Source organism: Schistocerca gregaria, chromosome 7 (assembly GCF_023897955.1).
Source record: "Schistocerca gregaria isolate iqSchGreg1 chromosome 7, iqSchGreg1.2, whole genome shotgun sequence".
NCBI classification, from domain to species: Eukaryota; Metazoa; Arthropoda; class Insecta; order Orthoptera; family Acrididae; genus Schistocerca; species Schistocerca gregaria.
The window spans coordinates 45,197,545-45,485,902 of record NC_064926.1 but is presented as its reverse complement, the minus strand read 5'-3'; the positions used below and the strand labels follow the sequence as shown (position 1 = coordinate 45,485,902).

General features: G+C 40.7%; 1 protein-coding gene and 1 non-coding gene across 2 annotated transcripts; one reads left to right on the top strand and one right to left on the bottom strand.

The window, feature by feature from the left end:
- Positions 1-97,997: 97,997 nt before the first annotated feature.
- LOC126281797 (modular serine protease-like) lies at positions 97,998-281,771 on the bottom strand. The gene is made up of 10 exons (XM_049981011.1): positions 281,700-281,771; positions 267,214-267,265; positions 267,016-267,132; positions 227,259-227,638; positions 210,207-210,413; positions 206,916-207,077; positions 206,335-206,456; positions 134,341-134,508; positions 116,926-117,082; positions 97,998-98,497 (listed from the first exon to the last, which is right to left on the bottom strand). Exons 1-10 carry the CDS (start codon positions 281,749-281,751, stop codon positions 98,286-98,288), a joined length of 1,629 nt encoding a protein of 542 aa, XP_049836968.1. The 5' UTR covers positions 281,752-281,771; the 3' UTR covers positions 97,998-98,285.
- Positions 224,682-224,754, top strand: Trnaa-cgc (transfer RNA alanine (anticodon CGC)). The gene has a single exon. It is a non-coding gene; the product is annotated as a tRNA-Ala (tRNA).
- Positions 281,772-288,358: the final 6,587 nt, after the last annotated feature.

Here is a 288,358-nt window from a genome sequence, read left to right as displayed (position 1 = left end):
ATTAAAGAATTCCTTAGCCAATTGGCTATTTTCTTTTAAAAGCTTCTCTTCTAAATCAGACACTTTCTTTTCCATACTTTTCGCGTTTTCTGTAACTACATTATTCAAGAAACTAAATTGTTCAGAACATTGCTTATTCAAACAACTAAACTGTTTGTTCAAAGTAGCGAATTGTTCAGCATTCTGTGTTAACAGTAATTGCAACATAGCGGACATAGCTAATTCTTCAACCTTTCCTTCCGATTTTATACCTACCATTTCTGTACTAGCACTTGCTTGAACACTTTCGATAGACTTTTTATCCCCCTGCTGATTTTGTTCCAACTCATCTGTCACGGTCATTTTTAATCGAATTAAGAAACTCTTTCTCCGACAAGACGCCCAAAATGTCAACAATACAAATAACTTAATAGGTGTACTTATCTCGTTTTTCTGCGTGGTTCCATGTCTGTTATTATTTACTTTTCTTATTCTTGTTGGGTTGTTACTTCCATTTGTCAGTAGATTATATTTCCTTTCATTTAGATTGTTCTCCTCTTCTTTCTAATACATTATTAGTCCATACCTGTTAACATAAAACGAGTATTAGTCCAATAATGCAATGGATCCCGGACAAGAGCCCCCAATTGTAATGTACCCTCATTCGTCCGGGGTGAAAATCAAATATCAAGCGACAAACTTTCAATTCATTTAAATGCTATTTCAAACCCTGAGATTGTGATGATCAATTGACGACACCCCGCCAGCTTGGGTGGTCTGTATCTACAACAGACGATGTTAAGCTTAATATTTAGACAAACGAATGATACATCACAGAATACTAGAACTAATTAAAATACCTTACCTTTAGATGCTGAATTTGGTCTCGTTGTCTTGATTCTCGCCATGGTGCGTTCCATCCATCTAACATTGTTAATATTATGTCCGGGTCTTTGTGTGCTAATGAAAACTAGTACTCGCTTTTTGTTTTACTATTCATTCTTCATTTTTATTAATTTAACTTTTTCACAATAATTTCCATCTTCATATCACATACTATTTATAGTTACTCTCTATATAAGACGACAGACTTCCTTTCATACTCCCATCAACAGTCCACCTCACAAAACCACGCTCTCCCCACAACAGTCCAACTAACTCACTCCAACAGCCACCTTAACAATGTCTGACTCTCGACCTTTCACACACGAATGTCTTTGGCTCACACTGGTGCCAACATATTCTCCAGAAATAAACAAATAAAGTTCACATTATAGAATAATATAATAAAAAAGATTTGGGGCAAAATTAAATACTACATACAATAATATTAAATTAAAAAAATCATAGAAATCAAATTGGAGCACTGACCCTTCAAGGGCAGATGCGACTATAAGGGTGGTATCGCACTCTTCAGTAGTCAGTTACATTACACCACCACTGCCCCTGAGTTCTTGATGTAATACTGTTGGGTACAGAAGAGTCAGCAACCAGGGTTATGACTCTGTCCACAACGCAATTGGATGTCATGTGCCTTCTTCATCTGGACCATTAGAGTGTTTCTCATACAAAATTGCTGGCCTGCTACAATGTGTTTTGGCTAAGAATTGATAGTGAAATCACGTATGTTGTGACAGCCTGCCCGCAATGACACCATGGGTTTCTGTTTCCCTGGGACCCATCCCCAAGTGCCCCTGGGAGCATATTCATCCTGATTTCTGGGTCCGTTCTCCAACTCCTTTTGCCTTGTAATAATTTGTGCATTCTTAAAAATTTAATTCTTTGATTCGTTGCCTGTCCACAGCCACAGCAGCTACAGTCATGACCCTCTAAAAGTTGTTTTCCTTAGAGGGATTGCCATATAGGCTTGTGACAGGCAATAGTCCACAGTTTATGTCACAAGATTTCAAACATTTTTTTTTTACAGATACTGGCATCCAGCAATTACATCTGGGCCCACATATCTGTCTAACACCTTAAGTGGATACCGTGAATTGTCCATCACTACTGAGTACACTATGTGTGTGTCATGCTTGCCTCTGATGGCTTGGTGTCACAACACTATAACCAGCTCCTAACAAAACTTCGTCCACTTGTCCTTAAACCTTTTGTGTACACCCAGGTTCCAGTATTCATCTTTCTGGTACCGTGCACCGTGGAATTTGAATCCGCGCCAGACATCATGGACGTCGAAGACCCATAGAGGTCTCTTCACCATCACGCCGTATGCTGTGGCGGCATGTGCCTCCTGGCCTGCTTTTAGTGTGAGGGCGCCTCAGTGGAACACGTGATTCCAGTGGCCAATACCGGCAAAACTGATAGCGTACTTAAGCACCTGCTTCTTGCTCAACCAGCCAGTCTAATCTCGCGTATGTCTGTTGACACATCGCGTCATGTTAGACAGCTTACTAACTTGTTCTGCATACGAGTGGATGTGTTTGTTTGGTTTCCTAGTGACTCTGTTGTTCAATCTTGTTGTTGTTCATTTCTGTCCTTCATTGATCGTGTCCACCCTCTCCTGTTGTGTTGTTGTTCGTGGGCCTCCACGGGTCCTGCCGCACTTTCCGTCATTTCTACCCCTCGACCGTCCTAGTCGCAGTTACAACAATCTTCTAACTTAAAGTATTTAAATCTGGTCGAAGTGAAGAAGGCATAACTGAACAAATTTGAACTTAGCTTTTTGACATTGAAGTTTTGGGTGATGTCTCTCAGGTGGCTGATGCTGCTGCTGCTTGTGCAAGTTTATAAAACAAGTTCTGGTTAGAGGTTTCATGCTTATCTTTAAATAAAATGTATTGGCCATGATGTCATTTTCAACCAGAAGATTTACTTCCAAATTGTGATATACTTTTACTACTGGTTATAGTATCCACATATATTAGTGCTGACAACTAAAGAGTTTTACTGAATCTACCAATACAATCTCCATATTGTTACAGCTCCATCCATGCATGATCAACCATGCATGGTCAACCATGCATGATCAACCATGCATGATCAACCTTGCAGCAGACAGCCCTCCTACTCCACAGCCACCTCAACATCTGCACTGTCCTCCTGCAGTGTTGTCCATGGCTCCGGCGCAGTCTTCCCTCTTGGTGCCACTACTGCCAGGGATCAACATGGGGCCACGCTTGTCTCTGCACCCCTGTCACTGCCACCATCATCCTCTGTTGCCTCCATCGCTGAGTGCCTGCCCAGATGAGGACGTAGATACAGCATCTCAAACCCATGTTTCATACAGTAGCCTCTGGCAGGAGAGTTAGTGCCATGCCATTTCAGACAAAATTTTCCCGTGAGAGCATGACACCTGCTCCAACAGCTGCCACCTCCAATTAAATCATGCACATCTCCACTGTGAACACTTTTCCCCAAGGGGATATGTTGTAACCCGATAGTGTGAGCACAGGTAATCAAACAGTGCAAATAAAAATGTCTCCTTGGTCGGCCCAGAGAGATTGCTTCACTACATGGACTGACAGCATAGCAAGCATGTGCCTTGATCACAACAGCCTAATATAAGCCTGGGGCGCTGGGCCCTTAACCTCACTTACTTTTGTTTGTTTAATGTATGCTCACTACAAGACTGTATATTGATGTTCTATAGTTAAGAGTCTTATTACTGTTCTATATATTGTGAATCTCTTCATATGGAACAGAATATAACTTGTTGGTGTTTTTTTTCTGATATTGTGTGTCTGTACAATATTGTAACGACTTTATTCAGTGATATTTGGAATATATAAAGACAGAAAAACTTTTTTCGTCTGTATTATTTCTACCACATTTATGCATCTCTTCCTCGCTTTTCTATAAACATGAGCATCAGGATTTCCAGTTTCAAAACCTTGAAGTCTCATAAAATTACTTCCTTCTGTATGACTGTCACTTCTGTAATCAAAACTATTTTCAACAGTCACAGTGAAATGAAATGTGTGGCGGGGGCCTCCTGGTGTTTAGACCCAATCACCTGGTGTAAGTCTTTTGATGTGACGCCAGTTCAGCAACTTGAGTGTCGATGAGGATGAAATGAGGATGATGAAGATGACAGAAACACCCAATCCCTGAGCAGAGAAAGTCTCCAGCTCAGCCAGATTGATGCAAAATTGTTGCTAATAATTTAAATTAAACTGAGGTCATTTGTAAATACATTTTCTGCAACCTTCATCACATAGATGTGGTCTGTAATTTTCAGAAAAAGGGTTCCATCGCTATTGCACAGAGAAAAGCAAACTAAGTATAATCCTGTGACTGTATCTGCTCTGAATGATTATCAGTAATCATAAATTGGTAATTTTGATGATTTTACTATCAAACCATGTTTTATCCTTGATGCTTTCTAAGTAGTCAAATTTATTTTGTCATATTTTTTTTTTTAAAAATCTAGAAATGCAATATACAAATTTGCCTTCACTTTCCAAGTAAGATGGACAAGGTCTCTGAAATCTGCCAACATGTCAGTCTCCTTCAGTCTCTCTACATTCTAGGACTGTGGACCTTGGCACTTCTCGTCTTAGGTAGCTGTTAATGACCCTCATGAATATTCTGTAGTCAACATTGGTTAAGGCAATAGGACACACATTATTCGATAAAGTGATCTTGATTGGGATTAGCACCATTATAGCATCAGTGAATTCCACCAGAATTACTATACCTTGTACAACCTCACTCCAGTCCTTTTCTTAGTGTGTTCCCTAGTACACAAGTGCTATAACATTACACCAGCAAACTGTCAGGACCAGCTGATTTGCACCTTCTGCCTTTCAGAGTCAATCATAAACCTCACCCATAACAACTGGAGCTAGTAGGTTCCTGTTCCATTATTCCTTTGCTAATCTGAGACAGAAGTTCAATGTAATTTAACCATTCTGCACTAGCTGTTGATGCCATACTTTCTGTATAAGAAAAAAAAGAGGCAAAATGTGCTGTAATATCCTGTTTGATGCTCTGTGTGTGTCATTAGCAACTCCTTCATTCTTCTGAGAACTTTTTACATATGCCTATTTGCTGTTTTGATCTTTAGAGTCTGATGTGTGATTCTTAACAGTTGCTATCCCTGGCCAACATGCTATAACCTGTCATATGCTTATTTCTCTGTCAAGTTAATAATTTTGTTTTAACATGTTTTATCATGAGAATGTTGCCTTGTGTAAGCATACCAACATCAAGTAAGTCACCCTGCCAGAAAGTAATATTCTTCCATTAGGTTTTGCCAGGTAGCCTGTTTTCTCACAGTTGATTAATGCAGGCTTAGTTTCCAATATCCACCATGAATCTCTAAGGTGTGTTCTTCTGTGCCCAAGTGTCAATTTATTCCATGTCAGTGTTATTTTGTATTCCAATTCGAAAAAAAATGTTTGAAAATGTGTGTGAAATCTTATGGGACTGAACTGATAAGGTCATCAGTCCCTAGAAGTATTCCAATTCCCAATAATTAAGTGATATGTAATTGCCAAAATCCTCTACCCCAGTGATTTTTTTTGTTTTTGTGATGTATGAAATTGTGATATGTACAATTGATCTATCCAGTTGGTTAGATCATTTGTACATATTACATTTGTACTGCATTAGCTGCGATACATGAAAAATGAAAATGAGGATCCTCAGAGTGAGGTCAGAGGAGTAAAAAAGGATGACATACAAGGACAAAGCACCTCTACAGGAAAAGTGGCAACTTCTGTTACCTCCAAGCACAAACAAACAGGGCACAGTCAACATCTACCAACAGGAGAAGTAGTGATACCTATTACACAGAGACAAACTACCAACTGCTGGCATCAATTGACATCATTTACTCAAGTGCCTGACCTAATGCAGATGACACCTATGTGACACAAAAACTCCATCATTGAAAAAGACGACACAGAAAACATAAAAAGGGACAAGCAATTAAGAAATATTTTTATATCAGAGAAGTTAAATGTAACAAAAGACAAGAAAGTAAACCAGAGTCTAAACTGAAATAAGGCAGTAATAAAACTTGTAACAACTCAAAGCAACAACATGTAACACATACAAGGAAGGGAAACACCCCCCACCCCCCACCCCCCACCCCCACCCCCACCCACCCACTCTCTTCACCCCTCTCTCTCCCATCAAGTAAAATAGAAGGAATTGAAGATAGCATAGAATGTGAAGAATTACACACACAAAGAGCCAAAAAAGGCCTTTAAAATGACTGCACATGACTACAGTCTCAGGCTTCTGAGGCCTCAGACTGCAGTCATGAGTGTGAGAGTTGCATTTGTGTGTGTGTGTGTGTGTGTGTGTGTGTGTGTGTGTGTGTGTGTGTGTGTGTGTGTGTGTGTGTGTGTGTGTGTGTTGTTTGTTTGTTGTCAAATTTTGACAAAGGCCTTGCTGGCTGAAACCTATATCCATGACAGTCTTTTTGTTGTGCCTATCTGTGACTCAGCATCTCCGTTATATGGTGAGTAGCAACTTTCCTTTTCACAATATTGTTACAAAACACATGCTGGGCCTTCCACACAAACCACTGGGAGTAGCACCAAAGTAAAAATATCTCAGAGATCTCAGAGTCACTCTGCAATCTACACTGACATCATTCAACACGCATGTGAAAGAAAGAGCAATAGCAGCAATAAAAGCAATTTACAACATCTGACAGTCTCAAAAACTCTCAATTAAAACAGTGATAATGTTATTTAAATTGGCCATAGCACCAACAACAACTTACAGGATCCATATAATGTAGGACAAACTAAAAGTCAGTGACTTAGTAACTCTAGAGGAAGTCAGAGCCCAGTATATGAAATGAATCCTGGGTGTCAGGAAGAAAGCACCTTCAAAACTGGCTTAAGTCTTAATGAAAGAAACTTTCTTCATAGAAGACATCACAATGCAGATGCTCCTGCCAAACACCAAGACCTAAATAAGCACACACCCAATACTCATAGAAAACACAACTCTATCTGGAACAACATCTACTCAAATAACCCCATAATGACAGAAGAATGGAAACAAGCAAACTATGAGCTCTGGCACAATACCACAATATGAAACATCTGGATTCCACCACAAGTTCTGGCAAAACAAGAGATTCCACCGACCAAACAAAGACTGTGTGTGTAAACTGTGCAGTGAACAGTGGAAAGATAGCACGCAAAAAACTGCAGAAAAAGAACAGTGTCAATAATAAAACTAGAACTAGAGGAATGTACCTCAACTTTAGTACTGGTATTTGCATTTTCTTTTGTTTCTATTTGCACATTGCCCACATTCCCATTAATTAATAAATATATGAATAAGCCTCTCTGTTTGGGTACTTTAGCCATCAGTTGTCAGATAACTGAAAGCCACTGATTTAAGTTTGTAGCTCAATGCTAAAATTCATGTTAGGTATTTGATCTACACCACTAACACAATCAAAACTCCCATTGTGGATAGTTGGGGTGCAGATGCTAGTTTATTCCAGCAATTACTGTGGTAAAAAATGCTGGCTTCTCTACCAGGGTTCAATACTGTGTCATATCCAGACATCTCAATTACTTTAGTGGTAGTAATTTCTCATATTTGAATATGTTGGTGTCCACCAAATGAATATATCATTGGATCTTATTATCTTAGTCACTGGGTTGATGCTGTTTACATTGATTGTCTCAAGAGTATAACTTTGATACATGCCTCTAAACGCATTTTATTACATATCGTCCAACTAAATTGAACTGAAAGAGTGGTAACTTTCATGCTTACTGAAGTTTTGCTCCATTGCTGAAAGGCAATGATTCAATGTTTCTCTGTTTTGCATGACCAAATTTTTCTCGGTGATCTTGGTGTCCCTCTCCCCATACTACTTACTTGTGGCCCTGCTAGACCTGTGTGTACACTGTAATTTCCTTTATTGTTCCTTATCCTAAGGATCTGACATGATCTTATGCATTTTTTATCTAGTCATTCTTAATGGCTGCTCAGTACAGCCAGCATCACTCAGATCTTTGACAAACGTTACCTGAAATACTCTCTGTCCCTGTTCATATGGATCTTGTAATGGATTAGGCCACATATCAGATACTACATTATGGGTTTAGGTAATTTGCATTATACTACAATACTGTTTTGTCATGTATAGAATACCACAGTTCAGTTTTGCTCACTCGTCAAATGAAGCCCGCACATGAAGAAATAGACATCTCTCATTGTCTTGGGCAGAAAAAAAGTGTCTGTAGTACTGAACTCATGTTAGGTATTTTGACATATGCAAATTCCAGACAAGAATTTGAGGGGAGGTCACAAGTTGTGGTCATTCGCAAAACTGTTGTCTTTCACAACACTTGTTTTTCCCTCCTCTGTGTTATGTTCCTTGAGCAGGTGTAACCATGGCTCCATTCTTGCAATCCCCACTAGTGAAACATTTTCACTCCATAAACAGACATATTAACTAGTTTAGTGGTAGTAGTTTATTGCGTTCAAATAATGGTATCCATCACATGAACATATCTCTGGACCTTATTATCTTAGTCACTGACTTGATTCTTGCAAGCTTGTCTGCACATGGGATATTGGGTCTCAGATGCTGTTTCCGTGTCCTTGTTCACAAATCAATGTTGTGATGGTAATTACGGATCCCATGTGTATTTCCCCGGTCAATAATACGTGTGGGCTGTTCCTGTACATTATGATGTTTTTCCCACTACTTTAGCTGGATAGGTTGTCTGGAAGATGTGTGTTGCATTTGCTTTTCTGCATACTTAGCACTTGGGATGAAATCTTGGTGGATGTGCATCGTGCTCAGAGGCACGCCCCATGTCACCACAAACCATGCAAGTGCATGGGAGCCCACATGGAGGTTTGTGAACACCACTCCCATACCACTTTCTATATTAAAAAATCAATTCCCTTGCCTTTTCTCGTTATCAGTCTGTGGGACAGATTGACACGGTTCCAGTGACACTCTTAGCATGTCATTCATAAAATAAATGCAGATTATAATTTCATACTGTATGTAAGCTAAAACCAGTGTGGATAACTGTAAATTTATAACTTTCACCAGAACCACTCCTGAGTTCTACCAGTCTGTTGAACTCTGAGACCAAATGATCAAATATCTTCTCTGTTGTTAACCTGAAGCTTAAGTGCTGGGCTATCCATGTTGGGGGCTGTCATTAGCAGTTTCTCTTGAAAACAATACAAGGCTGAAAAGACCGAGTGGATGATAGGTAACTGTACACAAATCCAAAAGGACAAAACAAGAGGAATTCAAATGTGAGGTCAAGATTTGTCACGATTGTACAAACAAAACCTGAATAGAAAGATGAGATAAATAATCAAGAACCAGCATCTCACTGTGTGCAAATAGCAAGATCAGTGACCAGGAAGTTTCTGATACATCAGCATAACTAGCCTAGGGAAGCAGGCACATTTTCCTCATTAGTCACTATACTAAAAGAGTCTTGCTAACAGATGCATCGCCCATGCAGCCCATGGTGTGACTGTGAAACCATACTACTCTGGATGGCCTACACTAGTTAGTTCCTCTCAATACCTATGTCTGAATCTTGTGACAAATCAAAATATCTCCCAATTTTACCAGGCATGTAAGGTGAGAAATTGCCAGAGATGGGAGATACATGAGTGTGTGCAGCCTATGCCCATGCAATACCTCAGCTGGGCTTTGCTTGTTCATTGGGGTGCACTGGTAGGTGAACTGGTAGGAGGAATGCTATTAAGGCCTCATCAGCAAGCACTAATGCCAGTGCCTTCCTCCTTTATGACTTTAAGGTCTGCCCAACTGCCCCACTTCTCAGTTTGATGCCAGGAGGAAGGACATAGTAAAGTATGCTGTCTGCTGTATGCTGTCTGGTACTAACATATGGGAGGCTCCCTCTACGGAGAAAATAGTGGCTAGCACTCAGAACGTAGCATGCCTTTTGTGTCCTCCAACAGTGGGTGGAGTGAAAGCAATTATCTTTTCTACACACCACCTGGAGCCATATAATGCTCCATTCAGTGAGTGGGAATTCATCAGCATCCTTACCCACTGTCCTAATACAGCCCTCGGGCCAGACCACATCCGCAATCAAATGATGAATCACCTACCAGAGGACTGTCAGCACACATCCCTACCATCTTTAACTGCATGTGGAGCAAGGGCAATTTTCCATCACAAAGATGAGAAAGCATAATTGTCCCAGTACAGAAACCAAGTAAGCACGTTCTAGAGATGGACAGTTATCACCCAATATGTCTCACCAGTGTCCTATGTAAGTTGCTGGAATGCATGGTGAGCCAGCACCTGTGTTGTCTCCTTAAATCTCGTTATCTTCTGCATCCATTCCAGGACGTTTTTTGCCATGGTCATTCCACTACTGATAATCTGCTTTACCTGAAGCATACCAGCCAAACAGATTTTGCCCAATGACAACACCTCATGGCTGTCTTCTTCAACTTGAGAAAGGTTTGTGACACCACATGGTACACGGCATCCTTGCTACATTACATGAGTGGTGTCTCAAGGGTCCACTCCCAATTTTCATCCAGAATGTCCTGTTGCACCATACGTTCCAGGTTTGAGTTGGTGCTTTGCACAGTACCCCCATATCCAAGAGAATAGGGTACCATAGGGGCCTGTACTATCTTTCTAGTAGCAGCAGCTGTGGGTCTTCAGTAGTTCTCTCCTTGTATGTTGATGACTTTTGACTCTACTATTCCTCCTTTAGTATGGGTATCACTGAATGTCAACTCCAAGGCACCATACAAAAGTCCCAGGCATGACTGCTCACCCATGGCTCTCGATTTCTTGCTGCCAATACTCAAGTCATGCACTTCTGTCAACATCGTACCAGTCACTCTTAACCAGAACTTTATCTCAGCTACCAACTAATCAGTGTGGTGGAGACTTATCACTTTTTAGGACTGATCTTTGATTCTCAATTGATGTGGATTCCTCGTCTTTGCCAGCATAAGTGAAAGTTATGGCTGCACCCTAATACACTTCGCTGCCTGAGTAACATTTTGCACTACTCTTCCGCAGCTTTACAATGCTATGATTCAATTCTGCCTCAATTATGGGAGTCTGGCACATTGTTCGGCATCATCCTCAGCATTACAGATACTGGATCTTGTACACTAGTGTAGGTTCAAATTGTTACAGGCCCCCTTCAAACTACCCCTACCAACAGCTTACTTATGGAGACTTGGATCCCTCCATTGTGGATTGGATGCCAACAACAGTTTGTCAGTTATACTAGCCACATTTGCAGCTCTCCTAAGCATCTGAACAACCATCTCCCCTTTACAAACACAGTAATCCATCTCCTGCAATGGCAGCACCAATTAGGGATTATGATGACAATCCCCATCTGGTTTATTCTGTTTAAGCTTCAGTTGTTTCCTCTTCCAACTCTCTTCTGGAACCTTTTCCTTACACCTCTGTGGTGCATCCCTTGACCACAGATTTCCCTTCACCCATCACAAAGTCCAAGAGACTCATTTCATCCTGAGGCCCTGTGCTGCCAATTTTTCTCCATCCTTGATGCATCCCAGGGCTCATAAATCATCTGCATTGATGATTCAATGGTTGCTGACTACTTGGGCTTTGCTTATAGTCAAGCGGGACATACAGAACTCATTTCATTGCCAGATGGCTATAGTGTTTTCACTGCAGAGTTGATAACCATCTATCATCCTCTTGAGCATATCCATTCCTGCATTGGTGGTGGTGGTGGTGGGGTTCTCATCTGCAGTGACTCATTGAGCAGTTTGCATGGACTTGACCAGTGCTACCCTTGCCACCCCTTGGTCAGTGCTATCCAGTATTCCCTGTATGTCCTTGAATGGTATGGACACTCAGTGGCCTTTGTCAGGATCCTGGGCCACATCAGGATCACAGGGAATGAACTTGCTGATAGCCTGGCTAAACTGGCTACCAGTAAACCAAATCCTGAGATTGGTATTCCTGAAACTGACCTCCAATTGGTATTATGCCATCAAATTTTAAGTATCTAGAATATGAAATGGCTCACACTGACTTCACCAAACAGACTATGGGTGCTTTGGGTGATAAAGGAGACTACAAATCTGTGGAAGTCCTCCATGCAAGGCTCTCACAAGGACTCTACTGTCCTTTGCCAGCTCTACATTGACCATTCTTGGCTGTCACATGATGATCTCCTCCATCATGCATCATGAGGATCCACCCTATTGTCATTGTGGCTCCTGCTTGATAGTGGTCCACGTTTTGCAAGACTGTCCCAACCTATCTGTCCTGTGGTGGACTCATTCTCTCTGACTGGTGTTAGGAGACAATGTACCAACGCCTTAGATTTACATTTTGTCCATCAAGTGGGCTTTTACCACTCTTTTAGGGGAGGGCTGCTTAATGTCGACCTGTTGAGGGGTTGGCAAAACACTCTGTTGCCTCCTCTGCCCAGACTGGACTGCAGCTGTCTGGGATTTGTGCCCTTTTACTCTTTTCCCCCCTCCCCCTCTGTCTGCCCTTCTAGCATGGTCTGTGGTCTGTTAGACTTGTTCATCTATTGTCTGTCTATGCTTTCTATGCTCCTCTTTCCCTGCCTCTGTCACTAGTCTTTCCAAGGCAGTCTCTGAGTACAGCACCTCTGGCAAGAGGCAGGGGCTGTGGGATGTATGTCCACTTGTTGCACTCTGCTTGCAGGGGTTTCTGGCTGTTCCCTGTATGGGGTACCTTGCATGCATTTCTTCCTCTGTCTCCCTTTATTCGTTTTGTCCCTTACCTCATCTTCACTGACATTGACAGACTTTGAAGTTTCCTTTCCTGCGTTTTGTGCTGTAGATTATCTCTGATACAACCAGCCAACCAACCTCTCTGAGAATGTTCACATCAAAAGTGGTATCAGTGACCATTATACAGTGGTGGCAACAATAATTACAAAATTACAAAGGACAGCTAAAATAAGCAGAAAGATATACATACTCAGCAAAGTAATAAACATCAACAGTGTCATATCTCAATGAGAAACTGGAAATTTTCAGCACAGGGCAGGACCAGTAGAGGGACTATGGATGAAGCTTAAAAGAATAGTTGACCATGCACTGCATAGATATGTACCCAGCAGAACAGTTCATAATGGGAGGGAACATCCATGGTATACAGCCATTGCAAAGAGACTTCTAAAGAAACAAATTACTGCATAACAGTTATAACAAAGTGCAGGGCTACAACTAGAGAGATATTGAATGAAACACATTAGGCTGTCAAGAGTGCAATATGTGATGGCTTTAATGACTAATGCAGCAGAATATTATCAAATGAGCTTTCACAAAACCCAAGGAAATTCTGATCATAGGTAAAGGCTATTAGTGGCACCAAAGTTAGTGTCTAGTCCCTAGAGAATAAGACAGGAAATGAAATTGAAGGTAGCACAGCAAAAGCTGAAATTCTTAATCTGTTTTAAAATGTTCCTTTACAAAAGAAAACCCAGAAGAATTGCCCCAGTTTAATCCTCATACCACTGAAAAGATGGATGAAACATGCATTAGTGTCAGTGGTGATGAGAAACACCTGAAATTACTGAACTTGAACAAGTTCTAGGACCAACAGAATCCCAGTCAGATTCTATGCTGAATTTGTGGCTGAGTTAGCCCCTCTTCTAACTATAATCTATTGTAGATCCCTCAAACAAAAAGCAGTGTCCAATTCTTGGAAAAAAGCATAGGTCACACCCATCTACAAGAATATAGAAGAAGTGATCCAGTGATCCACAAAACTACCGTCCAATACCCATGACGTCTATTTGTTGTACAAGCATATTATGAGCTCAAACATAACAAGGTATATTGAACAAAATGACCTCCTCAATGCCAACCAGCATGGATTCTGAAAACATCGTTCATATGAAACCCAACTCATACTTTTCTCACATGACATACTGACAGCTCTGAATCAAGATAGTCAGGTAGCTGCAGTATTTCTTGATTTCCGAAAATCATTAGACTGCATAACTCACCTATGCTTATTGCAAAAAGTACAATAATATGGGGTATCAAGTAAAATTTGTGACTTATTGGTAGGGAGCATGCAGAATGTTACCTTGGATGGAGAGTCATCATCAGATGCAGAGGTAACTGCAGGTGCGCCACAGAAAAGTGTGTTGGGATGGTTCAAATGGCTCTGAGCACTATGGGACTTAACATCTCAGATCATCAGTCCCCTAGACTGAGAACTACTTAAACCTAACTAACCTAAGGACATCACACTCATCCATGTCGGAGGCAGGATTCGAACCTGCAACTATAGCAGCAGTGCAGTTCCGGACTGAAGCTCCTACAACCATTTGGCCACAACGGCTGACAAAGTGTGTTGGGACCATTGCTATTAATGTTTTAAACCAATGACCTCACATACAATGTTAAGAGTAACCTCAAATTTTTTGCAGATGATGTAATTACACTATGTGATCAAAAGTATCCAGACACCTGGCTGAAAATCACTTAAAAGTTTGTAGTGCCCTCCATCCATAATGCTGGAATTCAATATGGTGTTGGCCCTCCCTTAGCTTTGATGACAACTTCCACTCTTGCAGTTATATGTCCAATCAGGTGCTCGAAGGTTTCTTGGGGAATGGCGGCCCATTCTTCATGGAGTGCTACACTGTGGAGAGGTATCGATGTTGGTCGGAGAGATCTGGCACAAACTCGGCGTTCCAAAACATCCCAAACGTGTACTAAAGGATTCAGGTCAGGCCTCTGTGCAGCCCAGTCCATTATAGGGATGCTATTGTCATGTGACCACTCCATCACAGACTGTGCATTATGAACAGGTGCTCAATCATGATGAAAGATGCAATTGCCATCCCCAAATTGCTCTTCAACAGTGGGAAGCAAAAAGGTGCTTGAAACATCAATGTAGGTCCATGCCGTGATGATGTCATGAAAAACAACATGGGGTGCAAGCCCCCTCCATGAAACACATAACCACACCATAATGCCACCACCTTCAAATTTTACTGCTGCCACTACACACATTGGCAAATGACATTCACCGGGCATTCGCCATACCCACACCTTGCCATCGGATCACCACATTGTGTACTGTGACTTTTAACTCCACACAATGTTTTTTCACTGTTGAATCGTCTAATGTTTATGCTCCTTACACCAAGCAATGCGTCATTTGGCAGTTACCGGTGTGATGTGTGGCTTATGAGCAGCCGCTTGACCATGAAATCCAAGTTTTCTCACCTCCCAAATAACTGTCATAGTACTTGCAGTGGATCATGATGCAGTTTGGAATTACACATTATGACGCTCTTCAACTGTTGGCGGTCTCTGTCAGTCAACAGACGAGGTCGGCCTTTATGCTTTTGTACTGCATGTCTCCCATCACGTTTTCACTTCACTATCACATCAGAAATAGTGGACCTAGGGATGTTTAGGAGTGTGTAAATCTTGCATACAGATGTATGACACAAGTTACACCCAATCACCTGACCATGTTTGAATTCCATGATTTCTGTGGAGCACCCCATTCTGCTCTCTCATGATGTCCAATGACTACTGAGGTTGCTGATACAGAGTACCTGGCAATAGGTGGCAGCACAATGCTTGTAATGTGAAAAACTTATGTTTTTGTGTGTGTCTGGATACTTTTGATCACCGTGTATCTGTGACAAAGTACTGTGTGAAAGAAACTGCATAAATATTCAGTCAGATCCTGATAATATTTTACAGAGGTGCAAAGATTGCCAACTTGCTTTAAATGTTCAGAAATGTAAACTTGTGCACTTTGAAAAACAAAAAAAAGTAGTATCCTGTGATTATAATAGCAAACAGTCACTGATGAAATCAGCAACTCATACAAGTACCTGGTGTAACACTTCATAGGGGTATGAAATGGAAAGATCACATAGGCTCGTTTTGGGCAAAACAAGTGGTAGACTTTGGTTTATTGGGAGAATACAGGGGAAATGCAATCAGTCAACAAAGGAGATTGCTTACAAATCACTCTTGCAACTGGTTCGAAAATATTGCTTAAGTACGTGGTGACGCATTTCAGTGACAGTAGTCCAGAGACAATAGTTGAGAGATGGCTGAGAAATTCACCACCTTTGTTAATTCTTTGTAATTTAGTGGTTGTCATAGTTTACTGTTTATCAGAGTAATAATATAAATTTGGTTTCTGGGTTCAACACAAATCTATTAATCCAGTTATTTCAGAGAACAGTGAGTGACTACATTGGTGACCCTGAATGAAAAAGAATACAGTGCAAATTACAAATAAAAAGCAGTGTAGCACAAACGATGGCACAGCATTGGGAAGATATGAGGGCACAGTCATCATCAGCACAAATAAGTGATTCCACTATGGCAACCAGAAGTACGACTACAACATTATGTTTGCTGAAATTTTGGACCACATTACCAAAGAGAGTGGGTTGTAAGAGCGGAGAAATTTTCTAGCAATATAATGTGAACAGTGACAGTGACAAACTAGGCTATATTTTATCAGAAATGGAATAAGAGCTGGCTAGCAGAGGTAGCATAAGTCCCCATCATGAACCCAGCATCCATCTTTCAAAGAGACAGTCATAAAATGCTTAGTATTGCCCAAGAACAATGCATGCAGCATGTTTTGATCGAGGAAGCAATCAGAGATCGAACTCTGTCAGAATTACTGTGATGTTTACGTAACTTAGCATGACAGTCTATTTTTGGACTAAATATTACATACTATTTGACTCAACCATCTTCCAACAAAGTTAGTTAGTTAGTTGGTTGTGTGTTCCACTGATCAATTGCATGGTATGGTAGCCATTATGATATGGAACATGTCAAGTGCACAAGAAATGCACATATGAAACAAGATTTTTATATGTATATATATTACAATACAGGGTTAAGGATTAGTATTTCTATTATTTACCCCATTCCCTTAAAGGGCACAAAATGCATTTACTATATTTATAGATTTATTTATTCCGATTCAAGAATTCATCTGTGGTATAGAAGGACATGTCAAGGAGATATGATTTCAATTTATTTTTGAAACTATTACTGCTGTCTGTCAGACATTTTATTTCATCTGGTAATTTGTCTAAAATTTTTATAGCAGCATATTTTACCCCTTTTTGTGCCAAAGATAGGTTGAGTAAAGGATAGTGTAAGTCTTTCTTTTTCCAGGTATTATAATCATGGATGTCACTGTTGTTTTTAAACTGGCCCATGTTGTTGAGAACAAATTACATTAGTGAGTAAATGTACTGTGAGGCTGTTGTAAGAATTCCCAATCTTTTAAAAAGATGCCAACAAGATGTGCGACTATGAACCCCACACATTATTCTAGCCACTTTCTTCTGAGGAATGTGTACTTTTTGTCTAAATGTTGAGTTACCCCAAAATATTATTCCGTATGGCATCAGAGAGAGAAAGTATGCAAAGTATGTTAGCTTACTAATTTCTGTATCCTCAACATTAGCAATTATTCTGATTGCAAAAGTTACTGAACCTAGTGGCTTTAGAAGATCCAAAATATGAATTTTCCAATTAAGATTCTCATCTATGCGTACACCCAAAAACTTTGTATGCTCTACCCTGTCTACTGACTTCTGTTGATGTGCTATATTTATTGAAGGAACTGTGCTTTTTGCAGCAGAAAATTGGATGTAATGAGTTTTTTCAAAGTTTAGAGCAAGCCCATTTCCAGAAAACCAGTTAGTGACTTTTCCAAAGACCTTATTTGTATCATTTTCAATTGGAGTTTCTTTTACTGGTTTAATAATGATGCTTGTATCAGTGTCAGCAAACAGTATCAGTATCAGCAAAACAGTGTCAGTTCAGCTTCCTGTTTCAGACAGGAAGAGAGGTCGTTCACATACATCAAGAACAGAAGGAGACCCATGATTGAACCCTGTGGAACACCTAATGTAATTTCACTCCAGTTAGATGAAGTGGCAAATTTATTTAAATCACTTGATCCGTATAAGGAAATGTTTTGCTTCATGTTTTGTAGGTACAACTTAAACCACTCATATGGTATTCAATTTATACCATAGAACTGTAATTTCTGTAAGATAATGTCATGGTTCACACAACCAAATGCTTTGGACCAGTCACAGAAAATTCCTATTGGTGACACTTTACTACTTAGAGACTCCATTATGTGGACAGTGGAATTGTATATTGCTGTCTCAGTGGAACAGCATTTTTGAAATCCGAACTGTGATTTACTAAGTACCCCATTACTGTTGAGATGGCTAACCACTCTTGAGTATATTACTTTCTCAAAGATTTTTGAAAATGCTTTAAGCAAAGATACTGGCGGATAATTATTGACATCTGTGGTGTCCACTGTGGTGTCAGATTAGAATTGGCAAGCAATGATAACTTGTCACTATCAGAATCGACAGAAAAAAATGGATGCAGTCTCCCAATTCTCACTAGTAACTACAACATCATGGAAATGTGCCACATTTAAGGGGGGAATTAGAGGGTAGACCCCAAAAGGATGGCACAGAAGAGACAAATATCGTAGCTGCGCAAAAAGAGACTAAAAAAGGAGAAGACAACAAACTCTGTGGAGCCTTGAGTGATCTACAGCACTGCTTTACGATATTGCAAGAAGTCAGTGTCCAAGGGAGACATCATTTTCTGAACAGTATGACCACAGGGCACGTTCAAGAAGGGAAAATTTGTTAGTGTGCTGCAGGTATTACAGCAACTTCGGTTTACGGGCTAAGAAGTAAGAACAACCATGCGTGTACCCAAATGCCAAGAACGGCGAATAAGGTGTATTATCAACTGCCAGCAATGATTTTATTGCGCCACATACTTCAATGAGAGACAGGAGCAATACAACATGACTGTAGCATGAAGTGCTAATCAACAAATTAGCAATACCAAAGATTTTTGTCAAGGACAATTTGAATGGCGAGGAACACTTGTCAACGGTGGATCAGATATTAGCATTCTGCCACAACAGTGCATTGCAATGATGCAACCCAAGCAAATGTTTTCACTGAATGCAGCACATGACACAATGATACGGGCATTTGGAACAACTCAAACATCAGTGACACTAAGTCTAGGGAACACAGAATTTCATTGTGGTTGCAGCTACCCATCCCATCCCAGAATTCCTAAAATATTTCGAGTTACTAATTTATATACATAAACAACAACTAGTTATTAGTGATTTCTCACACTATATTCCTGCCATCAAACTGATGATACTTCAGACAACAACTAAGGGTGACTACCCATTTCATCAGATAATGCATTACTACCTGGAATTAGTTATTCTGATGACACGATGAAAGCAGAGTGAGCATCCAATGACATACAATATCAGAAATGTACCAGGTCTGCTGGTCTATGCCCTGGCCCACCACCTAGCACCAGAGAAGCACGCAGCAACTATACAGCACTTCAATAGATGGTTAGGCACAGGGATTGTATGTTGTTCAGAAAGCCCCTTGGCATCACCTCTACATCTAGTGAGTAAGAAAGATTGTACCTACAAATCTTGTGGTGATTTCAGGGCGCTTAATGCCAGGACAGTGCCAGACCATTATGTAATCTGAAAAATTCAGACTTTATGGATATATTACAGGGGGAAATAGTATTCAGTGCCATAGATTGTGATAAAGTGTACAGCCAGATCCTGATGGCTCCCAGTGATATTCCAAAAACAGCAGTTATAACACTTTTGGGCTATTTGAATTTCAATTTATGCCATTTGGGTTTCAGAACACTGTGCAAACATGACAGCATTTCATAGATGAGGTCTTACATAGATTAAATTTTTGTTTTGCATATAATGATGATATTTTGGTATTTTAATGAGTCTAGAAACATCGCAGGAGAGATTTACAACAATTGTTTGATTGTTTACAGTAGTTTGATGTCCTTTTAAATGCTGATAAATGTACATTATGAGAAAGGAAGATGAAATTCCTGGGGTACAAGGTAACAGCAGAAGATGTAAGACCCCTTCTAAAGGGTTTACAAGCAATAGTAAATATGTGCCAACCAGGAACATACCAAGATACATCATTTCCCGGGATTCATAAATTTTTACATATGTCACTTACCACATGTCGCTGAGATTCAAGAGCCCCTTATGCAGTGCTATCAAGGAAACATACCGATGGTAAACATCAAGTGCTGTGTTCCCAGCAGATGACAATACTCCAGGTCAAACTATGTGGTTGGCTGTCAATTGGGAGTTACTGGCAATGTACAAAGCAGTAAAATATTTCTGTACAGATTTAGAGGCAAAACTCTTCTCTGTTTATACAGACCACTGCCCATTAGTCAACACCTTTGAGAGGATCCAGCAAGAGAGTTCCCCTCATAATATCAGACATTTGGAATTCAAAGGACGATTTACAATGAACATACATCACATCAGTGGTTATCAACACTGTGGCTGACTGTCTATCAACAGTGTGTACAGTGATTAAAGGAATTTCATGGCCAGCTATTGCATCTGCACAACAAGTGAATGAAGAACTGCAGGGATTAAAGGAAGACAAAAATTCAAGTTATGAATTGAAAGAAATTTATGTATTGGCCATGAAAACAACATTGTGGTGATACACAGTTCATGGTCAGGTTCACCCCTACATTCCAGAAAAAGACTGTGAGACTACACTTGTTATGGTTGATGATCTTTCACATGCAGGAATTTGTGCATTGACTTGCACAGTTGCTCAATGTTTTACATGGCTGAACACAGACAAGGACTATTGACAACTGACAAGAGAATGTCTACAGTGTCAACAATGTAAGGTCAGATGGCATGTTTTTGCACCCATTGGCAATATCAGTACTTCAGTTACAAGATTTACTCATATACATGCAGGCATCATGGAAACATTAACCTTGTCGGAAGGATATAGGTATCTGCTAATGATGATTGACCTCTCTACATGTTGGCCAAAAGCTGTACCAATTACAGACATCCCAACAGAGACAGTGGCTAGGAAAATTTTCATTGTATGGATTGCCAGATCTGGAGTCCCAACCACGGTGACAACCAACCAGGGACATCAGTTTGAGTGTGTACTTCTTACAGAGCTTATGAGATTAAGTGGAATTTCCCATTTGTGGAGTACAAACTATCATTCTGTCAGCAATGGCGTGGTAGGAACATGTATTCATGTGTCCCCAGGAGACATGGTGTTACTGCTGCATCGGTTACAAACAGCTGTTAAAACATATCAACCTAGCACTAAGTCAATTGGTTCTTGGACAGCAGATTCATATTCCTACCAATTTAATACAGCAACAAAATACAATGATACCTTCAGCTAGCATGCTACAAGATGTCTCACAACAATTACAAAGTTCTATGCAAAAACTTCACCCAGAGGCTCCTCTGTGTCATAGTACAAAACCTGTATTTATCCATAAAGATCTTCAGCAATGTTCACATGTGTATTACATGTATATGCAGTCAAACCATCATTGTGCCTGCCATATGTGGGACCATACAGAGTCTTGAACTGCAAGACACATACTTTTGTCATCGAGCAAGAAGGCAAGGTCAAGATGGTATCCATAGACAGACTAAAACCAGCATATGTGGCACAGGATGAGGTCACAGTGCAGTCTACAATAGTAGGAACCAAAAATAATTGACAAAGTGGAGAGACATTAACACTTGACAATACAGTGGTTCTCACAAGTGGGGAGAAAAGTAATTCACAAATGTGTGAGCAGGAAGAGGGTGAGCATCCAGTTGAGTACTCAGTCCAGGCAGAATACAGACTGTGGGCAGGAAGAAAAGTTGTACCTCATGGTCTCTACACTCCAAATTTGTTGGCAGCCAATCCACCACACAGTCACGGGAACAGCAAAGAAAGCCATGGACACAGCTGTGGTACCTAGTTAGATAGCTCGACCAACAACAGGACAGTGCAGAGAAGTGTTCTTCCAAGATGGATGTTGCATTTGCGGCTAACTATTACTCTGTCATTGTTGAGTACTCCTGATATTGTACAGTTAAACTGTGATCAGTTAAGCTGTGTTTTGCATTATATCAATAAACTGGGATAAGCAGAAGAGCAATTTGCTGAATTTATATCCAATCCAGGACATAGTGGCCAGGGCCTGGCAATGCAGTACTCTACTTTCTTGAGAGACTTGGATTTGACGTAAAAAACTGTAGAGGACAGAGTTATGACAATTCACCAGATATATCAGGTATTTACTCCAGTTTGTAAGCTAGAATTAAAGCTCTCACTCTTTATGCTTATTATATTCTTTGTTCAGCACACACACTGTTAACTCCCTCTTCATAAGCAGATGTTTTGCTGGAGATGAAGTATGCATTATTTTCTACAAAGATGGTGAGGCAACCACCAGATCATTGTTGTCAATCACTGGGAATGAAAGTTAAAAGTCTTCTGTGTAATCTGAAGGCAGAGGATTAATTAAGAAACTGTGTTGTTTTGAGGCACCTCTTATGACTGTAATTTGGGATTTAGTTCTTGAAAGATTCTGTGTCACAGTAAGCAATAACAAGCAGTAGACTTGGAGATGGCCACTGTTCTGAAGTTGTACTGTTTCTTAGTTGGTTTCTTGGAAGTTTTCAATAATCTAAGTTAGGAAATGTTTGAATCTCTTTATAATGCAGCTAAAATTAAACAAAGTGAAGCTCAGGATAAGAAAAGCAATAAGAAAATAAAAAATTCTTTGATGAATCTGATTCACACATTAAGGAAACTAACGAATCAGATGTGATGCAGATACACTTCTTTTTGATTCTGGATAAATTTTCTGAAGAACTGAACAAGGAAGTTTGTTCTTATAAGGACTCCAGTGAACCATTTATGTTTTTGTCATACCTGAAGCAGCTAAGTTCACTCACAATCTAGGAAGTGTCATTCAGGTTAAGCAAGTCTACAGCTCAGATCTTCAAATCTGGGCATTTGTATTTGAACACTTATACTTCAAAACCATCATCCCTGATGTAAAGAATGAGAATGAGTGATATTCTCTTCCAGAACAATGGTTGGACCACCAGTACATCATTAACTGACATTTAATTATAACAAATTGTACCTGGAATGATTTATGTTTTATAACTCTTCAACATGTCATTGCTTTGAAATGACATACTTTCACAACACTGCAAATTATAATACAAGAAAAGGAAAATACAAAAATTCTTCATCTGTCAATCTGATGTTTACAGTCCTTTCTTTACAAGAAACTGGAAGGGGGGAAGAGAAGAAAAACCTTTTTTTTCACAAAATCTTCAGTCTGGTGGTGATCTGAAATGGAAGTTGGGAAGTAAGTAAGGAAGGAGGAGAAGATGTGAAAGTTGCTACAAATGACAAAAAATGCGCAATACATACAGGAAGTCATTCTCACATTGACCACACATTTTATATATCCCAATGTAGGATATGTAGTAACTTTTCAATCCCAACATTGCCTCTAAATTTCACCCTTTGTTCATATTTCTTGTTTTCTGTTTCTTCTGATGAAGAATTGATTTATGAACTGCAGTATCTACAAAATTAAGCATGTTATTTTCATTCTTATTTCATTTTGTGTTTCAGCCTTCAATTCTTGGTGGCATTTTTTCAGAAATTTGTGACTACACACAGTTCTTTTGCATCAAATGCTCAAATGTATGAGAATCATTTTAAAGAAATCAACTTTCAGTGTCAATGTTAAATTAGGAAATCCAAGTACTGAAACAGTGAGCTGCATACATAAATGAAGGCAAAACACCCAGAACAAACTGTTAAATTTCTAAGAAACAGAATGCAGCACTTTCATGGGTCAAATGAATTTGGGTGTATGCCTGAACACAATTTTACTTTTGTTGAGTAATTACACAGTTCTAAGTGTAGTAGCACAAAAGATACATTACTATGAAAACCAATAGAAAAGAAATGAAATATGTGAAAAATAAAGATTGAAAACACTTGGAACATATACTCATAGGGCTGAAAGTCACAGAGCCAAAAGTCCCAGAAGACAGCTGTTCTCTCTAATATTTACTTTCAAGATCTACACAAACTGGTCTCACAAAATCTGAGATTGTTATTTCAGTTTTCAAAACTATTATGGCAATATCATCTACATAGTTTCCTGAATCTGCTTCATATGTATCTTTAATCTCAATTGACTCTACCTGAAAACTGATCATACATTACATAACTGTGTTAAAGGAAAAGTCAGCAAGAAAACAAACCTTCAGTGATATGAGATGTATAGTCTGGCTGATAGATATACAAAATAGTAAAAGTGACTTACTACCTAGCTTTCAGAATTAATAGTTCCTTCATCAGGTAGGAGAGAGATATATAATGGTGAATATGAAACGGGAAGGGCAGGCCACTCAGACCCCAGAATGAGAGGGAGTCATCTGTAGTGAGGACAACAAAGGTGAAAAGGAGTTGTTGAAGAGAGTAAGTCAGAGGGGGTGGATAGGTGCTACCTGTGCTAGCTACAGTCCAGAGATAGGGAAAGAATGTGAAGTAAAAATAGATTAGGGGGAAGGGAGAGAATAATGTAATAAAAAATTACAACGGAAAAAAATCAGCTCTCTCTTCCTCCTAATCTATCTGTACATCTGATTCTTCCATTATCTGTGGACCGAAGTTAGCACATGAATTACCTACCCACCACCTCTGGCCTATTCACCCCAAATATTCCCCCTTCACCTTTGTCTACCCTTGTCCCTCTCATCCTGCGATCTGATAGATCTGTCCTTCCTGTTTTATATTCCCACACAAATCCCTCTTCCCTATCTAGTAAAGAAACTGCCAGCTAGGTAGTGTGTCATTTTTTCAATGCTATACACCTCAACTCCTTGAAGGTAAGTACTACCCAACAAATCTGTCTCATACTTTATCACATATTGCTTGCTTACAACAAAATTAAAAATAGATTACTGTAAGAATAACACATAAAATCAGCAGTTATGTGCACTCTCAACTGTAACTGATGTCACACATGGAAATATGTTCTACAATTAGAGATTTATGTGATGTTTACAAAACTTAATTTGGATGAAGGGTTATTCCAAGTTCATCTAACAATTTCAGAACAGTACAGTGATACAAAATTGATTAAGGAACACACATGTAAATCTAGCGAGAATCCAGCATGCATGCCATTCAAAAAAAAATTTAAAAAATAAAAAGTTGGTGTTTAAATTCTGTTTACTGGAGTGATTTTAGATGCAGAACATTTCTTTTTTTCTGTCTGATGTGCTCACAAAGAAATCAGAATGTTTTCAGACACGCAGTCAAGCCACATACAGTTTTCTCTAAGGGGATAATAGGATTTGCCAAAGACTTGTAGTCTTTGTCCTTGAGCTTTGTCAATGCCCATTGCAAACCTGAGTTGCACAGAGATAGCAAATGTTTAAATCTGAATGGCATAGCTATCAGAACTATTTGCATGTGTGGCAGCAGTAGATTTTCCTCTGTAAATTTTCTTTCAAAATTGTAGCTTCAGTAATGCTGTTCATCATATTTGCACTGAAAGCCTGGAACCATTGCAAAGTCATGATGGATATATGTTTCACAGAAGAATGATAGGTACATAATTTTCAACATTAAGATGTTTGGTTGGACACCTGGAAAATCAAGTGAATCCAAGAATTCAGTTACATAATTGTCAACTTCATCTTGATTCATTACAGTTTTGGCTTTTAATGTATCAATTGTTTTGCAAAATGTTCAGTGAATGCATTACATTGTTGCTGTTGTACATGCATATTGAATTGCAAAGTCAGTTTTCATACACATGGCCATAAAACTGATGATTTGATTCAAACACACATTAAGTTCATAAAATGTTGCTGAATGTGGGATAACTACCAGAATTTGTCAAAAATTCTGAAACAATTAAATGAATGTGTCATCGAGGAGCTGCTCATTACCTCTTAAATCTTAGTGTATGATGAAGTGCTTCCAAAGTTTTTTTTCCATGTTGGTGTCTCATTGATTTGCATATTAAACAGCAAAATCAGAGATGCAACTTCTGGTGCAATATCTCTTTTTCATGATCATGTGGTCATCAAAATAAGTGAAATGAGAAGTGTTCTGTCTGTGTCCCCAGACACAACTAGGAAATACAATCTGCCACATTCTCTTCTAATTGCATGCATAATTCTGTCATTAGACTTGTGTTGTTTTGGAGCCATTATTAAAATATTAATTTGGAGACATGGGCCCTATTCATTGACATCAAAGTGTATTTTTCATTGCAAATTATGATCAAAAAGGTCATTTGCAGATCGATTTGATATATTCATTTCCAGTTGTACCAGTACTCTGTTAATGATTGACCTCCATCAAAAGTAATGCCTCATTATATACGTTCAGTGTGAACTCACTGTTCAGATTTTAATTCATAGCATCCAAATGATATAGGGTGTCTTTGCTTATGTAGTTTTCTTATATTTTCCTAAGATCCTTTGCACTGATGTGAAGCATGTTGTCAATGTCGTCACAAATTATGATCATATATCTTTATATAGACTGGCAATTGGAATTTCATGGATGCTGTCAGTTTCTATGTCACAAAACTAAAATGTCACTGTTTGTATTTAGTCCAATTCAGTGATGTCATGTGTGTGCACTCCTATCCTGAAAGTAAACAAACCGCTGCTACAGTGTATAAAATACACATTTTTTTAAAATAACTATTGCACTACCTATTGTAAAATGGATGTGCTAAATCATAAACTTTCATAGGCATGTGGACAACAACTTTCCCAAGTTTTTTGGCAATCAGGTGAATGGTACAGGAATGGAATGGACATGAGAAAAACAAAGAAATATTCATATACATTAGCATTAACAAAGACAGTTTCTTTGGAGTACTTCAGCAGTTCTCTCTCTCTCTCTCTCTCTCTCTCTCTCTCTCTCTCTCTCTCTCTCTCACTAGCAATACTGTATGAAGGAAAATTTAGCATCCTATTACACTAACAATAGTTTTATATTTATGTACATTTATGCTCTTCATAATATCTATGAACAAAAAACATAAAAAAATGTTAACAATTATATTTTTTTATTTTGAAATGAATAAATAAGGTGCCTTGTAAACTAAAATCAGGTTTGAAATTATCTGAACCTTTAGTCTGGATAGCAGCCACAATTTGGTGAGGTAGAGAGCGCATAAGTTTCTTCATGTACATCATATCAAGCTAAAGCCATTCACTGATGATTAGATGTTGTAGAGCTAAAAAATCATAAGATGTCAATTTTTACGTTTCACTCACTGTTCCAAGTAGACCCAAAGATCTATGGAATTAAGATTAGCCAATTTAGTGTGCTAGCCAGCATGTAGTTCGTTGCCCCAGTATTCATCAGACCAGGAACCTATGTGAAAGTGTTGTTACCATGGCTATTGTCATCTTGGAAGAAGGAATTGACCACAGCACTCTCACCATGAAGGTGTAAAGCAAATGGCAAGACTTGATGATGGTGAATGTTAAAATAAACAGCTTGCTTAATGTTTGGCTGCTGATATTTGTTTTAGGGCATGAGACCATGGCCCAAGGCATAATTCTCTGCCTAACATTTTGTCTTCCAATCCAAGAAAGATCATAGAGGCTTTACTGAGTTAGAAAACAGTTACATATTTTAACAAGCACAGCAAGCCCAACTATTTATCTGCATCTACACAATAGTCAGTTTGTCATCAGACTTCTGCCTAAGACTGTAGAGTCATGCTGATGTATTATGTGGCATTTGTAATGGGGAAGTGTTTGCGAGTTTTCAATGAAAGCATCATTGGCTCTCTGCTTTGCTGTCTGTATTTCAGTTCTATAATTCTTCCTGGCTTCTTTATACCTCTGCTGCGATTCTAGGTTACCAGTTTTAGCCATTTTATGTAGGGCAATAAGTGTGTTTCTCAGGTCATGAAGTTCAGGAGTGAACCAGTTGTGCTTCTTTTTTCTATTTGGTGCACCATCTATTTTCATCTTTCTTATTGTTTGTGGGCAACAGCTTTGAACTAAGCTTGTTAGTATGTTCATGAATAAGTTAAAAGCATTATCGTTGTTATTACAATTATATACTCTGTACCACTCAACTTCTGATAATTTTTGCCTTAACTTTGTAATGTTGTCAGGATATAATAATCTGATCCTCTTAATGTGTTCAGGTTGCTGAGTAGGACAGTTTTCACAGTTGACCATTAGCTATAGGCTGTCATGGTCAGATAAAACTGGATTTATCACTCCTTACTGAAACTCGTCTTTTGTCAAATTGGAGATTAGGTTATCTAGGAATGCATCTAATCTGGTTGGCTTGTTATTCATACAGTACAAGTTGTTAGACCTTAAAATGTTTCGAAAGTGGGTCACAGGTGGTGTTTTTAGTCGTTTGTCTTTATTAATGTCACCAATGTAAGCTGTCTTGTGGTGTCTGTATTTTACCAGCAGGTACTTATTTAAAGTCTACATTTGGTCAATAAAGTGATGAATATCAGAGCTAGGAGTGCGATAATAGAGATTATCACTAATTTAAGTTTGGGAAGCAATAATGCAGCAATTTCAAAAAGTTGCTCTTTGCAAAAATGATTGACTTTTTGTGCTACATATTCAATGTTAGAGTTTCTCTCTATAAAAATAGTGACTCCTCCATGACTACTTTTGGTTCTACAATATGAGCTTACTAATTCAAATCCTTCTGGATTATACAGGGCAATTTCAGCTGGTGTGAGCCAGTGTTGATTTACACAGAAAACATGACATGGGTTTTAACTTAGGAACACAACAATTTCATGTATTTTGCTTTTGATTGATTGTACATTTAGGTGTATAATTAAAGTTCTGTTTTTGAGGAGGATAGGCAAAGAATTAGATGCCTCTATATTTACAGTTTTCGTGGCATTGGCTGGGGGACGATAGTCCATAAAGTTCTGTTTTTGAGGAGGATAGGCAAAGAATTAGATGCCTCTATATTTACAGTTTTCGTGGCATTGGCTGGGGGACGATAGTCCATAAAGTTCTGTTTTTGAGGAGGATAGGCAAAGAATTAGATGCCTCTATATTTACAGTTTTCGTGGCATTGGCTGGGGGACAATAGTCCATAAAAAATCTTCACTGCAGCTACTCACATTCTTACTGCTGGTAGATAAGCAAGTGGCAACTCTATCATTCCTCGTGGCTGTAGATGTGGCTGTATCCGCAGTTCTAGCTGGTGCACTGCTGTTTTCCTCTGTTGAAGGGGCTGCTGTTGTTGATCTCACACAAGGTTCATACCACCCTAGTTCTCTGACTGTCTTCTGGGACTTACTTTTAATTAGTTCACTTATCAGTTTTCCTAATTTGCACTTTCCTTTACGATTCAAGTGAAGTCCATGTCTGGTGAAGCATGTTCTGTCAAGTGAGCTGACATCTATTAGTTCCACATTACTGAACATCTTACAAGTGCTCTTGAGTTTATCTTTTATTCTACGAATTTCTTTGTTTATGGGTGATGGAAGAGCAGTTGTACAGAATTTACAATGGTTAGGAAGGAGGGAGATTAACATCAATAAAATCAAAACAAAGATATTAGAATGTAGTAGAATTAAATCAGTTCCTCCAGAGAGAATTAGATTAGGAAGTGAGACCCCAAAAGTAGTAGATGAGCTTTGCTATTTAGGTAGCAAAATAACTGATGATGGCCAAAGTAGAGAGGATGAAAATGGTAGGCTGGCAATGGCAAGAAAAGCAATTTACAAAAGGCCAGCACTGAAATTTACAGCAATTTACAAAAGGGTTGCACTTCCGTGACATTGAACAATTCTCATTAGTCATTGTTGGTCCTATTATAGCAGGATCTTTTTCCAACTGCAGAGATGTCAGAGATTTGACATTTTACTGGATAACTGATCTTCACAGTGCACTTGTGAAATGGTTGTAGAGGAAAATCCCCTCTTCATCACTACTGTGGAGATGCTGTATCCCATTGCTCGTGTGTCGACTAGAACACCACACACAGATTCACTTCAATCTTGATAACTTGCCATTGTAGGAACAGTAACTCACCTAACAAGTGCACAAGTCTCTTGTTGTCTTATATAGGCACTGCCAACCACACTGCCATATTCTGCCTCTTTACATACCTCTATATTTGAATATGCATGTCTATACCAGTTTCTTTTGCACTTCAGTGTACATTAACAATGTTTTTACCACAGTGCAGATTAATCTATCAAATGTAAAATACCAATCACAAGAAATTAAGTTTGCTGAGTGCATTCAGTGAATTGAATTCCTATACACGTCACATCTTCCTCTGTACACCTCTGAGTTGACATTTTAGTAGCAATATGTTCTAGAATCCTGATTTACATAAAGTAAGTTGCATATAGTAAAAATATGAATAATATTTACATGAGAAGATATGATAAATATCAGGTTTTCAAAGCAGTACAGATTAAAACCCTCAGTCATAGTGTAGACTGACAATCATACTTCTAATAATGTGTTGAACAGAAATCACAAACACCAGCATACCAAGGCAATATGGATTGCAACCATCATGTTCAGTTTATTTTGGCAATCATACTTCCCATATAAGCTTCACATACATGTGTACAAAATAATATTTTCCATTTACAAAGTGCAAAATAGTAATATAATAGCTCACCTGTGGATTCAACAAGTGAAATACCAACTTTAGGCAATAAACAAACATTCAATTTTATGTGTAAAAGGACAAATGTGAATCATGTTTCAAACTTACAAACAAATTAGACCACAAAATATCTGGTGTGACTAAGTTCCAATGACAATTCATTTAGTATATAGTGTCATAAGTGAAGAAACACATGATTGCACCAAGAGTAAAGAAAGTCCACAGAAACTTCAATACTAAAATGATCTCCTATTCTTTTCCTACTAGCAGTGACTCCAGTGATTGGTATTCATGTAATGATCTTGCCTATATGAAACATTTGCTAGTCTTTCATTTGTGATGTCAAGTTTTGCTTTGCAAGTGCTTTGCTTTCCTTTATTTGCACAATCAGTAGTTTTTAGTAAATGCAAAGTTAATCCCAATATGATAAGATCGTTGAAGTGGCAGTGAGAAAGCTATGCAATACTTTTGCATGCATACGTATGCATATGTAATGTATTTTCGACAAAAGACAAAAGATTTAAATGTGATATGTCATGGATAACTATTAATTCAATAAGGTACAAAATATTACAGCTAAATTGGATAACACATGGACATTCCAAGTACTTTGCGATTCTCACATGCAGAATTTCTCTCTGCAACATATCCAGAAAACTGGCAATCACCCTAAACATTTCTTTGTATACTGCTTCCTGTATTTTTTTTTCCACTATCTCAACTGACTAGCTACCTGTTCATTTACTCTAACTACTCAGTGATTGTCAATAACTTCAAAAGATACAAATTTTCATATAAAGGATTTCTCTGTGCAACTTTATGGGCTGAGAAAGTATTTTCTCATATTCTCTATCTCATTCTGGTATTGTGTCATCCATTTTGTACTCTTAGTTGTATGAGATCGACAGGAAGTGGAAAATGGCTAAGCAGGGATGGCTAGAGGACAAATGTAAGGATGTAGAGGCTGATCTCACTGGGGGTAAGATAGATACTGCCTACAGGAAAATTAAAGAGACCTTTGGAGAAAGGAGAACCACTTGCGTGAATATCAAGAGCTTTGATGGAAACCCAGTTCTAAGCAATGAAGGGAAAGTAGAAAGGTGGAAGGAGTATATAGAGGTTCTATATAAGGGTGATGTACTTGAGGACAATATTATGGAAATGGAAGGGGATGTAGATGAAGATTAAATGGGAGATATGATTCTGTGTGAAAAGTTTGACAGAGCACTGAAAGACCTGAGTTGAAACAAGGCCCCAGGAGTAGACAATATTCCCTTAGAACTACTGACAGCCTTGGGAGAGCCAGTCCTGACAAAACTGTACCATCTGGTGAGCAAGATGTATGAGACAGGTGAAATATCCTCGGACTTCAAGAAGAAAGCAGGTGTTGACAGATGTAAAAATTACCAAACTATCAGTTTAATAAGTCACTGCTGCAAAATACTAATGCGAATTATTTACAGACGAATGGAAAAACTGGTAGAAGCCAACCTCAGGGAAGATCAGTTTGGATTCCGTAGAAATGTTGGAACACGTGAGGCTATACTAACCCTATAACTTATCTTAGAAGGTAGATTAAGGAAAGGCAAACCTACACTTCTAGCATTTGTAGACTTAGAGAAAGCTTTTGACAATGTTGACTGAAGTATTTTGACAATGTTCTGAAGGTGGCAGGGGTAAAATACAGGGAGCAAAAGGCTATTTACAATTTGTACAGAAACTAGAAGGCAGTTATAAGAGTCGAGGGACATGAAAGGGAAGCAGTGGTTGGGAAGGGAGTGAGACAGGGTTGAAGCTTCTCCCTGATGTCATTCAATCTGTATATTGAGCAAGCAGTGAAGGAAACAAAAGAAAAATTTGGAGTAGGAATTAAAAACCATGGAGAAGAAATAAAAACTTTGAGGTTCACCAATGACTTTGTAATTCTGTCAGAGGCAGCAAAGGACTTGGAAGAGCAGTTGAATGGAATGGATAGTGTCTTGAAGGGAGGATATAAGATGAACATCAACAAAAGCAAAACAAGGATAATGGAATGTAGTCGAATTACATCACGTGATGCTGAGGGAATTAGATTAGGAAATGAGAGACTTCAAGTATTAAAGGACTTTTGCTATTTGGGGAGCAAAATAACTGATGATGGTTGAAGTAGAGAGGATATAAAATGTAGACTGGCAATGACAAGGAAAGCATTTCTGAAGAAGAGAAATTTGTTAACATCGAGTATAGATTTATGTGTCAGGAAGTCGTTTCTGCAAGTATTTGTATAGAGTGTAGCCATGTATGGAAGTGAAACATGCACGATAACTAGTTTGGACAAGAAGAGAATAGAAGCTTGGTGCTACAGAAGAATGCTGAAGATTCGATGGGTAGATCACATAACTAATGAGGAGGTATTGAATAGAATTGGAGAGAAGAGGAGTTTGTGACACAACGTGACTAGAAGAAGGGATCGGTTGGTAGGACATGTTCTGAGACATCGAGGGATCACTAATTTAGTATTGGAGGGCAGCTTGGAGGGTAAAAATCGTAGAGGGAGACCAGGAGATGAATACACTAAGCAGATTCAGAAGGATGTAGGCTGCAGTAGGTACTGGGAGATGAAGAAGCTTGCACAGGATAGAGTAGCATGGAGAGCTGCATCAAACCAGTCTCAGGACTGAAGACCACAACAACGACGACACCAACAGATGTTTGTGCACAACTGAACATATATGACAGATATAGTTATTAGTAGAATGAGCAACATAAGACATACAAAGCTCAGTAGGACAAAACCTTACACCAGACACATGAAAAAATGGAAGTAAAATGTTACATGGCTAGTGCCTTTGTATTTACACCATGCAGGTTCACAAGAATTTGTGCAGTCGTCTGAGGAATTTTACTAATGACAGTTGTACATGTATGAGGAATTTGAGTAACTTAATTTTTTTTACTAAAAATGGTGTTTCAATTAATGGTAGTAATTGCAAGTTGGTACAGTTTTAGCTGTGTAACATTTTGATTTTGGATATGCTAATACTTAAGCATTTGGATGAGGCTTTCCCAGTACCACAAATGGCCCAATGTAAATGTCAAAAGCTTTTTTAAATTCAACATTAATTGCTTCTGATTTCTCATAACTTTTGGCTAGAACTAGATCACAGATTTTAAACTTTGTCATCTTCACTATATTGTGTTGCCTCTCGTTTTTCTCCTATTATGACATTGTTCCATGGTTTTATTATCGATTTTTTCCCTCCCATTTTATACACTATGCATTCAATTAACTGTTCTCTTAACTAGTCTATTCAATTTATTGTTCTCTTCAATTTATTTGCGAATAATTTACAATCATGTGAAAATGAAATCAAAATACTTTATGAAGATGATATGACTGTCCTAATTGTTTCCAACAATTTGTAGGCAATTGAGAAAACTACATTCATATCTGTCAGTAGTGCAGCACAATGGCTCTCTGAAAGTGAGTTAATTGTTAATCTGAAAACAACTATGTACATGGCCTTCAAAAATAAACAAAAAGAAGAACATATTGATGTTTTCTTAGATGAAAAAGGATTGGAAGAATTAGCTTCAGTTAAGTTTTTGGCCATTAAAATACACAGTGAACTAAATTGGAAACAGCAGATAAATACTGTTTCCAGTAAACTAAGCTCAGTGATATTTATAATGAACCAGTGCTCAGTATACTCACTGAGATCTCTTGTGTGCTGTCTATCATGGACGTTTTGAACAATACATGTGATATGGAATCGCAGTATGGGGGAACTGAAATATCACAGGAATGAAGAGAATATTCACATTACTGAAGCAAGCCATTTGAATTATATTGAAAAAGAAGCAAAAAGAATTATGAAAAAGTTGTTTCAAAGGACTAAACATTCTATCATTTCCATTATTGTATATATTCAGGACCATTGTGAGTGCATTATGTGATCACACAAAACAGGTGAATAATGAGACTGTTCATACACCCAACACAGGCAATAGAAAACACCTGCGGTGAATTCCTCATAGACTTAAGATTTTTGTTAAAGGACCCAAATACTCTGGTATCAAGTTAGTACTAGCAATGCCAAGGGAATTACAAGACGTCAAAACTGAGAAAACGCCGTTAGGATTGTGTGGTGATATGATGCTCCAAAATCAGTTGAAATTAAATAGTTCTTCATGTAGAAAGTGTAAAAAACGTGTAGTCAAAGGAATTCGGTGCATTAAGTGCAGCTTTTGGTTACATGAGAAGTGCGCAAACGTGTGTCTGAAATTTATAAATGACGATATTCAGTGGACGTGCCTCGACTGTACTAGTGACGAACATGCGCGACTAACATCCGCACTAAGCTCTAAGGACGAAATTATCCGTCTTCTTCAAAGTGACATTGATGCTCTGAAAGCAGAACTGACGTTACTAAAGCAAGAAAATATAGCATTGAAACGTGAAAAGTGTTGTGCATGTGAAAAAACTCAAGTATTGGATGGACCTACTTCGGCAAATACGCGGAGTGATACAACTGACAAAGAACGAAAAAATTCAGCCGCCATTACGAAAGAAAAAGAAACTAAAGATACTGACGTACCAAATAAATATAAGTGGACCAGCGTAACGTACAAAAAAGACAGAAAGAAGCATTATAATAAGACAGAAAGTGAATTTTTTATTATAGGTGACTCATTATTGAAAAACATAATCGTACCAAACTCCGAAATTGACGTTCGGCCTGGAATCAGGACGCATCAATTGCATACACACCTAAACAACGTCTTAAACTCAAGAGAGAACGCAGGAAATAAGCATAGCAGAAATCCAAAAGGTGTTTTTATCCATGTGGGAACAAATTCGCTTCGAACCAACAGTGAGGAAGAAATTGTAAACCACACAAGGAACCTCATCCGAACGGCCAGAAGACTGTACCCGAATTCCAGAATAATAATAAGTGGCATTGTGTACAGGAGATCGGTGAGTGACAGCTATGTGCAGCGAATAAACGGCGATATTAAAGAACAGTGCAATAAGCTAGGAGTCGTTTTTATTGATCCCAACAAATTTCTAAGTGCAAAGTGTCTTGCCAAAGATGGCCTACATCTGAACAGGTTGGGCTCAAAAATATTCAGTAAGATGTTCTTAGATACTTGCCAGATCATAAAAAATAAGGGAAACTTATAAGTAGTGATGGGGGTGAAAAAACGTGTGTAGCATTAAGAAAGAAAAAACCAAACCATTATCTGGCAAGAAATATGCTAAAGCCTGTAAGAAATAGTCAAAGTAGGTATGTTATCCACTGGAATATAAATGGCTTAAACACTGATGCTTCTAATAATAAAAGCTCCAAAATAGATGAATTGGAAATCATTCTGTCAGAATATGCAAATATTAAAGTTGTTTGTTTAAATGAACACTGGTTGACTGAGGGGACAATTAAAATTCTGAACAAAATAGGGAACTTCAGATTAGCAAGTAGCTTTTGTAGAAGAAACAAGTTACGTGGAGGCTCATGTATACTTCTACACAATGACATAAATTATGAGACCAGAAACTGTTTTAATTATTTAAATGAAGAATGTGTGTTCGAGAGCTGTTGTGTAGAAATAGTGGACTCGCTAGCAAATGTTATAATAATCTCAATATACAGAATTCCAGGGACATCAACAACAGAACTATTCTTATCTAAGCTTCAAATTATGCTAGAAGACCTTTGTAGAGAAACAAAGAAAAAAGTTGTAATAGCTGCTGATTTTAATATTGATATCACATGTAATAGTAGCCAAGCTTCAAGGTTCACTGACTTAGTTAAGAAATATGGTTTCAAATTGAATTTCTTTGAATCTACCAGGGACAATGGGCAATCAGCAACATGCATTGACAATGTTCTAACTAATTATGTATATGAAGATGTGTATAAATTTTGTGTAGATCTAGGTATTTCAGATCATTATGTATTGTTTATTGAGCTGCCACAGACAGACACAAACATTTCACATACAAGAACCCATATGAGCAGGAACTTTAGCAAAGAAAACTTGCTAACATTTAGTGAGAAGCTAAGAGATAAAACATGGCCTTTTGATTATGGTAACTCAAGTGATAAAAACTTTGAGAAATTCCTAAATAGTTTTCTTGCAGACTTTAATGAAACATTTCCACCTAGACTCTGCAGCAATAAGATAACAAATACAGTAAAGTGGATTACCCAGGGCATAAAAATTTCCAGTGTAAGGAAAAGGCAACTGCACAGAGAACTAAAATATAATAAAGATATAAATTTCATTAAATATGTTAGACTCTATAAAACCATATTTAAAAGAGTTGTCAAGGCAGCAAAACAACTGGCAAACAACAGGTTAATTTTAAATCATAAAAATAAGACAAAGGCTGTGTGGTCAGTCATTAAATCTGAGTTAGGTGTTAAAGCCTGTAACCAAGAAATTCCAAAAATTGACATTGAAGGAAAAACTGTTGTAAATCCAACTCAAATACCAGAGTACTTTAATGAATTCTTTATAAATGTAGCAAAATCTGATGTAGATGTAGCAGATTATCACAACAAAGTAAATCCCTTTGGCCTAGGCAAAAACTCTGAAAACTTTACAAAATTCTCAAAAGTTTCTTTTGAGGATGTAGAAAATGCTATTTTAACATTAAGAAACAAAAAATCTGCAGGTTGGGATAGAATACCCACCAAAGTTATTAAAGTGGTACACAATAGAATTGCAAACCCACTAGCTCAGATAATAAATCAATGTTTTGAAGAGGGCTGTTTCCCAGAGGTACTGAAATATGCTGAAGTCAAACCACTCTTCAAGAAGGGATCAAGAGAGATCATGGGAAATTATCGTCCTATCTCAATTCTCCCAGTCCTATCTAAAATATTTGAAAAACTTGCTGTTGCTCAAATCCAAAACTTCATTGCAAAATATTCTGTTATTCTAAACAATCAATTTGGTTTTCAGCAAGGGAAAAACACCGTAGATGCAGTTAACAGTTTCATTGAGAAAATAAGTACGTCATTAGACAAGAGAAATAAGGTGGCAGGAATTTTCTGCGACCTCACAAAGGCATTCGATTCCGTAAACCACGCATTGCTTGTTTACAAACTTGAAAAGTATGGCATTGGCGGCAGTGCCCTACAATGGCTCAAATCCTACTTATCCAACAGAAAGCAAAGAGTTAGCATTTCTTCAAATGGCGCATATTATTTTTCTGACTGGAAAAAAATTACTCAGGGTGTTCCACAAGGCTCCATATTAGGCCCAGTCCTATTTCTCTTTTATGTTAATGACTTACCATTAAATATCAGCTCCCCATCAGTTCTGTACGCAGATGATACTTCTGTCTTAGTTGAAGATCAGGATTCAGAAAAAATTCTCAAATCTGTGATCAGTACCCTCAGTACCTTAGAAACTTGGTTTCAGCTAAATGGGCTGAATCTAAACATATCTAAGACTCACGTGATGCAGTTCAAAACCAAACAGTCAAAATGTGAGCAAATTAAGATTGTACACAACAACCAAGTTATAGAAGAAGTTGACTCAGTCAAATTCTTAGGTCTAAAAGTAGATGAAAATTTGAGGTGGCAGGCACACATTGAATACCTTGCAAACAAATTGAGCAGCTTTGCATTTGCAATGCAAATATTATCAACTGCAACGGACATTGACACGCGGAAAGTAGCATATACAAGCTACTTTGAATCCATTATTAGGTATGGTATTGTTTTTTGGGGTAACTCGACAAACATAGTGCGGATACTAAAAATACAGAAAAAAATCATACGAAATATGTGCACTGCCAATCACAAAGAACCATGTCGACCATTATTTAGGAAACTTAAAATATTAACTCTGCCATCCTTATACATATATGAGATTATTATATTTTTGTACTCCAGGCGCGACTTATTTGAGGGAAACCATTTTGTCCATTCACATGATACCAGAAACAAAGAAAATTTTATGCTCCCCACCCACCGCCTCAGACTGTTTGCCCAGGGACCTCAATACATGGGAATGAAAATTTTTAATAAATTAAAAGGGAACAAGTTGATGCAGATGAATTTAGGTTCACTTAAAAGAAAGCTATATGAGGTACTGACAATGAAGTGTTATTACTCAGTGGATGAATTCATGCAGGACAATCTGGAAATTTGAGCTGGGTACAATGTGTTACATGTTCCAAGAAATATCCTTATAGTGTTGTTATTTATTATAGTGCTATCATTAATTAATGTAAAAATCATTGTAATTGTTTTATAAATTTTTGACATGTCTCCTGTACGCAAACCAAATGGATTGCAAATGTACGTCATGAGATGAATAAAACACAATTCACAAAATCCTACAACTCTAAAAATCTTTCTGATACAATGAGAATTTTATAGTGTAGCTGACTGCATTAGCAAAACAGTGATCAAAAGTTCATCCTGTGAGTGATAAATCTCACACATCATAAAAATACCTAGCAACAGAAATCAGTGTTAAAGAAATTAACTACAATTATTAGCCACTGATGTATAATATAAGCTAATTATATCTCACAAAATTATTATTATTTTTTGCTATGTATCATAAGTCATTTTGTACCGTGTAATACTATGAATATACTGCATCAAGAAGTCATTGTGTACGATGTAATCAAGTATTTGTATGGAGTGTAACCATGTATGGAAGTGAAACATGTACAATAAATAGTTTAGACAAGAAGAGAATAGAAGCTTTCGAAATGTGATGCTACAGAAGAATGCTGAAGATTAGATGGGTAGATCACATAAATAATGAGGAGGTATTGAATAGAATTGGTGAGAAGAGGAGTTTGTGGCACAACGTGACTAGAAGAAGGGATCGGTTGGTAGGACATGTTCTGAGACATTGAGGGATCACTAATTTAGTATTGGAGGGCAGCGTGGAGGGTAAAAATAGTAGATGGAGACCAGGAGATGAATACACTATGGAGATTCAGAAGGATGTAGGCTGCAGTAGGTACTGGGAGATGAAGAAGCTTGCACAGGATAGAGTAGCATGGAGAGCTGCATCAAACCAGTCTCGGGACTGAAGACCACAACAACAACAACAACTATGTAATATTCTATAAATAGTGTGAAAGCTCCTATGTATATTTAATGTGTAAGCTATTTTATATACTTTTACATTTCATATTTTCAATATTGTAATCCTAATGACCTGTCGTATGATACAAGCCCTTGAAGGCCTAATATAACCTAGACACCATTGTGTTATCCTCATCCCATAATCATCACTGGATGCAGATATGGATGGGCACGTGATCAGTACACCTCTCTCCCAGCTACTGTCTGTTTGCATGACAGTAGCTCCTCAATTGGCTTCCAAAAGCTGAGTGCACCCCACATTGATTAGGTTAGCATGTTTTCTTATCATAAAGTATTTCAAAACTCATCTTCAAAGCAACTAATATATTATATCCAATTTGAATGATGTTTGCTTTAGTTGTGTACTACTGACCTCTCTCTCTCTCATATATCTTTCAGTTGTACTATGTGACTGCAAATAAACTGAAATTAGTACGTTTTATATATTTTTCATCAAAAAAATATTTCCATTTCTTGAAGTGAATTTACTCCTATTATGAGAAAGAATTGCATAGGAACACCTACATTTTGAAAGTAGCCTTGAGTAATCTTTAATATGATTTTCTTAGTTGCTGCTTTCTTCAAATGATACAGTTTTATAAACTTAGAAACTAAATCCACCATAACAAATATATAGCTATATTGCCCTTCTCGTCCTTTGTTTTGGATAGTTGCCTAAAAAGTCAATTTTGGAGTAGCACTTTGTAAGTATTCTTTACATGTTTGATTGCTGACTTTTACACATTGTCACTTATCACATGTAGCTACACATTTTCTAACTCTCCATCAATGATGTAGATATATACACTTTCCTGTATCTTTGGAATAAATTTTAATGAGCCACACAGTGGTCAAAACTTTAATGTGTGTATTTTATAGGAGTATCAGTATGTTGCTCTGACCAGCACACTTTCCAGTTGTCACTATCTGGACTATATCTCTAAAATAAAATTTCCTTATATGCATGCTAACATTGTTGAAATTCCTCATATCCCTTCTTTCCTAAATAGCTTTTCTCTGGTTTACAGTTTTCCTGGTGATTCCAGTTCCTCCTAAATTGGTTACAATTTTTCTAATATCTTCTTCAACTTATGCTCCTTTTTTGCACATAATTTTGAAACTTCTTTTTCCATCCCCAATGCATTATCATTTTCAGCCCATGCAGGTAAACCTACAGTAGATAAAGCATCTGCAATTACCTTCTTTTTCCCTTTTATTTATTTTACTGTATAGTCAAACTGTTGCAGATAAAGTGCCCAACTTATGACTCAGTCAACTGTACTATAATGTATGCTTCTGGATATAATATAGAGCTTTGTGATCAGAATAAACAATGATTATGTGCTCAGGTAAATAATTTCTGAATTTCATGAAACTGTATACAATGGCCAGAAGTTCCTTCCTAGTAACTATGCAATTCTTTTCGTGTTTCAAAAGTGTTCTACTTGCAAAAGCATCTGAATAATGTTCCATTTTCCCATTAAATATCTTTTCTTGAAATACATGAACTATTAATGCAGACTCACTACTGCCTGTTACTGAACAAAATGGTAATGAATGACAAGGTCTGTGCAATATTTAACCTTCATAAAGTTGTCCCTTTATCTCATCAAAAGCTACTTGGCATCCTCACTCCACTTCCGCATGGTATTTTTCCTTAAAGGTTGTCAAAACATGGTGCATTCATGACTTGCATTTTTACGTATTTGTATAAAAATTAGTGAACCCTAAAAGAATCTTAATTCTTTCTTTGATTTTTAGCTTTTTAAATATTGCTGTGGCTTAGATTTTATTAAGTCATGCAAAATTCCTTCTTCAGCTATGCTGTGGGCAAGAAAATTTAGTTGTCTCACAGCAGATTTACATTTCACTGGTTTTAATGTTATTCCCACTTTTCTTAACTTTTCTCCTATTTCTCAGAGCCCATCAAGATGTTCATCCCAAGCCTTCTCATTATAAAAACGTTATCCAGATAAATTGTCAATTTTGGCGGATGGTTACTTCCTAAAACAGTTGAATGCATGAATTCTGGCACAGAAACAATAGCCCAAATAGTGCTACACAGTACTGAAAAAATCTCTCATTATACAAGAATACTATGCTTGCCTGAGTCAGAATCCAAAGCAATTTGATGAAATCCAGAAATCAAACCAAGCTAGTCATATATTTAATATCTTCAAATTTATTTAATAATGCACACATACTTTCTGAGTGATCTGTTTCTCTCTCTAAATATTTATTTAAATGTCTGGAATCTAAAACCAGTCTTATTCCACCATCTCTTATCCTACTTGTAACATTCCCCTGTGGCTTGTTCACTGAAGGAGGACACCCTACTACTCCTGGTTGGCTAAAAACAAAATTATACTTAACACTGATGTCACAGCAGGAGAAGAAATGTATGACAATGCATATGTAACAACACACCTGGACCAACTTGGCTGACTGGTATAGTAAGCGATAGCATTATAGGGGTGAACAGTGTGTCATATCTATGACTTACCGCACATTGATAATGTAGTCAGCCTCCGTACTTTCTTGACCTGTAACCTACCTAAATTTACCTGCAGTGGAAGTGCTCATGCATTGTCCACCATCCTCTGAGTTCTGTATTTCTACCAAATCATAAGGCTACTATGATGAAGTGTAGATTTGACACTCCTTAATAAAATAATAAGGTTCTAGTAAAAATCGCTTATATTCTAGAGTCACATGGGCTTCTATAAAACCTTCGTACAAATGTTTACAAAAACCACCCCTTCTGTACTGTGCAACTCACAATCCACTATGATGACAGCAGCATGGTTATGCCCCTCAGTGTGATACTTACACTGCTAGTAGTGTTCCATCCCACTCAGAGATGTTGTTAATCTTGTCACAATTAGGCTAGTCCCAACTGTGCTCTCACAAGTGTAATGCTCTTTCTACTATGTGGGTTTTCCCTACACACAACTGAGCGAGGTGGCGCAGTGGTTAGCACACTGGACTCGCATTCGGGAGGACAACCGTTCAATCCCGTCTCCGGCCATCATGATTTAGGTTTTCCGTGATTTCCCTAAATCATTTCAGGCAAATGCTGGGATGGTTCCTTTGAAAGGGCACGGCCGATTTCCTTCCCAATCCTTCCCTAACCCGAGCTTGCACTCCGTCTCTAATGACCTTGTTGTCGACGGGACGTTAAACACTAACCACCACCACCACCTTACACACAAGTTACTGCACACACTCTAGCTCTGTTCTAGCAAAAAGCAAAGCTAATTTACAATGTTAGTGGGAGTGACACTGCTGGCCATCCACTCCAATTCACTGTCAGAACTCCAAGTCATCTAAGAATTGTGCTTCTGCCATCCTTCCCTCTCTCTGCTCTGCTATGATGGCAACCACCATCTTTTCCATAAAACTGGATATGCTCAAGTTTAACTCATCCTCATTGACTTTATTTCCCTGAAATTATGGAACTATGCTTTTATCTAATGTTTGCTGCTGCTGCCTCCTGGTGTACCTCAATTGTTTACTGAAAGAACTGTTTTATGTTTGCTGGAGAGATCTGGTAGATCAGTCAACATTTTCCAATGTTGAGGGATGTCATTCTAAAGATACAGCTTGTTTCCACTTTGTATTATATTGCTGTCAGATGGTTGTCTTATAAAGCTAAATCATAAACTGTACAACTTGAATTATAGATGATTTTTATATCTTCACTAAAAATTGCAGGTTGAAAATTATTTGTAATTACAGTACCTTGGAACTGTACAGCTAGTTCACCTTTACAATATGATTTTGATTATTTAGAACTATTTGTTCTAATATTTTTGGGTATTTCTGTTTTGTAAAATGTCAGTTTGTTATATGAAAAATCATGTATTTCTGCATTTATACCCTATCTGACTCATTTGTGTATCTTTGCATAAAGGTTGCTGTCACAGGTTAGGTACCAAATGACACATGACGTTTCACTTTATTTAGAGCACTTTTATTTTTATTACTTGATTTATTTATTTAGCTCCCTAAATCCAATATAGCAAGACATTCACATGGATTGAGGACTTATCATATTATTACAAAGCAACATATAAAAAATCCTCTTGCAAGAGGAGACATAGCTATAAGGAAAACGCACATTAATAGGTATAGACAAATATACAAAAGTTAAACTAAAAGTAGGTCTTAATAGCTACATAAAAGACATAGTAATGTTAACAATGATTCCAAGTATCATAATGCATAAGAGTACATCAGATTTCAGTAAAAGAAAAAGTCAATTAGAATTAACACAACTGAAATATTCTTCAACCAGATAAAAGGAATTATCTATTATATAGTGTTGGAGCTGTTTAACTCTGGGAAGGTCATGGATAAGGTGATATCAGTGATGGTGGGAGAGTGTCGAACACCTTTGGGCTCATGTAATGGACTGCTTTGTGTACAATACTAGTATTGTGGATATGTTATGAATCATCAGTTTTGTATAATTGTGCATGTTACCAATGAAAAATAAATAATAATAAAAAATAAATAATAATAAACTAAATAATAATTTTTATCAATGAAAAATAACAGGGAGTAGATACATTGATGTGCAGTTGTCATTATCCCTAATTTTCTAGAATGTCTAGGCTGGATTTCACTCATTATCCAAATAACTCTCTTTTCAGCAATTAATATTTTTTTTTGGAAATGAGCTGATTACCGCAGAAAACTATGCCATACAACAATAGTGCATGGAAGTAATTAAGATAATTAAGATAAGCAGTTTTTGCAGTATCTCAATCACAGACATTGGAAATAATACACTTAGCCAATGTTTATGGGCTGAGTTTGTTGATAAGTTGTAAAATATGTTCAGACCATTTTAGATTGCTGCTAATGTGTACACCCAGGAACTTTGATAACTCAAAGTAACTTACTACCATTACATTTAATACTTAACTGATTGCCCCCTCCCCCTTTAAAAAAAATAAAATAAAAATAAAAAAACCATTACAAATGAACAAACTGAGCTTGTTAACATTTAGTGATATATCACAATATTTAGCATTTGCTATGAGGATTTCATGGTTAACACTATCAAATGTCACAGAAGATACCAACACGACATAATTTATTATTAAAAGACTTGATGAGTGAAGGAGAAAATAGCTTGTTCTGTTGATATACCCTGTTGAAATACAAACTGGCAACTGCTTAATACTTTATAATGAATGACATGGTCAATATGTCTATTGTGAACCAATTTTTCAAGAATTTAAGACAAGGTTGTTATTAGGGAGATAGGCTGATAGTTGATAATGTCAGTTTTATCACTTTTTTTAAAGAGAGGTTTGATCATTGCTTTGGCCTCTCAGAATCAGTTGCATGCTGGATGAATTCATTGAATACATAGCACAGTATTTTGCTTATTGGCTTGTATCATTCTCTCAGTAATCTTGAGGAGATATCATCAATGCCAACAGATTTCATTTGTTTTAGTTTGTATGATGTTTTCTCCAGCAGGGATTTTACCTGTTTCCCTTTTTATTATGTCCCATATATAAAGAAGCTTGCACAGGATAGAGTAGCATGGAGAGCTGCATCAAACCAGTCTCAGGACTGAAGTCCAAAACAACAACAACAATGGTTTTAATTTTATTATTAGAGACATTAATTTCTGATTTTATAGAAATGCTCTTTGTCCATCTTAGAAGTTTTTTAAGGATAGAGCAGTATAGTTTGCAATGTTTTTTCTTTTCTAGACTACAACTGGAACTGAATGAGGCACACAGATTACTTTTCCTTCTGCAGGAGGTTCTGATGCCCTAAGTTAACCAGTTTTTACTAGAATAGGTTTCATTCTTGAATTTGGCAGAACATTTAATTCCTTTGAATAGGCAACTAAATTAATTTAGTAAACATTATACTTGTCATTAACGTTGTCAAAGAGCTCGAACTGGTCCTAGTCAACTTCTTGTAGGGAATTACAGAAGGTATTCGTAGATTATGTGTTAATGACTCTGAAAGTTTTAGTGTTGGAATTGTTCTTACTAAGAGGGCTAAACTTTCCCAGTTTAATATATGTTTTACAGTTGTGTTTAGATTTCTGCTTCTGTCTAAGAAGATGTTCCAATTTGACTCATGGTATTAGCTGTGTCTCTAGTGGGAAAATCCATCAGTACTGTTAAATTAAAAGAATTCATTAAATGTCATAAGTCATTTCTTCCAATGTAATCACTAAGAAAGTCTACATTAAAATCACCTAAAATTATAGTCCCTTTTGGTTTTGCAAAAAATGAATTAACAGAGATTCTAATTGTTTTAGGAAAATATAAATTTTGCCTTTAGAGACCCTGTAAAAAGAAAGGGACAGTAACTTCAGAAAAGTCAGTACAGATTACAACTCCACAGGCCTCACAATGTTGATCAATACTGTATTAACTCAAGTCTAAAGCTCTATAAGCTATTTTATTCTTAACATAAATTGCCACTCCACCTATGGCCCAGATGTTATCTCCATAAGATCTTATGTTGACTATGCTACAAATATACCACCATTCTTATCCATCATCTATCAGAGATCATTGGAATGGCATCAAGTTCCACAGGACTGGAAGAAGGCCCAGGTCATAGCAATCTATAAAAAGGGTAGAAAATCAGATGCACATGATTACCAGCCAATTTCATTGACATTGATTTTTTTGTAGAATCATGGAACATATTTTGTGTTCAAAGATAATGACCTTTCCAGAGTCTGAGAAGCTCATTTGCAGAAACCAGCATGGTTTTAGGAAACTGCAGTCATGCGAGACACAGCTGGCCCTCTTTGTGCATGATATACAACAGGCTCTAAATACTTGCTGCCAGGTTGATGTCATATTTCTCAACTTTCAAAAGGCATTCAACTCAGTTCCACACTGTCACTTGCTACAAAAAGGGCACACTTATGGTCTATCCAATGATGTATCTGTCCTTAGACCATTTGCCAATGGTGCTGTAGTCTACCGGAAAGTAGTATCACATGAAAGTTGTGAACAAATGAATGAGCATTTGCAGAAAATAAATACATGGTGTAATGACTGGCAGTTATCTCACAATATTAGTAAGTGTAACCTACTGCATATAACAAGGCAAAAATCCCCATTAATGTATGAGTCCAAAATAAATGATCAGTCTTTGGAAGCAGTAACATCAGTCAAGTATCTGGGTGTGACTATTTGAAATGATCTCAAATGGAATGATCAGATTACACAAGTAACGGGTAAGGTGAACTCTAGATTGCGGTTTATTGATAGAATCCTGAAGTGAAGCAGTCCTTCAATAAACGAAATAGCATACAATACGTTAGTTTGGCCATTCTTAGAGTATGGTTTGTCTGTATGGGACCTTACCAGTTGGGTCTGATTCAAGAGATTGAGAAGGTCCAAAGAAGAGCGCCAAGATTCGTGACTGGTACATTTAGCCATCGCGAGAGCGTTACGAAAAAGTTTGAAGTGGGACACATCTGCAGATAGATGACGTGCTAAACAGAAGGGGCTGCTCACAAAATTTCGAAATCCAATCTTCACCGAGGATGTAGAGCATATATTATTACTACCAACTTTTAAATCGCGTAATGATTGTCATTCAAAGATAAGGGAAATAGGAGTTCGTACTGAGGTGTTCAGACAGTCGTTTTTCCCTTCCGTGATCCACGACGAGTGGAACAGGGGGAGGGGGGGGGGGGATATGACTTTAGTGTGAATTGTGCCCTCAGTCACACAGCGCTTAGTGGCTAGCAGAGTATATATGTAGATGTAGATCTAGAGAACATCTACAATAAAGAGCTGCTGGTTTATAGTTATTCAGTTGCAGTGTGTCAGGACCAAGTTTCATAAAGTGTTCACCAAAACGGAATACATCTGCATTATTAATAAAGTCCTTGTCTAAAATGTTAATGGGTAGCTCATCCAGTTCATGTACTGTGCCTTGAATGCTCTAATGGAAAATAGTGAATTTCTTAGCACTGATTGGAGATTTGAGGGGGTTGATTGGGATAGTCTCTCTTAAAGTATTAACATTAGGCTAACTTGAAGATGTAATTATGACACAATTTTTCTTTCCTTGTGATGGTACTACAAAAACTTCTCACTACATACTGCAAATTTTTTGTCCCTCTGTTTCCTCCTTCCTGCAGGAGGTAATTCTCCTTGGGATGGCAAAGAATTCTTGTCTGTTAGCTGCTCTGATGGTTCTGCTACAGTTGCCACTAATATTATGGGTGCTTATGATGCTTCATCTTTTGGCTCTCTAACTATTCTTGATGCCAATATATCTTCCTGAAGTGATGTTGTGGATGCCCCTTCTGCTTGTGGGAGTGATGATATCCCATGAAATTCTTCTGAAATTATTGGTAGGTCTATTCTGGATAGTGCAATAATTTCTTGAATGACCATTGCAGCAGCATCACTTGTGATGCATGTACTACTGTTGCAGCAGATTCTGATGACAGTGATTTTCCTTCAGTTGATTCAGGTTATGCTGCCCTTGGTGAAGGCTCAGTTGTATCAGTAATTAATGCTGGTATGCCACAGGTGTCGGCTCTGTAGATCTGCTGATAGTGGTGAATTTGCTAACACTAGTAATAGTGGTTCCACTGTTGGGGATTGAGTTGTTGCAGTTATTTTGGAAAATTGACCTGCTGCATATGGTGGTGGTTGCTGAGATAATGAAGGCTGAACTCTTCTACGCAAGTTGATAACTCTTGCACCATGAATATGTCAGTGTCATCCTTGTTTACTGTCTATCAAAGATGTTTGCTAAAGATACTCCATCCTTTTGCTCTGATTGTAAAAGTGGCTACATTTTATGAATATATTATTTCTTACATCACTCCACAAATGTGGAACTTTGTCAGTGTTATACTCATCTTGTTCTTCTTTAGTACATTGTTTATTTGGCTTTAACCCTAGACTGATCGTGCGAAAAATAATCTCATGAACGGTCGGGCTGGGTCTGTGATACCCAATAAATAAACCACTTGTAACAAATTACAAACAGTATGTTTTGATCAAATGTCAAATTTTTATTTTTATTAGGTACTAATAAATACTATAGTGACATTAGTTCAGCTTTCTGCATCATACAACAATTACTGTAAAAAAACTGAAACATATACATCTTTGTAGTACTAAATGTCATAAAACTGAAAATACAAGTAAATTTGTCTGAAATAAGAATATAAATGAGAGTAAGTTGCAGAAATAAGAGGCAAAAATGATGAACTTTTATTATTTAAATAGAAATCATGAATTTCAAGAATAGTTCATAAAATATCCTCCTCTAAAGTTATCACTTTTCAAAACAGTCGCCGCAAACCATTTCTGCATGCACCAAGCATAACCACAATTTGCAAACTTTGCAAAAGTATTTAGTTTTTCTGTCCTTGCATTTGTAGCATCTTCCCCTTTTCCCTGGTAGTGGATCTTTGACTATTCTTTGTTCTTCGGTACTAGAGAGGTTACAGGGAAGACTGCAAATATTGCGTGGGAGGTCTGGTTGGGTTGCGCTCATTGTCAAATATGGCGTTAAGAGAGACTTTCCTAGTGTTCTGAGGTATTCTCATCTAACTAATACATTTTTGTTGGCTTTGAACACAATGTAGCCATTGAGAGAAGCAATGTTCAACAACTGAAAAAAGAGACACCGAGGCCACGTCTTGACCCTCTAGCAAGAATATATTCACCACACATAGCATCAACAACGTCTACGCCACCCTTGGTTTTATTGTAGAATGTTATTCTACTTCGTTTTTTTCTTTCCACCACTGTCACTCTCAATTTCATTATCATGGTGCATTGATGAAAAAAGGAGTGCTGATTTGTTTCGTTTTGGTACATATGAAAGTAATGTGACATCTTCCTGAAATCCAAACATACTTGAGTACACTTCTTTTGACTTTTTGGGTAAAAAGTCAAACGGAATTTCAGGCTTTTTTTTTTTAACGTACCAATAACAGTAATATTCTTTTCTTGTAATAGTTTTTTGACAATTGGGTAAGAAGTAAACCAATTGTCTATCAACAGATTTCTTCCAAACCCTTTTACTGGGTCTACAAGACGGAAAACAACATCATCTGCCTTACTACTGACTTTGTATGGTCCTTGGGGTTGTGCACCTGCATAAACCTTCATATGTTTTAGGTAGTACATTTTAGAACAAGCCAGGATGTAGGCCTTGATCCCATACTTGGCAGGTTTATTTGGGATATACATCCTGAACCTGCACCTGCCACTGTATGGAACGAGAATTTTGTCCAAAATAACATTTTATGATGGAGAAAAATATGCTTTGCAGTTGGAGACAAACCTATCAAGAATGGTTCTAATATCAGCAAGATTATCTTGCGCTTTTCTTTCTTCCCTTGTATGGATGTTGTCAAACCTGATACAATGAGCCAAAAATTTGAACCTCTTCCGTGACATACTTGTTTGAAAGATTTCTATTCCTGTCCCATCTGTTTTCCAAAAAGCTCCAATTTCATTTTACCACCATGCAATGTTCCAGCTAAGTGAAGTAGGCCAAAATATGCCTTCAGTTCATCAAAACAGGTAGACCTAGCCATGTTTAGGTTTGTTTCAAACTAAATCATTATAGATATATCTAAAAACAAAGATGATGTGACTTACCAAACAATAGCACTGGCAGGTCAATAGACACACAAACATACACACAAAATTCTAGCTTTCGCAACAAACGGTTGCTTCTTCAGAAAAGAGGGAAGGAGAGGGAATGCGAAGGATGTGGACAGGGAGAGAGTAAGGAGTCATTCCAATCCTGGGAGCGGAAACACTTACCTTAGGGGGAAAAAAGGACAGGTGTACACTTGCACACACACACATATCCATCTGCACATACACAGACACAAGCAGACATTTGTAAAGGCAAAGAGTTCAGGCAGAGATGTCAGTTGAGGCGGAAGTACAGCGGCAAAGAAGTTGTTGAAAGATAGGTGAGGTATGAGTGGCGGCAACTTGAAATTAGCGGAGGTTGAGGCCTGGCGGATATCAAGAAGAGAGGATATACTGAAGGGCAAGTTCCCGTCTCCGGAGTTCTGACATGTTGGTGTTAGTGGGAAGTATCCAGATAACTCGGACGGTGTAACACTGTGCCAAGATGTGCTGGCCGTGCACCAAGGCATGTTTAGCCACAGGGTGATCCTCATTACCAACAAACACTGCCTGCCTGTGTCCACTCATGCAAATGGACAGTTTGTTGCTGGTCATTCCCACATAGAAAGCTTCACAGTGTAGGCAGGTCAGTTGGTAAATCACGTGGGTGCTTTCACACATTGCTCTGCCTTTGATCGTGTACACCTTCCGGGTTACAGGACTGGAGTAGGTGGCGGTGGGAGGGTGCATGGGACAGGTTTTACACTGGGGGCAGTTATAAGGGTAAGAGCCAGAGGGTAGGGAAGGTGGTTTGGGGATTTGATAGGGATGAACGAAGAGGTTACGAAGGTTAGGTGGACAGCGGAAAGACACTCTTGGTGGAGTGGGGAGGATTTCATGAACGATGGATCTCATTCGGGGCAGGATTTGAGGAAGTCATATCCCTGCTGGAGAGCCACATTCAGAGTCTGATCCAGTCCCTGAAAGTATCCTGTCACAAGTGGAGCGCTTTTGTGGTTCTTCTGTGGGAGGTTCTGGGTTTGTATATAGATATTGGTAACTGCCATAATTCTAGCAGTGAATGTACAGGCATTGCAGCTTGAATACTTCCAGGCAAATGCATTGTAATTATGTTGTGATGTCTTGTTTGAACACTTTGTGGGAAACACGTTTTTTGCCATTTAGTTGCTTCATTCCTAGGTTTGTAATAGCGTATAGGTGATGCACCTAAGTCAGTAAGAGAATCTGTACCTGAATTGGCAATAGCAGTTGCATTGGTGTCAGCAGATGACTGAACATCTTCCTCTTCATCACTACTTTTTCACTATTGCTGTCATGATAACTGTTTACTTCGAAGTCTGGGTATGCATCAGAATCGTGTACTTCAGTCTTATCATCAAACAAAATTCTGTAAATTTCACTGTAAGAAAGTCTTTCTCTTGCCATGTTATACTGAACACTACTGCCAATGATAATTAGGTGTTAGGTCATCACATGTGGTTCACAAAATTACTAGTTACTGAATGATACACCAAAATAAAAATGGTGTTGCACCGGCAGAAATTAATTACGTAAACAGTCGGGCAGGGTCTGACAGACCTGTGCACTTTTTGAAAGACTGCCAAACGATGACTAAACAAAGAAAAACCTTATTCACAACAATAATGCTTTCTTTTGGATGTTTCAGGAAGGTAGTCAATTCAGCAAATATAAGAATATTAATTTAGTGAAACAAAAACCAGTGTGTCTCACAGACCCAGCCCAACTGTTCTAGGGTTAAGCAATGTGAGATATGTTCATTAGTACTTCAAGGGCAGTTGATAGTTGTTTTGATGATTTTCTTGTGACAATCTTGATGTTGTATCAGCTTAGAAGGAAAAGTGGTATGTTTTTAAATGATGTGTTTTACCTCATAAGTATCATATGCAATTTTGTGTATATATTTGAGTTGAGTCATTTTTGTATATATTCTATTTCTTCAAGTTCATTGTTGGCAGACATCCACTGATGATGGCCTGTGATTAAAAATGATAGATGATATATGAGTTCAATAAAAACAGCTGATGGTTAAAATGCATTTAAAGTTTATCAAAACTTCTTCACCTTCTTCTATTCCATTCTTCTAGTTCCTGTCTCCCTCTTTTTTCATTTCACTTAGTATAATTTCCCAGAATGTATTAAAAAATTAATTATATTAGCCTGGTATATTCTCCTACTATTCCCACAATGGAATCTCATTTGTGAATTATTTCTTTCCCTTCTTTGTTATCCATTAGCCTGATTTCTGTGTCTTTTTCTTGTCCTAAACTGGCAGGCTTCCAATTGGACGGCCCTCTGTTTTCCTGACCATTCCCTCTATTTTGTATCCTCCTGTTATCAAATTGCCTGTTGTTTCCTTCCCATGGCCTATGCCTCCATTCATGTTTCCTATTCTCATTTCTATAATTTCCTGGCTCTCTCTTCTTCTCTCTCTCTCTCTCTCTCTCTCTCTCTCTCTCTCTCTCTCTCTCTCTCTCTCTCTCTTCTCTCCTAATGGTAATTTTAAGTCCACCCACCATTCTTTTGATGACCGTGTCCTCTTTGTATACGCCCTTGTCTCTTATTTCTCATCCACGCTCTGTTTATCTTGACTACATACTTTAGAGCCTGTACAACAGACACAAGTCCATATACCAATCCCCATTGGAATTTGTTTTACATCAACCTGAATTAATTCATCAAGTGGTTTTCTGAATGTCCTAACATCTTTAACTCTTGCTCACAAAAGTCTTTCATTTGACTACAATCTTCCCAGAAATTAGGTTCATTTAGGAAACCACTTTTCATCCTTGCTTGTTTAGTGTCTGATCAAAAATTATTCAAAAAACTTTTCAGATGCAATGAAAGTCACATGTGCTAATATTTTGTTTAACCCAAGATGCTTCCTCACCCAAAAATGTTTTTCTAATGTATTTTAAGTGCTTCAGATATCCAAGATACAAAACAACACTGGTAAATGAAATCACCAGAGTGTACCATATTTTCTACTGGAAAATTTCTGATGCTTACAATATTCCAACAATTACTACCAAAACTTTTAACAACTAAGCTTTCTTGTCATTCAAATTGTGTATTACTAACATATGGTCTGCTGGCTTGACATGCAACAACATTACTGCTCACATTCGTGGCTTTGTGGTGAATTTTGTTAATTAGCCATCCTGTTTTGCTGAGCTACATTTGCCAACTTCGTATCAGCAGACTCTTTACCTTTAATTAATTCTTGCACATACATTTTCCATTCATTTTTAATTGGATTATGCATTATCTTAAAACCTTTGTCATTTCTTTCCATTTCACCAACCTACTTTACTTTGTTCTCTGCTGCACTAATATGTGTGTTGGTCAGCTGGTGCTTGGTATGGGTAGAAAATCTGAACTGCCTAGTTCCTCCTTCAAGTTGTCAACCTTTGTGATTCTTCTAAGCCTACATTCTCATCTACATCCTGTACCTGTTCAGCAACTTCACCCAGACCACTAAATTTCAATAATTTACTAACAAACATATCTAAACAAAATGTTCTTTGCATGAACTACACACACTAAACTGAACAAAGTAGATAACATTAATTTTTTTTTAAATATTTATCTTGGTTGTCTAAGTCCATGATGTTGATCATCACCCATCTGTTATTGGTTTGAAAATTCAGTGTTGGTCCTTTTAGTTTGGCTCCAGTAATTTGCTTCATGGAACTGGTTCATGTTTATGGATTCCATTGTTAATTTTTTATTTTCTTATTTTTGTATGACAAACAGCTCAAAACAGCATTAGCACTTTGTGCTGTATTACCTTGTATCCTAGATCATTCCACCATGTTGAGTAGTAATTCAGATAAATACTTTATTTCTTGACAGTGAGATGACAAATTTATTGCACTTACGACTCAATGAAATATAAACAGTTCAGTTGGATGATGTAACTTAACTTTGTCTTGTTTGATGTCCTGGAATTCTTCACAATAACTGAATTTGGACATACAATCCATTCAGTGCATGAAGTTAATTAAGTAAAATATTCATATTTATTATGATTCATGTCATTTTATCACTCAGAGTGACACAGGTGATCCATAGTATCAGATAAACCTCAAATTCAGTAACTCACACTGTTATACATATATATTTGTGGCACCAATGAGGTCAACACCAGCATCAATATACATTCATCTTTGGACTCTGAACATTGTCTTTGGGCTGTTCCGCCATGTCCAGTTCTTTGTGAGCCTTGCATGTGTTTAGGTGAATAAATGCACTATTGCTAAATGGGAGTTGTTTGGTGTAACCAACTCGAACTTCCCTCACTGGTGACCCCGAGTTGTAACATCTTCTGTTTTCGCTGTTTTACTGTGTCCACGACCTGTGCATCGGTTATTTTTGCGAGTGTTACATCAGCACAGCATTTGAACAATGACTTTGGCCCAGCGCCTAATGCCGGATTTTGTGATCGATATGCATCATGTTGCGGGCGATGTACACCTGCCAGGACTGCAAGACGATGCCTCTCACTCGATGATTCCGCTGATTTCACTGGATGTTTTCAAGCCTGCAACAATAAGTGAGGTTAGGAGTGCGCCTGTCTCTGGCTACCACTCGCCTTTGTTCCCACCACATGTGCCCTCCCTCATCAACTCTGCAGTTAGCTCTCACGTATCTCCGTGCAGTGCAAGACCAATGCCTATTTCTGCAAATGCTTTGTCAGACAACCTACTACCACCAGGACAATGATTTGCCATGCAGAAATCCGTGCAGTACCATGTGGATACCTGCCACATGGCCAGAACTGCTTTGTTCACAAGTCTACCTCCTCAGCATCCAACCACGCCTGCACCTGCCTCAGTTCAACATCAGCACATGCCTTCCTGCTTCGACACCTTGGCCTGCAACAGGAACAATAACTTGTTATCTGTGCGTGACCTCCACCTCTGTCCCACTGCTACACCTCAGTGTTTTGAGCCACTACATTCACCTTATCCGCGCACCATTTTGAGTGGAGTGACTATGAAGAGTGAACATTCACACATTCTGTCCCATGTTCAACATCATTTCCCACACTGTGCTTCTGGACAGCCTGCACCCCCACAGCCTCCCTGCAACACAGGTGGCCCTGCCTCTGATCATATGTCGAGCTTTCCAGGGACTAACACGCATTCTCAAACTTTTAACTTTTTCTCACCTGTCACCCTCGCACTGGCTCCAGTCGAGCCTCCGCTACCGTTCTCGGCACATCTCGGTGACTCATCCATGTTGGTCTTCCACGACGCATCAATCTGAACACACCTGCAACATGTTGAGCTTCCGTAACCACAATCAACACATTACGGTGTCTCACCTGAATCGGCCTTCCGCGTCGCAACGGATCACGCTCAACCACAACGTGTCACCTTCACGCTGCCACCCGAACAACCGTCATTGCCACATCGCCTGGAGACACACTCTCCTGGAATACTACAAAAACTACAGATCGATTCAGGCAGTGCCCCGACGAACTCAACTCAATCTGTTCTTCTGAACATTCTACAATGCTTACCGACACTGCCGCCGTTTAATCCCGAGAGACCAACAACCTGGTTCAAAATTGTGGACGAAGTGTTCAACCATTACAAACTCGACGAGTCAACCAGGTTTCTGTGCTTCATCACCCACCTGCACGACCAGGAGGACTTGATTGCTGACCTGGTGAATGCTCCGGACTCATCTACTCGGTACACTCTAGCCAAAACCTTAGTTTTACGTCAGCTTGCACGCTCAACTGAGGCAGCAATACGGCAAGTGCTCCACATTGAGCAACTAGGCAACAACAAACCTTCCCAGCTCTGGAGACAGCTACGTGCCCTGGTCAGTGCCGATCTATTCTCTGACATAGCTCTCCTCGCCATCTGGTCAGATAAGCTATCTCCTCACATCCACTTTGCTCTGGTTCAAAGGTTTCCTGAACCTGTCGAGCAAAGAATGACAATTGCTGACAAGCTACAAGATGCATCACTGCTCTATTTTGCCAGCCACTGCCTACCTGACAAGTGTCAGGTTCGGGCTCATCGCCCTGCAGCCGGACGCGGCTGGGACTGTACTGTGCCGACCGTTCCGCTTGCTCCGGTGAGCACTAAACAAGCAAATGGGATGTAACCGGTTCTGCCCACGGTCACACCCCCTCCTGCAAATGAATCTGTTGTGGCCATCAAACCTCGGCCACCACCACTGCCAATGAACTTTCCACAGGAAATACAATCGCAATACCTATACAGTTACTTCCACACACGGTTTGGTGAAGCAGCACGGAACTGCAGACCACCCTGCTACTTCCCAAACTCCAATCGCAGGTAGGTCTGGGTGCCACCTCCTGTGCACAACATGACAGGCACCCCCAGTGCTCCATTCTGTCTGGGAACGACTGGATAATTAAGGACGACTCTACAATATAGACATTTCGTCAGGATACCTTTTCCTAGTGGACACAGGCGCCGATGTTTCGCTGCTGCCTACGTCCTTAGTGTCGTCGAACATCCGCCCTCTTCACACTTCACTACAATGGTTGGGTTCAACTTCCCACGTCACCTCACTCTCTGCAAACTGCAAAACTCGAGTGGACTTTTTTAGTATGAAAAATTGGCGAACCTGTACTAGGCATTGACTTCTTGCGACACCACAAACTTTCACCGGACCTAGTGCAAAACTCCATGTTTCACCATCTGTCCAAGACTCACTTCCCCTGTACTCCGTCGAGCAAACCACCCTGTGACACATCCCTCCAGGTTCATCTCATCTGTACATACTCGTCTCTGTCAACGACATTACGAGGAACCACGTACAAGTGCCTTGTTGAGCTTGAACACGTCACTCACCTATGCAAGGAAAATTTTGATCTCTCCCTCTGGCTCCACAAAACACAGCTCCAGCTCTCTGATGCAGCAAAGAAATTACAGACACTACAGCAAGGAGACAGCAAGTTCAGTAAGAGCACCGAATCTGCTTGCAGTCCCAGCAATCGAGTCTCCGTGTGTTTACCTCCCACTACCCCTCACAACTGTGCTATCAAGACTGCCATAACATGTACTGACAATTCCGCAGGGCCACACCCTCCTAACATGGCAGCTTTTGACACTCGGCCGGATACAAGTGCGCATGCGCGACGAGCGTCACGAGTTCCGAAACTGACGGCTTGACGGCTCCTACCCCGCCCCTCACGGACCGCACCTCAAACTATGCAAATTTGGATTCTGTGCACCCCCCTGCAACCGCTACTGACAACATAAACAGTGCACTCACGCCAAGCATTTCACCCACGACCGTGCTGCCACAGGCCGCGCCCTCAGACAATGAACTCACTAACGCCTCACAAGCTCTACCGAGTTTACCTGGCCATGGTGTCGCTGCTTCGGGCCGGCAGCCATCTTGTTGCGTTGACTCCTGGGACACTTTGCCACCTCGGCTCCCGTCGGATCCGCCAAGTGGCTCTGAACACCACGACCACGCCTCGGCTGCCCCGCCTGCCACACATTGTAAACGAACCGCCTCCCGTGCCGCTGGCAACATTTTCATCGTCACCAACAGCACGGTACCCAATCTCCAGTAAGCCACGTCAACTTTGTCCCGAGCGTCTCTCCTACCTTAAAAATCAGATTTCTGAACTACTAAGCTCTGGCGCCATTCAACCCTCTGCCATAGCTGGTCTATGGCCATACATATGACACCCAAGAAAGACAGGTCCTGGCATATGTGCGGAGACTAATATCAACTAAACGCACGAACAATTATGGACACCTACCCCATACCCAACATTGCCGGATTTACCAGTTCCCTTGCAGGTGTGACCACGTTCTCTGTCATTGATTGCAAACAGGCCTAACACCAGATTCCCATGGCGCCTGAAGACATCGAGAAGACAGCAATCACCACCCCAATCAGGTTATTTCAGTCTCAATTCATGCCCTTCTTTCTGAGAAACGCAACCCAGACCTGGCAAAACTTCTTCAACGAAGTGCTATTCGACCTAAAATTCTGCTTTGCATATCTTAATGGCATTCCTGTGTTCAGCTCCTCCGTCGAGGACAACATTCGACGTGTGCAAACTGTTATGAACACTCTCACCCCAGCAGGCATCGAGACCAGCCAGGACAAATTGCAGCTACATCAACCCGCTGTCACTTTTCTCGGTTTTTGGGTCTCTGCCGACGGCATTTCACCGCCCCCTGAGAAAGTACAAACAATACTAAACCTACCCAGACCTTCATCATTCAAAGAGCTATGACACTTTATGGGGACAGTTAATTATTATCGCTGACATCTACCTCGGGCTGCGGAGATCCAGGCTCCACTGACAGACGCCTTGGCAGGCACCGACACTTCTGGATCTTGGTCCGTTCCATGGACCCCTGCTATGACTGACTCTTTCACTGCCCTCAAAAATCTTCTTGCCAAGGCCTGCACCATCACACATCCTCATCCCAATGTGCAGCTTTCCATCACCACAGATGTGAGCAATACTGCCATCAGCGCTGTCCTTAGCCAGACAATCGATGGCCAAACTTCGCCTCTGCAGCTCTTCTCGCGCAAGCTCACCAATGCACAACAGAAAATTTCTGTGTTTGACAGGGAGCTACTCGCAATCTACAAAGCATTTTAAGACTGACGTTGAGGTATGCCCTTTCTATGTTTCAATGGACCACAAACCCCTGGCTGCGACCATTAGAAACCTGCCAGCTGATCTGCCTACTCCCTGCTCCAGATACATGGATTTCATATCTCATTTCATCATTTCACCACCGATGTCAGACTTATAAAGGGTGCTGACAATATAGTTGCTGATTTCCTTTCATGAGTCGACACCATCCACTCACTGTTAGACCTCTCTGAACTGCCTAACCTCCAAGCTGCCGACAAGGAAACACAAAACCTGATTTCAGACTCTACTTCTTCACTACACTTCATCCGCACCACGTTCCCTGGCATTTCTGGTGAGATCTGGTGCAACAACAGTATGGGCATGTTATGCCCCCTCATCCCAACCACGCTCCGTCGAGCTGTCTTCAACGTGTTGCATAATTTAGCCCACCCCAGTGTTCGTGCGTCCACCCGCCTTGTAGCGGAGCACTTTATGTGGAGAAATGTGAACAAGGACTGCCAGCAATGGGCACGCTCCTGTGTCGCGTGCTAATGCTGCAAAGTACACAAGCACACTTCACCCCCCACCTCCCCCCACAGCACCTTTTCGATCCCTCCCGGGCATTTCCATCATATTCATGACATTTTTGGCCCTCTCTCCCCCTCTAACGGCTTTCACTATGGTGTCTCGTCTATCGATTGAACAACTTGCTGGGTCATGGCTGTCAGCCTACGCAATATTATGGCAGAAACTGTTGCTTGAGCTTTCGTCAAGTTATGGGTATCTCGTTTCAGATGTCCAGATACCATGTAGACTGACCAGGGGACCAGGGCAGACAATTTGAGTCAGCCATGTTCAACAAGATTTGTAACATTGCTGCATCTGATGCATCCATACCACAGCATATCACCTGCAAGGTAATGGGCTAGTCGAGCGCTGGCACTGCACTTTGAAGGCAGTTCTTCAATGTCACAAGTCTCTATGGATGGTGGCCCTTCCCATTGTGCTACTCGGCATTCGTGCGATCTACAAGGAAGACCTCAAAGGCACAATAGCCAAATTCGTATACGGCTCTTCCGCATCTCTCCGTCAGTCTGACTTACCTTCCTTCATGGACAGCGTCAGACGCCACTTCATCAACCTCCATATCACTCCACCCGCCAGCAATTCCCACCCTAAGGTTCACGTCCCTAAATCTCTGGACAATTCCAAGTACATCATGCTTCGAGATGACACTGTCTGTGCACCCCTCCAACCTCCATATACCAGCCCGTACCGAGTTCTCCGGTGCTCAGCCAAAGCCTATGACATCCAGATGAAAGATTCAACTGTTACTTCTCTCTCAACAGATACTTAAGACTGCTCATGTTGAGCCTTCCTCTACCCCCCTTCATGCGACGACCATGCCATTCACCATCGTGGATCACTATGCTCCGATCACTCCCTCCACATCAAACTTACACACTCGGTCGAGTGACTTCCGGCTTCAATCGTCAGCTCTCCTCTGACCTCGCCCTCTACCCCAGTCTCACGCACTCCATCGAGTGACCCTATGCTCCCCACATCGAGCCTACCCATGATCATGCCCTTGCCGCCGGGCCCTTCACTGGTCCCTTTCGACCCCTCAACCATCACCTGCCTCACCCTGTCGAGGTTTCTCAAGCCCCTCCATCCTGAACGTACCCTCGATTGAGGTGTTTGTGCCTGTCCCCCCGGACATAATCCACATCTGAATAATACTGAGCAATTATACACTGTTCGTCATGTGTTTCTCTCCATCCAGTGCTCGTCACACAACCACCACCATTCCCTGCCACCTGGTGAAATGTGTTCCCCTCCTGTCCGATGTTGACCTGGATATGCTTTGTGTGTTTGCCACTCCCACCAGAGACATTGTCATCATCACTCTGTTCCACCCACAAACTGCTGGCCTACTTGTCACCACACGACCAGAATTCCCAGTACAACACCTGGCTCACTTCAGCAACTTCCAGGTTCATTGGCCGAACCTTCCTTCACGTCATCTACTCACGCAGCTCCCCGATGACGTTCTCAAGTTGACCGTGAGCCGGCTCCTGTGGACCACCCCTGCCGAGACCTTAGTCACCCCCCCCCCTGCCTCTCAAGAGTACTCTTTACTGGTGTGAAGGGGGAGGGGGGGGGGGGGGGAGCATGCAGCATGCGGCGCCGATGAGGTCGACACCAGCATCGAAATGCATTCATCTTTGGACTCTGACATCATGTTTGGACTCTGAGCATTGTCTTTGGGCTGTTCCACCATGTCCAGTTCTTTGTGAGCCTTGCATGTGTTTAGGTGAATAAATGAACCACTGCTAAATGGGTGTTGTTTGGTGTAACCAACCCGAACGTCTCCCTCATATTCAAAAAATTAATTCATTGTCGATGCTGCAATTTTTAAATTTTATGATTAAAAAGTATTTCATCAAGCCATTTTGACATATTTATATAAATGTTACAATCACTGCTATTTGTTTCATAGATACAAATCAGCCAGAAAATGGTGTTATCACTTGAATTTATATCGGATATGTTGAATGAACAATGATCTTAACAGTTTCATTAACAATACAACAAGAAAATATATATATAGTGTTCTTACCATGCTTTTTAGTATACATCTGATTAGAGCTGTTGGCCATTTTTAAAGGCAATTCTTCCTTTTTATGAAGAAAGTACCTTTGATGATTTGTTTAATGTATTGTTTTATTAATCTGCAAAGTCTGTTTATTATTTTGAAAACCGGTAAAGTTTATTACATAGATTAGTTATGAAGATGGATAACAGCAGTTCTCATGTTATTCCAAACATTGCTACTAGTATTTTGGTCAACAAAATGAAAACGAGCAATATGGTAAAACACATCTTCATTATTTGTTAATTAAAACAGAACATAACAAGTTTGGATGTTCCTACCAAATGACCGAGTTTCATAGGTTTGAGATGTTGTTGTTTCATAATTTTTTATATGTGACAATATTCAAAAGGTAAATATTACTGGTTCTGACTTTTAATTATCTTTTTAATTGGAATCTTGATGATGACTTGCCCTTAATGAAATGCGAATTGTGGTAATGTTTCAGGCTTTCATCCACCTTCAGTTAGAGTAATACGTATTTGAGTCTTTAGTACTTAGTTACAACAACATCAATAGCAAATTGGATTCTGCAAATGCCTTTCTGTGCTGCTTGTTGTTAATACCCAAACTTATTTTTTGTGCTGAGGAATTCTTAAGTTGCTGCCAGCACTTGCATTTTTACTTTAGTCACAATATTTTTCCTCACTTGTGTCCTTTTGTCCAAATAGCTTAGTCAGTAGGTTTAACATATCATTGCTGCTTCATGACGGAAAATACACCCATTTCCGGTTGCTTGTTGCCAAGTGCCTTGGGATATTATCTAGGCAGCACAAGTATGTAACCAATCATTCTTTTGTTCTGTTAAAAGTGGGAAATGCTGGTATGTTTGATTTTTGATGCAATTATGTAGCACTGCATGTTATCAACACTTTCAATGAATTACAAGTTCTTTTGATGCTTATTGATATTATTCCATAAACTGCAACTGTGGGAGCCTCAGTACCTTTACAGGCTGCACAAGTTCTAAAATTGCTATTCCAGATCACCTTTACAGTTCTTCAAATCCTCGTCACCACATAGTACATTATTTGATTAGCAGCCACATAATTGTAGTTCTTGAAATAATTGGTTTTATAAAAACTCACGTTTATTAACACAAATCAGTGACTCTGTGTAATAATACTGTAACATACACAAGTACAGCAAAATAATAATTACTGAATACAACACTGAAAGTCATGTCTCTTCTGTATATGCCTAGAGAGTCTATTAAACTGTAGAAATGTTCAACTATACAATCACAATACATCATTATTTCTTACAAATTGTCCCTAATACATCATCAACTTATCATCATCATCATCATCATCACCATCACAATCATCAACTCATCAATGCTAACACCAACTCATCAGTATCACTGGTATCATTATTCACAAATCTCATCAATACTTCATTTCACAAAATCCTGATTACATCATAATAATTCACTATACTTCATCATAATTGTTTCTCATTTCATCACTATAACATGGAAGTAGTATAAACATTCTTTACATCATGACTACACTAAAGACGGTATTGTTTCCTTTTTTTTGTCACGTAATCAACTTTCATGATTTTATACTCATATACATTGTCCGTTCTTACTTCACTCAAAGCTTATTCCATTTCTTCAGACAGACTAATTCCTTAAGAATCAAAGTAGAATAATAAATACAAGGCATTTCTCCTATGTGTCAGACTGTTCAATACAACTAATGGGCTAAATTCATAGTTTAATTCCAGACAGTAGAAATATTTGATTCCAAATTCCCTTCCCCCTTCCAGTTTATAATACAATAATACAGTAGTAACTGTTATTGGTCAAAGGGCCATGTAATAGCACATTTTGACCACAGGTAATCACACATAGATAACTTTCTTGTTATTGTAATATTCCTGTCAACCACCTTTAGCATCATACATTTCTACAAACTTCTCAAAGGTTTGTTTGAATGTTAGTTTGTGTACTCAACAAGATGGCTAGCACACAGCAGTTTACATTTTTTTAATGCATTATGTATCATTAGTACTAGTGTTAAGAATCCATTTAGTGTAACAGTTTACCTGCTTCATAAGTGGGCACAGTTCATGAATAATAAAATATAAACTTGATGTGAAAAAAATGATATTGTACTGATTAATAAGCATTATTTTAGGTACTGTAGTTATGGAAGTCAGCATTTGTTTGAAAATCAACAATGTAGACCCTGACATATAAAACTCATTTAAATGTTTGTGCGTTATTATTCACATAGTCATCTTCTGTAACTGTATTCTTCTGTGAAATTTTCATTACAGGTCATTGCAATTTAAGTTTTCATCAACATTATGGTAGGTGTTATATTTATAACAGAGAAAACACCATTTACTTTCACTAGGTTATATTTTTATTGGCACAAGATAAATCAAAACACAAAGAAATAGTTTTCGACAATCACGGTGACAGTCATGACGAATGTCTCACACCAACTAGTTCAGTGAAAGCTGCATTGTTGTCCACGGAACTGCACTGTGCAACAACTGGCGGGGTTCCATTGACTGTGGTGTTATTGCATGAAGGAATCCTTGAGCATGCATGGGCGGCGTCACCTGTAACAGCTGTCACCTCTGTGTTTTGATGAAAGGCGGACGGTGAAGCGCAGGGTGGGGGGTTGCTGGGCGGGTTGCCGTCTTCGCTGACCAGGTCGTAGCAGGCGCTGCTGTGGCTGCGTATAAACAGCGGTGCGGTATGCAGGTCCCATGTAGTTTTGTGCGTGTTATTACTTTTAATCTCGATCTCCTCTCTAAACCCGCACAATTCATCAATCAGGACATCACAACATTGAAGTAGCTTTGCATTGTCTTCGGACAGTTGGTCTATTTCAAGGCGTTGTGTAACTAAGTTCACTACGGCAGCTTTGATCTCCTCAGATAGAGTGGGAACTGTCTCTTTGTCTTGTTGACAGGACGTATTCGAGCTGCATTCTGTCGGCGTGGATGGGGAAAATCTTGCAGAAAATTTTTGTTTAAAATCCACTGAGCAGAGGGCAGGTGTAATTAAGTCCAAAGAAAAGTTATGAGCAGTTAAGAAGTCCAGTCCTAATACTGGCTCGTCGATTTCTACTACCAAAAATGTCCATTCATAATTATGTGTATTTTCAAAGTAAATGCGAAGTTGCATTACACCATAAACCTTTAATGAGGAATTGTTGGCTGCTCTGATTTGGTGAGACGAATGCGTGATTGTAGAAGTGACCATTGAACATGGAATGGCGCTCACATCGGCACCAGTGTCCACTTAAAACTATTTCTGAGAAGCTATATCCTGGATATACAAACGTCCGAGAGAATAATTCGGAAGTACTAGCCTGTGATCTGTTAGGCGAGTTGACGTCACAGTGCGGACCGGTGCACCTGTAGCAGCCCGCCGTGTGTGTTTTGGTGCATTGCACAGGGTGAGCTTCTATTCCTGACTGTATTGCCGTAAACAGAGTGATACCAGCAGAGAGGATAAACTTGCTGATCCTGTGTTGTTAAGGGGTGAAGGACGTCACTTGAAGCTGTGGTATGGGATGGTGAAGGACGGTGTAGAAATCTGGTGCTCAGCCAGTGTACTCTGTCTGTTGTTTTGGAAAGATTGGCCTCTGCCACATGGGGGAGGCGTAATATCAAGGGGTGCACATGTAGATAACTTTCTTCTGTTGATTATCTTATATGCGGCATCGGCCAGCAATAATTTCACTTGTAGAGGTTCCTGATTGTGTGATAGGAGCTGCAGTTGGATAGCTTGTGGCAGCTTTGCAACCCAGAAAGAAAGTAAAGCTTCATCTGGCATAGTTTTGCTATCAAAGATTGCTCTGATACATCACCACAATTGTGAAGGAGCTGAGTCTTTGAGATGTACATCTTGCAGTAGGTATAAAACAGACCCTTGCACAGTCTTAGCTAGACATTCACAGATCTGTTGTTTTGCCAGTACGTAACAATTTGAGGGGGCCACTGACAGCACTAAGTCCTGTACCCACTCAGCGTGGTCCTCTAGGGCATTAATAAGCGCAATAAATTTATCACTGTCTGAATCAATGTTTAGGGTGGTGAATATAGTCTCTGCCAAAATAAACCACGTATGCAGATTGTCCATCGTGAACCTTGGTTATTTTGGAATTTTCTCACTCTTGTGTTGTGGATGTAACAGATTTGATACACAGCGGATGGGAGTGGCAGAGTGTTTATGAAGCTGTCACTCACGGCGGCTGGTTTAAACACGGCTGGCGCGGGATGCGGGGCAGACGCAGCCGGGACTGCGAAACAATCGGGGCGGGGCGACTGTCCAACCAGTAATTGTTATCAATGAAATTTGTACCCATCTGTTTTTGTAGTGAGTCTTGTAGTGGGCGGAGAGAGAATGTGTCCAAAACCGATTTATCAGCAATATATGGGGAGCTCCAAGTGATCTGTGGGCTCAAAAAGTCTGTGAGGTTCATAGTGTTGGGACACTGTTGCACACTACATGTCACAGGAGGTTGTATATACAACGCACTGTGAGCCACAAATTTATTCACAGCACTCATGATTGGTTTGTTACAGACAAATGTAGAAAAAGATTTCATAGCAGGTGATATCACAGACGATGTTGAAAGAGTCCACAACAGCATTGTTGATGACGGAGAAAACTTCTCGGCGTTGTACTCATCTTCCAATTTTATCCCCGTTGTTGGTGGCGTTGTGCATAGGAAACCATGGAAAGGCAATGTAGAGGAACCATTAGTATCATGTTGTAGTCCGAAAGGAGCGGAAGGTGAGCGATGTGGAGATGTCAAAGTAAATGGCCATATTGTCGAATCGAAAGTATGTTGCATGTCAGAGGTCACCAGTATGGCGGGTGTTATACTTATAACACAGAAAACACCATTTACTTTCACTAGGTTATATTTTTATTGGCACAAGATATATCAAAACACAAAGAAATAGTTTTCGACAACCACGGTAACAGTCATGACGAATGTCTCACACCAACTAGTCAACAGCCAAAGTAAGTAAAATGAAGTACAAAAAAGCAAAGATATTAATATTTTCTGGCAGTTCCACCACAACATTATTCCCCAGGAATTTTGTAGATGTCACTCTGTTATGGTTTTATCATCCAACACCAGAGCAATATTTACATTTTGGCTTACTTGTGTTATTTGCATTTAGTGTCAACCTGTTTCCAGTGAACAACAAATTGACATTCTTTAGGACTTGATCAGTAGTTATTTGAAGCAGATGATCTGATGCACTTATTATCATACTAGTGTTCTCTTATTTATTTATTTATATCCGATAAATCCAATACTGCGATACATTCGCATGGATGTAGGACATATCAGAATTATTACAAATAATACAATAGGGATACATAAAAGTAGCTCTTGCAAGAGAATATCTGGTATAAGACAAAATACACATTAATAGGTATAGAAAAAATTACCTTCAAAATGGTAGATCGTAATACCTAAATGAAAGACACAGTAATTTTAACAGTGATTGTGAGTATAGTAATGCAGAATAGCACATCAAGTTAGTAAATGAAAAAATCAATTACAGTTAACTCTACTGAAATATTCTTCTACTGAATAGAAGGAATTATCTAATAAATACTGTTTGAGCTGTTGTTTAAATTTGGGAAGCTCGTGGATAAGTAATTTCACTGATAGTGGGAGAGCACTGAACACCTTGCAGCTCATGTAATGGACTCCTTTTTGTACAATAGTAGGGTTTTTTGATTCATAATGGAGGTCCATTTTCCTCCTGGTATTGTGGGTATGGTATGAATCATTGGTTTTGTACGATTGTCCATTTTTACCAATGAAACATGACAGGGAGTAGATATATTGGCATGCAGTTGTCAGCATCCATAATTTTCTCAAAAGGTTCCTACAAGAATGTCTAGGCTGGATTCTACTCATTATCCTAATAACTCTCTTGGGCAATGAATATTTTTTTGGATAGTGGCTGATTACCCCAGAAAACTACGCCATACAGCAATAGTGCACGGACATAACTAAAATAAGCAGTTTTTGTGGTGTCTCGGTCACATACAGTGGAAATAATATGAACAGCAAATGTTCTGAGCTGAGTTTTTTGTGCAGGTGCAAAATATGTTCAGACCATTTAGACTGTTGTCAATGTGTTGGCTCAACTTGTAGTAGCTCAATGTAATATTTAATTGATCCTCACATTTTTCCCTTACTTGGAAATGTAAAAACTGAGTCTTACTAACATTTAGTGATAACCCATTATTTACAAACCAATTACATACTTCACTGAAGACAATATTTGCCGATTCCTCAAGATTGAGGTTGGGAGTTTTGTTGATGAGGATAGAGGTGTCATCAGCAAAAAGAGTAAAGTAAGTTTTAAAGCTAGTACACAAGGGAAGGTCATTGATAAAGATGAGGAAGAGAAAGGAGCCAAGTACAGAGCCCTGAGGAACACCACAGCCAATATAGCCCCAGCTGGATGACACAGAGTATCCCTCAAAGTCGTTCAACATGACCTTCTGCTTTCTTCCAGCTAGGTAGGATTTAATCTATGAGGCACCTGAGCCACTTATACCATAATATTCAGCCTTTTGCTAGGAGGATTTCATGATTAACACTATCAAAGGCCTTAGAAAGGTCACCGAAGATACCAACAGGAGACAATTTATTATTAAAAGACTCTAAGATTTGATGGGTGAAGGAAAAAATAGCTTGTTCTGTTGATACACCCTGTTGAAATCCTAACTGGCTACTTTATAATACCTTATAATGCTTGAGGTGTTCAATAAGTCTTTTCTGAACCAATTTCTCAAGAATTTTAGAAAAGGTTGTTAAAAGGGAGATAGGCTGATAGTTGGTCATGTCAGCTTTATTGCCTTTTTTAAAGAGAGGCTTGACAATAGCAAACTTTAGTCCCTCAGGAATAATTCCATACTGGATGGATTCATTGAATATGTGGCACAGTATTTTGCTTATCAACTTATAGCACTCCTTCAGTAATCTTGAAGAGATACCATATATGCCAACAAAATTCTTGCTCTTCATCTCTCTAATTATATTCTCAATTTCATGTACTGTAACAGGAGACAATTTAATCTGCTTGGTTTTTTTATTAATAACTTTTTGAAGGGATAACATGGCTTCGTTAACAGAACATGTTTTTCCAGGTTGTACTGCTGATGCCAGAAAGTGGTTGTTAAAAATTTCGGTGATTGTTTCAACATTGTCATGAATGGTATCATTTGTTTTAATTTCTGTTATGTTTTCTGCAGCAGGGATTTTACCTGTTTCCCTTTTTATTATTCCCCATATGGTTTTAATTTTGTTGTTAGAGACATCAATTTTTGCAAATAGCTGACATTTGCTGCACCATCTCATGCGTGGATGTCATCTATATAGACAAGAAACAACAATATGGGGTCTAAAATTCTGCTTTGTGGTACTCTTATTTCCCCATTTTTTACATTTGATAGTAAATCTATTTTTGGGATCGAAAGAAGCTGACACCAGTCCTACACTTTGTGTTCCATGGATATGATTCAGCCAGACTACTTTTTCCCAGTTCCTTGAATACCTAACCTATCCAGCATTTCTAAAAGAATGCCATGATTGACAGTATCAAATGTTTTGGAGACATCCTGATACACTATTTTCTTTTCAAAATTTTTGATTATTTGTTTGGCGTAGTACATTAATGCTGTGTCTGTATTTTGGAAAATGCCAGAAAGAGTGACACTGGCAAATAGGTTTCTACCTTATACTTGTCGCCATTTTTAAATAATGGCTTTACTTTTGAGTTTTTCAGCCTTTCCAGAAACTCCTTCACTAAATGATAAGTTGGCTATGTTTACCGACGACCTTGTGATCTGTGGAGCTGTCATTGTTATGATAGACACTGGCACCTCATCTACTCCTGCTGATATTTTAGGTTTCAAGATTTTTTTATCATTTTTAATAATTCATGTTCATTTGTGGGTTCTACCCTGATGCTACAAGTGTCTTTTGAAAGGGATTACAACTTGATAATAAATTCAGTTGGGAGTAGCACACCACAGAACTGCAGAAACGCCTTAACAAATCTGTATTTGCAATTCGAGTGTTAGCAGACATAGGTGACATAAAAGTGAAAAAGCTTCCACACTTTGCCTACTTTCATTCCATAATGTCATTTGGTATAATATTTTGGGGTAACTCTTCAAGTCAAACAAAAGTTTTCAGAGTCCAAAAGCGTGTAATATGTATTATTTGTGGAGTAAACTCATGGATGTCTTGTAGAAACCTCTTCAAAGAACTGGGTATACTAACTACTGCCTCACAGTATATTTACTCCTGACTGAAATTTTGTCCTAAATAATATATCTCTTTTTCCAACAAACAGCTCAGTTCATACATACAATACCAGGAACAAAAATGATATGCACAAGGACTTAAAAGCACTTACTTTAGTTCAAAACGGGGTCCACTACTCAGGAACACTCATCTTCAATAATTTGCCAGCAAACATAAAAAATTTAGTTACAAATAGAGATCAGTTTAAAAGGAGCCTGAAAGACTTACTAGTGGCCAACTCCTTCTACTCTATTGACGAATTTTTTAATAGAAACAAATGATGTGTTGTATATATTTATACTATTCGCATTGTTATTTCAGCTTAAAGAAAATAAAAAATAAAAAAAAGGTGACATGTACCACATCCACGAGGATCTCCTCAACATGGATCTATGGAACGAAAACTAATCTAATCTAATCTAATCTGAAACGTGTTATTTCTTGGTTTGTAAATTTGCAACTTAGTGGAGCTGTTGCATTTACAAAATAATTGCATATATAATTTGGCAAATCTTGCTTTTTAATATGGAGATTTTCTGCACTTTTGGGAATGAGGTCCTGATCTTCACATCTCTTCCCTGTTTCAGCCTTCACAATACCCTATTTATGTTTTAATTTGTTTTCAGACTGTCTTACTAAGCTGTCATTACTTGTAAATTTTGCTTTGACAATTAATTTTTGATTTACTACTTGTAATTGCTAACATATTCTGTGAACTGTGGACTGTAAATGTTTTCATTGCAGTATTGAGGCTCTTTTAGAGTTACACAAGCCAGCTGTGATACAAGAACTTTGCTCCGTATTGCTATGTAATCTTGTTCTTGACAACTGCTTCCAAAATATCCCATGAAAACTCAAGAAACTGAGTTATATACATTATTTGTGTCTGTTAAAGACAGTAATTCTGCCCAGGAATCATTTGTTAGGAGATTTATAAACTCTACATTGTTTTTTGAAAGTAAAATTCTTTCATAAATGAAGTATTTTTTTCTTTTAGTGGCATGAAAAGAATTTTGAGGACAAAAGAATTATGGTCTGATAATCCCAAATCAGTATTTGTTACCTCTACTTCTGTAGAATCTACATTTGAAAATGTATTATCTTTGAGGATGTTTTTATTATATGTTATTCTTGTGGATTTGTGTATATGCAGGATCTGATTGAAACTACATAATAAACTTAAGAACTGATCTTTTAGCCTACCTTCATTCATAACTTTTATAGTGAAGTCCCCACAAACAATTACAGTGGCTCTTTTAGTAAACAGAATGTTGAGCACTGTTTCTAACTGATTAATGAAAATGTCTGTATCCCCTATAGCTGGTCTGTATATTGCTATGATTATAACTGTCCCCTGTATTTCATACAATTGTACAACTTCTGCTTCAAAACAATTTTCCACACTCATTGATTCAGTTTCAAACTTTCTTTTATAACTGATACTTCATTTGAAAAGATACATACACCTCTATTTTGGCATTTCTTCCTACAATGTTGACTTGTCAATTTATGTGTTTAATGTTAATGTTACTTAGTTCGAACCTTCTGCACCAACACTCCACAAAATGTGTCATAATGCACATGCAGTCTATGTTTGCATCATTCATTGCTACCTTAAGTTCTAATGATTTATTTTTAAGATGTTGAATGTTTAAGATTAAAATCTGCAAGTGGCTAGGATGAGATGTTGTATTTAGGCTTTATTATATATTCCTTCCTGTGGCCTGGAAATGTACCAAAAATCCTCAAGAAGGGCAGGCATTCTGCAGCTCACAAGTCATTCGCTGGGCTGTGGTGAGTTGCTTGATGCCACTATTGGCGCTGCTGCTGCTGATGTTTTTAATGCTGCTGGTGATGCTGCTGCTGATGTTTTTAGCCACACTGGTGGTGCTGCTACGTTTTTAAAGCTGTCATTTTTGTCGATGGTGGTGCTGTTTCAATTACTGCAAGTGTTTGTTCTGCTACTACTGCTGTGCTCCCTTGTGAACCACTAGCTGGGGTGTTTCCTTGTCTTGACAGAACATTACAGAATTTGTCTTCTAGTCATAATAGTCCATTGTCAGATGACCTCATACCAGATTTTCCAGATAACGCATAGATCTTGTCCATGAGGGGAATGATCTTTGAAGTGTCAAAATTTACATTTGTTTTCATATTTACTATTTCTAAAGCTGTTGCTATTACAATTTTTTTCAGTAATCTATTTACATGGGAACCATGCTCAGTATGAAATCTCTTTACCAATGTTCTTGTATCTACAAAAGTCACATTTTCAAATCTTCTGCATATTCTTCTCATCTCACTGTTCACACTTTCCACTTCTTTGTTTACACAGGACCATTCTCACATGTTATAATGATGTGGAACTGGAAACATGAAAATTGTAATACTTCTTAGTTCACATAGTCTTCTTTTAAGCAAGAGTCCTAAAACTTGTTTTTCATTTGTCTCAACGTCTTTTGTTCCCATCAGAAAAATGGAAAAGTCTTTGTAACATAATCTGGAGGTTTTTTCGTGTCTTATTGACATTACAGTACAAAATTTTGCATCAGCTTTCTCTGTGGAAGATAGATTTGCATTGCTTTTATTATGAAATCTGGTAGCTATGTTTCGCCATTAGCAACCTACATATATTCCAGTTTTAATACCAGTACTTGCATTTAGGGTACCAAATATAGGCATTCCTTTGCTGTGCATAGTGTCTCATTTTGCACTATTTATTTCATGATTTTTTTATCCTGCAAGCTGATAATTCATCAGAACAATCTACAGTTGGCAAATTTGTATTGCAACAGTCACACTGAATTTTGTATTTTTCTTGATCCACAAATTTTGTTGTCCAGCCTTATTCATGTTTTGCAGTTGCTTTTCACATGGCTCATAAGACCTGCATAGTATTGCACTTCCATCATATGTAGTAGAAAATACTTGAAATGTTCTGAACAGTCGGAATTGAAGTTGTAAATTGTTGTAGTTGTGCTGGGAAAGCCCCTGAGCTACAAGCACTAATAGAAAGCACAGAAGCTGAAATTGTTATAGGTACAGAAAGCTGGCTACAGCCTGAAATAAGTTCTGCAGAAATTTTTACAAAGTCTCAGACGGTGTTCAGGAAAGATAGATTAGGCAGAATTGGTGGTGGAGTGTTCGTGTCTGTCAGTAGTGGTTTATCTTGTAGTGAAGTCAAAGTAGATACTCCGTGCGAATTGTATGGGTGGAGGCCATACTTAACAGCTGAACTAAGTTAATAATTGGCTCCTTCTACTGACCCCCAGATCCGATGATATAGTTGCTGAACAGTTCAGAGAAAATTTGAGTCTCATAACAAATAAATACCCCACTCATACGGTTATAGTTGGCGGGAACTTCAACCTTCCCTTGATATGTTGACAAATATACTTGTTCAAAACCGGTGGTAGGAAGAAAACATCTTCTGAGATTGTCCTAAATGCTTTCTCCAAAAATTATTTCAAGCAGTTAGTCCACGAACCCACGCGAATTGTAAATGGTAGCGAAAATGCACTTGACCTCTTAGCCACAAACAATCCAGAGCTAATAGAGAGCATCATGACTGATACAGGGATTAGTGATCACAGGGTCTTAGTAGCTAGACTCAATACTGTTTCTTCCAAGTCCACCAGAAACAAACGCAAAATAATTTTACTTAAAAAAGTGGATAAAGTGTCACTAGAAGCCTTCCTAAGAGACAATCTCCATTCCTTCCAATCTGACTATGCAAATGTAGATGAGACGTGGCTCAAATTCAAAGATATAGTAGCAACAGCAATTGAGATATTCATACCTCATAAACTGGTAAGAGATGGAACTGATCCCCCATGGTACACAAATCAGGTCCGAATGCTGTTGCAGGGGCAACAGAAAAAGCATGCGAAGTTCAGAAGAACATGAAATCCCGAAGATTGGCTAAAATTTACAGATGTGCAAAATTTGGCATGGACTTCAATGTGAGATGCCTTTAATAGGTTCCACAACGAAACATTGTGTCACAATTTGGTAGAAAATCTGAACAAATTCTGGTTGTATGTAAAGTACACAAGCGGCAAGATGCAGTCAATACCTTCGCTGCGCAGTGCTGATGGCACTGTTACCGACAACTGTGCCACTAAAGCGGAGTTATTGAATGCAGTTTTCCGAAATTTCTTCACCATGGAAGATGAATGGAATAATCTAGAATTTGAAACAGGAACAGCTGCTAGCATGAGTTACTTAGAAGTAGATACCTTAGGGGTTGCGAAGCAACTCAAATCGCTTGATACGGGCAAGTCTTAAGGTGCAGATTGTGTACCGATTAGGTTCCTTTCAGATTACGCTGATACTATAGCTCCCTACTTAGCAATGATATACAACCACTTGCTCATCAATAGATCTGTACCTACAGATTGGAAAATTGCACAGGCCGCATCAGTGTTTAAGAAGGGTAGTAGGAGTAATCCATCGAACTACAGACCTATATCTTTGATGTCGGTTTGCAGTAGGGTTTTGGAGCATATACTGTATTCAAACATTATGAATCACCTCGAAAGGAATGATCTATTGATACATAATGAGCATGGGTTCAGAAAACATAGTTCTTGTGCAATGCAGCTAACTCTTTATTCGCACAAAGTAATGGCTGCTATCAACAGGGGATCTCAGGTTGATTCCTTGTTTCCGGATTTCCGGAAGGCTTTCGACATTGTTCCTCACAAGTGACTTCTAATCAAGCTGTGGGCTTATGGGGTATCGTCTCAGTTGTGTTACTGGATTCGTGATTTCCTGTCAGGAAGGTCGCAGTTCGTAGTAATAGATGGCAAATCATCGAGTAAAACTGAAGTGATATCAGGTGTTCCCCAGGGAAGCATCCTGGGACCTCTGTTGTTCCTTATCTATATAAATGACCTGGGTGACAATATGAGCAGTCCTCTTAGGTTGTTCGCAGATGATGCTGTAAGTTACCATCTGGTAAGGTCAACCAAAGACCAGTATCAGTTGCAAAGCGATTTAGAAAAGATTGCTGTATGGTGTGTCAGGTGGCAGTTGACGCTAAATAACGAAAAGTGTGAGATAATCCACATGAGTTCCAAAAGAAATCCATTGGAATTCAATTACTTTATAAATAGTACAATTCTCAAGGCTGTCAGTTCAACTAAGTACCTGTGTGATAAAATTACGAACAAGTTCAATTGGAATAACCACATAGAAGATATTGTGGGAAAGGCGAGCCAAAGGTTGCTTTTCATTGACAGAACACTTAGAAGATGGAACAAGTCCACTAAAGAGACAGCTTATACTACACTAGTTCGTCCTCTGTTAGAATATTGCTGCGCGGTGTAGGATCCTTACCAGGTGGGATTGACGGAGGACATCAAAATGGTGCAAAAAAAGGGCAGCTTGTTTTGTACTATCACGTAATAGGGGAGAGAGTGTGGCAGATATGATACGCGAGTTGGGATGGAAGTCATTAAAGCAAAGACGTTTTTCATCATGGCGAAATCTATTTACGAAATTTCAGTCACCAACTTTCTCTTCAGAATGCGAAAATATTTTGTTGAGCTCAAGCTACATAGGTAGGAATGATCATCAAAATAAAATAAGAGAAATCAGAGCTTGAACAGAAAGGTTTAGGTGTACGTTTTTCCCTCGCAGTGTTCGGGAGTGGAATGGTAGAGAGATAGTATGATTGTGGTTCGATGAACCCTTTGCCAAGCACTTAAATGTGAATTGCAGAGTGGTCATGTAGATAGATGAGTTGTTATGCACAAAATTTATATATAGTTTGCAATTTCCTTGATCTTGTACTTATGGTTTGCAGTCACTGAACTTAAATTTTGCCCACTTTTCTGAAATGGTTGAATTATCCTGTGGAAAACTATGTTAACAATGTGGAAAATTTCCTAAACTCCACCGAGATTCCAACAGATACAGAAAGACCCCTCACTATTCTACAGTGATAAAATTAAAAGTGTTATTAAATTGTGTAAAAGTGTTTTTGGGTACTTGCATTGTTTAATTCATATATTTCGGGCGTATTATAGTATTTGAGGGTTGTAGCATCGCGCCTTAGTACCTGAATAGTGTAAATTCGCGTCTTCTGTTTTTGTTTTAAACAGCCAGTGTCGGTTGGTCACATCCATTGTGCTCCCTGCCGCCGTTGTATAAGCAGCTGCAGCAGCAAGTCGTATAACCCTAGCTTACTTATTTGTTAGATAGTTTAATTAATTTCTTTGCGTGTTTTTGGGTACTTGCATTGTTTAATTCATATATTTCGGGCGTATTATAGTATTTGAGGGTTGTAGCATCGCGCCTTAGTACCTGAATAGTGTAAATTCGCGTAGTCGTCTGTCTTCTGTTTTTGTTTTGAACAGCCAGTGTTGGTTGGTCACAGCCATTGTGTTCCCTGCCGCCGTTGGATAAGCAGCTGCAGCAGCAAGTCGTATAACCCTAGCTTACTTATTTGTTAGATAGTTTAATTAATTTCTTTGCGTGTTTTTGGGTACTTGCATTGTTTAATTCTTATATTTCGGGCATATTATAGTATTTGACAGTGGTAGCATCGCGCTTTAGTGTTTACTTGGTAGATTCTTATTTAAATTGCGTGTGAGTTTCGTATAGGAGGTGCAATTTCGAGTTTTAGTTACTGTAATCGTAAATTCAGCAGATTGTAGCGCAGTCGTTAGGCATTTGTACAGGTTAGTTGATACATTCTTCGCGTGTTTCGCTTGAGTTATCTAGGCATGGACTCGTGTTTCAGTAACTGTTGTTCGACATCGATAAGAATGGACAGGGACTGCAATTGCTGTGTTCGGATGAGGGCTGACTTGGCATCCCTTCGCTCACAGCTGCAATCGGCGTTGACTTCGGTCGCGCAGCTTGAGGCTGTTGCCAATGGGCACCACTGTGGGGAGCCGGACTTGGGTATCATGGGGATGTCAACCTCATCCCGTCTGTCCCCAGATCGGTCATCCGCTGTGGTTGCCCCGGTTGCTGCCCGCAGTGGGGCTGAGCCCTCGCCTGTGGTTGATTGGGAGGTCGTTCCAAGGCATGGCAGGCAGCGAAAGGCCCCCGTAGGCTGATCAGAAAGCCTCCCCGGTGCGTCTGACAAACCGGTTTCAGGCACTGTCCCTGGCTGAGCCAGATGCAGCTGCCTGCCCTGTTTCAGAGGATCATTCTCAGCCTTCAAGGTCCGGGCAATCGCAGAGGGTGGGCTTACTGGTAGTTGGGAGCTCCAATGTTAGGCGCGTAATGGGGCCCCTTAGGGATACGGCGGCTAAGGAGGGGAAGAAATCCAGTGTGCACTCCGTGTGCATTCCGGGAGGAGTCATTCCTGATGTGGAAAGGGTCCTTCCGGATGCCATGAAGAGCACAGGTTGCAGCCAGCTGCAGGTGGTGGCACATGTCGGCACTAATGACGTGTGTCGCTTTGGATCTGAGGAAATTCTCTCTGGATTCCAGCGGCTATCTGATTTGGTGAAGGCTGCCGGTCTTGCTTACGAGATGAAGGCAGAGCTCACCATCTGCAGCATCGTTGACAGAACCGACTGCGGACCTTTGGTGCAGAGCCGGGTGGAGAGTCTGAATCAGAGGCTCAGGCGGTTTTGTGACCGTGTTGGCTGCAGATTCCTTGACTTGCGCCATAGGGTGGTGGGGTTTCGGGTTCCACTGAATAGGTCAGGAGTTCACTACACTCAGCTGGCGGCTACACGGGTAGCGGCGGCTGTGTGGCGTGGACTGGGCGGTTTTTTAGGTTAGAAGTCCTCGGGAAAGTACAGGGTGGGCTGCAATGTCAAAGGGTGCATGGCAGTTACAGGACGTGCTTGGATCAAGGAACAGTCGGAATTATAGTTGTAAATTGTTGTAGTTGCGCTGGAAAAGTCCCTGAGATTCAAGCGCTAATAGAAAGCACAGAAGCTGATATCGTTATAGGTACAGAAAGCTGGCTAAAGCCTGAAATAAGTTCTGCAGAAATTTTTACGAAGTCTCAGACGGCGTTCAGGAAAGATATATTAGGCAGAATTGGTGGTGGAGTGTTTGTGTCTGTCAGTAGTGGTTTATCTTGTAGTGAAGTCGAAGTAGATACTCCATGCGAATTGGTATGGGTGGAGGTTATACTTAACAGCCGAATTAAGTTAATAATTGGCTCCTTCTACTGACCCCCAGACTCCGATGATACAGTTGTGGAACAGGTCAGAGAAAGTTTGAGTCTCGTAACAAATAAATACCCCACTCATACGGTTATAGTTGGTGGGGACTTCAACCTACCCTCAGTATGTTGGCAAAAATACTTGTTCAAAACTGGTGGTAGGCAGGAAACGTCTTCCGAGATTGTCCTAAATGCTTTCTCCGAAAATTATTTCGAGCAGTTAGTCCACGAACCCACGCGAATTGTAAATGGTTGCGAAAACACACTTGACCTCTTAGCCACAAACAATCCAGAGCTGATAGAGAGCATCATGACTGATACAGGGATTAGTGATCACAAGGTCGTTGTAGCTAGGCTCAATACCATTACTTCCAAATCCATCAGAAACAAACGCAAAAAATTTTTATTTAAAAAAGCGGATAAAGTGTCATTAGAAGCCATCCTAAAAGACAATTTCCATTCCTTCCGAACTGACTATGCAAATGTAGACGAGATGTGGCTCAAATTCAAAGATATAGTAGCAACAGCAATTGAGATATTCATACCTCATAAATTGGTAAGAGATGGAACAGATCCCCCGTGGTACACAAATCAGGTCCGAATGCTGTTGCAGGGGCAACAGAAAAAGCATGCGAAGTTCAGAAGAACACGAAATCCCGAAGATTCGCCTAAAATTTACAGATGTGCAAAATTTGGCATGGACTTCAATGTGAGATGCCTTTAATAGGTTCCACAACGAAACATTGTGTCACAGTTTGGTAGAAAATCTGAACAAATTCTGGTTGTATGTAAAGTACACAAGCGGCAAGATGCAGTCAGTACCTTCGCTGCGCAGTGCTGATGGCACTGTTACCGACAACTGTGCCACTAAAGCGGAGTTATTGAATGCGGTTTTCCGAAATTTCTTCACCATGGAAGATGAATGGAATAATCTAGAATTTGAAACAGGAACAGCTGCTAGCATGAGTTACTTAGAAGTAGATACCTTAGGGGTTGCGAAGCAACTCAAATCGCTTGATACGGGCAAGTCTTAAGGTGCAGATTGTGTACCGATTAGGTTCCTTTCAGATTACGCTGATACTATAGCTCCCTACTTAGCAATGATATACAACCACTTGCTCATCAATAGATCTGTACCTACAGATTGGAAAATTGCGCAGGTCGCACCAGTGTTCAAGAAGGGTAGTAGGAGTAATCCATTTAACTACAGACCTATATCATTGACGTCGGTCTGCAGTAGGGTTTTGGAGCATATACTGTATTCAAACATTATGAATCACCTCGAAGGGAATGATCTATTGACACGTAATCAGCATGGCTTCAGAAAACATCGCTCTTGTGCAACGCAACTAGCTCTTTATTCGCACAAAGTAATGGCCGCTATCAACAGGGGATCTCAAGTTGATTCTGTATTTCTAGATTTCCGGAAAGCTTTTGACACCGTTCCTCACAAGCAACTTCTAATCAACCTGCGGAGCTATGGGGTATCGTCTCAGTTGTGTGACTGGATTCGTGATTTCCTGTCAGGAAGGTCGCAGTTCATAGTAATAGACGGCAAATCATCGAGTAAAACTGAAGTGATATCAGGTGTTCCCCAGGGAAGCGTCCTGGGACCTCTGCTGTTCCTGATCTATATAAATGACCTGGGTGACAATCTGAGCAGTTCTCTTAGATTGTTCGCAGATGATGCTGTAATTTACCGTCTAGTAAGGTCGTCCGAAGACCAGTATCAGTTGCAAAGCGATTTAGAAAAGATTGCTGTATGGTGTGTCAGGTGGCAGTTGATGCTAAATAACGAAAAGTGTGAAATGATCCGTATGAGTTCCAAAAGAAATCCATTGGAATTCGATTACTCAATAAATAGTACAATTCTCAAGGCTGTCAATTCAACTAAGTAAGTGTTAAAATTACGAACAACTTCAGTTGGAAGGACCACATAGATAATATTGCCGGGAAGGTGAGCCAAAGGTTGCGTTTCATTGGCAGGACACTTAGAAGATGCAACAAGTCCACTAAAGAGACAGCTTACACTACACTCGTTCGTCCTCTGTTAGAATATTGTTGTGCAGTGTGGATCCTTACCAGGTGGGATTGACGGAGGACATCGAAAGGGTGCAAAAAAGGGCAGCTCGTTTTGTATTATCACGTTATAGGGGAGAGAGTGTGACAGATATGATACACGAGTTGGGATGGAAGTCATTACAGCATAGATGTTTTTCGTCGCGGCGAGACCTTTTTACAAAATTTCAGTCAGCAACTTTCTCTTCCGAATGCGAAAATATTTTGTTGAGCCCAACGTACATAGGTAGGAATGATCATCAAAATAAAATAAGAGAAATCAGAGCTCGAACAGAAAGGTTTAGGTGTTCGTTTTCCCCGCTCGCTGTTTGGGAGTGGAATAGTAGAGAGATAGTATGATTGTCGTTCGATGAACCCCCTGCCAAGCACTTAAATGTGAATTGCAGAGTAGTCATGTACATGTAGATATAATGTTAGACACCCATGCCTACAATCTCACTAACAGGAATCCTATAGCTTTCAGACTTTATGGCCTTCCTAAACTCCATGAAGATAATATCACACTCTGTCCTGTGGTTTCTTCATTCTTAGATCTATGTAACAAATTAGCCATAGAGTTAAATGAACTGATGTATATCATAACAAAGTTTAAACCTTATCATGGTATTCTGAATTCAGTCAGCTTGATGAACAAGTTAAGAGGCATTCTAGCTAGTTTCCCTTTTATTTTTTATTTTTAAATGAACACCCTGGCATTTAACCATATTGTTGTTTATTTAATAACAACAACATTTCCACTAATATACCTGTTCAAGAATGCCTAAACACTCTCACAGACTCACTAGGTAAATCAGGAGTCAACCTAGATGTCACAGATGACATAAGGTTAGCTACACAAACTTCCCTAACACAAAATTATTTCCATTTTAATGGCAAGATATACAAACAGTTGGATGGTCTCACCAAAGTGTCCCCACTCAGTCCAGTCCTTGCTGAAATTTTCATGAACAATTCAGAAAAATAAATTTGTAAAGTAATCCACTCTTTTCCAAGATTGGGTATTGGTTTATATATGTTGAAGATGGATTGTGCTTATGGACAGGTACTACCAGACAGCCTCCAAAATTCCTTAAGCAACTAAATTTTGAACATGACAGTATAAAATTCACAATTAAGTTTGGGGGAAGCTGTATAGTGAATAGTGTTTTATTCATCTCATAACATACAGTTTCTAATCATATGATTAGTGTACAGGAGACATGTCAAAAAATGGATATCACAACTTAGGTCTAATTGGTACAAAGAATTTTAACATTAATATAAACTTTTATTTTTCTTTCCTCTCTTTTGTGAAGGACAGCTACATTTACACACAAGACTATATGTAAATTTATCCTGCTCAAATGTTCAGTTCATCCTTCATGAACTCCTCAACACTGTAGTAGCAGCATTTGACAAGTATATCATACAGCTTTGTTTTCAGTGTCTCTAGGTTCATACTCAGAACATTGTTTCCTTTTAGCTTGTTATTAATTTTCATTGCCATATACTGAGGAGACTGTGCATATAGGTTTAAGCGATGAGTGGGAAGCATAAAATTGTCTTTGTTTCTCACGTTATATGTGTGATTGAAACAGTTTTTCTCAAATAACTATAAATTGCTGTGTAGAAAGATGATAATATCATAGATGTATAAAGAGGGAACTATTAATAACCGTTGTTTTTCAAATAGTGGGCGACATGATGTCCTAGGATGGGCAGTACACATGTTCCTTATTAGTCTTTTCTGTAACTTTAGTATGTGCAATATATTGCTTGAATTTCCCTAAAAAATAATACCATACCTTATAACTGTTTGAATTTGTTTAACAGATAGTCAACATGTTTATTCCAATTTAAATCTTTACCTAGGTTTAACCCTAAAAACTTCTCAGAATCCACTTCTTCTATATCCTGATTTTTATGAGTTACTTTAATTTCTTGGGGCTTTGATTGTTTTGTTCTGAATTGGACCATGTGGGTTTTGGGGATGTTCAATCTCAATCCATTCAGTTGGAATCTTGTTTTTAGTTTTGTTCATTGTGTTTATTATTAGAGAAGGGTGCTTTCTGACTCCTGGTTTTCAATTAATACAGATGTGTCATCTGCAAATAAAACTGATGGAGCATTTATATTTTTCAGTGAATCATTAACATAGAACAAAGACAAAATAGGTCCCTTGAGGGACACCTTGGGCAACTGTTTTCCATTTTGAATAGTAATTTGCTGCATTTGATAAGACAATCACTCTTTGTTTCCTATTTCATAAGTATGAAGTAAGCCAATTTAGAACATTACCCTTGATCCCATACTTGTCAAGCTTATAGATGAGCAGTGCATGATTTACAGAGTCAAAGGCTTTTGTGAGATCACAAAAGATTCCTGCAACTTTATTGTGGTTGTCTCATGATGTGCTGATCTTGTCGATAAACTTGTTACTTGCATCAATAGTACTTTTGCCACGCTGGAAACCAAATTGGTTTTCCGTAATAATATCATATTTCTCCATAAAATTTTGAATCTGCATAGCAGCAGCATTTTCAAAGATTTTTAATAGGACTGGAAGGAGGGAGATGGGACGATAATTCCCCATATCCTCTCTTGACCCTTTTTTGAGCAATGGTTTTACTTCTGCATACTTCAGCACCTCTGGGAAGCTTCCTTATTCAAAGGATTGGTTTATTATTTTAGATAGTGGGTATCTATTACTTTACACACAAATTTAAGGACTTTTGCTGGTGTTCCATCCCAAACTGCAGAAATTTTCTTTTTTCTTTCTTTTTTTCTTTTTTTTTAGTTTTAAGATAATTTTTTCTACATCTATTGTTGAAACTGTTTTGAATTTTGTGAGGCATTCAGAATTATGATTTAGTCCAAAGGGACATACATTGTTCTCATAATCTGCAACATTAACCTCTGGTTTCACTACATTAATGAAGAACTCATTGAATCATTCTGAAATTAGAGGCAGATTTACAATGATTTCATCTTCAAGCTTAATTGTAATGATTCCATGTCTAGAGTCTTTGACACGTAATTCATGTTTTACAACTGACCACACTGCCTTCAATTTATTCTCATGTTTTAAGATTAATTTATTATTTGTCATTTGCTTTGCTACAACTTTCTTAAATGTACTTTTATATCATTTAACATGTTCAATAAATTCAAATTTTTTATTATGTCTTAGTTCCTTATGTAGCTGCCTTTTCTTAGCACTGGCGATTTTTAAACCCTTAGTGATCCATTTTAATTTTTTCATTTTATTAAAATAAGTTTTTTGTGGAAACATTTCATTGAAAACACTCAGAAACTCCCTTATAAATGCTTCAAAATTTGCTGTGCATGAAATATTTTTGTCAAAGTGCCATTCTGTCTCCTTCAGCTTATCATGGAACAGAGTCAAAGTTTCTTGGTTGAAGATCCTTTTTACATAAGCGTTTTTACATGGGACTTCTCTACCCACTCTGGGAAGCTCAATGAATAATGCTGAATGATCAGAAATTCCTAGATCTGGACAAAATTTTTATCCATCTTCACATACATAATTCGTTAAAATATTGTCAATGCATGTAGCTGACTGAGCATTTTCACTTGTAGATTCAGAAAAATTTAATATGAAGCCATATTTTTTATTAAGTCTGTAAATTTTGATACCCCACATGTTTCATTCAACACCTTGATGTTGAAATCAGCAGCAACTACAATTTTTTTCCTCTTTTCTTTACTGAGATATTCTAACAAACTCTGAAATTTACATAGGAAATGCTCAGCTGTCACCTGCCCTGGGATTCTTTAAATTGATATTATAACAACATTTAAGTCCTCTAACTCAACACAGCAACCCTCAAAAGTACACTCTTCATTAAAACAATTGAAATCACATGGTAATCTAAATCATAATGAATGAGTGTGCATGAACCTCCTCGTGACTTACTTATCCTTCAAAAGCTGGTAGCTACCTTGAAGTTTTCAATTTTATTTAAGGTTTTTATGGTATCACTACTAACCCAGTGTTCATTTACACAAATTACTTTAACATTTAGAAATTCAGATAAAAAACTTGTAGCTCATCTAACTTAGAGCATCTGTCACATGAGTATTCAGCACTAAAACCATTTATATTACAATGTATCATATAGTTACTACTAAGATCATCAATTTTATTTTTTAAAGACCTAATATTTAATAATGAGCCATCCTCACAAAAGGGTAGGTCTGGATTCTTCTGTAGCAGTCCATCAGCTTGCTCACTTGGCTTGTACTTCTTTGCCACTTTGATATTGTGTACTTACATCCATAGTTACATTCTTGATGGCACTGGACCTGAATAGTGCTTTCCCTGGTGCCAGCCATAAAAAATCACTGTTCCTCTCTGGACCTTTCCTTGTTCTGGAAGACACATGTACAGCAGCTTGTTTGTCTTACAGTATTTTTGGAGCTTGCAAAATTTGTGCTTCATTTCTTTTTGGCTTGAACCATTTCGTAATTTGCGTTTGTTTCCCAGGTTGAGTGTTACTTTCTGGCCTATTGGTTTTAAACCATTTTGTGATTTGACACTAATTGATGGCTATATTGTTTGCTGCATGAAAAAAATGCTTGTTACTTGCGATCAATTTCCACTTGTCCAGGGTACTTCATTGCACCGCAAAATACGAGTAAATTTTTTTTCCGTAAATACCTCCTTTCCTAACACATTCAAATGAAGACCATGAACTGTACAGAGCCTTTGCTCCAAACTGTTTATGTCAATAATGTCTGCATTTACGAAGTGAGTACATATTTCACTGAAACTCTTGTTTGTGGCATGAATTTCACTGTTTACACAGGACCACCTCGTTAAATCATGACGATGCGGGATATTTACAATGACTACATTCGTGTGAGATAAATTATTGAGGCATTTTCTCAATTCTGTGCTACCCTTGAATGACTCATTTCTGTATACATCATTTGATCCTCCCAGCAATGCAACAAAGTCATCCTTACCCAAACTAGTTACTTCACGTAATTTTGTAAGGTTTTTCAGTTCACTTAATGGAGCCCCAGGCTTCACGAAACCGTTTGCCCTGTAATTGTTTTTTTATTTTATTTTTGTTCATTTGCACTGCGGCAATTCCACAGCCTTGGCTATCACCTAATACACATATTTTTCTGTATTTTACAATGTTAGCAGTTATAATTTCATGGGGCAACAGTTTGTTTACTTTTTGTGGCTCTTTTGTAACTTTTCAACTTTCGCTGGCATGTTCATTGAATCTTCAGGAGTGAATACTCCCACAAGGTCGTTATACATTCTAGTTTGACAGTTTTTATGGTTTAAAGTTTCATTGTTTATACATAATGAAGTTTCACTGCTATTTTGGGATTGTACTTTCTGAATGCAGTTTTCTCCCGTCATTGTTCGCCACTTGTTTGCAGATGTTGAGTATTCTTGCTGCTTCAGGGACTCACATTTTTTTTGCATGAAGTTTCTTTATGACCAGCTTTATAATTTGTAAACTGGATATTTGTTCATTTAGCTTCGAGATCTCATTCTTACAATTTACACACACATTCTTTTTACTACCAAAATTTACTTTTTATTGTGGGGATACACGAATTAATTTTACACTCGCTGCCATCTTGCCAAAGTTGACATGTATTACTTTTAATATAACCACTGTTTTCTATGGTTAGATCTTACTTTAAAGATTTATAGGAAGTCTACCACCAGATGTACTGTAACACCTGCAATTCGCAACATTCGGTGACTCATAAACATGCTGCTTTTCATTCAATGATACATAGCCTAATGGCCCTCCCCATGAGTTAAAACCGCTTCCAAATGGAATTAAATACAATCAAACAATCAGCTTCAAACGGTGGCAACCCTCCCAAATTGGTGGACTCCATAATTCACAAAAAGCAGAAACAACAAGTGTACTCTCTTCTTTATCAGGTTCTGAATCCACCACGACAGTAGCACAATAAATGGTGCAAAAAAGTCTCACTGGATGTAGCCAGAAAGCTTTAATCTATGAATGAAAAACTATAATTTTATGTACATAATACTGGTGGACACTTTTTACCCAATTATAAAGATATAGCTCCAGCTTTAAAAATGAGTGCAATATATATGATGTCTGTTCATAAAATTCCAGAACCTTGTGCACAAAATTTTTGTACACTTACCTTTTACTTATTGTGTATGGTCTCCTTTGAAATAATCTCCTCCACAATTGATACACCACTCCCAATGCCATTTCTACTTCTGGAAGAAGTCTCAGTACCCCTCTTGCTGGATCATGTGGAGTGCCGTCTGGGAATTTTCTTTCATCTCACATATCATTGAAAATCTTCGTCCTTTCAGCTGGGTTTTCAACTTTGGAACTAGAAACAAGTCCACAGGAGCCAGGTTTGGAGAGTACAGAGGATGAGACAAAGCAGTAATCTCATTTTTTGTGCAATAATCATGCACCAACAGGGATGAATCTGTTACTGTGATGCAAGAGAAATGAATTTTCTAGCCACATTTCAGGCCACTTCCTTCTCACATTTTCTCAGTGGGGTCACATGACATCTTGATAGTAACATTGATTAACTTTTTGTCACTGTGGTACCAATTCATGATGAACTAATCGTTCAAAGTCAAAGAAAACTACCAGTACGGCTTTGATATTTGACCTGACCTGACAAGCTTATTTTGGTCTTGGAGAAGCTTCCCGAACCCATTGTGAAGACTGAACCTTCGTCTCGACATCATACCCATAGATCCATGTCTCATCACCACTCACGATTCTCTTACGGAACATCTAGTTCTCACAGTTTTCACAGATTGTGAGGCGAAGGTCTTTCTGGTCTTGACTCATGACTCATGGGATGAACATGGGGCAACACAATGCATTCGAAGATGCTGTGTCATGGTTTCATGACAGAATCCGACTGAAATTTTACATTCTTCTGCTATGTCTCAGATAGTCAGTCTTCAATTGCATCGGACAGTCGGTCTTCGCTTGGCATGCACAATTTCGTTGACGTTACAAATGTAATGTATTGTGAATACATAGAAAGAAGGATCCTTTATTGTATGATTATATGATAGCGGAACAAACACTGGTAGCAGTTACTTCTGTAAAATATCTGGGAGTATGCATGCAGAGCGATTTGAAGTGGAATGATCATATAAAATTAATTGTTGGTAAGGCAGGTACCAGGTTGAAATTCATTGGGAGAGTCCTTAGAAAATGTAGTCCATCAACAAAGGAGGTGGCTTACAAAACACTCGTTTGACCTATACTTGAGTATTTCTCATCAGTGTGGGATCTGTATCAGATCGGATTGATGGAGGAGATAGAGAAGATCCAAAGAAGAGCACTACGTTTCATCACAGGGTTATTTGGTAACGGTGATAGCGTTACGGAGATGTTTAGCAAACTCAAGTGGCAGACTCTGTAAGAGAGGCGCTCTGCATCGCGGTGTAGCTTGCTCACCAGGTTTCGAGAGGGTGTGTTTCTGGATGAGGTATTGAATATATTGTTTCCCCCTACTTATACCTCCCGAGGAGATCACAAATGTAAAATTAGAGAGATTAGAGTGCGCACAGAAGCTTTCAGACAGTCGTTCTTCCTGCGAACCATACGCGACTGGAACAGGTAAGGGAGTTAATGACACTGGCACGTAAAGTGTCCTCCGCCACACACCGTTGGGTGGCTTGCAGAGTATAAATGTAGATGTAGATGTAGACATTTCTGACATGGGTTGTGATGAAGCAAGCTGGGATAATTTTACTTCCCTTCTTGTTTTGCCATCTGCCTCCTTAAAATTCATTTTTTTTTTTTTTTTTGAAGTTTTGAAGTAATTACTATTAACATATGTGAGTATAATCTTCATTTTCATACAAGAGAAAGGTTGGCCCTAAGTTTTAAAGAATATAACATCAGATCTAATTTTGTGCTTAGTTTTAGGTATGTTAATGATATTCTAGTATATTTTGATTATTCCTTGTTAGTATCTTTATTATAGGGTGAAATCAGTAATTGTTTTGTAACTTAAATTCCACTGTTGATGTATAAACAAATATCAATTCTGTAGTAATTATAAATGTTTGGAAGACGAAATGCTGGTAATCTTAAAGTATGTATTTAGCTCTATTCAGAAACGTGTTAGTAAAGCCGGCCCTTAATTAATTCCAAAGTAATTAACAGTTTTGTGAAAAGTATTGTTCATATAACTATATTTGTTAATTTCATGATTTAAACAAATAATTCTGCCTAACTCTTGAAGTAGAAGAAAGAGTTAAGTTTTAATCATAAATTCTGTAAATTTAACTTTGAACAATGTGTAAGTTCAGTACCTATTATTGTGAGGACATATAAGGGCCCAGTTTTTGGTCATGAGGCAGGCAGTCCATGGCCGAGTTTCAGATGAGGAACCCATGTTGGTTAGAACGACAACACTGCATCTACTTAACAGTGAAATACGTGCTACACCAATAGGCTGTCTGTTAAAGCAATAACAGTGTCTGTAACATATGGGCCTGATTATTCTGAAAGAACTGTGAGTTATGTGGTTATGTTTATACTGCTTGTAGATGTTCAACAGTAAACTATTGTAGCTGTATGTGTATGTTTGCCTGAAAACTATTAATGAGGCTTATCAAAAGTTAAACAATAGTGCACTGGACATATAACTGTTTATTATTGAGGGTTTGTGAACAGAAACTAAAGTACTGTGAAACTCAAATGCTCACCTATCTGCAACATACATCATTTAAAGTAGACAGTATTGTTCTTCTACCCCCTATTATTTCAGCCAGTACATAGACGACAATCAACAAAGAAGCAGGGAACATCATCACAGAGTTGGTACACATCGAAAGGTGTCCTGAGTGACAGTCATTTTTAACTTCTGTGTGGCCATTTTTAAACCATGTGAACCATTTATAACACCAAGTACAGCTTAAGAACTCATCACTGTAGGCTTTCTGCACAATCTGTTGTGTCTCAGTAAACGTTTTCTTGAATTTCACTCAAAATTTAATGCAGACGTGTTGCTCCTCTAACTCTGACATCTCAAAATTCACAAACTGTGCTAGACAATGTTCTACTTAATACAGCATGGAACAATACTTGAAAGACATACAATAACGAAAATTCCGCTAGTTACACATTAAACACAGGTATGTGCAAGGATTCCAACCACATTTTGTTCTCACAGACCACTGGTGCGAAATTATGAATGTTTTGGAATCTTTTGACCAGATCTCATAAAATTACATGTACCTTCGGCAAATTCCATGTAAGTCTGTCTGGCACAAGGCCATAGTTAAAGGAAAACCATGAAGTATTACATCACATCCAGGTGAACTTTCTTGAACTAATGGAAATTAATAAACATATGTCCATCAGCCTCAGTTTAGTACATAAGGGGCGTTGGAACGCCCTATCCTGACAATGTAAAATTTAGTGACTTGCCATCCCTGTATTTCAGGAACCACTGTGGCCATTGATATGAAACTTTTACAGCACATTAAACTGTGTGTTCTGAGTTTACTGAAATACAATAATTGCATTTCAGTCACTGCTTTCGGAAATATGATTTTTTTAACTACATGGTTAAAATTTTGTGTACTTTTTTGTACATTATCCTAAATAATTTTAATTATATATAACATTATCTTTTTCTTTTAGTTCATTAGACTCAGGATATCTATGTTATTACTCCCTGAAAATTTGAATATTCTACTCGAAGCGGTTTCTGAGATTTAGGGAAAATGTAACAGAATATGTAAATTTTGAGGAACACTTTGTAAAGTTTCAAAAGACAGTAACTCACTTAATATATGCTTTTTTTTATTTTTAGTCACTCAGATGCACCCTGTACCATACTAAATATCATCCTCTTGATCTTTGCCCAAGTTTTTTCTTCTTTTCTTCTTTCTCGACTCCTTAGTGACCAACTGTGCTGCATACTCTGCTTTATCAATGGTAACCTTGTCCATCTGTTCAAGTTCTCTGATACAGTTTGCTCCAGAATTAATTCCCATATGCTGTAGCACTTTTGCCCTACCAATTTTGCCATCATTAACAGCAATAACAGCATCACTGCCCCCCCCCCCCTCCGCCCACCACTTTGGTGTCTTCATTCCAACAAAATCATTTTTTGGTAAGCGAGTCCATATAAGATTTTTGATCAACTCAATGGGATTTTGAGTGTGACCATGCAGACACTTCTTCAGTAATTCAGGATTTGCCAGGTCTCTGTAACTAGGTTTTATGATATCCATGACTGCTCGGATGGAATGTTTATCGGTGTATGAACTGTCTGAGTAATTGCACTATAAATCTGGTCCAGGAGGGCAAAGGTGGTGTACCGGTTTTTCAGGTTTTTCATCAGTTGACAGTCTGAGGAAGAAGGTAGCCCATACTGCTTACTTCATTTTCAACAATCCTCAGTATTATTTCTAATTGACATCCCATAATACTGCTGTAGTTGATCAAAAGTTTCTTGTTTGTCAAACTTTGTTTCAGCGTACTCAACGTGTGCACATCCTTTTCTGGACATGACCAACACATCCCAGTTTTGTGATAATCTTCTCTCCAGTACGGCACTGTTATATGCTTCTGAATCTCCATCACCGAAGAACTTAGTGTAACACACTCCACTTCTGTTCACAGACTGACTATAAATTTCAATAGCTGCAGAGGCCTCCAGACCACCACTTGTTCCTTCATAATTTCTGTCTCAGATATGCCCTTCTTCATTCCCTGATTTAAACTTATAAAAATATTTGGTTAAAATCTGGAAATCTATTACCTTTCCATTATCCACACTGGTCACTGTAGCAACAGGATTCTTAGAACTCTAGTTGTGCTTCTGCCAAGTGCCATCAAAAGTATGTCAGTCTTACCATAATTTCTTTCAACATCTTCATTTCCAGCACCTTTCATTGACTCAAATGCTACATATTCCACAGCAGCTCCAATAAATCATGCATACTTGTCGATTTCACAAGGTGGATGTGGCATATTCATCATGGCACACATTGTTTCTGCTGTAGTGTGTCCTTTGTCAATAGCTCTCAATCCATAGCTCCACCAGCCACATACTGCATCAGCTTTCAGACAAGACTACATACAAAGTATGCCAAGGTAATCCCATTCCTGAAATCCAGGTGGAGCTTCAAGGAATATTCAGAACCTTAGGCCCCCTACAAAACGCTTCACCTTGCCAAGGTAATCCCAGTCCTGATGTTCAGGTGCAGCTTCAAGGAATCCTCAGAACCTTAGGCCCGCTGCAAAACCTTTCGGCTGACTCCGTCAACCTCCTGACCCCACAACACCCCACACCCCTACCTTCTACCTACTTCCTAAAATTCACAAACCCAAACATCCCAGCCACCCCATTGTAGCTGGTTACCAAGGCTCCACAGAACGTATCTCTGCCTACATAGATCAACACCTTCAACCCATTACATGCAGACTCCCATCCTTCATCAAAGACACCAACCACTTTCTCGAACACCTGGAATCCTTACCCAATCTGTTACCCCTGGAAACCATTCTGGTAACCATTCACGCCACTTCCCTACACACAAATATCCCACATGTCCAGGGCCTCCCAGGGATGGACCACTTCCTTTCACACCAATCAGCTGCCACCCTACCTAAACCTCTTTCCTCATTACCTTAGACAGCTTCATCCTAACTCACAACTTCTTAACTTTTGAAGGCCAGGCATACCAACAATTAAAGGGAACAGCCATGGGTACCAGGATGGCCCCCTCGTACGTCAACCTATTTATTGGGCGTAAATAAAATAGAAAGAAACTTCTACATGGGAAAAATATATTAAAAACAAAGATTCCAAGACTTACCAAGCGGGAAAGCGCCGGTAGATAGGCACAATAAATAAAACACACAAAAACACACACACAGAATTTTTAAAAGGCCTTTTTTCCCCCTAAGGGAAGTCGTTCTGCTCCCCGGAATGGAATGACTCCTTACCCTCTACCTTAAAACCCACATCCTTTCGTCTTTCCCTCTCCTGCCCTCTTTCCTGAAGAAGCAACCGTCGGTTTCGAAAGCTAGAAATTCTGTGTTTGTGTGTTTTATTTATTGTGCCTATCTACCAGCGCTTTCCTGCTTGGTAAGTCTTGGAATTTTTGTTTTTAATGTATTTATTGGGTCGCTTAGGGGAAGCCTTTTTGGCTACCCAGGCCTGCCAAACCTAAGTTTGGTACAGATTTATTGATGACATCTTCATGATCTGGACTCACAGTGAAGAACAACTCCATAATTTCCTCTCCAACCTCAACTCCTTTTGTTCCATCAGATACAGCTGGTCCTACTCCAAATCCCATGCCACTTTCCTTGACATTGACCTCCATCTGTCCAATGGGCAGCTTCACACATCCATCCACATCAAACCCACCAACAAGCAACAGTACCTCCATTATGACAGCTGCCACCCATTCCATATCAAACAGTCCCTTCCCTACAGTTTAGGTCTTCATGGCAAATGAATCTGCTCCAGTCCTGAATCCCTGAACCATTAGACCAACAAGCAGAAAACAGCTTTTGCATCCCACAACTACCCTTCCGACCTGGTGCAGAAGCAAATAATGAGAGCCACTTCCTCATCCCCTCAAACCCAGAACCTCCCACAGAAGGACTTTGATTACCCAACATCATGCCCTGAAATCAGGAACATTCTACCCAAGATCCTTCCCACCACTCCTCAAGTGGCGTCTCATCACCCACCCAACCTGCTCAACTTCCTAGTACATCCCTATGCCAAACCCAACCCCAAACCCTTCCAACAAGGATCACATCCCTGTGGAAGACCCAGGCACAGGACCTGTCCAATCCATCCGTCAAGCACTTTCTATTACAGTTATGTCACAAGGCCAGGCCAAATGTGAAAGCAGCCATGTCACTTACCACTCTGTTGCAAACATTTCACAGCTATTTATATTGGTATGATAAGCAACCAGCTGTAAACCAGCATGAATAGCAACTGCCAAACTTTGGCCAAGAGCATAGTAAACCACCCTGGGGCACAACATACAGCTGAACATAGCATGCATGGTTTAAAGAGCTGCTTCACTACCTGAGCCATCTGGATCCTCCCGTCCACCAATAGCTTTCTCTGAACTGCATACATGGAAATTATTCTTACAACACATTCCCTGCACCTGTAATTATCCCAGACTCAACCTATAGTACCATACTGTCCCCACACTCTCCACCCAAGTTTCCACCCCCTCTATCCTGTCATCTCCTCCCTATTCACATCACCCACACTCTTTGTTTGCCACCCTCTTCCAATGCACCCACCCATCTTTCTCCTCCCCTCTCCTTTTTTCCCCACCTCATGCCCCACAAATTCATGATGATGGATGATAGCATAGAGCCCTATTGGATGCTGTTTGCTTGGGCTCCTGGAGAGCTGAGTGAAGTAGCAAGTCTAACCCAGAACAAGCAGTCGGATAAAATTGACAAATAAAAACTGGTTGGGAGACTTAAAAGCCACAGTCATGGGGGTAAGTAACGTGATGCACCGGGTGGTGTTGTATGCCTTATGTACGTTAAAAAATTATGGCAGTGAGGTGTTGGTGTTTAGAAAAAGCATGTCAGATTTCGATTTACAACTTAACTTGATGGTTGGTTGCAGATTATCCATCCAGGAAAACACATTGAGAGTGAGAAAACAGGCCCTGAGATTCAAGCACTGTGGGCAACTGTCCTTTCTATTCTATTCTATTCTATTCTATTCTATTCTATTCTATTCTATTCTATTCTATTCAACAGGCTCTGCAAGCTGCTTGAAAGGATTGGAGCTAACTGGTCAGTAACTGTAGATGGATGTTTGTTGTTGCTCAGTTTAAGGACTGGAATGCTGATACTTTCTCACCATAACTATCAAGGCAAATTTGATTGATGACACTGAGGAGATGGTGCCAACAAGTAAATGTCAGATGTTGTAGCATCAGAATGTGAATGGAATCAGGGCCCAGATCCATACTGTGAGATGAGCAAAGAGCCTGAAACAATTCCCAGTGAGTGAAAGGTTCATTACATAATTTGGCATGTCAAAGGGCAAATGAGAGTATGTCTTTGTCACTTATGCATCTGAAAAACAGCCAAATAAGAAGAGGATGCTGACGCCACCACAAAGAGGGTTGCAAGGTGTTCAGCGAGAGCTGAAGTGTTACAACAGAGACCATCCTCAAAGAAGAGATGTGGATAAGTTGAAGATCTTGAGCCATGGGATGAAGAGGCATACTTTCCCAGGGAAGAGATGTGGTGCTCCCAGGATTCCTTCCAGCTATGTTTAATTAGATGGTAAGCCTTAGAATGAAATTGCTTATAAGTGATGAGGAAGGTCTGCAAAAGACATCACTTTAAATGCTGCAGCATTCTTTGATGATCCTGAATATCTATTGCAATGTTTGTGGTCCACCATCACACCAACCAATGATGGAGAGGATCTGTAAAACAGGGAATAGCAGTTTCCACAGTGTTGGAGATGTCTTGCTCAATATCATCAATGAAATCTGATGGGGAGGGAGTGAAGATAAGAGCAGAGGTACACAAGTGCCAGTTGGCTCTTTGAAGCATCCAACATGGAAATTGGCCCATCTGGTTTTGGGAAGAAAGAAATAGGATCACCAGAAAGTGGTCACTGTCACAAAGATCATCATGTAGTGACCAATGCAACGAATCCACGGGACAGGAGGAAGAGACTGATAGCTTAAAAGATGTCACAGGTGGCAATGAAGTGGGTAGGAATATCATCAGTGGGGAAACACAGATCATGGTAAGAAAGAAGTTGACCGAGAAGACTTTTACCAAATAAGTGTACTCCCCCCCCCCCCCCCCCCCCCCCCCACACACACACACATACACATGTGGGGCTATGTGAATTTAAGTTCCCAAGCAGGATAAAAAGAGGAGGGGGGGGGGGAGTTGTCTGATTAAAGTGGTCAACTCAGTGGAGGTAAGTGGCCTACCGGGAAGTAAATAAACATTGCAACTTACGTATGATCACTGAGGATGTCTGCACTCACATTGCTATTGCCTCCAATGTGGTATGAAGGGGAATACGCTCACTGATGACATCAGTGTGAACCAATGTGCAAACCTCGCAGGGGCCAGCAGTTCCAAGAGAATGCATGAGAACTGCATAACACTGGGGAATGGTCATCACATAAGGGTGATTCTTGTAGTTGCAGAAGATGAGGAAATTAGCTATTGTAATTACAGCAGTTGATGGTAACATCCATAGCATTTACACTGAATGATCACATTACGGGTGCCCAGATTAGGCCTGAAGTGGCCAGAAGGACCAGTCATGCCACAAGATCACTACCTGCCAGTGAGGGGGATGGAACATCAGGCAGCATTGGTTCAGAATTCAACTGCTTGGGGGATCTGGCACCTCTAGGGTCTGGAGAGTCTTTTCCCAATTCTTCTCCTTCTCAGCCTCTGGTGGCCATGATTATTGCAAAGGCCTATCTTTGATGAGTGCGGCAACGTACAGCGAATGGTCACACTAATACCCGCAGACTGCTGTTCCTTGAGCCATTGGCTGGTGTTGAAATGGGTCCCAAGAGGAAGTCTTGGCACTGATAGATGCTGGAGGAGGAAGCTGCTCTCTGGTTGGGTGCTCAAAGGCATTGTCAAAGATGGTGCTACAGGAACCTCAAGAGAGGAGGATGGTGGGAGAACTGATTTGGAAAAAATAGATGTAATAGTGGTGATGGCTGTGACTTTTCATAATTAGTCAGCATGTCAACTGTATGTGGGCATTCATATTTTTTCAGTCCTCATTATATGACAGGTGGTCAATATATTTATATTTCACTATTTTATTTTCTTTATTGAAGACTGAGCAAACTAGTGAATGTGAAGGGTGGTGTTCCATGCAGTTGACATAAAGGTAATTATTTACAAGGATTACCTTCATGGAGTGATCATTCACAGTTGCCACATTTTGTATCTACTGAGGAGCAGGATGACATATGAGCGAAGTGTAAACATGGAAGCACCTGATGGGTCATAGGAGATCAGGTTTCACAACACAGGTGTACACCATGACTAACTTTCTCTGGGAGGACATACTTTAAGAGGCATCTGTACATATTGGATTATCCTTGGGACCTTTCTGAACACATTAGAAAAATTGGACACTTTGCCACTTGAGATTAGCCCATAGCTCCTCATTCTTTTGGAGCATAAGGTCTCTGTTGAAGATGATTCCTTGGACTATATTCAAAGTTGTGTTTGGGGCAATGGAACCTGGTATGCCACCCAGATGTTCAAATGTCTGAAGAGCTGTAGACTGCACAACAGAGGGGGCTTTAATCAATAGCGATCCATTGTGCATTTTTCCCAATGACTCAACTTCGCCAAACCTATCTTCAATATGTTCCACAAAAAATAATGGCTGTGTTGCAGTAAAAGTATACCAATCAATTGAGATACTAAGTACTGGAAAAATTGTTTTGCTTCGAGAAGTTTGGCTTGTCCACTTTTCCATGGAGTAACCCACATAAAGAAAGTGTCTGCATTGAAACTTCTATACCTGTCTCATGAGATGACTGGATCAGAACAGTATCAAGGGCTCTCCCCATGAGTGCCTCCCAGCAGCATCAAAGGCTATTTGGCACAATGACTGTCACTGGGAGAGGTGACGCCCAAGAGGACAGCATCTACTACTTGGCAAGCATGAAGATCTAGTAGCTGAGGTGTCAGCAGAGGAGTCCCATATCGTTGGGCTTGGGGTAGGGGGGCGGGGGGCTCAGACAAAAGGGCATATAATGATGTCACCATGTTGGATAGGCTGCAGTGTTGGCTTTCAAGTGCACATAAGAGCCTAGGCAGGTGTTGTGCACAGATATTCTTTAACACTGAATGCAGTAGTCTTTATTTAAGGTGTTCTTCCCCATTTGGTCCATCTTACAGAGAAACATTTGGAATATAAAGAGCAAACCCAGAAAGGGACCAAAAATTACTTCAGCTGGGTAGTGAGTGGAAGGATATTCCAAGAAAGGAAGGATGAACGTAGGGAAACCGGAGTGAAAATGTTTCATGGCCATCTTAAGTGCACAACTGACTCTCTTTGTGGTGGCCAGGTATTATACCCTATGCAATCTCACATTTAATCTCATACACAACAGTGAAGTCCTACCTTTTAAGTACTCTTCCCCAAAAAATGTTGTTTGGCATCAGAGTAACAGGCACTGATTTCTATCATTAGTGCACTAGCTTTTCACACTATCCTGCTCTATGATGTGTGAAGTGCTGGTGTTGATATGTTAGTGGTTCATGATGCCATGATAAATTACATGTCACTTTCTGAATAACTTTGTACTATATATCTGCACAATAGTATACAAAAAATGCACTAAGCAAGTTGACAAGACAATTTAACACATAAAGTGACATTCACATAATAGTTAAATAGCTAGTCCTGACTTATGCCATACACTGTACGCTAGTGATTTGTCATCTACTGTACTGTTATTCTGATCTAAGCTATCTAGTGTTATTTGGACATAGTTTACACAGATTTTGCTATGTTTCTTACGTAGCCATCCATTAGATACTATGTCCCCTGCAGCAGATGTAGATGTTAAGTAAATGTTTGATTCTACACTTTTGTTGAGTTGTTAGAACTGTGGATGAAGATTCACTGCACTCATTGGAATGTTTTGCTTCTGATCAGCTGTTTACATTTTTATCTCTCATATTTAATGATTATTTTTGGAAACAGCAATTAGTATTTATTGACAAAGATTCCATTTAGTACAAAAAATTAACTATTATGGTGATATTAAACACTATCATGAGGTCTACTTAAGTACATTAACTGGGTTCAAGTCTCAGGCAACTGCACAGCAGCTGATACACTTAACATCCTTGACAGTTTATATGCTTGTTTCCACACAATTATTGGACACACATTAAAGAAAGTATGTAAAGTATTGTATTTTTTTCACCAGCTTCATGTTACAGCATAAGCTCAACAAATAAACAAATATGTTAAGTACCAGTTAGCTTGACCAAAAAAGAAACTATTCCTTCTTAAATTGAAAATTAAATCTATTTTTCTTTTAGACAACTTATCTGTAAAGATGCAGTTATTAAAAACAACATATCTGATTTGTTTCATTATGGAGCTTTAGTTTTTACAATTTCCTTTATAGCATAAAGAAACAATAGCCTTTACAAATAAAACTGAATACCTAATAGTTTATTACTCTCTGTATTTCTTAAGAAAACTTCTAAATTCTGATACTTTTGTAAATGCAACATAGTCTTCTAGGTTACAAGCACTGGGTTGACTGCGACCTCCACTTACACTAACAATTCCCTGCACAAAATAAAGCTTACTTGAAGGCAATAAGGGATTGATTTCATGTATGAAGGTGAGCCCTCCCCCACTGTCTCCACTACATGCAGTTGTCCCTGCAAAATAAGTAACAGTTTCATTAACTTGTAGACAACAAGATCATCAACATCAAAATTTCCCTAACAAAACGTCATCTTACTCTAGCTCTCTCTGAACTTCTGTAAAGGAGAGATTGTTAATTATGAAACAAAGGAAGCATTGAGTGCCAGACAGACATGTTGAAAAAGAACAGCTACATATTATTAGTTACTGGACTAAGTCTTTCGTCAGACATAGACAAAACACACACACATGCATAAAACACAAAGACAAACATGACAGTTGTCATTTACAGGTGCTATGTCCTGACTGCCACAGTGTCTGAGGTGAGCAGTGGGGGGCACAGAGGAGGTATGTGGTGAGTATGTGCGGGGAAAGCTGGGTAGCATGGGGCAAGATCTAGTGCTGTTTGTAGAAGTGTGCAGGGGCATGCTGGGAACACTATGGTGGTTGCAGCAAAGTTGATAGATCACGTGGCTGCTTTGTCAGGTGGCCTGCCTTTAATGGGTAGGAGATTCCCATAACAGGACAGGAGCTGGCAGTTATGAGATGGACCATGTCTTACATCTACATTTACTGCACAGATATGAGCAAGGAGTTGGAAGCAGGGGTGAAACAGGCTCACACAAGGATACTATGTAGGTTTGGTAGGTGGAGAACCACCACTGTGGGAGGGGTGAGGAGGATAGTGGAGAGGATATTTCTCATTCCTGGGAAAGACAAGAGGTCTTGTGCTGGAGTCCAATGAATGCATTACAGCCTGTCACATCTGGATTCTTCCTCCCACAACAGATTTTCTAAGTTGTGTGTGTGGAACCCTCCTTATGATATATCCTCCATTTGCATACGCCCCTGGCCTCCACATATGCTAGTCCCTGTGCTACACCTGTCAGTACGTTCAGACCTACATAGGCCTTCTATCTCTCCAGCAGACCTGCATAGGCCTTTCCCCTTCTGCACTTCCCTCCTCTCCCCTATTTTCCCTTAGCACAGTCACCCAATTATGCAACTAACACCCCACTATCTTATCCCCACACTCCATCATCCTATTCCCATCACACCACTGCACACCCCCACGGGCAGCACTAGCATCTACCTCAATCTCCACCTTGCTATCCTGCCCTCTCCACTCCATGCCTCTTCTGTAACCCTTCTACTCACCCTAGCAAAGACCGCTGTGCATCCCAGGTGCTGTTGCAGTCAAGTAATAGCATTCAGATCCTACAGAGCCCATGTGTGTGTTTCCAAATGTGAATGGGTGTGTGTTTTGTCTATGTCTGATGAATGACAATAGTGAATAACTATGAATCTTGTTCACTGGACCTGTCTGCCACTCAGTGCTTCCTATGTGGTGAGTAGTAATCCATCTTTTTAATACTGTTATTCTATCCTGGCTTTTCCATTGCTTTGTTTCTCTCACAATTTATTAATAAATAATTCTTAAATAATTGAATCAGTGCCCCTTACTGGTACAATGATTAATCTTTGAAATTAATACTAACTTAATGTACTTTAATATTGGACATAGAGTCTTACTTCCAAAAATTAACATCTTAGAGAACAGTGTTGTGTATATGTGAATAATGTCACCCAAAATTTTGCAAGTTATCCAAATGGAATACTAAGGGAGCTAAACAATGTATGGGAAATGTGCTAGACTGTCACTAAGCTCAAGGAAGCATGTATTAAGTAACTACAACAACAACAACAACAACAACAACAACAACAGGAACTCTCGTACACAGAACTATCTGTCAGAAAAGAAAAGTCTGGTCTAGTTAGCATCAATAGAGGCATTTTCCAGGCTGACTCATTGTCCCCATTGCTATTCATCATCACCTTTATTCCACTGTCAACCATATCCCACGAAACAAACCTGGGCTATCAAACAGTGAGAAATTCTCAGAAAATATCCCACCTCCTTTACCTGGATGATCTGAAGCTCTGTGAAAAATTAAAAATGAAATCCAGGCTGACCTCAGAATCTTTTTCAGTCACATCAGAATGGAATTCAGCTTCGACTAAAGTGTCACACTGGTACTGAAGAAGATGAAAATCTCAGAAAACAAAGATGTCGCAGTGCTAAAGGGGTAAACAAACAAGTGCATCAGATAGGGGGGAGCAAATAGCTAGGCATTTGCAGCTGGACAACATTAAGCATGAGCTATCAAAACATGTGGTCAGCAACTTGTACACCCAAATGGGGTCAGAAAAATTTTCAAAAGTATACCAGATGGCACCATACGGTCAAGGCACACAATGCCTGGGCCATACTCATCATCAGGCACACTGCCAATATTGTGAACTGGGCTCAAGTACAGGTGGTTAATGCGGTCAGGAAAATAAGAGATTTCATGACAATTGACTACACTCTCCATTTTTGCTGTGAAATTACAGTCTGTATTTGCCCAGAAAAGCTGATGGTGGAGGACTCTTGAAAGTGAGACAGACACAGAAAGAAGAGAAAGAGCAGTAGCACCCCATATCATGCCTTTGTTAAGTCAGATGGTAGGAAGCAGGTTGATACAATGAGTTACGGTTGTAGCATATTAGCTGTGTGCTCTCATCCAGCAGCAGTGCCTCACAAAAAGAGCACTTGCCTCCTGGGATTTGACTTCATGAAGCATGTCTATAATACTTACATGCTGCTTGAAACTACTGGCAGTGTGCCTCTGAATTGCTTGAATGTCTTCCTTTAATTGGACCATCAGAATGGTGGAGGTCAAAATCCAGAAAGGTGATATGTTGGTTGAGGAGGACCAGGTGAAGCACATGAGAGCCAGAGTTTTGGTTGTAGAGAAGTGAGGATAGCGTTGCTTGGTGCTGAGGCCAGATCATGAATATATCATCAATGACCCTGAACAATAGAAAGGGTTTGAATTTTGGAGGCTAGATGTGTTTCTGGTACATGACATGTACAAATATTGGTATAAGAGGCTTCCATCACTTACCATCCTTCCCCAGGTCCCTACCTAAAAACAGTTTCTGGTCTAATAACCCTTCCTGCAGACAAAATTTCCACCACTGTTGTTATGAATCACAGTGACTACCTGACAGAAAGCTTGTGCCATCTGACTCCTCCAACTACAAATTCTGCCATAGTGATCCCATCCCTGAAGTCCAACATAATGTCAAATCCCTAATGAAGTCATTAGGTTCATTTCAAAACCCCTCACCTTAATTATACCTCCCACACTAACCTTCTGCATACTCCCCAAAATCCACAAGCTCAACAGTCTTGGATGCTCCATTTTAGCTGGATATTGTGCTCCTACAGAAAGACTTTCCATGTTGACCAATACCTCAAACCTATTGTCCAAAACATAGCCCTTCACATGAAGGATACCAACCACTATCTTTGCAGTTCTCTTCCATCACCACACCTTTATCACCTTGGCCCCTACTCATCATTGTTGAGGCCAACTCCCTGTACACCAACATCTGAGATGACTATGGTCTTGCTGTTGTGGCAGACTATCACTTCCAATATCCTTCAGACTCCAAATTATATCCCTAAACAAATTGCTTCTCCTTTGACACAAAGTAAATAAACAAATTTTTGCCACAGGCATGAGCATCCACATGGCATCCTTTTTATGGGCTATCTAGAGGAAACGTTTCTAGCCTTCCAACACTCCAGACCCACTGTGTGGTTCAAGTTCATTGATGATATTTTAATGATGTGGATTCTGGGCAGAGATGCCCTGTCGTCATACCTACACAACCCATTGTCTCCCTTCCACTTCACCTGGTCCTTCACAACCCAACATGCCACTTCCCTGTACATTGAACTCCCTCTTATGTCTCCTTCTGTTCATATTAAACACACTAACCACACTAACCAACAGTAGCTGCATTTCAACAGCTGACATCCTTTCTACACCAAAAAACTTCTACCATACAGTGTAGCATCCTGAGATGCATATTTACACTGACAAGAATTCGCTTGCACAGTGTGCTGAAGGTCTCACAGGGGCCTTCAGAGACAGGCACTACCCCACAAACATAGTCCACAAAATTATTTCCCATACCATTCCTCAAACACCCCTAATCCTCTCACCTTTCACAAGAATTACCTACAATGGATACGCCCTATCACAACCCAGTATTACTCTGATTGAAACAACTGAACCATCCTATCCTTTTCCAGGGCTTTTTCTATCATCAAACCCATAAATGAGAGACATCCTACTCAATATCCTTTTCATCCCTCCTAAAGTGATCTTCCAGTGCCCACCCAACCTCCACAACATCCTAGTCCATCCTTACGTTACTCCCATTCCCAAATAATTGCCACAAAGGCCATACCTCTGTGGAAGACCCAGGTGCAGGACCTGCCCAGTCCATCCACCCAGCATTTCTTACTACAGTTCTGTCATAGGCTAATCCTATCATGAGAGAGGCAGTGCCACCTGTGGGAGCAGCCATGTCACATGCCAACATTTCTGCAGCCAGTCAATAGATTTTTATGTTATCACGACAACCAACCAGGGAATGATTGGTCACCCTCAAACTGTGACAAAGAACAAAGATGACAACCCAGTGGCATAATATAAAGCTGAGCATAACATCCTAAAATAAAGCTGAGCATAACATGCTAAAGTTCAGTGGCTTTTTCACAGCCTGGGCCATCTGGATCCTCACCTCCAGCACCACCTTTTCTGAACACAGCACATGCGAGTTTTCCTTGAAACACATACATTGCTCCTGCAGCCCTCCTGGTCTCAGCCTCCTCCAGAAAATTGTCACCACACACTTACCCAACAGTTTTGCCTTCTTCTGTCTGTGCCCCCCAATCCATGCTCCGCATCACATCATCATGTGCTGAACCTCAGAAGTTCCAGTCCAGTATCTCACATACCTAGCCCATGCATCTTCCAAAACTCTTTCTCCTGCATACTTAGCCAAACCTGCTGCCACTCTCTCAGCTGCAAGCTCATTATTTCTTCTTGCCTCCTGCTTCTCCCTCCGTCCATCCACCCCACCCAACATAACCCTCATCCCATCGTAGTCCACCTGCCAAAATGCAATCCCGGCACAGTGTAGGAGTGTGTGTACTCTAACTCAACTAAGGATTTTTTCCAAAGCCAATAGGCTCTCTCTTTCATTTGTGTGTGCCTGTCGATGATTCAACACCTCCGATATTCTGTGTTTTGCCACCATTACACCTATATTATTCAAATTCTGCAAGAACATTCCTAACATATTTGTATGTTCATAGTTTTTTCTTTAAGCAGATCATACTGCTAGCAGTTGCACGTCTTTTCAACTTCTGTGAATTGTGCTACTTTCATTTTTTTGTTGAAAGTAGGTTAGTATCCTGTTGGATATACTTCCTGCGATCATTTGCTGTATAGGGACTAAAAAGCAATCTTCTTTTTATGAATCATATCACTTATCTTCTCTGCATGCTCATATAATTCACAGTTGTGGTGCCTTTCATACTTGCTGCTTCTTTGAAGAGACCCAAAATTTTTCTCAAAAATTATATTTCTTTGGCCTCACATTTCTCCATTAGACCTTTCTTGTTCATTGTAAAAGTTTCTGCCACTTATAGAGCCTCTGGTCATATAACAATACAATAGTGTCTAATTTTACCATTTAAGGACATCAGTCTCTTTTTGCAAATGCCATTTTTTTTATGGGTGACACAAGTGCTTATTTCTTTGATAGGTTAGGCTCTACCCATTCACCTACTTATTTAAACTTAACCTGTCTGCTTATTCTTTGTAGTCCAATTTCCAGCTCTGTTGGTACTGGTTTTAAATTTGTTATAATGTGCATCTTCTCCAAATAGGTGTGAAGCATAGCCTTTGCTGCCTGTTCTTTAGCTGCTTGTGATGTGTAGTATGGATAGATCACTAAATTATCTGCAAAGGCTGGACACTCAAATGAAAGATTTGTGTACTTGTAGTCTAGCCATATCCCTATTCCTGAACAGTTCATTTCATTTCACCAGTCTTGTATGACCTTTCCTAAAACAGAGATGGTGAAAGAGATGATTGTTGATCTCCTTGTCCTACTCTCACCCTGATTTCAAAAGCAGAACATCACTTTGGAAGTGGTGTTGGCCAGGGTTCACTGCATAACTGCTTTGTGTTGTTATATAAGCCAAACTATTGAAGGATTTGAGATAGGCTGGTTTGATCAGTCAGCCTTGCCTTCCTGAAATCAACAAAGGTCACAACATATTAGTTGCTCATCAGTTTCATGTATGAAAAGATTGTCTTCAGATTTGTTATCTGCTGTATACAAGACTTTCCTTTCCTGAAATGTTCTTGGTATTCTGGCAATTATGAATTAGTTTGTTGTTCCACTCTATTCTATTGAGCTTTTGAGAAGATCTTGTAGGTTGCTAGCAGGAGGGATATGCTACAGTAGTTGTCCACGTCTCTTCTGTCCCCTTTTAGGTGCATTCACTTCGAAGTCCTTCACCCATTCTGGGTGGAGACAACTGAACCGTATCCTCCACCAGGGCTTTGATTATCTATCTTCATGCCCATAAATGAGGGACAACCTAAACAAGAACCTTCTCACCCCTTGTAAAGTTGTGTTGTGTTGCCCAACCAACCTCCACAGCATCCCAACCTCTTGTTATAGGAATCAATTCTCTGTGGCAGGCCCAGGTGCAAGACCTGCCTAATCCACGCACACAGACGTGTCACAAATGCATCCTATCCTGTCAGCCAGTGCCACTTGTAAAAGTAACTGTATCATATACCATCTCTGCTACAATCACTGCACAATACTCTATGGCGGTATGACAACCAATCCTGAGAATGAATGTTCACTGCCAGACTGTCACCAAGAACAAAATTGACTTCTAGCTACCATCCCCATCACTTTTTTCTGCTGCCTGCCTCTAGCCCCCCCCCCCCCCCCCATCTTCCCGCCCTATCCAACACAATCTCCATTCCACATTAGGTCACCTCCAAAAATACAATCCCAGTCCCACATTGTATCCAGCCAGCATGATAAGGGTCACAGAGGTGTGCGTGCATGTGTCCTTTGTGATTTTGTATTAGTACTCTATCTTGACAAAGGATTTATTCCAAAAGCTAGCAAGTTTTCTTCGTCTTTTATGTGTGCCTGTCAATAACTCAGTACCTCTGCTATTTGGTGAGTGAACTCCTTTACTTCTAAATTGTTTACATACATGCAAAAGTTTTCTGGAAAATCTGAAGCTGAAGACAAGGAATGTGTGGAGTCAAGACAAAAGAACTACATGAGCACTGGGCAGCAGTTAAAGCTTGGCAAAAATAAATGCTTACTTGATGTGGTTCCTCGTTGGCCAAAACGAATAAAGAAAGAGTAATAAAATAATAAAACATTATACAATCCTTAAAACTATACAGTTTCAAGCTATCATATAAATAAATCTTGTGAATTTATATTATCATTTGGCAAAAAATTTATAAGTACAGTCTGCACATGTAAGTATGAGAAAGTAATACAATAATGAAATTTCACCCCGAAGGACTATGCCTTGTGGCAGGGTGAGATGGAAAGGTAGGGAAGCTCAGCTTACTGCCTTGTAAGAGGAGAGGAGAAGCAAATAAGTCTGGAATGGAGGATGTTCAGTGGAAATAAAGATGGTGATGATGACCATGAAAACGGTGGAGTGCACAGAAGAGACACCCTGTGAAATCCACAATGAGTCTGGCATGAAGCAAACAAAATGGAAAGTGTCTAATCCCCAGTGGGGCAGCTGGACATCTTGTTCTTTAATTCCATAAAAAAAAGGGGGTTCAAATGGCTCTGAGCATTATGGGACTTAAAATTGGAGGTCTTCAGTTCCCTAGAACTTATATCTACTTAAACCTAACTAATTTAAGGACATACACACATCCATGACCGAGGCAGGATTCAAATCTGCGACTGTAGAGGTCGCATGGTTCCAGAATGAAGCACCTAGGACCACGCGGCCACTCCGGATGGCCCAGTTCTAAAAAACTAGATCTGTCCAAAACATGAGATAACTAAGTACCATGAAGTGCAGCAGGAAACAAATATTTAGCTCAGGTGGTAATCAATTCACTGCTGTCAAGTACAGTCTAACCAGACATCTGGACTGCAGAGAGAGGAAGTCTTTGAGTCCTGAGATCAACTTCATCCGTACACCAACATCTTTTTTCAGCACACTAAATATAAATGGTGTGTTATGAACAGGAAACTTGGATGAACTAGAGAAAACCATAAACAAACAAAATACACAAATAGTGGCACTCCAAATAACAAGACTGACTAACAAAAATTCAATGTATTTTGGGAACTACAGACTTCTTGGAAGTATAACAGAAATAATGAATATTGAAAAACACCCCACTTTTGGGGGTCACCTTTGCAGTTATGGAAGAAATACTCACTTCCATAATAAATGTATAGCCTGTAAACAACAGAATAAGTGCAAATAAAACACACACAACAATCAATGTATAGGTCCCAATCACTGCTGAAAATAAAACTACCCATGAAGAGATATAAGAATCATGTGAAACACTAGAAGAAATAGCACCTAAAACACCACAAAAAGCGATTCAATTACACAGCTAAGCAAAGAAAGGAAGTTCAGTTAACACCACAAAATACCCAGCATATCAATGGACTAACCAGAATGGATAAAGACTAGTTGAACTGTGCAGGGTATTCAATTTTAAAGTCATGTTTGCACTCTTGAAAAAGAAACCATCAAAACAGATGACATAGACAGCATTGAACACACTCATCTGTTATATCCAAACTGATCATGTACCAATTTTTTGTTCAAACCACAGAGAAATCTAACGCCCAAATTGTGCAAACAGACTCAGTCCATTACCTGACAAGAATTAAATCATATTTATAGCCACATACATTCACAGAAAGGAAGGCAAGTCTCCTGATTTGACACTAGCAGGATCTGAACCATCTCTTATGGAAGAACTAGAGAAAAAGTAGGCAATGAATTGGCAACAACTCAAAAACAAATTTATCAAAATAGCACAAACTAATTTCTTTGCAAAAATGGGAAAAGTACCATTGAGGGAATGAGGATCCATGTAACAATTGGAACAGCAATGACACAGAAGACAACTACAAAACATCCCTGGTAGTGAGGAAAGAGACAGCCAAATTACACAGAAAGACAAAAATGAAACATCAACAAGATCAACTACATGAACTCCAAGAAAGATTTAAAAATAAACAACACACAAAACTTCTATAAGAACTTCAGATCAAAGCTCACAGGATAGCAACCACGAAGTCTCTGCTTCAAGAAACAAAATGGGGTAACTGCCTCTAAACAATCAAGAAGATTGCTTTGAGATTGCCAGGTATTTCAAAAATGGCTCGGAGCACTATGCAACTTCACTTCTGAGGTCGTCTGTTGCCTAGAGCTTAGAACTAATTAAACCTAACTAACCTAAGTGTGGTGTCACAGCCAGACAGCAAACTTGCTAGGTGGTAGCCTTTAAATCGGCTGTGCTCCGGTAGTATACATCAGACCCGCGTGTCGCCACTATCAGTGATTGCAGACCGAGCGCTGCCACACGGCAGGTCTAGAGAGACTTCTTAGCACTCGCCCCAGTTGTACAGCCAACTTTGCTAGCAATTGTTCACTGACTTCTACGCTCTCATTTGCTGAGACGATAGTTAGCATATCCTTCAGCTACGTCATTTGCTACGAGCTAGCAAGGCGCCATTATCAGTTTCTATCGATACTGTAAATCATGTACCGTCAAGAGCGACGTTCATTATTAATGGATTAAAGTTAAGTATTCCACCAGCTACGTCCATTTTTCTCAAGTCTAATTCCCTTGCCATGTTCCAGACCTCACGCCAGCCTGCATGAGCTAAAACGCGTGCATTTCAACCTCCTTTAGTTATATGGGTTGGCTCTCCTGCGCAACCACAACATTGGCAATGAGAGTAAAAGTGTTCTTATCTAAATTGCCCTGATTTACGTGTGTAATGGCTTCGCCACAATCTCCAGATGTACTGTCCGAATTTTATCGCTTACAGAGTCAGCAGATGCAGGCCTTACTGGATGCCCTTGGACAGCTCGTCCAGGGTCAACGTGCGATGCAAAGTGATGCGGCAGCAGCCGCTTCACCGCTAATGCAGCCACAACACGCTGTTGCACCCACTTTTCGACCTTTTGATGCTGCACTGGAAAGCTGGACGTAGTCGTCACGCCAGTTTGGATTCCATCTCGCCGCCTACAGAGTTAGAGGTAACGAGCGGCAGCCTTTTCTCCTTTCCTCCGTCGGCGTGAATACGTAATGTGTGATAGTCAAATTATTTCCCGGACGCGACATAGCAACTCTGTCCTACGAAGAAATTTTGTCTGCATTAGATGCATATTTCAAAGACTCAGTCAATGTAAAAGGTATACCTTCTTTCTTACAAAACGTACGGCAGGTCAGACTAATCGGGAGTGGGTTGCAACTTTGCAAGGCCTTACTAGGAATTGTGCTTTTGAGTGTCAATGTGGACTCCCTCATTCAGATACTATGGTACGTGACGCAATTGCACAGAACATTTCGGATGTTCGTATAACGGAACAGATTTTGAAACTGACAAATCCCTCCCTTCAACAAGTGATGGACATATTGGATCGGCAGGACACACTTGACTTTGCTCAGGAATCATTTGAAACTTCTCCAGCAGTGTGTCAGGTTAATCGGCCCGCCGGGCGAGCGGGCGAGCTGCACGGAGCAGTAAACAGCCCTAATGCCCTGCTGCGCCGCTGCAGCCAGGCTCTCAGCCACGTGTGTAGCGCAGGCAAGCAAATGCAGTGATCAAATCATGCCTGCGGTGTGCTACTAAACATTCGCGTGAGAATTGCCCGTCACGCCAAGCTATTTCCTTTTATTGTAATAAAAAAGGACATGTTCAGAGTGTTTGCCAGAAAAAGATCAGATCGGAAGCTCAAAACCATCCCAGGCCCTTTGCTTCGCGCCGGAATCGGAATCGAACCAAGGATAATCAGGCTCGCGAAACTTCACCCATGGAAATTCATGTAGTTCATTCCACTCCACGCAGTGCCACTCTCTCTAACAGTGACTGTGTTCGTTCAAAAAATAGAGTGCGTCGACATAGCCGGAACTCCCATCAAGTCGCAAGTGATTATGTACCAGTGTCAGTTCACGTTGCATGAGACAGTCGCTCTTGTCGTCGGCAGAACAATAAACTTTTTGTAGTCTTGGACATTAACGGCAAAGTGATACCATTCCTGCTCGATACCGGAGCTGCAGTTTCACTGATCAATCAAGACACTTACAAACTGCTGGGCACACCTCCTTTGCATGCCGCAAATGTTAAATTATCTAGCTATTCAGGTCAAGGTATCCCTGTGTTAGGACAGTGCAGCCTTGTTGCAACATACAGAGGACAAACAAAACTTGTGTCATTTTACGTCCTTCGTTCTTCTTCTGCAGTGAACCTGTTTGCTTTCGATTTATTTCAGTTGTTTAACTTGTCTATAGTCAATAAGGTCCTATCAGTGAACCAGACGGTGCCTTCAGACAGTGTTTCTCATCTATGTGACGAATTTGCAAACATTTTTGCACCGGGCCTCGGTTGCGCTAAGAACTATAAAGCACATTTGGAACTGAAAGTAAACGTGCAACCGAAATTTTTCAGAGCGCGCAATGTTCCCCACACATTGCGTGATGAGGTCGCAAAAACATTACACGATTTGGAATCACAAGGTGTAATTGAACGTTTGCAGGCTTCTCTCTGCGCATCACCCTTAGTAATTTTGCCAAAACCTTCCGGAGAATTGAGACTTTGTGTGGACTTCAAGGTAACAGTGAATCCACAGCTAGTGATTGCAACTTTCCCTTTACCCCGCCCGGAAGATCTTTTTGACAAACTGTGCCCGGGTAAATATTTTTCGAAGTTGGACCTAGCAGATTTGTACTTGCAAATACAGGTAGATGAAGAATCCCAATGCGGTTTGGTGGTTAACACGCATCTTGGGTTGTATCAACTCAAATGACTGTCATTCGGGTTTGCATCCGCCCCTGCATTGTTTCAGCAATATCTACAAACTGTTTGTGTGTCGGTCCCTACTGCAGCAAATTATCTGGACGATATTGTGATCTCCGGAAAGACGGAAGAAGAACATTTGGCCAATCTCAGAACATTATTTCAGGTCTTGCGACAAAATGGTCTTCGCTTGCGGAAGGACAAATGTGTGTTTTTTGCTCAGGACTTGCCATACTTGGAACATGTTTCAATGCCCAAGGCATAAATCCCAGTCCCACGTACCTCCGTGCCATACAAGACTTGCCATCGCCGCAGAATTTGAAGCAGCTACAGAGTGTGCTGGGAAAAATTAATTATTACCATCGCTATGTGCCCCATGTCTCTTCCATTTCAGCTCTGCTTCATTGCTTACGCAATAAAGGTGTTCCGTTCGTCTGGACGACGGAATGCGAACGCGCCTTTCGCCAGTTGAAATCGGCGTTGCTTTCCAATACTTGCCTTACGCCATTCGATCCCCAGAAGCCCCTCTTGTTGATGGTGGATGCATTGGATTTCGGGATCGGTGCTGTGCTTGCGCACAAAGATGAATCGCATGAACATCCTATTGCCTTTGCGTCCAAATTGCTCTCGTCTACGCAAAGAAATTATTCACAGATCGAGAAAGAAGCATTGGCTCTCGTATTTGGTGTTACAGAGTTTCATGATTTCTTCTATGGTCGTCACTTTACCATAATCACAGACCACAAACCTTTGACATTGCTTTTTCATCCGACCAAGCCTGTACCTCCACGTACAGGGCAGAAATTCATTCGCTGGTCTATTTTCCTTTCACAGTATCGCTAAGATATCTTGTATCGGTCCATTGCTAATCACGGAAACGCCAATGCGTTGTCCCGCTTACCTGTCGCTGAGGATAGGGCATTCGACTCCTCCAAACTTGCTTGCATGTTCATAGATGCGGAAACCGATGACGTGGCCGAATCATTTCCGATTGATTTTCGTCGTGTAGCCACAGCTGCTGACCCTGTCCTTGCTCCCGTTCTGCGTTTTGTTGCTACGCAATGGCCCTTGTCAAAGTCACGGATCGAGGACCCATTGGTTCGCTCATTTTTTGCTCACAAGGAGACACTTTTTGTACGACATTGTGTTTTGCTGTTGCATTCTGATAATGATCAGTCCAGGGTCGTGGTCCCACGTTCGTTACAGTCCTCTGTCTTACAGCTTCTCCACCAAGGACATTTGGGTATAGTGAGAACGAAACAACTTGCTTGTCAGCACTGTACTTGGGTCGGAATCGAAGCCGCGATTACGAATATGTGCTCTTCTTGCATGGTGTGTGCTGAACAACAATCAGCACCACCACGGAAATTCTCTGCTTGGCCAAAAGCCACTTCCCCTTGGCAACGCTTACACATCGATTTCGCCAGTCCATTATGGAATGCTCGATGGTTGGTTGTGTTAGATTCATTCAGTAATTTTCCTTTTGTTGTCCGGATGTCTTCCATGACGTCATCTGCCATCATCCAAGCGTTATCCGCTATCTTTTGCATTGAAGGTCTTCCACAGACTATTGTTTCCGACAATGGCCCACAATTCATGTCCGCAAAATTTCAGTCATTCTGCAAGGCCAATGGTATTCAACATCTGACGTCCGCGCCATATCGCCACAGTCAAACGGTGCCGCTGAACGATTGGTCAGGACTTTCAAGTCACAGATGTTGAAGTTGAAAGAGTCGCATTCTCGGGAGGACGCGTTATTGCTCTTTTTGTCCTTGTATCGCTCTCAGCCGCCAGCTGAGTTGCTCCACAGTCGCCCTCTTCGAACTTTGATGTCTTTGCACCATCTGCCCCATCAGGTTCCTGTGCAGTGGCAGACACCTGCTTTTGCTCCAGGCGCCGTTGTCTACTATCGCCACTACCAAGGTTCACGGCGTTGGCTCGAAGGGTGCATTCTTCGCTGCCTCGGACGCGCTATGTATCTGGTTTTGGGGGCCTCTGGTGAGGTGCACCGGCATCTAAAACAGCTGCGCCTGTGTCGTCGCACGGAATCTGCTTTTCGCCGTCTGCTTTCAGCGACGGTGCCATCCGGTCAGCGCCCCGGAGACCCATCTACTGGCTCGCCTCAGCCCCAGGTGTTACCGACGCTGCCTTCCGTTTTGCCCCATGACAACGCACTGCCGCCGCCGCCACCACCACCACCGCCGCCGTCGCCTGTTCTCCTGCCAGCGACGCCAGCAGTGAAACTGGTGCTGCAACCCCCAGGCGCCTCCCTGGGTCACACGCCGCCGATCGCTTTCCGTGACCAGTTGTCCTCTGACATGGAACTCTTGCCCGTTCCGGACCATATGTCGTCTTCGCCCATCGGGTGCCCCGGCCTGATGGAGGTCAACCCTTCGGCCCCTCCTGTCTCTCTACGGGCGCATAAACCGCATGTTGGCGTGCACCCTGGAGCAGGTTTTCAGGCGTTTCCTGGCTCCCCACAGTCCGAATGGCAGGGTGCAGGTGGCACAGCCTCGCCTGTTCTTAGGCTCCCCACCTCGTCGCATACGTCAACATGCGGTCCTCCCCACGGCGGGCGGGAGCCTTATGCCACAACCATACGCCGATTTTCAGGGGAGGAATGTGGTGTCACAGCCAGACAGCAAACTTGCTAGGTGGTAGCCTTTAAATCGGCCATGCTCCGGTAGTATACATCGGACCCGCGAGTCGCCACTATCAGTGATTGCAGACCGAGCGCTGCCACACGGCAGGTCTAGAGAGACTTCCTAGCACTCGCCCCAGTTGTACAGCCGACTTTGCTAGTGATAGTTCACTGACATCTACGCTCTCATTTGCCGAGACGAAAGTTAGCATAACCTTCAGCTACGTCATTTGCTACAACCTAGCAAGGCCGCATGATCAGTTTCTATTGATATTGTAAATCATGTACCGTCAAGAGCGACATTCGTTATTAATGAATTAAAGTTAAGTATTCCACCAGCTACGTCCGTTTTTCTCAAGTCTAATTCCCTTGCCATGTTCCAGACCTCACACCAGCCTGCATGAGCTAAAACGCGTGCATTTCGGCCTCCTTTAGTTATATCGGTTAGCTCTCCTGTGCAACCACAATACTAAGAACATCACACACATCCATGCCCGAGGCAGGATTTGAACCTTCGACCATAGTGGTCACTCGGCTCCAGACTGTAGCGCCTAGAACTGCACGGTCACACCAGCTGGCCCAGGTATTTCAAAATGCTACTAAACTGCCAGAATGACTACAAAGATTCTCACCAGAAGAACCTTTGGGCACTAATCTACATTCATTACTACTAGATGAAGAAGGAATATCCAGGCAGGTCAGAGGACGAAAAATCAATAAAGCATCAGGGGGAAGATGGTACAATAACAGAAATTCTCAAATCAGGATGCTCAAACACCATAACAGAAATCATCAAAAATCACACAAGATATTTGGAAAACAAAAAAAATTCTGAAGGACTGGAATATTGCATTGATTCACACATTGCACAAGAACAGAGACAGAAGAGATGTAAATAACTACAAGAGAACCTCATCTACACTGATCAGCCAGAACATTATGATAACCTGCCCAATGACCAGTATGGTGCACCTGTAGCATGAATAACAACAGTGATACATCAGGGCATAAAAGCAATGAGTCCTGGAAGGAATTGGTACCACATCTGCACACACAAGTCATGTAAGACCTGTAAATTCCAGAGATGGGGGTGATGAGCTCTGAGCTACATTCAATCATATCCCAAATGTATTTGATAGAGTTCAAATCTGGCGAATTGGAGGGCCAGCACAGCAATCGGTACTCATCACTGTGTTCCTTAAACTGCTCCATCATGCTCCTGGCCTTGTGACATGGTGCATTACCTTGTTGAAAAATGCCATTACTGTTGGGAAACATGATCATCATGAAGGGGTGTATGTGGTCTGCAAGCAGTGTACGATACTCCATGACCATCACAGCACCTTACACCAGCTTCACTGGACCCATAGATGCCTGCCAGCTTGTCTCCATCCTACTCTACAGGTGTGAAGCAGCTGCTTCCCTGGAACACAACAAATTCAAGGCCACCTATCAGAATGATGAAGAAGGTATCGGGATGCATCAGGCTATGCAAAACTCTGCCACGGCATCAATGCTCAGAGCTGGTGGTCATGTACTCATTTTCATTGTAGTTGCCAGTGTCTTGGTGTTACCATAGGCACAAGCATGTGATGTCATCATTAGGAATGATCAGTGCACTGAGTGTTCATGTACACTCCTACTCTGCCCATCATTAAAAACTGATGTTAGTTCCGCCACAGTTCACCGCCTGTCATGTTTTACCAGTCTTCTCACGCTATGATGACCGGCATGTGTAATGAGAGGTTGGCCACCCAATCCCATAATGTCTGGATGAGGTTTCATCTCGTGTTGAAGACACTCACCACAGTAATCCTCGAACACCTGACAAGTTGTGCAGTTTCTGAAATGCTTGTGACTGGCCTTCAGGCCATCACAATCTGCCTTGGTCAGACTCAGACAGATCGTGCACCTTCCTCATTCTTCACACAAATAGTATACTCACTGATTCTACAGGCACCGTGGCATGTGTCTGACTAGCAATCATTCCTCACCAGGTGACGCTGCTATCCCCTGGATGGGTTTATATCAATAGTAGGTTGGTAGTGACAATGTTCTGGCTGATCGATGTATTTCAGTCACACACAAAATTCTACCTCAGTGTCTTTTTGAGAGAGCACAGGAACAATTTGTACAAAAAATGTGAGAATATCAGGCAAGATTTGGACTAGGCCATTCATGACCATCTTGAACCTACAACTAATCCTTAGACACTAGAGAATTTGTAGCAAAAATTCAGTCTCCACAGTTGTCAATTTCAAAAAGGCCTATGACTCAGTTAACTGTGAGTCACTCTTCCAGATGTTAAAAGAACAAGGTCTAGACTTGAAAACACTTGCAATCTGACGGATACAAAGTTCAAGGTTACATTTTCATGAGAATTCTCAGATGCTTTCAAAATCAAAATAGGTGTAAGACAAGGACTTAGCCTGTCTCCATTACTTTTCAACTATGTCTTTGAAAAGGCAATACAAGAATGGTGTAAATTAATCACCAGAGTTGACCAATCAACCACTAAGCAGAAGAAAGTTATCTATATGAAACTTCCTGGCAGATTAAAACTCAGGACCTTTGCTTTTTGAGGGTAAGTGCTCTACCATCTGAGCTACCGAAGCACGACTCATGCCCGGTCCTCACAGGTTTACTTCTGCCAGTATCTCGTCTCCTACTTTCCAAACTTTACAGAAGCTCTCCTGTGAACCTTGCAGAACTAGCACTCCTGAAAGAAAGGATACTGCGGGGACATGGCTTAGCCGCAGCCTGGGGGATGTTTCCAGAATGAGATTTTCACTCTGCAGTGGAGTGTGCAGAAGTAAAGCTGTGACGAACGGGTGTGAGTTGTGCTTCGGTAGCTCAGATGGTAGAGCACTTGCCCAAAAGGCAAAGATCCCGAGTTCGAGTCTCGGTCGGGAACACAGTTTTAATCTGCCAGGAAGTTTCATATCCGTGCACCTTCCGCCGCAGAGTGGAAATCTCATTCTGGAAGCTATCTATAAATTGCACAGTACTGGCAGATGATTCTGCAAAATTAACAGTTTGCATTTTTGCAATGCACAATACTGTACGGCAATGGAATTTGCTGCAGTGTTATACAGTTTATTAAACATTTTTCTTCTAAATTACCTCATTTTATTTATTCTCTGGTCCCATTTGAACATAATTTTTGTGTATTTGTAGGTGAAATTGGACTATGACTTACTCAGTTTGCCTTAGTCTTACATGGTTATAGTGTGTCACACCTTCTAAATTACCTCATTTTATTTATTCTCTGGTCCCATTTGAACATAATTTTTGTGTATTTGTAGGTGAAATTGGACTATGACTTACTCAGTTTGCCTTAGTCTTACATGGTTATAGTGTGTCACACCTATCATATAGGTCCAGGGGATTACTGTACTATATTATACATTTTGCATAAATTTCTAATTATTGCACATGAAAGAACAGAACTCAGAAATAAAATAAAACTTTGGTAGAAGTTTACCGAAGGGAGTTTTCATTTGGTATTAGAGAGGGGTGTGATGATGTAGGGGAAATCTCACCAATTCTGTGCAAAATGTATTTTTACAAAATCTGTCGTTATGATTAAAGCTAAATTCATTTGCATAATTACATTCATGGCTTTCCTGAATGTGATATGCAGCTGATATCTGCATTTATGCTCCCATACCATTTATACTTTTATATCTTCTAATATTGGCCACTGAGAAAATAAAATGGATCCATCTATGCACACTGCACTGCATGGCAAATTACTGGATGATGTAAATACAAATATAAAGAAAAAATCTTTATCTGACAAAATAATTTTAAGAAAATGAGCAGTAATACCATTCCTGCGTCCAGCACAGATCTTATCACGTCCAAAGTAGATATAGTACTGTGGTTTAATTGTCTTGAGACATTCATTATAATCAATTACAGGAAATTCTGCAGAAAGCAGTTCTTCACTTGGTTCTCCTGTTTCTGTCACACCCCAGCCTGCAACCTACAATATAGTTTTACAATTATTTCAGAGGCATAACAACAGGTGGTATACAGATCAAGAAATATTGCACTATAAAAATGTGAGTTACTTCAAACTGGAACACCTCAGAGATAAAGCTGCAGTTACAAGCCACTTTAAAACATGAAAAATTCCACAAGTTTATGTTGTTTTTGAATGACTTTACATAATAATATTCCTCAATCTCTGACAAAGTTAAAACTATTCCATGACATTGCATCTATTAACACAGCTCAAAAAATGTTTTGTACCAGTTGTATATCTGTAAATAGAGGTGAGTTTATGTTTAGTAAGAGCAGGGACTGAAAAAATAAGCCTAAAAACACCTCACAGTAAAAGAAATCAATACAATAACCAATATAAAGGCAGATTGTCACACATGTGAAATCAAAACCCACTACTCAATAATGCTGGATACAATACTGCTCCAGTCTGTAAACTGCAACAAGCTTCAATATTCCATAGTATGCCATCCACAAAGTGGCCAAGGAACCGCTGCTCACTCTTGCTTGTCCCACCCTATGACACTACCAATCCTGTAAGGTAAAAGCCCAGAGAGTGAAGCAATATTTCGGAATTGGTCAAATGAGAGCTTTATGAATGACATTCCTTGTGAGTGCACTACGCTTCTGATGAATCGTGTGATTAGCTTTATGTTGTATTCCCATGGTAAATAACTGTGTATGCTTGTTGTTGTTGTGGTCTTCAGTCCAGAGACTGGTTTAATGCAGGTCTCCATGCTACTCTATCCTGTGCAAGGTTCTTCATCTCCCAGTACCTACTGCAACCTACATCCTTCTGAATCTGTTTAGTGTATTCATCTCTTCATCCCCCTCTACAATTTTTACCCTCCACAATGCCATCCAATACTAAATCGGTGATTCTTGATGCCTCAGAGTATGCCGTACCAACCGAACCCTTATTCTAGTCAAGTTGTGCCACAAATTTCTCTTCTCTCCAATTCTATTCAATATCTCCTCATTAGTTATGTGATCTACCCATCTAATCTTCAGCATCCTTCTGTAGCACCACATTTCAAAAGCTTCTATTCTCTTCTTGTCTAAACTACTTATCGTCCATGTTTCACTTCCATACATGGCTACTCTCCATACAAATACTTTCAGAAGTGACTTCCTCACACTTAAATCTGTACTCAGTGTCAACAAATTTCTCTTCTTCAGAAATGCTTTCCTTGCCATTGTCAGTCTACATTTTATATCCTCTCCACTTTGATCATCATCAGTTATTTTGCTCCCCAAATAGCAAAACTCCTTTACTACTTTAAGTGTCTCATTTCCTAATCTAATACCTGCAGCATCACCCGATTTACTTTGACTACATGTCACTGTCCATTCTGTTCAGCTGCTCTTCCAGGTCATTTGCTTTCTCTGACAGAATTACAATGTCATCGGCGAACCTCAATGTTTTTATTTCTTCTGCATGGATTTTAATTCCAACTCTGAATTTTTCTTTTGTTTCCTTTATTGATTGCTCAATATACAGATTGAATAACATTGGGGATAGGCTACAACCCTGTCTTTCTCCCTTCCCAACCTCTGCTTCCCTTTCTTGCTTCTTGACTCTTATAACTGCCATCTGGTTTCTGTACAAATTGTAAATAGCCTTTCGCTCTCTGTATTTTACCACTGCCACCTTCAGAATTTGAAAGAGAGTATTCCAGTCAACATTGTCAAAAGCTTTCTCTAAGTCTACAAATGCTAGAAATGTAGGTTTGCCTTTCCTTAATCTATTTTCTAAAATAAGTCGTAGGGTCAGAATTGCCTCACGTGTTCCAACATTTCTACAGAATCCAAACTGATCTTCCCCAAGGTCGGCTTCTACTAGTTTTTCCATTCACATGTAAAGAATTTGTGTTAGTATTTTGCAGCCATGGCTTATTAAACTGATAGTTTGGTAATTTTCACATCTGTCAACACCTGCTATCTTTGGGATTGGAATTTTATATTCTTCTTGAAGTCTGAGGTTATTTCATCTGTCTCATACAGCTTGCTCATCAGATGGTAGAGTTTTGTTAGGCCTGGCTCTCCCAAGGCTGTCAGTAGTTCTAATGGAATGTTGTCTACTCCCGGGGCCTTGTTTCAAATTAGGTCTTTCAGTGCTCTGTCAAATTCTTCACGCAGTATCATATCTCCTATTTGATCTTCATCTATTCTCTTTCATTTCTATAATATTGTCCTCAAGAACTTCGCCCTTGTATAGAACCTCTATATACTCCTTCCACCTTTCTACTTTCCCTTCTTTGCTAAGAACTGGTTTCCATCTGAGCTCTTTATATTCATACATATCGTTCTCTTTTCTCCAAAGGTCTCTTAATTTTCCTGTAAGCAGTATCTATCTTACCCCTAGTGATATGTGCCACTACATCCTTACATTTGTCCTTTGGCCAACTCTGCTTAGCCATTTTGTATTCCTTTTTGCTTGATTCATTTCCTGCAATTTTATATTTTCTCCTTTCATCAATTAAATTCAATATCTCTTCTGTTACCCAAGGATTTCTATTAGCCCTCATCTTTTTACCTACTTGATCCTCTGCTACCTTCACTATTTTGTCTCTCAAAGCTACCCATTTTTCTTTTACTGTATTTCTTTCCCCATTCTTGTCTATCGTTCCCTAATGCTCTCCCTGAAGCTCTCTACAACCTCTGGTTCTTTCTGTTTAACCAGGTCCCATCTCCTCAAATTCCCACGTTTTTGCAGTTTCTTCTGTTTCTTCAGTTTTAATCTACAGTTCATAACCAATAGATCATGGTGAGAGTCCACATCTGCTCCTGCAAATGTCTTACAATTTAAAACCTGGTTCCTGAATCTCTGTCTTATCATTATATAATGTATCTGATACCTTCTAGTATCTCCAGGGTTCATCCATGTATACAACTTTCTTTCATGATTCTTGAACCAAGTGTTAGCTATGATTAAGTTAAGCTCTGTGAAAAATTCTACCAGGCGGCTTCCTCTTTCATTTCTTCTCCCCAATCCATATTCACCTACTACATTTCTTTCTCTCTCTTTTCCTACTATCAAATTCCAACCGCCCATGACAAATTTTCGTATCCCTTCACTATCTGAATAATTCCTTTTATCTCATCATACATTTCATAAATCTCTTCATCATCTGCGGAGCTAGTTTGCATATAAACTTGTACTACTGTGGTAGGCATGGGCTTCATATCTATCTTTGCCACAATAATGCTTTCACTATGCTGTTTGTAGTAGCTTACCCGCATACCTATTTTTCTATTCATTATTAAACCTACTCCTGCATTACCCCTATTTGATTTTGTATTTATAACCCTGTATTCACCTGACCAGAAGTCTTGTTCCTCCTGCCACCGAACTTCACTAATTCCCACTATTTCTAACTTTAACCTATCCATTTCCCTTTTTAAAGTTTCTAGCCTACCTGCCCAATTAAGAGATCTGACATTCCATGCTCCGATCTGTAGAATGCCAGTTTCTTCCTCCTGATAACAATGGCCTCCTGAGTAGTCCCTCCCCAGAGATCTGCATGGGGGACTATTTTTACCTCTGGAATATTTTACCCAAGAGGACGCCATCATCATTTAACCATATAGTAAAGCTGCATGCCCTTGGGAAAAATTACAGCTGTAGTTTCCCCTTGCTTTCAGCCATTCACAGTACCAGCACAGCAAGACCATTTTGGTTAGTGTTACAAGACCAGATCAGTCAATCATCCAGACTGTTGCACCTGCAACTATTGAAAAGGCTGCTGCCCCTCTTCAGGAACCACAAATTTGTCTGGCCTCTCAACAGACACCCCTCCATTGTGGTTGCACCTACGGTACAGATATCTGTATCGCTGAGGCATGCAAGCCTCCCCACCAACAGCAAGGTCCATGGTTCATGGGGGGGGAGGTGTGTATGGTTAATCCAAGATATCTTATGAATGTGACTGCTTCCAAAGATTGCTATAGTGTGATAATGCATTAAAGGGTCTACCTGTCTATTTATGTGCAGTATGTTACATTTGTTAGTGAGGATCTGACTACATTTACATCCACATTGAAGCTCTCTCCGGTTTTAAGCAGTTTCCTAATAGGACTTTAGAATAACAGCACATCATTTCCATCTATCACAACTTTTCTCAGCACATACAGGTCTGAGACATCTTGTATACAACCCTTAACTTTGACCATTTATATTCAGCATTTCAAGGCATGATGATGAATGCTTCATGTTGAGCATTCGGGTAATCTTAAATCTTTTCCTTCTCACACTTGCTAAGCAGAAATATCCTCCTAAATTCCTAACCTCAGCCATATAGTGACAGTATAGTGGTCTTATGATAAGTTAGTCCCTGTTCTACATAAACTGAATCATAAAGTTCAGGCCTCATTGTAATCAGTACATCTAACAGACTTCCAGCATAGGGAGTCACACTCGTTCTGTTAACATTACTTTCCAAGAGGGCTAAGGAATGCATAGAGGTTCTCAGAATCCAGGGGCCCTTTCGATGGAAAACTGCCCTTAAAAGGTTGAAGAATCAACAATAATCAACAGCATGAGGCTGCAGAAGCCAATGGAAACCCCTGGATCTAAGACACTTAACCTGTATTCACAGAACATGAGGCTAGTAACTGAGAAAGTGTCATCACGATCTCTAAGATTCCAGATTAGTCCACCATTCAGATTCCTGGAAGTGAACTGCCAAACAGAAGGCAATTCTGATTAAATTCTACAAACAGAAAATGAAATTTCCGAAGTTTGAAGGTGATGGGGGAGTTAAAAAATCTAAAATGATGGAAAACCTCAATCTAGATATAGTGAGGATCATTGAAGTTAAATGGGAAGAATATGGGGATTTCTGATCTGACAAATATAGCATAATAACAGAAGCATGGAGCTGTGTAACCAGAGTAGGGTTCGTCATGAATAGGGAGGCACATCAAACAGCAATTACTTTGACCAGCTCAGTGATACTATTAGTCTCATCAAAATCAGTGATAAACCAATGCCAACAAAAATAATTCAGGTATACATGCCAACACCACAAGCATGAAATGATGGGAGGCAGGGTATATAAGAACACTGAACAGCTAACTCAGTAATGTAAAGGGAGATGATAACAGAATAATCATGGGAGTGCTAGAGTAGGTTAAGGAATATAATAAAATTACAAGAGAATATGGACTTGGTACAACAAATGAGAAAGGAGAAAGACTCCTCAAGTTCTGTAGTAAACTTTAGCTGGTAACAGGAAATACACTGTTCAAAAGTCACAAGAGGAGAAGGCATACTTAGATAAGTTCTGAAAACATGCGAAGATTTCAGCTGCATTACATTATGGTCAAACTGATATTCTCAAATCAGATATTGGATTGTATGACATAACAAGATGAAGATTTAGACTCAGACCACAATTTGTTAATTATGAAGAGTAGGGTAAAGGTTAAGAGAGTCAACAGGAAAAATCAACATGTAAAGAACTATGATACTGCATTTGAAGACTGTAGATATTGTGATAATGAATACTGCATTATACATCTAAGTTGAGGAGCAATGGACACCTCTAAAAAAAGGCAACAACAGCAGTTTGACAGACAAAAATGAGTACAAGTAAGGTACCTTGTGCATAAAATGTGTATAAAATTAAAAGAACTCACCCAGAAGTTCACCACTGATCAATCAAATTAAGAAACCCTGACTTAGGAAATGCCTTTGATAGGAGTCGAGTGCATGGTAGTGGGAGGATGCATAAGACAGGTACTGTGTCTATGTCTTTTATACATCTTCCTCTACATCTACATGATTACTCTGCAATTCACATTTAAGTGCTTGGCAGAGGGTTCATCGATCCACAATCATACTATCTCCCTACCATTCCACTCCCTAGCAGCATACGGGAAAAATGAACACCTAAACCTTTCTGTTCGAGCTCTGATTTCTCTTATTTTATTTTGATGATCATTCCTACCTATGTAGCTTGGGCTCAACAAAATATTTTCGCATTCGGAATAGAAAGTTGGTGACTGAAATGTTGTAAATAGATCTCGCCGTGACGAAAAACGTCTTTGCTTTAATGACTTCCATCCCTACTCGGTTATCATATCTGTCACACTCTCTCCCCTATTACATGATAATACAAAAAGAGCTCCCCTTTTGTGCACAACTTTCGATGTCCTCCGTCAATCCCACCTGGTAAGGATCCCACACCGTGGAGTAATATTCTAACAGAGGACAAACAAGTGTAGTGTAAGCTGTCTCTTTAGTGGACATGTTGCATCTTCTAAGTGTCCTGCCAATGAAATGCAACCTTTGGCTCGCCTTCCCCACAATATTATCTATGTAGTCTTTCCATCTGAAGTTGTTTGTAATTTTACACCCAGGTACTTAATAGAATTGACAACCTTGAGAATTGTACTATTTATCGAGTAATCGAATTCCAATGGATTTCTTTTAGAACTCATGTGGATCACCTCACACTTTTCATTATTTAGCATCAACTGCCACCTGCCACACCATACAGCAATCTTTTCTAAATCGCTTTGCAACTTATACTGGTCTTCGGATGACCTTACTAGACAGTAAATTACAACATTATCTGGGAACAACCTATGAGAACTGCTCAGATTGTCACCCAGGTCATTTATATAGATCAGGAACAGCAGAGGTCCCAGGACGCTTCCCTGGGGAACACCTGATATCACTTCAGTTTTACTCGATGATTTGCCATCTATTACTACAAACTGCGACCATCCTGAAAGGAAATCACAAATCCCCTCCCAGAACTGAGACGATACCCCATAGGCCCGCAGCTTGATTAGAAGTCGCTTGTGAGGAACGGTGTCAAAAGCTTTTCGGAAATCTAGAAATACGGAATCAACTTTATATCCCCTGTCGATAGCGGCCATTACTTCGGGCATATAAAGAGTTGCGTTGCACAAGAACAATGTTTTCTGAAACCATGTTGATTATGTATCAATAGAGCATTCCCTTCGAGGTGATTCATAATGTCTGAATACGGTATATGCTCAAAAACCCTACTGCAAACTGACGACAATGATATAGGTCGGCAGTTCGATGGATTACTCCTACTACCCTTCTTAAACACTGGTGCGACCTGTACAATTTTCCAATCTGTAGGTACAGATCTATCAGTGAGCGAGAGGTTGTATATGATTGCTAAGTAGGAAGCTATTGTATCAGTGTATTCTGAAAGGAATCCGTATAGAATCTGGACCTGAAGGCTTTCCTGTATCAAGCGATTTGAGTTGCTACGCAACACCTATGATATCTACTTCTAAGAAACTCATGCTAGCAGCTGTTTGTGTTTCAAATTCTGGTATATTCATCTTCCCTGGTGAAGGAATTTCAGAAAACTGTGTTCAATAACTCCGCTTTAGCGGCACACTCGTCAGTAACAGTACCATTGGCACTGCGCAGCGAAGATATTGACTGTGTCTTGCTGCTTGTGTGCTTTACATATGACCAGAATTTCTTCGGATTTTCTACCAAATTTCAAGACAATGTTTCGTTGTGGAACCTATTAAAGGCCTCTCGCATTGAAGTTCGTGCCAAATTTTGCACGTCTGTAAATTTTAGCCAATCTTCAGGAGTGGCAATGAGGCAAGGGGTTGGGAACAGGGTTGCAGTAGAGATGGACAGGAATATCGGATAAGCTGGATAGGAATCTGTGAGAGAGTTAGAGAGTATAGTGAGGAGGATAGTTCTCATCTATCAGGGCTGGAGAAGAAGTAGTCAAAACCAGGGCAAAGAATGTGATTCAGCTGTTCCACTCCTCGGTGGTACTGAGTTACGAGAAGGGGCTTTTGTGGCCAGACAGCAGGTACATGGGGCAGGGTAAGTAACTGGGGAGACGAGGCACAGGATATCTGTTTTTGGAAAAGGTGGGAGGGGTAATTTTGCCATGGGAGACACTTGGAAGACTTTGAGATTGACTGCTTTTCACTGCATATTCAAGAACCATGAGTATGCACAGAACATCGTGGCATGGAACAGGTGACAGCTGTCAAAATGGAGACATTGTCAGTGGTTGCTGGTTCTGCTGTGGACAAAGGTACTGATGCACCCATCGGGAGTTGGAAGTTTACATCAAGGAAGCTACCTTAATGGATTGAGGAGAATCATAGGATGCACATGGAAGAGAAGCTGCTGAGGTTCTGGAGGAATGTGGACAGGATATTTTAACAGTAAATCTACATATACATCTATCAATACCTTTCCTTTCCTATTCCACTTGTAGATTAACCAAGGGAAAAAGGACTGCCTATCTGCCCCTGCATAAATCCTAATTTCTCTTATTTTGTCTTCATGGCCCTTATTATGCCAAATGTATAGTGGCAGCAGTAGAATCCTTTTGCAGTCAGATGCAAATGCAAGTTCTCTAAATTTCCTCAACAATGTCTCATGAACAGAACATAGCCTTCCCTCCAGGGATTCCCATTTGAATTCACAAAGAATCTTCATATCACTTGCACGGTGATTGAACCTGCTGGTAACAGAACTAGCAGCACACTTCTCAATTGCTTCAATATCTTTCTTTAATCCCAGCTGGTTTGTTTTAGGGCGCAAACACAACTATGGTCAGAACACAAAAATAAGAAAGGAGTTAAAAATGACTGCACATTAAGCCCATTCGATGGAAGGAAAGGCAGCTAAAAAGAGGGACTTGCAGAAAGGTATCCTTCTTATCCAGTCAACACCTAAAACGCTTGTGTGATACAGATTCATTGATATTTTCATAATGTGGATTCATGACAAAGATAATCTTGGCTCTTTTCTACATAACATGAACAGCGACCCAAAAATCCACTTGACTTGATCCTTCTAAACTAAACAAGCCACCTTCCTAGATGTTGATCTTTGTCTCTCAGATGGTACCATAAATATATGTGTTCACATCAAGTGCACCAGCCACCAACAGTATCTCCACTAGGACAGCTGTTACAAGTTCCAATTAAAAAAGTTTCTTCCTCACTGACTGTCACTCACGGAAGCCACGTACGCAGTGGAAAGTAGGAGTTGTCTAAATATACCAATTAAATTACCTAAGCCTTTATAATGACTGATCTCCAGGGTCTCTTCTCTTATGATATAACAGTCCTGTTAACCAACCCCAATCATCACTCCTCTGATTACCCAGAGGTGAAAAGCTCAACCATATCCTTCACCACAGCTTCAACTATCTCTTATCCCACTCTGAACTGAGGAATACCCTACTGATAATTCTGCCTACATCACTCAAAGTAGTGTGCCCCTACCAACCTAACATACTGAATATCTTCGTCTATCCCTACACCAATCCTGCACCCCATGGATCTTTCCCTTGGTGGCCAACATAGGTGCGAGACCTATCTGCCACACCTACCCACCCACCCACCACCACTTACTGCTGCTGCCGCTACTACCACTACTACTACTACTACTACTACCACTACATTCCAATCAAAAGCATTTCCTACACAATAAAAGGCAACACCATGTTATATAACTTATTCATGCAATTACTGTGCAGTACTCTGTGTGGGCATAAAAGGTAGCCAACTGTCTACTAGCATAAATGGCCACTGCCAAACTGTGTCAAACTGAAAACTTGACCGTCCAGTTGCAAAACATGCTGTGCACCACAACATTAAGGACATTACCAGCTGCTGCACTATGCGAGCAACTTGGATACTCCATTGCGGCACAAGTGTCTTTAAACTATGTAGGTGGGAATTGTCTCTCCAGTATATCGTGTGTTCCTGCTTGCCCCTGTTCTGAATCTGTACTAAGCTGTTTTCCATTACCTCACCTTACATTTCCCTTCTTTCTTCTATAAATACAACTCCTGTCCTATCCGGATTATGTATTACCTTCTCCAACCAGTCTTCCTACAGCCCCCCCCCCCCCCCCCCTCACCCTCTTGCAGCTCTCTCTCTCTCTTTCTCTCTCTCTCTCTCTCTCTCTCTCTCTCTCTCTCTCTCTCTCTCTCTCTCTCTCTATTCCTTGTATGCCCTCACCACCCTTTTCATCTTGTTGTGAAGCTGCCCAGTTATCTGTCTTTCCCACTCCTGCCTCACGCTATTCTGCTATGCCCACCTAGCTTCGTGCATCGTTCCCCCACCCTCCCCATATCCTTAACCCCACACAACTGATCGCTAATAATCAATGTTGCTGTGGCAGGGCTAGAGTGTGCTTGGGTGTCTATCTGGTTGTGTGTGTGAATGAATAGCTATCTTGGATTGTGAAGTTTTACATACCGTTAAAAAAAGCAGAAAGTAGACACCACTGGAAATACTTTAAATTAGTAAATACACAACAAAGAATGCCAGCTTTGTGTTAAATCCTTTTCCCCTGTTAAGTTTAGTTATACAAATATTAGATTACAATTATGCACTCATCTTTATTTTCATCTATTGTTAAATATAATGATGTCCACATAAAAAATTTATTTTTCAGTTTTAGTTAAATATAATTATTTCTTCATGACATCAACCTGTAATGCTTTCCTTTGTAAACTCCCACATGTAACTTTCTTTCTTACATTTCCACCTTCATTACGAGTAATATCTGTGTAAGTTGTTCATCATTTTATCTGTGTTGCTAGCGTTCGGTTGCCACCAAACCATGGCCTAAGAAGCTGACTGGTGGTTCATGGCTAAAAAATATAATTCTGCAGAATATTAGAAAAGTGTTTCCTATGCAATATGCGTCAGGATGTGGTTCATCACATTGATCAGAAATGAGGTAGTTGGTTTGGAATCAATCAGGTTCCCAATGGCAACAAGGCCATGGGCACTGGGGATAGCAATGAGCAGGGTGCCAGATGGTAAAGGGGCCCAAACTGTTGAGAGTGGGTAGAGGAAAATGTTAGTGTCTTTTACACTCCTGGAAATGGAAAAAAGAACACATTGACACCGGTGTGTCAGACCCACCATACTTGCTCCGGACACTGCGAGAGGGCTGTACAAGCAATGATCACACGCACGGCACAGCGGACACACCAGGAACCGCTGTGTTGGCCATTTAATGGCGCTAGCTGCGCAGCATTTGTGCACCGCCGCCGTCAGTGTCAGCCAGTTTGCCGTGGCATACGGAGCTCCATCGCAGTCTTTAACACTGGTAGCATGCCGCGACAGCGTGGACGTGAACCGTATGTGCAATTGACAGACTTTGAGCGAGGGCATATAGTGGGCATGCGGGAGGCCGGGTGGACGTACCGCCGAATTGCTCAACACGTGGGGCATGAGGTCTCCACAGTACATCGATGTTGTCGCCAGTGGTCGGCGGAAGGTGCACGTGCCCGTCGACCTGGGACCAGACCGCAGCGACGCACGGATGCACGCCAAGACCGTAGGATCCTACGCAGTGCCGTAGGGGACCGCACCGCCACTTCCCAGCAAATTAGGGACACTGTTGCTCCTGGGGTATCGGCAAGGACCATTCGCAACCGTCTCCATGAAGCTGGGCTACGGTCCCGCACACCGTTAGGCCGTCTTCCGCTCACGCCTCAACATCGTGCAGCCTGCCTCCAGTGGTGTCGCGACAGGCGTGAATGGAGGGACGAATGGAGATTTGTCGTCTTCAGTGATGAGAGTCGCTTCTGCCTTGGTGCCAATGATGGTTGTATGCATGTTTGGCGCCATGCAGGTGAGCGCCACAATCAGGACTGCATACGACCGAGCCACACAGAGCCAACACCCGGCATCATGGTGTGGGGAGCGATCTCCTACACTGACCGTACACCTCTGGTGATCGTCGAAGGGACACTGAATAGTGCACGGTACATCCAAACAGTCATCGAACCCATCGTTCTACCATTCCTAGACCGGCAAGGGAACTTGCTGTTCCAACAGGACAATGCACGTCCGCATGTATTCCATGCCACCCAACGTGCTCTAGAAGGTGTAAGTCAACTACCCTGGCCAGCAAGATCTCCGGATCTGTCCCCCATTGAGCATGTTTGGGACTGGATGAAACGTCGTCTCACGCGGTCTGCACGTCCAGCACGAACGCTAGTCCAACTGAGGCGGCAGGTGGAAATGGCATGGCAAGCCGTTCCACAGGACTACATCCAGCATCTCTACGATCGTCTCCATGGGAGAATAGCAGCCTGCATTGCTGCGAAAGGTGGATATACACTGTACTAGTGCCGACATTGTGCATGCTCTGTTGCCTGTGTCTATGTGCCTGTGGTTCTGTCAGTGTGATCATGTGATGTATCTGACCCCAGGAATGTGTCAATAAAGTTTCCCCTTCCTGGGACAATGAATTCACGGTGTTCTTATTCCAATTTCCAGGAGTGTATACAGGAGATCAAGTTTTGAGTAATAGGCGGAAGATGTTGGTCCAAAATAGTAGAGATCATCTCTGTGGGGCGGTAGTACCCAGGCACACTGGGGGCACCATGTGTAATCAGATCATATATTTTAGGAAGCATTTAGAAGGGAAGAATCCTGGAATTGGTGGGAGTGAGAAGGGGATCAGAAACTCAGGTAATGGGTTCTTGGATGGACCTAAGGATCTGAAGAGGGAATTAAGTTCATGTTGCTCTTCTGGCATCAGGTGACTGTGGAAGGGACTGGAGGTAGAGATGTGTAATAGCAGGTGGAAGCCATCTCCTGGTTCATAAACAACAGTGGTCGAGCCTTTGTCAATAGATAAGATTATGAAGTCAGGACCAATTTTTAGCTGGTGGACTGCAGTTCTTTCTACAGGTGTGAAGTTAGTTTAGATGATGAGGGGTTTGGGTCATTATGGTGTGGCAAGGTTTGAGGTTAGGAATTTATAGAAAATTGTCACAGGATGATTTAGGCGGGGGTGGGAGCAGGGGGGGGGGGGGGGGGGGGTTGTATCACAGATAGATGGAGGAGTATATTGAGTAAGGGTAGCATTCAGTATTGGTTATAGGTCAAGTATGATTGGTAGGGTTAGTGGAGGAAAAGTGTTTTCACTGTAAGGACTGGGAGATATAGAGAAGGTCTTTAAAAAGCTCAGCATGACTCAGTTTGGAAGTGGGGCAAAATACAAGGCATTCGGAAAGGACTGATACTCTTCAGGGCTGCGCGGCTTTTGAAGGACAGGTTCATAACTGCATTACAGGTCTATTTAGGCTCTGGCTTCTGTAGGGTTGGGGAGGAAATTTTAGATAATGTGGCAGATGTAATATGTCTGAAAGTAGAACAATGGTCTTGGTGCCCTTGAGTACTAAGTTTCTCAAATTCTGACTAACTCCAAGCTCACAATCTCCTTCCTGGTCCCGCTCACCATGATCAGCTATATACTCATCGACAATTGCTTCTCTTTTGGCAGTAGCATTTATACATAAATCCATCATACAGCCATTGGTGCCCACATGGCACTATTCCATGGCAACCTATTCATGGGCCATCTAGAGGAATCCTTACCAACCAGCACTGGGATTACTGCCATTTCAACAGCTGATACCCATTCCACACCAAGATGTACCTTCCATGCAGCCTAGTCATCCACAATTGTTGCATCTGCACTGACAAGCAGTAAATTTCAAAATATGCAGAGGACCTCACTGGAGCCTTCACAGACTGATGTTACCCTTCCCATCTTGTACAGAAAAAGATCTCCCAAGTTTGTATCATCCCTCACATACTAATTAATCAGCCACAAAGGAGTGCACCCTCATGACTCACTACCACCTAGGACTGGAGCAACTGCATCATATTCCACACCAGGATTTAAACTATCTACCACTGTGCCTTGAAATCAGAGAAAAATCTCCTCCACAGTTTCCACATTGGTATACCACTAGCATCCCAATGTTTGCAATAACCTTGTCTGTCCCTATTGCATTCCCACTGCCAGCCTCCTGTTCCAAAGCTCATATCCCTGAGAAAGACCTGGATGCATTCCACACATATCCCACTACTATCAGACCAGGGCACCACTAGACCAACAAATTGTCAATCAAGCTACATGGCATGGTGTGCTCAATATTAGTGACTGATCTACATGCTATGTCATCTGGATTTTCCACACTGACAATAGCCTTTTTGAACCACATGAGTGTGCACTTTCCTTGTGATATACCTCTCATTTCCATAAGCCGCCTGGCCATCAACCTTTGCTAGTCCCTCCATCTGCCTATCCTCTTCCCTGATGTCTTTCCAGTCCTACATCCTTTCCCCACAATATCCCTGCATCCCTGTATGCAACCACTGGCAGCACTACAGGATGTCCCCCACCTCTACACTGCTACCTCTGGCCATGCATGTTCTGTACCTCCATTACCCATTCCAACTGAGATCGCTACTTACCCTAGCGGGGCAGTGGCACCTCGAAATGACAGTGGTCATGTGTGTTTGTGTGAATGTGGATTATATCTGTGTGTGTGTGTGTGTGTGTGTGTGTGTGTGTGTGTGTGTGTGTGTGTGTGTGAGAGAGAGAGAGAGAGAGAGAGAGAGAGAGAGAGAGAGAGAGAGAGTGTCTGCCTGCCTCATGAAGGACTTTGTCCAATACCTAACTTCTAAATTCTACTATTGAATGAGCCTTTGTCCTGTTCAGAAGCTCCTGTACATGGAGAGTAGCAGCCTAACATAATATCGACACTATTATTTCATCCCAGATTTTGCATTGTTGGATTTTCCCCAGTTATCAATATAACTTCTTATTATGCTTCTTTTTTATGTTGCACAGTAGTTAATTTGAATTACTTTGATAGGTGTGATTTGTTTGCCAACTTTTCTGCATGTGTCACTAATACAGAAGTATTGCGAAGGCATGCTGCCAAGTTTCCATAAACAAGATACCGTTGTGACTCTTCAAGCTCTCCTGGCAGATGTATCATAAATAGTCTTCATGGGTTTGCCACCAATCATATTGTGCAAATTCCACAATATTTCCTCAGAGCAACTGTTCAACATCTTCAGGTGGTTCAACCTTGCTGGTAGCTAGGCACAACTGACGATATCCACACATTGATGCCACGTTTCTAGAACATGCATGTGAAGAATGCGCAGCCACGAAAATTACGTATGTGCAATGATTTGCCATACTCAAACTCCCTTTGTCAAAAATCACAGAGTAGCTCTCCTGCGTGTGCGCTGTATGCTGCATATGTCAACAGTGCGGCCAGACATTACTCACCAACAACCGTACTAGGCCAGTGTTAAGACGGGCCTGTTATCGAAGAATCTTGATTTTTGTGTCATGATTTAATAGCAGCCAATGCAGGGTTCCAGGCTGCACTCATTTGAAATCACGTATCCTTGTTGATGAGATTATCAGCTGTATGGGTATGTACTGCTTCCTTAATGACGCAATCCCAGAAAGGTGATGCCGGGGATAAAACTTCCATTTTTTCATAAATCATACAATGTCCTGTATTCAGGCAGTTATCTGCAATTGCTGACTTTTCCGGTTGATGACGGCATATATGATGCTCATGTTCATTGCAGTGTTCTTGTACTGTGCGGCATGTATGGCCTATAAACGCTGCTTCACACTGGCAAGGAATCTTGTACACAACACATTTCCTTAGGCCAATGTCATCCTTAACTGAACTAACAGGTTTCTCAGTTTTTCAGATTGTTGAAAAGCACACTTAATTCCATATCTTCCAAGAACGCTTCTGATTCTGGATGACATGACACCAAAATACAGCAAAAAGGCAAAAGTGGTGGGTGTCTTCGTATTTTCATTCTGCTCCATAGATTGAATTCGTCTGGGCCTGAATGTATTACCTATCTGTCTCTCAGAATAACTGTTTTGTTGGAAGACTGTCTTCAAATGTTGTATTTCAATTGACAGGCTCTCAGGGTCAGATACCACATGTGCTCTATGAACTAACGTACATAATGCACTGTGGTATTGTGCAGGATTATGGCAGCTTGTGGCCTGCAGATATAGATCTGAATGCATTGGCATGCAAAAGACGCTGTGACCCAAGGTTCCATCTGCTTTCCTTCATGCCAAGACATCAAGAAAGGGTAAAGTACCATCTTTTTTCACTTCCATTGTGAAGTTTGTATTTGTATAGAGTGAATTCAGATGCTGAAGAAACATAGGTAAAGCATCAAGTCCATGTGGCCACACCACAAATGTATCATCCACATGCCACAGAAAACAAAAGGGTTTGAGAGTGGCTGGCTGTAGTGCTTTTTCTTCAAAGTCCTCCATAAAATAATTGGCCACCACAGGAGACAGAGGGCTTCCCATGGCGACATTGTCCACTTGTTAAAAATATTGGTCATGAAATAAGAAGCATGTTGAAGTAACCACATGTTTAAATAATGTTACTATGTCCTCCTCAAACTTGCTGCTAATGAGCTCCAAAGAGTCCTTCAAGGGCACCTTTGTAAATAAAGACACAACATTGAAACTTACTAACAGGTCCGATGATCAGAATCTAAGAGTTTTCAGGCAACCTATGAAATCTTCAGAGTTTCAAATATGATGTCACACTTACCTTTTGAGAGGTCCCAATAGTGTGGTCAGGTATTTGGCAACAAAATAAGTAGGTGCTCCTATGTTACTTACAATGGGATGTAGAGGTATTATGGCTCTTGGTTAGGCCATGGAGTCTAGGTGGAACCACAGCCTGTTGACACAAACCCTTAGTGACTTTCGTGGAATTGAGCTCTTCCTGATGAGTTCCACAGTTTTTCTCTGGATCCTACCCATCGGATCACTTTTTTAATTTACTATATGCAGGATCATCTAGCAGTTTGTATATCTTGCTGTTATATCCTGTGTGTAAGAGAAGTACAGTAGCATTTCCTTTTTCAGCAGGTAAGATGACGATGTCTTGGCCTTCTCTCAATTCTCTAAGAGCATTTCTTTCAGCTGAGGTGATGTTAAAGTTGGAGCTCTTAGATGAAGCTTGAGTCAAGATGCAGCATGCGTCGCACCTAATCTCTATGGAAGCATCTTTAGGAAATTTCAAAACAGCCTGCTCTATTCCACTAATCACATTTCAGATGGAAATGGTCTCTGGTGTAGTTTCAAAATGCAGACCCTGCTCTAGCACCGAAATGGGCAGTTGCTCCAAGAAAATATTGTGGAATTTGCACAATGTTATCCGGCAGCAAACCCATGAAGACTATTTACAAGATACTGATATACATCTACTAATAATCTGTGCTGTTAGGCCAGCCAAATCAACTAATGATGCCATGACATAATGATAAATACATGGCAAATCCTTTATTTCTCTATCTGATGACTAAACAATATACAATTCATAGTAAGACATCACTGACGTTTTCTTACTGAATTCAACGTACATGTCCCTTATCACCTGGTACAACATAGTAAACATCATCCCAGTCCACACACACAGGACTAATCATCTCTGTTAGCTGAAATGGGAAGTCCACTGTCAGTATTGCTATGTCATCATGAAATGCCGTTGATGACCCGTGGAAAGTTTGAGGAATATCAATGTCCCTTACCTGCAAATTTCAGAAACAAATATTATTTCAGTTCATGTGAATATTAACTGAAATTTTCTCTTCTGTCTGCAAATAATATGTTCATTAACTTTTAACATTACCATGAATACCAAAACCCACAAGTATATGATTCTAAATATATATAAGTACAAATATGTTCATAAATGTTATCACATATGGCACATAGAAAATACTCATTTTATTTTATTCTTATTGATCTTTGCTGCATACACCATTATTCTATTAAGGATCTGATGATTAAAAACATGTTAGCAAGATAACAGACAGTACACAACAGATGAAAGGGACCATAACATATGCTAACTGGCAAAAATTTAATTTCACACCCCAACAAAAGTTTGTAATATCATAGAATTTAATACAATGACTTCTTATAGTACACCTGTTGAGGTTTGTACAATAACTTATTAACAAAATAAACATAATTCCTTCCAAAGACAAGAAAAATTTTTGTTAGTCACAAAAATCACTGCAAAACAAAGCAGGCTCTCTCCTAAGTGTACACTTAGGAAACAAAAGCAATGATGATTATTAACAGTCTTTCATAGAGTGTATGGCCTCCTGACATACAGACGAGTTCTTCCACTGTGTGAGGTATGCTCCGGATAAGAGCATCAAGTTTATCTTGGGGTATGAGGTCCCAGTGGCAGCTTCAGTGAGATCCTGAAGATTGTCAGCTGGATTCGGATGCTGTGCAATGGCCACCTCCAACCCCCATGCATGTTCAATTGCATTCACGTCTGGAGACTGTATTAGCCAATGAATTTGGTTGGCATTGCATCTTTGAAGTAAACAAGACACTTCTAGAGTATGGTGCAGTCTCACATTATCATCAACTAGGATGAATCTGTCACTGATTTCCCATCTGTAGGGTCTTACAATCATTTGTAGGACCTCTTGGAAGTATCAAGGACCAGTCAAATAGCTGTAGATAGGAATTAGAGGGGTCCACCATCCTATCATTATTACCAACCACAATTTCACATTTCCACCTGCAAACTTCCTGAATATTTCTGGTGTCGTATAGCACTTCTCCAAACAATAAAACTTCTAGTGTCCAATCGCAAACCAATCCTGTCTCATCACAAAACATAACATTACTCCATTCTGCAATGGTCCAAAGTTGATGTGCAAGACCCCAGGTCCTTTGATTGTATCAGTTCTGTTGGTTCAATGCAAACCTCCTCATTCACCTTCTGGAATGATCACGCTGATGCAACCTTCCATGCACTGTTTGGTCTGAGATATGAATTCCTGTTCCTTGGAAGAAGACATTTCCAACATTTCTGGCAGCTGATGTTGGGCACCAGCGAGCTGACTTGGAGGACACGATTCTGCATTTTTATTGTCATACAAGATGACAACTGCGAGGTCTATTTTTTACATTTCCTGTCTCTCTATATTTTCTACCCATCTTAGACACATCACTTTGAGTGACATGTAATGGATTGGCAACATATTGCTGTGTATGACATGCTGATAGTAAATCCTCTATACATACTCTATCAAAGTGTTGTATGCCTTTATGCGGCATGTTACTGCAGTGCTGAACACAAAACTGAATGAATCTGTTGCTGATACTGTACTGCTCATCATGTGCCATTGTGGCAGCAGTTTTTACATGACTGAAGAAGGCCCACCAGGCATCCTAATGATAAATGCCATTCAGTATATGAGCTCTAACTGCATAATGCATGAGCCACTTAGGGCAATGAGACCTCTAGTATCTTAGACTGCATTTTATGATAGTATTCCAAACTTTTATTTAGCAGTGTATTTTAACCTCTTGGTAGTGGAAAGTAAATAAAAAATTAATAACAACATATTTTTTTGGTTATAAGTTGACTTCCATAAGACAGAAGCAATATGTAGTCACAGCACTGTTGCTTAATAGTCCATAGGATAGTACAGAAGGTGTAGATGGGAACAGACAATTTACAACAATCATTCACCGCTAAATTAAATGGATAGTAATATAAACAACAATGTAAATACTGGTATAACATGTCCTTCTTCAGGCAGAAGGGTTGAAGTGGAAGGAAGAAGGGTGAAGGAAAAGGACTGGAGAGGTGTAGGAAATGGGTTAGATTTTAGAAACGTCACCCAGAACTGTGGGTCAGGGGAGACTTACCACAAGGAATGAGAAGGAAAGTCTTGTGAACATGTTTTACATTTCCTGTCATAATTTTATGAGAACAATTAGAAACAACAAAAAATTATATTATATCTTGATTACTGGTAATTACAAACACTATTGGTACAAATAAACTATAAAATTCCTCTGAAAAGCACTCCTTTATACTATAAAAAACATTTATTCACTTGAAACTCTTCAATGCCATTTCAAAGGAGAGTCCACTTGAGTTGTTTAAATCCTTTGGAAATTTGTTTAAAAATTTGATCTTCATGCAATAGGGTTGCTGTCTGCACCTTTTTGTCACACCTTTCTGGATGATAATCACAGACTATCTTTGTATTATAGATATGCACATCTGTGTTTAGGCTGTAGTACTACTTATATTTTAAAATTAGTTGAATAATTTTACAAATACATATTTATGGCAGTGTTCATAAATTCTTACATTTGAACATCCCACTGCAAGACTCAGTATCAATAAGCTTGCATAGAATCTTTACTGCCTTTGTAGGAAGAATACCCTATTTACATTTACATCTATATTCTGCAAACCACTGTGAAGTGCATGGCAAAAGTATGTCCCACTGTTTCAGATATTAGATTTTTTCCATTCCATTCATATACAGAGAGCAGGAAGAATTACTGTTTAAAGGCCTCTACACATACTATAATTAATCTAATCTTTTCATCATGAGCAACACATGAGGGGTTGTTGTATATACCTAGAGTCATCATTTAAGGGCATTCCTGAAACTTTGTGCACAGGCTTCCTTGGGATGGTTTACATCTATCTTCAAGAGTCTGACAGTTCAGTTTCTTCACAACCCTCTCCCATAGATCAAACAAACCTGTGACCATTTGTCCTATCCATCTCTGTATAAGTTCAATATTCTCTGTTAGTCCTGCATGGTATGGTTCCCACACACTTCCATAATATTCTCAGATAGGTCACAAGAGTAATTTGTAACAAATCTTTGCACACTGGTTGCATTTATCTGGTATTCTACCAGTAAACTGAAGTCTGCCTTATCCACAACTAAGTTTATCTGAACAATACATAGCTTATCCTTACAAAGAGTTAGATGATAATGATGTTTGTTTTGTGGGGTGCTCAACTGTGTGGCCATCAGCACCAGTGCAAAGTCCCAATTTTTACACAGTCCATTTTCTTTTCACACTCCAATCTAGTCACTCTCACAAATAAATGATGATGACGATGAAATGATGAGGACAACACAAACACCCAGTCCCTGGGCAGAGAAAATCCCCAACTTGGCCAAAAATGGAACCCCGGAACCCACGATCCAGAGGCAGCAATGCTAGCCCCTAGACCATGAGCTGCAGACACAAAGAGCTAGAACTAGGTATCTTATGAGTTCACTGATTCCAATTGTGACTCACTGGTATTATAGTCATACGGTACTACATTTTTTGTTTTGTGAAGTGCACAATCTTATGTTGCTGAACATTTAAAGCAAGTTGCCAATCTTTGCACCACTTTGAAATCTTATCAAGATCTGACTGAATATTTGTGTAAATTTAAATGGATAGATAAAAAATCTGCTCACTAAGTGGTGGTTGAAGAACACACACACAAAAAGATTTAACTTTTACAAGTTTGCACAGCCAGTGGCTCATTTTTCTGGCAGGAGAGTTGAAGGGGAAGGAAGAGGACTGGAGAGGTTTAGAGAAAGGGGTACAGTTCAGAAAAGTCACCCAGAACCCTGGGTCAGGAGAGACTTACCAGATGGGATGAGAACGATAGACTGATTGTTGCAGACTGCACCAGATGAGATTTGAAAACCTGAGAGCTTAAAGGTGGAAGATGGAATAATGTGTAAGACAGAGACTAATACTGAAACATCATGCACAAGTAAATAAGAGTGAAAAGCTAAGTGCATTGTATGTAACATAAGTAGGAGGGGGGGGGGGGGGGGGGAGGGGGAGGTGGGCAGCAAGAACTAGACAGGTCAGAAAATGAAATATGTAGAAAATTAAAATGGAGCGAAGAAATGAGTAGTTGTTGTTGTTGTTGTGGTCTTCAGTCCTGAGACTGGTTTAATGCAGCCACTCTATCCTGTGCAAGCTTCTTCATCTCCCAGTACCTACTGCAACCTACATCCTTCTGAATCTGTTTAGTATATTCATCTCTTCATCTCCCTCTACAATTTTTACCCTCCACAATGCCTTCCAATACTAAATTGGTGATCCCTTGATGCCTCAGAACATGTCCTACCAACCGATCCCTTCTTCTAGTCAAGTTGTGCCACAAACTTCTCTTCTCCCCAATCCTATTCAATCCTTCCTCATTTGTTATGTGATCTACCCATCTAATCTTCAGCATTCTTCTGTAGCACCACATTTCAAAAGCTTCTATTCTCTTCTTGTCCAAACTATTTATCGTACATGTTTCACTTCCATACATGGCTACACTCCATACAAATACTTTCAGAAAAGATTTCCTGACACTTAAATCTATACTCGATGTTAACAAATTTCTCTTCTTTAGAAACGCTTTCCTTGCCATTGTCAGTCTACATTTTATATCCTCTCTACTTTGACCATCATCAGTTATTTTACTCCCCAAATAGCAAAACTCCTATACTACTTTAAGTGTATCATTTCCTAATCTAATTCCCTCAGCATCACCCGACTTAATTCGACTACATTCCATTATCGTTGTTTCACTTTTGTTGGTGTTCATCTTATATACTCCTCTCAAGACACTGTCCATTCCAGTCAACTGCTCTTCCAAGTCCTTTGCTGTCTCTGACAGAATTAGAATGTCATCAGGGAACATCAAAGTTTTTATTTCTTCTCCATGGATTTTAATACCTACTCCGAATTTTTCTTTTGTTTCCTTCACTGCTTGCTCAATATACAGATTGAATAACATCAGGGAGAAGCTACAACCATGTCTCACTCCCTTCCCAACCACTGCTTCCCTTTCATGTCCCTCGACTCTTATAACTGCCATCTGGTTTCTGTACAAGTTGTAAATAGCCTTTTGCTCCCTGTATTTTTCCCCTTCCACCTTTAGAATTTGAAAGAGAGTATTCCAGTCAACATTGTCAAAAGCTTTCTCTAAGTCTACAAATGCTAGAAACGTAGGTTTGCCTTTCCTTCATCTTTCTTCTAAGATAAGTCATAAGCTCAGTATTGCCTCACGTGTTCCAATATTTCTACAGAATCCAAACTGATCTTCCCCGAGGTCGGCTTCTACTAGTTTTTCCACTCGTCTGTAAAGTGTTAGTATTTTGCTGCTATGGCTTATTAAACTGATTGTTCGGTAATTTTTGCATATGTCAACACGTGCTTTCTTTGGGATTGGAATTATTATATTATTCTTGAAGTCTGAGGGTATGTCGCCTGTTTCATACATCTTGCTCACCAGATGATAGAGTTTTGTCAGGACTGGCTCTCCCAAGGCTGTCAGTAGTTCCAATGGAATGTTGTCTACTCTGGGGGCTTTGTTTCGACTCAGGTCTTTCAGTGCTCTGTTAAACTCTTCACGCAGTATCATATCTCCCATTTCATCTTCATCTACATCCTTTTCCATTTCTATAATATTGTCCTCAAGTACATTGCCCTTGCATAGACCCTCTATATACTCCTTCCACCTTTCTGCTTTCCCTTCTTTGCTTAGAACTGGGTTTCCATCTGAGCTCTTGATGTTCATACAAGCAGTTCTCTTATCTCCAAAGGTCTCTTTAATTTTCCTGTAGTCAGTATCTATATTACCCCTCGTGACATAAGCCTCTTCTTCCTTACATTTGTCCTCTAGCCATCCCTGCTTAGCCATTTTGCACTTCCTGTCGATCTCATTTTTGAGATGTCTGTATTCCTTTTTGCCTGCTTCATTTACTGCATTTTTATATTTTCTCCTTTCATCAATTAAATTCAATATTTCTAGGCGGACAGTTCGTCTGTGTCCGTTCATGCGCTAGCCTCAGACCACACAGAAGCATCCCCCTTGCCACACAGAAGCATCCCCCTTGTCACCCAATATTATCCTGGCCTCGAATACATCAATAAATTACTCCGCCAGGGATATGACTTTCTCAAGTCAACCCCTGAAATGAGATCATCCCTTGACAAAATTCTCCCCACACCACCCAGAGTTGCCTTTCGTCGTCCCCCTAACCTCCGTAACATCCTTGTTAAACCCTGCAATATTCCCAGACTACCTTCTCTACCCAGCGGTTCCTACCCCTGTAACCGACCCCGCTGCAAAACCTGCCCCATGCATCCCCCCACAACCACCTACTCCAGCCCTGCTACTAGGAAAACATACACAATTCAAGGAAGGGCCACGTGTGAGACTACACATGTCATTTATCAGCTGACATGCCTGCACTGCACAGCCTTTTACATCGGTATGACAACAACTAAACTGGCTGAGCGCATGAACGGACACAGACGAACTGTCCGCCTAGGAGATGTCCAACACCCAGTAGCGGAGCATGCCCTCCAGCATAATTCTAGGGACCTAGGAACCTGCTACACTGTACGTGCCATTTGGCTTCTCCCACCCAACACCAGTCCCTCTGAACTGCGGAGATGGGAACTTGCACTCCAGCACATCCTTTCATCCCGCCATCCCCCTGGACTAAACCTACGTTAAACAACCTCACTCCCATTTACTTTTCAGTCTTCTCCTCTTTCCCTTTCCTCTTTAGCCATTCATGCATCTTTCCATCCTACATCTTTATACTATACACCTCTTTACTTCTGTATGCATCCTCTTTGGTTTGAAGCTGGCACAGTACCTGCAGTAGAATATCTTTGGCTTCCCTCTGACAACCATGCCTCCATCCTTGCTACCTTCCCTGTTTTCCTTTCCCTGTTGCTTCATAACCTGGGTTGTGAGTAACTAAATCTACTTTCCCTTCTTCCCTTTCTTTCCCCTCTCTCCTCCCTGATGAAGGAACATTTATTCCGAAAGCTAGGAGCTTAAATTTTCGGTTGTTTTTTGTGTCTCTATCGGCTGTACTGAGCTGAGGTAAGTACTGGCCAGCCCCTCTATCTCTTTGTTAGTAATTGTTTCACATCTTTATATGAGATTTTCCATTAATTAGTTAAATTCAATATTTCGTCTGTTACCCAAGGATTTCTAGTAGCCCTCGTCTTTTTACCTACTTGATCCTCTGCTGTCTTCACTACTTCATCTCTCAAAGCTACGCATTCTTCTTCTACTGTATTTCTTTCCCCCATTGCTGTCAATTGTTCCCTTATGCTCTCCCTGAAACTCTGTAAAACCTCTGGTTCTTTCAGTTTATCCAGGTCCCATCTCCTTAAATTCCCACCTTTTTGCAGTTTCTTCAGTTTTAATCTACAGGTCATAACCAATAGATTGTGGTCAGAGTCCATATCTGCCCCTGGAAATGTCTTACAATTTAAAACCTGGTTCCTAAATCTGTGTCTTACCATTATATAATCTATCTGATACCTTTCAGTATCTCCAGGGTTCTTCCATGTATACAACCTTCTTTCATGATTCTTAAACCAAGTGTTAGCTATGATTAAGTTGTGCTCTGTTCAAAATTCTACAAGGTGGCTTCCTCTTTCATTTCTTAGCCCCAATCCATATCCACCTACTACGTTTCCTTCTCTACCTTCTCCTACACTCGAATTCCAGTCTCCCATGACTATTAAATTTTCATCTCCCTTCACTATCTGAATAATTTCTTTTATTTCATCATACATTTCTTCAATTTCTTCGTCATCTGCAGAGCTAGGTGGCATATAAACTTGTACTACAGTAGAAGGTGTGGGCTGCGTATCTATCTTGGCCACAATAATGCATGCACTATGCTGTTTGTAGTAGCTTACCCGCATTCCTATTTTCCTATTCATTATTAAACCTACTCCTGCATTACCCCTATTTGATTTTGTGTTTATAACCCTGCAGTCACCTGACCAGAAGTCTTGTTCCTCCTGCCATCGAACTTCACTAATTCCCACTAGATCTAACTTTAACCTATCCATTTCCCTTTTTAAATTTTATAACCTACCTGCCTGATTAAGGGATCTGACATTCCATGCTCCGATCCGTAGAACGCCAGTTTTCTTTCTCCTGATAACGACATCCTCTTGAGTAGTTACTGTGAGGAAATGATGAGAAGAAGGAACTAAAGTAAAATAAGGCCAGGTGACTGGCAAGAAAAAATGGCATGGTGTAGTACCAGTTCCCACCTGTGGAGTTCTGAGAAACTGGTGTTTGTGGAAGGAATCCAGATGGAATGTGTGGTGAAACAGGCACCAAGGTAATGGCTGTCATGTTGTGTAGCATGCTCTGTAACAGGATATTGTGTGTTCTTGATACACACCATCTGCCTATGCCCATTCATCCTGACTGATAACTGGGTGGCAGTCGAGCTGATGTGAAAGGCTCAACAGTGTTTACATAACAGCTGGTATATGATGTGTCATTTCAGAGGTGGCTCTCCCTTTGATGTTTTTCCAGTTACAGGGCTGGAATAGACAGTGGTATTAGGGTGCATAGGGCAAGTCTTGCAGCAGGGACAGTCACAAGGGTAGGAGCCATAGGGTAGGAAAAAGGGTGCAGGAGGAGCATAGGGTCTAACAAGGATACTGCAGAGATTGGAAGGGCAACAAAATCATATTATGTGTATGGTGGGAAAAATGTCAGGCAGAATGGATCTCATTTCAGAGCGTGGTTTTAGGAAGTCATGACATTGCCAACCTAGCTGATTAATACATTCAAGACCAGGGTAATACTGGTTGACAAGTAGTGTGCTGTGAAGTTGTTTTTTGGAGGGGTCACCAGTAATAACCCATAATCACGAGAACCATTCACAACAATACAGTGTTTTCAGCCTCTTGTCTAAAGCGCTCTCCCTTACTGAATTGTCTGTATTATCCAAGGGCCTCACTTTCAGCCCTAAAACTGCAGTTAATCCTGCTGCTTTCCTTTACACACAATGTCAATTGGAAATAACACTTTGCAACCCAATCTCAAAACCTTTACATCAGTAAACTTGACATTGAACCCTGCCTTGAACAGTTTCAACCAAGATCCCAACTTGCTCCACCACCACTACCCCAAAATCATCCCTTACAAGCCTTCCAAGAATTCCTCATATGAAGCATTGCTTTACAACCATTCCTCAAGGTTCCTACAACATGACCTAATCTGTCGTATGTAGTACTCCAAACACTTCGTTCCCTGAAAGCTGATGACTCCATCATTATCCTTCCAGCAGACAAGGGATCTACCACTGTGTTACTTGACCAACCAGAGTATGTTAGTAAAGGTCTACCCAGCTGTCTGGCATCCCAACATACAGCATCCGCCATCAAGACCCTATCCCTGTGATTCAAACTGGCCTGCAGTCCCTTCCAAAAACCTGAGGCCCCTCACTAGGGCTCACACCTCAGTCCCACTCAAAGCATGCACCCCCACCTTTTACCTTCTTCCTAAGATCCACAAACCCAATCATCCTGACTGTCCTATAGTTGCTGACTTCAAAGCACCCACCAAATGTATATCTGTCTTAGCTGAGCAACGCCTGCAACCCATAGTACACAGACTTCCCTCCTATATTAAAGATACCAACTATTTCCTAGATTATCTGAAATCCATGCCCATCCCACTCCCACCACTCACCTTTCTTGTCACCACAGATGCCATCTCCCTCTATACCAAAATCCCCCATGTATATTGTCTGGCTGCGGCTGAACATTTCCCCAGTCAATGCCTACCTGATTCCAAACCTATGACATCCTTCTTGCTCACCTTAATCATCTTTATACTTAGCAACAGTTACCTTTCAGGGGTAGACATACAAACAGATCAGGGGTACAGCCATGAGAAGTAGGATGGCTCCTTCCTATGCCAATCTTTTCATGGGCCACTTGGAATGGTGTTTCCTGGGACCCATTAGCCTTCAGTCCCTGGTTTGGTTTAGATACATTGATGACATCTTTGTTACATGTATTCATGGTGAGGCTGACCACTTAAAATTCCTGAAATCTTTAAATATATACTTCCAATTAAATTCCAAATGGTCCTATTCCTAATCCCATGTCACTTTCCTTGATGTTGATATCATCTTCAAGGAAGGCAAGCTACGCACTTCTATCCTCATTAAGCCTACTAACAAAGAACAGTATCTACATTTTGAATGGTGCCATTGTTTCCATGTCAAATGTTCCCTCACATACAGAATTCAAGGCAAACATAATTGTTTGGATGCAGACTCTTTATAGCAATACACCACCACTCTCACCTCAGCCTTCACTAAATGTAATTGTCCCAACAGCCCAGTTCAAAAGCAGATTCCCAGGCCATCACTACAAATCCTGGTACTGCTGAACCCTCCAAAAAACAAATTCGGAGCACACCGCTTGTCACCTGTATTATCCTGGTCTGAAATGTATTAGTCAGTTACTTTGACAAGGACACAACTTATTAAAATCATGCCCTGAAATGAGATCTAGTTTGCCTGAGGTTTTTCCCACCACACCCAGAATATCTTTCTCTCACTCTCCCAATCTCTACAATACCCTTGTCAGATCCTATGCTCTTTCTGCATCCATCTCTCCATCCTATGGCTCCTACCTCTGTGACCATTCCTGCTGCAAGAGTTGGCCTATGAACCCTTCTACCACCACCTATTCCAGTCCTGTAACTGGCAAAACATACACTATTAAAGGGAGAGCCACCTCTGAAAAACACGTCAGATACTAGCTGTTATGTAAACACAGTTCTTCCTTTTACATAGCGTACCACCCAGTTATCAGTCAAGGTAAATGGGCATAGGCAGTTGGTGTATACCAGCAACACACAATATCCTGTGACAGAGCATGCTGTACAACAAGACAATCATGGCCTTGGTGCTTGTTTCACAACATGTACCACCTGGATTCTTCCTACAGACACCACTTTCTCAGAACTCCACAGGTGGGAAATGGTAGTACACTTCGTTCTCACCAGCCACCTGGCCTTACTTTTCTTTAATTCCTTCTGTCTCAGCATTTCTTCACAGTAACTACTCTTTTCTTCACTCCATTTTAATTTTCTACATCTTTCAATTTCTGACTTGTCTAGTTCTAGCTGTCCCCCATCCCACCTATGCACTTAGCTTTTCACTCTTATTAACTCATACACGATGTTTTAGTATTAGTCTCTGTCTTGCATATCACCCTGTCTTCAACCTTTAAGCTCTCAGGGTTTCATATCTCGTTCAGTGCAGTCCCCAACAATATCTTTCATTCTCATGGGTCTGATAAGCTTCCCCTGGCCCAGGGTTCTGGGTAACTTTTTTGAACTGTACCCCTTTCCCTAAACATCTGCAAGCTGTTCCTTCAGTCCTCTTCCTTCCTCTTCTACTCTCCTGCCAAAAGAGGAAGCCTCTGGCTCTGCAAGCTTGTAAAAGTTAAACCTTTTTGTGTGTGTGTTCTCCTACCACAGCTTGGTGAATAGATTTTTTTATCTATCCATTTATATTTTATTAATGATGATGTAAATAAAATAGAAAGAATCTTCCACATGGGAGAAATATATTAAACATAAAGATTCCAAGACTTACCAAGTGGGAAAGCGCTGGCAGACAGGCACAATGAACAAAACACACAAACACACACACAGAATTACTAGCTTTCGCAACCGATGGTTGCTTCTTCAGGAAGGAGAGGGAAAGACGAAAGGATGTGGGTTTTAAGGGAGAGGGTAAGGAGTCATTCCAATCCCGGGAGCGGAAAGACTTCCCTTAGGGGGAAAAAAAAGGACAGGTGTACACTCACACACACACACACACACACACACACACACACACACACACACACACACACACACACACATATCCATCCGCACATACACAGACACAAGCAGACATATTTAAAGGCAAAGAGTAAGGGCAGAGATGTCAGTCGAGGCGGAAGTACAGAGGCAAATAAGTTGTTGAAAGACAGGTGAGGTATGAGCGGCGGCAACTTGAAATTAGCGGAGGGTGAGGCCTGGCGGATATCGAGAAGAGAGGATATACTGAAGGGCGAGTTCCCATCTCCGGAGTTCGGATAGGTTGGTGTTGGTGGGAAGTATCCAGATAACTCAGATGGTGTAACACAGTGCCAAGATGTGCTGGCCGTGCACCAAGGCATGTTTAGCCACAGGGTGATCCTCATTACCAACAATCACTGTCTGCCTGTGTCCATTCGTGCGAATGGACAGTTTGTTGCTGGTCATTCCCACATAGAAAGCGTCACAGTGCAGGCAGGTCAGTTGGTAAATCATGTGGGTGCTTTCACACGTGGCTCTCCCTTTGATCATGTACACCTTCCGGGTTACAGGACTGGAGTAGGTGGTGGTGGGAGGGTGCATAGGACAGGTTTTACACCGGGGGCGGTTGCAAGGATATGAGCCAGAGGGTAAGGAAGGTGGTTTGGGGATTTCATAGGGATGAACCAAGATGTTATGAAGGTTAGGTGGACGGCGGAAAGACACTCTTGGTGGAGTGGGGAGGATTTCATGAAGGATGGATCTCATTTCGGGGCAGGATTTTAGGAAGTCGTATCCCTGCTGGAGAGCCACATTCAAGGTCTGATCCAGTCCCGGGAAGTATTCTGTCACAAGTGGGGCACTTTTGGGGTTCTTCTGTGAGAGGTTCTGGGTTTGAGGGGATGAGGAAGTGGCTCTGGTTATCTGCTTCTGTACCAGGTCGGGAGGGTAGTTGCAGGATGTGAAAGCTGTTTTCAGGTTGTTGGTGTAATGGTCGAGGGATTCAGGACTGGAGCAGATTCGTTTGCCACGAAGGCCTAGGCTTTAGGGAAGGGACCGTTTGATATGGAATGGGTGGCAGCTGTCATAATGGAGGTACTGTTGCTTGTTGGTGGGTTTGATGTGGACGGATGTGTGAAGCTGGCCATTGGACAGATGGAGGTCAACGTCTAGGAAAGTGGCATGGGATTTGGAGTAGGACCAGGTGAATCTGATGGAACCAAAGGAGTTGAGGTTGGAGAGGAAATTCTGGAGTTGTTCTTCACTGTGAGTCCAGATCTGTACCAAACTTTGGGTTGGCAGGCTTGGGTAACCAAGAAGGCTTCCTCTAAGCGACACATAAATAGGTTGGCATACGAGGGGGCCATCCTGGTACCCATGGCTGTTCCCTTTAATTGTTGGTATGTCTGGCCTTCAAAAGTGAAGAAGTTGTGGGTCAGGATGAAGCTGGCTAAGGTGAGGAGGAAAGAGGTTTTAGGTAGGGTGGCAGGTGATCGGCGTGAAAGGAAGTGCTCCATTGCAGCGAGGCCCTGGACGTGCAGGATATTCGTGTATAGGGAAGTGGCATCAATGGTTACAATGATGGTTTCCAGGGGTAACAGACTGGGTACGGATTCCAGGCGTTCGAGAAAGTGGTTGGTGTCTTTGATGAAGGATGGGAGACTGCATGTAATGGGTTGAAGGTGTTGATCTACGTAGGCAGAGGTACATTCTGTGGGGGCCTGGTAACCAGCTACGAGGGTCGGTCAAAAAGTAATGCCTCCCATTTTTTTCTACTTAAAAAAATTAAGTTAAGTGAAAAATTTTAATTTGGCACCATTCCTCAAACCTTCTTCTGCAATCCACTGCAGTAGTAACTTTCTGTGTCAACAGGTGGCAGCACAGCAGAAGTTTGTAAGATGGCCGACATCGATGTTCGTTTGAGACAGCGTTGTGTGATTGAATTCTTGAATGCAGAAGGTGAAACGCCCATACACATTCATGAAAGACTGAAGAAGGTGTATGGTGTTGTGACAGTGGATGTCAGCACTGTTAGACGATGGGTTCGTCGTTGTAAGGAAGCTGAAGGGCAAACACCGTTGACTGACGAAAAGCGGAGCGGCAGGCCGGTGAGTGCAGTGACTCCACACAACATTCAGCAAGTTGATGACATCATTCGTGGTGACCGTCGGGTGACTGCAGATGAAGTGTGTCGCATTATTTCTCTTAGTAAAGGCAGTGTGATCACGATTATTAAACAATTGGGGTACTCAAAAGTTTGTGCACGGTGGGTTCCAAGAATGTTAACCGATCAGAATAAAGAGGCAAGGAAAACAATAGCCTCCCAACACTTGCAGCGCTTCCGTTTGGAGGGAGATGAGTTTCTGAAAAAAATTGTGACCGGGGACGAAACATGGGTGCATTTTTTTGAACCCGAATCAAAGAGGCAGTCAATGGAGTGGCGTCACACAAGCTCGCCGAGGAAGAAAAAATTCAAAACTGTGCGATCGGCAGGGAAAGTTATGGCAACAGTTTTCTGGGATACAGAGGGTGTGATTCTGGTTGATTTTTTGGAGCAGGGATGCACAATAAATTCTGTTCAATAAGTCACAACCCTCAAAAAACTTAAAGCACGTCTTCAGCGAGTTTGCCCAACAAAATCAATGGCAGATGTTCTTCTTTTGCATGACAATGCAAGACCACACACCAGTCGTCACACCTCTGACGAGATTGTCAAAATTGGATGGGAAGTTTTGCCTCATCTCCCATACAGCCCTGACCTGGCACCACCAGACTTCCATCTGTTCGGGCCACTAAAAGAAGCTCATCGTGGGATTCATTTTGAAGATGAGGAGGCCGTCAAAACATCCGTGCGTCAATGGCTTAGGAAGCAGAGCTGTGATTTTTACCGTGCTGGGATACATGCCCTTGTTCAAAGATGGACCAAAACTGTAGAGATGGGCGGAGATTACATTGAAAAATGACAAAATGATCCTCAATGTTGTGGTTTTCAACATATGTAATTGCATTTAAATTTCCTGACAATTAAATGTAGAAAAAAAATAGGAGGCATTACTTTTTGACTGACCCTCGTACAATGGGGCGGCCAGGATGTTTGGGTTTGTGAATTTTAGGAATTAGGTAGAAGGTAGGAGTGCGAGGTGTCGGTGGGATCAGGAGTTTGATGGAGTCAGGTGAAAGGTTTTGTAGGGGGCCTAAGGTTCTGAGGATTCCTTGAAGCTCCACCTGGACATCAGACCCCAAAGTTACTTCTACATATGCCAATGACCTTCAGTCATAGATAACTTTCTGTGTTCACCCTACCAAAACTTCTCAATGCATTCACAAATTTTGCTAGATGCCCCATATGATCATACTTTTGATAATAAGCACAGATATGATGACTGCCTTGATCAAAAGCTTCCAGTTTATCATTTGAGAATACTGCAAGTTTGGTTTCACATGACTAATGTTTTCAGAATCCATGCTGGTTAGCATGGAGGTTGTTTTCTGTTTGAGATACCTAAACATGTTCAAACTCAGAATGTGTTTTATAATTCCACGTCAAATTGACATCAAGGATACTGGACCATAGTTTTCTGGAGTATTTCAGCCACCTTGTGCTTTCTTCCAAATACTGGCAATGGCTTTTTGTTTAAGGGATCTGCAATACATTATGTTTAAAGGAGATGCCAACTCAGCTCCAAAAACTGTTGAGAATCTGACAGTAACTCCATCAGGCCCTAGAGATTTGTTTGATTTTAATGATTTCAGCTGTTTCTCAACACCAATAACAATTATTTACTGATCTTATGTGTGGAATGAGGATTGAATTGGGGCAACCTCTTGGGTTTTCCTTCATAGAGGAACATTTGAAAATGGAGTTAAACATGTCTACTTTTGGTTTGCTGTCCTCAACTTGAGTTATTGCCTTATCTGTGAGTGATTAGACACTAATTTTGACATCACCAACAGTTTTTATGTATGGCCAAAATTTATATAGGTTTTGACAAAGATAATTTGACAAAAATCTGTTGTGGTAGTCAATGAAGGCTTCAAATAAGTCTCTTTTAACAGCAAAATGTGTTTTATTCAGCATCTTACCATCTATTGCCCTGTGATCTGTTTTACATCTATTATGCAGTTACCTTTGTTTCTTTAAAAGTTTCTTTACAGATGCTGTATATCATAGAGGTTTCCTCCTATAATGAACTGCTGTACTGGGTATATATCTATCCAGTGCATGGTCAACTATTCTTTTAAACTTGAGCCACAGCTCCTCTAAATGCTCCTTTCCTGTGCTAGAAGTTTCTAGTTTCTCATTGAGATATGACATTACACTGCTCTTTTAACTAGTTTACTGAACATATATATCCTTGTGCCTGTTTAGTTGCCTTTGAACTTTGGCAATCATCAGTCCACAACTGCCTCAAGGTCACTGATACCATTTTTAATAGGGCATCCTCAAACAGGTTAGGTCTATTTGTTGCCACTATATCTAATGTATTTCCACCATGAGTGGGGTTCTGGACCATCTGTTCTATGTAGTTTCCAGGGAATGAATTCAGTAATGTTACACAGGATATCTTGTCACACCCACCACTAACAAAACTGTATTTTTCCCAACTGACGGTAAAATAATTAAGAGTCTCCACTGATGATTGGGGAATTTATATACAAGTGAACTAAGCTTTCTCTCTAAAGTTTTGAGTTACACAAGAGGTGAATCTGGTGGTGAATAGAAGGACCCAATCACAGTTTTATGGTCACCACTGGTACTGAGTTTTACCCAAACAATCCCACATGTAACTTCAATTTTTATCTCAGTGAACGTCTATTCCTTTGTTTCTCATAAGTCTATCATTTCAATGTACTCTTAAATTTTCCCCAAAAATCTCACTGTTATCAATTTCAGGTTTTAATCAGCTTTTTGTACCTAGTATCATGTCAGCTTCACTTCTTTCCAGGAGCACTTCAAAGCCTGGCACTTTGTTGCAAAAGCTTTGTCAGTTAACTACTACACTTTTAGTGCTCGTCTGTGGAGGGCATTCCTTTGTATCTTACATTGGTACTTACTGGTCTCCCACAGCTGTCATTGTCTGGACTGGATGGAGAGTTACCTAATCTAAAAAATGCCTCTGTGCACCCCACACACAGTCAACTTCCTGGGCAGTAGCCTCTAATTCATAGTGCATACCTGACCCATTTAGGGGGACCCTACAATTCACAACCCTGTGGTGCAATTCCAAGAAACCTCTGGTTCCATCCTTCCACTCAACTCAGAACAAGGGGGCCATGACCTTTTATGGGGACTGTGCTGCAAACTTTGTTTTGTTGAAGCTCCAAGTGGAAGACCGGTTTTCTCAACCTTCTCTGCCAGTCAGTGGAATGAGACAAGTACGGCTTCAGACTAGTTGTTAGTTAGTTAGTTAGTTAATTAGTTATATTACTTGTTCCATGGATCATGAACACGATTCTTTCGTAATGATGTGGAACGTGTCAAAGTACACAAGATTCATTTATCCCAAATAATCATTGTTAGTCTTATATATGGTACAATTGTTAATGCTCACTGTATTTCTTTGGCCTATGTCTAAAAACTCATCTATGGAGTAGAAGGAGTTGTCATTCAGGAATTCCCTTAACTTACTTTTGAATGCCAATTGGTTGTCTGTCAGACTTTTGATATTGTTTGGCAATTGACCAAAAATCTTTGTGGCAGTATAATTCACCCCCTTTTGTGCCAATGTCAAATTCAATGAACAGTAGTGAAGGTCACCCTGTCTCTTAGTATTGTAGCGGTGGACTGTGCTATTAATTCTGAAGTGATCTGGGTTACTAACAACAAATTTCATTAGGCTGTATATATATTGTGAAGCTACTGGCAATATCCCTAATTCTTTAAATAATTGTCTACAAGATGATCTTGGATGAGCCCCAGACATTATTCTGATAACACTTTTTTGTGCAATAAATACCTTTTTTCTTAGTGATGAATTGCCCCAAAAGATGATTCCGTAAGAAAGAAACAAATGAAAATATGCATGGTAAGCTAACTTACTGCTGTGCTTGTCTCCAAAATTTGCAATGACACTAATAGCATAGGTAGCTGAGCTCAATCGTTTCAGTAGATTGTCAATGTGTGTCTTCCAGTTTAAATTCTGATCAATACAGACACCCAGAAATTTTGAACAATCTGCTTTAGCTAAAGATTTTCCCCCACACTCTATATTTATTTCCGGTGTTATGCCTTTCCCTGTACTGAACTGTATGTACAGTGTTTTTTCAAAGTTCAATGAAAGTCCATTTGCGAAAACCACCTAATAACTCTTTGAAAAACATTATTTGCATTTTCCTCAGCTGATTCTTCCTTTTTAGGCTTGATTACAATACTTGTGTCATCTGCAAAGAGAACCAAGTTTGCATCTTCATGAATATAATTAGGCAAGTCATTAACATATATTAAAAACAATAAAGGCCCCAAGACAGAACCCTGTGGTACCCCATTCTTGATACATCCCCAGTCTGAATAATCTGATGCCTTTTGTGTACTATGTTGGTTTACTGTTTCAACCTTCTGCATTCTACCAGTTAAATATGAAGTGAACCATCTGTGTACTGAACCTTTCATTCCATAGTACTTCAGCTTATCTAAGAGGATTTCATGATCCACACAATCAAAAGCCTTAGAGAGATCACAGAAAATCCCAATTAGTGATTTAAAATTTGATCAGTGAAAGCGTGTATAGCACTATCTGTTGAAACACCTTTCTGAAAGCCGAGTGACATTTTGTTAAAACGTTATTCCCACTAATGTGTAAAGTTACTCTTGAGTACATTACTTTTTCAAACACTTTTGAGAAGGATGTCAGAAGTGAAATAGGACGATAATTGTTGACGTCTGTCTTGTCACCTTTTTTATACAAGGGTTTAACTATGGCATATTTCAATCTGTCAGGAAATATTCCCTGATTCAATGAGCTATTACATATGTGGCTAAGAACTCGACTTATCAGGTGTGGACAAGATTTTAGTATTCTATTGGAGATACCATCAGTTCCATGTGAGTTTTTATTCTTAAGTGAATTTATTATTTTCTTAATTTCAGACGGTGAGGTGGGTAGGATTTCAATTTCATTTGTTTGCACCGGGAATGCCTCTTTCATATAGAGTTCTGCCCTATCTGGTGAGCAGCTGGTGCCTATATTTTCCACTACATGTATAAAATGATTATTCAAAATATTTTCAACCTGTGATTTTTCATTTATAAGCTTTTCATTGTGCTTAACAGTAATACTGTTGTCCTGTGACCTTGGTTGCCCTGTTTCCCTTTTAACTATATTCCATACTGTTTTAACTTTGTCATCAGAGGTGCTAATCTCAGACTTGATACACATACTTCTGGATTTTTTTATAACTTCCCTTATAACTTTGCTCATAATTCACAACTTGTGACACTGTCCTCATGTATAAGTTGAGTTTCTAACTTTTTGGCATAAAATGTCAGTGTCATCTGCTTCATCCGCCTGCCTCACATTACACCAAGGAAGATAACTTTGTCATTCAATTTTATTTCTGTTCCACTGTAAGACACAACATTCCATCACAATTCATGTGGTTGGTACTGTAGTACTGTAATACTTGAAAGCACATTAGACTTGTATTACCAAGATTTAACCATAAGCCAGACCATGTTACTGAGTCTCCTGTTAACAACTGTTGTGTAATCTTCATCCTTAAGTAACTTGCTACTGTGTATTGGAGATAGAACATTAGTATATAATATGAACAATAAAGACCCCAGACTAACCATTTGGGCACAGCACTCTTTACTATAGCTGGACTGGAGGTGCTGTTCTTCATAATGGTACTCACTCTGTGTGAGATTTGTGTAATCTGACATGTGTCCTGTATGTATCATTATAAGAGACACTTGCTGTACACCATAAGTTTCCAGTTTTCCAAGTACCAGCCGATGAGACCATCTGTCAAATTCAAATAATAAGTCTAGGAATGACCATAGCGCCCTTTTTTCCCACCTTATTTCTTTAATATTGTTTGCACCAGATCACATATGGCAGATGATGTTGGGTCTCCTCCCCTTAAAACATACAGGGTTTCCCTGAACACTTCATTGGACAGAGTTTACTATCTCAGAGCAATAACGTTTTCTAACATTTTATTTAGAATTGGAATTAAACTGATCATTCAGTACATCTACATCTACATAGATACTCCACAAGTCACTGTAAAGTGCATGGCTTATGGTACCCTCTATCACAATTAGTCGTTTCATTTCATGTTCCACTCACAAATATGCCTCCATTTAAACCCTAATTTCTTGTATCTTATCTTCGTGGTACTTATGTGTAATGTATGTTGGCAGCAGTAGAATCGTTCAGCAGTCAGCTTCAGATGCCGGTTCTCTAAATTTTCTGAATAGTGTTTTTCAAAATTGAACATCTCCTTTCCTTCAGGGATTCGCATTTGAGCTGCTGAAGCATATCCGTGACACTTAAGTGTTGTTAGAATCTGTCTGTAACAAATCTAGCAGCCTGCCTCTGAATTTCTTTGATGTCTTCCTTTAAACTGATGGTACTGACCCCAAGAATTTGAGCAGTACTCAAAAATAGGATATATCAGCACCCTATATGTGGTCTCCTTTACAGGAGGATCATTCTCCCTAAAATTCTCCCAATAAACCGAATTCGACCATTTGCCACAGTTCTCACATGCTTGTTCCATCTCATATTGCATTGCAACATTATGCCCAGGTATCTAAATGACTTGATTGTGTCAAGCATGACACTAGTAATACTGTATCTGAACATTATAGGTTTGATCTTCCTAACCGTCAGCATTCATTTACATTTCTCCACATTTAGTCCTAGTTAGCATTCATCATATCACCTGGAAATTTTGTCTAAGTCATCTTGTATCTTCCTACAGCCACTCAACTTCAACTCCTCACTGTACACCATGGCATCATCAGCAAACAACTGCAGATTGTTGCCCACATCTGCCAAATTTTTTATGTATATGGAGAGCAAAGGAGGTCTTACCACACTTCCGTGGGTTGCTCCTGATGATACACTTGTCTCTGATTAACACTTGCTGTCAAGGACAACATAATGGGTTCTGTTATTTAGCGAGTCTTTGAGCCACTCACATATCTGTGAACGTATTCCATATGTTTATATATTTTTTAACAGTCTGCAAGGGGGCACTATGACAAATGCTTTCCAGAAATCCAGAAATATGGGATCTGTGTGTTACCCTTCACCCATAGTTCTCAGAGAAAAGGGTACGCTGAGTTTTGCATGAGTGATGCTTTCTAAAACCATGCTGATTCATGCACATAAGCTTCTTATTCTCAAGAACGTTTATTGTATTCTAACTGAGAATACATTCAGGATTATGCAGCAAACAGAATTAATTTTAAAGGTCCATTCTTTTACCTTTCTAATATACTGGAGTCACTTTTTTCAGCCACTTGGGTCTTTGTGTTGAGTGAGAGATTCATGATAAATGCAAGCTAGGTAAGTGGACAATGCCATAGAGTACTCTTTGTAAAATCATACTGAGATTCCATCTGGAACTGTGTAGTGCCCCCAGAATTTTACAAAAGTCTGGAGACACTTGTGTTCCAGCCATTTTGAACACACGTTATTTTAAAGCAGGGAATAAGGATAAGCATGGGATACTGCACCCATTTATTGTTTGTGCAGCTGAAACTGGAAGGAAGGTAATACGTCGGCGCTGGCAAGTGTTCAGTGCGACCTCTCAAGAATAAGCAAATATGGCCTGGAAGCTCCGTGCCCGGGTGCAAAGAATAATGTAGCTTTGTATTGTTGAAAAAACAAATGGAGAGACTCAAAATAGTAACTGTTTAGTAGATGTTCAACTGCTGTTGGGAGTATGTGGACTGGACATGGATAGTCAGCCACGATAAAATCTTATGTATTTATTGTGTTCAAAAATGTGTAATTAACTGATTCTAGGTGCCCAGTAATGTGTGGGCCTCCATCACAAAGTTTAGTTGTTTTTTTGGAGAAAAAGGAAATAAATATGTTCAGGTGCATTGAATGATATTCCAAGAGTAGTGTATCTTTTAAATAAGAAGAGAGAGAGAGAGTGAGAGAGTGAAAATTTCCCCTCCCTAGCAGTGAAATCTTCAGAGAAGCATCCACTGCTAGCAGAAGACATTGGCGCTGCAAAAAAGCAGAACCAGCATTGTTCAACAAGTAAGTTCATGAAAACGCTTAACATTACACTGTGACACTGCAAGAATGTGGCGACCGTAAAGAAAGGACCTGAGACAGAAGGCAAAACATTAAAGATGTTATAAGAAAAAGGAAAAAAAAACAGCAAGGCTGAAGAGCGATTCCATGATACTTATCTAGAAATATCGTGTTGATAAATGGTGAAATGATTAAGGGGATCAAGAAAATCGCACAATGCTGCAGTTAGTCTCAAATCACCGATGCTGCCACCTACAAACACTGACGCTGCAGCACACCAACACTGCCGCCGCCATACACCAATGCCAAAGTCGCATCACACCAACGCCGACATCACCATCAACAAAAACATTTGCCGCCGTCTACCTACGTTGATGTTGCCATACACCAACGCCAATGCCACTGTACACCAATGCCAACGTCGCATCACACCAACGCCAACACAGCCGTCCACAAAAGCCAAAGTTGTCGTCCACCTACGCCGACGCTGCCGTCCATCGACACTGACACCACTGTACACCAGTGCCGACGCTGCCTTCCACCGACTCTGGGTGAGCTACTACTGACCTTTGAATGTTTGTGAAGTGTGGGGGGTTGTGGAAATAATGAGTGTACTTTTAATGATAACTAGATTAAAGGCAAAATAAAACACAATGGAAAAGGAACATCAATCCGTAGAGTCTGTTGGGGCTATGGGAATTGAAAAAACAGGGACCACATTTAGGCGAAGTAATGAGGTTTATCAAAGTGCAGTTTGAATCACAAAACACAAAACTAGAGGCTAAAGTTAATATCCTAAGTAATCAGATGCAAGAATGGAAAAAAGAATTGAAAAAAGAATTGTTCGATTCCCTGAGTGAACAGACAAATACGTTATTTAAGGATTTAGAACAAAGAAATGAAGCTAATCTAAATGGTTTAGTTCAAAAATTAGAATATGATTTAGACTGTAAATGTAGTAATTTGGAAACACAATTTAATAAAAAATACTACTATTTGAAAAATTTATGTAATGTTACATTTGATGTGGTCGAACTACACTAAAAACCAATGTCCAGAAACAAGATAAGTTGCTCCCCTTGTACAGGTGCAAATTTCTTGGATCAAATCACGGGTGGAAACCATAGAACAGAACTTCAAAGAAAAGTTAATGACTGCAGAGCTTATAAATTTGATGGGCTTAGAAGAATAAATATTTGAATTAATAGGACGAAAGGTTGAAGAGAAACTAAGTGTTGATATCTCTTCGCTTATAGTAACTTCCAATTTAGATAACACCAAGAAAGACTTAGAAATGTCGAGGAAAGAATTCAAGCTTATGAAGGAGAAACTAGAGAAAGGCACAGTTTCCCAAAATATTATATTAAATAAGGACATGATAACTGATTTGCAATGGGGCTTGTTGAGATAGTTTCCTAAATTCAAACCAGATTGGGAGGTACACCCCACCCATTTTCTTAAACTGGTTTAACCAAGCCATACCTAAAAGTTGGAAGGATGCTAAGAAAATAGAGTTTGCGGTAGGTTATTTGGAGGGTGAAGCTTCAGAATGGAGCACAGTAAATATTGAAAACTACACATCCTGGGAAGATTTTCAGAGAAAGTTTAAAGAAAAATATTGGTCTTCAAGTGCACAAGAGAAGTTGATCTCAGATTTGTGGGATCCTAAATACTATAGTAATGTCAGGGGTACAATGCGCAAGTATTTTGACTGGCATTTGACAAGGGCAAAATATTTAGATCGACCAGTGGAAGAAAAGGGATTAGTTAGAATTTTAATAAGACATATACCTACTTGTGCCAGAAACAATATTCTATGCAGTGGGTGAAAAACGGGAGAGGGAAAGGGAATGTATAATGTTAAGGATATAAAACGATATGTGCAAAACCCCCCGGGGTGTTGAAGTTCTGTCAACAGGCGAAGTGACGTCCGCCGGTTCCCAAGCTGGGTTCAGTGTTGCTTCCACATTAGTTTTCCTACACCAAACTCCCTTCAAATCTTTGACTATCCTGTAATCTATTTATAGCCCTTAAGCTATCGTATCATATTAGTATTTTAATGAGACCAATTATGACTAATTTAATGAGTCACAATGAACAGTAACCTCTAAGCACGAGGGTAACATTCTAACAGGAGATATAATATGATGGTGCTGTTTAGGAAGAATGATCCCTAGATGACAGAAACTGAACATGTGTGTGAAATATAGAGTGAATTGACTAACTGAATAACTATTTGATTATAGTGTATATAATTTCTATTTTTATAAAATGTTATATATTTTTTGTAAAGTGTGACGTGATTGGGGATGGTTTATATCTAATTTTGAAATGGGTGGGTAGCATAGGCACAGACATGACCTACACACCACGCCCTTCATACAACCCTCGCAAACAAGTGTGACTGGTTCTTCATCATTTGCCATTCTATAGGAGTTGCTAAGTTCTTTTCTTCGGGGACTTCAAAGGTGACGGTGAGAATGTCCGTTCTGCAGGAGATGCCGAACATCATACCTCCTCTGGCTTCTCACTTAAGTACCGTTGCAGTGGGGATCCGGGGGAAGGGGGTGGGAAGGGCTTCCTGTCTTTGGGGTTGTCTTCTTTCTTTCTTCAGTCTTAGCAACCAATTCTTTTATTTCCTTTCTTACTTCTCTTAAGAGTACCAATCTATCTTTTCCTCTGTCCACATTCATATACTTCTATCGCTGAAGTTCTTCTCTTTTCCATGATTTCTAAAAATCTTCAACTAAGAACCTCAGTGGGACGAAGAATCAGGACTTCCACACTCAAACAATTAAAGACAAAGACACAGACAAGTAATACACAGGGAGATGTAACAACCGGCACAGATAAAGGGGGAGGTAGTGCACAGGAAGCGCTTGAACACATGTGCTAAGTAATGACGGTTGCACATCTCAAGTGAAATGGTATAGTAAGCTTAAGCTAAAGGAACAAGGGGGGACGAAGTGTATATCTGTCTGTGTTCATAGCTATAGTAGTAAGTAATATGAATGGAGATAAAAAGAAATAGATACTAAGCCAGGGGTATAGAGTCAAATAAGTTTCTGATGAATAATAGGATTGTGCAGACCGAATAGCCCAATGAAAAGAAATAAAGTTACAACCATGGATGAAACATATTTAGTTATTAAGGCTATATAAGTGAGCTATAAGTAATGAACAAGCAAAGAATTTAAGCAGGTAGACTGAAGGACTCAGGAGGAGAAAAGCAGAGGTAGGTAGAATTTTACCAGGAAATTTTAAATAAAATAGTATGCAGCAGAGTATGAAAGAAGCAAGACTAGGAATCACTGTTAGAGATAAGAGGGAGGGCGCATCCAATATAGATGAAATGAGAGAAAGAGGATCAGGTAGGCAGACCCAGAAGAGGCTGACTTATCCTGTGTGAGCAGGGGCTCCAAAAAGGGGATTGACCTGTACCATAGTTTGGTATAAATGGAAGGGGCGTACCGACCCAAGGATGAGGAAGAAGATGTTTCCATAGGATCAACCCTTACGTAGACTGGAACCCAAAGGGAAAGGGTGGTATAGTGATCTGAGATTGTAGTGGAAAGTTTCTCCTGGTTAATTTTTTAAATAGAAAAGATGAGTACTGTTTGAGGAGATAGAATTAAAAAAAAAAAAAGAAAGTAAACACTTGACTCAGAATAACGCCTGAACTGTGAAACTGGCTATGGGGAGGGATTTATTTTGGCTCAGTCCTGCAATCCTGGAAGCAAGAGTAGATAAATCTATTGGAAATAGCTAATACTTGTTGTACTATTAGTTTATCATACTACTATGTCTATGAAAGATATTACCAAGAGCTTAATGAAATACCAGAGATGGAAGAGAGTTTTTGTACCTAATGTTTTTATGTAGTACAAAGTAACAAGATAAGTGTTAAGAAAAAAAATATATGTTGTGTGCAAAATAATGAGTGTTCGAACTAAGGGGAGGGATATGTAGTGCCCCCAGAATTTTACAAAAGTCTGGAGACACTTGTGTTCCAGCCGTTTCGAACACATGTTATTTTAAAGCAGGGCATAAGGATGAGCATGGGATACTGCACCCATTTATTGTATGTGCAGGCTAAACTGGAAGGGAGATAATTCGTCAGCACTGGCAGGTGTTCAGCGCGACCTGTCAAGAATAAGCAAATACGGCCCGGAAGCTCCATGGCCGACTGCAACGAGTAACATAGCATTGTACTGTTAAAAAACAAATGGAGAGACTCGAAATTTATATAGGTTTTGACAAAGATAATTTGACAAAAATCTGTTGTGGTAGTCAATGAAGGCTTCAAATAAGTCTCTTTTAACAGCAAAATGTGTTTTATTCAGCATCTTACCATCTATTGCCCTGTGATCTGTTTTACATCTATTATGCAGTTACCTTTGTTTCTTTAAAAGTTTCTTTACAGATGCTGTATATCATAGAGGTTTCCTCCTATAATGAACTGCTGTACTGGGTATATATCTATCCAGTGCATGGTCAACTATTCTTTTAAACTTGAGCCACAGCTCCTCTAAATGCTCCTTTCCTGTGCTAGAAGTTTCTAGTTTCTCATTGAGATATGACATTACACTGCTCTTTTAACTAGTTTACTGAACATATATATCCTTGTGCCTGTTTAGTTGCCTTTGAACTTTGGCAATCATCAGTCCACAACTGCCTCAAGGTCACTGATACCATTTTTAATAGGGCATCCTCAAACAGGTTAGGTCTATTTGTTGCCACTATATCTAATGTATTTCCACCATGAGTGGGGTTCTGGACCATCTGTTCTATGTAGTTTCCAGGGAATGAATTCAGTAATGTTACACAGGATATCTTGTCACACCCACCACTAACAAAACTGTATTTTTCCCAACTGACGGTAAAATAATTAAGAGTCTCCACTGATGATTGGGGAATTTATATACAAGTGAACTAAGCTTTCTCTCTAAAGTTTTGAGTTACACAAGAGGTGAATCTGGTGGTGAATAGAAGGACCCAATCACAGTTTTATGGTCACCACTGGTACTGAGTTTTACCCAAACAATCCCACATGTAACTTCAATTTTTATCTCAGTGAACGTCTATTCCTTTGTTTCTCATAAGTCTATCATTTCAATGTACTCTTAAATTTTCCCCAAAAATCTCACTGTTATCAATTTCAGGTTTTAATCAGCTTTTTGTACCTAGTATCATGTCAGCTTCACTTCTTTCCAGGAGCACTTCAAAGCCTGGCACTTTGTTGCAAAAGCTTTGTCAGTTAACTACTACACTTTTAGTGCTCGTCTGTGGAGGGCATTCCTTTGTATCTTACATTGGTACTTACTGGTCTCCCACAGCTGTCATTGTCTGGACTGGATGGAGAGTTACCTAATCTAAAAAATGCCTCTGTGCACCCCACACACAGTCAACTTCCTGGGCAGTAGCCTCTAATTCATAGTGCATACCTGACCCATTTAGGGGGACCCTACAATTCACAACCCTGTGGTGCAATTCCAAGAAACCTCTGGTTCCATCCTTCCACTCAACTCAGAACAAGGGGGCCATGACCTTTTATGGGGACTGTGCTGCAAACTTTGTTTTGTTGAAGCTCCAAGTGGAAGACCGGTTTTCTCAACCTTCTCTGCCAGTCAGTGGAATGAGACAAGTACGGCTTCAGACTAGTTGTTAGTTAGTTAGTTAGTTAATTAGTTATATTACTTGTTCCATGGATCATGAACACGATTCTTTCGTAATGATGTGGAACGTGTCAAAGTACACAAGATTCATTTATCCCAAATAATCATTGTTAGTCTTATATATGGTACAATTGTTAATGCTCACTGTATTTCTTTGGCCTATGTCTAAAAACTCATCTATGGAGTAGAAGGAGTTGTCATTCAGGAATTCCCTTAACTTACTTTTGAATGCCAATTGGTTGTCTGTCAGACTTTTGATATTGTTTGGCAATTGACCAAAAATCTTTGTGGCAGTATAATTCACCCCCTTTTGTGCCAATGTCAAATTCAATGAACAGTAGTGAAGGTCACCCTGTCTCTTAGTATTGTAGCGGTGGACTGTGCTATTAATTCTGAAGTGATCTGGGTTACTAACAACAAATTTCATTAGGCTGTATATATATTGTGAAGCTACTGGCAATATCCCTAATTCTTTAAATAATTGTCTACAAGATGATCTTGGATGAGCCCCAGACATTATTCTGATAACACTTTTTTGTGCAATAAATACCTTTTTTCTTAGTGATGAATTGCCCCAAAAGATGATTCCGTAAGAAAGAAACAAATGAAAATATGCATGGTAAGCTAACTTACTGCTGTGCTTGTCTCCAAAATTTGCAATGACACTAATAGCATAGGTAGCTGAGCTCAATCGTTTCAGTAGATTGTCAATGTGTGTCTTCCAGTTTAAATTCTGATCAATACAGACACCCAGAAATTTTGAACAATCTGCTTTAGCTAAAGATTTTCCCCCACACTCTATATTTATTTCCGGTGTTATGCCTTTCCCTGTACTGAACTGTATGTACAGTGTTTTTTCAAAGTTCAATGAAAGTCCATTTGCGAAAACCACCTAATAACTCTTTGAAAAACATTATTTGCATTTTCCTCAGCTGATTCTTCCTTTTTAGGCTTGATTACAATACTTGTGTCATCTGCAAAGAGAACCAAGTTTGCATCTTCATGAATATAATTAGGCAAGTCATTAACATATATTAAAAACAATAAAGGCCCCAAGACAGAACCCTGTGGTACCCCATTCTTGATACATCCCCAGTCTGAATAATCTGATGCCTTTTGTGTACTATGTTGGTTTACTGTTTCAACCTTCTGCATTCTACCAGTTAAATATGAAGTGAACCATCTGTGTACTGAACCTTTCATTCCATAGTACTTCAGCTTATCTAAGAGGATTTCATGATCCACACAATCAAAAGCCTTAGAGAGATCACAGAAAATCCCAATTAGTGATTTAAAATTTGATCAGTGAAAGCGTGTATAGCACTATCTGTTGAAACACCTTTCTGAAAGCCGAGTGACATTTTGTTAAAACGTTATTCCCACTAATGTGTAAAGTTACTCTTGAGTACATTACTTTTTCAAACACTTTTGAGAAGGATGTCAGAAGTGAAATAGGACGATAATTGTTGACGTCTGTCTTGTCACCTTTTTTATACAAGGGTTTAACTATGGCATATTTCAATCTGTCAGGAAATATTCCCTGATTCAATGAGCTATTACATATGTGGCTAAGAACTCGACTTATCAGGTGTGGACAAGATTTTAGTATTCTATTGGAGATACCATCAGTTCCATGTGAGTTTTTATTCTTAAGTGAATTTATTATTTTCTTAATTTCAGACGGTGAGGTGGGTAGGATTTCAATTTCATTTGTTTGCACCGGGAATGCCTCTTTCATATAGAGTTCTGCCCTATCTGGTGAGCAGCTGGTGCCTATATTTTCCACTACATGTATAAAATGATTATTCAAAATATTTTCAACCTGTGATTTTTCATTTATAAGCTTTTCATTGTGCTTAACAGTAATACTGTTGTCCTGTGACCTTGGTTGCCCTGTTTCCCTTTTAACTATATTCCATACTGTTTTAACTTTGTCATCAGAGGTGCTAATCTCAGACTTGATACACATACTTCTGGATTTTTTTATAACTTTCCTTATAACTTTGCTCATAATTCACAACTTGTGACACTGTCCTCATGTATAAGTTGAGTTTCTAACTTTTTGGCATAAAATGTCAGTGTCATCTGCTTCATCCGCCTGCCTCACATTACACCAAGGAAGATAACTTTGTCATTCAATTTTATTTCTGTTCCACTGTAAGACACAACATTCCATCACAATTCATGTGGTTGGTACTGTAGTACTGTAATACTTGAAAGCACATTAGACTTGTATTACCAAGATTTAACCATAAGCCAGACCATGTTACTGAGTCTCCTGTTAACAACTGTTGTGTAATCTTCATCCTTAAGTAACTTGCTACTGTGTATTGGAGATAGAACATTAGTATATAATATGAACAATAAAGACCCCAGACTAACCATTTGGGCACAGCACTCTTTACTATAGCTGGACTGGAGGTGCTGTTCTTCATAATGGTACTCACTCTGTGTGAGATTTGTGTAATCTGACATGTGTCCTGTATGTATCATTATAAGAGACACTTGCTGTACACCATAAGTTTCCAGTTTTCCAAGTACCAGCCGATGAGACCATCTGTCAAATTCAAATAATAAGTCTAGGAATGACCATAGCGCCCTTTTTTCCCACCTTATTTCTTTAATATTGTTTGCACCAGATCACATATGGCAGATGATGTTGGGTCTCCTCCCCTTAAAACATACAGGGTTTCCCTGAACACTTCATTGGACAGAGTTTACTATCTCAGAGCAATAACGTTTTCTAACATTTTATTTAGAATTGGAATTAAACTGATCATTCAGTACATCTACATCTACATAGATACTCCACAAGTCACTGTAAAGTGCATGGCTTATGGTACCCTCTATCACAATTAGTCGTTTCATTTCATGTTCCACTCACAAATATGCCTCCATTTAAACCCTAATTTCTTGTATCTTATCTTCGTGGTACTTATGTGTAATGTATGTTGGCAGCAGTAGAATCGTTCAGCAGTCAGCTTCAGATGCCGGTTCTCTAAATTTTCTGAATAGTGTTTTTCAAAATTGAACATCTCCTTTCCTTCAGGGATTCGCATTTGAGCTGCTGAAGCATATCCGTGACACTTAAGTGTTGTTAGAATCTGTCTGTAACAAATCTAGCAGCCTGCCTCTGAATTTCTTTGATGTCTTCCTTTAAACTGATGGTACTGACCCCAAGAATTTGAGCAGTACTCAAAAATAGGATATATCAGCACCCTATATGTGGTCTCCTTTACAGGAGGATCATTCTCCCTAAAATTCTCCCAATAAACCGAATTCGACCATTTGCCACAGTTCTCACATGCTTGTTCCATCTCATATTGCATTGCAACATTATGCCCAGGTATCTAAATGACTTGATTGTGTCAAGCATGACACTAGTAATACTGTATCTGAACATTATAGGTTTGATCTTCCTAACCGTCAGCATTCATTTACATTTCTCCACATTTAGTCCTAGTTAGCATTCATCATATCACCTGGAAATTTTGTCTAAGTCATCTTGTATCTTCCTACAGCCACTCAACTTCAACTCCTCACTGTACACCATGGCATCATCAGCAAACAACTGCAGATTGTTGCCCACATCTGCCAAATTTTTTATGTATATGGAGAGCAAAGGAGGTCTTACCACACTTCCGTGGGTTGCTCCTGATGATACACTTGTCTCTGATTAACACTTGCTGTCAAGGACAACATAATGGGTTCTGTTATTTAGCGAGTCTTTGAGCCACTCACATATCTGTGAACGTATTCCATATGTTTATATATTTTTTAACAGTCTGCAAGGGGGCACTATGACAAATGCTTTCCAGAAATCCAGAAATATGGGATCTGTGTGTTACCCTTCACCCATAGTTCTCAGAGAAAAGGGTACGCTGAGTTTTGCATGAGTGATGCTTTCTAAAACCATGCTGATTCATGCACATAAGCTTCTTATTCTCAAGAACGTTTATTGTATTCTAACTGAGAATACATTCAGGATTATGCAGCAAACAGAATTAATTTTAAAGGTCCATTCTTTTACCTTTCTAATATACTGGAGTCACTTTTTTCAGCCACTTGGGTCTTTGTGTTGAGTGAGAGATTCATGATAAATGCAAGCTAGGTAAGTGGACAATGCCATAGAGTACTCTTTGTAAAATCATACTGAGATTCCATCTGGAACTGTGTAGTGCCCCCAGAATTTTACAAAAGTCTGGAGACACTTGTGTTCCAGCCATTTTGAACACACGTTATTTTAAAGCAGGGAATAAGGATAAGCATGGGATACTGCACCCATTTATTGTTTGTGCAGCTGAAACTGGAAGGAAGGTAATACGTCGGCGCTGGCAAGTGTTCAGTGCGACCTCTCAAGAATAAGCAAATATGGCCTGGAAGCTCCGTGCCCGGGTGCAAAGAATAATGTAGCTTTGTATTGTTGAAAAAACAAATGGAGAGACTCAAAATAGTAACTGTTTAGTAGATGTTCAACTGCTGTTGGGAGTATGTGGACTGGACATGGATAGTCAGCCACGATAAAATCTTATGTATTTATTGTGTTCAAAAATGTGTAATTAACTGATTCTAGGTGCCCAGTAATGTGTGGGCCTCCATCACAAAGTTTAGTTGTTTTTTTGGAGAAAAAGGAAATAAATATGTTCAGGTGCATTGAATGATATTCCAAGAGTAGTGTATCTTTTAAATAAGAAGAGAGAGAGAGAGTGAGAGAGTGAAAATTTCCCCTCCCTAGCAGTGAAATCTTCAGAGAAGCATCCACTGCTAGCAGAAGACATTGGCGCTGCAAAAAAGCAGAACCAGCATTGTTCAACAAGTAAGTTCATGAAAACGCTTAACATTACACTGTGACACTGCAAGAATGTGGCGACCGTAAAGAAAGGACCTGAGACAGAAGGCAAAACATTAAAGATGTTATAAGAAAAAGGAAAAAAAAAACAGCAAGGCTGAAGAGCGATTCCATGATACTTATCTAGAAATATCGTGTTGATAAATGGTGAAATGATTAAGGGGATCAAGAAAATCGCACAATGCTGCAGTTAGTCTCAAATCACCGATGCTGCCACCTACAAACACTGACGCTGCAGCACACCAACACTGCCGCCGCCATACACCAATGCCAAAGTCGCATCACACCAACGCCGACATCACCATCAACAAAAACATTTGCCGCCGTCTACCTACGTTGATGTTGCCATACACCAACGCCAATGCCACTGTACACCAATGCCAACGTCGCATCACACCAACGCCAACACAGCCGTCCACAAAAGCCAAAGTTGTCGTCCACCTACGCCGACGCTGCCATCCATCGACACTGACACCACTGTACACCAGTGCCGACGCTGCCTTCCACCGACTCTGGGTGAGCTACTACTGACCTTTGAATGTTTGTGAAGTGTGGGGGGTTGTGGAAATAATGAGTGTACTTTTAATGATAACTAGATTAAAGGCAAAATAAAACACAATGGAAAAGGAACATCAATCCGTAGAGTCTGTTGGGGCTATGGGAATTGAAAAAACAGGGACCACATTTAGGCGAAGTAATGAGGTTTATCAAAGTGCAGTTTGAATCACAAAACACAAAACTAGAGGCTAAAGTTAATATCCTAAGTAATCAGATGCAAGAATGGAAAAAAGAATTGAAAAAAGAATTGTTCGATTCCCTGAGTGAACAGACAAATACGTTATTTAAGGATTTAGAACAAAGAAATGAAGCTAATCTAAATGGTTTAGTTCAAAAATTAGAATATGATTTAGACTGTAAATGTAGTAATTTGGAAACACAATTTAATAAAAAATACTACTATTTGAAAAATTTATGTAATGTTACATTTGATGTGGTCGAACTACACTAAAAACCAATGTCCAGAAACAAGATAAGTTGCTCCCCTTGTACAGGTGCAAATTTCTTGGATCAAATCACGGGTGGAAACCATAGAACAGAACTTCAAAGAAAAGTTAATGACTGCAGAGCTTATAAATTTGATGGGCTTAGAAGAATAAATATTAGAATTAATAGGACGAAAGGTTGAAGAGAAACTAAGTGTTGATATCTCTTCGCTTATAGTAACTTCCAATTTAGATAACACCAAGAAAGACTTAGAAATGTTGAGGAAAGAATTCAAGCTTATGAAGGAGAAACTAGAGAAAGGCACAGTTTCCCAAAATATTATATTAAATAAGGACATGATAACTGATTTGCAATGGGGCTTGTTGAGATAGTTTCCTAAATTCAAACCAGATTGGGAGGTACACCCCACCCATTTTCTTAAACTGGTTTAACCAAGCCATACCTAAAAGTTGGAAGGATGCTAAGAAAATAGAGTTTGCGGTAGGTTATTTGGAGGGTGAAGCTTCAGAATGGAGCACAGTAAATATTGAAAACTACACATCCTGGGAAGATTTTCAGAGAAAGTTTAAAGAAAAATATTGGTCTTCAAGTGCACAAGAGAAGTTGATCTCAGATTTGTGGGATCCTAAATACTATAGTAATGTCAGGGGTACAATGCGCAAGTATTTTGACTGGCATTTGACAAGGGCAAAATATTTAGATCGACCAGTGGAAGAAAAGGGATTAGTTAGAATTTTAATAAGACATATACCTACTTGTGCCAGAAACAATATTCTATGCAGTGGGTGAAAAACGGGAGAGGGAAAGGGAATGTATAATGTTAAGGATATAAAACGATATGTGCAAAACCCCCCGGGGTGTTGAAGTTCTGTCAACAGGCGAAGTGACGTCCGCCGGTTCCCAAGCTGGGTTCAGTGTTGCTTCCACATTAGTTTTCCTACACCAAACTCCCTTCAAATCTTTGACTATCCTGTAATCTATTTATAGCCCTTAAGCTATCGTATCATATTAGTATTTTAATGAGACCAATTATGACTAATTTAATGAGTCACAATGAACAGTAACCTCTAAGCACGAGGGTAACATTCTAACAGGAGATATAATATGATGGTGCTGTTTAGGAAGAATGATCCCTAGATGACAGAAACTGAACATGTGTGTGAAATATAGAGTGAATTGACTAACTGAATAACTATTTGATTATAGTGTATATAATTTCTATTTTTATAAAATGTTATATATTTTTTGTAAAGTGTGACGTGATTGGGGATGGTTTATATCTAATTTTGAAATGGGTGGGTAGCATAGGCACAGACATGACCTACACACCACGCCCTTCATACAACCCTCGCAAACAAGTGTGACTGGTTCTTCATCATTTGCCATTCTATAGGAGTTGCTAAGTTCTTTTCTTCGGGGACTTCAAAGGTGACGGTGAGAATGTCCGTTCTGCAGGAGATGCCGAACATCATACCTCCTCTGGCTTCTCACTTAAGTACCGTTGCAGTGGGGATCCGGGGGAAGGGGGTGGGAAGGGCTTCCTGTCTTTGGGGTTGTCTTCTTTCTTTCTTCAGTCTTAGCAACCAATTCTTTTATTTCCTTTCTTACTTCTCTTAAGAGTACCAATCTATCTTTTCCTCTGTCCACATTCATATACTTCTATCGCTGAAGTTCTTCTCTTTTCCATGATTTCTAAAAATCTTCAACTAAGAACCTCAGTGGGACGAAGAATCAGGACTTCCACACTCAAACAATTAAAGACAAAGACACAGACAAGTAATACACAGGGAGATGTAACAACCGGCACAGATAAAGGGGGAGGTAGTGCACAGGAAGGGCTTGAACACATGTGCTAAGTAATGACGGTTGCACATCTCAAGTGAAATGGTATAGTAAGCTTAAGCTAAAGGAACAAGGGGGGACGAAGTGTATATCTGTCTGTGTTCATAGCTATAGTAGTAAGTAATATGAATGGAGATAAAAAGAAATAGATACTAAGCCAGGGGTATAGAGTCAAATAAGTTTCTGATGAATAATAGGATTGTGCAGACCGAATAGCCCAATGAAAAGAAATAAAGTTACAACCATGGATGAAACATATTTAGTTATTAAGGCTATATAAGTGAGCTATAAGTAATGAACAAGCAAAGAATTTAAGCAGGTAGACTGAAGGACTCAGGAGGAGAAAAGCAGAGGTAGGTAGAATTTTACCAGGAAATTTTAAATAAAATAGTATGCAGCAGAGTATGAAAGAAGCAAGACTAGGAATCACTGTTAGAGATAAGAGGGAGGGCGCATCCAATATAGATGAAATGAGAGAAAGAGGATCAGGTAGGCAGACCCAGAAGAGGCTGACTTATCCTGTGTGAGCAGGGGCTCCAAAAAGGGGATTGACCTGTACCATAGTTTGGTATAAATGGAAGGGGCGTACCGACCCAAGGATGAGGAAGAAGATGTTTCCATAGGATCAACCCTTACGTAGACTGGAACCCAAAGGGAAAGGGTGGTATAGTGATCTGAGATTGTAGTGGAAAGTTTCTCCTGGTTAATTTTTTAAATAGAAAAGATGAGTACTGTTTGAGGAGATAGAATTAAAAAAAAAAAAAGAAAGTAAACACTTGACTCAGAATAACGCCTGAACTGTGAAACTGGCTATGGGGAGGGATTTATTTTGGCTCAGTCCTGCAATCCTGGAAGCAAGAGTAGATAAATCTATTGGAAATAGCTAATACTTGTTGTACTATTAGTTTATCATACTACTATGTCTATGAAAGATATTACCAAGAGCTTAATGAAATACCAGAGATGGAAGAGAGTTTTTGTACCTAATGTTTTTATGTAGTACAAAGTAACAAGATAAGTGTTAAGAAAAAAAATATATGTTGTGTGCAAAATAATGAGTGTTCGAACTAAGGGGAGGGATATGTAGTGCCCCCAGAATTTTACAAAAGTCTGGAGACACTTGTGTTCCAGCCGTTTCGAACACATGTTATTTTAAAGCAGGGCATAAGGATGAGCATGGGATACTGCACCCATTTATTGTATGTGCAGGCTAAACTGGAAGGGAGATAATTCGTCAGCACTGGCAGGTGTTCAGCGCGACCTGTCAAGAATAAGCAAATACGGCCCGGAAGCTCCATGGCCGACTGCAACGAGTAACATAGCATTGTACTGTTAAAAAACAAATGGAGAGACTCGAAATAGTGGCTGTTTAATAGATGTTCAACTGTTGTTGGGAGTACGTGGACTGGACGTGGATAGTCAGCCACGATAAAAGCTTATGTATTAATTGTGTTCAAAAATGTGTAATTAACTGATTCTGGATGCCCGGTAATGTGTGGGCTTAAGTCATAAAGTTTTGTTGTTTTTTTGGAGAAAGTGGAAATAAATATGTTCTGGTGCATTGAATGATATTCCAAGAGTAGTGTATTTTTTAAATAAGAAGAGGGAGAGCGTGAGAGTGAAAATTTCCCCTTCCTAGCAGTGAAATCTTCAGAGAACCATCTGGTGTTAGCAGAAGACATCGGCGCAGCAAGAAAGCAGAACCAGCATTCTTCAACAAGTAAGTCCACGAAAACCCTTAACATTACACCGGGCCACTGCATCTATTGGTTTAACTGCCTTCAAATCTTTCAGTTGTTTCTCTACACCAGAAATGCTTATTACTATGTCATCCATATGGGAGTCTGTCCTGTGTTCAAATGATGGTATGTTTGTATGATTCTCCTGTGTGAATGATTTCTTTGACATGAAATTTAAAACTTTGGCTTTAATTTTTCTACTTTGAACTACTACATCAGACTGGGGGGACTGAATGGAGGCCTTAGACCAACTTACTGAATTTGCATAAGACCAGAATTTTCTTGGGTTCTCTGCCAGATCTTTTGCTAAGGTGTATTGGTGGTAGTTGTTGTATGATTTGTGTATCAATCTTTCTACAGATATGTGATTCTCTACTATAGTTCATGTCATGATGGAAGGCAGCCCTATTTTCAGCCATTCTGCACATCCTCCACCATTAACTGCTAACAGCCAATAAGATTCATTCTCATTCTGAGAGGCTAGCTGCAAGTTACAAACTAGACTGTGAGAACATCTGTCTCATATGCTGTACTGTTAGTGTATTTTGAGACAATGCACCTTTATACACAGAGCGATCGAATTATTCATTCAGATGTTGATGTTATTAGCAGTATAGCTGTGAATGTGTGACTGTAAACATTTTAATATGATTTACAAATGAAAATGTGAAGTGACGGTGATAGTGTGAAGTACCTCACATGCAACTTTAATTAAATTGCATGACAATGGAGTATCATCTTAGTTGTGTGACTGGATTTGTGATTCCCTGTCAGAAAGGTCACTGTATGTAGTAATCGATGGAAATCATCTAGTAAAACAGAAGTGATACCTGGCATCTGCAATAAAATGTTATAGGTGCTACTCTGTTCCTGATCTAATAAATGATTTAGGAGACAATCTGAGCAGCCTTCTTAGACTGTTTCCAGATGATGCCGTTATTTACCATCTTATAAAGTCATCAGAGAGTAATACAAATTAGAAAACAACATAGACAAGACAACTGTATGGTGAAAAAAACGGCACTTGACTGTAAATAAAGAAAAGTCTGAAGTCATCTACATGAGTACTAAGAGAAATCTGGTAAATTCAGTTTACAGGATAAAACACATGATTCTAAAGGTTCTAAATTCAACTAAATATTTAGGGATTACAATTACGAATAACTTAAAATGCATTTATCACATCGATAACATTGTGTAGAAAGCTAACCAAAGACTGTGATTTATTGGTAGAACACTTAGAAAATACAACAGGTCAACTAAAGAGACTACTTATATTATGCTTTTCAACCCTCTTCTGGAGTATTGCTGTCAAGTGTGGGATCCTCCGCAGATACGATTGCTCGAAAAAGTTCAAAGAAGGACAATTCATTTTGTATTCGTGCGAAATAGGGGAGAGACTGCCATGGTTATGACATGAGAATTGGGGGTGGAAATTATCGAAACAAAGACGTTTTTTCATTGCGGCAGGATTTTCTCATGAAATTTCAGTTGTCAACTTTCTCCTCAGTGTGTGAAAATACTTTTTTTGGGGTCCACCTAAATAGGAAGGAGTGATCATCATAATAAAATAAGAGAAATCAGAGCTCGCACAGAAAGATTAAAGCGTTCATGTTTCCTACATGCTGCTCGAGAGGGGAGCTGTAGAGAATGCTCTGCCAGGCACTGAAATGTGAGTTGCAGAGTAATTATGTAGTAGATGTAGTTGTAGACGTGAATGACACACAAGCAGTCAAAGAGATTTCTGTCTCAAATTATAACTTCTACAAATGTGAATCTGAAATCAATACTTCTATTTTTGAGATTTTAATGATTCAAGGACAAATTGCAGAAGCACATGGTAGCAACAGAACTGTATAGACAAATGGAAACAAAAGTGTTGGAGCTGTAAAAAACTCAGGAAATCATCAAAATTGCAAATAACCTGTAACACAGATGGTTTTGACAACAATGTTTTAAAGTGCCCCTTGTTTGAAATGTATATAAGAAGGGAATACCTAATGCAGTGATGCAAGTGGTACCAAATTTGTTATAAAAATCAGTAAACTATGCAATGGACAGTATTTTTCAATACAGGTATTTCGTTCATTCCAAGCAAGTATCGATTTGTAACGTCATCATGTAGATATGAGTTGACTGTAATCTGAATGCATTTTAGCGAACTAATAGTTTCTTTCAGGTGATAAAATTTTATTGATTATTAAATATAAGTTTTTGAAGTTTGTTCAGAATGGGAAAAGTTAATTAGTAATTGCAGGCCATAATTTATCTGTTTAATAAGAAGGTGTTTTGAATTTTTTGTGCATGAAAAAGTGTGAATTTATGTGCGACTTTTATTCTGAGACAAGGTATCACTTAGAGTGCTAAAAGTGCACATGTACACTTTGCTGACCTGCGTGGTGAATTTTATTTTTTGCGATTTTGTCCTGAATGGAGACAAATCGAGTTTCATTTAGACTTTATGTGAGATAGACACATCACATTATTACAAAAGAGTCATTTAGCCCATTAGGGAAAGCTGAAATCTGTGCACTCAATTTTAAATACATTACACGCTAGTGCATGACCAAGTTGTCCAGTGAATTGTGCACAATAGTTGCAAAAGTGCTTGGACTTAATGCACGAAGTTGGAAATTAATTTTGAGACAAGTGCTGATTTTGACAAAAATGAACCAAAAGTTTATTCAAAATATCAAGGTTCTGTTTTAATTGAGACACAAAGCCCCTTGTTGATCACATTGCTTAGCAACACTGTAATGCAGATTAATTAATTCATTCAAAGAATTTGTGATGTAATAAGTCCCATTACACATACAAACTGCTACATGAAATTTGCTGACCACATGAGAGTATGAGAGTGATTTTATTTCCAGAAATGCCAATAAACCATCAGTTTCAAAAGTTAAAGTATATACTGATGCCTCTTCTTTATTCTTCTTCTTCTTGTTTCTTGTTTATCTCAGCTTCTTGAGGTCTCTTGTGAAGAGACAATATACAACACTTTCAGTAGTGGTGTGTGTAATTTGAAACCGCTGGTTTTTTGGCATTTCTGGTAATAAAGCTTTGCTCGGTGGCTGTCAGTATGAGGCGACAGTGAAGTGAGGCATCATGTATTCAAGTGAGCATGGTGGTTGTTGACTGTATTCTGTTGGCACGTTTGTAACTCTGACATCACAGCCCCTACGGCAGTTTAATCTAGCTTTGCATGCAATATATCAGTAACTTGCAGGAACATAAGTTTGTCCTTTGCCCTTGTGAAGGCAGTTGTTGCTTCCACATTTGTAATAATAAATCAGAAACCACAAATGTGTCAATCATAGCACATAAATGTCTCCAAAACACCAATTGGTTTTTGTCACCATGTTTTTCATGGTACAGCATTTGTTTAAGCTTTTGATCAGGTAGGTTGGTGCAACAAGCAACTAAAATTATTTTGAGAGCAAGGTTGGCTCATTAATGAGGTAGGTGCAAAATAATGCCCAATAATAAAAAGTGATTACTTGCTGGTACAGATTGCCAGTGTAAAATATCTGTGATAATCAGTGGTCTGGTGATCAGAATAAATAACCGTATTTCACATTGAGCAGGTGTAAACAGCAGGGCCTGCAATTGTAAGTGCAGGAAAGAAGAAATGTATAAGCCAGCCAGTAGAGAGTCTAAGTCATGGGGGCAGTCATGACATTGATGCGAGCACTAGAACTGGTAACTTCGTTATGTCGGGATGTCACTTCTCAGCATAGCAGTGGTATCCAATGTGGTTACCCCATGTGGATGATTGTGCTTGGCCCAGTGTCAGATTTACTTGTGGTAATGTGTTCGTTGGTCACTGTTGAGCTAATGAGGTTCCAAAGCTTCTATCTCCTGCTGGAGGATTTGCATCTGAATGTTTACTCCATGTCTAATACTATGTGGGCCTTTCCTGATAACATTTAATTACATGGAATGGGGGAAATACTTGTCCACTGTGAACTACTCTCGTATTGGGCTCACCAATTTATGTAGGCAAAATTAATGCTCACATATAATGACAATCACTGTATCAGGAAACTCACCATGAATGTCAAAGGAGGTGAACAAAAAAATTAAACAGAGAAAGCTAAAACTTTTACAGAACATACACAAAACTTCTTGGATCGTTTGTTTATTCCCACCTGTTTGTTATATCTACGTGCTTGTAAACCTCACTCTTTCCACATCCTTCTGATTCATCAAAATGTTTATTTGTAAAGTTCAATATAAATCAACAAATAAAAATCTAATAAAGAAGAATATAAGATAATCAACGAAGAAGAATGATACAGCACTTCAACACCCAACACAAATATAGAAAAATCATTAGCTTTATCACATTTTTCATTTTAATTGTTATAGCTGTTACATGAATGTGCCATATTCAATTCCATTATGATCTAACTATAATTACTCATTATTTGATGACTTGTGCACTAATATAATATTCTATTTATGTTGTGTAGAAGACAGTAGATAGCAGCTTGCAGATTGGAGCCATATTTCTTGACTTCCAAAATGCTTTTGATACATAATGGATGACGTTTTCTAAAACATTAGCTTAGTGTGTATCTAAATTATTTGTTATGCAACAGGTGCATGGGACTAGACCAACATGAGGAGTCTTACACTGTCACTAATCCCATCCAAGTTGGAATGATATAAACTGCCTTGCAACTTTCAGTGTTACTACTGTCTTTATTTTGAAATATATATATATTTCATTGTTTAATTGTTTGGTGTCTGTGTATGTATGGATGGATATGTGTGTGTGTGTGTGTGTGTGTGTGTGTGTGTGCGCGCGCGAGTATATACCTATCCTTTTTTCCCCCCTAAGGTAAGTCTTTCCGCTCCCGGAATTGGAATGACTCCTTACCCTCTCCCTTAATATCCACATCCTTTCATCTTTCCTTTTCCTTCCCTCTTTCCTGACGAAGCAGCCACCGGTTGCGAAAGCTCGAAATTCTGTGTGTGTTTGTGTGTTTTATTTATTGTGCCTATCTACCAGTGCTTTCCCATTTGGTAAGTTTTGCAATCTTTGTTAACAAAGATTCCAAGACTTACCAAGCGGGAAAGCGCCGGCAGACAGGCACATGAACAAAACACACAAACACACACACAGAATTACGAGCTTTCGCAACTGGCAGTTGCTTCGTCAGGAAAGAGGGAAGGAGAGGGAAAAATGAAAGGATGTGGGTTTTAAGGGAGAGGGTAAGGAGTCATTCCAATCCCGGGAGTGGAAAGACTTCCCTTAGGGGAAAAAAAGGACAGGTGTACACTCGCACACACACACACATATCCATCCGCACATACACAGACACAAGCAGACATATATATATATATATATATATATATATATATATATATATATATATATATATATATATATATATATATATAATAGAAAGAAACTTCCACATGGCAAAAATATATTAAAAACAAAGATTCCAAGACTTACCAAGCGGGAAAGCGCCGGCAGACAGGCACATGAACAAAACACACAAACACACACACAGAATTACGAGCTTTCGCAACTGGCAGTTGCTTCGTCAGGAAAGAGGGAAGGAGAGGGAAAAATGAAAGGATGTGGGTTTTAAGGGAGAGGGTAAGGAGTCATTCCAATCCCGGGAGCGGAAAGACTTCCCTTAGGGGAAAAAAAGGACAGGTGTACACTCGCACACACACACACATATCCATCCACACATACACAGACCAATGTGTATGTGCGGATGGATATGTGTGTGTGTGTGTGGGAGTGTACACCTGTCCTTTTTTTCCCCTAAGGGAAGTCTTTCTGCTCCCGGGATTGGAATGACTCCTTACCCTCTCCCTTAAAACCCACATCCTTTCATTTTTCCCTCTCCTTCCCTCTTTCCTGACGAAGCAACTGCCAGTTGCGAAAGCTCGTAATTCTGTGTGTGTGTTTGTGTGATTTGTTCATGTGCCTGTCTGCCGGCGCTTTCCCGCTTGGTAAGTCTTGGAATCTATATATATATATAGTCTTGGAATCTATTAAAAACAAAGATTCCAAGACTTACCAAGCGGGAAAGCGCTGGCAGACAGGCACAATGAACAAAACACACAAACACACACACAGAATTACTAGCTTTTGCAACTGATGGTTGCTTCTTCAGTGTCTGTGTATGTGCGGATGGATATGTGTGTGTGTGCGAGTGTACACCTGTCCTTTTTTACCCCTAAGGGAAGTCTTTCCACTCCCGGTATTGGAATGACTCCTTACCCTTTCCCTTAAAACCCACTTCCTCGTCTTTCCCTCTCCTTCCCTCTCCTTCCCTCTTTCCAGAAGAAGCAACCATCGGTTGCGAAAGCTAGTAATTCTGTGTGTGTGTTTGTGTGTTTTGTTCATTGTGCCTGTCTGCCAGTGCTTTCCCGCTTGGTAAGTCTTGGAATCTTTGTTTTTAATATATTTTTCCCATGTGGAAGTTTCTTTATATATATATATATATATATATATATATATATATATATATATATATATATATATATATATATATTAAAAATAAAGATTCCAAGACTTACCAAGCGGGAAAGCGCTGGCAGACAGGCACATGAACAAAACACACAAACACACACACAGAATTACAAGCTTTCGCAACTGGCAGTTGCTTCGTCAGGAAGGAAGGAAGGAGAGGGAAAAATGAAAGGGTGTGGGTTTTAAGGGAGAGGGTAAGGAGTCATTCCAATCCCGGGAGCGGAAAGACTTCCCTTAGGGGAAAAAAAGGACAGGTGTACACTCGCACACACACACACACACACATATCCATCCGCACATACACAGACACAAGCAGACATATTTAAAGGCAAAGAGTTAAGGGCAGAGATGTCAGTCGAGGCGGAAGTACAGAGGCAAAGAAGTTGTTGAAAGACAGGTGAGGTATGAGTGGCGGCAACTTGAAATTAGCGGAGGTTGAGGCCTGGCGGATATCGAGAAGAGAGGATATACTGAAGGGCGAGTTCCCATCTCCGGAGTTCGGATAGGTTGGTGTTGGTGGGAAGTATCCAGATAACTCGGACGGTGTAACACTGTGCCAAGATGTGCTGGCCGTGCATCAAGGCATGTTTAGCCACAGGGTGATCCTCATTACCAACAAACACTGTCTGCCTGTGTCCATTCATGCGAATGGACAGTTTGTTGCTGGTCATTCCCACATAGAAAGCATCACAGTGCAGGCAGGTCAGTTGGTAAATCACGTGGGTGCTTTCACATGTGGCTCTCCCTTTGATTGTGTACACCTTCCGGGTTACAGGACTGGAGTAGGTGGTGGTGGGAGGGTGCATGGGACAGGTTTTACACCGGGGGCGGTTGCAAGGGTAGGAGCCAGAGGGTAGGGGAGGTGGTTTGGGGATTTCATAGGGATGAACCAAGAGGTTACGAAGGTTAGGTGGACGGCGGAAAGACACTCTTGGTGGAGTGGGGAGGATTTCATGAAGGATGGATCTCATTTCGGGGCAGGATTTTAGGAAGTCGTATCCCTGCTGGAGAGCCATATTCAAGGTCTGATCCAGTCCTGGGAAGTATTCTGTTACAAGTGGGGCACTTTTGGGGTTCTTCTGTGAGAGGTTCTGGGTTTGAGGGGATGAGGAAGTGGCTCTGGTTATCTGCTTCTGTACCAGGTTGGGAGGGTAGTTGCGGGATGCGAAAGCTGTTTTCAGGTTGTTGGTGTAATGGTCGAGGGATTCAGGACTGGAGCAGATTCGTTTGCCACGAAGGCCTAGGCTGTAGGGAAGGGACCGTTTGATATGGAATGGGTGGCAGCTGTCATAATGGAGGTACTGTTGCTTGTTGGTGGGTTTGATGTGGACGGATGTGTGCAGCTGGCCATTGGACAGATGGAGGTCAACATCTAGGAAAGTGGCATGGGATTTGGAGTAGGACCAGGTGAATCTGATGGAACCAAAGGAGTTGAGGTTGGAGAGGAAATTCTGGAGTTGTTCTTCACTGTGAGTCCAGATCATGAAGATGTCATCAATAAATCTGTACCAAACTTTGGGTTGGCAGGCTTGGGTAACCAAGAAGGCTTCCTCTAAGCGACCCATAAATAGGTTGGCATACGAGGGGGCCATCCTGGTACCCATGGCTGTTCCCTTTAATTGTTGGTATGTCTGGCCTTCAAAAGTGAAGAAGTTGTGGGTCAGGATGAAGCTGGCTAAGGTGACGAGGAAAGAGGTTTTAGGTAGGGTGGCAGGTGATCGGCGTGAAAGGAAGTGCTCCATTGCAGCGAGGCCCTGGGCGTGCGGGATATTTGTGTATAGGGAAGTGGCATCAATGGTTACCAGGATGGTTTCTGGGGGTAACAGACTGGGTACGGATTCCAGGCGTTCGAGAAAGTGGTTGGTGTCTTTGATGAAGGATGGGAGACTGCATGTAGTGGGTTGAAGGTGTTGATCTACGTAGGCAGAGATGCGTTCTGTGGGGGCTTGGTAACCAGCTACAATGGGGCGGCCAGGATGTTTGGGTTTGTGAATTTTAGGAAGTAGGTAGAAGGTAGGAGTGCGAGGTGACGGTGGGGTGAGGAGTTTGATGGAGTCAGGTGAAAGGTTTTGTAGGGGGCCTAAGGTTCTGAGGATTCCTTGAAGCTCCGCCTGGACATCAGGAATGGGATTACTTCGGCAAACTTTGTATGTAGAGTTGTCTGAAAGCTGACGCAGTCCCTCAGCCACATACTCCCGACGATCAAGTACCACAGTCGTGGAACCCTTGTCAGCCGGAAGAATGATGATGGATCGGTCAGCTTTCAGATCACGGATAGCCTGGGATTCGGCTGTGGTGATGTTGGGAGTAGGATTAAGGTTTTTCAAGAAAGATTGAGAGGCAAGGCTGGAAGTGAGAAATTCCTGGAAGGTTTGGAGAGGGTGATTTTGAGGAAGAGGAGGTGGGTCCCGCTGTGATGGAGGACGGAACTGTTGCAGGCAGGGTTCAATTTGGATAGTGTCTTGGGGAGTTGGATCATTAGGAGTGGGATCAGGATTGTTTTTCTTCGTGGCAAAGTGATATTTCCAGCAGAGACTACGAGTGTAGGACAGTAAATCCTTGACAAGGGCAGTTTGGTTGAACCTGGGAGTGGGGCTGAAGGTGAGGCCTTTGGATAGGACAGAGGTTTCGGATTGGGAGAGGGGTTTGGAGGAAAGGTTAACTACTGAATTGGGGTGTTGTGGTTCCAGATTGTGTTGACTAGAATTTTGAGGTGTTGGGGGGAGTGGAGCTGGAAGTGGGAGATTGAGTAGATGGGAGAGACTGGGTCTGTGTGCAATGAGAGGAGGTTGAGGTTTGTTGGAAAGGTTGTGGAGGGTGAGTGAGTTGCCTTTCCGGAGGTGGGAAACCAGGAGATTGGATAGTTTTTTGAGGTGGAGGGTGGCATGTTGTTCTAATTTGCGGTTGGCCTGTAGGAGGATGCTATGTACAGCCGGTGTGGATGCGGGAGAGGAAAGATTGAGGACTTTGATTTGGGATAGGAGTTGACGGGTGTGTTCATTGGCCGAGTCGATGTATAGGTGAAGGATTAGGCGGGTGAGGGCTATGGATTGTGCTGTTTGGAACTGGTATAAGGACTGATGGAAAGAAGGATTGCAGCCAGAGATGGGAACTTTAAGTGTGAGGCCTTTGGGAGTAATGCCAAATGTCAGACAAGCCTGAGTAAATAAAATATGGGAGCGTAATCTGGCTAGGGTGAAGGCATGTTTGCGGAGGGAATGTAAATAAAATTTAATGGGGTCGTTGTAGGGATGTTGTGAGGTTGACATGGTATTGGTAGGTGGAAAGGGTAATATGAGGTTAAAGTGAAAGTAAAGAGAGATTTATATAGGGAGAGATAAAGGTGTGAAAAAAGTCGAAAAAGTGTTGGTTTGAGATGAGCTATGTTGATCATGTGCTGAACTTAGGTTGGTGAACAACAATGGGTGCAAAGGTTGGGTAGTTATGTTGTCTCCAGATCACGTTAAAGGGTGGGGAAATTCAAGAAAATTTCGAGAAATTCAAGAAAATTTCGACAAAAAAATTTTTCGAAAAAAATTTCGAAAAAATGATTTGCGAAAAAATAAAATTCGAAAAAAAACTTTTGAATAAAATCTCGAAGAATATGTGTGTAAATGTATTCAAAGGACTGGTTATGTACTGGCAGGTTATGATAATGAGGCTAACAATTGTTTGATGAGGAAATAATAACGTGTAAACCTGTGGGAAGCTGCTAGAAAATGATCGGTTTTGTGGGAAAAACGGGAATGGAAATAAAACGAAAGTTGTTGAAAAAAAAAAAAAAAAAAAAAACTGAGATGGTTGTGTAATGGGTGAAAGGAACTGAAGCTGTGAAATAGTATTCACGAGTTTACACGAAATGTTTGTACACTTGGAACAATGGATTTTATAGCAGCGGTTATGTTGAAAGCGTTGAAAATTTTAGGTTATGGTTTGGAAGTAAATTACGTATTATTGAGTATAATTAGGCAGGATAAAATAATCCCATTCCTGATGTCCAGGCGGAGCTTCAAGGAATCCTCAGAACCTTAGGCCCCCTACAAAACCTTTCACCTGACTCCATCAAACTCCTCACCCCACCGTCACCTCGCACTCCTACCTTCTACCTACTTCCTAAAATTCACAAACCCAAACATCCTGGCCGCCCCATTGTAGCTGGTTACCAAGCCCCCACAGAACGCATCTCTGCCTACGTAGATCAACACCTTCAACCCATTACATGCAGTCTCCCATCCTTCATCAAAGACACCAACCACTTTCTCGAACGCCTGGAATCCGTACCCAGTCTGTTACCCCCAGAAACCATCCTGGTAACCATTGATGCCACTTCCCTATACACAAATATCCCGCACGCCCAGGGCCTCGCTGCAATGGAGCACTTCCTTTCACGCCGATCACCTGCCACCCTACCTAAAACCTCTTTCCTCGTCACCTTAGCCAGCTTCATCCTGACCCACAACTTCTTCACTTTTGAAGGCCAGACATACCAACAATTAAAGGGAACAGCCATGGGTACCAGGATGGCCCCCTCGTATGCCAACCTATTTATGGGTCGCTTAGAGGAAGCCTTCTTGGTTACCCAAGCCTGCCAACCCAAAGTTTGGTACAGATTTATTGATGACATCTTCATGATCTGGACTCACAGTGAAGAACAACTCCAGAATTTCCTCTCCAACCTCAACTCCTTTGGTTCCATCAGATTCACCTGGTCCTACTCCAAATCCCATGCCACTTTCCTAGATGTTGACCTCCATCTGTCCAATGGCCAGCTGCACACATCCGTCCACATCAAACCCACCAACAAGCAACAGTACCTCCATTATGACAGCTGCCACCCATTCCATATCAAACGGTCCCTTCCCTACAGCCTAGGCCTTCGTGGCAAACGAATCTGCTCCAGTCCTGAATCCCTCGACCATTACACCAACAACCTGAAAACAGCTTTCGCATCCCGCAACTACCCTCCCAACCTGGTACAGAAGCAGATAACCAGAGCCACTTCCTCATCCCCTCAAACCCAGAACCTCTCACAGAAGAACCCCAAAAGTGCCCCACTTGTAACAGAATACTTCCCAGGACTGGATCAGACCTTGAATATGGCTCTCCAGCAGGGATACGACTTCCTAAAATCCTGCCCCGAAATGAGATCCATCCTTCATGAAATCCTCCCCACTCCACCAAGAGTGTCTTTCCGCCGTCCACCTAACCTTCGTAACCTCTTGGTTCATCCCTATGAAATCCCCAAACCACCTCCCCTACCCTCTGGCTCCTACCCTTGCAACCGCCCCCGGTGTAAAACCTGTCCCATGCACCCTCCCACCACCACCTACTCCAGTCCTGTAACCCGGAAGGTGTACACAATCAAAGGGAGAGCCACATGTGAAAGCACCCACGTGATTTACCAACTGACCTGCCTGCACTGTGATGCTTTCTATGTGGGAATGACCAGCAACAAACTGTCCATTCGCATGAATGGACACAGGCAGACAGTGTTTGTTGGTAATGAGGATCACCCTGTGGCTAAACATGCCTTGATGCACGGCCAGCACATCTTGGCACAGTGTTACACCGTCCGAGTTATCTGGATACTTCCCACCAACACCAACCTATCCGAACTCCGGAGATGGGAACTCGCCCTTCAGTATATCCTCTCTTCTCGATATCCGCCAGGCCTCAACCTCCGCTAATTTCAAGTTGCCGCCACTCATACCTCACCTGTCTTTCAACAACTTCTTTGCCTCTGTACTTCCGCCTCGACTGACATCTCTGCCCTTAACTCTTTGCCTTTAAATATGTCTGCTTGTGTCTGTGTATGTGCGGATGGATATGTGTGTGTGTGTGTGTGTGCGAGTGTACACCTGTCCTTTTTTTCCCCTAAGGGAAGTCTTTCCGCTCCCGGGATTGGAATGACTCCTTACCCTCTCCCTTAAAACCCACACCCTTTCATTTTTCCCTCTCCTTCCTTCCTTCCTGACGAAGCAACTGCCAGTTGCGAAAGCTTGTAATTCTGTGTGTGTGTTTGTGTGTTTTGTTCATGTGCCTGTCTGCCAGCGCTTTCCCGCTTGGTAAGTCTTGGAATCTTTATTTTTAATATATTTTTCCCATGTGGAAGTTTCTTTCTGTTTTATATATATATATATATATATATATATATATATATATGTGTGTGTGTGTGTGTGTGTGTGTGTGTGTGTGTGTGTGTGTTGTGTGTGTGTGTGTGTGTTAAAAATCTTGATTTCTCATTGTCAGCGGTACATGTAGACACAGATCCCATGATTTAAGGCATGGTATTTACATCATTATGTACCTGACATTTTCTGTCTGACAAAAGTTATACTGACAGTTAGTTATACATGATGCCAACTCAGATTGTCTGCATAAGATTTATAATGATGGGCTACTCTAAAACAATGTTCAGGTAATAAATACATCACCTGAAAAAATTTGAAGCAATCATACAGGAAGAAGGAAACAAAGTAAAGCGATATATATTTGCCAGATTTGACTTATTACACAGTGAGCATCAGAAGATCTGTTGAGGAAAAAAGAAAAGGAGAATAGTAACATAGTATTTCCTGCCAGTCACAGGTATACACTAAACAGGCAGTATTAAAAGAACTGGGAAATCAGACTCCTACCAGGTAACCATGAGCCAATATAAAAGCAGTCATGACAACAGATAATGGAAAAGACACCGCACAGACTCTAAGGTCCAGAACTAAAACCTAAATGGCCTTTGCTGTATTGCTACAACGGATAAAAAGTAAAACTCGGTCGACAGTCCATGTGTCATTTGCTAGAACAGCTGATAACTCAGATGACAAACCCAAGTGGGATCATAAACAGTTAAAAAAATGGGAATTCCATCAGAAAGTGGCAGACAGTGAAAACTTGGGTGCAATGTGTAGAAAGTAGTGGGGGAGCGCCACTTAACAAATGATGATGGCTAAAAAGGCAGTGCCCAATATGCAACCTAGTTAAAATGACCTCCTCCCAGTGAGAGGACCGATGCCAAAATGACACCACCTCCTGAAGCACAGCAACACAGAGACCACCAGAGGGAATATAGGAACTAGTGGGCTGAGATAAGGGGACTACAACCTTGGCAGCAGAGTCAGCCTGCTCGTTTCCTGGCAGACTGACATGACCAGGAACCCACATAAACATCACAGTGGCTCCACCAAGAGTGAGCAAGTGGCACTTTTCTTGTACCTGTTGCACTAAGGGATGGGTGGTGTACAGCACACAAAGACTTTGAAGTGCATAGCAGAGGACACAATTGAAAAGTCTGTGGCACTGGATGTACTCTATGGCCTGATACAGGGCAAAGAGCCTGGCTGTAAATACTGAGCAGTGTGCCAGAAGTTAATACCAAAAAACATCGGTGCCAATGATAAAGGCACATCCGACACCATATTCAGTCTGAGAGCCATCAGTGTACATAAAGGTACTATTGTGAAGTTCCATGTAAAGGTCATGAAACTGAAGGTGATAGAGCAAGGCTGGAGCAGTGTTCTTAGGAAGTGAATGAAGGCCAAGGTGAACATGGGCCGACACATGAAGCCAAGGTAGTGAACGATTCATATTCAATGAGAAAGTTGCAGATAGTGTGAAGCTACACTGCTGGAGGAAGTGCTGAAAGTGTACTCCAGGAAGTAACAGAGAAGAGGGACACACCTCATACTGGCGATCAAAGGAATCTTTGAAGAAGGAGGCAAAGGAAGGGCGGAAACAAGACAAATAGCATTTATGCCCGCTAGTGCAAAAGGCACCAGTGGCCAAAAGGATGCCATGATGGTGAATAGTGTTGAAACAGCACAAAAGAGATGAGTGCACAGACGTACAAACAAAGCACCCATAGTCTTGTTCCAAACAGACAAGGGACTGGAATGAACGGCAGAAGGTGGTTCAATCTGCAATCCAGGAAGTACCATTGAGGACAGGTAGAACACTGAGGGACTGCATACAGAGGGCTGCCAGGTAAGACACATGTGAGGACCAAGAGAGTCTCCTATCGAGCATGAGCCCCAGGAATTTTACAGTTTCAACAAACAGAAGAGCAACAGGCTCATGATGTAAAGATGGTGGGAGAAACCAATTGCACTGCCAGAAATTCATAGAGACAGTTTTGTCAGTGGAGAAATGAAAGCTATTGTCTATGATGCTCCATTAGTAAAGACAATCAAGACATCACTGAAGATGTTGCTCAGTGAGACAGGTCCCTAAAGAACTGCAATACATGGCAAAATTGTCAACAAAAAGGGAGCTGGAGATGCTTGGTGGGAGACAGGCCATTATAGGGTTATTGGCGATAGCAAAGAGGAAGATGCTCAGGACGGAAACCTGAGGCACACCAGTTATCTGGATACAGGTGTCCAAAAAGGCAGAATCAACATGCACCTTGAAAACTTGGTCTTTTAAAAATTCCTCAAGGAAAGGGGCGGGGGGGGGGGGGGGGGGGGGGGGGGGCAGGCAGCCATGGAAGACCCACGTGTAGAGAGTACAGAGGATACTCGTTCTCCAGTGGGTGTCATAGGCCTTCTCCAAATCAAAAAAGATGGCCACAGTCTGGGATTTCTGCAGAAAACCATTCATGACATGTGTGAACATAGTAACAAGATTGTCAACTGCAGAACAGTGTGCTCATAATCCACACTGTGCAGCGGTTAGTAAATTGTGAGACTCAAGCCACCATACAAGTTGGGCATGAATCATACGTTCCATCACGTTGCAAACACAGTTAGTGAGGGAGATGGGGCAGTAGCTAGAAGAAAGGTTTCTGTCCTTACCGGCTCAGCTATGGGTATGAAAGTGGCTTCACACCAATGTCTGGGAAACATGCCCTCTGCCTAGATGTTGTTGTACCTATTAAGCAGAAAGTGCTTGCTGACAAGATGAACTGAAAGCGTGATCTAGCTCCCTCATAGTAAAGGTGGCATTATAACACTCATGATTGTGAGAAGAGAAGGTTATCACCCAAACTTCCTCCACTTGTTTCTGATGGATGAAGGCAGGGTGATAGTGGCAAGAGCTCAAAATTTCCACAAAATCATGGCCCAATGTCTTGGAGACAGCAACAAAGTTCACAATGAAATCATTTACTACTGTTAGGCTGGAAACTGGGAAAGGGATCTTGGTTCCAGAGAGCCATCATAGTTTGGCCCACACACAAAGGAAATGATCAAACTGCTAAAAGAACTAGTGAATGAAATACAGCCAGCTTTTTTGGTATCCCGAAGAACACGACGACACTTTGCATGCATTTGTTTATAATGAGTGCAACTGGCCATAATACGATGATGGTTAAAAATGCAGAAAGCATGTCTCTGCTTGTGAATTGCATTGCAGCATGTCTCATTCCACCAAGTGACTGGAATATGGTTTGGTAAACAGGAAGTGTGAGGATGGAAAGTTCCACAGCAGTAGGGTAACTTTTGTAAGATATTCCACCTGGTCATCACAACTGGGGAAATCTTGTTCACTGAAGGTCAAAAGAAAGTGCATGGATTCCAGCTAAGATTTTTTAATTCGAGTGGTAGTTTATTGAAAATGGGTGCAGTAGTATACTGCAAACGTTGTTGCACAAGAGTTAACAAAGTCCGATCCAAATGCAGGTTTGATTTCTGCCAAGTATTAACCAAGTGAAAGCTGTAAAATTTGAAATTTTCCTGGCAAATCAACAGTTCAAAAAGATTTCAGGCTTGCAGCTGGTCGTCGTAAACTTCATTACATGATATTTCGCCTGGACAACTGCCAGCCATGTTCACGTGAGCTGAATGAGGACTGATGAACACGTTCTCCACTCCAGCTTATATAGTGTGCTGATAGTAGTGCAGCACATGTGTTGCAATTGCAGAGACAGAAGGGCCACACCACCCAATGACAGCACCCATGCTGGTGGAACTGCAGTACACTGCTACTGTCAGTATTGTCAATGGTCGCAGCTATCGAAATCTTCTGGCATCTTTGTGTAGAGCCAATTTCAGTGATGACGGGATTCAATGCATTATTCAATTGGTAACCACTGTCATGGTTCATTAGATTTCCTGCAATGCGTATTTCAACTGATTCTTTGATAATGGAGTCCCAAAAAGTTGTTGCAGTGGCCAAAATCGAAGTTTTGTTGTACTCCATTGAATGTCCATTAGAAATACAATGTTCCGCAACTGCAAACTTACTGGGTTGCAGCAGGCGGCTGCACCATTGATGTTGTGAACAATGCTTGTCCACTGTACGTGTTGTCCATCCTATATATGCCATACCATATTGACATGGTATTTTTTAAATTCCCACCTTCCGCAGTAACAAATCATCTTTCACTGATCCCAGCAAATCCGAAATCTTAGAATGTGGACGAAAACCACTTTCACATGATAATGATTAAGAATCCTTGCTATCTTGAAGGAGATATTTCCAACAAAGGGAAGAAAAGCTAGGAACTTGACTGGCACATCCTCCTCTTTATCCAATTCCCAGTTCTTGGCTCTAGTTGAGAAGGCCCTGTTAATTTGCCGGGTCAAGTACCCATGGTCTCTGAACACCGTCCTCAAGTGTGCCAGTTCCTTAGGCAAATTCTCTGCATCCGACACCATGTGTGTCCTGTGTACAAGGGTTTTAAGTATACTCATGGTCTGGGATGGGTGATGGCAACTTGAAGAATGCAAATACAAATCAGTGTGAGTGGGCTTGCGATAGACAGAATGTCCCACAGTGCCATAACTCATCCATTTAACCAAAACATCCAGGAATGGAATGCAGCCATCTTTCTTTACTTTTCTTGTTCCATAGTAAATCAAATATTCTCATGGATGGAGTTAAGATGATGAAAAAACTCCATTAACCTTTCTTCTCCGTGGGGCCACACTATGAAAGTGTCATCAACGTTTCTCCAAAAAGCAGTTGGTTTACAGACCACTGATTCAAGTGCTCTCTCCTCAAAATCCTCCATAAAAAGGTTAGCCACCAGAGGAGACAGAGGGCTGCCCATGGCGACATCATCAGACTGTTCAAAATATTCCTGGTTAAACATAAAATAAGTTGAGGAAAGAGTATGTCGAAACAAAGCAGTAATGTCCGATTTGAATCAAGGAATCCGCAGGAGCTACTTTTGTGAAAAGGGAAACTACATCAAAACTCACTAGAAGAAGTACTATCAGCAGCTGGAGTGGAGAACGTCTTTTTCAGTCCCCATTTGGCTCACCTGAAGATGGCTGGCAGTTGTCCAGCGAAATTTCATGTAATGAAGTTTACGTCACCGGCTGCAAGCCTGAATTTTTTTTGAACAAGTGAAAGCTGCTTATTCTTGAGAATAAGCTAATATTGTTAACAAAAAATGACAGCAAGTAATATATATATTGAGAGGCCTATGTCAAAATAACCAGACACATGAACAGGGGTCAACATGAGGTTCACGAACTTACACCACTTATTGCCCAAACTTCTCATTTCTGAGCCAAAAATATCCTTTCAGAATGTGAAGAGTTACCCAAAAAATATAATACCATATGACATAAGCAAATTAAAATAAGCAAAGTAGTCTAATTTTCATGTTGAATGGTCACTCACTTCTGATACCGTTCCAATAGTAAAAATGGCAGTATTAAGTCTTTGAGCAAGATCCTGAATGTGGGCTTTCCACGACAGCTTACTATCTATCTGAACACTTAGAAATTTGAACAGTTCAGTTTTGCTTATCATATTCCCGTTCTGTGAAATTAAAATGTCCGGTTTTGTTGAATTTTGTGTTAGAAACTGTAAAAACTGAGCCTTACTGTGATTTAGAGTTAGTTTATTTTCTGCAAGCCATGGACTGAGGTCGTGTACTGCACTATTTGAGACCGAGACAATGTTGCACACAACATCCTTTACTACCAAGCTAGTGTCATCAGTAAACATAAATATTTTAGAGTTACCCATAATATTAGAGGGCATATCGTTTATATAAATAAAGAACAGGAGTGGCCCCAACACTGATCCCTGGGGCACACCCCACTTGCCCACTTGATTGTACCCCACTCAGACCCAACATCACAGCTGTTTTCAAGATTTTGAATGATGACCTTCCGCTGCCTGTTGCTAAAGTAAGAGGTGAACCAATTGTGAGCTACTCTCCGTATTCCATAATGGTTCAACTACTGGAGCAATATTTTGTTATCAACACAATCAAATGCCTTGGTTAAATAAAAAAAAATTTACCAAGCATTTGACACCTTTTGTTTAGCCCATCCAGTACCTCACAGGGAAAAGAGAATACAGCATTTTCAGTTGTTAAACAACTTCTAAAGTTGAATGTACATTTGATAGCAAATGACCATATGGTTTTAATTTTATCCTGTAAATTAGCTATTCTATTTGTATACCACATACTCTTCTCCTTCCTAAAACATTTTAAGCACCTTGAAATATTGTTTGTAATGGGCTACTGTAGTTTGATTGTGACTACTTCCAACATTTTGATATAATTCCCGCTTTGTTCTACATGATATCGTTATCACACTAGTCAGCCAACCGGGCTGTCCATTACTGCTAGTACCCCATTTAGAATGTTCTAATGGAAAACAACTCTCAAAGTGCATGAGAAATGTGTTAAGGAAAGCATTGTATTTATCTTATGTGTTATCGGCACTATAAACATCCTGCCACTCATGTCCCTTGACAAGGTTTAAAAAACTCTCTACTGCTGTTCGATTAACTTTCCTACATAGTTTGTAATTAAATGTGACATTGGTTTGAGTACAAAAGCCTTTGTGCATTGTGGTCTGAAAGGCCATTTACACTTTTACTAACATAATGCCCATCTAGTAATGAAGAATGAATAAAAATATTGTCTATGGCTGTGCTACTGTTCCCCTGAACCCTAGTTGGAAAAAACACAGCCTGTGTCAGATCATACGAATTTAGATCTACCAACATCCTTTTTCTTGCACCATCATATACAAAATTTGTATTGAAGTCACCACATACAACTAATTTCTGGTACTTCCACAAAGTGAATCAAGAACCCTCTCTAGCTTGAGCAGAAACTCTCTGAAGTCGGAGTTAGGGTACCAATAAACAACAACAATTAGAAGTTTAGTTTCACTAAATTCAACTGCCCCTGCACAGTATTCAGTGCAGTGTCGTGATATGTCGGTGGACTCAAATGGAATACTGTTTTTTATGTACATAGCCACTCCCCCACTCCCTTGAAAAAAAAACCAGATAATCTGTACCCTGGTAAAGGAAGCCTCTGAAGTGTCAAATTATTTAAGTGGTGCTCTGATATACCAATAATTTCAGAGTCAATGTCTATAAGCATCTCACTAACTTTATCTCTAATACCTCTTATATTTTGATGAAATATGCTAATTCCCTCTCTACTTGGAAACATACATCCTTGGACGGTGAGCACTTAGTTAGAGGGACTTCCTTTAAGCAAGTATACCTATCAGCTGACTTCAATCTAAAAAATGGGCAGCTCAAATGCCAACTACTACACTACTACAGGAATTTTTCCATGAGTGACCTCACCACCACCACCACCACCACCACCGAATACACTGTCATCTATAAGCTTAGCCAGCCTCCCCTTCCCATACCTATTAAGGTGCAGGCCATGCCTAGTGAAACCTGATCTACCGATAGACCCAACTGGCACCACTGAGATGTGACCCATGGCCTCTGCCATCAGCACCCTGCCCAGCCCCACATAAACACACTGAACAGCCACATTAATGTGAGGCCAATCATAAAGCTGAAACAGTTGCATGAAATGAACATTATTGCCACCAGTTTGAGTAGCTATCTTTACCAGGTCACCACCTACATCATACTCCCCATGCCTATTAAGATTGTTCCCTGTTCTACCCACTATCACTACCTGATCCTCCTTCATAAAATTCCTACATAAATCCCCTGTGCTGTCAGTCACTTGAGCCAACCATGCGTCACAAGGCTTCTTCGAGCCTTACTGGTTAGCAGAGGAAGACTCAGGTATTGGTTAGTTAGAGGGATGTAGGCACTCTTCATGGGAGTCTCCTTCAGTCCTTTCTTGTCTGCCGGTTGTGTGGCTGGTGGCTTCACTCTTTGAGGCTAGTGTTTCATGAATTGTTAAACAGCAGTACGAGGGGATGGTGATACTACCTTGACACTGAGTGATTTCACAACTTCAGAGTTTCTGAGATCATACAAGGATGAGTGGAGAGATAGTAGGGCAGCTAGGTGTAGTGAGGAGGTTAGACAGAGGACAGAGGAGGAGGGGGGGATGGGTAGAGGAACAGGAGATATGTAAAAAGACTATGGATGAATTGGTGGAATAGAAGGCTTTGTAGTGTTAGAATGCGAACAATGAAGAGGTTAGGTGGATAAGGACAATGACTAACAAAGGTTGAGGCCAGGAGGATTACAGGAGCATAGGATATATTACATATAGAGTTCCCAACCATGCCATTCAAAAAAGCTGATGTTGGTGGGAAGAATCCAAATGCCACACTCTATGAAGCAGTCACTGAAATGACGAATGTTGTGTTGAGTGCAGTGCTCAGCAAAAGGTGTTCCGGCAGTTTCTTGGTCACAGTTTGTCAGTAGCAATTCATGTGGATAGACAGTTTGTTGGTTGTCATGCCCACATGGAATGCAGCACAGTGTTTGCAACTTAGCTTTCAGATCACATGTCTGGTTCCACAGATAGCCCTTCCTTTGATGTGATAGGTGACACTTGTGACCAGACTGGAGTAGATGGTGATATGAAGATGTATGAAACAGGTCTTACGTCTAGGCCTATTAATGTGATATGAGCCATGAGGCAAGGGATTGCGAGCAGGGGCTGTGTAGGGATGGAAGATGATAATATGAAATTCATGTGGGTGTTGGAATACAACTGTGGGAGAGGTGGGAAGGATAGTGAATAGGCACAATGAGAGTTAGTCAGAATACTGGCAGAGAATGTCATTCAGTTGCTCCAGTCCTGAGTGGTGTTGAGTAATTAGGGGAATACTCCTCTGTAGCTGGATGATGGGACTTTGGGAGGTGGTAGGTGACAGGAGAGATAAGGCATAGGAGATCAGTTTTTTCTACAAGATTGGGAGGGTAATTACGGTCTGTGAAGGTCTCAGAGAGGCCCTTGGTATATTTTGAGAGGGACTGCTCATTACTGCAGAAGCAGTGGCCACAGGTGGCTAGGCCATATGGAAGGGACTCTTTTATATGGAATGGGTGGCAGCTGAAGAAGTGGTTGGTAGTTTCGATACAAAGAGAGGCATTGATGTAGCTCTCTGTGAGGCAGGATCAACATCAAGGAATTGTTGGGTGGAGTAGCACCAAGTGAAGCAAATGAGAGAGAAGGTGTTGAGGTTCTGGAGGAAGGTTGATAGGGTGTCCTCACCCTCAATCCAGATCATGAAGGCATCATCAGTGAATCTGAACCAGGTTAGGGGTTTGGGATTTTCGGTATTTAGGAAGGATTTCTCTAGATGGCCCATGAATAGATTGCCATAAGATGGTGGCATGCAGGTGACCATAGTTGTACCCCAGACTTTTTGTAGGTAATGTATGCACAGGAAAAGTAATTGTGGGTGAGTGCATACTTGGTCACAGTGACGCTGAAAGAAGTTTTAGGTTTTAAATCTGATGGGCATGGACAAGGGCAGTGTGTCAATAGTGGTTACGCCATGGGCATTATAGATGTTAGAGTAAAGGGACCAGTGCACTATATGATAAAGGAAGAGGAACTGTGAAGAGTCGGAAGATGAAATGTTGGTATCTTTTGTGTATCAGGGTTAGTTGCAAGTAATAGGCTGAAGGTGTTGGTCTGCAAGAGGAGAGATTCTCCTAGTGGGGGCACAGTGACCAGCCACAATGGGTCTTCCTGAGTGGTTGGGTTTATGAACTTTAGGAAGCATGTAGAAGGTAGAGGTACAGGGGGTGGTATGGGTGAGAATCTTCCTCACATCATCTTGTAGCTGACAGACTCTGCCTCACAGACCTACTACATTTACCCCAGTCTCAAAAACTCCCGCCTACCACCATACACAATCCAGAAACTTAACAGACCAGAAATATAATCACGAATCTTTCCTCGAAAAGCCTTAGCCCCACAGAAGTAACAGTTCTTTCCAAAGGCCTCATCTTTTGCCCCATTCCCAAATTCAATCATGCAAGACTTGTTAAAGACCTTCCCTCATTCTCCCACCCCCTGCAGTGGAAAATACTTTTTTGCCACCAACCCTACCAATTACACTCAACCAAAGAGCAATTTTGAACCCTGCCTGACTCAGTTCACTCCCCCTTCCAACTGTGATCCACCTACACTGACTCCAAATCAACCCTGGTTGACCTTTCAGAATTTATTAACCACAAACCTTGCCTCACTTTCATTCCCCAAATCCCACAACATGCAAACTAACCTTACATCTGCATAAAGAACTACAATCCACCACCTAAAAAATTACCCTGGTCTAATAGTCCTACCTGTTGACAACAGCTGCACCACAATTATTTTGAGCCACAAGGACTCCACCAGCTGTCAGATTCACCCACCAACAAACCATGCCACAGTGACCGCTTTCCAGTAATCCAGCAGGATCTCCAGTATCTCTTCAAATTCTTAGGCCCATCTCAGAACCTGTCGCTGGAGTCTCTCTCCTCTCCTCACCCCTATCACTCCCTGCACTCCTACCTTCCACATGCTTCCCAAAGTCCATAAACCCAATCACTCTGAACACCCCATTGTGGCTTTGTAACTGTGGCCCCACTGAGAGAATCTATACTCTTGTAGACCAACACCTTCAGCCTACTGCATGCACCCTTCCCTCTCATAACCACTTCCTCGATGGATACTCCACAGTTCCTGTTCCTTTACCATATGGTGCCCTGCTAATCACTATTTGATGCCACCTTCCTTTGCACTAACATTCCTAATGTCCATGGCATTAGTGCTAATGAACATGGTGGATTACATATCTACAACCTCCCTTACAGTCGCCATGACCAACTGTGTCGTCACCCACAATTACTTCTCCTTTGAAAGAATTACCTACAAACAAATCCAGGATACAGCTATAGGCCCCAGCGTGGCACCATCCTATGCCAACCATTTCATGGGTCATCTAGAGGAATCCTTCCTAAACACCTAGAATCCGAAACCCCTAACCTGGTTCAGAATCACGGATGATATTTTCATGATCTGGATTAAGGGTGAGGACACTCAATCCACATTCCTCCAGAACATCAACACCTTTTCTCTCATTTGCTTCACCTGGTCCTACTCAACCCAGCAAACCACCTTCCTTGACATTGACTCCTACTTCATAGAGGGCTACATCAATACCTCTGTCCATATCAAATCTTACAACCACAATAAATTCCTCCACTTCCTTAGCTGCTACCCATTCCATACCAAATGTCCCTTCCATATAGCCTAGCCACCTGTTGCCATTGCATCTACAGTGACCAGCAGACCTTCTCAAAATATACTGAGGACCTTCACAGACTGTAATTACGCTAACAATCTCATACTAAAACAGATGTTCTGTGCCTTATCTCTCCAGTCGCCCAACACTGCCCAAAGTCCCACCTTCTAGCCACAGAAGAGTCAATACCACCCAGACAGGAGCAACTTATTCACATTCTCTGCCATTGTTATCACTACCTCTCGCTGTGCCCTCAAATGAAGAATGTCCTACCCACTATCCTTCCCACCCCTCCAACAGTTGTATCCCAACACCCACTGAATCTACACATTTATCCTCATCCATCCCTACACAGCCCCTGCTCACAACCCTTTGCCACATGGCTCATATTCCATTAATAGATCAAGATGCAAGACCTGTCCCATACATCTTCCTACCACAACTACTCAAGTACAGTCAGTGTCAGCTATCACATCAAAGGGAGAGTTGTCTGTGAAACCAGTCATGTGATCAGCAAGCTAAGCTGCAACCACAGTGATGCATTCTAAGTGGACAAGACAACCAACAAGCTGTCTGTCCACATGAATGGCTACCAACAAACGGTGACCAAGAAACATATGAACCATCCTGTAGCTGAGCACTCCAACCAACACAATGTTTTTCATTTCAGTCACTGCTTTACAGATTGTGCCATCTAGATCCTTCCCACCAACGCCAGCTTTTCTGAACTGCACAGGTGCAAACTATCTCTGCAATATATCCTACATCCCATAACTGTCCTGGCTTCAGCCTCCAGTAGTCATTGTCTTCTCCCATCTAGCCCTTTCCATGTTCCCATTCCAGCTCTACATGATCCTCTTCCACCAATGCAACCACAATCTTTTTATTATCTCCTTTTCCACTACCCCCTCCCCTTCTCCCATGCCCACCATCTAACCTCCTGACTGCACCTAGCTGCCCTTTCTCTCTGCCTCATCCCTGTTCACTCCCACATGGAGCACTTTACTTTCCCCCATCCCTACCCTGCTATCTCTCTGACTCGCCACCCCAGCCTCGTCCTTACATCCAACATGAAGTTGCTTCTCCCACCACACACTGCTGCTCACAGTCTGGCCTCAGCACCCAGGGACTGTCCTCAGGTGTGTGAGTTGCATTTGCATAAGTGTGAGTGTTTGTCTTTAATCTATTTTTGACAAACACCTTGTTGGCTATAAGCTCACTTTCTTCCAGTCTTTTTGTAGTGTCTAACTGTGACTCAGCATCTCCACTACTTAGTGAGTAGCAACTGTTCTTTTTATATTATTGTTACATTCCATCCTGGATCTTCCATTTTTCAATTGTGCCTGATGGTTTTTCTTGTATTCTGTAACTCCGTGCTGTTTTACTTTGTCACCATTTTCAAATACATTACTATGGTCAGTGCCTGTTCTCCTCCTTTCTCTTCATTCATGTATCTCTCTAGTTGCCTTGCAAAGCGCACAGCACACACTACTTATGGGCTGCGCTGTATCAACTATCTTGTCTGCACATTCTGCACCTAACAGGTGGCTACAATAGCAAACTGTATGCTGGTGCAGTATCTCATGTCCCACACACACTCCAACATCATTAATCCTGTAATTTCAAATTTATTGCTCTTCCTGCAACAATCTCATTTACTTTCGTGTGTTATTTCCCATACCTTCCTGTGCCACACAATTTTTATCTCATCCTACCAACTGCTCCCAACCCCCTCTGCTCCCCCATTCCCTCTCCTCTCTATTCCAGTTCACAACTGCTTACTTCACCTCATCTAGTCACATCTGCCATACACCTTCTACACACTTATCCACCTGCAGATCTGCAACCCATATTAAAATTGTTTTATCCATTTCTTCTTTGATCTCATTGTGTCTTCACTGCAATTTCAGTTGGTTTTAACCTTTTGCTATTGACCCACTCCCTCAGATTTCATATTATTTTCCCTTATTTCAATTGTTTCATCCTTTTTGTGATGTTTCCCATGTGTCTGGGTGTAATTTTGCCTATTTTTACGGACATATTTCTACATTATTTACATACTTTTACACATTTTTATACTCTACCATAGATACTAGCTCCTTCCATCTGTGTCAATACAGAAAAACATCCTTACCCCTAGCCATAACCAGCCACACATACTGTTCCTGCATTGTTGCTTGGCTCATGGAAGCCCCCAATTGCATTACCATCAAATTATGCATCTCCAGCTGCCACCCTTCCTTCCACAATGACTTCCATCAGTTCAGATTCCGCCACTCCCCAGCCCTCATTAACACAGTCCGGAAAAACCATGTTCATCAGGCCCAAACCTCCTTGCAACATCTCCTCTCCATCTGTAAAATTATCCTGCTATGCAACCCCAAATTCCTGGATCCCATATCACACTTTGAAACTTTTGCTGTCCAGGAACTTTAGCAACATGCACAATGCCACCTCAAAAAACTATCCATCAAGCTCACATCCTACTCCCACCTTAGACCACCAATGCCCACCACCTCTACAATACCTTCAAACCAGCCTCATGTTCCCTCACAGCTGAAAAAAATCTATCATGCTGACCTACTACATTTTTCCTACTATCAAAATGGCTAAACAGGGATGGCTAGAGGACAAATGTAAGGATGTAGAAGCTTATCTCACTAGGGGTAAGATAGATACTGCCTACAGGAAAATTAAAGAGACCTTTGGAGAGAAGAGAACCACGTGTATGAATATCAAGAGCTCAGATGGCAGCCCAGTTCTAAGCAAAGAAGGGAAGGCAGAAAGGTGGAAGGAGTATATAGAAGGTTTATACAAGGGCGATGTACTTGAGGACAATATTATGGAAATGGAAGAGGATGTAGATGAAGACGAAATGGGAGATACGATACTGCGTGAAGAGTTTGACAGAGCACTGAAAGACCTGAGTCGAAACAAGGCCCCCGGAGTAGACAACATTCCATTAGAACTACTGACGGCCTTGGGAGAGCCAGTCATGACAAAACTCTACCAGCTGGTGAGCAAGATGTATGAGACAGGCGAAATACCCTCAGACTTCAAGAAGAATATAATAATTCCAATCCCAAAGAAAGCAGGTGCTGACAGATGTGAAAATTACTGAACTATCAGTTTAATAAGCCACGGCTGCAAAATACTAACGCGAACTCTTTACAGACGAATGGAAAAACTGGTAGATGCAGACCTCGGGGAAGATCAGTTTGGATTCCGCCGATATGTTGGAACATGTGAGGCAATACTGACCTTACGACTTATCTTAGAAGAAAGATTAAGAAAAGGCAAACCTACGTTTCTAGCATTTGTAGACTTAGAGAAAGCTTTTGACAATGTTGACTGGAATACTCTTTTTCAAATTCTTAAGGTGGCAGGGGTAAAATACAGGGAGCGAAAGGCTATTTATAATTTGTACAGAAACCAGATGGCAGTAATAAGAGTCGAGGGGCATGAAAGGGAAGCAGTGGTTGGGAAAGGAGTGAGACAGGGTTGTAGCCTCTCCCCGATGTTATTCAATCTGTATATTGAGCAAGCAGTAAAGGAAACAAAAGAAAAATTTGGAGTAGGTATTAAAATTCATGGAGACGAAGTAAAAACTTTGAGGTTCGCCGATGACATTGTAATTCTGTCAGAGACGGGAAAGGACTTGGAAGAGCAGTTGAACGGAATTGACAGTGTCTTGAAAGGAGGATATAAGATGAACATTAACAAAAGCAAAACGAGGATAATGGAATGTAGTCAAATTAAATCGGGTGATGCTGAGGGAATTAGATTAGGAAATGAGACACTTAAAGTAGTAAAGGAGTTTTGCTATTTAGGAAGTAAAATAACTGATGATGGTCGAAGTAGAGGAGATATAAAATTTAGACTGGCAATGGCAAGGAAAGCGTTTCTGAAGAAGAGAAATTTGCTAACATCGAATATAGATTTATGTATCAGGAAGTCGTTTCAGAAAGTATTTGTTTGGGGTGTAGCCATGTATGGAAGTGAAACATGGACGATAACTAGTTTGGACAAGAAGAGAATAGAAGCTTTCGAAATGTGGTGCTACAGAAGAATACTGAAGATAAGGTGGATAGATCACGTAACTAATGAGGAGGTATTGAATAGGATTGGGGAGAAGAGAAGTTTGTGGCACAACTTGACTAGAAGAAGGGATCGGTTGGTAGGACATGTTTTGAGGCATCAAGGGATCACAAATTTAGCGTTGGAGGGCAGCGTGGAGGGTAAAAATCGTAGAGGCAGACCGAGAGATGAGTACACTAAGCAGATTCAGAAGGATGTAGGTTGCAGTAGGTACTGGGAGATGAAGCAGCTTGCACAGGATAGAGTAGCATGGAGAGCTGCATCAAACCAGTCTCAGGACTGAAGACAACAACAACAACAACAAACATCAAAAACTTCCTCCTACCACAACGCAGAATCCAGAACCTAAAAAGACCAGAAACACAGTAATAAACCTTTCCTACAAAATACCAGTCCTTTCCAAAAGCCTCACCTTTTGCCCCATTCCCAAATTCAATCATGCAGGACTTGTTAAAGACTTTCCCTCCTCCTCCCAGTTCCTACAGTGGAAAATAAGTTTTCACCACTAGCCCTACCAAGCAGACTCAAGCAAAGACCAATGTTGAACCGTGACTGACTCAGTTCACTCCTTCATACACCCCCTCTGCCCCCAAATCACCCTCTGTTAACTTTCCTGAATTTCTTAACCTTGAACCTTGCCTGACAATAATTTCCCAAATCCCTCAACATGTAAACTAACCTTACATTGACAGAAGGAACTGCAGTCCTCCATCCAAAAACTGATCCTGATCCAATGCTACAGGTGGATAAAGGTTCCAGCACTGTTGTTTTGAACTGGAAGGATTACCTGGTAGAAGGACTCCACCAGATGTCACATACTTCCACCTGCAAACCTTGGCACGGTGACTCAGTTCCAGAAATCAAGCAGGATCTCCAGTTACTACTGAAATCCTTATGCCCATCACAGAACCTCTCCCCAAACTCAATCTCTTTACTGACCCCTACCACTCCCCAACACGTCTGCCTTCTACATGCTTCCTAAAGTCCATAAACCTAACCACCCAGGATGCCACATTTTGGGCGGTTACTGTTCCATCGACTGAGAGAATCTCTGCTCTTACACGCCAACACCATCAGCCTATTACCTGGAACCTACATCTACATCTACATATACATCCATACTCCGCAAGCCACATTACGGTGTGTGGCGGAGGGTACCTTGAGTACCTCTATCGGTTTTCCCTTCTATTCCAGTCTCGTATTGTACATGGAAAGAAGGATTGTTGGTATGCCTCTGTGTGGGCTCTAATCTCTCTGATTTTATCCTCATGGTCTCTTCGAGAGAGATACATAGGAGAGAGCAATCTAATGCTTGACTCCTCGGTGAAGGTATGTTCTCGAAACTTCAACAAAAGCCCGTACTGAGTTAATGAGCGTATCTCCTGCAGAGTCTTCCACTGGAGTTAATCTATCATCTCCGTAATGCTTTGGCGATTACCAAACGATCCCGCAATGAAGCACGCTGCTCTCCATTTGATCCTCTCCATCCCCTCCATCAACCCCATCTGGTACGGATCCCACACTGCTGAGCAGTATTCAAGCAGTGGCCGAACAAGTGTACTGTAACCTACTTCCTATTTAAAAGATACCAAATATTTCCTCCACCTGCTCATCACTACTGATGCCACCTCCCTTTACACTAACAGTCCCAATGCCCTTGACCTTATCACTACTAAACACTACCTTTTGCAATGCCCAAAAGATTACAAACCTACAACTTCCTTACTATTTACCATGACCAAAATACCCTTACCCACAATTACTTCTCCTTTGAAGGAATTAACTGCAAAGAACTCCAGAGTACAGCTATGGGCCCCTGCATAGCACCATCCTATGCCAACCTGTTCATGGGACATCTCCAGGAATTCTTCCTAAACACCTAGAATCCTAAACCCCTAACCTGGTTCAGATTCACTGTTGACATCTTCATGATCTGGATTGAGGACACCCAATCCACATTCCTCCAGAACCTCCACACCATCCCTCCCATCTGCTTCACCTGGTCCAACTCCACCCAACAAGCCATCTTCCTTGACATTGGACCCCACCTCATAGATAGCTCCATCAATACCTCTGGCCAACATAAATGCATCCACTCCAAAAACTGCCACCCATTCTATATCATAAAGTCCCTTCCACACTGCCTAGCCATCTGTGGCCATTGCATCTGCAGTGATGAGCAGTCTCTCTCAAAATATACTGAGGGTCTCATTGAGGCCTTTCTGTGCCATAATTACTCTCCTAACCTTTTACAAAAACAGATCTCAAAGTCTGAGTCCTTTATAAACCATAATTACCCACACAACCTTTTACAGAAACAGATCTGTCATGCTTTATCTGTCCAGTCACTCATCACTTCCAAAAATGCCACCATCCAGCCACAGAGGTGCATTCGTCTCATGACTAAGCTCCACCCAGAGCTGGAGAACTGAATCAAATTTTATGCCAGGGTTTTTCAACTATCTCTCGTTATGCCCTGAAATGAGGAATGTCCTACCCACTATCCTTCACACACCCCTCCCACAGTGGTATTCCATCACCCACTGAACCTACACAATAACCTTGTCCATCCCTACACAATCCCTGCTCCCAAACCTTGCCTCACAGTTCATATTGCTCTAATAGATTCAGATACAAATCCTCTCCCATACAACCTCGATGCACGACCTCTCCCATACATCTTCCCACCACAACTTACTCCAGTCCAGTAACAAGTGTTACCTATTCCATCAAAGGGAGGGTGATCCGTGAAACAGTCATGAAATCTGCAAACTAAGTTGCAACCACTGTGCCACATTCCATGTGGGCATTACAACCAACGAGTTGTCTTTCTGCTTGAATGGCCACTTACTAACTGTGTCCCTGAAACAGCTGGACCACTCCATTGCTGAGCATCCACCCAATATAAAATTATTCATTTCAAAGACTGCTTCACTCCCTGTGCCAGCTCAATCCTTCCCACCAAGAACGGCTTTTCTGAATTGCACAATATATCATACATTCCCATAACCCCCCTTGACTCTACCTTCATTAGTCATTGTCCTTACTCATCTAGCCCCTTACCTGTTCCCTTTCCAGTGCTACACAGCTGTCTAGTCTGCCAACACACCCATAGTTTTTTTACTTATCTGCTTTCCTGATTCCCCCCTCCCCTTCCGCTCACATATTGGCTAACCTCCTGACTGCACAAAGCTGCTCTACAAAGTGACAGCAGTGCCTAGCATACATCAGTGTTGTGTGACATGACTGCTACTGTTCACATGTATAAATAGCCTAAGAGATAAACTCTATGAAGCTGAACATGGAAGTTACATAATTAGGAAACTATTAGAAGATGCAAATGCACTTGTATATAATCAGCATCTGATTCAAATACTGGTAACATATTCTGAATACAGATACAGATAAATAAAAATAAAATAAAAGATACCATTTTATTGGCATTTCAACATCCATAAAATTCCTAAGATCTTCTGTTTGGAGCTTTTTGAGGTGGAATAACTAAAGTACATAAGTTGTATTTTGAGGAAGTCATGTGGCAGGCTTTGATTTAATGAAAAAAATTTATTGAAGAAATCCTGAGAAGCCACAATTCAGGAGCAAAAAATTTCACAGAAGTGCACAAAAAATGCAGTGGAAGACATTACATGAAATGCATTATTTCTTCCTTCAATATACACTGTGTGTCTGAAAGGGAGGTTGAGTCTTAACGTCCTGTTTACAGATGGAGCTCATGCTTGGATAGGGTAAGAGTTAGGGTGTAGAAAAATCAGGTTCTTTTACTGCCCACAATGGTAAAATTAGAGAAATCTGGCTAACTCAGATGGAAGTCAATAATGTTCCTACTTGCATATCATACACAAACAGCATAGAAAGGAGATAAAATGATCTTATTGGACACCATTCTGTATCCCTATCACAAGTTGTATGGTGGGTCACTGAACACAATTGTAACATCAGCAATGTAGGAAAAGACAGATTGCTACTTACCATAAAGAAGACATGTTAAGTTGCAGATGGGCATAATTAAAAGACACTTATATTAAGCCTTCGGCCAGAGTCTTAATCAGTAAGAGAATGACACACACACACCGCTCACACACACAAACAAGCACACTTCATGCACACATGTCTGCCAACTCCAGCATCTCGAGCCAGAATGCCAACACAGTTGGGACACAGCCGTAGATGCAGATCTACATCTACATCTACGTAGATAACCTGAAAGCCACCCTACTGTACATGGAATAAGGTCCCTGTACCACTACTTGTCATTTCCTTTCCTGCTCCAATCAAAAATAGAGTGAGGGAAAAATGACTGGCTACATGCACCCGTATGAGCCCTAATTTCTCATATCTTACCTTTGCCTCTTTAAGTGCAATGTATGTTGGCGGCAGTAAAACTATTCAGCATTTAGCTTCAAATAACAGTTCTCTAAATGTTCTCAATGGTGTTTCTGAAAAAGAACATCACATTCACTCCAGTGATACCCATTTGAGTTCCTGAAGCATCTTCGTAACACTTATATGTTGTTCGAAGCTACCAGCAACAAATCTAGAAGTCTGCCTCTGCATTGCTTCAAAATCTTCCTTCAATCTGACTTGCTACAGATCCCAACCACTTGAACAGTACTCAAGAACAGATCACACTAGCATCCTATATACGATCTCCTTTACAAGTTAGCCACCCTTCCTGAAATTCTCCCAATAAACCAAAGTTTACCATTCACTTTCCTCACCATAGTCCTCACATGCTTGTTCCACCTCATATCAATTTGCAGCCATTATGCCACAATATTTTAAAGACTTGACTGTGTCAAGCACAACGCTAATAATACAGTATCTGAAAATTGATCTTCTTACTCAACTGCATCAATTTACATTTTTCCATGTTTAGGCCTAGCTGCCATACATCACACCTTCGGGAAATTTTGTCTAAGTCATCTTGTATCTTCCTACAGTCACTTAACTTCGACTCTTTACAATACACCATGGCATTACCAGAAAACAACTGTAGAGTGTTGCCCACCCAGTCTGAAAAATCATATGGACACAGAAAACAACAGTGGTTCTATCAGACTTTCTGGGGCACTCTTGACAATACTGTTCTCTCGATGAAACTCACCATCAAGGACAACATACTGGGCTCTATTCCCATCATCCACAGTTCGCAGAATGTCACGTGAGAATAGGACAAGCTGAGTTTCACATGAGTGATGCTTTCTAAAACACTGCTGATTCGTGCACATAAGCTTCTCAGAGTCAAAAAAGTTTGTTATATTCAAACTGAGAATATGCTCAAGGATTCTGCAGCAAACAGAGATATTGGCCTGTAATTTTGTGGGTCCATTCTTTTACCCTTCTTACATATTGAAGGCACCTGCACTTTTTTCTAGTCACTTGTGACATCGAGTTGACCAAGAGGCTCATGATAAATGTGAGATAGGCAAGGAGCCAATGCCACAGAGCACTCTTTGTAAAATCGAACTGGGATTCCATATGGACTTGGTGATTTATTTGCTTTCAAATCTTTCAGTTGTTTCTCTATGCTAGGTATGCTTATTATTATGTCATCCATATGGGAGTCTGTCTGATGGACAAATGATGGGATGTTTGTGTGATTCTTCTATGTGAAAGATTTCTTGAATGTGATGATTATTTACTGCTTCTTAAAAAGTGTTGTTAGTTTAGAATTCCTTATTAAATTGCTAAAGTTTCTTCTGTGTCATTGATACACATCATCACTCTGAAGTGTCCTTATGGTGAACTCTCCAACAGCATGATAAGTGGGTCTAGTATCAGCACAGGAATTACAAATTTTCTTACTTAAATTCAAGCATTTCAGCCAAAGCCTAAGCTTCCATTTGATAGTTGACTATAGATTTAGTTTAGGAATTACTTTAAAAACATGACTACCTTCAGACATGTGGATTGTACATGTTGTGTGTTTTTTAAATGACAGTCTCACTAAGTTGAGCCAAATGTCACAGCTGTTGATGAATAACTAGTTTTAAGACTTACAGGGAACATTGCATAAACTCAGTCCCATGTCTAAAATGCTTGGCAATTATTCAGTACAGAAAACTGTTCTAGAAAATTCCTTTCATTCGAAATATAGTTAAAAACAGATAAAAACAGCATCTTAAGGCTCGCAAAATATGTCAGCTTAACTTAATTACTATCCACAGTAACAGAAATGTGAAATGCAGCCAGAAAAAGAAACAGTGAGTGCAATAAGAAAATTAAAAATTACAATTCAGTTATTAAAGATAGTGAGACAAGATGACAGAAGCTTTGCACTGTAAAATCTTTTAGAGCTGTAGTGGCCAGTACATTACCTGATGATGGTTTAGGATACATTCTTCTCACATTCCACAGTAAACAAATATGCTCAGAAATCTGAAGGCTAAATTAATATCATTTTCAGTCTACGACAGACAACAGCAGACTATTATTCTCATTTCCAATAAGGAATTCAATAAATGTTTTCATATGCCACAATTTCTTCAGCTTTTATGACTCAGTTTACCAAAAATGAAAAGATGGACAAAGAAGGTTTTCTAACACCCAACATGAGCATGACAGTGAACCTTTTCATCATTTACTTACTGCTCGTTCTTGTTGGCCAGGATCTTTAGTGTTGTAGCTACTGTGAAATTTTCCTGCTATTACTCTGAAAAGTTCCTCAGGATATTTCACATCCTTTGCATTGTTCCAGAAGCAGATAGCAGCTAAAGAAAATAAAAATACAGTTTACTTCACTAATTTAAGAAAAATATCTCAGTGATATCAATAATCATTATTTTTAATTAAAAACATTATCAAAACAATGCTAAAGATTTAAATAACCAAAGCTGCAGCAACGGTTGTGGCAGCAAGTAAGTGCAGTGCAGGGTAAGGGGATTTTTTTATCTGGGGGAAAGGTGGGGGGGGATGGACTGAAGGAAAACAGTACATAAAAAGGCAGGCAGGGTAAAGAAGGCACTGGGTAATAAACAATAAAATAGTACACAAAAGGTAAACACTAACTGAAAATATATAGATAAGATACATTTATACTGGAGGGAAGGTGAAATTACAACAAATCCTGGAAGAGAACTAGAGTGAATGGAAGAAAAGCATCTCAGAAGTACAGTGTGACAAATGTTTCATACTAAAAATTAGAAAATATTAGAAAGACAGATACTTACATGATAGTACATATTTAAGAGAAATCAAAGAACCACCACAAATGTATTTGTAAATATTTTCCACATTTTTATATATTGCCATATGCCATGGAAATTCTCTGCGTTGCACAGCTTCACCACCGGCTATAAGAGCGATGTGTTGAGGTCGGACCTTTCCACATGCTAAACACAGAAATTATACAAATGAAGAAAGGCAAGAAATTGCATATGACTGTCCATATAATTTTATTCTAAAGAAAATCTCCACAAACAAATTATGCATATGTAAATAAAATAGAAAGAAACTTCCACATGGGAAAAATATATTAAAAACAAAGATTCCAAGACTTACCAAGCGGGAAAGCGCCGGGAGACAGGCACAATGAACAAAACACACACACACAGAATTACTAGCTTTCGCAACCGATGGTTGCTTCTTCAGGAAGGAGAGGGAAAGACGAAAGGATGTGGGTTTTAAGGGAGAGGGTAAGGAGTCATTCCAATCCCGGGAGCGGAAAGACTTCCCTTAGGGGAAAAAAAGAACAGGTGTACACTCGCGCGCACACACACACACACACACACACACACACACACACACACACACACACACATATCCATCCGCACACTACGTTTGGTATTATAGATTTTTGTAATACAGTCATATGTTCTGATATCAAATTGTCAAACTGTGCTTTGTTAATTGTGTCCTTGTTGGCATCTTCATTTTCACTGGAAGACATTTCAATAACTGGCTCTTAAATCTAGCATGATCTGCACATCACCAATCATGATCCTCAACATGAAACTATTGTTGTTATGAGTACAATGGGTGAAGAGGACAGGGGTGAGGGCAGACACAAAATAGCTGTGATTTTTCTTGAACAGGTAAAATATGCCAAACTGTGAAAAACAAGATTTATCTTGCCCTTAGGTTGTATGAACCCCTGTAGAATCACTTGCATTTTTCAAGTGGACAGGGTATATCTACTTAGTCTCAGCTTCTAATTATTTGTTTTTCAAATAGCAGGCACTAATTCTGAATTGTAGAGACTGCAAAGTATACTACATCTTATTCATGTCACTCAACAGCAGAAGAAAACTGTACAAGACTTCAGCACATAATAAATAAGAATGTTGATTAAAAGAATCTGATCTAACTAAAGAGATTTTCCCCAGAGACACTGAGGTTACAGAGAAAACTACTCTTTTTGACTGAAGAGGATCTGAAAAATTAAACATATAGTGGAAAAATACATAGTCCATTAACAAGCTTTCCCACATTACTGCCACAAGTCTCATGGAATTTTGGATTTAGGTACACAAGGAAAGACCATTGTGTAATGTGTGAATATTTTGAAATATACATGCTGCAGTTCCAAAACCAGTTAGCTAGTCAAAACTGGATATACTTGACAGTAAATAGTGATTCACAGTCCTTATTTCTATAAATAAGCAATTCTTCTGTGTCTTATCAGTCTGTTGACAGATGCTTGTTATTTCAAAATTATTGAATTCAGGCAGGCACACCACATTTGTACTTACACAGTAACCTGCCCTACAGAAACACTTCTAGCTTCACCATCATAAAAATTACTAGCTTTAAAATAATTTACGAGCAAAAGTAACAAATGTCCAAACAGCAAAGGAGCTGAGATTTCAATGGCATGTAACAAGACTGTGTGTGTGTGCACCCACCCACCCTCTCCCACACCCATCCCCACCACCACAGGATTCAGAGAGCATGGGCTATGAAGCACCAACTGAAATTGAGTAAGTTGCATTCAGCATCATGTTCCACCAGTGGGCATTTGTCCATTGACTCTGCTCTCTACCACAGATTGACGGTAGCTATTTGTTTGAGGAGAAAAGGGGGGAGGGGGCCACAGACAATCAGTGGTGATGCTGACATAAACTACTGTGCAGAGCTGGTGCATGACACAGTAGCTTTTATGCTTTCAAAGGTATGACACATAACCCTCATTCCTCCTCAGCCTTGACACTACTTCTCACATTTGTTTCATCCAGTCTTCCACAACCCAATGTGCCTCTTTCCTGGATGTTGACCTCCACATAACAGATGGCTCCATATGTATCTACACAGAGCCCCATTAACTGTTCAAGATTAGCTTCATTTTGGTTGCTGTCATTGTTTCCACATCAAAATGTCATTCCCCCCATACCATCTGGCCACCTGCCAGTGGCTTATCTACTGTGTCAAGAATTTCCTTGTCCAATATGGTGAAGGTCTCACCAAAGCCATTACAAACAAGCACTATACTTTAACTTGGTGGTGTGCTTCCACATGTTCTTCAGAGTTATTGTTTCCATATTATACACTACAATTAATTGCTCCAAGAAACCTGAGAGATCCCATCCTTGAACATTGTCTGTGGATTTATTACAGATTTTGCAACCCCCATCCTCAGACGTAGCAAACCTCGAATAACCCCAAGAACTGACTGCATGGTAACATTCCCCCCTCCCTTCTCCACACAACACCCACCCACCACCGTTCCTGTCTGGAACAACTTAACCGTATCTGCTTTGAGTACTTATCATTATCCAGAGAATGAGGGAGGAATGACAGTCATTCTACGAACAATCCTTCACACCCCGCCAAAGTGGTATACCACTGCACAGCCAACCTACACAATATTCTGATCCACCCTTATACGATACCCACTCACAACCTCTTGTCACATGGCTGATATTTATGTGAAAGACCCCAGTGCAAGATTTAGCCACCCAGCACATTCTGTTTCAGGCCAGCTTTCTCCTATCCCATCAGATGGATGGCCACTTGTGAAAGAAGCCAAGTCACATATTTGCTCTGCTGCAATTTCTGCACAGCATATCATGTGGGCACAATCACCGATCAGCTGTCAGCCACACTTCTCCAACTCTGCCTCCTACTCCCCAAACTTTTGCTCTCTCTCACTCATCAAATGCAATCCCTCATCCTAGATGAGCTGTAGCACTTCAGTCCCAAATCTGTGTGCACAATACCAGCACACAGGTCTCTCTCTCTTACCCCCCCCCCCCCTCTCTCTCTCTCTCTCTCTCTCTCTCTTTCTCTTTCTCTCTCCACCCTTACTCCTGTCCACCACCACTGCCACACTGCCACCAGAGTTAAATTCAGTTTATATTTGATATGCCTTCATTTGTATACTTTATCTCAGAGGATGATTCACCTAATAGCTACCAAGTTTTCAATCTTGTTTATAACCTTCTACCAGGAAATTCCTTATCATATTTATACTATTAGCTTATTTCAGACTGAAATGTGTTGCAAAGCCTCTGATGTAGTTTTACCTGGATTGCATGTCTTGACTTCACTATTCCACCGACCATCATGTCCACATGTCAGATTCTGTTTTAGTCTACTTGCTGATGTATAATAAAACCTGCAATCCACAACTGCTCTGGTTCCAGGGAGAACTGCGCTGTCACAAGTGAACCTCGATTCACCATAGAAACATTCAGCATAAATTGATTCTGATGCAAGACTAGGACACTTTCCTGAAACACAAAATGATGTTGAGCATAATATCCTACTCTCGATTTTCAATAACTGCCTTAATTAATCATGTCACACTCTAGCATTCACAGCTCCACTTTATCATGTATATTAATGAATCTACATATACATCTACATCTGTATCCTGCAAACCTCGATGAGATGAATGCGTAGGGTACATTTCATTGTACCTGTTATTATGATCTCTTCATGTTCCAGTCACATATGGTGTGCAGGAAGAATGATTGTTTGAATGCCTCTGTGTGTGCAGTATATACACTCCTGGAAATGGAAAACAGAACACATTGACACCGGTGTGTCAGACCCACCATACTTGCTCTGGACACTGCGAGAGGGCTGTACAAGCAATGATCACACGCACGGCACAGCGGACACACCAGGAACCGCGGTGTTGGCCGTCGAATGGCGCTAGCTGCGCAGCATTTGTGCACCGCCGCCGTCAGTGTCAGCCAGTTTTCCATGGCATACGGAGCTCAATCGCAGTCTTTAACACTGGTAGCATGCCGTGACAGCGTGGACGTGAACCGTATGTGCAGTTGACGGACTTTGAGCGAGGGCGTATAGTGGGCATGCGGGAGGCCGGGTGGACGTACCGCCGAATTGCTCAACACATGGGGCATGAGGTCTCCACAGTACCTCGATGTTGTCGCCAGTGGTTGGCGGAAGGTGCACGTGCCCGTCGACCTGGGACCGGACCGCAGCGACGCATGGATGCACACCAAGACCGTAGGATCCTACGCAGTGCCGTAGGGGACCGCACCGCCACTTCCCAGCAAATTAGGGACACTGTTGCTCCTGGGGTATCGGCGAGGACCATTCACAACCGTCTCCATGAAGCTGCACTACGGTCCTACACACTGTTAGGCCGTCTTCCGCTCACGCCCCAACATCATGCAGCCCGCCTCCAGTGGTGTCGCGACAGGCGTGAATGGAGGGACGAATGGAGACATGTCGTCTTCAGCGATGAGAGTCGCTTCTGCCTTGGTGCCAATGATGGTCGTATGCGTGTTTGGCGCTGTGCAGGTGAGCGCCACAATCAGGACTGCATACGACCGAGGCACACAGGGCCAACACCCGGCATCATGGTGTGGGGAGCGATCTCCTACACTGGCCGTACACTTCTGGTGATCGTCGAGGGGACACTGAATAGTGCACGGTACATCCAAACTGTCATCGAACCCATCGTTCTACCATTCCTAGACCGGCAAGGGAACTTGCTGTTCCAAGAGGACAATCCACGTCCGCATGTATCCCGTGCCACCCAACGTGCTCTAGAAGGTGTAAGTCAACTACCCTGGCCAGCAAGATCTCCGGATCTGTCCCCCATTGAGCATGTTTGGGACTGGATGAAGCGTCATCTCATGCGGTCTGCACGTCCAGCACGAATGCTGGTCCAATTGAGGCGCCAGGTGGAAATGGCATGGCAAGCCGTTCCACAGGACTACATACAGCATCTCTACGATCGTCTCCATGGGAGAATAGCAGCCTGCATTGCTGCGAAAGGTGGATATACACTGTACTAGTGCCGACATTGTGCATACTCTGTTGCCTGTGTCTATGTGCCTGTGGTTCTGTCAGTGTGATCATGTGATGTATCTGACTCCAGGAATGTGTCAATAAAGTTTCCCCTTCCTGGGACAATGAATTCACGGTGTTCTTATTTCAATTTCCAGGAGTGTATTTTAATCTTATCCTCATGATCCCTATGTGAGTAACACATAAAAGGTTGTAGTATATTCCTAGAGTAATCATTTCAACCAAGTTCTTGAAACTTTGTTAATAGATTTTGTCGGGATATTTTATGTCTATCTTCAAGAATCTCTCACTTCAGGTCCTTCAGTATCTCTATAACACTCTCCCACAGATTGAACATGCCTGTGAGCATTTGTGCTGCCCTTCTCTGCATACATTCAATATATCCTGTAAGTCCTATCTGGCACAGGTCCCACACACTTCAGCAATATTCTAGAACCAATCAGACAACTGATTTGCAAGCAATCTCCTTTGTAGATTCATTGCACTTCCCGAGTATTCTACCAATAAACTTAAGTCTACTAGCCTCTTTAAATGCAACTGAACCTATGTGATCATTCCATTTCATGTCCCTACAAAGTGTAACACCCAGGTATTTGTATGAGATGGCCAATTCCAACAGGGATTCATTGGTGTTATAGTCATGGGATACCATGTTTTTATCATTTTGTGAAGCTTCCCTCTGACAACCATGCCTCCATCCTTGCTACCCTCCCGGTTTTCCTTTCCCTGTTGCTTCATAACCTGGGTTGTGAGTAACTAAATCCACTTCCTCTTCTTCCCTTTCTTTCCCCTCTCTCCTCCCTGATGAAGGAACATTTATTCCGGAAGCTAGGAACGTAAATTTTCGGTTGTTTTTTGAGTATCTATTGGCTGTACTGAGCTGAGGTAAGTACTGGCCAGCCCCTCTATCTCTTTGTTAGTTTTTATTTTTAAAAACTATGCAGTTTGATATTGAAGAGGTTATACTGTTCAAGATACCTCATTATGTTTGAGCTCAGAATATGTTAATATTCTACAATAAAATGATGTAACGGATACTGGGCAGTAGTATTGTAGATCACTTTCACGAACCTTCTTATAGCCACATATGATCTGTGCCTTTTTCCAAGAACTGGGCACAGTTTTTTGTTTGAGGGATCTTCAGCAGATTATAGTTAGAAGAGGAGCTAACTCAGCCGCAAATTCAGTGTAGAATATGGCAGGGATTACATCAGGCCCTGGAGCTCTGTTCAGTTTTAACACTCAGCTGTTTCTCAACATCAGTGACACTAATACTTATTCCATCCATCTTTTCAGTGGTTAATAAAGTGGGGCAATTCTCCTGGGTTTTCTTTTGCAAAGTAACATTTTAAAATGAACTTAAGCTTTTTAGCTTTTGCTTTCCTAACCTCAATTTCAGCTCCACTCTCATTCACCATAGACTGTACGCTAACTTTGGTGCCATGAACAGCCTTTACAGATGAACAGAATTTCTTTTGGTTCTGTGTAAGATCACTTGACAATATTCTGCTACAGTAGTCATTGAAGGCATCACACATTGCCCTCTTGACAGCCAAATGTGTTTCATTCAGCATCTCTGTATCTATAGTCCTCCACTTCGTTTTACACCAATTACGCAGTAATCTCTGTTTCTTTATAAGTTTCTGTGCAATGCCTGTATACCACGGAGATTCCCTCCCATTATGAACTGTTCTAGTGAGACATATACAACCACTGCATGATGAACTATTCTTTTAAATGCGAGCCACAGTTCCCCTACATGCTAATGTCCTGTGCTGAAGGTTTCAAGTTTCTCACTGAGATGTGGCAATACTGATTTTTTATCTAGTTTACCGAACATATGTATCTTTCTTCTTGTTTTATTTGTCTTTTGTACTGTGGTAATCATTGTTGCCACAACCACATCATGGTCACTGTTACCAGTTTCGATGTAGACATCCTCAAAGATGTCAAGTCTATTTGTTACCATTAGTTTCAATATATTTCCATCATGAGTGGGGTTCCCAACTATCTGTTCTAGGTAGTTTCAGAGAAGTTATTTAGTAAAGTTTCACAGGATGTCTTATTATACCCACCACTAACAAAGCTGTGATTTTCCCAGTTAATTGTTGGAGGATTAAAATCTCCACCAATGAATGCGGTATGATTGAGGAACTTATGCACAAGTGAACTGATATTCCCTCTAAAGTTTTTGATTACATCAGGAGATGAGTGGTGGGTGATAGAAGGTTCCAGTTATCATTTTATGCCCACCCCTGATACTGAGTCATGCCCATTTGCCTATCCTTTTGATATACACTTAAATTTTCCCTGAAAATCTCACTGCTACCAATTTCAGGTTTCAATCAGTTTTCTGTACCTAGTATTAAATGAGCTTAAGTAATTTTAATAAGCACTTTAAACTGCGCCATCTTTTTATGAATGCTTCAGCAGTTTACCGTTAGGATTTTAATACTCTCGGGTGTTGGAAGCATTTCTCTCAATCTTATACTGATACTTCTGGTTTTCCGACAGTTATTGTTATCTGGATTGGATGGAGAATTACCTAAACTAAACAAAAAAACCTATGCGCACCCCACACAAAGTCAGCTACCTGAGTAGCACCCTCTGATATATATTGTGCACCTGACCTATTTAGGGGGACTCTAGAGTTCTCAACCCTATTGTGCAATTCCAGCAAGTCACAGCATAGCTTTTAACACAGCCTTTGAAGCCTCTGGTTCAGCCCTTTCACTCAACTCAGAACCAAAGGGCCACAATCAGTTTTGGAGAGAGTGCTGCAAATTGTGAACTTCATTGAAACTTCTTGTGCAAGGCTGATCTTCTCGACCTTCTCTGCCAGACACTAGAATGACCCAAGAATGATCTTGGAGCATAGATAATAGACATCATTTTTTTCCAATGTGCACCACAATCTGCAATTGCCAACACCCTCTTTCCTCAATGGCTGCTGGTACAGCCTCATCGCCATGTAAAATGAGGCCCCCAGGCATACACAAGGACTACACTTGGTGTCCTTTCCTGACCCTGGCTGTCATTTCCCTAAGGGGTCCCATCATTCATTGTAAGTCTGAACTGCCAACAATTTATAGACTCCTTACACTTTTGCTTTTGCTTCCTCCTGAGACTGGTCAAAAAAGGTTTCCCAAATACATAAGAGGTGAGCCCCACTGGCTCAGTTTGAGTTTCAGTGAAAGACAGCACATCAAATTTGTTGGCTAGTGGGACTGGGTACAACACCCTGGGTCCTTCTTGGTCCCCATCTCCTCTGTACAAGATGTCTTGATTTACCACTGACACATCATTTGCTGCCAAGTAAACAAGTAATGACAGATCCTGTACTTTCTGCAGAGGAGACAGGATCCACAGGAGAGAACAGTACTTGATGTACCTCTGGTACAGGTATCACAGGTAAATGGCTCTTGAGAGCTCTTCCTACACACTGATTGCCAGCAGCTGCCAATCATTTGACTGTAGTTATGGCGATTTCCAGCTACTTACGAATGTCAACCAGCTCATACTGTGTTCAAGAATAGCATTCACAGTGGGCTGCATTCTGGATGGTGCAGTGTACTACAAGGTTGTAAACAAATAACATTAAATTAAGCCGCTTATTATCGTTTAGTCTCTTGAGCTAAAAAAGTGTTAATGCCCTATAAGAATTGAAGCAAATACATGAAGTGAGATTTCTATTAAAGCAACACAAAACCTGTGGTAAAAATGACTAGTTTCCTAAAATCTTTTAATTTTAATTAAGCTGTTAGCAAACTCAAATACAGAGTTAATTTGCAATAAACGCAGATGATGTATTGGGACACTCCTCTTTCAGGGAAAATTACATGTGACACAATGTGTTAGATAGAAAAATCTGATACAGTAACTAAATCATAGACTGCAGTTTGCTAAAATTACTCATTGATTATGCAAAGGACGATGCTAGCTTCCAGAAACTCTCAAAAATGCATATTGATATACAATGAAGTTCAGCAGCACAACCACTTTTGGAAAACAACCTTCAAAAGAGCTTACTGTGGGCTTTTAAAAACTTCTTTTCAGAGAAAGACTGTATGATTTCACCGCCTCAGTTATGGTAGAACTAAATAAGGAAAAATTAAATTAGTAAATGAAAAGCAACAGAGCAGTCAGACAACTAAAAATTTAGAAGCCATGCTGTGAGGACTTAATCTGTGTAGAAACCTGGGGAAATGCAGGAAAACCTGTAGTTATAAATCTCTACCAACAGGTAGTCAAAATGTGGATTACAGAGAAACTTTCAGAGCACTGAATCGTGTGAATAAGCCATTCATTATTTAAAAAGGGGATGAAACCAGCCCAGATAATTACAGAGAAATAATCATTTTGGGCTTTACATACAAATGTTTTTCGTATCTAATTTACAGAAAGAGTAAAAACACTTTGGAACCACAACTTAGTTAATACTAAGGATGAGTTTGTCCACACAAAAGCTGACCAGACCAAACTAATAACAAAACATTTCAAGTAGAGAAACCATTAGCACTTTATTTTCATGATAGATTTCAAAAAGTGCATGATAGCATTCACAGATCTATACATTTAAAAATCATCAGATCATACAGTTTTCATTTCAAAGTAATAGAAATCAACGAACAAACTTTGACAAACACAAATTCCAAGCTGTACAGGGAACAAATGTCAAAAGCATTCAAAATAAAAACTGGTCTTAGACAAGGTAATGGTTAATCCACATTGGTTTTGAATGTAGTGCTCCATTACATCTTGAAGATTCAGCAAAAAAGAAACCACAACTAAAAGGAAAGCTGGAGCAAAACTCTCAATAAGAACAAACTGTCTGGTGTCTCTAGGTGATTTAGCTCCCTTAGATCTTGGCATGGAAGACATTCATGCCCCTATCACCAGCCTCCAAAGAATCACATAAAAAACAGAATTATAAGTATTATTCAAGAAAAGTGAGATCACACCTAGTGAAGTCTTCATAAACAATTGAAAATATTTACAAAGTTCTACAGATTAAATGTCTAGGAAAAATTATCAATATCCAACATAGTTAATGTACAGGGCAATTACAATTAAAGTTAAACTTTCAACACACTGTGGAAATAACACCCCTAGTCAGAATAATGTCAAATTGCAATGGAATATTATCGGAGAAGGGGGAAAAGGTATGACAGAAAAAAAATTGCATGTAAATTGATCAATAGAAGGTGCTGTATGTATCAGAATACATAAATGAAAACAACACCTGTCATGTGCATGACTGATTGAAGTTGGTATAAACATGCCGGGTACATGGCTTTTCCTCCTTTCACATCTGTGACGCTCGCCATGACAGTCTCAATGCAGGATCGTGCTCTGCTTGTAAAGCTGTGTTACAAGAATGAGACTGTGCACACATCACTCTCCCAAAGTATCTGACACTGAAAGGTTTGAAAAAAGGTGTTGGTATGATGACTGCCTTGAGTTTGGTGAAAATGATTCAGAAATTTGAAAAGACAGGTTCTTTTGGCGTGCAACCTGGTAAAGGGAGGAAACAAATTGATTCGACATCAGTGAAATCAGTGGCCACAGCAATGCAAGAGGAGATGGTTGGTGGTGTGCAAACATGTACTGCATACAGAATTGCTCAGATGTTGGACATACCCATGAGAACAGCGCGTAAAATCCTACAAAATACAAAACACACTTCTTTGCTATCCATTCAAAATTACCCATGTGCATGAGTCGCTACCTGTTGAACTCCCAGCAAGAGAGACCTTTGCTTTAGAATTTCTTGCTTGTATGGAAGTAGACAATGATTGGCCATGGAAGATTTTGTGGACAGAAGAAGCCCACTTCCATGTGACAGGGTATGTCAAGACACAGAGTTGTTGAATATGGGCAATGGAAAATCCATACATACATCAACCAGTATCACTTCATCCTGAAAAAGTTACTGTGTGGTGAGGGATTATGCCATCATTTATCATAGGGCAATATTTTTTTGAAGAGGTAGGTGCTTCCGGTACTGTTACCTGTACTGTCACTGGTAAATGTTATGTGTGTCTTTTGCACAACCACATCATTCCAGCTCTCCAACTGTGTGAATGTATAGATGGGATCATTTTTATACAAGATGGCACACTTCCACACATTGCAGATCCAGTTAAGCAACTGCTGAAGTGTCATTTTGGAAATGCTAGAATCATTAGCTGCCATTTCCCTACAGCCTGGCCATCCCCAGCAGCAGATCTTAATTCGTGTGACTTCTGGCTGTGGGACTATCTGAAAGATGTTCTGTTCAATGTCCTGACTGCAAACTTAGTTGCATTGAAGGCATATATTGTGTAACACATTCTGAACATCACTCTGGAAAACACTTTGATCAGTTTTGGAACATGCTGTTTCTTGATTTTAACTTGTTACAGAAAATGGTTGACAGTATATTGAACATGTTTTGAGCCAGTTACACAGAAATTAATAATCCAATTTGATTTTGATTGATGCTTTTAATACAGTTTTTTGTCTCAGGACAATTAAAAACTGATGTGATTGACGCTTTTTATGCAGTTTTTGGCCTCAGGGCAATTAAAAACCGATTTTTCCCATCTGATGTGATATGACCTTGCCATGGTGGATGGGCTTATGTAACTAACAGTATCACATATGTACACCCATGGACAATGAGTATTACAGTTTGTTAAATGTCAAACGTACCCCGTAGGCATAGCTGTATGATTAATTTGTCATTTGTAGTTGACACTATTAATTTATGATGCTTACAGCACCATCTATCACTACATTTTGTAAATATTTATTTTTCTTCTGCCATACCTCTTCCCCCTTCTCTGATAATATTCCATTGCAATTTGACATTATGACCAGTGGTGTTATTTCTACAGTGGTTTTAAAGTTTAACTTTAATTATAATCACCCTTTATTGAAAGAGGAACTGCTCAGCTCCTCAAAACTGAAAGAATAATCACCAGAACTTGCACAAATGTAAAATTCCATGTTGAAGAAAACTGGATAATTATCTCCAGTGAAACTGTCTGTAGAGAGATTGACAAATGAAGAAAAGAATCACCTATTTCTTCATCATCTTATAAATCCAAGGAAACAGCATTTTACAATGTCTGGTGATGAAAAATGTTAGAAAGAAGGCAGGAGGACAATAGATCTGAAAAATTCAACAATATCTGAAAGCAATTGGACTCAAAAAACACATACAGAGAACAATAGTAAAAAAATAATATTATTCTTAACAACTATGAATTTTCAGCAGAAATGAGTCACAGAAGGGCTACAGAGACTGCAGGTTAATTGTGAAAAATCATAATCAAAATTAATGAAATGGTACTGGGTGGGCAGCAAGAACCAAGTTGTACAACCTTCAAAGAGAGTGTTGCCAATAAAGTTAATAAAAATAATAATACAGACAGATGTTTTCAAAGATGGCATAATCCATGAGTTAGTTTGAGTTTTGTAATTGAGTTATGGGATGGTATACATTAGGGTACTGGAATCAATTTTTTATTATTATTTGTAATTATTAAGTTATTTTTTGCTGGTATTTTATCTTACCTTCACTTGAACATTCATTTTATATAAATTATGTATGTAAAAAGCTTGAAGTTTTTCTCATTACAGAAACAGTGAAAGTATTGAGCAGAAGGTCAAGGAACAAGAGTGGCAGGGTGTTTATAGTGCCGAAATCATAGATGATAAATAGAATGCTTTCATTAACACATTTCTCATGTGCTTTGAGAGTTGCTTTCCATTAGAATGTTCTAAATGGGGTATTAGCAGTAATAGGATAACTAGTGGGATAAGGATATCTTGTAGAACAAAGTGGGAATAATATCAAAATGTTAGAAGTAGTCACAATCAAGGTACAGTAGCCCATTACAAACAGTATTGTAAGGTGCTTAAAAATGTTATTAGGAAGGTAAAGAGTATGTGGTTCGCAAACAGAATAGTTAATTCACAGGATAAAATTAAAACCATATGGTAAGTTGTGAAGGACGTGTCTGGTCAGCAGCACAAGATCAACGATATAAAGTCAGTACACAGTAAAAATATTTCTGTAACTGATAAATCAAGTATATGTACAGTATTTTACAATCATTTTCTGAGCATTGCTGGTGAATTAAATAAAAATTTAGTTTCTACAGAAAATCATATAACTTTCTTGGCATATACCTTTTTGAGATTGATGTCTGAAATACTCCTCTGTGATACAGGTAAGAGGGAGATTGAGTCATAATTAAATCACTGAAGACTAAGGACTCTCATGGTTATGATAGAGTCTCTAGCAGAATATTAGTGTACTGTGCTGCACAAGTTAGCCTTGAATTTAGCCATATCTGTAATTTTTCCTTTCGGAATGGTCAGTTTCCTGAGCAATTGAAGCACTCAGCAGTAGAAGCTGCTTTATAAAAAGGGATAATGTAGATAATTTTAGACCCATTTCTATGGCATCAGTGTTTGCAAAAGTTATTGGAAAGGCTGTGTATGTAAGGATAATTGATTACTTTATATCACACGATTTGCTATAAAAAGTACAGTTTGGATTTAGAAGTCATTTCTCTTTCCTCTGTGAGGTACTGAATGAGCTTAATTCTGATGTACATTCTCATACTATCTACTATTTTTTTTCTTACATAAAATTCTGTTCCAAACATTGGCATGTTTTCCATTATTCTTACTGCGGGTTTCCCATTACAAATTTTATAATGTTGTGTTCAACTACATTCTCATCTAAGAATCTCATTTCTTGCACTGCTAAGATTTGTACATGGTTCTTCTGTAGAAATATTACGTTTAATGTTCCAAAGCAGTACTTCTTTTTGAACTTTTACTTAGAAGACTTTTCACTATAGTCCATCTCTTCATCACCTCAAATGTTGGGAAAGCCCAGATCCATAGGTCCCAATGCATTACAAGATGTAATTGTGGATTCCTCACCAGAATCACAGCCTGGGGTAGTGCATCCATTGTGTAAACTTCCCATTTTGTGATTTGAAATTGTAAATTGTAGAGAGTAGGAAATCTAAGGTCATTCTTGAATTCTCAAAATAACACTAGGTTGTTAGCCTTGAATATTACTGATCCAACCACCAGACCCTTTACTGATTGGGATTTCTTCTTTTCCTCAAAATCTCTCTCTTCTTCCCCTTATTTTCTCTGACTCTTCTGAGATTTTCAGCATTCCCCTTTCTTCTGCGGTATTGGTAACTTTTTATCATTTTCTTGTATTCTTCTCTGTAGTTGAGCTCGAGCACGTTTGTCAGTGGGTACTTGCTTCTCTGCTTTTCTTTCCTCTCCATCTTGCTTCTCATCTACAAACACTTGTGTTTGCTTGAATACTTTTCTCATAAATGATGATGTAATGAAAAATATCACATACAACCTAGCTCACTGTATGTGAAGAAAAGACTCTTTCATTATAATTGATGAAAAAGAATAGTTGAGATAGAAGAGGATTATTCATTTACTGATTGGTGAAACAAAGTAACTGGAATGGAACCAGTAACACAAATAAAAAGGAAGAATGACTTAAAATTTAGTTTCTTAAACATTAAAGCAATTGTGTCATAAGTAGTGTAGCTGTTGGCATAATACCTCAGGTCAGAGAAAACTTAGTGGATGAACCAGACAGATTGTGTCCTTTGGTCTCTAACTGCTCTCACAAACCTCCATTAAGTCTTTTATACTGGAAATGCATGCTGTACTGGGTGAGTGCAGATAGTGGAAATCTGCCACTTTCAGGAAGATGGCAATACTCCTGACAGAAGAAAATGATTAACATTGGCTAAACAAAACAAGGACACCCTTTGCTATCCTATGGTCATCAAGGAAGATGAGACTGAATATTTCAAAATGATATTTAGATGCAATCAGAGATTTGTTGGAACTGTTTTGAATCTTGGTTTGCAAATGTTTAGTACTGTTTCACTACTGTCACTTTCCCACAGAAAAATTCCAACTAGGTGTCAAAAGATACTTGTGTTCCTGGGCTAAGACTGCATGCTTCAAAGTCACAACCAATCACTCTGTCGCCACCATTTTCGTACTTCAGTGCAAGTGTTCACTTGGAACCTACAGATACCCTACAAAGTTCAGGGGCTTCATATGAGCTGTATTGCCACAATGAAGACTTTTCTTTGGAACTAGCAAACGAGTGTAGCATGGATAAGGTCAATGAAGGCCCTATTATTATATGACATGACAATGTGAAAGGATGCTGTGGATATACTATCTCATTAGAAGTGTCTGAGCATCCCTATGTGCAGTGGAAATGACCAATGAATGTCTCAAGAGATGGACTCAAAAGGATAAATAAATAGGTGTAACAGGGGGATTGGGGGGGGGGGGGGGGGGGGGGTGAGTGTTACATTGTCAGTAGAGAAGCAATAACTGCAGGCTGGGTTGGCCAGGAGAGCTAGGTGACTTTGAATGTGGACTTCTCATTAGATGTCACCTGAGCAACAAAGCCATTTGGGACAATCCAATCATTCTAAAGCTGCCCAAGTTGACTGCTGGTGATGAGACTGTGAAGAGGGGAAAAGTGAAGGAAAAAGCACAGCTAAAGCCAAACATCACATACTGATAGAGGTTGTAAAAAATTTGGAGACAGTGATTGATTGTATCAGCATAGCAGTGCACCCTTCATATATCACCATCTGTGAGGCAATGGTTTGTTGGCAATAACTTTCCTGAAACAGACTAGCTTGTCTTGAGTCCCAACCTGAATCCAATGGAACATCTCTGGGATGAGTTACAATGTCAACTTCTCTCCAGATCCCAGTGTCCAATATCATTATTATTTCTGGTTGCAGCTATTGAAGAATGGGCTGCCATTCTTACACAGATATTCAGACATCTCACTGAAAGTGTTCCCAGCACATTCCAAGCCACTCTAAAAGTTAAGGGAGGTCATGCACCATACTAAGGTCCTCTATTGCAGATACCAACAGTTTAACATGAAGTAAGCACCGGCTAAAGCATGAGACTTGGGGAAATATCTTGAGGATGACACTGAATAGAAAATAAAAATGTTTGTTGATAAACTGTACCATTATTTCAACATTGCCTTTACCCTGAAAAGACATACAGAAAAATCATCAAAAATCATTGGCTACAAATAATGAATCACCTTTTACTAGAAAAAAATTACATGTAAGCCAAATTAACACATCTGTGTGCCAAAAAGTTACTTTCCATATGGGAATTAAACTTTATAACAAACTTCCCAAAAACCTAAAAGCTCGTACTGAGGCCAAAACCTCTGGAAAACTTCTAAAGTCATATTTACAGCATCATTGCTTTTACTCCATTGAAGAATATTTAAATGTATGAAGTGGCTATTTAAATACTTAATGCATAAAATGTTTTATTGTAACATTAATTAAGAATGCCTAGAAGTCACTTTCAGATGTGTACTTGTACATGACTTGTCCTGTATCTTATGCAAAAGATGTTTTTGTAGACAACAGGAGCAATAAATACAATACAATCACTGAGTGAATAATTACCCCTGTGCAACCAGGAAAACACTTTATATAGAAAGTAAGACAAACAGTGATCCAAACTTACAAAGACACTTTAATAGGCGTAAAAATTCTCAAGAAGGTCATAAGTAATGCAAAACTGGTCTCTAACCAGTTTACTGTAAACTCACGTAACATGAGTAAAGCACTTTTGGACATTGTCAATGGTACCACACAAACCAAAGTCAAAAAGGTCTCATCTGAATACCTCCAGGTAAATGAAACAAAAATCTCTGATGTAAACTGGATTAGTGAACATTTTACCTTACTTTTTGAAAGACTGTCAATAATCTAGCGCCAGGAATCACTATGCCAGTAGTGTCATACAACCCTATATTCCCAACATCAGACAGGTCAATTTTTCTGATTCCAGTAACTGAACATGAAGTACTAAACATCATGAGAGTCAGGAAATAATAATTTTAATGTGGAGTTAAAACAAGCTGTAACAAGGACCCAAAGTCAGAAACATGTATGTAATCAAGGCATCGAACTTTTTAATGCACTACCAAAACACATCAAAGAGCTGTAAAATGAGGATAAATTTAAAACTGTTATAAAGAATCACATGCTTGACAAATTTTTAAAGTGTAAGTGAATTTCTATGCTCAACTATATTAGAATATAAAGAACCACATGCTTGACAAATGTTATTACAGCATAAGTGAACATCTCTGCGCAACTCCATAGGAATATATGTTTAAATTAATGTGAGAAATGAAATTACATCAATGAATATGTCTCTCAAGCACATAAGAAGATTAAGAACCATATGCTTAACAAATGTCACTACAGTATAAGTGAATAACTCTGCTCAACTGTATAAGACTATATGATATCATAAATGTGACAAATGAAATCACAACATCAAGGAATAGGCCTGTCAAGCATATAAGAAATTATGTTATAAAAACACTTATTAGTTGTATATTGTATTAAACATAAGATAGATTCATACGAATTCAGCACAGACTTTTTTTTTGTAAAGATATTATATAGTTGTTGAAATGTATCCTGACAAATCCTATATCACAAATGTGATCATTGGGATGATAAATAAATAAATAAAAATTATTTATTGAAGAATGTGTCTGGCTATGAAATGCAATCAATAGCTCAGTAAGCAGAGGATGTTTCACAAAAGTACTAAACACCTTGAACATAATTGCAATCTTCAAACGACCGAGCGAGGTGGTGCAGTGGTTAGCACACTGGACTCGCATTCGAGAGGACGACGGTTCAATCCCGTCTCCGGCCATCCTGAATTACGTTTTCCGTGATTTCCCTAAATCGCTTCAGGAAAATGCTGGGATGGTTCCTTTGAAAGGGCACGGCCGATTTCCTTCCCCATCCTTCCTTCACCTGAGCTTGCGCTCCGTCTCTAATGGCCTCGTTGTCGACGGGACGTTAAACACTAATCTCCTCCTCCTCCAATCTTCAAACAGGGGGACAGTCATGGTGTAAACTATTATTGTCCAATTCCCATACTTCAAGCTATATCCAAGATGTTTGAGGAAGTCATATGCAGTATAATCACAACATTTCTAGAAAAAATAGAATGGTTGACCTAACATTAATTTGGATTTAGGAAAGGCAACTGTTAATGATGTACTCTTTGTGAGAATAAGATACCATCAGAGGTAGAGCAAATAACTGGTTTAAATCCTATATCACCAATCAAAAGGAAATGGCAGAAATTACAAGCATTGACTCTATAAAAAAAATTATTCCAACAAGGCCCTGATAAGCTGTGGAGCCCCTCACGGCTGGGTACTGAGCCCGCTTCCCTTCCTACTCTTTATCAATGGCCTTCTTCTAAATCTCCTAAATACATCTCCTGTGTTGTTTGCATATGGCACAAACTTGATCTTCCAGCTGGACTCAGCTTTGCAATTGAAGTTCAAAATAAATAACACAACTGACAAACGCCTTTCATGGCTCCGCTAGAATGAATCGCTGTTAAAGGAAAACAAGACAGTTCATATGCTCTTCTACCCATCCTGAAACTATTCTGCCTATATGGAACTCCTACACATTGATGGCTAAAAACTGAACTAATAACAGAAACAAATATACTTACAATCATTTGTGTTTATGTTCTAGAGACAGTTTCTTTTCTCAGAGAAAATCTGGATCCCTTTACATTATGGGCAGCCTAGATCTCAATAAACTATGCCTATCAATCACAAGAAAGCAATAGCTTCAGGAAGAAACTTAACAATTTACTAATGAAACATTCTTTTTATTTTGTTAATGGGTACCTGAAGGCTAACTTGCATTAATGACTTGACCTTATCCTCCCCCTCACAGGGTTTATAATTAAATTTTAAGCTTGCCTCCAGCTTCAGGCAAAATTTCATTTGTCACTGTTTTTTGAGTTATACAGAAATACTATGTAGTCTTTTAGTCTGCTGCATTGTATATGTCTTTTAAGAACATTATGTAATTATGATCCCAAAAATACCGCTAAATCAGATCATTTTATTCATTACAATAAGCCTTCTTTAGCAAATAGTCATTGTCAGGTTATCTGGAAGTACATTATTTCTAATATTATGGTAAATATTAATTAGAGACATTATTATGAAATTTTTTATGTATGAGAGGTTGGTTTAACATCCATATGCTATCATAGTTCTGTCTCTGTCTCTTAGTTTTAATTACACTCCATTAGTGTTCTTGGAGTAATAACAGTTTGTTATACTAGATATGACCCATCATATGATATAATTTTTAAACTGTCGTTATATCGGACCGTAAGTCATGTCTAGTATAACAAACTGTTATTACTCCAAGAACAATAATGAAGCATAATTAAAACAAAGAAAAAGTGACAGAACCGCAACACTGAATGGATGTTAAACCCACATGACATATGTAACAAATTTTATAATAATGTTTCTTGATTAATATTTATCTGTAATGTTAGAAATATTCTATCAAAATTATGTGCCATTTATTACCAATAACTTAATGATGGCTATTTGCTGAATTGTAACAAATAAAAAATCTGACTTACCAGAATTTTTTAAATCATAATTATGGAATAATATGCTTGCAATCATAAGTAACTAGCTGTCTTAGTGCAATATGGTCTACATGCAATTCATACTTTGCTGTCCACATGCAGGGCTGTATTGCATGGAATCTTCTGCCCACTGCTTGAGTAGCACTTTATATCAAGCATATCACATACCAAAGGAGGACACTTGAGTTGAAACAGTAACTGAAGTTTGTATTAGACTTAAATAATACACAATTTATAGGTTGGAATATCAACAATATAAGAAAAACATAAATTTCTACTTATGGTAATGATACGTTAAGTTGCAAACATGAACAACAAAAAGACATTTACTCATTAGCTTTTGACAACAAACTTCATCAGAAAAGGAAACATACACACACATTCATTCACACAAGCAAACACTCCCCATGCACACACTGTCATCTCCAGCAGCTCAGACAGGAATGCCATTCCAGTTCAAGCTGCTGGAGATGGCAGTCATGTGTGTGTAAGGTGTGTTTGCTTGTGTGAATGAATGTGTGTTTCCTTTTCTGATGAAGACCATTGTTAAAAGCTAATGTATAAATGACTTTTCGTTACTTGTGCCAGCAACTTAAATTGTCATCTTCATGGTAAATAGCAATTTATCTTTTCCTTATAATGATGATACTGTTGTACATAATTAGTAGTAATTTCATATTATCTAAAAAGCCAGATAAGCTATTACACAACTTAAATGACATATTAGACAATACCATAATTTAATGTGCTGGAAGTAGAATATTCCCTATTCTTCTCACAAACTGGTGGCGGTGGAGTAAAGGCCTCATCGAGGCAATAGGAATCATTGGGCCCACTTATATGATATCCTTCATCACAGAAGAATTCCAGCTGTGTGCCAGAAGGTACCTGTGCTCCTGGTGCAAACCCACAAAATTGGGAGTCACAACCAATCACTTTGTAGCCACCATTTTTGTGTTTGAGTGGAAGTGTGCACTTGGGGGCTGGAGATGTTCCACACAGCTCAGGAGCTTCATCTGAGCCATCACCTTCACACTGGATGGTACCATCACAAGCTGCATTCACATCAACACAGGCACCATATGCACAGCGGAAGAAGGCATCAGAGGTACAACTGAAAGATGGATAAAGATTGTCTTAATACATAAAGCTACCACCCATCTCCGTCTCTGCACAAGAATAACACATTCTAACTACTGTCTACATTCATAAAATAAAATGTCATAACAAGTATTAAGATTAAGGTATATAACACATACAAACAATGTCAAACCCTATGTTCAATGTGCTGCACATATATATGAAGTTCTTTGATTTTTTGGGATGCATTTTTTTACGGTCATGTCACAAAAAATGTTAAAAAAATGAACACTCTGCCTAAAAAAATGAGAAGACTAATATTATATTTAATCAAACAGTCACACCGTTGGCTACCTAAGATATCTGACTCTACATTGCAGGTTTCAAAAGCAAACAAAGCAAGTAATTGTTTTCTTTTATAATATTTCAATTCTCTCTCAGCACACTCAATCTTATTGTGACAAAAGTAATCTCCAAAACTGAAAACTGTTGCACTTGGGCCTTATACATATGTTTCTCATCATGTGCTTCAGGAATACAGCTGTCTTCCATTCCAACATGACTGAAGTTCATCAGTACCAATATCATCGAACAAATGGTAATGCAAGTTGGGACATGTTGGTTTTCAGCCATGTAGAATATTTACAGTGAGACTGAAATTACCCAAGAAGCTGTTTCTTGGTGTGGAGAAGAGGTACTATGAGCATTCATTGAACAAAGCCACTGAATCTCAAACGTATATATATATATATATATATATATATATATATATATATATATATATATATATATATATATATATATATATATATATATATACTCCTGGAAATGGAAAACAGAACACATTGACACCGGTGTGTCAGACACACCATACTTGCTCCGGACACTGCGAGAGGGCTGTACAAGCAATGATCACACGCACGGCACAGCGGACACTCCAGGAACCGCGGTGTTGGCCGTCGAATGGCGCTAGTTGCGCATCATTTGTGCACCGCCGCCGTCAGTGTCAGCCAGTTTGCCGTGGCATACGGAGCTCCATCGCAGTCTTTAACACTGGTAGCATGCCGCGACAGCGTGGACGTGAACCGTATGTGCAGTTGAACGACTTTGAGCGAGGGCGTATAGTGGGCATGCGGGAGGCCGGGTGGACGTACCGCCGATTTGCTCAACACGTGGGGCGTGAGGTCTCCACAGTACATCGATGTTGTCGCCAGTGGTCGGCGGAAGGTGCACGTGCCCGTCGACCTGGGACCGGACCACAGCGACGCACGGATGCACGCCAAGACCGTAGGATCCTACGCAGTGCCGTAGGGGACTGCACCGCCACTTCCCAGCAAATTAGGGACACTGTTGCTCCTGGGGTATTGGCGAGGACCATTCGCAACCGTCTCCATGAAGCTGGGCTACGGTCCCGCACACCGTTAGGCCGTCTTCCGCTCACGCCCGAACATCGTCCAGCCCGCCTCCAGTGGTGTCGCGACAGGCGTGAATGGAGGGACGAATGGAGACGTGTCGTCTTCAGCGATGAGAGTCGCTTCTGCCTTGGTGCCAATGATGGTTGTATGCGTGTTTGGCGCCGTTCAGGTGAGCGCCACAATCAGGACTGCATACGACCGAGGCACACAGGGCCAACACCCGGCATCATAGTGTGGGGAGCGATCTCCTACACTGGCCGTACACCTCTGGTGATCGTCGAGGGGACACTGAATAGTGCACGGTACATCCAAACCGTCATCGAACCCATCGTTCTACCATTCCTAGACCGGCAAGGGAAGTTGCTGTTCCAACAAGACAATGCACGTCCTCATGTATCCCGTGCCACCCAACGTGCTCTAGAAGGTGTAAGTCAACTACCCTGGCCAGCAAGATCTCCGGATCTGTCCCCTATTGAGCATGTTTGGGACTGGATGAAGCGTCGTCTCACGCGGTCTGCACGTCCAGCACGAATGCTGGTCCAACTGAGGCGCCAGGTGGAAATGGCATGGCAAGCCGTTCCACAGGACTACATCCAGCATCTCTACGATCTTCTCCATGGGAGAATAGCAGCCTGCATTGCTGCGATAGGTGGATATACACTGTACTAGTGCTGACATTGTGCATGCTCTGTTGCCTGTGTCTATGTGCCTGTGGTTCTGTCAGTGTGATCATGTGATGTATCTGACCCCAGGAATGTGTCAATAAAGTTTCCCCTTCCTGGGACAATGAATTCACGGTGTAGGCTTTGCAAAAATGACAAGAGAATCATTGAGCAGGAGGCAAAGATTTGTGCCCTTCAGGCTGAATTAGATCACATAAAATTTGAACTAGATAGGTTGAAAGGGGAAAAAGATTTGGGAATTGGGTAAGGAAAAAAAGCAATGGGTGAAAGAAAAACAGCTCTTCAATCTCATCTACAGTTGAGCCAAAAGTACAAATGAATTTTACTGTTACTTGAAGTAGGAGGGGGAGGTCATATAAGTGGGCAACAGACTTCTAGCAAAGAAACTCAGTTTAGGTCAGTACCAAAAGAGAGTAGCAAGAGAACAGTCATGGTATTAGGTAGTAGCCATGAGAGGGATGTAGGCCAGATGGTACAGGACAAATTACACACAGGATACCAGGTCATAAGTATTGTGAAGTCAAGTGCTAGCCTTAGCCAGGTGACAGAGGCCATAGGGAATTTGTGAAAAGGTTTTTCCAAAGAGGATCAGGTTATTACAGTTGCTGGAACATGGAACAGCACAACTAAGAACAGGGATTACAGCATTAGGGGTGACCTGGATGAAACAGGAGTAGCAACTAAACACACAAATGCGAGTTTTGCAGAGATCGTGCAGTGCCATGACCAGCCCTGGGTAAGCATTGCTATAAGCCATGTGAACACTGAGTAGAGCTGGCTGCTGCTTACTGAAACAAAATCTGAAACAAAATGAGGACAGGGCCAACTGCTGCAACTGGGAGATAGGAATACATTAGACATGGCTTACACCTGCATAGGAGAGGGAAATATAGGTTGGCTGAGATCCTTTCAGTTAATATACAGGGGGCTACCATCATATGTAGTGACATCCCTGTAGTAACTGGTGTCAGAGGGGCACCTTCTTTATGTTTGAGGGGGATTTAGGCACACTGTTTTGAAAGAAATGAAAAATAACAGAAGAGCCCCACAAAATGCTTAAAAATGCACATAAAAAGTAAGGTTACCTTGTTTCATCAAAATATTAGAGGAGCTTCTCATCCATTTGGAAAATATAGAGACCTCTGAAAAGATAGTCATCCTATGCCAGTCTGACCACCTCATAACCATTGGGTTAAATAAGTGATGTATAAAAAATTACACTATTGCAGTTTACTCATGAATAAAAAACATAGGAAACGGAGGAGTCGTTACATGTATTAAGATAGGAGACAAGTTTAGAAACATTGAGACAAGTGGATTTTGTAGTGATCAGCACATAGAAGTGTGTGCTTATGAATTAATGCTGAAAAATACTTCACTTTTTTTTGTAACCTCTGGTGGGAGATTTTGGATTCCTTACTGTGCTACCTATCAGCAGCAGCAAGCAATTATCAGTCTGTGGTGACTTCAATGTGGATTTTCTAAATGATTCTGACAGGAAAAATGATCTGAAAACCTAATTTGGATCCTACAATTTGGTCTCAGTATTTAATTTTCGAAGCACGGAATTAGCCGAGCGGTCTAAGGTGCTGCAGTCATGGACTGTGTGGCTGGTCCCAGTGGAGGTTCGTGTCCTCCCTTGGGCATGGGTGTGTGTGTTTGTCCTTAGGATAATTTAGGTTAAGTAGTGTGTAAGCTTAGGGACTGATGACCTTAGCAGTTAAGTCCCATAAAATTTCACACACATTTGAACATAATTAATTTTCCAACATGTGTGGATAAAGACAGTAGAACTCTAAGTGATTATGTTTTCTTTTATGAAGCTCAAAGTTAGAAAATAACTGTTTACCCAGTAACAAATGTTCTCTCTGATCATGATGCACAGTTACTAACGATAAATAAAATGCATCTTACAGTATGGATATTCCTCAGTGGAAATAAGTTAGAATAATTAATGATACCAAGACAAATATTTTTGAGATTAGTTTACTGGAGATGACACAGGGTGCATTTTATAATGAATGAAATGCTAACATAAAATTTAGTCTGTTCTATGATAAATTCATATTACTATTTGAAAGTTAGCTTTCCACATAAGCTAATCAGAATGGACATGAAACAGCCCGGTAGGAAAGCACGAATCACTAGATTGATTAAAGTGTCTTGTGAAACAGAAAGACAAATTTACCTATCAGCAAGAATAAGTAGAGATCTTGCAGTAGTTGCACACTACAAGAGCTACTCAAAATGACTATAAAAAGTTTCTTAAAAATCAAAGAACATGCACACAGTGTCAGAAATCAGTACTTCTTACAACAGGCTTAAGCCAACAATCCCGCTGGAGGAGTATCCACAACAGCACATAACAGCAGAGGTTGGAAATACCATGTGAGTTGTAAGGTTTCAGGCTCTTACATACCTATCATCAGGTGTTATACTGAAAATAAAGAGACCAGAGCTAATAACAATTTTTACATGCAGTAGTACACATAAAAAAGGAAGTTCTATATAACATTTTACAAAACAGTGATCAGGCTTAGAGCAGTAAAACGAAAGTCAATGGAAAAGTGCTACCATGGAATACTACAGATGATTGCCTAGATAAAGAAATATGTAATGAACAGCAGGCTATTTAGACTTTATGCTATAGCCCCGAGAGCTGTGGTGGGCGAGTACAGGACACGGTCTATGACCAGCAAACACAGAGAACGAAGTACGCTACACAAAAGGGAAAGCAAACTGGCAAACCAGAGTGGTAAACGTATCAGCATCTGTTGGAGGGAAGAGCAATATGGGACCAATAAGCCTTGCCGTTCACAATTTGAATTAGTGATTTACTTCACAAGGGGAAAAAAACATTACATAGAAAGTCACATGAAAAGCATAAAAGTAGATTACGATTGGTAAAGAAACATATTGAGCAGGAACAGTACAGAACTGTAGTAAAACTAACTGGAAGCTGGAAACATAAAACACAATGAAAATGTTCCCCTTTTCATGAGTGGCATGCAAGTTTTTGATTGAGTGGGGTACATATGGCAACATGGAACAACATGCCACAACCACAAATTAAAAGAAGATACACATGTGCCACTCTTATTGAAAAGGATCTCACTACTGAACAAAATAGAAGGTAGCAAAACAATATACAATAAGTCAATGTTTTGCAAATGCAGATTTTTCTGGCTGAAATAAACACGTGTGGTAATGGCACTCCACTCAACTTGATGCATGAAGATATGCATGGGCTTATGAAAAACACTCTGTCCTAATGCCCCATAATCCCTGGCTGGTGTCTACAAAATTTCCTGCTTTTGCAGGAAAGGTCATATTGGACAAACAATTCATATGCTCCAGGATTGATGCATGGAGGACCACTGCCACATGTGTTTATTTCAGCCAGAAAAATTTGCAGTTGCGGATCATTGTCTTACTGAAGGACAAAAAATTTTTAATAGTGGGAAACAAGAGGTTGCCCCTGTGTCACATTATTGGGACAGTGTAATGAAAGAAGCTATTCAAATCTGGCTATCTGACAATATTATAGAGATACAGGGGTATTCTTTAAGCAAGAGTTGGAACTGTTCTGTTTGGCATTAAAAAACAACTGTCTTTGTTTTGGTAAATAGTGTTTGATATCAATTAATCCTTTCAGTGAGTCTTCATCACTGGTGTGCTGTTGTGCTTTGCACTAGAGGGCAATTACATCCACACACACACATGGTAGATTTACAGGTGGTGTATAAAGGAGCCATTGTCGTGGTTTGATTTCAATTCCAGCAAGTTAGTGCAGCAGCTTACTTGCCTGGAGATGGCCGCCAGGTGGACCACTGAAATATTGTGTCAAGAAGATACATGTTCATCATCAATCACTATGCCAGGAACGTTTACAGAGCCACATCAAGAGCGTCTACTGGTAGTAAATATTTGCACTTATAAGGAAGTATGACAAACTTTGTAAGAAGTGGAAATTGCTGAGCACCCTTACTTTTCTGAAGAGATGCTGGAATGAAGGTATGATACCTAAATTTGCCAGAATTGTCCATTAAATTGGGACAAAAATGGTCAACAATATTATGAAGTATGCTGTTTTGCCTTAGTAAGGGACCACATTTGTTTTACATGCAGACAACTGGATGTCATATCCAACGATTTATTTGTTTGTATTTGGAAGTATTGGCACTACTGTCTGCTTCATCCTGGGAATGGATTGACAGGTCGTCCTGGGCAATATCAGACTGCGTCATGAATAAATTTTGCCCCTACATGCAGGAAAGTTCCCTTTTCTGCAATTGAACAAGCAGTGTCCAGGTGTCCCAAGGATATAGCTGATGAAGTTAGGCAAGAGGTCTCTCATACGTTACGTTGGGTGCCACCCCTATGAAGTAACATATCCTTACTTGAATGAGCCATGATGCATTCCATCAGAGAAGATCGGCATTTAGTAATTCTACTGGCAGACAAGGGTAACACAACAGTTCTTTGGCAGTACCATTATTTGGGTAAAATTGATCTTTTACTTCCAGACTTGGCTCGCCAAAGGTTTCAGAACGATCCAATTGAACATGTAAAATGCACGACACTTTCCCTTTGGAAAAAAGTTCATTATCTGATGATGTTCTTTGAAAATTTTGATGTGATGCTGCAGTCCTGCTGAGATTATACAGTTTTCCTAAGGTACACAACCAAGGGGTTCCTTTTCAGCCTATTGTTAGCAATTTGGATGCTCCTTCTTACAACTTGGCATCCATTCTCTGTCCCCATATCAGAAAATGTGAACATCATATTTCCAGTTCTCTGGTTTCTATTGAGCATTTGAAGTCTTTGTTTCTCAGTCACGTGGATTTGCTGATTAGTATTGATGCTGTGTCATTTTTTACCAGAGTTCCTCTTGAAGATACTTTGCAGTTAACTGGTGAAAAACTGAACAAAGAAACAACTAAGCTTTGTCACCAGATGTTGACATTGACATACACTACATGATCAAAAGTATCCGGACACCTGGCTGAAAATGACTTACAAGTTCATGGCGCCCCTCCATTGATAATGCTGGAATTCAATATGGTGTTGGCCCACCATTATCCTTGATGACAGCTTCCACTCTTGCAGGCATTGAGGTGCTGGAAGGTTTCTTGGAGAATGGCAGTTCATTCTTCATGAAGTGCTACACTGAAGAGAGGTATCGATGTCGGTCAGTGAGGCTTGGCACGAAGTCAGCGTTCCAAACCATCCCAAAGATGTTCTGTAGGATTCAGGTCAGGACTCTGTGCAGGCCAGTCCATTACAGGGATGTTATTGTGTGTAACCACTCCACCACAGGCTGTTTATTATGAACAGGTGCTCGATCGTGCTGAAACATGCAGTCGCCATCCCTGAATTGCTCCAACAGTGGGAAGCAAGAAGGTGCTTAAAACATCAATGTAGGCCTGTGCTGTGATAGTGCCATGCAACAAAACAACAAGGGGTGCAAGCACCCTCCACGAAAAACATGACCACATCATAATACCACCGCCTCTGAATTTTACTATTGGCAGTACACAAGCTGGCACATGATGGTCTCCAAGCATTTGCCATACCCACATCCTGCCATCAAATTGCCACATTGTGTACTGTGATTCATCAATAAACACAATGTTTTTCCACTGTTCAATCATCCAACGTTTACACTCCTTACACCTAGCGAGGTGTTGTTTGGCATTTACCAGCGTGATGTGTTGCTTATGAGCAGTCACTTGACCATGAAATCTAAGTTTTCTCATCTCCAGCCTAACTGTCATAGTACTTGCAGTGGATCCTGATGCAGTTTGGAATTCTTGTGTGATGGTCTCAATAGATGTCTGCCTATTACACATTATGACCCTCTTCAACTCTTGGCAGTCTCTGTCTGTCAGGCGAGGTAGGCCTGTATGGTTTTGTGCTGTATGTGTCTCTTCACATTTCCACTTCTCTATCACATCAGGAACAGTGGACCCAGGGATGCTTAGGAGTGTGCACAGCACCCATTCTGCTCTCTCACGATGTCTAATGACTACTGTGGTCATTGATATGGAATACCTGGCACTAGCTGGCAGCACAGTGCACCTAATATGAAAAATGTATGTTTTTGGGGGTGTCTGGATACTTTTGATCACATAGTGTATTTTTTATTTAATGACAAATACTTTGAACTAACTGACAGAATGGCTTTGGAGAGTCCATAGTCAACAATTCGTTTATAGAAGATTTTGAGGACACAGCCCTGAAGATGATGATTCTAAAACCAACTTGCTCTTGGAGATATGTCAATGATACATTTATGGTATGGCCACATGTGAGGATGCTCTTGATCGTTTCCTAAATCATTTCAATTGCCTGCATCTCAGTATTAAATTCATGCTGTAAGTTGAAAAGGATGGAAATCTTCAATTTTTAGATGTCTACAGAAGAGATGATCGAACATTATGACACAGTGTTTATTCTAGGCCCCTGCATATGGACCACAAGCTTCATGCAAGTTGTCACCCATCATACCAATGCAAATGGGTCCTATGCACATTGGTAAAATGCATTTATGCAATCTCAGGTGCAGGTAGTTTGACACAAGAACTGGATCATCTAAAGGCAGTGTTCAAGCAGAATGGTTATACCAACGATCAGATCCGTCATGCTCTATAGATTGGACCTTTGCGAGAACCAACAGAAGATACAAGCACATCGGTGGCTATCCTACATTTTGTGGGAAACATATCTTGAAAAATAGGAATAATGTTAAAGAGATTTGATGTTAAAAGTGCACTCCATCTGCCAGTTAAGACTAGAGCACTGCTTGGCTCAGTAAAGGATGATTCGGGTTTGAGAAAGACTGGTATCTACAAAATTCCCTGACACTGTGGGAAAGCCTAAAATGCACAAATGATTCATATGGTCCAGGATGGATGCATGGAGCACTATCACCACACACATTTATTTAAGCCAGAAAAACCTGCAGTTGTCTTACTGAAGGACATAAAATGCTGTATGATGAACATAATGCATTCCTCCTTCATCACATTATTGGAACTGTGTAGTAAAAGAAGGTGTTGAAATCTGGCTCTCTGACAATATTATAACAGAGGTAAGGACTATCCTTTAAGTAAGAGTTTTAACACTGTTTTCTTTGAGATTAAACTGTTTCTGTCACTGAAAGGTGTCAACAGTGTTTGATATTGATTTATCATTTCCACAAGTTTTCACCATTGGTGCACTGCTGTGCTTTGTGCTAAAGGGCCGTTACATTTGCACAAATATGGTGGACATATAAGCAATGTGTACAGGAGCCCCACTGTGGTTTGATTTCAGTTTCAGTGAGTTAGTGCAACAGCTTACTCACCTGAAGATGACGCCCAGGTGGACTGCTGAAACATTGTGTCAAGGTGACATTACATTCCAACTGGGGTCCAATCTGAATATCATCAATCACTTCATCAGGAAAGTTTATGGAGCCTCATACGAAAGTATCACCAACTTCTCCTTCTGAATTTAGAAAGTTATACATTCACTCAAAAGTAAAAGGTCATCTAGTTTGGTGGTGTTTCCAATAAAGTAATAAAACTTGTTCCCATGAAATACACCCAGTCTTATCTGATATACACTCATGGAAATTGAAATAAGAACGGGTCAGATACATCACATGATCACACTGGTAGAACCACAGGCACATAGACACAGACAACAGAGCACGCACAATGTCGGCACTAGCACAGTGTATATCCACCTTTCGCAGCAATGCAGGCTGCTATTCTCCCATGGAGACGATCGTAGAGATGCTGGATGTAGTCCTGTGGAACGGCTTGCCATGCCATTTCCACCTGGCGCCTCAGTTGGACCAGCGTTCGTGCTGGATGTGCAGACCGCGTGAGACGATGCTTCATCCAGTCCCAAACATGCTCAATGGGGGACAGATCCGGAGATCTTGCTGGCCAGGGTAGTTGACTTACACCTTCTAGAGCACGTTGGGTGGCACGGGATACATGCGGACGTGCATTGTCCTGTTGGAACAGCAAGTTCCCTTGCAGGTCTAGGAATGGTAGAACGATGGGTTCGATGACGGTTTGGATGTACCGTGCACTAATCAGTGTCCCCTCGACGATCACCAGAGGTGTACGGCCAGTGTAGGAGATCGCTCCCCACACCATGATGCCGGGTGTTGGCCCTGTGTGCCTCGGTCGTATGCAGTCCTGATTGTGGCGCTCACCTGCACGGCGCCAAACACGCATACGACCATCATTGGCACCAAGGCAGAAGCGACTCTCATCGCTGAAGACGACACGTCTCCAGTCGTCCCTCCATTCACGCCTGTCGCGACACCACTGGAGGCGGGCTGGACGATGTTGGGGCGTGAGCGGAAGACGGCCTAACGGTGTGCGGGACCATAGCCCAGCTTCATGGAGACAGTTGCGAATGGTCCTCGCTGATACCCCAGGAGCAACAGTGTCCCTAATTTGCTGGGAAGTGGCGGTGCGGTCCCCTACGGCACTGCGTAGGATCCTACGGTCTTGGCGTGCATCCGTGCGTTGCTGCGGTCTGGTCCCAGGTCGTCGGGCATGTGCACCTTCCGCCGACCACTGGCGACAACATCGATGTACTGTGGAGACCTCATGCTCCACGTGTTGAGCAATTCGGCGGTACGTCCACCCGGCCTCCCACATGCCCACTATACGCCCTCGCTCAAAGTCCGTCAACTGCACATACAGTTCACGTCCACGCTGTCGCGGCATGCTACCAATGTTAAAGACTGCGATGAAGCTCCATATGCCACGGCAAACTGGCTGACACTGACGGCGGCGGTGCACAAATGCTGCGCAGCTAGCGCCATTCGACGGCCAACACCGCGGTTCCTGGTGTGTCCGCTGTGCCGTGCGTGTGATCATTGCTTGTACAGCCCTCTTGCAGTGTCCGGAGCAAGTATGGTGGGTCTGACACACCGGTGTCAATGTGTTCTTTTTTCCATTTCCAGGAGTGTATATATATACTGCATCACTAGCTGAAGGCACTTTTCCAGAGAGAATGAAATATTTCATTGTTGAACACTTCTTTAACAAAGATGATAAGAGAGATCTCAATAACTACTGACAGGTTTCACTGCTGGCACAATTCTCCAAAATTTTGAGGTGATGTATTCTAGAATAATATCTCACCTTAACAAGAATAGTATCCTTGGTAAATCATAGTTTGGGTTTCAGAAGGGTTGCTCTACTGAGAATGTCATTTACATATTCACTCACCAGATTTTCAAGTGTTAAATAATAAAATAATACCAGTTTGTATTTTCTGGGACCTGTGTGAATCACAGTATTCCAGTATTCTCTTAGATAAGACAGAAAAGTAAAATTTGATAACAAACTGAGAAAGTTTCTTCTTAACAAATATTTCTATGCTGTAGAAGAATTTCTATTACTGTAATGTGTTAAAGGTTGTGGGTAGGAATTACCAACTCACATCTGTATATTTTTTTCTTTTTATGTCTAAAAAAATCAAATGTAAATAAAACAGAAAGAAACTTCCACATGGGAAAAATATATTAAAAACAAAGATTCCAAGACTTACCAAGCGGGAGAGCGCCGGCAGACAGGCACATGAACAAAACACACAAACACACACACAGAATTACGAGCTTTTTTTGTTGAAAATTTTAGGTTATGGTTTGGAAGTATTTTTGTTGAAAATTTTAGGTTATGGTTTGGAAGTATTTTTGTTGAAAATTTTAGGTTATGGTTTGTTTGTTTGTGTGTTTTGTTCATGTGCCTGTCTGCCGGCGCTCTCCCGCTTGGTAAGTCTTGGAATCTTTGTTTTTAATATAAAATCAAATGTAAGAATTTTAAAAAGCTTTGAATAATCAAAATGTAACCATATGTACAAATTAATGTGAATGTAAAATGAATCATTCCATATCATTTCTATCTATCATGCAAAATGATCCATGAAAATGTAACTAAATAACTAACTTCACTCTTTTTGCCTTGTATCTTGCAGTACTTTCGCACATTCCCACTATAACTGCACCACTATCATCAATATCTCTTGCCAAAAATTGCCGGGACTGGTGGACATGCCAGTTCCCCCTTAAGAATCCTCCTTTTCCCTCCTTGTTACAAGTAAGTTTCACATATTTTGTATCAATTCTTATAAAAGCCATGACTTGCAGCTGTAATAGAGAGACAGTTCAAGAAAGCCTCTCACATCAAAAATGAACCAAGTACTTGGAAAATTTGTTATGACAATTAAATTTTACAAATCAAAATGGACTGTTTCTGTTGATTATGGGGCACAAAATTTCTATTGCTTCTGCAACAAAAAAGGCACTTCTTTGCTTGAGGAAAAAGCAGTGTCATCAATGTAACAAATATATGCTGTTGATTTATGATGTCAAAGAAAGTTTTCCATCATGTGTTCTAAGCAGACTGGAACACTGCATAGGCCAAGCAGCGTTATTCTGAACTGAGAGAGATCATCAGATGTGATGGAAGAAGTCTCTTTCTGGTCAGCTTTGTCAACTTTGATCTACCAAAATGCAATCCTTAATGGAGAAATACTTTGCTCCCTTCAGACAGTCCAAGGTGCTATTAATTCACAGAAATGGGTATACATCCTCCCTGATAATTTCATTCAACCTTCAGAAATCAGCATAGGAATTGGAGGGTTTTTCTCATTGGTTTTGGGCTTTATGTAGCTGCTGGCTCAGTCCTTGTAGTTGAGGCTAAGTCAGAACACTTCACGAGATCTGTCACACGATGTAATATCTGATGTATTTACCTTTTTCTTTTAATCTGGTTGTCACAGATGATTCTTGAAGTAAAAATCTGCTAATCAGTGCCTTGGAAATCCCATGTATAGCTGAGGAAAGGCTTGCCTTCTTCACGTTGTGCAGCTGTTATTGGAGCAAAAGAAGATAACTTCTACTCATATCTTGAAAATGCACATCCACTAATTTCCTTTTACAAACATATATTTTCCAGAATGGGTGTACAGATCATTAGTGTCTCTCATGAATTTGAGTAGAGCACGATGTCTATATGACATATGCCTTGAAGGCTCAACATGATCATCCAGATTACAATATACTTCATTTGTCACAAAAGCATCTTGTCTTGTTTCCATTCTTGGAGAATGTGGTTGCTCTCTGGTAGTCAGGCCACTGCCAAGCCACAATGCCAGAATTTAAAAGGCTCCACTCACAGCAAGTGAAGCCATTTATTTGTCATCACCTCTTGCTGCTTTTCCATATTCTACACCTCCCATTTAATTTCTGCATATATGAAAACAAATATCTGCACGTAATATATTATCCACAACTTACTCCCTACTTAACATTATTCTGTCATAATCATCTTTCCTTCTACTACAACAGAAGTATGAAATGTCATTTGCTTACACAGCATGTAACACTTCAAAATGCCATGTGCTATCTTTCTTTTGCACTAAGATGGTAGCAGAGGTCCAAGGGCACCCTGATGGTTGAATGTTGTCTAGCAGCATTTTCTCAATTTGGCTCTGAATTATCTGTCATTCAGCTGGGAGCACACTATATGTGCACTAATGGTATGACGTGTGTATTTTCACAGGCAGACAACTGTCATGGGCAAATGTTTGAACTTAGTGGGTTTGCTTCATAAACCTGAGACTCCAAGCTTCCAAAGACTGTGACTGCCTGTTATTCCTGCAAGAAGACACATCCAAGGGTAACATTACTGCTGCATTATGGTAAAGGGGCAAATTCCATCATTTATATTTTTTTCAACTGGACCCTCAATGTAGTTAATCTCACAACACAAAATCCTATGGGTTGAAAGTATTTTCCAATCATAACTTTTAACACAATAGTCTTCTACAGAAGAATAGTGATGATGAGAATTCATTATAACAGAAAATGATATCCAGTATTACCTGGTGCCTGCACATGTTGGTTGTTGATAATGCTGTTGATGGAATTTCCTGATATATTGGCTATGGACACCCATGGAGGATTTTCATGTGTGACAACTGTACTTCCATAGGTTACTATCTCATTTAGGTTTCTCAATTTTTGACAGCTGAGTGAGACTTTTCATAACAACAGAACAACAGCAGCATGTTGGAGAATGACCTTGAACAGCACATGGTGATTGGCTTTATTCTACAGGTGAGCAGTTGTCACTTGAAGTTTGTGGTGTGCATAGAATTTCCCTGTTCTTTGGTCTCTTGCTGTGCAATAGTAGACAAACGCCCTTCTTTCTTTGTGGTAGCATATAAAGACCTGTTCCTTTTTGATTTATTTGTACCTCCACAACGCAGACCACAGGAGGACAGCACTGCTTGTACTTGGGTGGATATGGGTATTGTGTTTACTTATTAGAGTCATGATAATATACACTGAGGTGACAAAAGTAATGCGGTACATCCTAATATCATGTCAAATCTCCTTTGGCTTGGTGTACTGCAACAACTCAATGTGTCATGGATTTAGCAAATCAATGGGAGTCCTCTACAGAAATACTGAGCCACACTGCCTTCATAGCCATCTATAAATGTGCAAGTGTTGTTGCGGCAGGATTTTGAGCACAAACTGACAGCTCAATTATGTTCCATAAATTTTTGATGGGATGCATGTCAGGCAATCTGGGTGGTTAAATCATTCACTGTTCTTCAAACCAATCTCATGTCCAGTGACATGGCACATCATCAAGCATAAAGATTCCATTGTTGTTTGGAAACATGAGCTCTGTTAATGGATGTTAATGATCTCCAAGTAGCCAAACATAACCATTCCCAGTCAAGAGAACCCAGAGGACTCATTCCATTCCATGTAAAAATGATCCACACCATTACGGAGCAACCACTACCTTGCACAGTGTTGATAATGTGGGTCCATGCCTTCATGAGGTCTGTGCCATTGAACTGTACCATCAGCTCTTATCAACTGAAATCAGGACTCATCTGACCAGGTCACAGTTTTCCAGCCATCTAGGACCCAGAAAATATGATTAAAAGCCCAGGACAGGTGCTGCAGGTGATGTCATGCTATCAGCAAAGGCACTCACATCAGGCATCTGCTGTGATAGGCCATTAACACCATCCTAGTGCAGATGTTCATTGTATGTCCAACATTGATTTCTGTTGTTGTTTCAAACATTGTTGCTTGTCTGTTAGCACTGACAACTCTGTGCAAATGCCCCTGCTCTTGGTCATTAAGTGAAGGCTCTCCACCACAATGTTATCCATGGTGAGAGGTCATTCATGAAATTTGTTATTCTTGGCACATTATTGACACTGTAGATATCAGAATGTTGAATTCCCTAATGATTTCCGAAATGGAAAGTCCCATACATCTAGTTCCAACTATCATTCCATGTTCATTGTCTTAATTTCTGTTGCGTGTCCATAATCACATTGGACTCCTTTTCACATGAATCATGTGAGTTCAAATGATCGATCCAAAAATGCACTGTCCTTTTTTACTTTGTGTACACAATACTACCATCATCTGTATTTGTGGATGTTGGTATCCCATGACTCTTGTCACTTCCGTGTAGATGTCTAAATCATCCAGTCTCCTGCAAACTGTCACACAGAATAAAGAATCAAGTTCCAGTTACAAGAGCATATTCATCATCAAGACCAACACCACATGGAAAGCAAATTTATTGAGCATACAGAGCTCAACTGATTGCCGCAACAGTATTTTCTCCTAGGTGTAAATATGTAGAATGTTCTAACACATTCTGGTATTCCAGGAATGCCTAAGTCCAAGAATCTTCAGAAATAATAAATATTAAATGGTACATAATTGCAGGAGGCAAGAATTAAACTGGTTACCTGCATGTTACCAGCCAGTAGTATTGAGGTGAAATGTCACACAACAGAAAATCAACTAAAATCATTTAATATCAGAAAGGCAACTGGATCTGATCATATACCTATATGATAGAATTGATCCTCTCTTAGTAGCAATGTAATGTGGGTCACTGGAGCAAGTGATTGGAAGAGGGTGCTGGTCATTCCTGTACTCTGGAGGTTTAAGCCGTCATGCTCACAACTTCATAGTATCCTCAGACCTAAGAAAAGAAGGTATTGAAGTTGTTGGTGGTCAAGACTGAAGGATCAATTGGGATAGTTTGGAAGACATGCATTTAAGTTTCAGAAATACAGCTTCAGAGTAGAATATTGTCAAGTGCCTTAAACATTTTGTGATGTCTATTGTGTGAATTTTGTAGTGCTGACAATATCCCAGCCACTGCTACACTAATGGGAACTGTACCAGAAGAAAGGGAAGATCCAGCAATGCTAAAGGCCATGGAGGCATCAGAAAATGAAGAAGCCATCAAACAAGAATTCAGATTAATAACTGGAACATTGCATTATGACCTAATGGGTTGGAAATGGTTCCTCATCACCCCAGCTCACTTGTGGTCAGCCATACTATAGCATTTTCAAGACACTCCTACATCAGGTCATCCTGGATTTGCAATAACCTTTGGTAGATTCAAAACCTTGGGCAGTTGTCTGCTGATCTGCCAAATATTATGTAAGCCACTGCAGGAAATGTCAACAATGGAAGCATGCCTCTAAGGTAGCCCCTAGGAAACCTGATAGTTATTCTGCCAGCAGTTGCTCCATTTCACCAAAATTAAAATTACCTTTTGGGTAAGTTTTTCAACCTGACAAGTGGGAATAAAGTGATAGTATTGTACATTGGCTACATCATCCACTACACTGTCATCTCGTATGTACTAATTGCTGAAGCACCAGAAATGACCACAGTCCTTTTAGAACACAATTTTGAAGCATGGTGCATTGTGGTTTATTACCTCTCATTACAGAGAAATGATTCACTCTAGACTAGTGTTAGAAGTTATTTCATAAAGCAATATCAACCACAGCATGACTATCTAACATCTACAAATGGCTGGTCTCATGGGACACTGTGCTAGTAGTAGTGGAGCTTGTGGGCAGGCAGTGTTGGGGTAATATTGAGCACTGGAAGGGAAGTGTCATTCTAAACTGAAGCTTACACTCGTATTTTTTGTGAATATTAAGTGGATCCCCTCCATGACCACACTTGCATAGTGACCATTCAAAAATATCTACTGCCACCTGTGCTTTGATTAGTAACTCAGCTGAGAATCCAACAAAAGCAGCAATTCATTTTCACCTGGCTTGTTAACCATTTGCAACTATCTGAGACATGTTGTGAGACACAAATTTTGAGTAAAACATACGTTTTGCTTGTTGCCATGTTAAAATTTGTTTGTTTTGCAAAACACAGTGGAGATTACACAATGTCACATCACTAACATGCTGTTCAGATGCAAATGCACCAGAATTCTGAAACTGATTTATATGCAAATGTACCAGAATTCTGAAACTGATTTATATGCAAATGCACCAGAATTCTGAAACTGATTTATTAAGTTTACTAAGTGAGTAAATGAAGAAAAGTAAGGTTAATAGCTTACGAAAAAGCACACCCTAGCTACAAAAAAAGTGTAATATCTTCACTTATGCTGTTCCAAAACTCACAGCATTTCTTATTTAACCAGCTGCTGATGGCTCTTAAAAAGTATGGTTTTTCATCAAAAATGTTTGTAGTTATTGGAATAACACATTAGATAATGAAGTTTTGTGTAATAACCATATGGAAAAATACTCTCCTCTTTGCATCCTATCATTTGCCAACATCTGTTTATCAAATATGTGTGTGTGTGTGCCACATAGGGTAGCCGATTGGTCTGAGGCGCCTTGCCACGATTCATGCAGTTTCCTCCATAGGAGGTTAGAGTCCTCGCTTGGGCATGGGAGTGTGTGTTGTCCTTAGTGTAAAATAATTTAAGTTAGTGTGTAAGCCTAGAGACCAATGACCTCAGCAGTTTGGCCCCATAGAAACTTACCATAAATTTCCAAAAATTGTGTGTGTGTGTGTGTGTGTGTGTGTGTGTGTGTGCGTAAAGTGCCTATCTGCCACTCAGCATCTTTGCTATACTGTGAGTAGCAACTATCCTTTTCTTAATATTGTTACATTCCATCTAAGATTTTCCATTGTTTCATCAAATATGAGAGATGTTATGGATATTTCATTCTGTCTTTATTGCTGGTGCATACAGTTGCAAATATGTGTGCTACATCAGATCAGTTTTCTTGAGACCACAGTAAATAAAATTTCAGTATGTTAGCTAAATTTCATATGCAGCAACGTGTTATGTAATATGCACCAAATGCAAAATCATAGTGACCCCCATTTTTTCATTGAAACTTTTTTTTCAGTTTCACACTCTGTCTTATTTAAGTGCGAATATCACAATAACTATGACCTCTAACGATCATGAAGCTGACATACAGCTATAAGTAACACAAATATGACTTTTTTTACTGAATAGTTCCTGTAAAATCATTTGAAAAAAATTGCAGGGTGTAAACCTTGATTCTGCCATTGCAGTGCATAGCCAAACAGCCAAAAGAGGGAAAACATTGTCAACCTCCCCCTCTGAACAAACAAATGAACACACCCAACACATCAGGCTAAAATTGCTAAAATTGGTAACTGCACATTGGTCGGCATATCCTGTGCAAACCCTAATAGAGATGCACCAGGGTGGGGTGGGGTGGGGGTGGGGGGTGTAGATGATTTCATTTATAAAAAATAATGACTTACATAAATCAGTTACTATGTAAGTGACATATTTTGTGGACTGCTGTTTTCATTCAATATGAACAGAATAATTTTGAAGTTAATTAACAACAAACATAGCTAGGTAAATTTTATAAAGTTCTTTACAGCAATTTGTCACTAAATTATGTAATGTTTATGTAAAAAAGTGTGTAAAGTCAATTTAAACACTTCCATTATCAGCCATGTAAATGGATAGATTCATTGCCTACAACTGCAAAGCTCTGTTGTTCTACCTCACACTTGGCAAGGAGATAGCTGGAGAAAGTGTTGATGAGTCTGTTGTAAGAGACAGATGTGTTTGAGTAGTCATAAGGAGCAGTTCTGCTCTCTCTGTGTGTGTGTGTGTGTGTGTGTGTGTGTGTGTGTGTGTGTGTGTGTGTGTGTCTGTGTGTGTGTGCTTAAAGATAGAGATGCTGAAATAAATGAACTTTACCCACTGAACTATTATCAGTTTGAAAGTACCAGATTTTTTGGACTGGAAAAATGCAAAACAATCGTACCCCTAAGAAGACAACAAATCCATTATAAAACCACCTATGTGACAGATTTAAAATTTGTCAGAAATGGCAGACCACATTTGCTTGTACACAAAATGATGACAAATAGCTTTAAAGTTGATACATCATCAGAAATATAATTGTTATTGAAAGACACAACAAATAAACTGCCATACATATTGAGCTTTTGCCCAAAAGGCCTCTTTCCACAGCAGACAAAACACACAGACACACACACACACACACACATGGACTGGAGTCTAGCCTCAGCTGCCAAAGACTGTCCATGTGTGTGTGTGATCTGAATTTGCATGAGTGTGTGTGATGTCTCAGTGATATGGATGGCCTCAACACTTCCCGCATTCACTTCACCTGGTCCTCCTCAACCCAACAAACTACCTTCTTCGATGCTGACCTCCACTTCAAAAATGACTGCATCAGTACTCCATCCTTATCAAACCTACCAAACCATCAGCAATACCTCCACTTCGACAGCTGCCACTCATTCCGTATCAAGAAATCACTTCCATATAAACTAGATATGGCCATCAAATCTTTAGTGATGAACAGTCCCTCTCCAAATATAAGAAGGATCTCACTGAGGCCTCCACAGACCGTAATAACAACCTTGTGCAACCTGCCACGTCCCAGATTCCCATCGTCCAACCACAAAGGGGCATTCCCCTCATTACTTAATACCAACCAGGACTGGAGCAACTGAATCACATCCTCCACTAATGCTTTGACTACCTTTCGCCGAGTCCCGAACTGAAGAATACCTTACCCACTATCCTCCTCACCCCTTCCACAGTGGTATTCTGTTGCCCAACAAACCTGTGCAGTATCCTCATCCATCCTTACTCCACCCCTGCTCCAAATCCTTTGTCTCATGGCTCATCTGCCTGTAATACACATACATGCAAGACCTGAACAATACATCCTCCTGTCACCACCGCCCACTTCAATCCTGTCACAAGCATCACCTATCCAATCAAAGGCAGGGCTACCTGTGAAAGCAGTCATGAGATCTACAAGCCAAGCTGCAGTGACTGTGCTGCATTCTGCATGGGCACGATAAGCAATATACCATCTGCTTACATGAATGGCCAATGACAAAATGCGGCTATGGTCAAGAGACAGCTGTACCACCCTCTTGCTGAGGATGCTGCCCAAAACAACTTGCCTTCACTTCAATGACTGCTTCACATCCTGTGCCAGCTGGATCCTTCTTACCAACACCGCTTTTTTGGAATTGCACAGGTGAGATGCCTCCCTTCAATACATCCTATGTTCCCAGAACCCCCCTGGCCTCAACCTTCATTAGCTCTGTCCTTCACACACCTGTCACCTTCCCTGCTATCCCTCCAGCACTACACAGGCTTCTACTCCATCAACGAGCCCACTAGTCTCTCTGTATTTTCCCCTCCTCTACCTCTTTCCTTTCTGACCTCCCCCTCCCCCTGGTCACCACCCCACCTTATCTGACATCCCAACTGCACCTACTGCCCCACCATGACCTCACCACATCCCTGCATGCTCCTACAAGCAGCACTTTACCGTCTCCCACTCCCACTCTGCTCTGGTATCCCTCCCTTTCCCCACCCCAGCCTCCTCCTTATCCCCACCACCAATATTGCTTTACCTATCGTGCGCAGTTGCTCGTAGTCTGGCCTCAGTGGCCAGAGACAATGGTCATATGTGTGCAATTCATGTTTGTGCGATCGGGTGTGTGTTGCCTACTTTTGGCCTTTTGTCTGAAAACTCGCATGTTTAGTAGTCTATTTGTTGTATCTGTCTGTGACTCATCATCTCCTCTATATGGTGAGTAGCAATCTATCCTTTTCATAATATTGTCATTGTTCCACCCTGGATGTTCCGTTGTCTTATTGCCTTTTTAGTTATCCAACCCACCCCACAACTACACAAAATTATTAACTGATTCAAGAGGATCACACCATTCCTAAATTTGTCCCTTGTATTATTACAAAGTAAAATGTAATTACTTATTTCACTAATAATTCTTTTGAATGTCTATATATACTGCTGTTAGACAATAAGACGGAAGCCTGACATGATCAGCAGTTATCCAGTGCACATCTCAGTGTAAAAATTCATTAATCTGTAAAGTTCTATATGTAAATCTCGATGACTAGCACACAATAACGTGAACATATGTGTTATATATATGTGAACATATGTGTTATAAAAAAATTTGTGCTTAATGATTATGTAATCTGAATTCTTAGCCCTTTTTAGCTTTTGGTCTTCACCCATTTGTGTTCTGATGAGATCTGAAATATTTGTCACGATATTTCAGGCAGCCTGCTGTCATTACTGTGGAGTATATGGCTGAGTGAGAGTCAGCTTCTGTGACCATCCGTTATCATTACACATTTGTTGGCCATTTCCCCATTAATCTGAGCTTCAGTGTAGCTCTCAGTTTATGGATTATAGGACAAGTAACAGATCAGTCCGTATATCAACAAATGAATTAGTTTGTTACGGTACTGTTTCAAAGAGTGCAAAAAATCTGATACATAACACACTTTCTATAAAAATTCAAAAAAGGAAGATACAATCACCAAGAAGCTGAAATATGGCTATTCATTTAGCAACTATTATAGACACAACAATTTTTTCCAGTTCAATGTTAATCTGTGTCATTAGCTTTTTCATGTCAGACATTGTCATTATGTACTATGAAACATTAAATACTGTAACCTTTTGTGAATGTACCTATATAACTGGCACAGACAAATATAGTACTAAGTTTGTGAATTTTACAGTCAACACATTCATTATTAAGAACTTAAAACACATAATTGGGCTGTGCTATACATATTAGAATGAGGGTGGTTTGAAAAGTTATCAGAATTACCACGAGAGATCAGTGCTAGCGCAACGAGTTGTTCACGTGATATTCATTGGACTGTTGCCTGTAAACACATGCCACATCAGTGGTGTTGGAAGAGAGTTGTGGTAGTGATGTGGCTCTGTTGTTGTTCACGCATAGTTATTTGCGAAGATGGAAAATAAAATCAAGATTCGAACAATGATTAAGTACTTCATAAAGAAAGGTATGTAAGCAAAGGACATTCATGTTGATTTGCAGAATACATTGGTGGACTCTGCTCCTTCATATTCAACTGTTGCCAAGTGGACAAATTAATTTAAATATGGTCAGGACAGCTTAGACAGTGATCCGCGCAGTGGTCGGCCAACATGTGTCACTACTCCAGATATCATTGCAAAAGTAGTCCGCCCCCAGTAGCTGAGCGGTCAGCACGACAGACTGTCAATCTAAAGGGCCAGGGTTCGATTCCCGGCTGGGTCGGAGATATTCTCCACTCAGGGACTGGGTGTTGTGTTGTCCTAATCATTATCATTTCATCCCCATCGACGCGCAATTCACCGAAGTGGCGTTAAATCGAAAGACTTGCACCAGGCGAACGGTCTACCTGATGGGAGGCCCTTGTCACACGACATTTCATTTCATTGCAAAAGTGGACAAAATGGTAATGGAGGATCATCAATTGAAACTGCATGAAATTACTCATGCTTGCCAGATGTCATATGAAAGGGTATATCACATTTTAACTGAAGAATTAGAAATGAAAAAATCATCTGCAAGATGGGTGCCGTGACTCTTGCGCTGGATCAAAAATGCATGAAAATGGAAATATCAGAACATGGCAAAAATACATGAAGTAAGGTATGAACTGTTGCCACACCTGACTTATTCACCTGATACAGATCTATCAGACTTCCATCTCTTCCCAAAACTGAAAATTTTTCTTTGTGGATGAAGATTCACTTCAAACGAAGAATTGCTAACCGGAGTTGACAACTATTTTGCATGCTTGGAGGAAACTCATTTTCAAGATGGGATCAAGGCAGTGGAACATCGCTGGACCAAGTGTTTAATCTACAAGTGTTATAACGTCAAGTTTAACAAATATATTTCAAGGATGACACAATACATGTAAGTCACAGAGCAAGTAAACAAAGTAAGACGTGTGTACACTGTAACAGTCAAATCAGCAGTGAGTCCAAGTCTAGCGGCCGCTGGCTGGCTGGCCATTTAGGTGGTGCGGCTGCTGCATGGCGGGCAGACAGCGCCGCATGTAGCGGATTTGCATAACTGCGCAGCGAAACTTTGAAAGATCGGCGAGTCACAACACTTTTCCCCCGCTTTGAATTTTTTGCACTGGTCTTGATGGAGGTGGCCTGTAGATTGCTAACGTCCATAGGTGTTGTTTGACTGGCCGTAAAGTCTCGAGGAGGAGGCTTCCCGTGCGGATGGAAGTATCCCTGATGATAACAGGCCAAGATGACAGGAGACGTGGCGGTGGAACCTGCTGGGGCCCCATGCCCCAATCTGCCCATTGTGGCAAGTCGGGTTGTTATAACAGGTGACATGGGCGATGTGTCGGCGTCCGTAGGAGAAGGAGGCGAGTAGAGTTGCTCCGACAGATGATGATCATCTGGTTTCTGCATGGGCACTTCTCCTGGTGGTGTCAGTTCTTGTGCTGGCACCGAGATGATGGTGAGAGGACTGCATTGTGAGTAATGAGAGATTCCAAGATCCAGAGCGTCAGGTACAGCCGAATGTGGTGTAGCGGCATTCTGAACAGGTGTTGCCAGCACACGAGGCTGAAGCTGGTCCAAATGACGCGCTGCAACACCCGTGTTCATCTGGATTTCATACAGGTGTCAGCCACGGTGTCGTAAGATGCAGCCAGGACTCCATTTAGGCCGCCTGCCATATCCCCATACCCATACAAGGTTGCTGGCAGTGAACCGGCCAAGCAAAGGCACCCTCGGCCATGAGGTGGAAGGCCGCAGAAAATGAAGTAGCATGCGGGGCTTTCAGCCATGTAAGAGCTTAGCCAGGCTGTGGTCGCCCATGGGGGTGAAATGGTAAGAAGCCAGAAATTGGAGAAGCTCATCATCAGCAGCAGAAGAAGTCAGGAGTTTCCTCATCTGAGCCTTAAATGTGCGGACCAGTCATTCAGCCTCACCGTTTGACTGTGGATGGAACGGAGGGGCCGTGACATGCATGACACCGTGATGGGTACAAAAATCCGAAGAGGCAAATTGCAGACCATTATTAGTAACAAGTGTAGAGGGAAGGCCTTCCAAAGAGAAAATGCGAGCTAGAGCATTGGTGGTTGCCACGGTGGTAGGCGACGTGCAACGGACAATGAAAGGGAAGTTAGAGTAGGCATCAATAACGAGAAGCCAATAAGTACCTAAAAAAGGTCCCGCGAAGTCAGCATGAATACGCTCCCAGGGCTTCTCAGGTGAAGGCCACAGTGAGAAAGATGTCTTCGGGGCGGCGGCCTGTGACACACAATAGTCGTAGGCAGCGGCCATGTGTGCAGTTTCAGAGTTGATGCTGGGTCAGTATACATGGCAGCATGCCAGAGATTTTGTGTGAGAGACACCCAAGTGTTCTTGGTGAAGGAGGCATGAGACCAAAGCACGCAAAGACTCAGGAACCACAAACCGCGGCAAAGCAGTGTGCGTGGAAAGGAGGATAACACCATCCCTAGCTGTAAGGCATCAGCATTCACATGTTGAGTCGTCGGCTGGAAATGAATCTCATAATTGAAACGAGACAGGTAAAGAGCCCAACGCTGGAGGTGGTCTGCAGCCTTGTCGGGAAGCGACGTTGGTGGATGAAACATGGAAACAAGTGTTTTGTGGTCCATAAAAAGATGAAATTTAGATCCATAGAGAAAAACACCAAACTTATGAAGAGCATAAATAATGGCCAAAGCATCTTTTTCAATTTGAGAATATTTTCGTTGGGCATCCGTGAGCCTTTTGGAGGCATAAGCAATGGGTTGTTCAGAACCGTCAGAAAAATGGTGTGCAAGGACTGCACCAAACCCTTATTGAGAGGCGTCCATGGCAAGAACAAGATGTTGGCTAGGTCGATAAGTAGCCAGACGCGGGGCTTGTTTCAGCATAGTCTTCAATTTCTGGAAAGCCGCATCGCATGACGCAGACCAGTGAAAGGGAATGTTTTTATGCAACAGGTGATGCAACAGCTGAGCCACCAAAGCCACAGACGGTAAAAACCTGTGATAGTATGATATTTTCCCCAAGAAGACCTGCAGTTCCTTAACAGATGTAGGGCGGGGAAGGGCATTGATCACAGTGACAGTTTGCTCAAGCGGAGAGTTGAATTTTGATTTCTGATGACTACACTTAAGATTGGCAGTCTGTAAGACATGAAAAAGTTTGCAGAGATTATGAAGACGTTCTTCAGTAGTGGAGCCAGTGACAACAATGTTGTCCATGTAATTTATAGACCCAGGGACAGGGAGCAATAATTGTTCCAAGAATCGCTGAAAGAGAGCAGGGGCGCTGGCAACCCCGAATGGCAATAATTGGTATTGATAGAGGCCGAAAGGTGTGTTAAGGACCAGGAACTGCCGGAAAGCAGTGTCGAGAGGAAGTTGATGATAAGCTTCTGACAGGTCAAGTTTAGGAAAATACTGGCCTCCAGCAAGTTTAGTGAACAATTCTTCAGGTCGGGGCATAGGGTAAGTGTCGATGAGGCACTGAGCATTTACAGTGGCTTTGAAATTGCCACAGAGACGAATATCACCATTGGGCTTAGCAATAACAACGACAGCAGAAGACCACTCACTGGAAGTTACAGGAAGCAAAACCCCCGAAGCAGTGAGACGATCCAGCTCCCGTTTGACCCGATCACGAAGGGCCACAGGAATGGGCCGAGGCTGAAAAAACCTAGGCCGAGCAGTGGGTTTGAGCGTAATATGAACTTCAAAGTCATTTGCACAGCCTAACACAGGAGAAAAAAGGGACGAAAATGTCATTTACAAGGAATCCAGTTGAGCATAAGGAATAGCATCACAGACGATATTGACAGAGTCATCTATGGAGAACCCAAAAACACGCAAGGCGTCGAAACCAAGAAGATTCTCTGCATTACTATGGTCGACCACAAATATGGGAACAGTGCGAACGATGGATTTGTAAGATACCTCAGCATTAAATTGTCCCAAGAGAGAAATCTTCTGTTTATTGTATGTCCATAATGGCCTAGTGACAGGTGATAGGACTGGAGAACCCAACTGAAGATACGTCTGAGAATTTATGATAGTGGCAGCAGAACCAGTATCCACCTGCATGTGAACATCCCGACCAAGGATTTGGACAGTGAGGAATAACTTCCCTGAAAGGGAAGAAGTACCATTGACAGACAACACAGAAACAGACTCAGCATCACGTTCATGAATGTCAGGTATCCGGTCGTATTTGCAAACGGATGACACATGACCCTTCTTTTTGCATTTGTAACGCACGGCAAAACATTTGGGGACAATCATCCTGTGAATGTTTCGTAAAAAACCGTTGACATGAAGGAAGTTGCCGTGGGTTCTGCTGCAGTTTCTTAGAGGTTTGTTTATGGTTAGGCCGAGGCTGCTCTTCGGAGCATACTGCGGCCATGTCGGCTGGCGGGGACACGCCACACACTTCATCAACAGTGCACAGAGTTTGTACATCCTCGATGTCACCCCCTGTCACTATTTGCGCTCCAGCAGCGCTAGAAATTTCAAAAGACTGAGAGATGGTATTAGGACTTCATCTAGAGTCAGATTTGCCAACTGAAGGGCACATGGCCTAACTTCTTTGTCGGGCGCCAACCGGATAATAGCATCCCGTACCATGGGATCGGCGTAGGATTCTTTGTGAACGCCAGTAACAAATTGACGCTTTCAACTGAGGCTGTGAAGTTCAGCAGCCCAAGCACGACAGGATTGATTCAGTTGTTTTTGACACCGATGAAAGGCAACACGAGAGGCTACCACATGCGTATGCTTTTGAAAATATACGGACAGAAGTGAGCACATTTCAGCAAAGGACAAAGCGCAGGATTTTTCAAAGGAGCCAATTTTGACAACAGCCGATACATTTGAGGTGAAATACATGAAAGGAACAGAGACTTACATGTTTGGTCGTCCGCGAGATGAAATGCCAAGAAGTTTTTCGTAATCAGACCATTCTCATCATAAGGAGCAAAAGGAGGTAAAGACAATGACAAGAGATGCCCTGCATTGGAGGCCGCGATGATATCACAAATCGCAGATGTGAGAAGCATTAGCTGTTCAATGAGACCTTGCAATAGTTGCTCCAAAGTAGCTACGGAAACCTGTGGGGCAACAATGAAAAAGAAAAATGTCCTACCTCGTCGCCAATTGTTATAACATCAAGTTTAACAAATATATTTCAAGGACGACACAATACATGTAAGTCACAGAGCAAGTAAACAAAGTAAGACGTGTGTACACTCTTACGGCCAAATCAGCACTGAGTCCAAATCTAGTGGCCGCTGGCTGGCTGCACGGCGGCACTTTGAAAGATCAGTGAGTAACAACAAGGACACTGCATTGAAAAATAAAAAATGTTGCAGTGATGTAAGTACTCTTTTTCTATTCCGTTCTGAGAACTTTTCAAACCACCCTTGCATATACACTGTTTGATGCCATGCAACAACAAATGTATCTTTATTTTATTGATGAAGATGTTTACTGTACAGTTCACAAACTTTGCATTACTGTCCAACTACATAGATATTAACAAAGAGATAGAGGGGTTGGCCAGTACTTACCTCAGCTCAGTCCAGCCGATACATACACAAAAACCAACCTGGCCGTACCATTGTAGCAGGCTTCAAAGCTCCAACAGAACGTATCTCAGCTCTGGTAAACCAACACCTCCAACCTATCACCCGCAGACTCCCATCCTATATCAAGGACACAAACGACTTCCTAGAACACCTCAAATCCATTCCCACTCCTCTCCCACATAAAACCTTTCTTGTCACCATAGATGCTACATCTCTTTACACAAACATCCCACACACCCATGGTCTCTCTGCCCTTGAGCACTACCTCTCTCAACGCCCACCCGAAGATCTTCCAAAAACCTCGTTCCTTATCACACTTATCAACTTCATCCTCACCCATAATTACTTCACTTTTGAAGGCCAGACCTACAAACAAATCAGGGGAACGGCCATGGGAACCAGGATGGCTCCGTCCTATGCCAACCTCTTCATGGGCCGCATGGAGGAGGCTTTCCTGAAGACTCAACAGCTGCTTCCCCTGGCCTGGTATAGGTTTATAGATGACATCTTTGTGGTCTGGACTCATGGTGAAGAAACACTCCTTAATTTTCTCCATAACCTCAACTCCTTTTCGAATCTGAATTTCACCTGGTCCTTCTCCAAAACCCAAGCCACCTTCCTGGATGTTGACCTTCATCTTGTTGAAGCTCACCTCCACAGCTCTGTCCATATCAAACCCACAAACAAACAACAGTACCTTCACTTTGATAGCTGCTATCCATTCCACATAAAACGCTCCCTTCCCTACAGCCTAGGCCTTCGTGGCAAACGTATCTGCTCCAGTGACAAATCGCTCAACAATTACACCAATAACCTGACCAGTGCTTTCCTCTCCCGCAACTATCCTGCAGACCTTGTCCACAAACAGATCTCCCGAGCAATACAGTCCTCCCCATCCAACAACAATGTTCCTACCCTCAGACCACACAGACGCATCCCCCTTGTCACCCAATATTATCCTGGCCTTGAATACATCAATAAATTACTCCACTAGGGATATGACTTTCTCAAGTCAACCCCTGAAATGAGATCATCTCTTGACAAAATTCTCCCCACACCACCCAGAGTTGCCTTTCATCGCCCCCTAATCTCCATAACATCCTTGTTAAACCCTACAATATTCCCAGACTACCTTCTCTACCCAGCGGTTCCTACCCCTGTAACCGACCCCACTGCAAAACCTGCCCCATGCATCCCCCCACAACCACCTACTCCAGCCGCACTACTGGTAAAACATACACAATTCAAGGCAGGGCCACTTGTGAAACTACACATGTCATTTATCAGCTGACATGCCTGCACTGCGCAGCCTTTTACATTGGTATGACAACAACTAAACTGGCTGAGCGCATGAACGGACACAGATGAACTGTCGGCCTAGGAGACATCCAATACCCAGTAGCGGAGCATGCCCTCCAGCATAATTCTAGGGACCTAGGAACCTGCTACACCGTATATGCCATTTGGCTTCTCCCACTGAACACCAGTCCCTCTGAACTGCGCAGATGGGAACTTGCACTCCAACACATTCTTTCATCCCGCCATCCCCCTGGACTGAACCTACGTTAAACAACCTCACTCCCATTTACTCTTCAGTCTTCTCCTCTTTCCCTTTCCTCTTTAGCCATCCATGCATCTTTTCATCCTACATCTTTATACTATATACCTCTTTACTTCTGTATGCATCCTCTTTGGATTGAAGTTGGCACAGTACTTACAATAGAATATCTTTGGCCTCCCTCTGACAGCCATGCCTCCATCCTTGCTACCCTCCCTGTTTTCCTTTCCCTGTTGCTTCATAACCTGAGTTGTGAGTAACTAAATCCACTTTCCCTTCTTCTCTTTCTTTCCCCTCTCTCCTCCCTCATGAAGGAACATTTATTCCGAAAGCTAGGAACGTAAATTTTCAGTTGTTTTTTGTGTATCTATCGGCTGTACTGAGCTGAGGTAAGCACTTTCCAGGCTCTCTATCTCTTTGTTAGTATTTGTTTCACATCTTTATATGAGATTTTACATTAATTATTTAGATCAACTACATAGATACATCTACAAATAATTATAATGTTTCTAGGTTCACGGTATATGAAGACAATGGCTCATCCTCACAATCACTATGACTGATTATGTTAACCAGAATATAATGCATCATGTTTTACTTTCTAGGCAGTAATATCTTCCTTCCTTAAATACTTAGAAGCAGTGGAGTACTACCTGTTTATTATATTTTCTTTAAGTTCTCAGTTCTGGGTTTCAATTTTATCTCTTCCTTTTTAACCGTTGAGTGGGTGTGCCTATGTATAAAACTGTTTTGCAGCATTCCATTGTCATTTCACAATGGCAAGCCCATACCTATTCCTTCCTTATCATTTCAGCTAACACAGTGATAAATTGTGTTGTCATACAATCACGTAAGCTGTCATAATGTAAAATAAACAGTGAGGTACGTCAAAAAAAAAATTACAATCCATGCAAGAAAATGACCCACATTATGAACTAGCAGCAGAATCCGACAATGAGGCAATTGTCTACAAGATAATGAGTAATCAAATAAACTGTGGGATCTGATGCAACTGTGCTGTTCAATACTTTGAGTGGCCACTACTGTCATGAACCATCTATCCATGGCAACAAAGTAACATAATGACAGTTTATTTCCTTATTGTTTAATTTGTGGCATGTCTGTTGCGAAGCGACAGGTCTTTGACTATACTCTTTGGTTTTGTCTTCTTGTCTTTGTGCCCTAGTGCTATGTTCGACAGCCATCTTTCTGTATTTGCTCTATTAGGTGAGAAAATAAATGTCATTTTGATCCTAAAAGTGTGTTGTTCAATGTCACGTAAAACCCACTGTGTTGATCCCAACTTCAACATTGTACATTTGGGAATTATTTTGTGCTTATTTTCATCAGTAACAGACTCTGTGTACTGGCCCACATTTCTCTTGAGAACACTGGATCTACCAGTGTCGTTTTGTGCAAGTGCGTTGCACCCTATGAATTGTGCTTGCATTTTTAACAGTGTTCCTGATGTACAGTTGGTTAAAAGTGAACAATTTACTGGCTCCTGCCATGCCAGAGGCCACTTAACCGTTGCCGGCCCAACGCAAACACCAGCAAATGCTAGTATGCAGCAGGGCTTGCCGCCCGGACATTGCATGCAGCTCACTGACATTGTGAAAGATAATCATGTGAAGAACATTGTGTTTCACCTTCTGGTTATGTAGCCACCTTCCAGTTGGTTTGATGTGCAAATGCAGTTAGAGAACTGTACTCCGAATGCTCATATGCGTGGGGCCACACGTTCTTACTTGCCTGACGTCATTGTACCTACCCCACATGCCATCTCGGTGACACAGGTCACCTCAGCCATGCCGGTTGCTGCAACCAACACTCCATGGCCACATCGAAATCACTTTCTGCCTGCTCTCATAACGACACCAGCCGTTGCTTCCGTGCCTGTTTCGGGACCAGGTCTCCCTTGGCTGTATCACAATCACCTTCCGCCCATTGTCACAACGGCAATGGCCATTACGCCCACACTGCACCTGCCTCCAGGCCTGCAGTTGGGACACATTGTGCCATCAGTTGCACTGGCCCCCTCCTCTTCGTGTGCTGCTTGTGACCCCCCCCCCCCCCCCACACACACACACCACAAAGACCTTGTGCGATGCATTGCCCACCACTACTGCTCTCCTGGTGTCGGGAGCTCCCTCAACTTCTGACACGGATTTTCGCCTGCCTGTGCTTCATCACCATGTGGTACCCAGCAGATTTCCTAAACTGCCTGCTTTGCAAAAGGGCAACCCTAAGACTTGGTTTGCCCTGGTGGATCATCTACTGGATATCCATGGGATCTCTGAAGTTGACTCACATTTTGCCTGCCTGGTGAGCCACCTCCAGGACTATCCTGACTGACACAGTGATCTGCTACTCGTTCCGCTCACTTCACTCAAGCACGTAATGGCAAAAACTTTTCTTATCGAATGCCTTACTCGCCCTCCAGCTGAGGCCATCCACCACATCATCCGCACCATCCACCACATCATCCGCAGGCCAATGGAATAGTTGAGTGATGGCACAGAATGCTAATAGCTGCACTCATGTGCCATGGTGGGCTTCGGTCTGAGGCTCTGCTGGGGGTATTTGCTAGGAATCCACTCTGCACACTAGGGGGACCTCAATGCTTCGTTGGCAGAAGTCCTGTATGGCGAACTGCTCATCCTGCCTGCTGAACTCGTCGAGGACACTTCTCCAATGGACGCTACCAAGCTGCTAGCCCTTGTCAAACGAGTGCATGCTCATGTGGTCCACCTTCACCTGCCTCTACTTTGCACTCACACCACACCACAGGTGTTCATAAGGACTTTAAATCATGCGATTTCATCATGTTACAAAACGACCCTGTTCGTGAAGCTCTGGAACCTCTGTACTCTGGCCCACAGTACGTATTATGCTGCGGGGTCAATACGTTCGTGATTCTGCTCAGCAGCCACCCAAGTACAGTTTTGGTACAACGTTTAAGGCCTGCGTGGTCCCTCCTGGAGCCACTTCTTGCCGCTAACTGCCGACCTGCCTCCATCGACGGCTCACCTGCCGCTGCCGCTGTATGCCCCTTCGGCTCACCACTGCCTGCGCAGCTGTCTGGCATGCAGGACCCTGCAATGATACACCCAAGCCGCACACTTCAAGTGCCAGATGCCGCCTCCACCCACCGTGCTGGCACAAAGATATTTTTGTGGACGTGTGCTAGCTCCGCCCCACTGTGCTCTGCACTGTCAGGGAGTGGAAGGGGGGAGGGTGGGAGGCTCTGTGGCATCTCTGATGTGAAGGGACAGTTCTTTGACTATTCTCTTTGGTTCTGTCTTTTTGCCTTTGTATTCTAGCATTATGTTCGGCTGCCATCTTTCTGTATTCGCTCTATTAAGTGACGAAATAAATGTCATTTTGCTCCTAAAAGTGTGTTATTACAGTTCAACACCAGATAAAACCCACAAATGAAACAGTCCTTTAGCACATATTGTGTAAGATTATTTTATTGTTGATTAATAAAACTATGATGAAACTATGATTTTGCTCTTACATGTTTATCTTAGTAATATACAGGCAGCTACATGTGTACAAAGTATCCACTTGAGGGTTAAGTTAGCTTCTTCATTCTGGTTCTTAGCCACATTAAGATATATAATTTACATTTTACTCCTTATCTTTATATCTTTTCAGTGCCTAACAAGACGCATTCACATAGGGTAATGCACAGTGCACTAGCTTAGCAGGCAGAGAGGTGGGCCAAACCTGGATTGAATCTGCACAGCAGATTAATTGCCAAGGGCTGGTGCACTGGCCAGCCAGAGAATTGTTTTTAGGTAGTTCTCCATACTCTTTTAGGAAAATGTTGGGCTGTTTACCAAATTCCACCTCAGAGCATGATACACAAACAGTTAAAGTATGGAAACACACACAATCAATGTCGCAAGCTGAAGATGAAGATATAGAGAACACATATGAGGATATTGAAAGGGTAATACAGTACGTAAAGGGAGTTGAAAACCTTATAGTTCGGGGGACTGGAGTGCAGTTGTGGGAGAAGGAGTCGAAGAAAGGGATACAGGAGAATATGGGCTTGCGACAAGGAATGAGAGAGGAGGAAGACTAATTGAGTTCTGTGATGAATTTCAGCTAGCAATAGCAGATACTCTGTTCAAGAATCAGAAGAGGAGGAGGTGTATATGGCAAAGGCTGGGTGATATGCGGAGACTTCAGTTTTAGATTACATCATGGTCAGACAGAGATTCTGAAAACAGATACTGGATTATGAGGCATACTCTGGAGCAGATAGAGACTCAGATTACAATATAATAGTGATGAAGAGTAGGCTGAAGTTTAAAAGATTAGTCAGTAAGAATTGACATGCAAAGAAGTGGGATACAGAAGTACTAAGTAATGATGAGATACATTTGGAGTTCTCTAAGGTTACAGATTAAGCAAGAAGGAATAGCTCAGTAGGCAATACAGTTTAAGAGAAATGCACATTTCTACAAAAGGCAATCACAGAAGTTGGAAAGAAAAACACTTAAGTAGAAAGAAGGTAATTGTGGAGAAACCATGGGTAACAGAAAAGTTGATTAATGAAAGAAGGAAGTATAAAAATGTTGACAGAAATTCAGGAATACAAGTCACAGAGCAAGTTAATAAATAGGGTGTGCAGAGAAGCTACGATAAAATGGATGCATGAAAAATACAAAGAAATCAAAAAAGAAATTATTGACTCAGCAAATAGGGGAGTCAAATCATTCTTCAGCGAAATTAAAAGCGAGAGTTGTAACATTAATGGTGCAATGAGACTTCCACCGTTAAATGCAGAGGAGAGAACAGATAGGGGAAACAGTACACTGAAGACCTCACAGAGGGTCAAGATTTGTCTGATGTGATAGAAGAAGAAACAGGAGTCAATTCACAAGAGATAGGGGAGCCAGTATTAGAATCAGGATTTAAGGGAACTTTAGAGGACATCAGATCAAATAAGGCAGAAGGGATAGACAATATTCCATTAGAATCATTGGGGGTATTGGCAACAAAACAACTATTGATATTGTGTGTAGATTGTATGAGTCTGGCAACATACCATCTGACTTTCAGAAAAATATCATCCACACAATTCCAAAGACTGCAAGAGCAGATAAGTGCAAGAATTCTCAGAGTATCAGTTTAACAGTGCATCCATCCAAGTTGCTGATGAGAATAAGATACGGAAGACAGGAAAAGAGAATTGAGGATGTGATCAGTTTGGCCTTAGGAAAGGTAAAAGCACCAGAGAGGCAATTCTGATGCTGTGGTTGATAATGGAAGCAAGACTAAACAAAATCAAGATATGTTCATAGGATTTGTAGACCTGGAAAAAGCATTGAACTATGTAAAATGGTACAAATGTTCGAAATTATGAGAAAAATATGGGTAAGCTATAGGGAGGAATGGGTAATATACAATATCTACAAGTACCAAGAGGGAATAATAGGTATGGATGACCAAAAACGAAGTGCTCAGATTAAAAAGGGTGTAAGACATGTATGTATCCTTTTGCTCCTACTGCTCAACTTGTACGTCGAAGAAGCAATGATGGAAATAAAAGAAAGGTTCAAGAGTGGAATTAAAATTCAGGGTGAAAGGATATCAATGATATGATTCACTGATGACATTCCTATCCCGAGAGAAAGTGAAGGATAAATAAATGATCTGCTGAGTAGAGTGAACAGGCTAATGAGAACAAAATATGGATTGAGAGTAAATCAAAGAAAGACAAAAGTAATGAGAAGTAACAATAACGAGAACAGCAAGAGACTTAACACCAGGAATGATGGTCACGAAATAGTAACTTAAGGAATTCTACTACCTAGGCCAAAACAAGCTTGCTGGAGCAAGCAGGACATAAAAAGCAGATTAGCATTGGCAAAAAGGGCATTCGTGGGCAAGAAAAGTCTACTAGAATCAAATATCGGCCTTAATTTGAGGAAGAAATTTCTGAGCATGTACATTTGCAGCACTGCATGGTGTGGTAGTAAAACATGGACTGTGGGAAAACAGGACGAATTCCTTCTTCACAAAAACTAAAATAATAACGAGAATAATAATAAGACTTTTGTTGTATGTCAGAACTTAGTAGAAATAGATGAAGTAAGAGCCCCATCATATGGGGCAAAGATGAAATTGAAGCAAAAAGAGAAGTAGATGTATAGAACCAATAGGCAGAAAAATTTGGAGGGTGAGAGTAAGCATATATAAGAGCAAAATAGTAGTGATAGCAGAAGGAAAGAATGAAGGAGAAAGATAAAACTGAACTGAAAAATTTAAGAATTGTCAAAAGTTTCAAATATTTGGGAAGTGTAATCACGAATGACAGCAAAATGGAATACAAAAAGCAAACAAATTCTATCAGAGTGTGAAGAGTACACAACGGAACAGACATTCAAAAGTAATGTGAAAAAGAGTTACAGTCACCTTATTAAGAACCCATTTTAGCATAAGCGGCTGGTACATTGACTACTACAAAATGAGGAAGAGTACAATATCCATACAGCAGAGATGAAATTTTTTAGATGTAGTAAAGATAACACAACAAAGGATATGATCAAAAATTATGAAATTAGAAGGGCATGAATATTGAAGGTTCAAGACAAGATAGAAATAATTACACTGAAGTGGTATTGTTGAATGATGAGATTCGGAGAGAAAAAGAGGGTCAAATATATATATATTTTTTCTAAAGTTAACTGAAAGGATACATTGAGGAAGGATACAGAAATAGCAAGTATACAGTCAAGTAATTAGCACACGATGGGAGGGGGGGGGAGGGGGAGGGCACAAGGTGGAGATGGGCAGAGTGGGAAAAAAATAGAAAAGAGAAAGGAGGAGATCTTGGACATATCACTGTGGGTGTGGACTCAGACTGCTGAATGGGACCAAATGAAGTTGTGGGGGAGTATGTTACAGGTCCAATTCCAGTACACATAACACTGAGAAGCCAATGTTGACAAGGAACAGAACAAAGAATCCAAAGGGTTCAAGTAAAGAAACAGGCACAGTTCCAGTCTACAAAACACTGGAAAGTTGGGGTTGGTGAGGGACAAGACAAAGGATTCACAGGGTTCACATAAAGAAAAAGTTACTGAAGACAAGCATGTTGGTCGCAGTGGCAGTATCTGAACCAGGCTGGTCAACTTTGGTGGTCATGCCCACATAAAAGCTTAGCTATAGGTTGCAATAGAGTTGATATATGATTCACTCCTTTCTTCACCTACCATTTCTGTAAATCCCATCACAAAAGAGAGCTTTTAGGGATGCAGTAGAGCAAAGTTGTATAATATGAACACTTACATCAACTGGAATTTACATCTCTGTGTCAAAATATTCTGATAAATTGAAAGAGCAGTGTCTAATAAGGTTACTGAATGTCTGACGGTTCACAGTTTCCTGTTTGATTTTTGATGGCAACCTGTTAAATGTCTTTGTAATAGAATATAGAACTCCATTCTGAATACTAAAGAGGAAAGGAATTGAGGTGAGTTTCACAGTTCATTACATATTCACTCTTTTTATAAACAACTAGCAACTAAATGCGTTACTATTTGAATATAAGAATCCCAACTTTACACAGTATTCTTAGTGTATATTTCTAGGGACTTTTCCAAGCTTAACTGTGTTATCCCAGAATATTATGAAATATGGGAGTATTTAGTGAAAGTATGCCATCAATCCTATATGCAGGTTAATAAATAGAGTGATTTTTAGCTCAAAAGCATGCAGAATGGAGATTTTTTAGGTAATTCGTCCACTTTCTGACGTCACCTCAGCTTGTTATACATGTAGATACCTAAGAATTTCACACATGAACTTTCACGTAGTGTGTTCTCACTGATCACAACTTTAGCCTCTTGTAAGTTGGTTCTGTTTGTCTGGAATCATATAATATCACTGTTTTGCAAGACTAAGATTTAGGCTGTTGGCTGTCCACCAGTTGAAGGCCTAATCCACTATTCTCCTCGCTGTTTATAGACACAGTGTTAGTATACCTGTCTCATCACTAAACATAGCAGTTTTCATTGTTCTCCAGTGTCTTTGTTACACCATGTATTCAGGTGAAATGAAATGATTGTAGGGCACTGATAGCCGGGAATCCACACTTGGGGACATTCAGCTGTCAAGTTGCAAGTCCTTTCAGTTGGCGCCACATTGGGTGATCTACATGTCAAGGACAGCACAACAACCAGTCCCTGAGTGAAGAAAATCTACAACCCAGCTAGGAATAGAACCTAGGCCTGCTGCCAGGGATCCTGCTCACCCAGCTAAGGAGGCGGACATTTACTCAGCTGAAGAATAATGGTGGGTCAAGTAACAAACCTTGTGTAGCAACATGTTTAATCTTTCCAAATACTGAATTTTGTTTTGCTTTGTGGTAGCATTTGTAAAAAAAAGTGCCTTTTGTCTAATGTTGTTAAAGCATGACTATCCATGTGACTGCATGTGCTGGAAAGGAGAATGGGACATGTTTTGCAGTGAGTATTTCAAAAATATGTCATTACCAGACACTTTGTAGATTGAGGATTGTTGAATACCAGTTTTAGGACAGTGAGAAGGATTTTGGGAAGAAAATACTTCATTTTGGGTCAAGATTAAAGGTAGTTAAGGTCTGCAAGAAGATAAGATTAAGGTGTTCCTTTACAGGGTGGTACTGGGTAATAAAGGAGAAGCCGTGTGTGGCCACTTCGCTGGTTGGAGTATTAAGGAACACACATTTTCCATAAGTTACCAGCAAGCATAAAAGTTGTTATTACTAACAAATTTAGGTTTATTGAGGAACCCAAATGATTTATTGGCGACAAAATCCTCCAGTTCTACCAACAAGCTTCTTAGTAGAACTAACTAAAGTATACATTATTATTAATAATATCAAGAATCTGAGGAAAGGAACATTAGCACATCTCTCTTTTTTTAAATTCATATTATGTAAAAAAATTTATGACATGTTGTACACCCTACAGGATCTCCACACTAGTGATCTAGGGTGCAGAAAGTTTACCTAGTTTCATATAATCTTGCCTAATCTACTAGCATTCTGAGGGCCTACAGAGCAAGAGAGCTGACAATTGACCAGGTTTAGAGAATAACACTTGCCAGCTAGAGCATCAACATAATGTATAATGGATTGCTCCATTCTGCAAGTGTTCTATCCAATGTGGCTGTACTGTATGGCTGTGACTAACTGATTAGGAAAGCACGACATTTACTTATGTGGAGGTACTGTTGGCAGGTATTATATTTATGGAGGCTTTCATGGAGCCAATGGAGAAGTTGAAATCAGTCTCAAAGGAGATGTCTAGCTGAGCTGAGGAGGACTATACAAAACACATATGATCAAGGATGTTACAGCCTGAAGGAATGAGGATAGATTTCCTCGAGTCTAGATTATGAAGGTATCACCTACATTATGGCATTAGAATTTTGAGCATGTAGGAAGGATTCCTCTAGGTGGCACACAAACAGACTGGCACGTGAGAGTGCCATGTAGGTGCCTATAGGTATGTCACCAGTTTGTATAGTTTCCCCTTGACAAGGTTGTGGAGAATTTCATGGACAGTCATCTGTATAATGAATGAGGTGTTGGGTTTGACACCAAGAGGATGCTGGAAGAGAAATTGTCTATGACAGCATGGGCATGGATAAGTGGGATGTTACTGTCTATGGAGACATCCACAGAAAAAAGCTGGTAGCAAGATGGTAATGGGGTACGGATGATAGGGAGGGAGTAAAAGGAGTGGTCTATCATTTATACTCTTTTATTTTGAAATTTAGGTAAATCTTGATTAAGAATCCGTGGTCGTATCTCAATGTGTAGCATAGGTGTACTACCTGACTAGTCAAAAGTAAAGCTCGGTTGGCTTTTCAGGTAAATGGTAACATTCATAAAGAGTGAGAAACTAAAACAAGTTGCAAAATACTCACCGCCTCCATCTGCAAGTAACTTTATTTTCATCAGATTTATCTGAACAGTCAGCAGTTCCATCACAAACTTTGAAGTGTTCTATGCATTCTCCATTTTGGCACAGGAAGTTTTGTGTTCTGTAATTTTGTTTTGGTTAGTGAAAATCCTTATGCTGACTTATCTGTAACTGCAAACATCAGAAAATGAGAATCACTTACCCACAGTCCTGTCTTTTTACTCTGGGCACAGAATTTTCTGCTACTGATGAAACTATTGAAGAAATGAAAAAAAGCTTTTTTTTTTTAGAAATATTGCTATTCAAAAACTTATGAAGTTGCTATATGGTAAATGAACATAGATTGTACAAACACACAAGTGCAATCTGCATATTTGAGGTTTTGTCAGTTGGTGAAAAAATTTGTAGGACATTTCATAGGTAACAAAGGTAAATCTACATCTACAAACATATTCCACATGTCACCATAGAGAGCGTGTCAAAGAGTACCTTGTATCATCAATAGTCATTCCCTTTCCTGTTTCAATCACAACTGGAGTGAGCAAAAGATGAAAGTCTAGATGCCTCCATAAGAGCCCAAACTTCTGTTGACTTGGTGGCCTTTAGGCAAAATATACATTGGCGGGAGCAGAATCGTTTTGCTATCAGTCGCAAATGCTGGTTTTCTAAATTTTATCAACAGTGTTTTGCAGAAAGAACATCAGCTTTCTTCTACAGATTCCCACCTAAGTCCACATAGTATCACTGCAATATTTGCATTTGCATCTTCATCAAACCCACAAGCACAATATCTAACAGCACACTTCTCATTTTAATTCTTTCAGTGTCTTCCTTGCCGGCCGCGGTGGTCTAGCGGTTCTAGGCGCTCAGTCCGGAACCGCGCGACTGCTACGGTCGCAGGTTCGAATCCTGCCTCGGGCATGGATGTGTGTGATGTCCTTAGGTTAGTTAGGTTTAAGTAGTTCTAAGTTCTAGGGGACTTATGACCACAGCAGTTGAGTCCCATAGTGCTCAGAGCCATTTGAACCATTTGAAGTGTCTTCCTTCAATCTGGTCTGTTGGGAATCCCAAACACTACAGCAGTACTCAAGAATGAGAAGCACTAGTGTCTTATATTCATTCTCTTTATAGATGAATTACTTTTTCCTAGAATTCTCCCAATAAACCAAAGTCTACCATTTGCTCTCCCTGGTACTGTCCTTACATGGCCGCATTCATTTCGCTTTGCAGTATTTTGCCTAGATAATTTAACTGAATAAACTGGCAAGCAGCACACTATTAATACTGTATTCAAACATTACAGCATTGTTTTCCTAATCATCAGCATTAACTTACATTTTTCTACATTTACAGAAAGCTGCCACTCAACACCCTAAAGTGTGCAATGAGTGGTTTTTGCCACTTTCAAAACAGTCATACTGTGTGCTGGCTTAATGCTGCATCCACACACCAAGTCCAAGTAATTGAATGCATGTGATAATGTGACAACTCATTTATTAACAGCAACATATACACACCAAAAAAAAACCTCACAAAATACACACTCAAAACATCTGCCAGGACGATTGTGGAACCACGGTGAGCAGCTTGACCACTAACCCTGCAGGGCACACACTCCTCCGTGATCAATCATGCAGTTCAGTCTTGAAGGACAATGGACATGTGATCAGCCAAGCATGTGAATTGTCTCCTGTCTCGTGAGACTGAAGAACGGCGTAGACATCTGTGCAGTCTCAGTTGGTAGCTTGCATTGATGTCTCTCTTCGTGTCCTACATGCTCATGGGCATCATATCATTGCCAAGCTTTGGACTAATGGTACTTCAGTGTGGTAGCACATTGGCAGTGTTGCCTGCAATTGCTGTGCTGTCAACCACGGCTGTGATAACTGCTGCTACATAGATTCGCCCTTGGCGAGCAGAGCTCGACAGGCGGGAGACGCAAAAATGTTCCATCTGCAGCTAGCATATGTTTGTGCCTTGCATGCTTGTGGAGACATCAGCACAAGCACAGTGGTGGCAGGAGCCGAAGTGGTGGCTGTACCTTATCTAGGTGCAGCATGACATGCCTGCAGCACTTTAGGTATGTGTGGATGAAGGCTATTCCAGCACCCTGTCACATCAGTAGTGCAGTTGGAAGCCAGCCATGTGAGTGTGCAGGCATTCTGGTAGTGGCAGGGTCGAGGCGTCATATAGTAGTGAAACTTCCTCCATGAATTCTCTGGGGACGGAGAGTGACTGGCTATAGATGAGGTTTGCAGGTGACATGCCAATATCTTCCTTCAGGGTTATTCACAGTCAACAGAGTTCAAGAATGAGCCCCTTGTTCAGGTGGTGTCGTGGCACATCAGAGATACCTTCAGCATCTGATGAAGCCACTTGACCATGCCATTAGATGGCATGTGGTAGTTTACATGCAGTGCAGCCACGTGCCACACAGGTAATATGTTTGAACACCATACAGTCAAACTGGTGGACGCAGTCGGTATTTACGTGCTGGGGCAGTCGATGTGCACCACCCAGATGTCAACAAAATCAGTAGCGACCATCTCAGCAGTGATGTCCTCTATGGTCACTGCCTCTGGCCAGCAGGTAAAGAAGTCCACTATTGTGAGGAGGTAGCACTTGCCTTGGGACAGAGGAAATGCACCTACAATGTCTGTGTGGACAAGTGTGATGCAACATGTCATGTTGGGGAAGGTTCTGAAGGGTGCATTGGGTGATTTTTGCAAGCTGCCATGCTGTGCAGGCATATGATCTCTGATGGCAATCCTTCCAGACTCCTGGCCACATGAAATGCACTGGCATGAGCGACACTATAGTGTGTGCAATAGGATGTGATAGCTGGATAAAGCTGAAAGCACAGTACTGAAATTTCTCCAGGAGGAATGCGAAATCTGTGCCTGCTCTAAACCACACCAAACTTTTCGGGAGAACCCAGGGATGGCCACTAGTTCTAAATGTAGTCAGCTGGAGGTGTCGGTGTTAAAAGCTGTTCATTTGGGTCACCCCCCTGTTTATGTGTGGTGTCTTCGAAGTTCACCTGGGTGGACATGACAGCACAGTCATGGGGCAAGCAGATGGCAACAATGTTGTCCATCCCGTAGACGTAGCAGATGTCCATTGTAAACAAGGACACATACTCCAACTGGTGTAGCTGGTACAGTGAACAGTTGGTGGTGTTGATCCAGAAAGTGTGTGTTATTAATTTATGGTCAGTGAAGATAATGAAGGGGCAGGCATCTACCGGAGGATTGAAGTGTTTCACCACCGGATACACAGACAGTTGCCATGTTTGTACATGCTCCAAGAGCGTTGTGACGTCAATAACTTCCCCGCAAGAAGATGCTGAGTGACTGCCAGCTGCCATCAACGCATTGTTGGAGCACTGTACTAACGACAGTCTTGCTGGGATCCACAATGACAGCCAACTCTGCATTGTGTATCAAAAGGGCGAGCAGTGCCACTTCGGTGAGGCACTGTTTTGACCCAGTAAAGCTGTACTCCACTTCGTCAGTCCAGGTAATGGGAGCCCTTTTTTGCAGTGAGGTCACATATTGCACTGCAGTCACAGGTTCAAGCAGCATGGCAACGTTACACAGACAGCATCAGTAGACGTCGACCATCCTGAGAGGATTACAGGCCTTTGTGAGTTTGTGGACATGGCAAGTTCATAACTGGCTGTACTCTGTCTGGCAAAGGTGTGGATCCAGTACAGGTGATTAAGTGCCTGGAAAATTCGGTCTCACTGACTCCAAATACACATTTCACCAGGTTGGAAATTATTTTTAGGTGGCTGCAGTGGAGATCGGATGTTTTCTAGAATACAAGGATGTCATCATGGTATGCAAAGCAGCATTGCAAACCTCACAAGATGCCATCCAGGAAATGCTGCCAAGTCTGGGCAGCATTCCTAAGGCTATACGTCATGAACATGCTCTCAAACAACTTGAAGGGGGTAATAATTGCGGTTTTTTCTACGTTCTCAGGTGCTACGGACATCTGCACGTATGCCTTCGCACAATCAATTTTGCTAAATACAGTCAGACCTCCCAGAATGCGCTAACATCCGGAGGTGTGGCACTGGATATATGTCTGGCACTGTCCTTGAATTTAGTGTGCAGTAGTCCGCACATGGGCACCACAAATGGTCCCTTTTAAGCAGAAAACCACGAGCTGCTCGATGATCGGACGATGCGGTATTGACTGTCAATACCGAGGTTGGATCGCGCCCAATTGTTATTTTGTGCTCTCAACAAGGGAAGTGTCTAAGCATCTCAGAGTGAACCAAAGCGATGTTGTTCGGACATGGAGGAGATGCAGAGAGATAGGAACTATCGATGACATGCCTCGCTCAGGCCGCCCAAGGGCTACTACTGCAGTGGATAACCGTTACCTACGGATTATGGCTCGGAGGAACCCTGACAGCAACGCCACCATGTTGAGTAATGCTTTTCGTGCAGCCACAAGACGTCGTGTTACGACTCAAACTGTGCACAATAGGCTGCACGAGGCATAACTTCACTCGCGACGTCCATGGTAAAGTCAATCTGTGCAACTCTGACACCATGCAGCGCGGTACAGATGGGCCCGACAACATGCCGAATGGACAGCTCAGGATTGGCATCACATCCTCTTCACCGATGAGTGTAGCATATGCCTTCAACCAGACAATCATCAGAGACATGTTTGGAGGCAACCCGGTCAGGATGAAAGCCTTAGGCACACTGTCCAGCGAGTGTAGCAAGGTGGAGGTTCCCTGCTGTTTTGGAGTGGCATTATGTGGGGACGACGTACGTCGCTGCTGGTCACGGAATGCGCCGTAACGGCTGTACGATACGTGAATGCCATCCTCCGACCGATCGTGCAACCATATCGGCAGCATACTAGTGAGGCATTCGTCTTCATGGATGACAATTCGCGCCCCCATCGTGCACATCTTGTGAATGACTTCCTTCAGGATAACGACATCGCTAGACTCGAGTGGCCAGCATTTTCTCCAGACATGAACCCTATCGAACATACGTGAGAGACTGAAAAGGGCTGTTTATGAACGACGTGACCCACAAGCCACTCCGAGGACTCTACGCCGAATCGCCGTTGAGGAGTCAGACAATCTGACTCACAGTGCCTTGATGAACTTGTGGATAGTATGCCACGACAAATACAGGCATACATCAATGAAAGAGGATGTGCTATTGGGTATTAGAGGTACCGATGTGTAGACCAATCTGGACAACCACCTCTGAAGGTGTCGCTGTATTGTGGTACAACATGCAATGTGTGGTTTTCATGAGCACTAAAAAGGGCGGAAATGATGTTTATTTTGGTCTCTATTCCAAATTTCTGTACAGGTTACGGAACTCTCATAACCGAGGTGACGCAAAACTTTTTTTTATGTGTGTATTTCATATACTTATAGTTCATTGTTACTCTGTATTTGTAGCTACATGAAATGAAATTAAGCCACAGCAGAAGTTCAAGCATGCACTGTGTAAAGGCTAGAGCGGTGCTGTTTACTGTCACCTCATGTAGATTGGCGAGCGACATGGTGTCACGAAAACTCCAAAGTCTACTAATGAATACGACCAAGCATTACTAGGGGGCACCGCTTCAGGAGAAGCTTGGCCTGCTACATACTAGGTGTGTTAAAAAAGTAAGGTGCCTTTATATTTTTATGAAAAAATATCTATTTATTCGTCCATATTCTCGTTGTCTCCTTCAAAGTAATCCCCCTCAGATACAATACGCTTATGCCAACGCTTCTTCCAATCCTCGAAGCACTTCTCATAAGCACTTTTTGGTACAGCCCTGAGTTCTTCCAGCAATGCAGTTTTTACTACCTCAGTCATTGAAAATCTTCGTCCTTTCATAGGCCTCTTCAGTTTTGGGAATAGGAAAATGTTGCAGGAAGTCAAATCCGGTGAATATGGTGGCTGAGGCATGATGTCGTGTTGTTTTTGGCAAAAAAATCTCTCACAAGCAACGATGAACGAGCATTGTCGTGATGCAAAAGCCATGAATTGTTTTTCCACAATTACAGAAATTTTTTGCAAACACGTCTCACAATTGCGCATAATGTAAAGGTAATACTCCTTATTGACCGTATAACCTTGAGGCAAAAATTCATGATACACAACACCTCGGTAACTGAAAAAAACAGTGACCAAAACTTTGACATTTGATCGAATTTGGCGTACTTCTTTCGGTTTTGGCTCTCTGGGATGCTCCCATTGGGACATTGGGCTTTGGTTTCGACGTCATAACTGTAAACCCATGTTTCGTCACCAGTTATGACCCCTTTGAGCAAATCAGGTTCATCATTGACATCATTTAAGAGCTCCTGAGCGATGACATGCGACGGTTCTTCTTATCAAAATTAACAAGTTTCGGAACACAGTTTTTAACACACATCTCATGCCCAAAACATCCGAAAAAATTGCATGACACGAGTCAACGGATATGCCAACACCCTCAGCAGCTTCTCTTACGATAATTCGACGATTTTCCAAAACAATTTTCTTCACAGCTTCGACGTTATCATCTGTTGTTGATGTGCTGGGGCTCCAGAGCGAGGTTCGTCATTGGCATCTTCTGGGTCATCTTGGAAGAGCTTGTACCACTTGTAAACACTTCTTTACTTAGAGCAGACTCACCCTATGCCACTGTCAACACAGGGTGTATAGGTGAACGAGGGAAAAAAATTCCCGGATTTTTCCCAGAATTCCCTGTTAAAAGTACATTTCCTCCCGGGTGAAAATACACTTTTTCCGTGTTAAGTGAAGGTATACTTTTCCTTCGAACTGTAAAACTTACCAGTCTTTTGAATGGTCATGGTTTTATACACAGGCTTAGAAATTCCCGGCACTTTAGAAAACGAAACTCAGGGAGCCAAACATGTTTTGGGAAGATGTCTGACGTGCAGCAACATGTACACTGCACATTTTAATATTACGAAAGTATAAATTCGAATTCCACCAAATAACACATGTTACTTTCCGAAGCATTGAAATCGTGTAACTCTTCAGGCTTTCCCGGCGAGATCTTGACATGTGGAATAATCGGGTCTACTGCCGGATGTTTGTGTCGCTCTGGCACAATATTTCGGCCACGTAACGGGGGCTCTGTTCGCGGTCCGCGCCTGCCTGGCGCTGCTTGTAAGGTGTTGTTTCTTCCCCGGTGCTCCCTCGGACATCCGCGCCCGACTTGGTCTCCATCGTGACAGCTCTCTGAGGCCTGTCCTTTGTTGGGCGCTCCATTCGCGGTCCGCTCCCCCCCTGGCGCTGATCCTGCGGTGTTGGCACTTCCCTGCTGCTCCGACGGCCGTCTGTGGTCGGCTAGTCCATCATCTGCGGTCGTGGCGGCTGTCAGAGGCCCGTCCTGCATCGGGAGTTGCGTTCGCGGTCCGCACCCGCCTGGCGCTACTCCTGCAGTGTTAGTACTTCTTGAGGAGTTTGTTGGTTCATTTCGTTGAGCCCTGATAAGCTCCAGAGCCGGACTCCACGCCGAGCTGAGCTGGTAACCGCTGTCGTGGTTTATTAGGTTGTCTGTGACCTTGATCTCGATGGCCTCCTTTATGACACTATCCCAAAATCTTGGCGTCTGTGGCACAATTTTGGTGTTGTTATAGTCCATTGAGTGGCCGAGCTCCAGACAGTGCTCCACTACGGCAGGTTTAGTTGCCTGTCCAAGTCTGGTGTGCCTCTGACGTCCACTGCCCTGGTTGTCTGGCCAATGCATGACTTTCCACACTGGCACGGGATGTTGTAAATGCCTGGTTTACGTAGCCCCTGGTCGTCCTTCACACTCCCTTGCATGGTCCCAATTTTCGAGGGTGGACACAAGATACTCTTTATATCATATTTTGAAAGAATTCTGCTGATCTTTGCAGAAATACGTCCAGCATATGGCAGGTATGCCACATTCTTCACCTCCTCTGGCTCCTCTTGTGTACCCTGTGGTTGACTGGTAGTACGAAGTGACCTTTGGATGTCTATGGAGGAGTATCCATTTCTGCTGAACGCAAGCTGTAGATGTTGTATCTCTGTGGCCAGACTTTCTGTATCTGACAGAGCTCGAGCCCTGTGAACTAATGTTTTCAAGACCCCATTCTTCTGTGCTGGGTGGTGGCAGCTACTGGTTTGAAGGTATAAAAGTCAGTGTGGGTGGGCTTACGATACACACTGTGCCCCAGAGTGCCATCTGCCTTCCTCTTGACCAGGACATCCAGGAATGGGAGTTGTCCATCCTTCTCTAGCTCCATAGTAAATTTTATACTTGGGTGGCGTGCATTTAGATGTTCCAAAAACTCATTTAGCTTCTCCCTACCATGGGGCCAAATGACAAAAGTGTCATCAACATACCTAAGAAAGCACTTGGGTTGGTAAGCGGATGAAGCAAGTGCCTCCTCTTCGTACCTTTCTATGAAAAGGCATGAAAAGGTTGGCTACCACTGGTGATAAAGGGCTGCCCATTACCACTCCTTCCATTTGCTTATAAAATTGACAGCCATAAAGAAAATATGTTGAGGTCAGTACATGCTTGAACAGGTCGAGCAGGGCACCATCGAACTTCTCTCCAATGATATTGAGTGAATCATTGAGTGGCACTCGTGTGAAGAGCGACACCACATCGAAACTGACCATGATGTCATAGTCCACGAGGGAAGTGCCAACGCCTTGGGTGCAGCACCAAGCGGGCGCACACCACGAACAGTATGGTGTCACTGCCAGACACCACATTTGCTAGGTGGTAGCCTTTAAATCGGCCGCGGTCCAGTAGTATACATCCGACCCGCGTGTCGCCACTATCAATGATTGCAGACCGAGCGCCGCCACACGGCAGGTCTAGAGAGACTTCCTAGCACTCGCCCAGTTGTACAGCCGACTTTGCTAGCGATGGTTCACTGACTTCTACGCTCTCATTTGCCGAGACGATGGTTAGCATAGCCTTCAGCTACGTTATTTGCTACGACCTCGCAAGGCGCCAGTATCCGTACTATTGATATTGTGAATCATTTAGCATAAAGGGCGACGTTCTCTATTAATGGATTAAAGTTAAGTATTCCACCAGCTACGTCCGTTTTTCTCAATTCTAATTCTGTTGTCATGTTCCAGACCTCACGCCAGCCTGCGTGAGCTAAAACGCGTGCATTTCGGCCTCCTTTAGTAACACGGTTGGCTGTCCTGCCAACCACAACAAACAGAACGCCACATGCGTGTCGAGCCCCAGACAACTGCCACGACCACAGGTGGTGGACGAGCCGGGCGCGGACGTCTGTGGGAGCACAAGGGAGGGGTAAAAACCTCAGGAGCAGCGACTAGCGGACGCGGACCGCGAACGGAACGCCCGACACAGGACAGGCCTCAGAGAGCTGCCACAGATGGCGCCCAAGTCGGGCGCGGACGTCCGAGGGAACACTGGGGAAGAGACAACACATTACAAGCAGTGCCAGGCGGACTGGCACGGCAAAGAGAGCACCCAGCGCCCTCTGGGCATAAATAGTGGACAAGATCCTTCAACACGGCAGTTCTAGGCGCGCGGTCCGGAACCGTGCGACTGCTGCGGTTGCAGGTTCGAGTCCTGCCTCGGGCATGGATGTATGTGATGTCCTTAGGTTGGTTAGGTTTAAGTAGTTCTAAGTTCTAGGGGACTAATGACCACAGCAGTTGAGTCCCATAGTGCTCAGAGCCATTTGAACCATTTTTTGAACACGGCAGTCTCAGGTAGCACCTGATGAAGGCAACGAGTTACGTGCCCGAAATATTGTGCCAGAGCGACACAAACATCCGGCAGTAGACCCGATTATTCCACATGTCATTGAAATCGTGATTGTGATGCGCTTTTGTAAGCCAGTCATAGCTCAGGTCACGTGATCTCGCCAACCGATAACAGAGGATATTCAGAACACAGGACACGTGATGTAGTCGGCCAAAAGCAACATCACTGTTAGGTAACGCAAACACACTATAGGGAAAATTAATGGTTTAAATTAATATATGTAGTGTTGCTACAAGAAAAGAAAAGCTTCCACATATAATGTTGCCCCTTTTTTGCGCGTGTTACTCTTTAAGATACATCACACAAATGTGCCAGTAAAATGTCTGAGAATGACATAAATGTTAGATATTCTGGGCTAGAAATTATTCTAAAACATCGTACTCAAAGAGCTGATTATTAAACGAAGAGTCAAAAACTCTGGGATTTATTAAGTCCATCGTACATTCTCGCACATAGTTCATCTTGCATAAAAGGAAATTTACATTGAAAGTAACGCTTTTCAAACCACCATTATATTTTCCAGAGACCTGTTAGAAATAGGTTCGTTTCAGCACTTGCCAAAGGGCGCCTCATAACAAGCATCTTACATAATGTCATAAAAGAAACAAGACATTAGAGGATACTCGAAGAGAAGGGTATTTTGTGAACCATACTAAAATCATAATTGAGCTTAAAGTGCACATTTGTATGTTCAGATTCAGACGTAAATATTTTTGAAGTACCAGTACTGTATTATCTCATGTTTGGTTCTTTATTATGACATATGCAATACGTTCTAGAAGATAAAACATGCACCTGAAATGCAGCGAACAGTTGAAACTAGCCAATAGTATGGAATTAAACACTCCGTTTCAAATAAATTGGCTGGTTCGGCGGAAAAGATTAATAAAAACCAAATTTCTTTAGCAAATCGACAGAAATAACTTCATTGTTCTGCAATGCGATTAATGCTTGACTGTCAGAAAAGGGATATAAAATAAATCTGAAACTAATAACATATTTTAGCCTTTCGTAATTATGTAATTTACTTGATAGCTCCGGGTCACAGAAATCAGTTTTGTTTTCATTTGATGTAAGAGCAATAAACGAAAACAGCAAAATCACCAAACGTAAACACGGGTCACGTGAGACTACCCACTTCCCCATTTCAACTTAAGACTGCTCTGTATATCTGCACCGGATCTCACCGAATCTACGATATTTCCGAACCGGGACAATACTAGATAGTGGCGCCCCGCCCCCCCCCCCCCCCCCCTCCCCCATGAGCATTTGAGGTAGGACACCAAAAATTTAAAAAATCGACTTATCAAAAAATGTCCATTTTGTAGTACACATCTTTCTGAAGAATCTGAAATATAAAATATATGTGTTTGAGGAAATGTAAGACATTGTTTGGTCTTAAATGTGCCAAAGTGCAGTCCCACGCCTCTTCACACAGCATTCTATCGCACGTCACTGTATTTCGTTCTGTGGAACTCAACCATGTAACATTTTGTAATGGATGCCATCAAACTATATCCAGGACAGTGGAAATTAAAATTTCCTCAGGTGCCTCTCCTGCTCCTAATCGGCCGGTTTGACAAACTGCTCCTGTTCTTTTTTTTTAACCGGGAGAACAGTAACTCTTCAGAAAATTTGCACTCTTTATTGCCTGTTAGCTAAATAAATTTATGTTTTGTGTGACATAAAATTAAATATAGGATACATACCACCAGTAAAGACAATAGACAAGCAAGACAGTACACATTTCTTCAGTCCTTAAGTCCTTGCATTGTTTTTCTCACTAACCTTAGTACAATTTTACATGGCGTGCTTTCCTTTTGGGTAAGATTCTATTAGCTCAACAAAGTTCGTCAAACTTTTGCTACATAAAAAAACCAAATGTTGTCTAATACTGAAAATGTTATTAATACGAATAGAACCCAAGACTGGCATAGTTTCTCGATCTGATTACGTGCATTTTGTCACGAAATAGGTCTGCCTAATATTGCAGCAACTGTAACACACACCGAATAAACGACACCGTTTTGGCACATTTTTATAACGCAACAGAATACAATCAATACCTGTTAGGCCTACTACAAGCAAAAAGTTTCATGTTAAGAAATAGTTTCACATTTCATTTGCTCTAGCTTCTGAAGCAGTAGTACGAAATTTTTATATAAATTTGGAATCGTCATATTCTTCCCTAATTTGTGTGATGTCCCCGTTTCTTCTCATCCTCATTATAACAATCTTGTCATCACTAATTCTGTGAATATTCCTGCCAGGTTAACTTGACTAACCCTGCCACAATCACCGTTTTACTCAACCCACGTTTTTTCTGTGGTTAGGTGTTATTACGTGTTCGTACAACGCTCCCACAATAGAACTTTAGCGGCTGCTAGCAGGAGACCGTACAACTGGCCCTTACCTGTGTAGCGTTCTGACAAAAAAAGCGGGAGAAGGTACTACTTATAGGCGACTCAAGTGCGCATGCGCATGAGCTCGCTAGCAACTGCTCAAATGAATTTACTGTAAGCAGTTGTGACGTCACGCTAATCGGAGGCAATTTGTTGTTATGAAGCATTGCATAGTCTTCCTAAAGCCGTTGACAGATTTTCCTATTGGCAGACGTGTGAGCACTGTGTTTTATTGCTGTATATGGCTCATTTCCTTGGCAACTTTGTTTTATTTTCGTTTTTCTTTCTCTCTTTCAAGTTTTATTGCTGCAGTATTATTCTGCAGTAGCGAAATACAGTAATATCCTTTGTTAGAGTATTGGTTCTTACCGGTCAATGTTACAAAAATTTAACTGAAAACTGAAACAATGAAAAATACCTGGAGTTCCAAAAATAATCCCGAGTTTTTCCAGGTTTTTTCCCAGATGAAAAAATTCCCGGGTTTTTCCCGGATCTCCCTGCTGTCCAGGGTCGTATACAACCTGCATCATTTCAAGTGTTTTAGAGCACTTGATTCCATTTTTCACACAAAATTTGATGCAAATTCTTTGCTCTGTTTTTTTACAATAATCGAAAATCACTGAGCACACGGAAAGACGTCTAACCTTTCTATCTCTCAAAAATAAACGAAGTATGCTGTAGACTGTGAACATCTGTGTGGGGCATGTGTACCAACATAACAAAAAAAAGATTGATAATCGAATATACGTTGCCAGTGCAATTTGAAAAGCCACCTTACTTTTTGAACAGTCCTCGTATCTCTTCCTCCCCCATCCTCCATTTCCACCTACCCACTATCCCCCTGCACCTTCCTCCTGCATCTCCCCTCCTTCCCCTTTCTGTGTCCATTTCCTTCCCACCTCTTTCTGTACCTCCCCTCCTCCCCCCTCTGTTCATCATCTCCTCCACCTCTCTGCCTGTCTATCTCCTCCTCCTCCCCCCATCTCTTGGTCCACCTCATCCTCCCCCTCGCTAAAAACCCATCTCCTCCCCTCTCACTCTGCTCAGCTGTGCCCATATGCAAATGTTGACCTTGCAATGAATGTCAATACTGCCTACACAAAATGCCTCCTCCTATTCCCTCAACTCTCTCTCTCTCTCTCTCTCTCTCTCTCTCTCTCTCTCTCTCTCCCTTATCTCCCCCTCTCACAATCCATCTTTCTCTCCCCCTATCTCTCTGCTCAGCCACGTCCATCCACTTGTATGGCACCTGCTAGACACAGCGATTCTAACCACAAAAATGCGTGTTGTGGAGAGCAGCCTGCAATTTGGGGTGAAAATGCTTAATTTGCCCATATTTCAACTCCTGAGGGAACTAGGAGGTTTTAAACCTCACAGTCCTGGTTGCCATGTAGCAAGTAGTGTATGCATCATATTTGGTTGCAATGATAAATGATTTAGGACATACTAGTCTTTGCACCGAGGCTTCGTCTGCATGTGCATATATTGTACATACCACCTCCTCTTTCCGTTTCCTCCCCTCCCTCCCCCTCTGTCTCTCCTCCACATCATCCTCCCACCCACTTGAACGTCTCCTCCTCCCCCCTCTCTCTCTGTCTCTTTATCTCCTCCTGATCCTTCTATTTGTCCATCTCCTCTCTCCCCTCTCTTCAACCATATCTGCCTCCCCTCCCTCTCTCCTCATTCCTCCTCCTATTATGAATGAATAGAAATATATATATATATATATATATATATATATATATATATATATATATAGAGAGAGAGAGAGAGAGAGAGAGAGAGAGAGAGTGAGAGAGAGAGAGAGAGAGAGAGAGAGCGCTGAGTAGTTTACCTTGAAACTTTGAAGTTCCATAGGCTTGGAACGTGTGACATACGTAGTCGAGTATTTGTAATATCTGAATGTTACCAATGTACTGCACGCCCTCAAGATTAGGGCTTTTACCTTCCACCGAAAGTTTTGTACACGTTTGTTTAAGTGTATCTTAAGCAGATGTTCGGGCTTTGAAACAATAGAAAAGAATCTTGCGATGTTCCCTGTAGCAGCATTTATCCCAGAACTGATTCGTTCCGCGTCCTAGAAGCATATCACAGTTACGATACTGTATTTTCGTAGAGAAACATTAAGCCGTCAGTGGTCCCTCAGTATTACTGGTAGAACACAGCTCATTTTCTACAATAGAGAGTGTTTCCATTTCAACAATCGTATATTTACAAAAAGGTTCCAAGCGTGTAGATAACGGCTAATGCACTAACAAGCAATCTATAAGTGGGAGAGAGCTCTGTAATTGGCAGGCCTACTCGTGTGGGGCACACCTCTACTAACACAAACTGGATACGTGATCTCGACAAATAGTACAGATTGTTTGAAATGTTGCTGAGATGTCATTCTTGTAGGTCTAGCGAAACAATTCGATAAGTAAACGCATACAATTCCCATTAAGAACAATATTATTCATAACTATCATACGCAGAGGAAGCCTGAATGTTTACAAGGAATATTACTTACAGGAAATGAGCAGCAGAGATAGAGCACATAACTGCCCTCGTCGGAGGCCCATTATACACTGCCGGATAACGGACAGCCTCCCCAGCGAAGGGAAGGCAGCAGCTTCCAGCGATCGCTTGAAAGACGGAAATACCGTTACAGGGTAAGGAATGCTGGCGAAATGCAGACACCAAGGATTGACGGAGGTTTGCGCTCAATTTAAAGCAAATCATTGTCTCAGCAACAACCTGTATTAACAAATAGGAATAAAGGTCTTAATATACAGATTTAGATTTTTACCAGTCCTCACATAACTAAGTATTGCTACAGCTAAGTGTTCAGTTTCATTAATCGTTTGCGATGATTTCATTTGACTGGCGTGCATATTACAGACCACTAGACAATGTGTAAATACGATGTACTGCTCGAAAGGGAAGCACTTTATCGGCAGATGAAATCTGGACCACTGCTATGATTTGCTTCGACAAGAACATATTGTTGTTGTTGTTGTTGTGGTCTTCAGTCCTGAAACTGGTTTGATGCAGCTCTCCTTCCTACTCTATCCTGTGCAAGCTTCTTCATCTCCCAGTACCTACCGCAACCTACATCCTTCTGAATCTGCTTAGTGTATTCATCTCTTGGTCTCCCTCTACGATTTTTACCCACCACACTGCCCTCCAATACTAAATTGGTGATCCCTTGATGCCTCAGAACATGTCCTACCAACCGAGCCCTTCTTCTAGTCAAGTTGTGTCACAAACTTCTCCCAAATACTATTCAATACATCCTCATTATTTATGTGATCTACCCATATAATCTTCAGCATTCTTCTGTAGCACCACATTTCAAAAGCTTCTATTCTCTTCTTGTCCAAACTATTTATCGTCCATGTTTCACTTCCATACATGGCTACACTCCATACAAATACTTAAAGACACGACTTCCTGACACTTGAATCTATACTCGATGTTAACAAATTTCTCTTCTTCAGAAACGCTTTCCTTTGCCATTGCCAGTCTACATTTTATATCCTCTCCACTTCGACCATCATTAGTTATTTTGCTCCCCAAATAGCAAAACCCCTTTACTACTTTAAGTGTCTCATTTACTAATCTAATTCTCTCAACATCACCCGACTTAATTCGACTACATTCCATTATCCTCGTTTTGCTTTTGTTGATGTTCATCTTATATCCTCCTTTCAAGACACAATCCATTCCGTTCAACTACTCTTACAAGTCCTTTGCTCTCTCTGACAGAATTACAATGTCATCGGCGAACTTCAAAGTTTTTATTTCTTCTCCATGGATTTTAATACCTAATCCGAATTTGTCTTGTGTTTCCTTCACTGCTTGCTCAATATACAGATAGAATAACATCGGGGGGAGGCTACAACCCTGTCTCACTCCCTTCCCAACCACTGCTTCCCTTTCATGACCCTCGACTCTTATAACTGCCATTTGGTTTCTGTACAAACTATAAAAAGCCTTTCGCTCTCTGTATTTTACCCCTGCCAACTTCAGAATTTGAAAGAGAGTATTCCACTCAACATTGTCAAAGGCTTTCTCTAAGTCTACAAATGCTAGAAGCGTAGGTTTGCCCTTCCTTAATCTAGCTTCTAAAATAAGTCGTAGGGTCAGTATTGCCTCACGTGTTCCAACATTTCTACGGAATCCAAACTGATCTTCCCCGAGGTCGGCATCTACTAGTTTTTTCCATTCGTCTGTAAAGAATTTGCGTTAGTATTTTGCAGCTGTGACTTATTAAACTGATAGTTCGGTAATTTTCACAACTATCAACACCTGCTTTCTTTGGGATTGGTATTATTATATTCTTCTTGAAGTCTGAGGGTATTTCGCCCGTTTAATACATCTTGCTCACCAGATGGCAGAGTTCTGTCAGGACTGGCTCTCCCAAGGCCGTCAGTAGTTCTAATGGAATGCTGTCTACTCTGGGGGCCTTGTTTCGACTCAGGTCTTTCAGTGATCTATCAGTCTCTTCACGCAGTATCGTATCTCCCATTTCATCTTCATCTACAACCTGTTCGACTTCCAGAATACTGTCCTCAAGTACATCGCCCTTGTGTAGACCCTCCATGTACTCCTTCCACCTTTCTGCTTTCCCTTCTTTGCTTAGAACTGGGTTTCCATCTGAGCTCTTAATGTTCATACAAGTGGTTCTCTTATCTCCAAAGGTCTCTTTAATTTCCCTGTAGGCAGTATCTATCTTACCCCTAGTGAGATAAGCATCCTTACATTTGTCCTCTAGCCATCCCTGCTTAGCCATTTTGCACTTCCTGTCGATCTCATTTTTGAGACTTTTGTATTCCTTTTTTCCTGCTTCATTTACTGCATTTTTATATTTTCTACTTTCATCAATTGAATTCAATATTTCTTCTGTTACCCAAGGATTTCTACCAGCCCTCGTCTTTTTACCTACCTGATCCTCTGCTGCCTTCACTACTTCATCCCTCAAAGCTACCCATTCTTCTTCTACTGTATTTCTTTCCCCCATTACTGTCAATTGTTCCCTTATGCTCTCCCTGAAACTCTGTACAACCTCTGGTTTAGTCAGTTTATCCAGGTCCCATCTCCTTAAATTCCCACCTTTTTGCAGTTTCTTCAGTTTTAATCTACAGATCGTAACCAATAGATTGTGGTCACAGTCCAGATCTGCCCCTGGAAATGTCTTACAATATAAAACCTGGTTCCTAAATCTCTGTCTTGCCATTATATAATCTATCTGAAACCTGTCAGTATCTCCAGGCTTCTTCCATGTATACAGCCTTCTTTTATGATTCTTGAACCAAGTGTTAGCTATGATTAAGCTGTGCTCTGTGCAAAATTCTACCAGGCGGCTTCCTCTTTCATTGCTTAGCTCCAATCCATATTGACCTACTACGTTTCCTTCTCTCCCTTTTCCTACTACCGAATGCCAGTCACCCACGACTATTAAATTTTCGTTTCCCTTCATTACCTGAATAATTTCTTTTATTTCATCATAGATTTCATCAATTTCTTCATCATCTGCAGAGCTAGTTGGCATATAAACTTGTACTACTGTAGTAGGTGTGGGCTTCGTGTCTATCTTGGCCACAGTAATGCGTTCACTATGCTGTTTGTAGTAGCTTACACGCACTCCTATTTTTTTATTCATTATTAAACCTACTCCTGCATTACCCCTATTTGATTTTGTATTTATAACCCTGTACTCACCTGACCAAAAGTCTTGTTCCTCCTGCCACTGAACTTCACTAATTCCCACTATATGTAACTTTAACCTATCCCTTTCCTTTTTAAATTTTCTAATCTACCTGCCCGATTAAGGGATCTGACATTCCATGCTCCGATCCGTAGAACGCTAGTTTTCGTTCTCCTGATAACAACATCCTCCTGAGTAGTCCCCGCCTGGAGATCCGAATGGGGGACTATTTTACCTTCGGAATATTTTACCCAAGAGAACGCCATCATCATTTAACCATACAGTAAATCTGCATGCCCTCGGAAAAAATTACGGCCGTATTTTTCCCTTGCTTTCAGCCGTTCGCAGTACGAGCACAGCAAAGCCGTTTTGGTTAGTGTTACAAGGCCAGATCAGTCAATCATCCAGACTGTTTCCCTTGCATCTGAGGAAAAGGCTGCTGTCCCTCTTCAGGAACCACACGTTTGTCTGGCCTCTCAACAGATACCCCTCCGTTGTGGTTGCACCTACGGTACGGCTATCTCCATCGCTGAGGCATGCAAGCCTCTCCACCAACGGCAAGGTCCATGGTTCATGGACATATTCGTATATTGTGTTCGAACATTATGAATTACCTCGAAGGAAACGGTCTATTGCCACACAGTCAAATTGGGTTTAGAAAACTTCGTTCCTGTGAAACACAACTAGCTCTTTTAGTGCTTTTGACAAGGGATTTCAGTTCGATTCCGTATTCCTGGATTTCCGAAAGACTTTTGACACTGTACCACACAAGCGACTCGTATTGAAATTGCGTGCTTATGGAATATCGGCTCAGTTATGTGACTGGATTTACGATTTCCTGGCAGAAAGGTCACAGTTCGTCGTAACTGACGGAAAGACTTCGAGAAAACCAGAAGCGATTTCAGGCATTCCCCATAGTAGTGTTATAGGCCCTTTGCTGTTCCTCATCTATATAAGCGATTTGGGAGACACTCTGAGCAGCCGTCTTTGGTTGTTTTCAGATAACGTTGTCGTTTATCGACTAATAAAATCATCAGAAGATCAGAACAAACTGCAAAACGATTTAGAAAAAATTTCTGAATGGTGCAAAAGTGGCAGTTGACCCTAAATAACGAAAAGTGTGAGGTCATCCACAAGAGTGCTAAAAGGAACTCGTTAAACTTCGGTTACACGGTAAGTCAGTGTAATCTAAAAGCCGTACATTCAACTAAATACCCAGGTATTACAATTACGAACAACAGAAATTGGAAAGAGCACACAGAAAATGTTGTGGGGAAGGCTAACCAAAGGCTGCGTTTTATTGGCAGGACATTCGGAAAATGTAACAGACCTACTAAGGAGACTGCCTACTGTACGATTATCCGTCCGGTTTTAGAATACTGCTGCGCGGTGTGGGATCCTTACCAGATAGAACTGACGTAGTACAATGAAAAAGTTCAAAAAAAGGCAGCACGTTTTGTATTATTGCGAAATATGGGAGAGAGTGCCACTGAAATGGTACAGGATTTGGGCTGGAAATCATTAAAAGAAAGTCGTTTTTCGTTGCGACGGAATCTTTTCACGAAATTCCAATCACAAACTTTCTCCTCCGAATGCGAAAATATTTTGTTGACACCGACCTACACAGGAAGGAACGATCACCACGATAAAATAAGGGAAATCAGAGCTCGTACGGAAAGATACAGGTGTCCATTCTTTCTGCGCGCTATACGAGATTGGAATAATAGAGAATTGTGAAGGTGGTTCGATGAACCCTCTGCCAGGCACTTAAATGTGATTTTCAGAGTATCCATGTAGATGTAGCTAAAACCGTGTTAATATTTAAAGTGAACGCCATGTTACAGAGAACAATTTATTAATCTCATCCCGAAGTGTTAAAGTATTATCATCTCATAGACTGTTGCTACTTAAGAAATTCGTATTGCTACACTGCTCGAAAACTTCAGTCTGAGAAACTAGGTCTTTGTTTTGTTTTAAATATGTAGTACGAAGAAATAGGTGGGTGGAAATACTGCTACTACAGCCAAACAATGCTTTCTGCTTGTTTACAGATCGGAAAACATGGGGTAGTACTTGAACAATCTGCTTTTTCACTTTAAGATGCACCATGTTATTTTTGTTTCGAGGTGATAAACTTTGTCTCGATCTATCTCACACGGTAAATAAAAGAGCAGTTTTATCAAACAGCCCATGAAGAACAGGTGTTAGTATAATTCAAGTTAAATGGAGACCAACAAACTGTACACAACCATATATTAAACAGTTATTATGGCTTTCGAATAGTATGAAAAGTAAACCTTTAAAAATGGTTTAAGGATAGACCACTTCAAGGATATATTTAAGGTAACTAGAACATAGGAAACACAATTTTTTTAAACTGTATTACATTTATTTTGAAAACACCTCACTCTCTCTACAAAATTAAGAGTATCAGCGACGAAAGATTCACGTTCTTTTTACATAGTCTTCATCATTTTTGTGCTACAACTGCAGTGCACTTTATTTACGGGTGAGCAAGTAAAAGCGTTATGAATCCGAAAATTGGTTTGCTACCACATTGCTTCACTATACCTGGTCCTGTTGCACGGGTTCTACCATTGCCTTCCTGCGACCCCTAAACTGACTTATCCATACGGTTGACAGGGTATTACAGTTCCCAGAGTGAGATTTTCACTCTGCAGCGGAGTGTGCGCTGATATGAAACTTCCTGGCAGGTTAAAACTGTGTGCCCGACCGAGACTCGAACTCGGGACCTTTGCCTTTCGCGGGCAAGTGCTCTACCATCTGAGCTACCGAAGCACGACTCACGCCCGGTACTCACAGCTTTACTTCTGCCAGTACTTCGTCTCCTACCTTCCAAACTTTACAGAAGCTCTCCTGCGAACCTTGCAGAACTAGCACTCCTGAAAGAAAGAATATTGCGGAGACATGGCTTAGCCACAGCCTGGGGGATGTTTCCAGAATGAGATTTTCCTCTGCAGCGGAGTGTGCGCTGATATGAAAGTTCCTGGCAGATTAAAACTGTGTGCTCGACCGAGACTCGAACTCGGAACCTTTGCCTTTCGCGGGCAAGTGCTCGACCATCTTTTTTTTCTCATTTTGTTCGTTATTGTTCGTTTCAATTGTTCGTGACGGACGTCACCTGACACCCATTGAAGTTCGTTACTGATCCATTCACTCAGTTTTTTTTTTTTTTTTTTTTTTTTCATTACAGAGGGCAGCTAACCCTCTGAGCGAACACGCTGAGCTACCGTGCCGGCATTTAAACCTAACTAACCTAAGGACATCACACACATCCATGCCCGAGGCAGGATTCGAACCTGCGACCGTAGCAGTCGCGCGGCTCCGGACTGAAGGGCCTAGAACCACTGGCTACCGCGGCCGGCTACCATCTGAGCTACCGAAGCACGACTCACGCCCGGTACCCACAGCTTTACTTCTGCCAGTATTACAGTCATTGGCAATGGTCTTCAAACGGG

Coding starts and splice junctions, on each gene's coding strand:
- LOC126281797 (XM_049981011.1), bottom strand. CDS start 281,751: ATGGGCCTCCGACGAGGGCAGTTATGTGCTCTATCTCTGCTGCTCATT. Junction 267,133..267,213: donor GTAAAAAGACAGGACTGTGG/GTAAGTGATTCT, acceptor ACAAAATTACAG/AACACAAAACTTCCTGTGCC. Junction 210,414..227,258: donor TTCCAGCACATTAAATTATG/GTATTGTCTAAT, acceptor TTTGTGTTTCAG/GAAAGTGTCCTAGTCTTGCA.